We start from the raw sequence: 243,793 nt of genomic DNA on the forward strand, positions 1-243,793 counted from the left end.
TTATAGATGGACCTATTTTCCAGAAACATGTATGTTACTTCTAAGAAATTATAAATTGTATTACAGTCCTCTACTGTTTGAGAAACACCTGAAAAAATGTTACTTCCTCAAATACATTTTAATTTGTGTTAAAGGAGAGTCCAGAGGCCTCACTTACAATTAGGGTTTCATTATGTCAGATGTTGCTGAGCAGTGCCTGTGCTGAAGAATTTGTTTACTTTAAAAACAGATGAAGGTTTGTCAATGAAGCTCAAAGCATGATACTGAAATAATGAGATTATGTACATAAACACTTACTTAAAATTAAATGAAGTCATATTGGTAAAACATGTAAGATTTAAAATGAAATAACAAAAATAAACCCTCACGTAAAAATGTTGACATTACTAAATCTCTGATTTGTTTGTTGTGGCCTAGTCTAACATAAAAGGCATCCAAGCATTAATCCCTACTAAGTGAATGAGCACATAGGCAGTTTTAAACTCTTACTTTCAAACAAAAATCCCCGTGTGATAGACTTAAGGTTGATACTTTCCGTAGTTTATCAGTTTGTTTAAATGTAGGGTTTTAAAAAATGTGCTTAATGACTTTATGGTGCCAATTATAAAGCCTTTAGTTTCATCAAGAGGATCTTTTGTAAATCCAGAATTCTTGGTTCTTCCCCCAACCCTTAAATGTTGCAGATACTGAGGTGAAAATCTGACCAAATCAAAAGTTAAATTTCCTTTAACTTCATGGCGGATTTTCCTCAACAGAGGAACAAAAGTCACACTGAGATTTTTGTTCTTCTGTGAGAAAATAAGTCTTCCCTTTTTTGCAATTAACATATCCATGAAGTACCAAGGGAGTCATGAAGCCCACAGTGAGGCAGGTTATCATTTGCCTGTTGTGCATTAGATTTGATTACAAATTGTGTTAAGAACATGAGAAAATTATTCTGATGTCTTGGTCACCCATTGATAGTGCACTATTGTGGTTTCCCCAGTTCCATGGGTGGATTGAAAGTAACATATCCTTTTCTGTGTGTTTAATATAGTAGAAGGGTATAGTTGGTTTTGTTTTGCTCTAATCTACAAGTGACGTTCCCACTGATTTAAAATCATTGATACTGCAAGGCACCTTGTTACCATGGATTTGTAAATGAGCAGTAGGTATATTCTCATAAGACTAAACAGCAAGGTTGTATGAAAAATGTAAAGCAATGTAGTACATGAAGTAGCATCCTGGGAAAAGAGCATAAAAATAACTGCAAATAAGTCTTGTAAACAAGGCTGATTCTTATACTGAGAAAACAGCTTGGACAGAAATGATACCTTAATTCTTTCAAAGCAGGCCAAATAGAACACCATCTCAATAGTGAAAACCTTGTAAAATTACACAAAGTCAATTGAAATAATCAACATATGAGGAACTTGGAATCGTTTGATGGCATAATATTTGTCAGTGATCAGTAAACCCACTTAGTACTCTTCCTTTTGAAGAGGTTCCAGAAGCTGCACGATTTCCATAGTCTCTGACTACTTAGGGACAAATAATTTCATTGGATCTGTTTTCTACTCTTCAGTAAGACTTAAATGAGTAACAGTTCAGACTTAAACACATTTGTTTGCTCGCCTTTCTTCTTAAAGGCAGAAAAACTAATCTTTGTCTGAAGTAAAGCACTGTAACCTTGCAACAACATTCATCCTATGCCAGTTAATGCCAGCAAAGGATTTCAAAATTTATGGCTATTAACTTGTCTTACAAATATAAAAACAGTTTTAAAATCTGGTCAGACAATAATGGCAAAACAGGGTCCACAAAAAGGATTAAAACTGGTTTGGAGATAGTTTGCTTTTATAAAACAGGAGATAATACACAGATCCTACCTAAATACATGAACCAAAACAGAATGAGGGCCAAAACAACTCAACAAAGAAACACTAGAAAAGGCAAAGAAGATGGGTAGATAAATCCACAGAATAAATCGTTAGTAAAAGAACTTGCCTTTTAAGAGCTGGACTAATTGAGTACATTCCTTGAGCAAAATGGAACCTGACTGTTAAAATGTGAAGGTTGACAAAAATCAGGACCAAATGAATCCAAAATATCAATAAACCTATTAAGAGCCATGTGAGAACCTAATCGATAGGGCAGGCAGTAGGGCACAGCTGCTGAACAGTCCACTTTAATACCATCAATAGCCCATGGGGACAACTCAGCCTATTGGTTTGGGAGCATGAAAAAAAAGATTAAGAGGAAAGAAAAAAAAAAGGAAACAAAGTAAATTCAGTGTTTTGGGCAGAAAGCATACTGCTTGTAAGAATTTAATTTATTTATGATTTAAGAGAAGTATCTGGTGCTGATTAGAGAGATGTTTATCATCTTCACTGAAATTGAGAAGGGAACGATGGTAATCTTAAAGTAGATTATTCAGAAGTCAAATGGCTGAGTTCTGGTCCTCTTCAGTTTCAGTGGCAAAAATCCAAAAACTGCAGTTAAGGAAGAAATGGATCGACACTTGGCTCTGCAGCGCTCCTTACCTTTTTTTGTTTCCTTGTTAATTTAATTGTCATGCAGCAACATTGTGGATTTCTTTGCTAAAGCGCTGTAGGCAATTTCCATGTGTCAGAATACAGAGCTTGCATTTATTTTAGAATCTTTATGGAAATATTTTTGAGGCAAACACACTGATGGAGATGGGGGGGCTTGCCAAATAGCACTAAAGTTGGTCAGAAAACGGGCTTCACAAACGTGGTGTTTCTCAAATGTGTCTTTCTCTATGCAGGTAGTTTCTATCACTGGCAGATGCTTTGCTCCAGAAGTGTCTTCCTTGTAGCTCCACAGGAGCACAATCCAAACCTTCCCTCTGCCTGTGAGTTCTGGCAGTCCTGCAGCTATTCCATTACCGTTCCAAGATGCAAAGCTCTCCCTGTGCAAATTGTAGATTTAGAAGCAGCTGCCATACATCCTCACAACTTTCTTTAGTTCTGTGTTGAACATCTTCCAACATTAAAACCATGAAAAGACAGTTATTGACTCTGCAAAGTAAAGAGGAAGGTCAACAAAACATCTGTCTTGGACTTCCAGAGGATGGACTTTGGCCTGTTTTGGTCACCGGTTTGGAGAGTGCCTTGGGAAGCAGCTCTTAATAACAAAAGGCATACTCAAAGAAAGAAGTCTTAAAGGTTCAGGTGATGCCATGAAGATTTTTGCCTTTTTCTTTTATACCCCTGTGTATTGGGTTGACCCTGAGTTGATGGACAGTCTTTAAGACCAATTACGCTTCTCACAATTTACATATTTAAACCGCACAGAAAGGCGGGACTTCCCCTTTTGGTCGGAGCTCGCCTGCTGGAAGGTGGGGGCAGCTCGGGGCCTCCCGGCCCCGCTGGGCCGGGCCGGGGCCACTGCCCCTTTCCCCCTTTCCCAGTGCTGCGGCACGGACCCTGGGTGGCTGGGGGGGACTGCCTCAGAGCCACAGGCAGCTAAAACCAGCCATGGACTGCTCACAGCTGGACCCATCCAGTGCGGCTTCTGGGGACAGGCGGGTCCCTCTCCTCTCCATGTGGAGCCGGCGGAGTCAACGGGAGCCGGCAGAGCCTCCTGTCTGCAGCCAGCACACTTCGTGCTGAACTGAAGAGGACACCACGCAGCCAGCAGCACAAAGGGAGCGAGGCTTTCCCCACCGTAAAGCCCGAACAAAAACACCCTTCAGCATGGCGGCATCAGAGTCAGAGAGAAAGAGAAGTGAGTCCCGTGGGACGGAGCTGGAAATGGCGACGGGAGAAAAGAGGGCGGTGCCGCGATTCTGGCGGGCAGTTTAAAAGAAACCTTCTTGCATGCCGTGGTAAGAAAGTGTAATACCACAAACTGTTTGTCTCTTTAATCCATTTGAAGAACATGGGGGGATAGAGTATCTTCGTGTGCCTGTGAAGATTGTGAAGAATGCCTATGCCAGGCTATACAGTAGTAAGAGGCTGCTAGAGACTTGTGGCGAAGAAAAAGTTTTTGTGTGCAGGCCAAAAGAACTTATCCTTAAAAAGATGAATAACCCCATGTGATGGCCCATGTTTTGCAGTGTGAAGGAACTGTGAGATTTTTCATGGGAGAGATGTTCTACACACAGCAGATTGTTTGTTTCCGGGCGGATCTGCTGTTAGTGGCAGTTTGGGAACCACGTGCAACTGAAGGAAAAACCCTTTTTTCCCTTAAGCATAAGAGAGAGACTTTTCAAGAACTGGAACACTGACTAACATCCCATGTTCTGTTATCCCTTGTGTGAGCTAGGTAAAAGGAGAGAAGTGCTGGGGGGGGGGGGGGGGGATTTGCTTTAATTTTGTTTTGTTATTGTCTCTTTACTTTTAATTCTATTAGTAATAAAACTCTTTCATTGTACTGCAACTGTTTAAGGTTTGTGCCTGCTTTGCTTTTCTCCTAATTCTTATCTCACAGAAGGAAAATAAGTAAGTAATGAATATTTTGAACCAAAACCACTACATTTAATTGGTGTTTCTGCCCGGTTTCGAACTCAACCCGCTACACCCTGTTATAGCTTTTTACAGCTTCTGTATTCCTAGTGCTTTTTGCCTACATTCTTGGACTTGTTTGTTAAGCTAAGAGACTAAACATTTTAGAAGCTTCGTAGCTAGGGATCAGTGTGCCCCAGACCCCAAGGTCCTCTCCAGAACACATTCTGTAAACCAAGATAGAACCATCCAGGGGAAGGTTCCTTGGGGAGGGGGGGGCTCACTTGAGCCTCTCATTGGGGAATCTTTGATAGATATGCTAATTAGTAAAACCTATAATGTTATACCCAATGCTGGGGGGACACGGAGAAGAGGAGAGACACAGAGACACAGGGAAAGACTCGGTGGGGTGCATCTCAATGCATATGACCTGGACGTGTACACCTAAGGATCCTTAAAAATAAATACCAAGGTAAAATCCCTTTTCCCCTTCTAACCGCGAATGCCTCTTGATTTTAAGACCAGGAAAAGTCATCAGTTGCTGGCGACCACCAAGGGACCCTAAAGACCTTGAAAATCGCAGTCTTGCATTGGAATACATCTTGCTTTGCCCCTCTCTTTGCCGGCAAATTACAGAGGAGCCAGAGCAACAATCTAAGACTGTGACCAGGACTTTAGGACCCAGCATGGAAAGGCATCACAGGAGTAGGACACCCCTACGTGCTGAAGGAGGAGCCGGTGGGGAAGAAGACCAGCCTGGCTGAACAGTGTTGAAAAAGGTGCTTTACAGCCTTTGTACAGAAGGGGCAGGTAACTCAGGAAGAGTACAAGGATGTTAGGTCATGTAGAAAGAAAGTCAGAAAGCCTCAATCTGAGCATCACAGTGAAATCTAATAAAAAGTGTCTTTATAAATACATCAACAACAAAAGGAGAGCCAAGGAAAATCTCTGTCCTTTTTTGGAGATGGAGGGGGACATTGTCACCAAGGATGAGGAAAGGCTGAGGTACTTTGCCTCAGTCTTCAACAGAAAGACCAGTTATCCTGGGGGCAGCTGGCCGCCTGAGCTGGTAGACAGGGAAAGGGATCAGAACAGATCCCCTGCAATCCAGGAGGGATTAGTCAGAGACCTGCTGTGGGATTTGGACACTCACAGGTCTGTGGGGCTGGATGGGATTCATCCAAGGGTATGGAGGGAGCTGGTGGAGGAGCTCCCCAAGCCACTCTGCATCGTTTATCACCAGTCCTGGCTCACTGGGAAGGTCCCAGGTGGCTGCAGTGTGACACCCATCTGCAGGAAGGGCTGGAAGGAGGATCCAGGGAACTACAGGCCTGTCAGCCTGACCTCAGTGCTAGAGAAGGTTACAGAACAGATTATCAGGACAGTCAAGGGATCAGGCCCAGCCACCATGGGTTTAGGAAAGGCCGGTCCTGTTTAACCAACCTAATCTCCTTATATGACAGAGTCACCTGCCTAGTGCATGAGGGAAAGGCTGTGGATTTGTCTACCTTGCTGTTTTAGTTCTGTACCTCTCTTGCTGGCTCCCACAGCCTTCAACTGTAAATGGCCCTTGTATATCCCACATCTTTGGCTTTACTGGCTTGCCATGGCTCTGCTGTTTTCTTGGGCAAAATCCCACAGATGCTGATTTGAGTAATGTAACTTTGCTATCAAAATTTTAAATTTGCTCTTCTTGGTGACCTTTTCCCCCTCTTGCTGAAGAAATGCTTGGGACACACCTTCTTGCATCATCATTTTCTCCATAATATTTATCAATTGTCTTCTGACACCTGGATGGGAGCCCTTCTGCTAACTTTGTGCACATCTTTCTCTTAAAGTTAGTGTAGGATAAAGGATGTTCAAGATCATCTTAATCCTACATCTGCATCTTCTCTACCAGTCATGATTCAGTTTTAATTCTTTGATTCCTTCTGAGCAGCCTCAAATAATACTGTTGAATTTATTCTGAATTTTGCTTTTATTATTAAACTTTCTAATTAATATACCAGTGGCAATCAACATAATTGGCACTGTATTCAGTTTTTTCAACCACAGAAAGAATGAAAATATTGGAAAGCTAATGGTTTATGGTCCCTTTGCTTATTCTTGCTTATTTATTCCCTCCCTCAGGAGAAATTCCTGAGTTCTTAGGCTTAGAAGCTGATCATTGCAAAGAAAGTTTTTCAGATTTCTCTTTTTCCAAAGTTTTGGAAACAGAATCTGGAGAAAAAAGGTTTCAGATCACTTCATATTTGTTCATTTTCTACCTAAATTTATTTTACTTTAGTAGGGTTTCTTTCAAATGAAAAACATCTAATCTCTATGAGTATCAGAACAAAGCACTCTGAAATTAATCTAGGTCATAAAAAGTAGGATTTTATTTAAATTTATTAACCTTTTTTAAAAACTGCAGTTCTTTTATCCCAACAGAAGAAATAAACTAAAAAAATAACTGCAGTTCTATCTTAGGGAGATGTATGTGTGTACGTGTGTGTATTTATATATATATATATTTTAAAATCTAAATTATTGACCTTGATAACACGATGTCAACAGCTGACACATCTAGAAGTACGAACGTTTCTGAGTGTGAATCACCCTGGACTTTTAGATCATAACCCAATTATGCTTTTGTGTCAGAGCATACAGCTTCAAAGAAAATGTGTTTTGTTGGATATCTCAGGGGGCTTTTGTTTCAAAGGGCTTTGTTTCTGTGACTATTAGTGTAGAATTTACTTTTCTAGCACATCTTTGCCGAAGAGAAAATTAAGTATGTCTGTCTTGTTTTGTCTTTTAAGTTTGGTTTCCAGGGTTTTCTGTTCTGATAGTTTGTTTCCCATAACTGGAAGCTGTGAGTCCCACAGGACTTCCCAGCAACATCAGCAAAACTTAATTTCTCATTACCAAGGTACTGCAGTGAGATCTGTATGTCTCAACTCCCCCAAACAAATTCCTTGTTTAATTCACAGTAATTTGTGACCCACTTCACCACACAGATTTATGTGTGTCTCTAGCACGAGGACTATGTGCAAGCCCAGCTGAAGGTTAAAGCACTTTGCACTGACAGGACACCCGGTGTGTCAAACAGCAGCTCTGGCTTCTCCAATCTACAGCCTGCTGGCCACAACTGCTAAACATAGCTGGGTTTATCACAGTGAAGGGAGGTGTGGCATTCGCGGGGCAGGGAGCCAGCACCGGGCACTGCAGACGTGCCTTTCGTCACTCTCTTGCACAGGGATAGAAGTGGCATTCCTGTGTCTATCAACCAACATCCATTTTGGACCAGCGCCTGCCATGCAGAGCCCTCACAGTTGTTTGACCTGATAGCTGCTGAATTTATTGTATGCTAATCAGTTGTGTTATGACACTCTGTAGTGAAAGAGGCAAAACAGGGCTGGAATAACGCAGGAATAACTAGAATTAGTGTGTGTGCAGCTGGACAGCTCTAGTACTGCGTGTCACCATGACCTGTTTCCACTTGGTGAAGCCAAAATGACCTTGAAACAGAAGGTCCTGCAGTGTGTTAAAACCAACAACAAACCTGTGGAGAGCCTGGAGCTTCAAAAGATGGTCATTGTCTCCATTTCTGACTTAATTAAAAAGGGATTTCAAGGTGATTAGGATTGTAACAGAATTGGTGCCCTGTGGGTGATACAGACTCTAAATGCCAAACCAAAGGGCAACTAATATGATTATTTGATGTATTCATTTTTTTAGCATTAGGAAACTTGGACACACAAGGAATTTTACGTCTCCCTTTCCGTTCGTGCAGTGCTGAATTTGCACTTTCTAAAGCCACAGACAATGTAAATGGCAATGGCCATTGTTGTCTGGGGCATGTACTGAGGCCCTGCAAGAGCCAGTGAGCACCCAGCCCGAGTGCTTCGATGCAAATGCCGCTCACAGCGGGTGCTGTGCGACTTGTAGGGCAGTGGAGTAAGTGCAGGATTGTGACAGGGGTTTCACAAATACTTTGAACAAAAACTATGCAAGTCACACTTGACCTCTGTTGGGGTCTCCCCCCCCTGCCATGGAGCCCTGGGAGATGGGCCCTGGGGGGAGGCACGGGTTTTTTCCCTGCCCCTGGTCAGCCTCATTCCCCATTGGTTGGTTTGTGTTCCCCGGTGTGGCCAAGGACCCTCGGGTCCCGTGACTGCGGAGTTCCTGAGCAGAGCCTCGGCCATGCGGCTGGAGAAATAAACATCTCTGAAACATCTACCACGAATCTGTCCATATATACTTCCTTTCCACGGGATTCCTGGTTTGAAATATGCTTGTTGCAGTAGACCTCATTCAATTTTAATATTGAAACTTAATGACAAGAAAAAGTTATCCCATTACATATAATTTATATAATAATATATAATACATATATATTTAGGGTGCTTCCTGCTTTTCCTGGGTTTATAAATTGCATAAGGGCAAACTAGCTGAAAAGCAGGAACGTGCACGTTTGAACTCTTGTTCTCTGAAAGCAGCACATCATCCAGTAAATACTATTTTCAAGAAATTAATTTCCCATCTGTACTATTGTGGAACTTCTACTATATCTCTGCTGGAACCCAGACACTTAAAATCTAAAAACTTGCAATTTATTTTTTTTTTTAATCTGATAAGCAGAAATTTGTATGGCTTTCTTCTAGGTGTATTTTGTACTTAGGGATAAAAACGTGGAAAAAACTCCCTCTATTATAGCTACCGCATTCCCCTGAGAGAATTTAGGCCATAAAAGAAAATAGAAAAATGGAGGATTAATCAATATCTAAATTTGACTTGACTCTGTTCTGCTTCTCAGCAGAGAGGAACTGCTGTGGGGAGGTGACTGTCCTCTCCTGGGAAAGGGACTTGGCTGCCTCTCCTGCAGGGGCTGGCTCCTCTCTAGCCACAGGAGAGGTCCTGGTGCCAGCTACAGAGGTCACTGCGCATTTGCCCTCTGTAGCAATGGAAAAAATGAAACATTGCCAAAGAAGAAGAAAAAAATGCAATGGAGAGGAGGCAGTGTAAGGCCCAAGGCAGAAGTGTGGGTTGTTGTTGATATGCTGGAGAGGAAATGGCTACAAAAGAAATGTGGCAAATTGAGAAATGGACTGAACATCCTGGGGCAGGATTGATGGTCTTGGCAGCCAGGATGTTCATAAACCACCCTCTTAAAGGGAAAGATCAGAAGGGGCAGAGAGCAGGAAAAGGGAAGGAACCCAAGGGCAATGGAAATCTTTTATTCTTTAATGATTATCCCTGTATTGTATCACAATGTGGACAGCATTGCCAGAGAGATAATATGATGTTGTTTCTGGGTCTCTCAATACAATATGGTACCCTTAGGCTGTTACAGCCAGGGCAGGAGAAGCTAAATTGAAATTAAGCTGCAAAATGTCTCTTGTTTTTTGAAGGAAAAAAAAAAGAGGAACCTAAATGTATATTCAGTATTTAATGAATCTCAAGGAATTGGTTGTTGGGGCAGTAAGATTGTGTGCTCTAGGAAAGCCACTAGCAAAGCTTCTGGTATCTAGCTTTGACAAGGGAAGATGGGTTGCTCTGCAGGAGCAAAGAAGTGGATTAGAAAGAAATTGGAGATAATAATGAGTGGAGTGAGATGAACAGGTGACTATTTGGGTGCCTGGGAACCTTCCCAAATACTATCGTCAAGTTTTGTTCTGTAAGATTGGTCTTTGCCACCTTTACTCTGAATATGAAGAGCAAAATCCCAGCTTCTTGTTATTGCCTGCCCATGGCCAGCCCCTGAAGTCCTCTGGATGGATAAATTCTATGAGCATCAGTGCTGTGAACAAGCTAAGCTTGTTATTAGGGGCTGGGTGTTGTTTTGGGATGGGTTGGACGCCATGGTAGCACTGCCTGTTCTTTCTGTTGGCTCCAGAAGGAATCAAGGGGACCGGCTCAATTGTGAGCTTCTTGCATTACAGATACCTCAGGACCTGCTCATATGTCCCAAATCCTATCTGTATTCAGACTCAAATGTTCTGGCATGCAGCTGAAGCATTAGCAATATCCATAGATATGGAGAAAAATGGCATGGATGGAGGGACAACTTGCATGATTTTTATTCAGCCATTAGCGACTCTTGATAAAGTGTCTTCCCATGGCACAAAAATCAACAACTTTTAGGTAATATTTGTGAACTAGTTTTCATTGAAATGAAACCTCTAGAGAGACTTCAGGTCTGAGAGGGGTTATTCTGAGTTTATGAGAGTGAAGAAAGACTTATAGACAGAAGAACTAACTTTTTTTATCCCGGGCTATGTGGAAGAGCTGAGCATTGAGGAAAAAGACAAGAGTTTGGGTATGCCATTCTGAAATTAAAGCAATGAACTGGAGGGGGAGCAGCTATTGTCAGTCTGATTGCTTTTCCTATCTTTCTATAATCCTGCCAGTTCTGCCAGTGTGGCTGTGCTGTGAACCGAGTCAGGGAAGAGAACTTGTTTTAAAGTCAGATTTCTGGGGCCATGGAAAGGAGGAGATGTTCTGTATCTTTACTGAGCCAGATCAGCTCTCCAAACTGGCTGATAAAATGGCCACCCAAAAGATAGCCGGTTTTGGGAGACAGCTGGGAGGAGAAAGTGGGATGGACAGGGCAAGAGCCTCTCCAGCTGATAGTGCTGGCTAGGAAATGTCTCATTGGACTTGGCCTCAACTCAAATACATTTCTTTCAAGGCAAGAGTGGCTTATAAAGTACTTGGTTCCATCTGGTTCCCAGCTCTCCTTCCTGCTCCCAGACTGTCCCTGGCATCAGTGTTTGTATAGCCACATGTTAAACAGATGTGAACTGAGTGAAAAATACTCTTTCTGTAAGGATGAATAAATGTGAGTCCTAGACAATGGAAAGAAATAGGAACTTACCTTTCTCAGGGCTCACACAGACACATCTGTACTAGAGACAGCTAAAAACTGATAATATAAACTCTACCTACTGCTTCTGTCGCCCAGTTGGGAGGATCCTGCTTGCACTATGAAGGTACCCAGAGGGATAGAGAAGGAAGAACTGCAGAACAAGCCGTAGAAATGGAGGTTTCCTATCTCATAGAAAACTCTCAGAATAGGTTAGTCAGTCCTTGCTATGCAAGTATCAGAAAGATGATCTTTGAGAGAGCCCTGAAGATAAAATACAAGGTGTCTGAGACATGAGATGAACAGGGACACAGTTGGTTTTTTTCCTGGTCTAGATGGATTCTAGTGACAGTATTCACTATGGAAGTGTTGCATAGCTAGGATTACTCAAGAACTTCCTTTCTGTAGCAATTTGTCACTGCAGCAGGCCTCAGAAAATGACTGCATGAAATTAACCTTCAGGGTGAAAAATCAATGAGACTAGACTGTGTGTTTTGAATTCCAATGTTAGTAGGATGTGTTCCTTAAACCAGTAATCATAATTAAATAGGTGAGAAGGAATTTTCATCTCTGCTCCTGTGCGCTGGCTTGTGCTAATGATTATAAAGAATTTGAAGTAAAATCAAATCTATGTATAAAAGAACTGTTTTTTGGAGAGACCCAAAAATCTCTGAAGGATTGAAACTTGGATGGTTCTCCAAGCCTACAACTGCAGATTTATCAGCTGTGATGTTTACTTAGTGTGTTTTATTGTTAACCAAGCATTGTGCACTGGAAAATCAGACCATTATCAGCACAGCAAATGGCCAAATATCAGCCATATGAAGGGGTGGGAATGTGTCTTGTATTGCAAGTTGCCTGTTGGCCATGAAGCCTTGATGATACCTGTCTTCAAGGTGGAGGAAAGGAAGGCACTCTCCCTAGGAAGCAAATGCTTGGCATGGCTTATTAACTTGACTGTAAAAAGATGCCACTTGCTGTTTAGTGTTCCTGAGACTCACCATGGGATCTTAAGAAGCCAACAGGCTTTTTGTCCCACTTCCCATTTCTGTCTTGTAAAGGAGTTTATTGATTCCTCCTAATTACAAAAAAAAAAAAAAAAAAGAAAAAAGATAGCTTTTTTTTTTTCTTGCCCTTCCTAAAACTGTGGGAGACTGAAAATGAGTGTTTTTTTTTTTTTTTTTACCAGGGCTCCAAAACCATAACAAGGCTCTGAGCTTTTTCATGCATACATAGCTGAAACAGAGAACCCAAAACATATTTTGCCTTCCAGCCTGCTTTGAGCTGTTTTTCTCGGACATTCCCAATTTTCTATACCTTCATAGCTCCAGACAGAATCATTATATTTTTGATCAGGATGAGAACATGTGTTTCCATTTGCTGTTCTTTAAACGGACTTCTACTGACTCAAACTCTGATAGTACTACAGTGTTGAGGTGGGAGGTAGCAAGGCTGTTTCTGGGTCAGAGGAAGAAGCTGTCTGTATTTTGAGCAAACCAGAAATGTTGTGGATGAAGTTAGCACAGTACTGAGCCCTAGAAAGCATCTTCTAGGGTCAGGATGAGATGACTTGTAGCAAGCTCATGTCTGTCTGAAAAATACTGCACTTCCAGAGATGGGAGCAGGAACAAAATGCACAATGAAATGTAGCTGTGAACTGTAGAAAAACACACTGGTAATTTTTTAATGCACCCTTATGGCTATCTTCCATGACTAGAATGAGTTCTATTTGCTGGAGGCTAAATCTGGATTCTGCTTCCTGTTCAGATTTTAATGGAACTAATCATGCCAAACTAAGGGTTTCCATGCAATGTACTTTAAATGTCCAAAACTATAAATTGAGTACAGGTGTCCACAAAAAAAATTCTGTCAGGATTCTCTATCAATGTCTTTCCCTCAGGCATAGCCTAGTATTCATTCATTAGCTTCATGATAGCTAAGAAAAGGTTGGATTATATATTCTGTGGATTTTTTGTTTGTTTGCTTGCTTTTTGCCTGGCCCGCATTAGATTTCATGGTTGACAAATATGTGAGGTGGAACACTGAGCTTTTATCTGTGTTCTATATTTCCGCTTTATATCTCCTTAGGAAAAGTCAAGAGTTGACTAGACTATCAACTGCTAAGTTTTTGGGGAGTGTTTGCACCTATTACCATAACAAGTTAACTAATACCTGGTGAAATATTTAGCATTTTGAGGAGTAAAACTGTGTAAAGATGTTTTTAAAAGCTTGATATTCACACTCAGTTCCTACTAGTTCATAACTGACATCACATGGTTTAACTCGTTTTTGAGGAGGTTGTTTAAAAAACAGAAGAAAGCAAAGAACAAAACAAACTCTGTGCTTTTCTGTATTCCCAAAGACATGGCTCTCAGCCATGGCTCTGAAAAAAAAAGTGTAACTCAAGGTAAGGAATGAGATGGTCACAGAATGTTCAGAAGCAAGATTAATGGAAAGGTCGAACTTGATCTAGAAACCTGGAACAAAATCAGAGGATAATTTTGACAGAATCACATAGTGAAGATCAATATTTATAGGAAGGTTTGTGGGGAAGGAAGGTTTCTGTTTTATAGTAGTGAGAATGGAGTACACCCTGCTATGAACATCTTACAGACATCTCCAGAGATGAAAGCAATAAAGAAAACAGAATCTCTTCTGAAATAATGGCTTTGTTCATGGCAGAGACCTCATAATGACCTTTAGAGTTTTGGGGCAAAATTCTCTGTGTGGTTGACTCTTTGTGTGAAAAGGTTGGGCACCTTTTCCTGATTTTTGACATTCCTAATATTAGTTTACAATACTAAACTGAATTGAAAGCAGAGTTTGCTTTTAGTTATGGAGATCTCCAGTGTCTGATTCTAATCTAAGTATTCAAATATGATAAATAATTTCTCAATTTCTGAAGGACATGTTTTCCTGACTTTAAGAAGCAATAAAATTTGATACCCCCTGCACTTCCAGTATTTCTATTTCAGAAAGGCTATGAGTAGATGCAAGCTGAGATTGGTGTGCTTTCTTCTACCTTGCTTGGAAAGATGCAGCTTTTTTTTGGATGAGGATATTAAATATTTAAATGGATCTTATAACACACTAGATGGTAAATATTCTTCTGGAAAGGGGGTCAAAATTCCTAGAAATAACATCTCTGCTGCTGTTAGAAGATGTTTCCTGTATGTCCCTCCCACTGCTTACTCATCCCAGCACAGACGTTGCTGTCTTACAGTTAGCCACTTTATACTAACAAAGAACCCTTTCCATGGAAAAATCTCCCTTTAAAAACCTCCCCAAACATTCCTGTGAGTTCACTGAAACTTACTTTGAACTTGGAAGACAAGGTGCTGCAGTTCCTAAGGTCTTAATGAAACATTTGAAGTATTTGCCTGTCTCAGACATGAGAGTTAAGTCTTACAGTTTCACAAGGACACTCCCTGGCTGTGGGCTTTAAGTTAGGCTGTGGGCTTTAAGTATTCTTATTGGGTTGTGTGTCTATTAAACCATGTTCCAGCTGCTGTCTCTCACTTATGAGACTCAGTAACATTCTTCTGCCTTTAGGAGCATACTTAAGAGAGAAAAATGAACTGTCTAAAAAAGGTTTTAAATTAGCATGTGAGGTGGGTTGTTTTTTTGTTGGTTTTTGGGGGATTTCTTTTTCAGATAAGGTAGCATCATCTCTTATCTGATCTGGCTAGACATGAACTTCAAAGCCCTGTCAAGATAAGGAATGTGATACCCAGATACCAAAAGAATGTTTGCAATAAACCAAATTATTCAGTGCAGTTACTCGATCACATTGATACGATCTATCTCTGCCAACAAACCCTCTGCACAGCACCCTGCTGGTTCTCATCTCCTACGGAATATGCTCTTAGTGCTCATACATGATAACCTGCTTTTTTCCAGTTGATGAAAAAAATGGAGATTTTGTCTGGTTAAGTTAGTTCCATCAGCTTTAAAATTATGTTTCCACTTTGGAACACATTCAGGGTTTTTCTTTATACTTTCAGAAGAAACCCTTTCATGTGCTCTAGGGAATGGGGCCAGTGGTGACTCTTACTGCTGTCTTCAGCTACCTAATGAGGACTTACAGAGAAGGCGGAGCAGGCTCTTGTTGATGTTCACAGGGAAAGACCAAGCAGAATTCAAATGTCAAAAAACTCTCATTGTGCTGTCTTTCTTTACTGATACAGCGGTCCTTCCTGTCAAATGAGTCCCTCTGCTTCTAGAAGGGTTTGCCCTGCAACTGTAGTTTGTAGTCTAGGAATTATGAATATATGTTGGAATATATAAATTTAACTGCTGCATTATCAGGAAGAAAAATCTAAGTCTGCTTCTTAATCTAACCTGTGTGAATAACACTGAGGGGAGGGCAGCATGTCTAAAGGAAACCATGCAGTTAAATCCTGAATGTCCTGCATGTGACTGATTAATTTTAAATTGTTTTCATCACCCCGAAAACTGGTCTGGTCTGTTCTGGCACAAAGAGGGAAAACAGCTCAAATTCACAAGATAAGTCAGTTGTTAAATGGTCGGTGTGGGGACTGTGGCTTTGACTCTGAACATAAACAAGCTTTTTTCCTCATTGCTTAATGCTGTAAGGGCAGTGTAGCTGTTCTAAATGGGAACCATGTGGACGAGGTTAAGGAGGCGGCTTCTAATCTGACAGACTGATTTGTAGGTATGTGATGATGTCTGATGTCAGCCAGAGTTGCCCATAGGTATTATAGGGTAAGGGTGGTTGGGTTTCATTTTTTCTCCCCTTTCTCTGGGCATGAAAATGCTGCTTGTGTTGCTGCTTGTTGTACAAAATTATGAGGAACAAGAAAGTTCTTTTTATTGTTCTTTGTGACAATACCTGAAAAAATCTTGGTGTACTCTTTGCCTTATGCTAGCAAAAGACTTCTGTGAAGCTCTTTGGCATCAAGAAAATTAGGGCTGGCAGTTTTGGCTCAGTGCTTAGAAGAGAAATTCCTGAAGTTGCATACCTAGACTTCCCTTGTGTTTGCCTTGATTAACAGGCTATACATAGCACAAACCAGAGCTACTAACCAACGCAAAGAGATCTAAAACTTGCCTAAAACTTGATTCCTGCAAGCGTCTTTCTTATAACTTTAAAAATTCTCCTAAACAAGAACCAAAATGGGCGGATTAGTCGGTGACTTACAGAGTTAAGCAGTGCTGCACTTCAGGGGGCATCAGTAGAGCACTGCTGCGTGTAAGACACAAAATATGAGGAGTGTGGTTATTCCTCCTTGCATTTTAAGGACATTAAAGGGAATAAAATTGACTCCTAGGTGAAATATAATCTGGAAGTATTTATTTTCACTGGCTCTCAACTCGTTTTGACTGCCAACTATGGAAAGTCGATTGACTTCCCTTCAAAGCTTATAGCCAGCTGCTTGAAAGGAAAAGTTTTGATAATCATAACAATACCAAAGGGGATTCACTTCCCGGCTCCTCGAGAAGAAAATGTCAACAGAGGTAGAAGCATTATCATGCAACTGCAGTTTTCCCAGGCAGAATTCCTGTTAAGATGATGGCTTTAACTCATAGGGTAACCTATGAGAATTCCTAGCAGTGCTCCACTGCACAAATGCAGTGTTAAATTTCTATCATTCTGCTTGTTGCAGTAAGGCGAGTTAAGGGACACAGTTCTTGAAGTTTGAGTCCACACAACTGCATATGTAATATTGTCTCAAATGTGCATGTGTACCTAATGAACAGGTAGATTGTCCCATTACAATGGCCATTTAGGCATCTAACTGCACCACAGATAACTTGGAAAACCAGAAGGATAACCTTGGAATGCCCAAATTGCAGGGTTTAGTGGAATTTTTTTTTTTTAGCACGTGTTTTGAACTTGAAGGTTTCCAATATCCCTCTTTAAATGGCTACATTTGTGTAGTGCTGTGGGGGGAACCAATCAGAGGAAAACATAGTTGATTGATTATGAAAATTACAGCTGTCTGAAATCATGAATGGGTCAGCAGCATTCATGATATCTCTCACGCATTTCTAGTAAAAGAAATTATTTACCCCAGAAGTAAAACACAGAGGTTTCAAAGGCCAACTCTAGATCTTCACACTCTAAAGGCTCGTTTTCTTTTCTTAGTAAAAAGTATTGTGAGAGGCCCATGTAGGTGGAAGTGATACATTAACACTCACAGCTATGAGTTATGTAACACATCTTACTTTCAGCAGTTTGCTGCACTCACTGGTTGTTTATATTGTGATAAGGCCTAGAGACAACGTGTATTAGACACATGAAAGTGTCTCCCCACCCTTAGGATTAGGAAGGAATGAGAAATAGCAGATGTCCAAGGCAAATATGAGTGTCAAAATAAGAAAACTGGCGTGATATTCAGAATCTTACCTGTCAGGCTGGAACACCACAGCTCATCCCTTGTCATGTAATGGTCCTGGTCAATTGTGTCCCGAATGGAAGCTACGAGATGGAGTTTGAGAGAAAACACAAGCACCTTTGCAACATTGGCTCCAGTAGAAGAGCCAGGAGAGAAAGAAGTCATGATCCTGCTTCTTAGGTAAATGTAGAAATCTGTGAACCTCATTTGAGGTGATAAGCCTCTGTCAGGTGTCACAGCAGGACTTGTTACCTGGGGCTTAAAGGAGAACCACCTTGTGTTGTGTTGGTCTAGACTGCCTCTAGGAAAGGATAAGCCAAACTGGCTTTCAAAAAAAGGTTTCACTAATGACATTTTCTACCCACTTGAAGCAGATGTCCCCTGTGCACAGTTTATCTTCACAGCTTAGTTCAGTACAGATACACAGAGAAAATAGGCCAATAGGGTCATAGTCAATTGTTCTTCTCATGTAAGAGGAAGAGACAAAGGAATGCCTACATAGCAAGATGAAGGAAAAATGATCTCTTGATGAAGTTTTTCTGTGGTTAGGGAAGGTGAGTGCTTTGCTTCTTGCTGGAGTTAAAAGATCTTTTCCTCATGTAGCTCTGCTAACCATCTAGAGGTGGTATTTTTAAAGGCTATTTTTTCCTTTTAAAGTCAGTTTGTTCTGTTTAAATGAGCTACTGACACAATCCTCTTTTGTCCTGTTAATATATCAACTGATGATATTGAGCAAAGACAAAAGTGTTCTATATCTTTATTCCTAAAAATGAGTGCCAAAAGTGAAATTCAAGCTGAAAAGAGAAATAAATTAATCTCCCAACTTTTCCTCTTCAGTGAGACAAAGATATGTGAGCTGGGTTATCAAAGGGCATAGATAGGCTAGTGTCATGCATTATGTCCTGCAGGATACACTGCAAATTGAAGTTTAGAATAGGTTTGTTTGGGATTTTTTTGCTTTATTTGAACAGTTGATGCTTATTCCTTCTGTAAGTCTTCAGATAAACATCTCTCTACAAGTGTTGTATTTGGTTGTCCACTCTAGCTTGGAAGACTGGGCTTACGTTGCCGTTTTTTTCCATTATGTTGAAATTAGAATAGTATTATGGGGAAAATAGTAAACTGAAAATTACAGGAATAGAATTTTTATGTATTTAATGCAGTGGTCTTTCTCTGAGGGCTGATTAAAGTAGGTGGTCTAATAGATGTACTAATGTGACTGGGCAGCCTGCATTAAATGCATACTTAACTGTGTGATTGAAGAAGGACTTCAATTTAGTTTCATTCTCTAAAACAAAAAACAAAAGAGAGAGAGAGATGATGGTGATATCTTACTACTTTTGCTCATTTCTTTAGTTAGGTTTCTTTCCAAGAACACTCTCTTACTTGTCAAAGTAAATAAGCACTGCGGGAACTCTGTCTGGGGGGTGCTCGGTGCGGGTTCGGACGGTCGGGACGGAGACGAGAGATCTCTGTAGTCAGATCTTGGAACATGCGGTTTATTGCAAAGGGCGTGGGTACAGGGGCACTGCTTAGAGCTGCAGCTGGCAGCTCTGAGCAGGCCCAAGAGAGCAAGAGAGTAAGCGGGTAAGCAAAGAGAGAGAGGGGGAGAGAGAGGAATGAGGGTGAAGAAGTAGTGAGAGAGAATGTGTGTAGAGTATAGTAAGAGTGAATAGTAAGAGAGAATAGTAAGAGTGTGTATTAAGAGTGTGTATAGTAAGAGTGTCTGAAGTCCTGGTTACAATACAATAAATCATCTTCTGTACTGAATATTCTAATTGTCACTAACCAATCTAATACAAGATACAAATCCTATAGCATTTACATACAGCCTATAAGAGTTCTTACATTACCATAGAGTGTTACATCTTAACTTCTAAAAACTACTCTTTGGACCCCTTCTGCTGAGCTAGTAGGGTCTGCTCTGACCCTTGGACCTGCCTGCAAGCAGAGGGTATTGTTCAGTCAAGAGGGGATTACCTTCAGTCGGCCATACCATTGTTTTCCAGTTGTTCAGTAACTAAGACTTGGTATCTCAAAGGTGCCTTTCATTTCGATGTCGCTTATAGTTTTCATATTCCCAAAATCTATTGTCAGGCAATCATATTTATAAGGCTTTCCTGTTTCATCTTCCCCAACAAAGCACCTTGATAGCAGCTGTGATAAGAGGTAAGATCAGCTACAAACTGGACTAAATTTAGGATGGCCAGAGAGAGAATAGAACTGAGTGTTCTCCTTGCTCTCCAGGTTAAAGCCACTCTTACAGACACTGGTGTGATGTCTGCCTGACATCCATATCAGAATAAGCACAAGACTACAGGTGCCCCATGTGTCTTCTATACTCTGTGACTCATCTTCAGAGGCACTATCTAGAAAGTGAGTTGGAACTCCTTTGGGCTGAGGGCCAGACTGGCTATGCATCCCCAGCTTTTGGGAGGAGCTTTCTCACCACCCACCTGCTCTCGAAGTGAAGAACTGGCCCTTCACAAGATTAATGTGATTGTGTTGATATCTATTTTAGCTGTGGCCTATGCTCAGTGAGTGGTGCAAGCCTGTTGGGGATTAAAGTGCCATTCTGCCTGATCTTGGCATCTGACTGCTGCATGCACCAAACTTTTTGGTTGGATATTACTGGGATTGTACATACGTGTGTGGAAACAGAAATTGTCTGCTCCTGTCAAACTCTCATAGTGACAATAACCAATGTCCTCCTTGTTTATGCCTGTGCAATGATTGCCAACCAAGTGGGGATGTCCAGAGCAAGCAAAGGTGAGTTTGGTCCTAAACACACAGCACAAACCATTTGGGTAAATTGTTTGTGTATAATATGATTTATTCCCTTACCCAATGCTATTATACAATTAGATTTTCATGGCTAATAACTGTCAAGTGACTAAGTGGTTTTCATTAGCATAAATGCCCAGCTTTTTGCATTTCTGTCAGAGACCTGCTAACCACTTTGAGACAGCTTATATGGTATATCAGACTCTCTCACAAATTACTTATTCCCTTTTCCCACCTCTCCAATATGCCGTTAAAGGATAACATTTTAATGCAATTGCTTCATGTGCTTGCTTGCTCTGATTCTCTCCATCAGTAGTTTTAATTTTTGAAATTATGATAATTTTCTCTGTGAAAGGTTTCAGAAGTGAGCCTCAAGGAACTGAGAACATAGTTTTGGGGTTTTTTCTGTTAGCTCAAAGCTGCCTAGCATTTTCTTAAAGCAAAATGTACCTATTTATTTAAATAACATCAGGGACTGAGTGAGGGAACAGCTCACAATTTGTATTGTACACATTGTGTTCCATTTTATATAACTACCACAAGGCTTTCTGTTGGTATAAACAACACATTTCCTTCAAAATGTTGTTTTCCAAGTCTGAGCTGTAAATTATTTATGAATATTATTCCTGGTAATATACATAGGCAATCATATGGGATGCTGCAACAGGAGCAAGATACCAAAATGTGACCAGATTATGCAATAGGTAGGACAGTACAGTACAAAGAAGAGATGAATTCACAATGTGCTTCTGTTTTATTTATCAATATTAAACAAGTCAACTAAACTGGAAGACCTTTGTGGTAGATAGTCAAAGGAAACTGTTACAGTAATACAAAATACTCTTTAGGAAAGTACTGACAATGTTATTTATTCTGTCCAAGGTATAGACCATCATCAGAGTATTTGTTTCATGGAGTTTTGCATCCTCTCTGCAGAGTAGCCAGAGAGAGAAATAAGCTTTTTGTGACACATTTGAGTCAGTCAGACCCCTCAGTAACTTACCCAGTAGAAATGTGTTTGCCTCTGCTGTCTACCCCTTGGAGCTCATAGCTCACAGCAAACATTCCGTGGGCAGTCCCATAACCTCCTGCTGACATAAACAAAAATGCTCCCTTTGAGCAAAAATGCCAAAGCATGACCTCACTGACTGAATATTTATAGAAAGATGCTATCAAAAGATGAAATAAAGAAATTAAGAAAGAAATAAAAATATTTTTGGAGGAATTTTTAGTAATATGTCTTGATATTTGGCAACAATTTGGAAAACATACCATGCAGGACCTTAGAGGGTTTGCTCACAGAGGTAGAAATATTAATGTAGCTCCCCAAAATTGCCAGTGGGCCTGTTCATGTGGGCACCCACCCACTCACTGCTATTCCACTGAAATCCTGGCAAGAACATGGGCCTTTATTTTAGACAGTGGTTTTTTAGCAGCAGAAGTTAGTGGGGTACATTCTCATCTTGGTGTACACTGGCAATGATGACAGATGCAATCTGCATAATGTTATTCTATTTATTCTTATTTTCAAACCAAAAAAGTGAATGTCTGTCTGCTAGTGCTGCTGCTCACAGCTGAGCTGCAGGCAGAGCCTTTCTGAAGGTGAAGAGGAGACATAAAGTGGAAAAACTGTTACCGAATTTACATTTTTTTACTTTTTTTAAAGGGAGATGTGTAAGGTTCCCTTTCTTTGTATACATTTCTAAGCAACTATAGATATATTTTTTTCCCCCCACTACTGAAGATATAATTTGCTTATTGAAAATTTCAGCCTTAATCTATCTAGTAATTTAGCAGCTGAGCTTTATAGCCTATAAAAGGGACTTTATGAGGGCATTTGACAGTGGGATCAGGAATAAAACAGCACTTGTCAAAATGAACAGAAATACATTTTGTTGCATAATAGTCTGTTTGGTTAGTTTGTTGGGGTTTTTTCTTAATGTATCTGCTCACTTAAGTGTTGATTTACAAAATTTCTGTGGCTCACAATAGGACATAAAATCTGTGTCCAGTAGAGGGTTTTCTGAAGTAATATACAGTTCAGAACAGTTTAGAAAGGAGACATCTGTTTCTAATCTCAAAAAGCAATTGCAGAATGACCCAAGGCTTTCAAACATTAATTTTCAATAGCTTGCATATTTTTTCCTTTTATTGGTTCTTAAGTGACGGACCTTTTCTGCCACAAAACATGCATAAATTAAAATGCATGTGTGAAAACATGCTTGCAACTGTATGATGTGTGCATTAGTGCTTTTGGAAACAAGGCATTCTTTTCCTGGAGTCAGATTTCCAAGGCTTGCCCCCTGACATGAGCAGTTCACTTCCTGTTCTCCAATTCTCAGGGATTGGACTTTTTTTTTCCTATTATTTTAAATGAACTATAAGAAAATTGATACCATGTGATGGGAAAACTTCTCAGCATGGCAAATATACTTACTTCTTTTGAGCTGAAAAGGATTGAAGTTAACATTTGTTTCAGATTTCCAGCAATACCATCACTGCTGTGTAATAGCTGAAATGGTTCCATCCATCCCATTACAAAGATACTTTACTTCTTGACAAGAAGACATTAAGTACAAAGCAAATTGGGGGTAGGGAGAATCAAAACTGTGTGAATTGTTTAACCTTCCACCACAGTTCAACAAAGTTAAAAAAAAAAAAAAGAGCCTTTGGCAAACTGCCTAGATTTTGTAAGGCCACTCACGCTTTGTAAGCCCCCAAAGATCACAGTGTTTCTGGCTCAAGGCTGAAATCCCATTGAGCCAGGGCTGAAAAAAAGCCTTTCAACCGTGTTGAGTAAACACTTCAAGAAACAGCTATTTATCATGATGCTCTGAAGTGTTGGATGTGAGCTGACTGCTGCATCTTGGACAAAGATGAACAGTAATCATGACTATGTTGTTTGACATCAAACACTTTGAGAAGGCATGGTTGCACTCAGTGCTAGGTGGAACAGGGTGTCTGTTTTTTCTGTTGAAGCTGTGTGCTGGAAAAAGGAGCAAAATGATGAATTTGCTAACTGAACACTAATAACCCTTAAAACTGAACTGCATAAATCATCTTGAAAAAAAATTGAAGCAAAACCTTCTCCCTATAATAAGATTTCTGATTTCTAACACCCAATTTTCTACTTAGGAGCCTAGAAGAAATCATGTCTCCAAGAAAAATACTTCATTCTGAAAAATTGGGCCCACTGATGAATTCAGTGTGGGGGTCAGTTAAGAATGCAATTGGTGGTCTTGTAACCATTTGTGTGTGTGTGGTTTTGGTGATTTTGTTTTGGTTTGGGGCTTGTTCGTTTGGGTTCTCTTTTCATTGGAGAGTTTGGGAGTTGTGTTTCTGGTTTGTTGAAGAAATGCTGGCAAACTCAGAAGTAAGCACTTTCAGTGTACCCAGTTCTGTGGGCTCAGGCAGCATCCACAAGATCCTCTCAATCTATGCAGCAGTTTACAGAGCTAAGATAATATCCTTTTTCTCACTGTGATGTCTTCAGACCATTGCAGTTTTATTCTAGCTGATTAATTTATAAACTAGAAAAAAAGTTTATGTTATATTCAGTGCTTGAGGGCAACCAGGGACAATGAAGACTGCTCAAAATCTCATCATCAGATGACTGTTTTGATATTCATGCAATTAATTTACTTAGTATACTTCAAGATATCAAGAAATGGGTGGTCATCAAGTTACTCAAGCTGCAGTGATGCCTCAGTCTCATGTATGCAGTAGCATAAGTAACAGAAAGCTTAAAACTGCTGCTATTTTTTTCCTACTGAGGAAAAAATTTGAGTACTTACATGAACAGAAGTTGCCATCTCCTTTTTCATACTTAAATACCTAGCTTTGGATCACATTTAGTGGTGAGCCTTAGCTCACATTTAGTAGCCCCCCTATCCTGGCTTTGCCTTTTATATGGTAATTTTATAAATGGATTGAGTCTCTGTGCTCTGGAAATCTCTATCAACCTCTCTTTATTCAGAAATACACCACCTTTTCCAGATAAGAAGTTTGTGTTCTATTAAAATCAAGAAGCGTGGGGATTTGTGAACTTTTTGAAGTTTTTTATAGTTTGTTTAGGTTGCATTTCAGGTTACTATTCAAGATAGGGTTGAACATAAGCTAACTAAAATATTATGGACACATTCCTTTATATCTTTCCCAAGGAATACAAAATTGTAATGCTGGGGCACATAATAAAGAACAGAGAAGGAATGACAGTATTCTGCTTGGAACTGGAAGCACCTACTTTAATGTTTGATTAATATGATGACTTTTCAGTTTTATTGTAAGCTCAGATTTATTGACAGATTTATTGGAACCAGGAATAAAATTGTCAGATTTGTTCCTGCAGCATCAGTAAAAGGTATTTGTTACATTGCCAGGCAGTTTGAAAAATAGTTTGGCCAGTTTAGGTTCAAACAGCCAGTATAATAAGGCAAATGGTATGAACATCAGAAAAAAAAAATCAATGAAATGAACATTAGAAGCTTACAAAACTTCGAGTTTTATTCATCACATGGAAATTATGCTGTTTATATATTTAGAGAGAGAGAGAGAGTGTGTGTGTGTGTGAAGTGGGGTATTTGATGCTGTAACATCTACATGGTTTGGTACCACAAATATTTGGTCTTCAGACTCACTCAGCAAAACATTCCTGAATTCTGCTGCTGTAACACTGCAAGACACACCTTGTGATGTGTTTCTACTTAGAATTTGTGTCACTGGACAAAATATTTGTTATTAGAAAAAGTTTCTACAGATGAGTTTCACCATACATTTTCTGGTTCCTTTCAATTTAACAGCAGTTTTATGTTTTGCCCACAGGCTAGAAAGCTGAGTTTGTGTCAGACTTCTACTTTAGCTATCATAGTCCAAAATGAACACTTTCTTTTAAAAAGAGCTTGGAAGAATTATTGCAAAAAGGAGAATGTAATTTATTTTGACATTAAAAAAAACCTCTAATGAAGAAATAGTTTTTTAGACTGTACAATAAGTATTCAGTTTCACAGCAAATAGCTGAAGATGGGCTTGACAAAGTGCATTGTTTTTATAGTAAGTTGTTATGGTGGTCATAGCAACATCAAAGTTCTTTGCTAGATTTTAACGATGTTGTGTGGACTGCAGTCCAAGTTTGTTTTTCGGGATAAACTCTGTAGCTGTTGTGATTGCAGGGAATGATTCTGACACCCAATGGCATCATAGGAAAGTACTAAGTGTATGAAAACTGGTCATACCTTAGAAGTGTTGTCAAAGATCTGCTGAATCAGACACTTTTACATAGGGTTTGCAGTTAGATTAAATATTTTGTCTGTAAACAAATACTGGAGTGTCTCAACTTCATACTTAAGTAGTGACAAAACTGATTTAGAGTGTGCAACCTCTTCTGGTTTAAGTGGTATGGATTAAAACTTCTGATAGATGTGCACAGAGGACACGTCAAATTTACAACATATCACTAAGTTTTGATCACTAGGGATTAAACTTAGGTGCATAGTTAAAGTTCAGGGCAGGTAAGGTAATTAATTTGTGGATGTTAATGTAACTGATGCACTCTGGAAGGCCTTTGTCCTCATTCCCATAACAGTCTCTGACACTTTTTGAGATTTTCTGCATTTGGACTAAAGTTTCTCATGTTTCATTTGAACTCTGATTTTTGGACAGAGAAAATGGAGCAAAGGGAATGTAAATGGGTTAACATGTTGATGTTCCTCCCACACATCCCTTCTTTTTAATGCATGTGTAGGAGGGATGAAGAAAAACTATAATTTCCTTTACTTGCTGCAGCTTTCATTTCCTTTCCCAATGTGGAGGCCGAGACTGCAAGAAATAAAAAATGCTCTGCACCGTTTGCTGGGATTTCTTGTTAAAAGTTTTAGTGTCTGGGGTTTTCTTCCACAAAAAATGCTGCTAACTTTCCTTATAGAAAACACATGCCTAAATCAATTCCTCCTTAGTCACCCGTCTCATGTAAGGCTGTGTGTCTAGGAACATACTTAAACATTTTGCTGAGAGTTTGATACAAGCCTAAGTCTGTGCTTGGGCAGACAGGCAATTGTATTAAGACTTCATTTGCCTAAAGATAGAGCAAAAAAGAAAAGATTTACTGTAAAATAGACTAAAAGTAGATGTCATGACATCACAGACAAGGCAGGCTGTGCTGTAGCTGTGGCATTCCTGAAAACACTTCCCTCATCTTTTCTTGAAGACTTCTGATGCCAGAAATTTTATGACTTTTTAGGTAATCTTTTCCAGGCCTTCACTAATCATGCCATTAAAAAGGTGCTCTTTTTTCCCCCCCATATGCCTGTGTAAGTCCACTATTTCTTTTCTGTCTGCCACAGGCACAGTCAACAGATTAATCACTTTATTCATTGCAGCAACTTCTCTGCTGTTGAAGATTGTTATCTTGTCTTTGCTAAGATACAGGCTCATTATTCAAAGATTTTTCCAGGTGGTATTTTCAGCTGTTCCCAGAGTTTTACTGTCTCTTCTTAACTTCCATCTTTGGTTCTTCAGGAAAGGATGATGGCCCTCTTCCAAACAAGTAAATATAGGAAATAGACCAAAAAGTACTTTCAATAAGAGAGGGTAGAGCAATCCAAGAAGACACCTGCCATCCAAATAGGTATGGCAGGCAGCCATCTGGCAGCCAAGTATGCCAGGAAAGGAATTTAAGGTCCTAACCCTAGGATTAGATGCCAACTAACCACTGAAGAGGCCTCCGAGAGCAAAAATAAGCTCTATAACCAATGTCAGTTAAATCAGAATTTAGTTGTATGGAAAATCTTGTAAGACTTCAGTAATTACAGCTATTTATTTTATAAATAAGTAAGTTATATAATAGAAAAATTAGCGTGAACGTGTTTCTTCTTTGTAGTAGAAGGGACTCAAAGCACACAAACCAATGCAAGACCCTGAATTTTTTGGCAAAGGTCTGTTGGCAGGTAAAGGCATGTGCATGCAAGCATGTCATAGTTAAAATGACTCCCTTCAGTTGAATTTTTAGTACGTTGTTAAATTCTTCAGGATAATAACCCTTCTTTTACTCATCTGGCAAGATGCTGAAGCACATACACAATTCCAACCTCGTGGCTAGTCCAGTTAAGTCAGTAAATCTGTTCATGGTCTGTATTCTGTCAAACAAACAAAGAAAAACCGAAACCTAGCGGGTTTTTCTTAGGAAGGAAAAAATAATTTTAAAAGACGATAACCTCCTTTAAATACACCTCCCTCTCTTCTTTGTAGAGAAAAGGCAGTCATCATTCAGGAGTCTTTCTAGAGGGCCCTATAGGAGCTTATTCTTGTTCCTCAGCTATTTAATATTTAAAAGCAACTAAAAGATAACAAGTAAAAGAATGGGAACCTCTAAGTAAGGAAACAGGTGGAAATGGATCCAGAAACGGGATCAGGAAATGATTGGGATTGCCTTGGTCTGAGCAATCAAAAGATATTTCATGCAACAAAGAATTATTTAGGAACTAAGATTGTTAGCTGAATTTCTGTGTGAGATTTCTCCTCTGAAGCACTAATTTTATGTATCATGCACTCCAGGCCTTCTTTCAATCAGCTTTGCTGAGGTTCCAGGAGTACTTAGTACAAATGTGTATAATAAGCAAGAGAAATTCTTGCAAGAACAAAGTGATAAACATTACTGTGTTTGGTGCTAGTTCAGCCACTATTGGAACACTGCGTAACGCGCTGGAAGCCAAACTCCAAGAAGTATTTCCATAAACTGCAAATGGCTCAGGGAGAAAACACCAAGGTAACTTGACAGATTCTTGTAACTTGAAAAAGGTGTTGGGTGGTAAGTGGTCACATTTACTCCAGTCCTCCAGAACAGGACTAGACAGTCAGAGGCTCTGTTATTTATATGATTTATTTCTCCTGTCAATCTTTATCTCTCACTGGTTGTGCTAGATTTGATCCAACAAGGTGTTTTTGTTATTTTTTTAAGGGATCCAGACAAAGGCTGTTCTTCAAAGATAGTTCCTCCTTTTCGTAAACTATTTCCAGTTGTGAACATCCCTGAGCTTACCTTTTGACAGCAGTCCTTGAGCCATCACTTGATCCTGGCTGTTTTGTCCTGCCTTCATGCTCCTTTTGGAGAATTGAAAAATATCCACATAAAATTGTCTTAGCCTTCCCTGGCTTGCATGTATTCTTCATCTGCTTCCATTGCTTTGTTCCATTGTCCCACCCAGGTTTTTCCCTTAAAATGGATTTTTACTTCAGTTCATTATTGTTTTCATTATTACAAACCTTTTTTTACAATTTCCAGCTTTGCATCTTTTTTTGGCTAACTTGTCTCTGTCCTTGTGCCACCCTATTCCTTTAGAACATATAGTTCTCTGTTCCTAGAACTTACTAGAAGTTATGTTCCATCATCCAAGTTCCGGTTTACTAGGATAAACAAATTAATTTAATCTCCTTCATTGGGCTTATCTTGGTAGCATGGATGAGATGGGTTTATCAGATCACTTACCAAAGACTTACTTGTGCAGAAACATTCCACTGCCACATATAAAAACACTAGTCCTAAAAGAAAGCATAAAATGTATCTAGGGTTATTACACACTGGAAATCCAGGGTGTTCATTGACAATGTTACTGGCAAGCAGCTTGCTGCTAGGGGAAGAAAAATTGCTTGCTTATAGTTAATCTGTACAACACATGAAATCCGAGGTCCTATATTAATACATGATCTCTGAGGATTTATTGGAGAGTGATTAAGCAACAGTTTTTTAAAAATAATAAATTCTGCCTTCAAAAAGGGCATTTTTTTACTAAATGGTAAATGGTTGCAGCTGTTAAGTTCCTCCTAATTGTGGGAAGAATAGTGAAAGAAGTGGTATTTTTCATTAGACTGCCCTTTCTTTCTCCTTAAATTCTCAGGCTCATTGGGAGAAATTAATGTTTTCATTTCCAGGAATTCTTGCTTCAGACTTCTCTCCTGTATTTGGAGCTGACCTAAGACCAACAGAAATCAGAAACAACAGCCCAGTGCAAGTCTGTCATTGTTCAAGTAAAACTATTTTTTGAAAGTATAATATCTGGGGCCTTAATTGATTAGGCAGCTGGAAGAAGGAACAGTGGAGTAAAAAATTATGTCTTGCTGTAGACAGCATTAGACCTGTGTCACTTCAATAGCAGGCCAGCCCAGCTGGGGAAGGAATTCTTGCTGTGGATTCAATTTCCTATTCCACGTGGTAATCCATTGAGCTACTGCTGACCGTTCCCTCTCCATACTTGAGCCCTTCCTTGGCAGTGTCCATGTTCACTGGTGCTGGGTCTGTTCCCATGTGGATGTTTTAAAACTTTCACTCTCGTGTATCTGTGAAAGTGCGGGATCTTTTTACATGAGGGTGTAAATCCTAGGATAAACTGTGATGCAGAAGGCAGTATTATTGAAAACATAGCTAGAATTAAACTATTTCTGTAATTTAAAGAAAAATAAGTCTTATGCCCTTCCTCTTTACAGAGATGTGTATACAGCCTCATAAAACATGTGAGGCAAAGTTTCAGTTCAATCAGTAGTTTCCACTGCAATCTGTAGGAACTTTTGTTGATTTACTCAAAATAAAAATGCTTATTTAACCTTAAAAATATCAAGAACATCAACTCATGACTTGTCTGTTTTTACTGGAGATTCCTCTGGATGACTGGAAAAAGTTGTTCTGAGTTAAAAAAAGAATAACATGGAGAGAAAGCCAAGCTAATGCCAGAGGACAGTTTAAAACTGTTGAGGACAGATGTTTTGTGTGTTCTCTGGGTCACTTTGGGGAAAAATATGCTGCTGCGACTCCTCAGAAACTGAGTTGATACTGACAGTCTGGTTTGTTTCTTCATAAATAGAAAAGCATCATATCAGTTACTTGTAGTAGTGGTATTTAAAATTTATCTATTTAGTTATGATTAATTACATCATTAGTTTAGTCAAGATTTAGCTAAACTGTAAGCAATCAGAAATAAAAAAGAAAAAAACAGAAAGCAAAAATATTCCCTGGTAGCTGGGCCTTATTGAACTGGATGAAAGAAAATCAAGGAGTACTTAGAAGTTTTTTACCAGGATGGAAAGTGCCTGTGAAAACATTCAAAACATCACCTTTAAGGTTGCTTGGTTAGGCTCTGCTCTAGCATGGGTTGGACTGGGAGTAAGAAGTGTGGGCGAAGAATATGACTGGAACAGAGAGAACCTTGGGGATACCCCACAAAGAGCCCTGTATTTTAATCATGTACTGAAATGGGTAATTGTCAGCCTCCAGAGCAGTGTAGGCTTAGGAAAGTGCAAAGTGTGAAGCCTTCAAGGACAGCAAGCGTTTTAATGTCCCTATGTGCTGTTCAATATCATTCCCAATGCCTTCTTTTCAGTAAGCGCCTGGTCTTTCTGGGTTCCACTGAATCATATATGAATGACATGAAGGTGGTAAATCATCAACTAAGTGATGGCAGAGTAACTTATGCATCATAGCACTAAGAAGAAATCAGTAAGTTATTTGCGTTGAAAAGGAGATGAAACAGTTCTCCTTACAGCTGGCAGTACACACAGGACAGAGGGAGGCGTCTGTCACTGAAAGTTTCAGGGTTTTTAGCGGCTCAGAGGACAGTTGGCTTGAGTTCCTCAAGGGGCACCCTGTGAAGAGCCAAAAATATTTTTGGCTAAAGTTATGGTGCCTGCAGAGCACTGATGGTTTGTCGTGGGTCTTACAGAGACTAGGAAATGAGGCTTGGAGCTGGGAAAAGAGGAAAGCCTTCAGAAAGGATTTTCTGCTCCAAACAAATGTTCTGGGGAGCTGCACCAGTTGGGAATCAGGGGATCTGCTGGAGCTCAGTAGCTCAGTCCCTGAGCTGAGAGTGGTGCTGACAAAGGGATTCTGTCAGCCCCGTGGTGTCTGTGTAGGTTGTACACAAATGGGGACATTGCTGCCCTGTATGGGCTCTGCATGTGGAAGAAGCATGTGGTGCTGGGCAGGACAATCCTGAGGTACCTCTTTAGTGCTTACTCCTTATCACAATTCATATAAAAAATCAGACCTTATGGTGCAATTATACTTCTTTATTCATTCTGTATATGATACTCCTTTTCAATTACCACGTGGGGTATTTTTTATTTGTGGAGATAGTTTGGCCTGCTATTCCAGCACACATCACTCCAGTCCAGTATGTGGCCTGAAAAGTGTCTTTGGTACCTAGAAAGCAAGTACCTGGCCCAAAACCTGACTGTAAAGATTCATCACAGTAGGGTACTGATCCTCTAGGATAGCATCAGCTCTCTGAATCCTACCGCTATGTCCTGAAACATTCAATCTGTGTAAAACTCCTCCTGACGTTGGTCTTTCCATACCTGTTTGAAAACACTCCTGCTAACAGTTCTTGGAAGGCAGAATTAATGAAGAAATTATCTGAATTTTCTGACTGATCTTCTGGCAAGGTGGACATGCATCTGCTGCAATTGCACCTTCTAGGCCAAGAGCACATGTGAACAAAGCCCATCAGGGAACCAAAGGTGCAGTCCCTATTCCAAGGTAGTGGCTATCCCATTGACCTGGAGAAAGGAAACATAGAAGCAAGACTTTTCTTACTGTTAATGCAAGTTTGACAGCTTGCACAACAGGACGAGAAGATAGCAGAACCTGAACAAACCCAACACAACCCTGTCAGAACAGAAGATGCAGCTCATTCCCTATGATTAAGTCTATTGTTTAATGACTGACTGAAGCTTCAAGTTTTCCCATTTAGAAAGGTCCTGAATCTCCTATATAATGGTAGGGTATAACCTAAATACCATGGCTGCAAAAACCATCGGCACCATTTTGAGGTCTGCCTACATTGACTTAACCAGTTCTTTTAGTTTTCCTCAGAGAAATGACTCCTTTATGAACATGTCATCTTCAAACTGAGGCAAAGCACTTTCTGGACTGTTGTTGACTCCTGCAATATGAACTTCACCGTTAAATATCTTCTACTGTAGACAAGAGTATAGACAATACAGACTTTGCCTTAGAATAAAGGATCCAGGGAGAGTTGTTAACTTATTGATTTTACAGTATAGGGCACAGTTACCACATTTGTTCTTTGATTTGACATTCCAGATATCAACCACTACCAAGAGGAGAAATAACTGTAAGAAGCTGATATTTATAGTGACACTCTGCCCTGTCCAAGCAACAGACTCCTTTGTCATGGAACAATGACCCCTGCTAAAGCAAATCATTCACTGCTACTGCATGAAATTGTATCTTCTTCTGAAATAAATAATTCCAAGTGCTGTAGATGAACTGTACTGAGATGAGTTAGCAGGGAATGCCATACATGAGGAATACCCTTCTTTCTCCATGCAGTGACTGTGGTGTGGGGATGCCCTTTGGAAAGCCTAATAGGAGTTTCCTGCTGACACTGTGCAAAGCAACTTTCCCACTGGGTGACATTTGTACACCCAGAAACATTTAGAACTGTGGGAACGCTGTGGATTTCCCTTAAACTCTAGGAAAAACACCTTGAAAGTGGTTTATTTGCATAACTCGAGAATGTATTTTCAAAGGGGGAAGACAGCTCACAGCTGTGTTCTCTTACTGACCCTCACCTGTGCTTAGCACAGAGTGCCTGGTCTGTCCACCAGTGAATATAGAGTCCTGTTATTCCAGAGCATGGCAAGCACTCCAGTGATATCAGTACTGCTGTGGCTTTACCCCTTAGCAAGCAGCTCAGTTGCTTTTATAAATAACTAGACATTGTGCTTAACTATTTCACTTGCAGTGTAACACAGTTCTCCTTTAAGGGACCATCTCCATGTTTCCATAGCAGTTTTACAGCCTTAATTCAGAGCTGGTGATAAATAAAGCTGTTCCCAAACTTAGAAATGCCGAGAGCCAAGAATCACAGTTTCTCAAATCTCCAAAATAAATAAGTCATGTGTCAAACTTGCCTATCCATTTGCAAGGGAGTGCCATGAACACTAATGTCTGATGGTTGATAAGGGAATGTGGATGTTGTGAAGTGTTGAGTGATATAGCACTCAAGGGAATGGAAAAGAGAAAGTGGTGGAAGATGCAAAAATGTGTCAGCTGATATCTCAGTAGGGCTTTTTTTTCTGGTTCGGTGAAGATACTGTCCTGATGGGTTGCAGAGGAGAATAACTCTAACTTCCAGCAAAATCAGTTTTAGGAGTTTTATTCTAGTGGTTTTGTGGTGATGCACAGTCTGAGTAAGGTGGACAAGGTTTTTTTAAAGTGCATATCAGGTCTGGTTCCCTTGGCTTTCTTTTTTGTAGTTATGGATGCTTTTCACCTATGATGAATTAAGACCTTTATTATCTTGATTAGAACATCCAAGAGTTCATGTAACAGAAATTATACTTTGGCTGTTCTTTACTCCATTTACTTGTCTGTAAATTAGGGCAATTGAATTCAAAATGAGACTTTTCCATCTTTTTTGTTTTGTTTTGGGAACCTTTCTGTATATCTCAAGGCTTCTCTTTTCTTTTTGGTACTTCCTCTCTAGAACTTCTTGTTCTGATAGGATGTGTCAGTCACTCATTCTGTTGCCTGTAAATCCTCCAGGATCATTTCCAGTAACAGAGGCCAGTGTCATGATGCACTAGCACTGGTATCCCACAGCTATAAATAGATTCTTCCATGGACCTCAGAAGGGTGAATAGACATTCAGGGCTGCTGCAGTCATACAGAAGAAGAATAACAGCTCTAAAAACTAATGCCAGGACCCAATGTTTGGTTATTCAGAGAGCTGGTTTTTCTCTCAAAGGGCTTGGCTTGTGTAATTCTTAAGACATTTTTAGTATTTTTTTTAAAGTTTTATTTTATTTGCTTTCTTCTGGCACGTGGGCAAACTGCTGCTACCCAGCATGTGCTGTAGTGTTGTTATTAGTTTTCAGGAGGGAAAGGAAAGGTTTCACTGTTGTGGTCATTTCTGGTTTTCATGTGTCCTTTTCACAGCTTCTGTCTCTACATCTGCACAGATGTGTGATATGTGTGTAAGAAGCATCCCTGCATGCTGTGTGTAAGAACTTTGCATTTGAGTCAAGCAAGAATCATTTTAGTCAGAGGTGTAGGAACCCAGAGTGCTGAGAATATTTCTCTGCCTGTTTTGAAGGGTTTTTACCCCCCTGAACAACACTGTTTTAGCTTCAAACCTTGGAAAAAATTACCAACAGTCAGACAACAACTAGAAAATACAGTGGTGTGAATTAGGTGATAGACTCCTATGTAAGATTGTCACAGGGTGAAAAATTTAGAGGTTTTAGGCTTCTCTTTGTAGTAAATAGATGAGAGTAAAAAAACATCAAAATGGAGGATTGTTGTTGTTCTTTAAACCTTTTTCTCCTTCTTCTGCTACTCCATGTTCTGCAGTAAAAGTGGTTTGGAATGATTGGATAGAAAATTCCGCAGTTCCTAGTCTTGTTTCTGAATTATTGGCAAGAAAGTGAAAATAATATACATTTTTAGTAACTATTGGTTAAAATATCTTTAAAAGGCTGTGTAAATCTTGATAATTAGTCTCACTCCTACTTTTTTTCCTTCCATGCTGTACCTGGGTCACTCTAGTGGCTCTGTTCCTCTGATAAGACTTAATAAACAACTATCTGGAAGCATTGAAACTAGATGAGACGTCTTGGTTTATCTCTCAAACTCTTTGCAAGGACTTTCAGCAAATTCTCTCTCATCAGGAGAGACTCGATTTATGGCATGGTAAAGTGCCAAGGGGGACCCAGCAAGCATTTGAAAATGCTTCATCTGGGCTTCCTTGAGTGCAGGAGTTGTTGGTAGCACATTAAGGATACGTGTCCTCTTTTTAAGAAAAGCAGTTGTATACTGAAAACTGCTGTGATATACGTGCTAAGCCTAATTTCCCTCCTTGCCATCTTCTAGGACACAGCAAATCAGGTGTATGTCTGTAAAAATTTCATTAAGTTTTTTTGGTTTGGGGATTCAACAGACAACTTCTGGTGAATCTTGATATTGTACCTTAAACTGTTTCCTTAATCTGCAGCTTTCAGCTGCATCTCTGCTGGAAGTTTCTGCCTCTAAGCTGAGTCAGGGAAGTCTCAGCTGTTGTAATGTGAAGCATTTTAGCTTTAAACAGTAATGAAAAAGTGCGTATCCCCTTCTCGTAAATCAGATTTGGGAGTACTAGGTTTGGAAAAATGTAAGCCAGTACTGGTAGAGATGTGTGACTGGGGTTTAAACCATCACAGCTCTATTTGAAAGAAGCAGAAGCCTCACTGACTGTAGGGCTCACAAACGTTTGGTTTTGGATAAAGAAATTTCCTATGTCACACTTTCGGAGTACTCGATCCCATGGAGGCATTACATTGGATGAATCCTCAAAAGGTTTTTGTCATGTACTTGATGTTTCCTATTTTTCAAGGACAGTTCCAGCAACTGAAAATTCATTTCTTTTTAGAAATTTTGGGACGACTTGCATGGATGTAATAAAACACCTGGGCTGTAAAATAGTTCATATTTAGTTTGATCTCCTTTTGTAGCCTGTATACGTTCTGGCCTAGAACAGAAAGTGACCACATTTTGCCTGTGTTTGCCCAGCACTCCCATTTTTAAGGCTCTTGTTTCAACTGATTATGACATGCCAGCTTTAAGCCATTTGCCCTTGGCATTTCCATGGCATGTTTTCCCAGTAAGTGTCACTATTAGGCTGAATGAAGCTTTCCAGAAACAGCAAAAGTGGTTCAGCTTTCTGGGATAGAAAGGTGGAAAAATACATTTTGCCAATGTGTCCAGAAAATGCCTCATAGTCTCTTCAGTAAGTGGTTCTTGACATTTATTTATTTATTTATTATCTGATATGTGAGGTGTTGTGGTGTTAAGAATTTACTTTTTTTTTTTCCGAAAAAGCAACTAAACATGTATCCTGACTGGAGCCTTTTTAGAGTTTGTCATATTAAATTGGTATCTATGGACAAAAGAGAGGCTGCTTTGAAATGCCTGAGGGATGGGATGTTATGCAGAGGGACCTGGACAAGCTCAAGAAAAGAACCCATGGGAACCTTGTGAGGTTCAACACGGTCAAGTGCAAGCTGCTGCACCTGGGTTGGGACAACCTCTGGTATTAATACAGGCTGGGGGATGAAGGGATTGAGAGCAGCCTTGCCCAGAAAGTGCTGGTGGAAAAGAAGCTGGATATGACTTGGGAATATGCATTTGCCAATTGTAACATAATGCAAAAAAACCCCCAACACCAACCAAAAAACAGCATGACCAGCAGGTCAAGGGAGGTGATTCTGCCCCTCTGCTCTGGTGAGATCCCACCTGCAGTGCTGCATCCATTTCTGGTGTCCCCAGCACAGGAAAGACATGGACTTGTTAGAATGGGTGTGGGGGAGGCCATGAAGATGATAAGAGGACTGGAGCACCTCTCCTATGAAGACAGGCTGAGAGAGCTGGGGTTGTTAATCCTGGAGAAGACTCCAGGGAGACCTTATAGCACCCGCAATACCTAAAGGGGCTACAGGAGAGCTGGGGATGGACTGCTTAGCAGGGTCCTTTGGGGTAGGACAGGGGACAATAGTTCTAAACTGAAGGACGGTGGATTTAGACTAGGTATAAGGAGGAAGGGTGGTGAAACTCTGGAACATATTGCCCTGAGAGGTGGTAGATGCCTCATCCCTGGAAATATTCAAAGCCGGTTGGGATGGGGCAACTGATGTAGTTTAAGATGTCCTTGCTCATTGCACGGGATTGGACTGGATGGCCTTTAAAGATCTTTTCTGACCCTGAAGCCCATTCTGCGACTGCGACACCCGCGGTGTCCGAGCCTGTGCGTGAGGCACGGCGCTGTCCCCGGGGACACAGATTTCCCTGGATCGCCGCTTCCCGCGCCGGGCCATGAGGAGTGCGAGGCGCCCCGTCTCGCCGCTAGATGTCGCCGTTGCTCTTCGCCCGATTTTCGGCGCCCACACAGCGCATTTCCAGGGAACGCGGTGTTCCGTGGAATCACAGGGTCTTCAGGGCTGGGAAAGACCTGTAAGACCACCGAGTCCAACCGCTCGCCCAGCACAGCCAGGTCTGTCACTAAACCGTGTCCCCAAGTGCCGCATCCACACGTCTTTTAAATACCTTCATCAGTAGTGACCCAAACATTTCCCTGGGCACCCTGTCCCAATGCCTGACCACCCCTTCAGTGAAAAAATTTTTCCAAATATCCAAACTTAAACCTCCCCTGGTGCATCTTGACGCCATTTCCTCGTCTTGTTGCTTGTTATCTTGGAGAAGAGACCCACTGCCTCTTGGCTACAGCGTCCTTTCAGGGAGTCGTAGAGAGCAATAAGGTCTCCTGAGCCTCCTTTTCTCCAGGCTAAACACAGCTCCCTCAGCCACTCTTCACAGGATTTACTCTGCAGACCCTTCCCCATCTCCACTGCCATCCTCTGGACTCACTCCAGCACCTCAATGTCCTTCTTGCAGTGAGGGGCCCAGAACTGAACAGAGGACTTGAGGTGCAGCCTCACCTGTTCCAAGTACAAGGGATGATCGCAGCCCTGGTCCTGCTGGCCACAAAGCACACCCGGGGAACGAAGGTCCCATACAGGCTCCAGTCATGTCTGACACAAGCGCCCGTGCATGGGGTAGGTTTCCCAGATGTGCAATTTTTGTTGGTTTTATCTAGAATTGTAATGGTTTGGGGGCAGTGCTCCTTCCTATGGATAAAACATCTAAAATCCATGTGTTCCACAGAGTTCACTATGCCTGAAAAACAGAAGTGGAAATAGTGGAGTTGCTTGGTTCTGTTCTTACTGCAATGAATTATGATTGTCTCAATGCCAGAAAATTAGTCAAAATCACATAATTAAGTTTATATTTGACAGAACTTTATGCTGCCATTTTTTCTAAAGTAACATGTCAGGTTACAGTTCCCAAACTGGTACAGAATCATAGAATTGTTTGGGCTGGAAGGGATTTTTAAAGATGACCTAATCCAAACCCCCGGCCATAAGCAGGAAAAATGGGTTGCACTTTGGTTCAAATTTTGAGTCTTTGTCTCTCCTATAAATTCTGAATATAATGTATATGAGTTTATAGTGTATTGCATTCAAAAATCTGGATTAACAAAGCATTATTATAGCTGAAAAATCAAGCCCAGATGTTGAATTTAACACTGTCCATGCATCCTGTGTTTTCTCCTCTCCATAGAAATAGAAATTACAGTGTCTATGTATACAAACACGCACTGTTTATTTTTGCCATGTCAGTGCATTTTTATTTTCATCAGAGATGGTCTTTACTTCACCAGCATTCAATGCTTTATCTTCATAGAAAAAGATGAGATAGGATATTCATATTCTGTCATGATGACTGAGTTAGCAATTTCTTGCAGACACTTCTGTAATACTTCACAATATCCATACAAAATCAAGCAGTGTTACTGGGCAACATGGACAGTGTTGTGAGACAGAGTTTAAAATTGCCAAACAGCTATTAATTCTGCTGGTCATAGTGAGGCATCTTGAAAAAGCTTTTCAAAGCACTCTGCGCTTTTATACTGTATTAGGCATTCAGAAAACCACTATAATACTTTGGCTGAAACTATGAGTACTCAGCAAACCTGGCCAGATATTTCACATGGGATGTGTAAGAACTGAGAGAATTTGTGGTCATCAGGTTAGTTACGGTTTCTGCTTAGTCCTGCCTTGTTTTATGTACAGAAGCAGATATGGAATCTCATTTTTTAGGCAGCATTCAACTGTCTTAACTGTCTTGACCCTAAGAATATGCTTTTTTCTTTTTTGCTATAGTGATCTCCTGATTTGCCACCCATCTTCTGCATTATTAAAAACAAAACAAAACAACAAGAACTGCAAAAACAACAGAAAAATAAACAAGAAAAAAAATTAAGGATAGTAATAAGGACAGTAGTAGTTCTACAGTAATCACTGTAGAACAGTGTGCACCACAGGGAGAGAGTACATTAAAAAAGAACAGCAATTTTTAATCTTGATACCGCTTATCTTAATAGTTTCTTTACTTGCAAGCATAATATTGTTTTCAATACTTTGTGTAATTCCCTAGGTTTTTAGAAAAGCAAAGTGAAAACACTGAGCTAGGTTTTGTGGAATCATAACACCCCCCACAGGGGTCATCAGCAAGATGGTAATCTCTGGATGCCTCTGACAGCCATCTGCAACTTGAGCTAACAGTGTCACTGGCAGCAGTAGCAGGGAGTTATGTTTTATGTTTATGTCTGTCAGTAGGAAGGAAGAAAGGGTATGCATCCTGTGGATTCCTTAACCACTTGCCAGGAGTGGAGAAATTTTCTCATCCCATCTAAGTCACTGAGAAGGAATCTTGGCTGGTTGACTGGATCCTCAAAGGCTGAAGCTTTCTGCCCTTGTCTGACTACTCCTACTTTTCCTGTTTCAGCCTTCCATCTCATTCTCCTCCCTGCCACTGTATTTTGTCCTGGTATTTGTCCCTGAATCCTTCATCTCATTTCTCTTTATCATTTGTGGCTACCTCAGTGCTCTCTCCAGTTTCCTGGCTCACTTTTGGTTTAGCTCGCCCTGGTTTGCTGTCTTCCAAGCCCAGCTCTCTCCAGCATTATATTAGATCAGCTGATATCCCTCCCAAATCTACAAGTTTCCCATTACCTCCTGATTACTCCTGATGTCAGGCTCTTACCCCAGGAAGTGGCACACTTGCCCCTCTGCTTTCCATTTTCATTTAAATTCCTCCAGCTCCAGTATCAGTTTCTCTCACCCCATCCTGCATAACAGGGTCTATTCTAATTCTTGGACCGTAGGACATTTTCCTGGATAGGGCCTTCCCTGAAAACCAAGTTACTATCCTGCCTGTGTTTAAGTTAAGTAGGTTTTATCTTCAGATCTGATAAACCTGACCTTCATTCTTCAGTGTATTCTTTCCTAAAAGAAGTTCTCACAGAAGATGCCGTCACAGCTGTTTGACTGAGAAGGGAGCATAGTCAAGGACTGTCTTAGATTCTGTCTCAAATTTTGTAGTTAAATCAGCTTGGTCATATTGAAAGGAGACAGAAAGGGGACAGCACATCTTCCAGCTCCTTCCCTTCAGTGCTAGGTGTCACAATAAGTCCAGAGGGGGTGATCAGATCATCTTGTTTTATTCTTGCATGCTGCTAGCCTTTCTATTTCACTCCCTTCACATATATTGGAACTGATAAATTGAATTTTGACACGGAGATGATCATAGTTCCTTAAACAAGGATTGGAAAGCCTGAGGATAAACACACAGGCTTGTCTGAGAAACTGTGTGAATCACTGCCTTTGTCAATATGATGGCGTTTTTCTGGGAGCTGTCATGATGGCAGTGTGTAGTGCAGTCATGAATAGATTAAATGGGTGATGTCATAGCATGTGTATGATGCTTTCTGTCACATTTCTTGTTGCAGGGTTTTTTTTTTTCCACTGTTTTCTTCTATTTTACTCGAGTTCATCAAAATGTAAAACATGAAAATTCTGCTAATACTCTGAGTAGTAGTGTGGGTTTTTATACAAGCAGAAGTGAGGAGCAAACTTTATTCTCATTAAGCTGAATTTTGTTTGATCGTCTCCTAAGTAGAATTGAGTGCCATTTAAATACTCCATTATAAACCTACAGAAAGCAAATAATGCCACTGAGGACATTCCCTGAAAACACACAGAAGTTGAGAATTGTGATTTGCTTAAACTTAAGTTACTCATTTTTTGTCAACTTGTATCAACAATGAGAATATGGGTATTTGACTTGGAAAAGCCTTATAATATTTAGACATTGATGAGTGGGGTAAGTTAATTTAAAGAGGTCTGATTTATATGGTTTCATGTATCATGCCCAGACAGTCTGCCTGATTTCCAGAATTTATGTTCTTTTGAAGCTGTATCATGCTTAATTTAGAAAAATTTCGTGAGTGCTGAGTGCATTAGTCCACACCATTATCAATTCAGGATCTGGGGTGTTCAAGTATTTTTTTCTTTGAAATACCCTTACATTTATGAACTCTTTCAGAAGCTTTCATTTTGAAAAATCTTCTGAAACAACTTTCAAATGAAGAAGAACCACACAGAAGTTTGCTGTCCTTGTAAGAACAACAAAATTTGCATCCAAATTCTACATAGGCCTGGTGCTTTAGATGGATAGAGGAAGGTGATGACTGTTTTTGAGTTAATATTATTATGGCTCTTTTGAAAGAGCACTTGGAGACCCCATTTGTGATCAGCTGCCCAGCGAGTATTGCATATCCACATAACAGCCCCAGGTATGCAGAAAGTCAGATGAGAAGGTGTTCTAGTCCTGCCTGGCCTCAGCCTATGAATAATAGAAGACATTTTCTGCCCTGGTTTTGCAATGAAAATAGACCTGGCAGATGGTGAGGAAATACGGAGGCACCCTGAATTCCCACTTTAGAGCTGGATAACAGAGACTGGTAGGCGACTTGCCCAGTGTCACAGAGGAAGTTGAGTTAGTACCAAGATTTAGACTGAGCTTGGCCATAAGCCTGGCCTTTCTCTTGCAGTGTCTCCTAAAGAGATTGATCAGTGCAAAGACTGGATACGATTGCCAGGTCCCCTTTAGTTCCCTTTGAGGAAGTCACACTGCTATGAAGCAATCTTAGTTGTCTCCACCTGTAAAGGATGCACCAAGACCCAGCCTTTGGACTCATGTAAATGTGCTGGAGGAGGACTTTGTAATTAACTTCTTCTCTAAGGCCTTAATGAGGGCAAGAAACAGCCTCATGCTAAGCAACCATATTCATAAGTGCATTTAGCAAGCCAAATCAGCTAACTTCAGCAGTGATGGTTTCAAGTGTAAGTTCTCATCAGAGACTCACTGTTCACAGAGGTATCTGCCCTTTGTCTTCGTCCAAATTTTATATCTTTGCAGCATCCTGAAGGGTTTTCACTATACATGAAGTTGGGGTTTCTCTGCCCGTCCCAGCTCCTGTGCTCTGCCTTCTGCTGTTCTTAGAGTGGCCACAGCAAAATACATAAGAGAGGGTAGAAAATGCTGCTTCAGCTGCTCAGTGGTTGTGATATTTGCCCAGGAAAGCTGGGGTGTACTAAATGTGATTAACTGTGTCCTGTGCCCCAGAAGAATGCTCTAGTTTCCTAGCTCTAACTCTCTGGGTTGGGACTGTGCTCATTTCCCTTTACTTGCCACAAAATGCAACGGGGTTCCTGCTTATTATGCTAGGCTGTTTTTTTGAATCTCAATTCAGAGAATCTACATTTCTCCACACACTAGCTTAAGGAGCACAGCAGCACTTGACAGGGAAGGCCCTGTAACCCACGACTTGTGGCTTGTGCAGAAAATTTTCCATGCCTTGGGTTCCAAAATGTGAATTGGAAACAATGCACCTTATGCAGGGGAAGGCAGAAAAGAGGAATGTTTATTATTCTCCCACACTTATGCAAATCTAGAAAAATCATCTGGAGAAATGAGTGCTGTTAAAATAACTGTACTGACACAAAATTTTTAGGTATTTCACATTGTGTTGGTCTTGCAGAGGAAAAGATTTGCTGCTTTTTCCTCATTTCAAAGCCTAGTCTTACGTGATGCAAATCTAAATCAGGCTTTTTAGCAAAGATTTCTGATGCAGTGAGAAGTGAAAATGATGTTGAAATTTTCCAATATTTCCTCATTTGCTTTTTCTGGATCTAATTGCATTTGTTACTCCTGAGTTGTGTGCAGACTCTACAGCTGGTTTTCCTCCTGTGTAGTTGTGATCTCTTTAATGTTTATTTCTGAAGTCCCTGGGAATACTGCAAAAGGGACAAAAGTTGAGACACAGTTACAAGGGGCTGTTTAAAGCTAAAATTTCTTGTCAAAACTCTGCATGTCCCAGACCACAGAAGTAACCAGGGTAAAAACTTCTTTCACAGTTTTTCTCAGAATATGTTTTCTCTTGCATTTAAACCATGGAAAAATCTGTTTGTGTCACAGTAGCAATGGAGTCATAAGCAGGAACTCAAATGACCAAATGGCCTAATTTTCACATTTGAGTATTCTGGGTTTGGGGTTTTTTTGTAGAATTTTTGGGTTTGTTTATTTTTGTCTTTTTCTGGTTTGCTCTTAGCCAAAGTGCAGGACATGGACAAAGATGAAGTAAAATCAAACCTTTTTCTTTGAGAAAAATTTGAAGAGTTGTTTTGCACAAACAAAAATTAATTTATTTTCTCTGCCTGTGCTCTCAACAGATATTGGTCTTAATGGATAACAGAATTTGGGATTTCTTGCTTGTTAAGAAAAATTTGAATTTTTCATGTAATCAGAAGCAAATAAACATTGCACTGAGCTACTTGTCCTTTGTGTGCTTTCCTGTTTGCTTCAGTGGAAGCATTGAGGTTGCTTTATGTTGTTATCATGGAGGTTTGCACTTATAACTGATTGCAAGCTACATTAGGGATGTAGATAAAAACAAGAGTAGTTTGAAGAAGACAAAGATAGAGCTGCATTATGTAGAGGCACATATATTATAGCTGTTTTACAGGTTTGATATGTTAACTCCTGCTTAAGACATGTGAGTCAATCACTGCAAAGCTGGCACTAGTTTTGGAGCAGCAATTTAAGGTTCACAGACTGCTGTTCATTACTCCTTTGGAGTGCCTTTGGGAAAACACTGTGCATTCAAGTGACTTGAGTAGTTTCAGTTGGACTCAGTCTGTGCACAGTTTATCCATGTGCTTGGATGTCAAAGAAACGTGGGCAGGAGATAAACACTCAATTAACACATTTTAAAAAACCTCAACTTCTTAATTTAATTAATGCTTAACTTATTTTGACTGGATTGCTTTGGTTTTAAAAACTTGGATGAAATTCAGCACCAGACAGTTTGAGGGGTATTAATAGTTTTTAAAGTTGTGTGATCTTGAGTTTTTCAAGATTGCCTGGTTCTTTAAATGTTAAAAAAAAAAAAAAAAAGACAGAAACATTATTGAGGATGTATTCCATTTCCAGCAGAAGGGGGGAAAAAAAAGAAAAAAAAAAAGAGGAAATCTATTATTTAAGACAGAAATACAGCCAGTGTGATAAAAGTGCCTTCCCACGTCTTGTGGCCAGGTGCTACGTGCATATAAATGTTTCACGTGAAGCTTTAATATCAAGGAAGAGTCTGTGGGGAACCTTGTTTCCTGGAGATCTGCTTGGCGGAGTAGCTCCCAAGTACTGACTTCCCATTTTTTATTTGGTTATTAAGGATGAAAGGCTACATCATTTTCTGGAATAGCGTTCCTTGCATGCCATTATCTTTGTCCACAGCTATGAAACATGCATTTCTATAGGTTCATGTGGATGCTTAGCCTCACTCAGCTTAGCCACTGTGACTCCTGCTTTATGTAAGTTTAATTCAAAGGATTACCTTTATGTCGTCCCGTAGACTGAACAAAAGATAGATGGTTTCATTAGTTGGGAAACTGTCTTTTTTACATACAGCTGAGTGTCATGGATCTCCAGCCTGTGTAATGCAGGGCACTCTCTGTTACTGCTGAAAACGAAACTTTGAAAGTCTAATTTTCTGCCATGATTCACCCTGGGCAATGTGTGTGTATGTGCAAATTGCCGGTATGAAGTTTTGCACACTACCAAACATGTACAGAACCAGAAGGAAAAATGTGATTGCAATACATTTGTACTCAATTTGCATCAGCAAATCATCCCTGGGATTAGAAATTCCAGCATTTACCTATTTATCACAGCTGTCCTGAATATATATCCTTTTGACAAAGTAAAGACTTTTTTTTTAAAAAGACTGGCTGATTAACACATATTTAAAAGATAACAAGTGTAGCAATTTTGGGGTTTTTTCCTTGAAAAAAAAATCCTGATTTAACTACTATTTTTTTATTTAGCTAATTATTATATTTCTAGTAAATGCTATCAACATGAATGTTTCTGAAGTTAAAACCAGGCACTTGCACTGCCACTTTAAAAAAAATCATCTTTAAAAAGACTGTAATAAAAGTTTTAAACTAAGAAATTACTGCAAAATGTTAGTACCCATATAAATACAGGAGTTAAGCTCAATCAAATGTAATATGCTGCTGTAAAATGGTAAATTGTAATCATTATACAGAGGTAACAAGGAAAGCACAAGAGATGCAGAAATTTAGAATGAAACAAAACCCTTCAATGAGCAAAAACTGTTAATTTACCAAGAGTAAGGGGAGTAAGTATAGGTTCTTTGGGGTTTTATAGGGATGAAGGATCCAACCTGTAGATACTGCTTGTACTCTGACCCATGTGCTTCTGTCTCACTCTTTAATGTAATTGAAGGTACTGAAAACAGGTGTCAGGGAGTTGCTTGGGGAAAAGCTAATAATGGCAATCTACTGTCTGGAGAGTTTATGCTTGTGCATTTTCTCTAACATGACACTCATATCAAATATAAACTTAACAAGGACTGATCTATATTCTGTACTCTTCAGATGTTCTTACTGAATCCATTTCCTGATGACTCTGGGGAAGAGTAATTGTGTTGCTCAAAACCAGGCATGTGGTTGGTATTATATAGAAAGGGAAATATATTTTTGCCTAAACCCAAGTTTTTCTTTGTGGAACCAAGAAGCCCATATAAGTATTTATATATGTATGTATTTATGTATAGGTCTGAGTGTGTCTATATATATAAAACTTCTTAACCCTTCTGACACAGACATCCAAGTGCTGCCAACTTTGAGTTTAGAGGATAAACACAGATAAAAGCATAGTGAGCAGGGACCCGCTATCCTTGGCAGAGGAAGGAGACAGATACTTTGCCTGGTCCATTGCCAGCAGCTTTTCGTTGCAGTAAGTTCTTCAGTTTGAATGCTGTTTTTAGAACAGTTCAGTTAAGTTTCTGAAAACAGTGTAGGAGTAAGAGCTCAAGGATTTCTCACAGATTTCTCAGACCTGGAAAGGAATAGAGCCCATCTGACACAAACAGTAGTGAGCACTCGCACTTATGCTCCTAATTTGAAAATACATTTCCTGCCTCTAAGGATATGTTTGAATACTACACTGAGGAATGCGTATAGGCTTGTGAATACCTTCATTGAGAGAAATGATGCATCCTAACAGTTGTGTTATCAAAGGAGCTTGAATTGAAGTCTCCAGTATCCTCTGCTTCCATATATCTTTGGATGCAGGTCAGTATCAGTAAAGGTAGCAGGAATAAATGTTCCCCTAACTTCCCTGTAAAGCGTGGGGGTACAGTTTCTATGCATTTTAACCTAAAACACCTCTTTTGTGGGGGCCCTATGATACACGTTCTACTTTGCTTTCTGCCTCAGACACTTTATTTTGGCGCAGTAAGCATTTTGTTTATTTAAACACTTGTTACACTTCTTACATGTTTCATGACTTGACATAAACTGAATATTTGGTGGGCAATTCTGATCTAGGCTTCCATGATATGGCCCTCTGTGACTGCAGGGCAACTGAATTGGGGAACAATGTGAAGGCCTATGTCCTTGTTTTACACCTTTATATTTCTCCTTCCCTTCAAATGCATTCTCATTGATTTCCTAGGTTTCTTCTTGTTTGTTTGGGGTTTTTTTTTGTTTTTTTGATTGTTTGGTTGGGTTTTTTCCTTCAGGAAGCTTTTCCGTTCACCATGGGTGTTTAACATTTTCCTTTTTTCCCCAGACTTATGTTAAACTTAACAGATGCATTATTACTGTACTTTCCCTCTTTTTATTGTTTCTAATCCTTTGATTTTCATTCTATTTTCTTGTCTATCTCATATTCTGTCATCTAACCTTAATTTTCCTTCTCTATATCTTCTCTTTCTTAATTTAACTTTAGTCGTTCCCATAGTAGGGTGTGATTTTTTTATCCCTCCAAAATATGGAATAGTTCTATTTCTAGCTTTTTTTATTAATTCAAGCCTGAAATATATATATATGTATGTATATGTGTGTATATATATATATATATATATTTTTAGGCTCAGCTAATCCTTCTCAACTTTCAGATTATAGAAGGCAAGGTGGAGTCTTGTACTTCTGCGAAAGGATGTACAGTTTGCTGGCATTTGCCCACAACGAGGAATAAGGACCTGCACTCAAAAAATAAAAAAGTAAAGAAAAATCCAAAGTGAAGGATCCTGGAGGAGCCCCTTGAGAGCTTAAAACCACCCTCCCCTGATGTGAAGGACATCATTTATGCTGTTTCTAGCAGGTCACTAGTGCTGTAAGGTAAGCCTTGTTTATTGATAATATTTGTTAGTTTGTTGTTAATTGGGCAATGGTTTGGTCTGTTCATAACGATGAATTTCAAAGGTGTGTGCTGGAAGGGAAAGGGAAGTTTTAAAAGTAGTGTTCCTGCTTGGAAAGTGTACCTTGACAGCCAGAGCTTGGATTCAGCTGGAAGCACCCTCATGTTTTGCCCGCAAATGGAAGTGCCTGGTCATTAACACAGTGAGTCACAGTAATGTGTTATGATCTGATCTGGCATTTATAAGGAAATAGCCTTGGATACCTCTCCTCCAGGTCATTTGTCCTAGTGATAAAGAGAGTGCTTGCTCCCCAGAGGAAGCAAAGCTGCGCATTATGTCAGCTCACACCCTGGAAAAGGCTACTGATTTCAGTGCCTCTGGTTGAGATGTGCTCTCTAAACGGGGTCAGTGTTATAACTGGGAGGAGGGAGCAGCTTCAGCTGTGAGTGTGTGCTCAGAGAAATGGTATAACTGACTCTGTCAGAGATGAATAAAAGATGTAGACAAGCGGGCTTGTTTTATATTCACTTTTTAAAAAAAATACATATATAATGATTTGTTTTTTGGATCATTGATTTATATGTCAGACAGATGAAAAGCAAAATTTCTATGATGCCTTTATCATTATTCTGACAAGGACTGCTTTTAAGTTAAAGAGTGATAAAGAATGCCAACTTTTGACATTACTAGAACAGCCCTATCAGCTTTAATTTTCTTTTGTTTTCTTCTTGTCAAAGAAAGGCCATTAGAGATAAATTATGATCTCAAACTGGTTAATCTAATGACGAGCATTTTTTTTCCATAAATTACCCCAGCCACTTTATAATGCGTTATATAATCTCAAAGAGAAGCGAGCTACAGAAAGTAGAAATTGCAAATATCCAACGTCACCTGTCTTTAGGCCAGGGGTTCTGAAACTTGGGGTGAGCTGCCCACAGCTGAGGCTTTGTGTCACATTGCACAGATGGATGTGTGGAGCCATTTGTTCTGTCTGCCTGTGCTTCTGTGTGCACAGTGTTTGTGGCATGCCAGGGACCGCTAGAGTGTGCTCAGTTACAGCTCTGATCAGGAGCACACATAGTGGAGCACAGGGAGTGTTCAGGGTTGCTCAAAGTTTATTTTTTCCACTAAATTAGGGAGCTAGTGCTCTTGTCGTTATAGATCAAAGTTAATTGACCTCATGCCATTAGCATCAGTGTACCTAAAGCGCAGAGTTTATACATAAAGCTGGAGGGTTTCATTTTGACCCATCTGTGTGCCTATACTGGTTTCACATTTCAGGTGAGGAGTGGCTGTGCAGACTGTGAAGATTTCATGCAAAAGTTTATTTCTTTGCATCACACTTGGGCTTAGTCTTTTGCTCTTCCAAAGCTGTGGTTTCCCCCTTTTCCTTTATTTTTCTTTGTTTTTCTTCTTTCTACCAGTTTACCAGTTTGATGAGTGTTCAGCTGTGGTGTTTTCTATAAAACATTATTGACAGCTAATAATTGCACCTCTTTGGCCAGGCATAGTCTGTGTTTTCAAAGCCTTCGTGAACATGACCTGAATCAAGCATTACCCAATCAAGAAGGACAATATTATTCATGTATTTTGACAAGTAAACGAAGCTAGAAAACAAAATCAGATAGTTTCCTTGAGACCACAAGACTGTGCAAAAGTCAAGAAAACAGCATATATCTTTTGACATCTATTCCTATGCTCAACCATAAAATGCTTGAGTTTTTCCAAATATGTGTATGATTAGCATTATGATTAAAGGGTTATGATCAACATTCTTTTGGGAATAGATAATATGATTTCTTTATATCTATACTAGAAGCTTTCAAGTGTAGCATATCATCCTGAGTATGTTATAATAGGACTGACAAAAACAGAGAGTACACTAAAAAAAAAATCCTTCCTGCAGCTCAGCTGCATGCTAGCACAGATATATAAGGCAGTATGTGAAATGTACGAGACAAACAAAGAATTGGCTAGAGAAGATGCTGGTAAAATCAGCAGAAAATACAGAAAACGACAGGAAAAAAAGAAGAAAAAAAAATGTGAAGAAATATGAGTCAGGTTGGATTTATTTATACCCAGGACTAAATTATATGTTATAGATACTATACGTAGCATAGAATAATTAGATTTTATTTAGTAAAATAAGGATATAGAGCCTAGAATCCCCCAAGTTTAAAATACCCCAGAACTAAAAATCATGTTTCCTATCACAGTATGTAGACTCTGTTGTCAGTCTACCCTCTTTTTAATGCATAATGGTAATGGAATGGAAAATTCTGTATGTTTCACTATCATGATGTGATATATCAGTGTGTATCATATATATGTTATAAGAATTGAACTATTTAGAAAGAAAATTAATTGAGCAGTGAGTTGTAGCATATCTGTAGAAGGACAGAGCCCCAAAATAGCAATACCATGCAGAGTTATTATAATCACCCTATATTTTAGCTTGCAAGATTGTGTTTGCCGTATCCTCTTTCAAGACTTTGGTATCACAGAATAACTTTTAGTGTTTAGTCACTTTCTGCTCCAGTGATTCCATCTGATGGGGATTCAATTGATTTTTCACATCTCAGCATAAGAAGGCCCAGACTGTGCCCTCTTGCCTGCGAGTGTTTGGTGGCACCGGCAGTAAGGAATGTCAGGAAAAAAGCTTTTAGGACAAGAACAATGAAGATGGAAATACCAAAGAGAGATTTCAGGTTTCATGGAACTGCAGACATTTATCTGAGCAGTTCAAAATGTGGATTTTTTACACAGAAAGAAGCTTAGCCCTGTAAAATCTTGACATTTTACTTAGAACGTTAAGAGAAAGGGTGTTACTGTTGCTTAGTTTGAAGCTGCATTCATTTCCTTTTACAGTTGCATTTAATACTCAACTTCTTAAGCATGAAATTAAATCATATTATTTTCTTCATTCTGTTAAAAGGTACTCCTGAGCAGTATATCCTTTCTGGGAAGAGCAGAAGGTTAGGGACACATGTGGGACCAAAGCAGTTGGTGCTATGTTGGGTGAGATTTTACTTTCTGAATATATTGTACCACCAGGCAGCATATTTTTATTAAGTGCATTTAGTTGCTGTCAGGGCACATAAAACTTCTGAACAAACTGAGAAGAATAATATATTCTCCCTGTGTCCTTGGTGCTCTCCTTTGCACCCCTCTGATCTCAGTTTCCTAAAGTGAAATGCAAACAGATAAGGCCATTGGGACTGTAGTGGCATTGTGTATTAGTGAAATGAAAAATGGGACCACCAAGAGCAGGCATGTTGAGAAATATCCAAGGTTTGGAACTGGACAATAATATCCATTTTGTGAGGTGGGATGGGGATTAAGGGCGGGAAGTAGTAGTGGAATTTATGTGATCATGGAAGACTTGAACTTATCCAAAGACCAAAAAATGTCCATTGAAAAACCAAACATTTAAATACTGTAACTTCTTTTTCCGAATTTATTTTCCAATAAAGTCAGATCTTGGATATTCTCTGAAGTAAACTAAAGTAGATTATTTTTACCAATCAGTGAACTAGCAAGAAGTAATGATGTGTTATGCATAGTTTCACTGAATAGCAAGACTTAAAGGGTCTGGATATAAAAACTACACTTAGAGCAGGTTCAATTTTGTCCAAATCTGTCTCTGAGAAATGTAAAAGATAAATCCACATTTCTGGGGCCTTAGAAAGGCAAACTGAAAAACTGAGGCTATTTAGTGAGTGCTGGGAAGGATCTATGTTTGAATCGGGGGGAGGCATATAATAACTCTGAATCAAATAAAGTTTCAGCAGCAAGCAAGATGATATTATTAGGAAAGACTATAGATCTCCCTGGAATGAGAGTCATCCTAAACTGTGTGTTAAAAGTAAGAAGAGAACCCAGAAGGGATGCGAAAGGGGATTGATTAGGAGGAAGAATTATGCCCTGGAGGTTAAAAGATACAGAACTGAGACAAGAATGGCCACAAGCTGTGTTAAACCAGACTTTACTATTCATTTCGGTTCCCTGCAGGGCTCTTCAGCTTTGCAAACAAAAATTGAACAAGGAGGAAAAATTCTCATCTTATGTCTTTTCCAAGGAGCATGCTCACACTAAATAGAGAGATGTGTTGGTGGCTTTAAACAGCACCTCACACACCTGAGAGCAGATTCTTTGTTATTGAGAAGTGCTAAAAAAAGGACAATTGTCCCAATACTTCCTCATGCTTTGTCCCTTTGCCAAAATCTGCACCACAGTATATTGGAAGAACCTCTTCAGGGGGCTTGTTTTATTTGCTAGAATATCAATAAACAAATCTTAACACAAGCCCTCTGGCTTGCCATTCAGAGAGTTAGGCTGCATAGGACTTGCATGTGGCCTTGCTGTTTCAAGGAGAGATTTTGAGACTGAAATACTGGTTTGTGTGTGTGCCAGGTGACACACTTTGGCTTCATATCCATAGGGGCTTTTGGAGAATGAATCTATGGGTATGGGCAGAATTAATTGTTATTGCAATTAATCTAAGACACTAATAAAAGCTTTGCCACTGAAAGTATTAATTTAAAATTTTAATCTTTATTTTATATTAAGAGTTTTCAAATGACATTGTAAATCCTAGTTAAGGGAAAACAAATTATTAGATTGCAAGATTTGATAAACCATGAGCAAAAAGAGAAGCTACCACTGTTGATATTACATATTATTTCTAGAGCATTGTGCAACAATATCTTCATCTTGCTCTTATTCACTCTGCTGGGTGAGTCCTCAGGTTTCCAGCATGACTGTAAATATTTTTAAGGACAGACCAGCACTTCAGCAGCTCCCTGGCTTCTGTGATATAATTCTGTGATATAAGCACAGTTTCTTCTGCCGTGGATCTTGTCTGTAATGTGCTCTTGCTGCATGTCTGAACGAACAGTGGATTAAAGTGAGCTAGAACTATAAAGCATGCTTTGTAAACAGCATCATATCAACAATGCTGCTCATGTTAAAGAACAGAATTAGGGGTTTGCTTTTCTTTGTTTTGTTTGGGTGTTTTGGGGGGTTGTTTTTTACAAAAAGGATGAGCTTCTGAAATGATAGGAACACAGAATATTCATAGATATTCCAGCACATCTGCCCTTCGTGAGCTCCTGTTTCTCGGAGATTCATATAAAATTTGACTGGGTTTTTTCCCCCTTTATTTTCTACCCTTAAATATCGTAAATCAAACACTCAACATATTCAAAACATATCAGTCCTTTGAATCTTCCTGGAAGACTCCCTACTGTGCTCTCTGAATTTTTAAGCCTTTCAGCGTCTCATATGACAAGTGTGTTTTCTTCCAATGGACACGTGCACAGCACAGTCTGTCGGATTTTCCCCAGTGCTGTTGCTCACAACTTTAGCTTTGCTCATATGAACTTCTTTATGAATGCTGGAAGTTCAGGTCTTTCTCAACGAATCCTGGAACCGTAATTTTTGCACTGAAAGAATAGATGCAGATTCCTGTAGCCCCTTGGTTAATCTTTGCTCACATTCAGCTTTGCCTGCAGGCTGGAGTCACCAAGGCAGGCAGTGTTTTTTGTTTCAGGCTAGCTCTGTGTGCTTCCTCTAGTGATCCAGCCATGTCAAACACTTCCTTCTGAGGGGGGAGAGCTGGAATTTCCCAGGTGCCTCACAAAACATTTAATGAAGTGTGTAGCACAACCATTTCATTACAACATATTGTGTACTTTTGCCTTTAATAACTGCATTCCTCATCTAAGATGTCTCTATAGCTTTCAAAAATGAATTACAGTGGTATTATTTTTCTCAGAATGTTTTTTTCCATGACAAGAATAGCACTTTCCTAAACTATTGTATTTATTAGCAACCTGTTACCCTCTGACACTACTGTCATTTTCATCAGCTTGATAAAGTGTGTATCATTTAAAATCTCTTTAAAAATTATTAAACCAGTTTTAGTGGTTTCCTTTTTTTTTCATTTCTTTTTTTTTATTCTGATGGGATGGCAGTCAAAAAAACAGATTATATTGAGGGTGAAATAATTTCCTGAGGTGGTACAGAGGAATCACACTGTCCTGGTGAAGAACAGGCTGAGTTAGAAGGTGTTGTCCATCTCCAAGCCAAAGCACGAAGCTCTGTGCTGCTCTACTGCTTCAGCTTCAAGAAGAGTTGCTGGTTTTGCTTCTTTGCTCCTTCATTGTCTTTGCACATTCTTTTCATCTACTGCATTTTTCTGGCTACTGAAGATGTGAAGATAGGGATCAAGATTGTATATAGATGGGGAAGAAAAACTTGTTAATTAATTAACTTTGTTCATGGCAGATGAATTTTACCCTGTTAGAGGCATATCATCACAACACAGAATGGTTTGCGTTGGAAGAGACCTTAGAGATCATCCAGTTCCAATCCCCCTGCCATGGGCAGAGACATCTTTCACTAGACCAGGTTGCTCAGAGCCCCATCAGCCTGGTTTTGAACACTTCCAGGGATGGGGCATCCAGAGCTTCTCTGGGCAGCCTGTTCCAGTGCATCACCACCTTCACAGTTCAGAATTTCTTCCTAATATTTAATCTAAAATTACTCCTTTTCAGTAAAGTCAATCCCCCTTGTCCTGCCCCTACCTGCTCTTGTGAATAGTCCCTCTCTATCATTCTTGTAGGCTCCTAATGATGGCATCAGAGAATTTGTCCCTTAAAAGAGAAAACAAAACATAAGAAACATGATTAGTACATTGCCTCTCTGTACCTTACAATGTCTCTGCTTTAAGTAATCATTCCTAATTTAATAAGCAAGTTTTTAAAAACAGTTAAATCGTTACTGGTGGACAGAGCTGTGAATTAGTTATCGCTGGCACCTCTTAGCTAGGCTGTGGAATTAAAGGCAAAGAGATTGAACTGCCTTTTGATCCAAAAGTCATCCTTCTGAAATATGCTCTTACATCTTTGGAGAAATCATGTGTGACCTAGTTACAGTGGACAGGGATAGGATGCATACTACTTCCAAAGAGGTCCTTTCAGTTCAATGCCCTGTAATAAGTGTCATTATGAAAAGCCTCACCTACTGTATAATTCAAAGGAGTTAGAAGATTTGTGATCAAAATAATTTTATTTCTCATATAGCTGCATAAAATTCTTAGAACAAACTATTTATTATTTTTTTTAATTTTGGCTTTATTGCCCATATCTTAATTCTGTCCTCAGAGCACCAACCAGCAATTCTACATCGAAAACAATCTATAGTAAAAGCAATCTGCAATTAACCTGATAGCAAATTTTGTCCATTGCTATTGTACGTCAATATTTCCATACTTTCTGCTGATGTCTCTCTCTCAATTAATTCCTGCAGCTGAAGAAAAAAAAAAAACCCAACTTAGAATATTTCCTATCATTAAGAGTCAAGGAAGTATGTCAAGCAAAAAGAGACAGCAAGCAAGAAAGCTGTATTTCCTTGTGCAAGTCAGAGACAAGGGGGATGTGAAAGCACTGGAGCATTCCAGGTCTACCAAAAAATGTGAACTTGCTGAGTGGATGGTTCACATCAGCTAGAAATGAGCATCTCTAGAGACAAATAGGCAGAAACTGCAGGAAACAGCAGCTTTTTTACTTGCAGGGATGGAGGTAACAAAACTGAAGAGATTTCTATAAGCCATAAAGAAAGATGACAATGTATGTGAGATCTGTGCATATGAGGTTTTTCTAACCATTTCTTTGAATGCTTCACAAAAACTGAAACCAAACCAAAAAAAAACAGTTTCTGGATATCAAACAGAACCAGCCCAGCAAACAAGAAAACTATAGAAATCCACGTGAAGGCTGTGGGCTTCAGCAAGGGGGTGATGGAGGGGCTGATCCAGAAGGAAGGCTTGGTAGGAGTTTTAAAATGGATCTGAGTGCATCTTCTCTATAATCATGGCACAGCTATTCGAGGCTGCTTGTTTTTCTTCAGTTTTTTGCAAAATGAAATTGTATCGCTATTTTCCCTTTCCCTAATGAAATTTCCCTATATTAAATTCCTTTTCCTTAAATTAACTACTTTTTTCACACTGTTTTTGATCTGAGCATTAGTTTTACATATTTAATCTGCATTTAGCATTCTTGATGCATTGCCAAAAGTGCTTGACACTCCTCTGCAAATCATAAGGTAACTAATATAGAATCTTCCCCCCTCATTTGTGACCTGAGTCCAGAGAAGTTCTAGTGGAACCTAGAGAATGTGAAGCCAATGTTTCCATGTATTTCAAGTAAGATAAAGGTAAATTTCCATTTTACTGTAAATGTAACCTTGCACTCCAGCCCTCCCCCCAAACCCGGAAACCAGCAAAGAATAAAATAACAGAGGAGTTGATCTGAAGAGTTACATCAGTCAAATGGTTCTCCAAAGCAAGGGAGCAGCTCAAATACAATTTTAGCACCTCTGCCTTTCAGAACTCAGTTGGATGTAATGTCTACATCAAGGAACTGACAGAATGAAGCTAACTGGTGTGAAAAAAATCCACTCCTTCTAAAGAAGCTTCTAAATACCAGTTGTCTAAATCTATTGATAAGCAGGGATGCATTATTAATGAAGCCTGCAGCCTGCCTAGTGCTGCTCAGATGGTTCAAGCATTTAGTAGGAAATATTTCTGTGAAGTGCTGCATGGAATAATGACAATGTCTGTCTTAAATCGAACAAATGACTGTAGCAAGCTCTGGGGAGGCTCAGAGCAAGCAGATGCTTTCCAAGTGAAAGGCAGTGGGGTACCACCTGCTGTAGGCAGGCAGGCAGGCAGGAACAGTCCACTAAATATTGACTTGTTAATAATTCAAGACAACAGGAACCCCTAGCTCTTCATGCATGGCACTGCCCCTTCATCATGTGGCTTTTCATCACTCTAATGAGCTACTTGAAGAATCAGACACTGAAATGTTTTGCAGACATTCCCCAAAGACTGGGACTCAAGCTGCCATAATTCTGAATAAGAAGTTTTTGACAGTACACAAAATCAAGAGAATTTAAAAAACGGCAGGATCAGTGCTTTAGCTAAATATTGCTGCTTGCTGTGTAGTGACTCAGTCTGTGGCTTGTGCAGCTCCTGGGGCAGAATGTCTGCTTTTTGTGACATTTCTGTTGCTAAGAACAATTGACATTCCAGTTTATTAATGGTGTATTGATAGTTTTATTTGCAACAAGGAAAATTTACAAGAGATTACTTGCAACAGGGATTCTCAGTTAATACTCTGTAAAAATGTATTAGTACGTGTTTGGGACCCTCCACAATTCCTACCTTCATCATGGATGTAAAATCAGCATTTTCAAATGAAAACTCTTCAACAGAAATTTTTGAAATCGAATAACCTGTTAAAAATGAATAACCCCTCAAAAGTCAGCAAAGCTTCTATGCAGACTTTGTGGGCTTCTTGGTTTGCTGTTAACAGCAGTCTGTCCTGCTGGAGCACTGCAGTTTATGATGAAATGCAGGAGCTCCTCTCTTTGCAGTATACATCCTGGTGATTGTTGCCATTGCTTCTCTTTCAAGATGAAACCTTCTCAAAACCGGGGGAGGTTCTGTTTCAAGGTATTTTTCTCCCCCAAATATATGTTTTGTTTGATTTTTAATGATATTTCTTGTTTGCATGATTTTCCTAGCTGTTAAAGAGTTATCATTCAGCTAACTTGGTGAACATCACTGGATGTTTTGCTGCACTTAATCAAGCTGACTAGGCTTCACTCCATGAACAGTCTTAATAATTCCAAACGGGATATGGTAGGCTCTTTCATAAAGCAAGTGATTATCTATGAGGAACTTAACCCTGAGGAACTTAAAAATTACATCAAATTCACTAGTGTTTCTACAGAGTGCTTCCTCTGTGTCACAGTCAGTGAAAGTGTCTTGTGGCTTTCCAGCACTGAGCACAAAGCTTTAGTTAGAAGAGCCATGAGTGTGTGTGACTTTCTCTGCTGCACTGCTGAGCATCTGCTTATGGCTTCCCAATATTTCGGTCATCTATATGAATTCATAAAGTTCAGATTTGTCAGGACTTGCAAAATGACCTGGGCTCCCTTACCGACCTAATTGAAGTTGCCTCTGGGCCTCCACAAACATCATGGTTTTGTCTGCCATTTTTACTTTTAGAATATTTTAGCAATTTGTGCTGTTCATTCAGTGGTGGCTGGGGCTTACTGGACCAGCTGGAAGTGATGAGTGTGAAATCACTCTGTAAAGAAACCGCAGGAATTTAGAACTGCAAACTGTAGTTTTTTCCCTGGTATTGATTGTTTATTCATGAGAAGTTCAGTAGGATAGAAAAAATATCTTTTAATTTCTTTGTAAGATGGGAATATGTGGGGTTTATTTTGAGTAAAACTAGCAGCTTAGGAAAGCAGTGCGTAATGCATTTCTCTTTGCCTAGGACACTGCTTTATATTGTGGCTCTGCTAGTTTATTTCTGTTTGTATTGTTATTTCAGATTCTCTTTGCCACTTCTCAGCTGCAGCTGTTGCAGATAACTGTGACAAAGTCCATACATCATAAATGATATAGGGAGATGAGAGAATCTTCTCTGCAAAAGTAATTTTGCCAAAATAGCTGGAAGTTGTGGCAAGGCTCTGCTGTCCTCACCCCTCTTTTGAGATTGTGACGAGATAGATGTTTTCAGTGCCACTGATCCAGTTACTGCTGGCAAATCCTCACCTCCAGTTCTTTGACAGCTACAGGATTGGTTGGTCTGTGTTGTTTCCCTGACTTGCTCAGCATCTTTCCCTGAGTGAGGACATCAGTGTTAGCAGTGCTCCTGTAGTGCTGGATACGCAGCTGCCATTGCAATACTGAGGCAAATATTACCCTTCCTTCTGCCCCAAAAATGCAATTGCTTCTGCTACACGAAACTGCTGCTCTTTGTATGCAAAGAAGCAATATGAGCTTTTACTGAAGTTTGGGGACTTTTTGTTGCTTAGACAAAAACCTGTTTTACAGTAGATCAGTTGTCTGGTCAGACATTATTGCTAGAGAGTATCATTTCTTCTGTAGCTTAAAAATCTCTTTATCCTGCTTGCTAATTCTGGGATAAATCTGAAATGCCAGAGCATTGGCCTGTTGGAGTGTTCTAGATGTCTCTTTCTGAATTTTGCTAAGTGGAGATTACTGGTACTTCTAAAAATGGTGCATATTCCCCATGACCTCAGATAAGATAAAGATTAAAAAATGTCAAAAACTTCTCATGAACAGATAAATGTAAAATCAGAACCAGATGTGTGTTTGTATGATGTAGGTAGCTGTAAAAGTTGAAGATAATGGCAGATGCAAATGCTAATTCTTACATATTTGCTTGCGTGTTCATTTTGCATGAAGAATATGGGGAGTCTGATTCAAATCTTTTGGAGGTGGCCACAGGTGCTAATATTTTGTGATTTGATTTCTGGCTTTTTGTATTTGAGAAAACCAAGTATTTAGAAGCCAAGATAAAGGTTTAGACTACAAGAGAATACAACCAGGTAACAGTAGGTCACAGACCCACGTAAGAAAGGAAGCTGAGTTTAGCTGGTATCTTTCTTGGAGCTCGTTTTCTTGGTAGGAACAGCTGTTGCCTTCCTGTCCTTGCTCCTCAAATTGGAGCCAACAGATAGGAATTAAGGCCCATAGTAGGCTGCAATATATCTAATTTTTATCCCAACCTCCTTCTCCCCTCTTGTTAAGAAGGGAAGTTCTGTTTGTCATAATGGCAAGGACAAATAATCATGTAGGTTCCATGGACAAATTGCACATATATTCATATTCAGCTATTTGGTTCAAACATAGATAAAATAGTTTAGACCTGAATGTTTTTATTTTATGCTAATAAATGCAGTCTGGTTAAAACACAGGTGAGGAGCTGTATGGCCAACCATCATTTACGGTAAACTACCTGGCATCTGCACAGAACTGTCTGGATACATTCTGCCTTTGCAGACAGGAAAACAAAGCAAAAGTGCTAGAAATTTTCAAGTCAGAGATTGAAAATTTTGCCCCCAATTTTATTTTCAAATAGATGTTACTTTCAAGGTATATGACTACAAAGTGGCAACTACATGTTTTTCTTGCTTACAATGATATTACTAAACATTGATCACTTTTCAGCTTTCTAAATTAAGTGGTGGGATAAACAGCAATCTGGTTTTCTCAAAATATTGCTGCGTGTTGTCACATCCTGAGATGTCAACAGAATATGTGACACTGCGGAGGAGCTCTGTGCATACAGTTTGCATGTTTCAATATGCTTCACGAGTAGAAGTAATAAATTGCCGAATTCCTCACCAACACTGCCAAGCAGACAGGATTTAAGGAGGAGAACATAATAGTGTGATTCAGGAGTGCCTTTGATCATGGGAATCTTAAGCTTTTGAAATATCTGCAACTGGCTAGCTTAGAATGAAATTTTTAAAGGCTGCAAGGATCTTAAAGCCTTCAAAGGTGTGCTTTCTGTCAAAAATGGCTGTGATTGCTCTGCTGTGTGAGGCTTTGCTAACAGGAGAAATGCTTGCCTGGTACGTCAACATTAGCATCTCTGAATGCCAGAAGTGCTGTCAGTAAATGAGTTTAAATGCCCATTGAGCTCTGTAGCCCTGCCAGGGCCCCATCAGTGCACCTACCAGACACTATGTTGAGGTAGATGTTGCAAGGGTCTGGGAGAAATAACAGTTGGCGGACAAGACTCTGTCCAACACTGAATATCTGTTTGGAATCAGATATGGCCTAGGCAGGGACATAATTAAGGCTGAATGAGGTATTTCTTAAAATGTTTCCCTGTGTTTTTAACCAAGCAGAAAGTAAAGCCTTCGTTTTCCAATAGTTTTAGTATGATCAGAAACAACACTCCAAAAATCTCTACCAAAACATCAGAGGAATGCCAACACACTCTTCATAAAAGGCAAAGTTGCTGAAAAGGGAACAGAGTAAAATATGCCTTTTTATTAATTCAAACTTCTTCTATGATTAAAATTGTAACTAGTTTTCCTCTACAAAACCAATTTTGCTTCATCTGCTGTTACTCATGTGAGGCTCCTTTGACAGAGGAGAAAAAAATTGGTGGGAATTTTGCATTGTGGCAGTGCATGAGATTGCATCTCATTGGCGACACTTGCTGCCCTATTGTGGACTGCAGCTGCTGCTCCATTTTAAAAGTCTCTATCCTGCCCTTCCTCACATCCCTGCTGATTTTATTACTTTTGTTTCTCTCTGAAGAGAGAATAGTGCTACAGAATGCAGTAGGTTGGGAATGCATATATTCAGCACCACCTCTTAATTTGATCTCATTTTTCTTTAATTATCTGGACTCTCCAACTCCAAAAATATCCTCAGAATTTATGCCATTAGACATGCAAATGCTTGTGCTGATTTTGCAAATAGGTTGACTAATAGGTTGAGGGGCTTTTAAATGGAAAAGGAATGAGCTGTTCCACTAGGACAGCTGGAAGTACAGCTCACCCTGTTGCTGATCTGCCTGTGCCCTGGTCCTACTGGTGACTTGCTCTTGTCGTCTTGGGCATGTCCCTTCCTCTCTTCCTCTCTCAGCCTTCCAGGTTTAGGGCCTCGTTAAAATTATTTCTGTGGACTGAATTGTTTAAGCTGAAATGCACACTAAGATGAGAATCTGATTTGCAGACTGAAGAAATGATCACTAAGTGTGTTATGCAGGGCTGCTGTAAGAACTCATTGGGAGGCTGTTTTGAGAGGATGCTCTGGAAGAGCTACCTACTCTGGTATCATGATCAGGAGTCTCTATACCTTATAGAAAAAAGTGCAGTATTGGCACCAGAATCTACACCAGTCACTCCTGCTTAGTATCTATCTTTTTCTATATATTATATTAATTTAGTCTTCAAGCAGGAGTAATTTTCTAAATGTTCATTTTTTAACCAGGAAAGAATTAACATTGTACAGTTGTACAACAGTGAGACAGAATGGTACAGCATTCTTTGGAATGTGAGATAGCACAGGAATGGCAGTCCCTAGGAATATTGCTTTAACAAATGCCTGTTGCACACTATCTTCACTTAAGGCAAGAATGTCAGACCAAATTCTGTCACCACAAGATATTGTGGGGCAGGAAAATAACACCCAGGACTCCTGACCAATGCAGATATAACCACATAGATGGAGAGTTACAGTCTCAATTAAGTTGGAATATTTATGTTCAAATTCACTTTTTTTCCGTATTTGTTAAACAGTAAGAGTTCCTGGATCTCTTATTTATTCAGGTAAGCAAAATAGGCAGAAAGTTGTGTGGACTAAAATTCTTGGTACCAAGATGTTCTGTGTAACAACCTTCACAGGACTGAAGCTCTTATGTTGTGTAGCTTTGCAAGAGTGTAACGTGAGGAAAACATGCCAGATGCTACTGCACCCACAAGGAAACAGACCTTTGGAGCCTTTCAGCCTTGATTTGCTGACTAACAGAAGTATATGGATGTAAAGAGAGCAGGAAGCCATTTCCATACAGGTTTCTGTCAAGAGAGCAAGAGTGGGGAGCATGATGCAGTGTAAGCATCATACAGAATACATTAGCTCTGACTATAGATAAATGGGTTTTATTATTATTGGTGTTACAGCTGTAATTGTCTTAAGACAGAAATGAGGCAAGGCTTTAGGATAAAGAAATCTCTTTCATTCGGTTTCCATACAGAGCAGCTTTCAGGTGCATGGATCTCTTCCTCATACTTCTATAACAGCGTAGAACCCACTGCAGCAAGGGCTGGAGCCCTGGCAACTGCTGGCTAGTAGTCAGGCCACCTTTCCTCCACAAAGAGGAGGAAACAGCAAATGGACGGGGTCAGGAGTCTTCCATGCTAAAGGAAACTGAAGCTCTTTGCTTGGAAAGCTGATAAAAGCCAGGATGTATGCTTTATTAAAATAATTTGCATTTTAAAAAATTTAAAAATCTTAGGAGATGTTTGTTTAGAGTGGCTATGTAGTTTTGTGTAATTGGTTAAACAGTCTATCACCTCAAAATCATGTTGTTTGGTTTGGGAAATGCTATTTCCTGTTCTAGAAAATGACTGTTATCTTTTTCAATCACTAGCAAATCCCTGCTTTACTGACACCTTTCCCGTCTGGCTTTTCAACAGCTGATTAGTTGCAAACTACCATATAATGAAGCGGGAATCTTGCTGGCACACAAAAACATGTGGAGTACTGTTTTCATGATACAAGAGGGAAAATATTCTGAACTCATTATCAATTTTGTTATATTAGACCTGAGATCACACTATGTTAATTTTCTCTCTTTCATTTTCTTTTTTTTTTGTTTCAGCTTTTGCTCAGGAGTGTCACTCTATTGCAACTTTCAGAAGTGTCTGGATGCCTCTTTCAGTGAACTGATCTTTCTAAATGATCTATTTTAATACTATTCTTCCTTTCCTTAGCAATATTCACTATTTGATGCTACATTTAGTAATATGCTGAGAAAGAAAGTTTTAATAGCAAAGACAATTGGTCAGTGAGAACATGGCGATGGTATTTAACCTGGTTCCATGTTCTGTATAAAATATTCTAACCAGAAGAAGGAATCTTAGTCCTTTTTTTCTCATTTTCCTTTTAAAGAACTAGTGCATTTTTAAGTACATCTTAAATAAGTTTGTAATTTTTTGGCATCTTAAGGTGCCAGAGCAGAGAAATGAACCATAAATGAGAAACATCAAAAGTAGCTTAGAAATTTTTTTAATATTAAAGCGATGAATCACAGGCCAAATTAACAAGTAAAGGAATCCGCCTATAATGAAATCTTTTTTTCTAACATAACACTTCATTATAAAGGGAGTTTTTCTATAATAGTAGCAAGTGTAATTACATTTTTATATATAATTAGGACATTATTATCATTTCACCATATCAAAGTTCATTATAAGACATCTCCAATGCATTTTTCATAGAGCAAAAATAAAAGGAGAACAGGGGTCCTTCAATTAGTCTGGTATAAGGACATCCACAGAGACTGAGGGAAGCTGATCAAACAGCTTAGCCCAAAAGGGACCAGGTAGAAACTCAATGCTGCTCTGGCACCGGGAAGTTGTGTTTTTGCACATCCTACTTGTTATTAATTATACTCTTCACCCTTTTCATCTACCACTACATTGTTTGAGAGACAAAAATGCTTTTAAATTTGTAAACTAACTGAAATGAATATGGAAGATATGAAATACCTGAATTCTATGAATTTGAGTATTGAGATCTCCTCTACCATCTCGTGCATGTGGCTGTTATGCCCAGGAAGGTACACCTCTGCCACCAGAAGGATGTTGCAGATGGAATGCATGGGAGGTGATCCATTTTCTAGATTAGTTTCAAAGTGTTTCGGGTCTCTTTGTTTTCTAGTTTGAAAAACAATTGGGCCCTTTCCTCTTTCAAAAATTTCTTTCTTCCTGAGTAAGGTGAGGATTAAGGAGCTACTGAGAACTGGCACAAGGACAGTCAAATATCGTGTTAATTATTAGTTTGTCTATTCTTCAAACACTGATAAAACTATGCATAGTTTGATTATGCTTCACTTACTTTCCTACTCCTGTAGGATTTTGTTTGCTGATTCACCTATACACACAAATCCCTGTATGCTTTTCTAATCAACATAATAGGTGTTTTCTCTTCCTCCTTCAAAATGCATGTTAAATCTCTCTGGCAGAGCTATGGGCTGAACAGTGTTTAATTTTGAATTAGCATTAGGCTGAGGGTATTACATCCCATTTATCTATTGGTTTAGAAGCAGGAGACAGGTAGCTTAAATCAGAAATTTAGTAGGAAATTGAGTATTTCTAGTCTTGTTTCAAGCAATATATTTTAGGCCTGCATTTTGGAGAACACTCCATTTCTGTGTCTGGCAAAGGCTGGAGGTGAAACCCCATCCCACACTGCCAACAGCACTCACTGCCTACAGCCCTTCTGCTCACCTACCCCAAGCTGACAGGCAAATGCATCGGTCCTGCAGGGCTGAGAACAAGCTCAAGCCTTTAGAGCAACAGCATAAGACAGGTATTACATCCCTAAATTAAAACAGATGTTCTTATGTTTAATTTCTTCACTTTTTGACTTTTTCCTTTCTTCTCTCTCTTAGCAACTTTCATTAATTGTTTCCATTTATCTTGGGATTATCTCCTGTTTGCTTGTTTTCCTCTTCTCACTTCCTCTGGACTTAAAACCCTTCTACATAATCATCTGTAGCCAGCTATATTATTCCCCCTGACTTAGCCAGATATCACCAGGATTTTTGTCCTATCCGGACAAAAGTTAAACTAGTTCAATTGTTAAAAAATGGGGTAGCATTTTTAGGGATCTGCCAGTTCTCTCCCAAGAGGAGAAAAGACTGAGAAGGCAACAAAGGGATGTCAAAATCTGCATATTACCTATGTACACACGTAGACAACTTCAGTAAGTAACCACAGGTCTCCACTCACCTCACAGTTGTCTTTGAGGCTCTCTGTAACAGCATAAATGACTTTTGAAAGGCCTAGAAGGAAAAGAATGTGGGGGCCTCAGCTTCAAGTTGCATCTTTTAGTCTGACAAAAGGGCTGCTGAAGGCCATTGTAAAGCTTTTAAATTCCTGCTGCTTATTTCAAAAATACAGAGAAACTCCCTTCCTTATTTACTAAATCATCAAAGACAAAATCATGAAAATATTGCCTGCTATGTAGTGCCATAGAGTGAGGTTTGGATGATTTAGGGAATTAAAAACCAGTGAACTAAATATATTGTATTTACTGAGGGACTTCTTTTAACTGCTCAAAAGAAGGAAAGCATGTCACTTCATCTTAACAGTACCTGGTAAAAATCAGGTAATTACCATTTTTAATGTATCAGAGCATATAGAGAGCCAGAAGTTACACAAATTTCCTATTTTATTAATCATATGAAGCTCAATTATTTTGTTGCACTTACAGCCAGGAAAACAATGGTGATGTGGAAAACTCCCAGGCTTCCTAAACTCCTGCTGTGTCTTCTCTCCACAACACTCTTTCCCTTGCAGAGTGGCTTCATTCTTTGAAAAAATAAAATACTAATTTTTAGAGGAAAAAAAAGACATTAAAATGATTTGGTAAGGAGCAAAAATATGTGAAACCAACCGTGAGAGAAGATGAAATTTCTGCATCATTATATTCCTTTATTTCCGAGAGAGCAAGGCAACAGATGATGTTTATGATAAGTCTATGAACTTTTTGTAACTGCATGACGTGAGGCTCTGCTGCAGCCTGGGCAGCTGAAAGCCAAATAATCCCATTTATGTAATGCTGCTCCTCACTGCAGGGCCCATTGCCCCAGGTTCATCAAAGAACTGGCCGTGGCTGGAGGATTTCAGCTTGGAATGATCCTTGCCTGGAAAGCCCAGAGAATGAGCAAAGTAGGCTCTTGTCTGTTTGAAAGACTGTAGATGTACCCATAACCACTCACCACTGCAGAGCCTGACATTCAAAGCATTTATGCAGCAGCTGTTTGGCCTTTGGCCTTTTTTATGAAAGATTTTTTTTGCACTCACATAGATACCTGGGGCAGCACTGTGAATTTCTTGTGCAGGGGTGCTGAGCTAGAGGAAATCAAATCTCAAAGACCTCAGTAAGATGCTGAGAGTCCCGTTTCTTGCACTGAAACTTTTAACACTTAGACTTCTACCAGATATAATTTGAGTTTAGTTTTCTGTGACAATGAGCATTGACACAACTCTTAGCTGCAGTTGGGAGAGGCCAATATCTTTTAGACAAAGAAGGAGCATAGGAGGAGAACAGCAAGAGAAAATATAGATCTGGGCATCCAAAATGCAAGGGACCTAAAATGAAGACCAATAAAAATATTTAGGCAAAACTTCTGTCTTGGTTTTTCCTCTCTGTAAAGTAAGGATGTTAATAGCTACGTCCCTCAAAAACCGATTTTTGGAATTTTAGTATTTATTAAACTCCTGAAGAAATCTTGTCTCTTTAATTAAGTTCTTGGGAAGAAAATGAGTTTGGAGTTAACATGATTCTGTCTGTCTTTCCTTTTTCTAGAGATATTCCTGTCCCCAGTAAAAGGTCCATATTGCACTTTCAATGTGGCACGTAGGAAAACAACTTGAAATATTGCCTAGGGGAGCTTCTCATACACAAATATTAACACACATCTCTGCAAACTTAGGCAGGTATCCATGATTTTTTTTTGTACTTACATCATATTCTGGAATTTTTCTTTATGACCAAGAGTTTTAGAAAAAAATTTATTTCAAGAAGTGTGATTGTCTTGAGCTTGATGAACTTTTCGTGAATCTTGATTTGGAGGTACAAGCCTGTAGTTCTTCCTATAGCCACAATTCCTGATGTATCCACCCTCAAGAGCTACTCTGTGCAGGGAAGGTAGGATGGATATGGGAAAGGAGCAGTGTAGAGCACCATCATTGTTTTGTCCACTAGTTGAACCTTACTTTTGATATCAGTTTCTGTCAATTCAATTTCCATTGCATTCTTTCTTTTACTGGTCTTGGTCTTTAGGCAGTCTCAAGTTCAAGCGACTTCTATTTTTTGGAGGCGAGAAGGTAGCTTTTAAAATCATTAAGGCCAGAAATATCCCCTACTGTTGGAATTCTCCTTTCCTAGGAATACATTTCATCATGAACTGATTGTTTTAAAGTTGACAATAACGTGTTTCTTGTGATTGTTTCTCTTGGGGTGCCCTCTTCTTCCTCTTGCTGCCCAGTACAGCCAATCCACCAGTGCACAGACAATGAGGCATTTCTCAGAAGATTCCCAAACATGCTACAGATGCACTGGCAATTGTTGTATTCTATGAATCCTCACCCAGGTTTTGACCACCTCAATCACTCTACAAGTGCAGGGTATGCATTGCCTCAACTATTATAATAGGACAAACAATCCAAAACACAGAAGAAGAAATAAAATTAGTCAAAGCAAAATACTCACCTTGGAACAAAGCTATTAAAAGATTACTGAAGAGGTATGGCAGCTGGTGTGGGGTCAGTAGCTCTGACCGAGGAAGCTGTGACCGGTCCGGAGAGATGGTCTCGAAAGGAATCGCCTTCCTGAGGCCCGGTGTCTTCCCTCAACTGCTGGCCAGGAGGGCCCATGCAGAAGCTGTCAGCTCTTTAGTGATATCAGCTCGTGATTCCAGCTCAGCTCTGCAGGGCAGCCTCCAGGCCAGACCAGGGAGAGAGAGAGACGAGAGGCTCGTGTGGCTGGTTCTGTACGAGGCAGCTTTATTGGTCCGTACTCCGGCGAAGGGGAGCCAGGGACGAGCTCTCTCGGCCCTCGCAGGGGCAGGGGGGTAGCTTTATAGGGATACAGGGGGTGGGTGTCAGAGGGTAAAGGCCAATGGGTTAACAAAGGATCTGTGTAGGGTCTCCCAGAAGATTCTGGGTCTGTCTTCTCGCTGTAACTCAAGAGTAGCTGCCTTCCATGGGGGGGTCCTGCTGGGAGATTGCTCAATCTCTTTATCTCAGCAGACGTCCGTCCAGGGCAGTAGCTGGGCATACCCTACAAAGAGGTACTTCAAGGACTGTAATATACTAGAGCTAAATAAAATGATTCACCAGATGCATTAAATGTTATCAGTATAAGCAAGTGGAAGAACTCGGTGAGGAGACACAGTCCTTGATTTGGATAAACATCATGACATCTGGTGAAAAAATGACAAAATCCATTTGCATAGAGCAATTCATTTATATAGGATGATACTGAGATAAGATCAGTAACAGATGCCTGTAATTGAGGAAATCATATCTGAATTGACTGGGAAAGCACAGACTGTCTCACAAGCAGGCAATTTTGCATTAAGCAAGCAATTGTTTACCTTAATCTCCACACTGCAGAGTATAAATGGAAGGCTGAGAGACAATGTGGATTAAATTTTCTGTAGAAGAATATTAATGCTGCCAGCCAAATGTGCTAAGAAGGCTCCTTGAGACACGTATCCTGGTGATCAGCATGCTCAGGTCTAACAATTTGAAGTTAGGGGAAACTCAAGGTAGATCATGTCTGCAACATCCTTTTGCTTCTGTGAGCAAGCTAGGGAAACATAACAAAAATAAGGGAAAAACAAGAGAAGAAATGACTGCCAACAGTGTTATGCAGGGGTCACTTGCTCTCTGTTATAAGTATTCCCTAAACCTGAAAAGGCTAAAGGAACATGACAGCCACCCACACCTGAAGTTTGCCTCCTTCCTAGTGAGGAAAAGCAGACTGAGAGACTTTTAATATCCATAAGTTTTCTGAACTAAATTGCTCCCAGTCATTTAAGGTGTGGGTTGAACAAAGATGCAATGTGGACACAACTGCTTCAGGTTGGTGCATGCTGTATGTCACCCTGGAGCAGGTGACTGGCTGTTCCATGCACAAATGCTGGATTCAGAAGGTAGGGACAGACGAAAAATATGATGCCAATGAGAAAGTGTCTGGAACATTGCTACTCCAAAAACAACACCAGGCAGCTTTCATATCAAAACTGCTGTCATCAACGGAATGCAAATTATGAAAGTAATGAATTGGCTTTTTTAATACAAAATTTGGTCAGTTCAATTTTGTTGTTTGACGATTGCAAATCAATTTGAAAATGAGTGTGACTGTCAGAACTTTTCTTAAAACCAGTAGCAGGTGGCATCAAAATGCTTTCAATGCATCAGTTGAAATATCTATGTTACCTTCGTGCCCCAATTTCGGTTAATCCAACAAGGAAAAGATTATGAAAAAAGGAGAATTACAATATTGTAGTAAAATATGTCAAAAATTTTCCATCTGCAAGAAATACAAAAAATATGTAAAGTCTCCAAATATGTCAACAGACAGTTTTAAAAGCAGCTGGAAACTTCCAAAGATGTAAACAAAATAAACTAAATGTTTGTCAATCTGTCAGTCTGGCCAAACATCAGGAGCAAAGGACCCCATGTACACAGTGAGCTGAGAGAATAAAAATTATCCTGGAAGCTCCTTCTAATACCCAGGCCATTGAAAACCTGATCTCTGAAAAACAAAAACAGCTCTCAGATAGAAGTGTGAGTGCTCTGGAGTCAGCACATGCTGGCCAGACATCACCCAGGTTAGCAGTGTCCCGAGAAGGGAGCCTTCCCATTACCAAAGCAAAAGCTGCCAAGTCTGTGTTTCTTTCTGGCGTCCAACGCATAAGACAAATATGACAGCAGAAAAAAAGGGAATCAGACACAAAGTGTGTGAGGTGTTGTATCTCAAAAGGAGGACTGGACAGATTATTTCACTGTCTCTTTGCAGCCTTGCCTTCAGTAAGAAATGTTTGGTTCTCCACTGTAAAAGTGTTTGTGTATGTTTTATTGTAACTGTAGATTTGTAATTATTATCATCCATGGAGCCAAGCTGACATTTCCTAATTACATTTTTTTCCCCCAGTTATCTGAACAAGTGTGGCAGTGCTGTTTAGATTAGGTTTGCTCTGTTTCACGAGGATATTTTAGAACAATGTGATTATGCATAGTTGCACCTAGCTACTACTATCATGACAAGTACAGAAGTTAAATTATGAAGCAAACGTAAGCTTTGAAGAAATTTTTATTTAATCTGTATTCCCCTGTTTCATCTGCTCATCCATCCAGCACAATCTGCATCATTATTAACCACACCATATTTCTAAAAAAGGAGTATAAAAAGTAAGACATCTGTGTTATAGCATTAATATATTCAAAGGTTTTTACTTTCATCTTCCAGGCATTAACACTATGTAAGTGCAATGTAGGCGCAACTTACAGCATCAATGAGATACCAAGAGAAAAACATACTAAGTGTCAAAAAAGAAGGAAAAGAAGATACAAGTAGACTGAGTATTATGTAAAAAGAGGACTTTTATTCATAAATAGAGCACTTTTGCCTATTGCTCCTATATACATTTATTTCTAATTGCTACCACAATTTTTAAGGCGCTGAGGCAAGCCTCCAGCAGTGTGCTGAAGGTGTGTTTGTGCTGTTATGCCCTCTGGCTTTGCTGCCAGCCTATTCCCTTAGATCAGAGCCAGAAGGCAGACTGTTTTCGAATACCGATCACCTCACCCGGACCTAATCCTTTGAGTTCTCTTTGGCATCTATTCCTTCTGCCAGTTTCCTCTTCTGTTCCTCTCTTTTCTTCTGAAGTTGACAACAAAGACATCCTCAGGGCCCTCCTTGATGTAAGACCACTCTTGATGTTGTTACAGTGTGGTTTTTTTTTTTTGTACCCTAAAGTTGTGCTACTTTTATATTCAGCTAGCACAATATTTGCACACCAGAAGATAAAGAAAATGAGAATATGTTACACAGAATGATAGTTTCTTTTTTATTCGTACACCTAGGTCCTTTCAGTGGAAACCTTTCTTTTCTTTTTCTGTCATTCATCTACATACCTGATCAAGAACCTAAAGGTATCTTTTTCCAGGCTGTGCTGCTTGTATACCTTAAATTGGCCTGACCTGCCACTTTTAATTTTAAAAAGATGGCTGTATGGGATGTGGATGAATATGGAATTTCTATGAAGCACAAAACTTTTGAACGGTTCCTGTCCTCTGTGATAGTGAGTTTTAAAAGGGAAATCTCCAAAGAGCTAATTAGTAGACAAGTAGAGCTCAGGCTGAACAAAGCTGAAAAGATAGCAGATAACTAAAAGGACCTGGCCATAGCTGACAAAAATCAAAGCACTGACAGAGAGCTGGCAGTAACCTTGGGCTGCTAACTGACAGGGACAATAAAAAAAGCCTGTGCGTCTGGCACAGAGTGACAGCCACAACCAGAGGCTCTCTGAAGTGCCTGAAACCTCAACCAAAACGAAGATATAATCCTCTGCCTGGCAGCACCATACATTTTCCCTCCCATTCCAAACTGGGCAAATTAGAGCTTGTCTAAATAATTCTGCTGCATGAGTGCAAGCCAAGAATGGAAACATCCAAGACTCGTGAGCAAAGTTTAGTGGCAAACCTATGGTCTGAGGGGACAAGTCTGCAAAAAATGTAAGTTTGACTGGGGGGCAGTGAAGGTTTCTTTGCTTACTCTGACACTTTTGCTGGAGCAGCCACAGTTGCTTGTTTCTTACCCTCTGTAAACCTTCATGAGTTAAACATTTAGCAGAACCTATGAAAGACATTTAGTCACCATATGCTCCCTGAAACGTAATATAAAATGGAAAACAAAATCAACTTCTCTGCAGTTGGTGGGGCAGGGGGAATGCTCATTGCTGCATCATGTTCATAGAAGAAAATTTGCTTGATCTGATTCTAGAAGTCACTTAATAAATGGTGGCAAGGCTTTGCATTTGTATGCCCTCACTGATTATAAACATTTGCACACTGTGATCAACAACCTGTGAAACCCTGTTCAGCAAATGATCCCTCACAAACTAAAATATCAAGGAAGTGCACACATTGGACCAGCAACCGTGCAAATGAGTTGTACGAGAAAAGCCATGGAGATAATTTCAAGAGCGAGAAGAGATGGTAACTGCAAGGAAACTAAGGCTGCAGAGACCATTTGTTGCTTCTAGGTGTATTAATTTTAAGACAGAGATTTCTGAAACTTGATTTTCATATCTTGGTGTTCTACCTGCAACCAAGTGGTCTTCCATAGAGTGAAACCATGACAGACCATTTTCAAAAGTGGCCAGTTCCTTTTATCCTAAATGCTACAGTGGGCATACTGTACATCAACAACCCCCCTGAGTCTTTGATAATTGCAACACAATTGCTTGGGAAATCTCTCTTGTTTTCTGGAAGGAATGGAGATGATTTCAGTACTAAAGAAGAGCTGAAATTTTCTTTATGGACTCCAGAAAATCTTGACAGCTCTTAACAGTCCTTGATTTACCCAGTCCTAAACTTGTCACTGTGGCCCACTCTCTTGGATATGTATGTTTAACTTGATCTTTCAGCTAAAAGCTCAGTTATGAAATGTCATGCATGTGTTTGAAGCATTAAGTAAGGCTTAGAAGTAATATACGTCCCAGATATGCAAGAAAAACTCATATACCTAAGTATTATTATTTCAATTTGCTTAAAAGCTTAAAAACTTCTAAGTCCCTTTTTCAAAATTAAGACTGCTGTTCAATAGTTTCCTCTATCTGCAAACCAAAGCAAATCCCAACTCTTATAGAAATTGGCTTGCAGCTTCTCAACCTCATAAAAGAGAGAACCTTTTGTTTATACTTGTAATATACCTTATTATAACTGTGATTTTACAGCTTCAAGAATGGGAAATTCTTTTATTTAGAATTGTTGAATATTAATATTTTTGTAAATGTCACTCTTTCTCCTTGTCATCTATTTTCATTCTCAGTTTCATGAAACCAAAATACCCTTTGACTATGCTGCATTTCTCCTTCTTCTGAACCATGTTCTTCCCTCTTAGTCTTTGGCCTGAGCTGTCCCTGTAAGACTCCTTTTCCCCTTCTTTTATGCTATATGTCTTACAATCTCTTTTCAAGCCTTCGAATTCTACTTCATGGCTCCCACTTTCTTCTCTGCAAGTGTTCCTTATTCCTTGTGTACATATATTTCATTTGCACCCCCTGCACAGGATACATTTCCCTTGCCTTTCCCTCAGAAAGTAACTTTACTCTTCCAAGTATTTACTCTTTATTCATTTTTAGACACAACTCTGTAAACACATGTGAACCAGAACGGCATGAAAGGGCCAGCAACAATATGGCCATCCCCTTTCTTTCTCAAACTGCAGTGTTTTCCTCTGTTTTACTGCACTGTGTTAGCAACTGCCCTCCCCTTACAAAAAAGTTCACAGCTTCATCCTCTGTTCTTACAGTTGATACAGCCGAAGAGAAAAGTTTTTACAGTCTGTTTTTGCTAATCTTTGTGCTTTAGTTCCTCAGTGGCTAAAGGGCTGGTACAGGTTAACATGCTAACACGTTTATACACTAAAACTCTTGTAAATTGCTTTTGGAAGGTAACACTGTACTGCATTATACTCAATGCATTCAAAATGAATACAGTTTGTAAGGGTGACATTCATTTCTGGTAGCAACTGAAACAAAATTGGACCAGTTTAACTGAGATTGACATTAATATATCACTGAGCAGTTAGTTATATCACATGAATTAGATATTACAAATTCAAGAATAATTTGTTATGCTTTTAATACAAATTTTCCTGACATAAGTGAGATAGAGATAAATAGCCAGTCACAAAGATGTCATTTAGTCTCTTGGGGCTATATTGATGATTCCTGCTGAGAAACTGTAGCAGCAGTGTACCATGCAATAACATGTGGAACAGGCATCCACGGTTTTTGCAGGGGTCTTTTGTGATTGGTTTCTCTCTTTTTAGTATTGATTTTTATGAGGAGCATGTGAGAGGGTGTGTGTGTGTGCACGTGTATATTGGCAGAAGAAACTCCATCGAGAAACTCTGGAGTCTCTTCCATTTAACTAACATTAAAAGAAATGTCATAATGTAATGATGAGTTCTACTTTGTTACTTCTGTCAGTGGCAGGAGAACAACTCTAAGTAATGAGGTTTTATTTTGGGTGTTAACTCAGATAAATCTCTATTTCTCTTCTCTCTGAACTACCTTGCACAGCCCTTCTGGATGTCAGCATACTCACTGTTCCAATAATTACCTTCAAACTGTCAATACCTAAAAAAAAATTAATGTTTATTGTTCGCATGTCACATTCCATTTTTGTAGATAGCTTCATGTATTGCTGTGTATTATTACATTATATTGAACTGCTCAAAATATTTTCTCCCTGAGGTTTGTGAGAAATTAGAAAGAAATTCAGAAATGCTGCCTTGTTCTGTTTTCAGGCAAAAATTCAGAAATGACAGAATTTTCTCTTGGGTAAATATCTAAGCATAAGTCTCTTATGTGTTATCCTTCTCAAGTACAGCTTGGTGACTCTGGGTCTTGTGGGCAGCACTTGTGGCCAGGGAGCATTCCTGGTACTTGGATGCAGCAGGTAGGGGCTGTTTGTCTACACGTGTAGGTAACACCAGCAGGTGTTGTTCTTGCAGTACACAGGCTTCATATCCCTAAACAAAAGTATCCACGATTCAAAAGATGTTCGACGAACATCGTGCCCATATAGAAACATTCAAATGGAGATGTGCATTACAGATCAGCCCTTTTTATTTCTTGTATCCTTCTTGTGAGTCCTTCTGTCAGGCTGCTTTTTCCCTGGGTCTGCAGAGCGGCAGTGTGGCCTCTCTGAGGCTCTCTGTGCACACAGAACCCGTTGCATTGATGAATAACTCGATGCTGCTGTGAGCCTGCGAGGACTGGGGCCTCGTGGGCCTCATCTGACTCTTCTGAAACTACTTGTACATTCCAGTGATGTAAATGAAAGAGCCCCTCTTACAGCAGCAAGAAGCTTGAAGTGCCTTTTCTTTTCATTTGCACATTCCTTGAATGCTGTCTGAAATGACCAACAGCAGAATGTAAAAAAAAAATGAAAGCTGGAGCTTCTTCTGCCAATGCAATCCCAAATCATCTGTTACGGCAGGACTGAATATTTACTGAAGAAACATAGTCACAAAATTAAATTAATATGAGTGCCGCCAACACAGCCTCACAGAGGAAATGTGGAGAAATCTAAAAATCTCTTTTCTCCCAGTCATACTACACTGCACATCCTTCTGTAGTTTTTTCTTTATACATATAATAAAGCTATCAGACACTGCATGCATACTTTAGTCCACCATACAGAGATTTTCCAGGCCTATCTTTAAGTAGCACCTACAAGGGATTATTTTGTGTATATCTGGTTTGTGAGAACTGTGTCTAAAAAATGAACACAAAATTTTCTCTTGTTGTTATAATTTTGAAGTAGTTACTGTGGCATTAGGAAAATATGATCTTTTTCAGTCTTTTCACTAAAAGAATTTCCTTTCTTCTTCACCAAAAATTTTATTAAAAAAAAAATCTTTTATTTTAATGAAAATCAATAAAACCCATATCACAACTATTGCTGTTAAGTGCATTTTAGGGAGACTCTAATGGCTGCTAGCGTTCTGCTTTTTATTATGAGGAAATGGCTTCTGGTAAAATACACCTGATGGAAAAGACACATTTTTGCTGGAAATGTATACAAAATATTATTTTCCCTATTTTTTATGGACAAATAGTAATATTTGGAGCCAGGAGTGCTTTCTTCCTTCATTCATTTGGCAAAGAGAAACACAAATTTTCCTTTTGGAGATTCATCTCCCCGCTGTTATGCATTCAGGCTGAGCTAAATCTGATGTCTCTTCATGTCACACAGGATGTGTGTGCCTGCTTGCTGTGGTGGGATTGCAGTTGCTTCCAGATCGTTTCCAAACACAGGAGTTTTATGGTTTGAGTTACTGATTAAAGGTCACTTCTCTATTTGTATTCTACTTTGACACTTCAGGTGAGATGAAATTCTTGAATTATAAAGATATTTAGGCAGCTATGAATTGTGCTGAGCAGTGAGAGCTCAAGAGTTCAGCTCCCTGCTGACTGAAGAAGTCCCAGGTTGTTCCCCTAAGAAGCTTCAAGGGCTGATTTTTAGAAGAGACTTTGTTGAGACCAAAACCTGTAGTTTTGAAGCAGTCTTTTAATTGACAGTGGTTCCATTAGTCCAATGTATTTTAATACCATACATGATTTTAATCTCATAAGCATATTTTATAAATCAAAAGGTAGATGTTCTATTGTATTTAAAGCCGTTAAAGAGAATACTAACACTATTTAAAAGAACAAAATAGCATATGGGGATAAGTATGAAATAAAAATGGGATTACACAATAACCTCTTCACACTAAAAATCTTATTCATGTGAAAAAATGTTAATTGCAATTAAGTGTAAACTACAATTAAGTATCAACATTCCCTATTCTTGTCTGTTTACAGACTGCAGTGAAACGATTTCTGAAATGGATCTGGCCTAGTGACACTCACCTACCTGTGCCTGATAATTTGAAATTATGCTTCTGTTCTCAGGTCACACAGTCTCACGGGGTGCTGGGCTGAATTACTCTGGACTATCAGAGGTCTCACTCTGTGGGGATGATACCTCCTTCCTCCTTGCCTTCCCCCAGGATCCATCAGATGAAAATTGATGGGAGGGTGACACATAGCTTAGGCAAAATTATCTTCAAATCATATAATTTAAATCACTTTGTGCATTTTCATTTTTCATTTTTCATTTTCATTTCCATTCAAATTCTTAAATATTGTCTCATCACAAGTTTCTCCATTTCATTGGGGGGAGAAGTGGGGGGAAGCTGTGTGTGCACATCCAAATAGCTGTCAGAAAGATATTTGCCAGAATTTCAGAGAGCACACTAGTTGTTAACTGCAAAGCTGCAGTTTAGCTTAACTAAAGTTGTCTTCCCTTTCTTACCCCAAATTACCCTACATGTATAAAGCAAACACAGGGAAGTCTCACACAATAATTCAGGGAAGTGTTTGCTTTACTCCAGTGCAAGAGAGACAAAAATATGCTCTGAAGAGTCTAACTCTACACTTGGTTGGTATTATGGCTTTTGGATGCACAAACCAGGTGCGTTAACTTGACTCTGTTGCTGTGTAATGCTAAAACATTGTGTTGCTTCTGCATAGAAGTTCTCAGTGTGCTCAGTATTGTGGCACTGAGCACCAGTAAAATCTATGAAATATCTCATAAATCAGATAGAAAAAGCAAACAGTTAAGTAGCAAAGCTGCATAGCAGTACATGTGGCTTTTAAAAGTTATTTATTGTCTGTCTTTCCAACTGTAAAGTGCATGCTAAGGGCATTTGATTGTAGTTACCTGTTGCTAGCTGCTCCATTTTAGTGGGAAAGAAAAGAAACCTGCTGCAGCTTTTTAATAATTTTGCAGGTCTACAAAGACAAGAAAACAACATTTTTAGATTGAGCAGAAGCAATAGGGAACACAGGAGTTGCAGTTCACTTTTTCGCTATGTTTTTATTAATATTTATTATAAGGGTAATATATTTTTATATTCTGATTCTTGTGATCTTCAAAGTCAAGCTTTCAGTAGTTATAGGCCTACAAAGATTTTTTTAAAAAGACACATATTTGGGTGGGCAGTTTGTTTTTTTTCATTTGCAAAGTGGCTGTTCCATTTCAATTAGGCTAACTCAAAGAGTAACGCGAATTAAATCTGGAAAGGCACCCCAACTAGGTAGAACACTTCTCAATCTTTAAGAGTGTATGAATTATGATAGCCTTTGGCTAATCATTTTGCAAGATTTATAGCCATTGCATATTCAGTTGCTGACTGTCAACTTTGTCAGGGAATAGAAAGACCAACATGATGAAAGAATCTGCTGCTGCCAGTGGCTTTCCTCCACTACCCTCAAAAACATACCTCATGATGAGAAGTCAGAAAAACACAGAAGAGCACAGGCACCAAAAATGCTTTGAGTGAAAGTTCTTTGCATCTTTCTAAGAACCAGCCCAAAGGTCTACTCCAAATGACCCTGTCTAACAATTTGAACATCTTGTATGTTATAAAAATCACACAATAAAAAATCCAGACCACCAAGAGTTGATGGGTTGGTTTTCATCAAAGGTGTGTTACAGTGCTCCTCTACCTCTTGTAGAGACACAAGAGAATTCAGCCCAAAAGTCTTGGCAAAATGTTGACTCAAACATTCTGCCCTCCACTGAGACAATAATAGGGATATCCCCTTCATCTGACAGATACCTTTAACAAAAAAAAGGTGTTTATTTTCCACCGAGTTTGTGTTTATTTACCACAGGCAATGCATCAGCAGTCTAATGGTCAATAAGAAAACCTGGATTATAAATTGAAGACTTGAGTCAAAAATATGCTTCTTACCATGTTGTAAAATTTGCCTGGGAGGACAACCATGCCAGCAAACTCATAAAAGAATGTACAAACATGTAAATATTATTGTATGCTGTAATGATTATGGCAAAACTTTAATTCCCTAAAATAATGACTTTGCAGTCAGGCTATGCTTTACTTATAGACTTAGCTTGCTTATTTTGTTTTGTTTTGAATGACTACCTGTTTCTTATTTTAATTAGTCACATTCTCCACTAGTGATTCCCTAACAGCACTAGACAAGCGAAGCTTCTTTATATCCACAAATAATCCAACAAAAATTGCTTCACAGCCATAAACACTATTTATTCATCTCCATCCTTCCAACAGATCTACAAACCCTTAGTGATAGTTGCAAACAAGCTGTATAAAGTGGAGACACAATGGCACCTGCCACTCTCAAAGCTGTTGAGTTGAAAATCACTCTTCCATCAGTCACTACGTATTCCACAAATAGTCTCCCCAAAAATCAACCCCAATAGAAACACCCCAAAACATGCAACTTGAGGGAGATTTTTAAGACATAAAGCAAGAAGTGTAATATTAAAATAAGACAGATTGTTCTTTTCATCTTCATATAATGAACATTATGAACAATACAATGTACAAGCATTATTAATTCCATAGCCAAGTTTATCTCTGTTTGGTTAATAATTTTGTGTGATATGTTGTTAAAACCTTTTATCAAGATCAGGGAATTCAACCTTGCTCATAGTCCTATCATAACTCCTCAGTATGAGATGGAGTAAATTGTCTTGTACTTCAGTTCTTTATCAATAAATGGGAGTAATGGTGCATTTCACAGCAAACAGATGTTGGTGAAAATGTATTGGTAAGCCTGATACTCACAGGCTCAACGCATGTGCTTTAAAAAACTCACTTCTTTGCTGGTGCTGGTCATTCTGGGAAAGGGTGAGTAACAAATGGTGTCCTTTGTTTTTAAATTGATTGAGAGAGTTTTAAAAAAATGTGAACTGGAGGGCAGGGAAATTTCTAAGTTGCAAGACTTATGAAAACAATAATTATTAAAGAGTGAATGGTAAATATAATTGCTTAAAGGAAACTGAGGTCAGCTGCTTTCCTAAAATTAATCTGTGCTTTTTAATATCAACTACACATTGGTCTAACCTATCTGAATTCAGATTAGGTTAGCTATAAGGGAAGGTTTCAATTACTAGAAGATTGTTGTAATTAAACCTGCAATGGATAAGCAATTTTTAAAGATAGTAAACGACCCCTTCCCTGATATCGCTGCAAGCAATTCCTGCTGGTGAAAAGGGATGTATGCTCCTTGTCATTCTTTTCTGAGAAATCATTTATTCTTAAGCAGTAGTGAAAATAAATGCAGTCTCCTACAGCCAGGTATACTGAGCATCAGGCAATTGTATCCCAAAGATTGCAGATAGAAACTGACAAATTTTTGAAGATAAAACAACTGCCTTTTAAAGGCTCACTTAAGTGTTGATAAAAAAAAAAAGGCACATCTAAATAACCTAGTTGATGCAACTAAAGATTAGGGACACAGCTAAAGTCACTCTTGGGACTGATTATTAGCAATACTGAAACGAAAAGAAAATATTACAGGCTTTTGGAAGAAGATCAGTTCAGTAAAATGGACATGAACCTAACAGAGATGTCAGAGTTTCAGAGCTATTTTCAGAGAGGACTATTAAAGCTGTTTTCACCAATAACATCAGATAATGTACCCTCTTGTAAACCAGACAGATTACTTGCACATGTGCCAAGAATGCACTGAGATTAGGAAGTGACCAAAATAGAATGAGGGGAGTTGGATATTTCTTGTCTTGGTTACTGCAGAGATGCCTCTGTGTGTGTTATTTATAAACAAATACGTTCAACATAGTTACTTCAAATGGCCAAGCCTAGATTTCTCAAGCACAACAGGACCAAGTGTACCAACACAGGAGAAGGAAGATTAAAATAAATAGATTAAATTAATTGCTCCATTCACACATATTTATGCATTCTGTCTAGCATGGGTGCCTTTCTCATCCACTGAAAGGTGTTGCCTAGACTTGGGATACCTTGGGATTCAGGCATAACTGATTCAAGTTGGAATAGTAACATCTATTTCTCTGAAGTGTTCTTATGTATTTACAAATAAAATGAAAGTTCTTATCCAAGTCCTACAGATGAGGAAACTAAGACACTGAATGTTATGTGATCAGAGTAAGCTTGTCCTGAAAGCTAAGGGACAGGGTCCCCCAAACTAGGTGCTACTGCCCCCCGGTCATGTTGATGCCCCTTAGGCCAGGACTGCATATATGAGGTGACAAATGTCATATTTTTTCTGTCATATGGGATTACCTGCTTAACAGAAATACAGATTAATATTTTGGACACAGAGAACAAAAGTGAGCACAAGGGCTGACTGACTCAAGTGAGTCAAGGTCAAGTTATATAATAATAAATAACTTATGTATCACATATCAAAAACTATCTGGACTCAGATCACAGAAATTTGCTATGGGAAAAGATATTTGAGGTTATCAGTTGTCTCTTGCTTGGTTATGTGCCTTCACTTCTCATCCTCCATCTCAGCTCTACTTCCATCTAAAACCTTCTGCCTGTGTCTTTATACACTTCTCCCTGCACCAGATTCACATTTCTGACACTCCACAGGACTCTTCTACAGAAAGACAGCTCAATGGTACAAAGGAAGCATTACTGGGAAACAAGGATGGGAGGAATAGAGCTTAATCCAGCTTCCAACCCTGTTTCTCCATTCTCCCATGCTGCAAGGCCAACCCACAGCTCTGCCCATGCATTGAGTTTGGAAAGGCAGTCACAATGCCACAAGGGGTGCCACGGCTGCTGATTGTCTGTTCCTCAACCTTAAATGTTTATATATGACAGAATTAAGAAAGACTTAGATAGGACCTTTTCTACTCTTGTTCCCTTTCCATGTACCTTGGTATGACAAGAAAATGTTGGGAACTGTTGGACAGAAAGAGGTATACTGGTGTAGGACTGAAGGTCCCACTGAAGTCAGCAGCTGTCACATGTGCAGTGCTGAGCTGAGCCCAGAAGCCAACCTGACAACAACAAATGCATTTCGAGCACTTGGACGCACGTAGAGTTTGAATGTACTGAGCTGCTGATTTATAACTGTCCTTTCAGCTGGAAGACTTGTACGTACACCTTTCCAGAAAACGCTTTTGCAAGTTTAGCTAGTGTACTGCATGCAGCTTGTATTAACTTGGTTTGCTGACTTCAGTGACCTTCACAGAAACAGACAGTTCCTCACAGTGAAGCAAAAACATCTTGTATTTCCTTTTCAATTACATGCTGCTATTACTCTAAGTAATTAAATTCTACTCACTTATTCCTAACAATTAACCCATGGAAAACAGTGAAATAGGATCTATAAAATAACACTGAAACACAATATATTTAAGCAATGAAGCCTGTGGCTGGAGCTGGAATTTTGGTCAAGTTGGGGTCTGATGTTTTAGTCTACAGTGTTACAGAAATGGTAAACTGCAAGTTTAGACCCAGCATTAAAACCTGACATAGCGTGGTTCACATGATAGCAAAGATGTAACAATCCACTCCCATGTACAGAGATGTATTTTATGGAATTTATCCAAATGCCAAGAACTGACAAGAACAGGAATATTGTTTTTTCCTCTTTTTTGTTTATATACTTGCTTTGTAAATTCAGATAGGGAGATTACATTCAGGACTTTGAAAGAAACAGTTTTCCCAATCCCGTGTCCAAATTTATCAATTAAGTATTGACTGTTGAGACACTGAATTCTTTTAAGGAAGAAAGCAAGCAACTCTTCCTCACCCCTTTTTTCATTCTGGAGGGAAGATGTACTCTCTTCCAGGCTGTTCCTCCAGAAGAATTTATTTCTACAGATTGCAGTAAATATTTTGCTTATACACTTTTATTTAGTAATTTTATTTAAATTGGCACCAGCCCAGAGATGAATATCATGAAAGTGTCATTAAGTTTGTAGGATAAAGCCACCCCACTGCACTTGGAACTTAGAAAATGCACACTTATGTCTCTTGTCCTACAAGCCTAATTTTCAGCCTCTTGATATAGGAATTATTTCCTTTCTTACCAAAAGCATTTATATACCAAATAGTTTTTACAATCATTCTCAGTTTGCAGGCAGTTGGTTAAAATATTTTACTGGGTTTTGTTGACACTGAGTGAGAGCATATTCTTGCTATTTCTTCACTGGCTGACAATAATTTGTAGCCAGGTTTCTGGTGTAAATATCAATATTTAGGAGTCTGCTACCTCTGTGAAGGTTCCTAGCAGAACACCTGTGGAACTGAATTTCTTACCTGAAGAGGATGGGAGAAACAGTTGAAACAGTCAGATTTTATTTTTTGCAAGCGTAGATATCATTTCATAGTTAGTTACTTCTTTAACCAACTGGATAATGCCTTCTTATTTCTTTAACCAACGGGATAAGTGTAACTGGAAGAAAATTTATGTGTCCTCTGCTGTGTTCCTCTGAAAGATTAGGTTCCTAATGGAATGCAGCATTTCAAGGAGCCTGCACATGCTGGAACATTCTGAGTTTATTTCACTACATCTGAAGGCTTACTTGAATATAACCCAACATAGTCTTCAGTGATTTCAGACCAGTCAAAACATTGCGAAGTAATTGTTGATCATAAGTGACCAGATAAAGAACACTTATGTTTGACAAGTTTGTGTGGTTATCACCTGAAAAAATGTGCTGAGGAAAAAGAGCTTAGGGAATTCAGCAGCACAGTGGTTGAAATTGGAAAGCCCTCTAAGATTTTCATTGTTTTCAAAAGTAACTAGGCAACTCTTTGAGCAGACATGAAATTATTCATTTGCAGTCCCCAAATTCCCAGAAAATTATCCCCTTTCCACTCTCCATTTGGATGACAGTACGGTGCAGAAGAAACAAGACTGTTTGCCTGATGGGCTATATGTTTTTATTCACACATATCCAGAAATAATGGAACGAGTCCCTCAAACTTTCAAAAAATAATTTTCATCCAACAGAGACCTAAACTATGAAAAATTTCACCCAGCAGCCAGAAGTTTTTAGAAAGTTACGAGCTGCTGAAAACGGGGATAGCATGGCAAACGTCACACAGCCTGAGCAGTAGCAGTCATTTTCTCTCCTACTGTAATATGTAGCCGTATAATTTATTCATGTTCCAAAATACATTAGGTAAAAGGAATGAATTCCTATTGCTGGTAGACTTAACTCAAGTCCTCTAAAAGTCAATGCAGTTTCTCATGTGTAAGATTAAAGTGGGGGGGGGGGGTGCCTCAATTAATTGTTTTCCAGTTGCACTAAATGAGCAAGACTCCATTTTGGTTGGAAATACAAAGTGCTTGTCAAAATGCCACTTCCTACTGAATTCCAGCTTCCTGCCCTGGGAAAACAATCCTTAATAGCTTCCCCCTCCCTCCATTGACTAGCTCTCTTCATACTCTCTCTGCCTTTTGAAAAAATTATGGAAATTCCTAAGAATAAAAATGCTTGCCTGCAAAGTATATTGTTTAAATTTAATTCTTCAGAGAGGGGAGCTCTTCAGAAATTAAAACATACTCCTTTCTAGCTATTGAGCTGCAATGCCTCCTTCTGCTTTTTTTTGTGATCATCTTCCCTTTTCATACTGAAGTGAGTTTCTTTTGTTGTTCATTTCTCAGAATTCCATGGCTTGAATTTTTGTTGGTTTGTTTTTTACATAGAAATTAGATTTTTTCCCCCCTATATACAAATCTGTATACATAGGATCAGAATCAGAGCAGGGTATGTATTTAATTACCCAGTGATATCTTATCCTTGGAACATTAATGGGTAAAGACAACACTTACTTTCACCAAAAAAAAGTTAAGCCCCTAACGTATTTAAATCGTTTTGAGTTAATAGGCAGCATTCACTGCAAAGTTTGTTTTATACTACCTTTTTTTTCTTGAAACCATCAGAAATTTCTGTTTTACAGTAAGGATTGCAGTCTGTTCTAAGCAGGCCAGGACTTCCAAAGCATTATTTAAATGCCTCAGCTCAATACCAGCATTCTTTCATCCCATTTCACACACTGAAGTACCAAAAGGGTAAATAACTTGCAATATCATTTTTGACTGACTTGACTTTGAAAAAGGCACAATCTACACAAACAACTGAGCAGTTGTTAGGTGCTTAACTGGATCTCTAAATGATCCCATCTGCTAGTCTGCTAATGCTGATAATGATTATAAACACCTCAGTTCATCATATTAATGAGTTATAGCCAATAGAAAAGGACAAAATATATAACTTTTCCACAAACTTAGTTAAATGTCAAGGTTTTTAAAGGCCTAGTTAGCAAGTATATTAGATGAGATATGTCAGTTTCCCAATTTACGACTCTGACTTGTCTCTTGTGATTCCTTATAGCCTCTAGCCATTCTCCTCTTACCTGAGGCATTCTCTGGCAAAAACCTGATGCTTCCAGTCATTCTGCATTCTTGTGTTCCTTCAAAAATAATTGGACAGGCACCTCTCCATAAACAATCATCATTAGTCACATAAGGTACACAGATAAGAATACCATACAAATAAGTTTCAATAGAATGTCTTGAGCCAAATAATAATAATAATTTGGCCAGCATGCTAAAAATGTGATTGACAGGGAGTTAATGCACTTAACACTTTTCCAGCAGGCTGTTAAAATTAGTTCCTTGATGCTCAAAAAGTCCTGCTCCCAGAAAAGTGACACCGACATTGACCAGTGAGTTTGTTGCTGTTCAGTAACCTGCTCCATTTCCAGACTATATGATTAAAGTCATTATGGGAACTGTCAGGAGGAGGGAAAAAAATGAAAACTGTCATAAGAAGCAACTGTTGGAAATCTTGGGATTTTTTTTTTATAATGCTAAACTATTTTAAAATATTGTCTGTAATTTTAATATCAGAATATCCAGCCATATAATAAGGATCCATATAATAAAATAAATCCTTTGAGGTTACACATAAAATGGTATATATGGACATTTTTATTATATATATAGCAGGAAGAAAATTAATCATAAATTTCATTCTACATGAAAGGAGTGAATTAGCTTACAAATAAAAGGATTCTTATTTTAAAATTTACTATCAGATTTAAATCCTCTAAATTAAATAAATAAAATAGAGGGTGGGGGGATGAAAAAAAAGGAATCATAACCGGAAGAATTTTGGTTTTTAATAAAAGCCTGTCAACAATGTAATGCTTTCTCACATCAATCCTACAGAGCCAATAAGGTGCCTCATGTGAATGTGCTAAATTAGAAAGTTAAAAATATCCTAATTTCAACTTGCAACTTTTGTAAATTAATTTTAATACTTGATGCAATTATATAGGATAATTTTACAGAATATTTTATGCTCTTATATACCCACTAAATTTTGGTTTTGCCGACCCACCAATTGCACCGTAAATTGTTGTTAGTTATATACAGACTGCAATACCTGTCCTGTGTTGCTCAGACATAAATTATAGTATATGTCTTGGATTGAAAATTGATTTGACAAATTTGCAAATACTTAAAAAGTTTAAAGATCAGGAGGTTTTACATTTCAACATAAAGATCTGACCCTTTCCTTACTTACGTTTAAAAATATTTTTACACATCCGAGAAGGTGCTTAAGACGATAGTGTCTTTTATACAATAATACCAACACTATAATTATCTTATATTTATTTTTCTTTTCTCACCTGCTATGCCTAGGTTTTGACATTAAGGATATTGCTTTTGATATTTTCAGCATTAGAAACCACTTTATGCTTTGGTTCCATTTTACTCCCAGTCAAAAAGATCAGAAAAAGCTCAAGTCACACAGTGAGAAACTTTATCCACTGAATGAGACATTATCCATTCCACCAGACTACAAATCAAAGAGTATCTCTTAGGCTGCTTAAAAATTCATTTTAAAATCTGATCCTGATTGTACTTTTATGGTAATTTCATACCATCAATCATCCTTTTACCTTTAGTCTCTAGGTCCACTGCTTTCCCCATAGATCTCATTCTCTCTACCTCATTATAATTCTTTAGGTGAGAAAACAGGGTAAGAAACCTTAACAGAAAATGAGAGAAAGATGTAAATTTCTTGAGGAAAGTCAGGTTCACTAAGAAGCACAGCTAATGATATGTTCTGATCTAGGATTTTTTTTTAAATTGAAAGATGGAGGGGGATAGAATAGAGTGAAAACCACATTTTCCATGCAAATAATGTGTTTGTAATCTGCATTCTAACTCAACAATATCATTTGTACAACCAAGCTGTCAAAATATCTTCTTAGATGGCGTTCCTTAAAAAAAAAAAGAAAAAGATTTTCGTATTTCCACAGAACTTTTCCTAATTAAGTGCTGAACTTCCTACAGTTCTGCACTTTCCATTACAACAAAGGCTGACCCATCTTTGCTAATACTATAGATTATGTGAATTGCAGTAATTAGGAGATGGAACTAACTGAGGAGTGCTAGAAACATACTGATCAAAACTCCTTTCTTACACCTAAAACTTAAGCTACAACATTATGTCAAATGAACATAAAACCTTGTTGGTGTGTTCAGCAGTACTGGTGCCTTCATCAAGCTGATCACAGGAAGGGAAAGCTGCTCTGTGTTGTTCTACCAGTTCTTTGTGGCAGCTACAATTCTTGGAAATCATCAAAATCTGGTCTACTTGTAGTGGCTTCTACAAGAGCCACACTTTCCCAGAAGTCAGTATTATAGTTTCACTCTTTTCCTTTGAATCCTGACCATAATGAAAAGCCTTTTTTACAGCATTGGGAAATATGAGAAATAATGAAACCACTATTTGAGACATCTGGGCTGGAAGAAAAACTATCATTAACCACAAGGCAAAAGAAGGAATTTTTCCAGTACTGTGGGCTCATCCATGTTACAGTTCCTAATGTCTTTAACAAAATGTAGCCATAAACCACTGAATTCTGGTAATAGCAATAATCCCTCCAAAATGGTTTGTTACCAGCAGTTAGTGACCAGTTTCTTAGTTAATGGCCTGAGGGGAAAGGCTTTAAAAAATCTGTATGCACTGTTTCCTCTCAGGCAATTTAACTGGCTGCATTAAACTGTATTTTCATTGAGCTTCTTAACATTTGTACTCTGATAAAATTCTAGTCAGGGAAGGGAATGAGGTGGTGGTGGAGTATGTCATCACTCTACTTTGTAAGAGAAACATTAAAAAATTCCTAATCTGAATAATGTTAGGACTTGGTTCTGATGGTAATAATAAACGTTAAAGTCTTTAAATATCATGTAAAATTAAGATTAATTAGCAACTTTATCTGAAGAAAGATGAAAGAGTCTTCAGCTTTATGGTATGATACAATGCCCTTGAAACAATCAGGGAATACAAGAAAAAACATTATGTGCTTTCATGCAAAATCAAAATGCTAATCTGAAATGCTCATTTATTTTCATAAACCGAGTAAAAATAGTACCTTATTTGGAGGAGTATCACACTCTAGCGTGATACTTGATAATATTAAAAAGTTAATAAAACATGAGTATAGGAGGGCACATAAAGCAATTAATATACAGTTTACATTTGTATTTTACTGAGTTAATACATTGTTTCACAAAGTGTTTGCAACTATGTCACTGATGTACTGACTTACACAAGTGGGAATTTTTTTTGAATATACATGCTTTATCCATACTTTATAAAAAACATTTTCAGTAGATGAAAATATTGTACAGCACAGTGCTCTATTAAAAGGTAAAACAAGAATATTCCTTCACTATTTTAGTTGTGTAACAAGCTGGAAGTCAGTCAAATCCATAAACAACCCTATGCTGATTCCTCTGCCTGCTCCACAACTCACTGGGCTTAAATGGCATCTCTTCATTTTCTGCTCACATGGGTAAAAAAACTCATTAATCACAAAGATTTTCCCAAGTATGGCTATAAAGTCAAAGGAATGATTGGCATTACACAGAACACTCTGTAAAATACACACAGGAATATAGCCTCTCATTAGGCACAGCATATTAAAAAAATCCAAACCAAAATACTGTACATCTTTGCTTGCACTATATAGGATGCAGGAATGAGAAGGAAAAGAACCACATCTAGGGAAGTGGGGGTGAATGGAGAGAATGTGAGGGTTCTGGAATCCCTGCAGGAATAGAAGGAATCAACTCTGGGGAACTCTGACAACCTGCCTTACGCTTTGGGGAAGGGCTGTAGATGGCCCAGTCCCAAGAGAAGCTGCTTTGGTGCAGAACACTGATGTGAGGGCTTGTTGGGACAGAATCATCCTGTTTGTGCATGGCCTGTGTGAGGACCTTGAGCAGTTGGTACCACTACCCAGCCACATCATAAGGGGTAAGACTTAGTGAAAATGGCTTTTTCATGAATCTTGCTTTTCATTATCGTGATATTGGAGCATTTTTTGCTGTCAGATCCCAGTTCAAGTCTCTCTACCACCCACTGCAAGGAGGATCCTATTCCCAGTAATTTGGGATCTACCACAGCTATTATATGGAGTAGACCAATTTCACAAAACTATCAGTGGTTTAAAAGAGCATCCTTGTGCTGAGGTGGGCTCATTCTAACTGTGTCATCTAACTCTAAAGTCAACTGAATTATGAAGAGTAGAATGAACTATAGCACAGCCAAATATTTAGACATAAACAGACATGGTGCTCATTGAAAACGCACCACTCATGCAGTTAGCTCACAGACACTCACAGAGACCACTTATTTACTTAAGACACTCACAGAGCATCTAAAGTAAATAAGTAGTGGTAATAAACAGCATTAAAAATTACTGAAGTGGAACTATTAGGTAACAACCCTGGAATTTTAACATGGTTATGTGCAAATGGGAAAGAGACAAAGAAAACTAGCAAGAAATGGAGAGAAGGGCTTATAATTTGAGAGCAGAGATAAAGGTTGTCTTGGGAAGGAAAGGCTGAATACACTTGGGAAAGGCCCTCATCCAGAAAGATACGTATTTTAAAGAGTAGACTTCATGTCACATTTACAATTTAGAATTACAAGCTGAAACTTAATTCTTTAATAACAAAATAGTAACTGCACTTTTTTTTTTTTCTGTGTGTGTTATATATAAGAGGAGCTTGAAAACCTTTTGTTTTTTTTGTGGTTTTCATGGCCTTCTTAATCCTCAAAATATCAGATGTTAATTCCAGTTTTGCTGGAGGACATTTTTGCGGATGTACCTCCTATACGTACCTTAATTGAACTGATAAGAGAGAAGGGACTGAACATTTAATAATACATTCTTCCTTCAAAAAATTAATGAAACAAGAGTATGAAACATTAATGGAATTACTTCATATTAAACTATCCAGAGAAAGTGCTAAACATAAAGGGCCTCGTCACTGAGGTGACGATATAGGTTAAGTGCTCTGTTTGGATGGAAGGGGATTGGAGCAATCTGGGCTCCCCTGGACATTGTTTCATCTCTCACACCTACAAGGGGCTGAGCTGTTAGTCACTTGTCTGAGGCCAGGCAAGGTTTCAAAACATCAAACTGAAGACTAGTTCCTTTGAGCTGAGGGACACCTCAGTTCAAAAGCTGAGCAGAGGAAGGAAAAGAAGAGTGGACTAAAAGCAAGAGAAAGAGGTGAGAGAGAAGAAAGGGACTTTCTTGGCATCAGAGCTGGCTTGGTGCTGTCTGATTTGAATATTTTGAAAGCAGATTTACTTCAATTTGGATCACCTCTCTTAAAAATAAAACAGTTGTTGTTCATGTTGGGTACAAAGACATCCAGAAGCTGGGACATTTCTCTTTTGGCTGTAGAAATCTAAGAGCCATTGTAAAATCCTGATTCTGCTATGACTTTTAATGCAGCAACATTCATTTCACACTGAGCTGACAACAGAAGACATCTGATATAGGAAAAGTTCCTACCTCTGAGAGCCTCCCAGAAAGAGTTGGACTGGCAATAGCAATTTGATTTCTAGATAATTTTCTTACACTGATGATGAAGCAAGAGCTGATGACTGAAGTTGGAATTTGAAGAAATTGCAGCTGGTGGCTTTTGTGTTTAATGGTATTGTGGCAATTTACAAGTTGCCAGGTACACAACTGAACAAGTTTACTTCTTCAGAGCATTTTGTCATTAGGATGACTGTATTCCTTACCAGTTGTTGTGCAGGAAGTTGTTAGCTCAGGAAGACTGGCAGACAAGTGCCCTGCTGGTGCCAAACCAGTGATTCTTTGCTTACTTGGTTTGTTCCTGTCACTCTCCAAAGAACTCTCAACTTGTTTCACTTCCCAATGTTTTATTTAAATCTCAGTGAGATAGTGGAGCATGGAAAAAGACCTCCTGTTTCATGGCTGAGCCTCCTTTCAAACCTGCAGGCTCAAACAGAATTGCATAGTGTTATGTGACCCTTTGCACTGCCTGTTCTGTCAAAGCTTTGGCCACATCCTGCCCAAGTGGTCAGTGATGAAGAGATCTCTGCCATGATTTCTGCAGGATTAGCAATGGTATGAAAATACAGGTATTCCATAAAAAAAAAAAAAAAGAAAGAAACAGAGAAACACACAACAAGTTGGTTTTCTTTAAAATCTTTTTCTACTTTACTCCTCATGCTAATACATTTGTGACAAATATTATTTTCCCAGATGACATTTGTACAGTCGGTCTATAGGAAATGTCAGCCAGAAAAAAAAAAAATCCTGCATTAATCTGCATTCTGAAAGACTTCTCATTATTTCTCATCCAAACTAGGAGCTTACTAAATAAAAAAAATAGAATACAAATGATTAAATAATGCAATTAAGCTCATATGGAGTTAGAGCTGTCCAGAAATAGCAGGGAAAACTACACACCATATTTATGGGTATATATATGATTTATAAAAGAAAAAAATGATGGGGTATTGATTTTATGCACACTTTGTATTCTTATCACTCAAATCATGTAGTAAAAAACAAGATCAATTAAGGTGATACTGTGCTATGGAACAATGTACAGTGATGAGTCCAATGGAATCTGTCACAGGTCATCTTTATGGATCCTTTCAAAACAAATTTCTATATGGGAACTGCAGTGGGGACAAAAAGGAAAGTTCAAAAATATCTCCAATGTATGAGATTTTAAAAATGAATGAGGGTGACTTAATCTTTTAAGCAGATAAGATTACACCTAATGTCTACAAGCAATTTCCCAAATTTTTGTTCTGAAAAGTGGGACAATGAGCAATCATTCCTTGACGACTTTCTTCATACTAGTAATGATTATCACAGCCTCCAGGTACTCATCTTTTATCAACTCTTTCTAGTTTATGTCAGCCTTTCTCTTACAAAAACTATTCCCTACCCTCAGTTTTCTCGATGATTCTGCAGAGATCCAAGGATGGCCCCTCAGGGGGAATGTCATGGAGAACAGGGAACTCTGTCCTAGTCCCCTAAAAAATGATGAATGCCCACTATGCCTGTCCAGTCCAGCCTTGTCTTAGGAATATAAAACTAGGTGGTTTCATAAATGTTCTGGTCCAGAAACTGAAGCACAGTATGACACATTAAACAGTCTCTGTGCAATTTTCTTTAGCAAGACAAATTACTATAATTAAAGGGATTTTCTTCATCTATTATTTTAACAAGGAAGGTTCAGAAAGTTCCTGATGCCAAAATCAAAAAAGGTCCTAGGGCAAGAAAAACATTCTTTTGACTATCATAAACAATGCCATTTAAGCTTAGAGCAGAGGACAGAAGATACCCAGTTCAAGGGGTTAAACTCATCCCCTTGGGGACAAGGAGATGTGTGACCTGGATGGCCACGTAGAGGAAAGAGTCCTTATAGTTTGGAAACTAGAAAGAAAGTAATTGCACAGCAGCTATTGACAGAACAGAATAAGTAACTTTGTGTAAATCATTTCAAATAAATTAGAAAACATCTGCACGTGGACAAGTGGCATTTATCTAAATGTTAGAGGCCCTTTCTTAAGTCAAGCTGTGAAGTTCATGCAGTCATAAAACACCAAGAAATGAGTCTGGGATAAAAGCCTTTCATATAGATGAGATTTTTTAATTAATTATTTTTAAGTTAACAAAATCAGTCAAATTTGAAATTCAGATAATTTTATATTTAATCCTGAGTCCATTAAACAAGTAAACATCCATGAAGCTCAATACAATTGCAGGAACTAATAACAGAGAGAATATCTAAGGAAGGAGAAATCAGCTCTTTCGCTAACAGGCTACAGATTATGAGAAATAGTCTTAATTTTAAATAATTCGAAGGGTTTTTGATGCTACAGTAGGGAGCAATCAAGTTGTAAGACACAATTTTCTCTGCCTTCCAAAGGGTCCCTCTTTATCTTCTGTATCCTGCTCAGATTTGCAAGTCAGATCTGACTACAGCACCCTATTTTCAACCAGTCCCTTTTATCCTGTTGGTCTTCAGCCTCCTGAGAGTATTTTTATTCTATCCTAGTGTTAAGGACTTTAGAGAGAGCATTTGGGAAGTTGTATTAAATTATAATTTGTTTCTTCATAATTTGTTATATTGTTGACATGCCAAAAGAAAGTTGGAAATTACTCACAGGTATTTATAAAGTGAATTACCTTTTTAACATACAAATAGGCATCACTAGCAATGAAAGTCTCTCCTTTTGATGATTTTTGCCTTTTCTTTTATACCCCTGTCATACCTTTTTACAACTTCTGTATTCCTAGTGCTTTTTGCCTACATTCTTGGACTTGTTTGTTCAGCTAGGAGACTAAACATTTTAGAAGCTTTGTAAGTAAGGGTTAGTGTGCCCCAGACCCCAAGGTCCTCTCCAGAACACATTCTGTAAACTGAGATAGAACCATCCAGGGGAAGGTTCCTTGGAGAGGGGGGCTCATTCTAGCCTCTCATTGAGGAATTTTTGATAGATATGCTAATTAGTAAGACCTATAACGTTAGACCCGATCTTTTGGGGGTGTGCATTGTGGGGTTCATGATGGTGTGCATTTCGGTGCATTCAACCTAGATGTAGTGCACCTAAAGATCCTTAAAATAAATACCAAAGTAAAATCCCTTTTTCCCCTTCTAACCGTGTTTGACTCTTAAGACCAGGAAAAGACATCACCTTATGTACCAAATCATGAGCAACACACCCAGAACATTTTAGACATCTCAGGAAAGTGGTTCAAAAGTCTCTGCTCTACAAAGACTATAAGAGTCTGACACAGAGAGTGAACTCTGCTGAGAAGAGCAGCAAAAGTGCTGCTTGTAATTGTGAGGGCAACTTTGCTCCTAAAAACAAGTAAAGCAGAAGGCACTGAAGTTACTCACGTGGAGTTGCAAAGGTCCAGGTGTGCGTGTGATGCACAGCCCCAGTAGCTCCTCTGCTCCACAGCCATGGCAGCAATGTCAATAATGGACAGCCAGTCCTACGTGTCTGAGAATCCACAGAAGAGAATGCTCTGAAGAGTCTTGACAAGCAGTGCCCTGGGAGTTACTTTGCTTTCAAGAGGCTGACTGCATTCTTTGTGCTTTTGGCAGCATCACTAAAAAAAAGAAAAAGAAAAAAAAAAGCATTCTTGGATCTCAATTTTGTTTTCTATTGTTGAAAATTATTTCTGAAACCAAAAGAATACAGTCTTGCATCTGCTAGACGGGAACTACAATGTTAAAAAGATCAAAAACTTTTTTGGGCTGGTAAACTGAGCAAACACAGTATGCAAGTTAAAGAGAAAACATCTATAGAAACTATGCTTTTAGACATCAGATTTTTGAGAGAGGCCATGTCTTAGTGTAAAAGAAATTCAACATATTTTTCCGTCAAGTTTTTTTAATAAATTTTAAATTCTCTGTGCATATTTTGCAGTAAATTCAAAATTTAACTCAAATTTGAAAAGCATAGGTAGCTTGTTTCTGTGATACATCTCCCCCCTACCTTTTTTTTTCTTTTTATCTGTTTCTCCTGTTGACAAAAAGTCAACAACTCTCAGTGTAGTATTTTTCTAGTGTCACAAATGTGACCTTGATCACCCCTTCTTCTGTTAAGTCTTCAGAACATTCTTGTCACAGCCAGCCATACTTTTCCAGAATAATACCAAACAGCTTGAGAATTTATTCAGTCTTCAGTTCTAACTATATCTTTTTCTGCTCCCTCTGATCAATCTGTCTTGGGTGCTGTTTTACCCTGGTGTATTGTTTTCTTTCCTGCCCACATTTCTGAACAAGTCTATTTAGATAGTCTGTTTCATCAATTTTAACATCAAACTCTATCATTACCTGTTTTGCCTTAAGAAAAAATAAACTTTGTGGAATCCCATAACATTGTAACTTCAGAGCAGCTGTCTACCTAGTAAAATAAAGACGTAACTTCATTATCATGTGTCAGCATCCCTGGTTAGCTAAACTCAGCTAGCACTGGAAACAATAGCCCAACAAAGAAGGGTGCAGCATGAGCTTTGCGAGGCAGGACTGCACAGGATCCTTGGGAACACTGCACTTGGTTGTGCAAAGCCAGCACAGCCCTTGATCTGACCACAGGAAATAAGGAGCTGCTCTTTCATGAGGGCCTAGTGTTCTAGACTGGAAACTTCTTTCTTCCTGATTGTATTTAATTCATACACTGTCTCTGCCACTGCTGATCCCACCTACTGTCCTGAAACAAAAGCACGAGCTGTGAGTGTGGTCAAATACTTTCTAATAATTATTTTTAGCTCAAAATAACACAGTGCAGTATCATAATTTTTTTACTAAAATATTTTCTTCACCGTTTAAGTAACATCACTTATTTATCCTCATAAGAGGATAAATACACCTGCCAAATCAGGCAGAAACAGCCTTCCTCTCTTTATAACATTTCTCTCACCTATACAAAGGCATATGACATCTCAGTGCAGAACTATGACACAGTCTTCCCTGTCTGGATGTTTCCTTCTCACTCTTCTGTCTACTGGTTTACACTCTGAAATAGTTCTTTGTAGTCTTTACCCCTTTTCAAAGCCAGACACAGTTCTATGGTGGAGCACTAAGCTTTTCCTTTTTTTTTTTTTTTTTTCAATTGACTATTTGTTACTGCATTTTAAAGTGCTATTCAAATCTGGATCACGATACACTGATGAGCTGCTATTAATATGTGCATATAAAAATACATATATATTTATATATGCTAATCCATTTAGAACACCCCTTATTTAGGAAATGCATTATTAATTATGATCTCAATAACTGCAGAACAACTAAAAACCAATGCACTATGAATAATTCTGAAAGTAAAAATATTCTACTTCCTAAAAATATTTGTTAACAGCTATGAACTCGGAAACATCTGTTTTCCTGACTTTCCTTATTTAGAGAATAATTCTGAAAATCTCATTGATTTCATTTTTTTTCTATTTCCATTACATGATACAAGAAGTGAAAGGAGGTCATAGGCCATGTTCTCAGCTTGTGAAAAATGGCATAGCTAAGTGAGAGATCCTTTATGCTAGCTGAGAATCTAGCCTCACATTTCTAAACATTACTCATTTACTATTTAAAATGTATTTTTGATTTAAAGGGTATAAACCAATGAAATTTGGAACATATAGATGGGAAGCTGTGATACATACTGCCTGTAATTACAAAAATGAAGGTCTGATTAATACCTAATATTAGATTTTGCTAAGATGATTTATGTTCCTAATAGACAAAAGAAACACAAACAATTTCTTATCTGCACTTTAGAATGGGGCCTAATACAATGCTACATGGGAGTTATTTTTTGCAGTGGAATTTTTACAAGAAAGCATGGAGGGAATTCACTGGAGAGGAGATGCTGACATACTACATTGAAGGCTGAAATAGTCAAGATAAGAAGAAGCTTTGTGTAGGGTTCATAAAGTAGTGGTGAGGGGACAAATTAGATGTAACACATTCAAAAAATTCTTGGAAATTGGGAATAGATGAGTCAAAGTGGAGAGGAAGTTTTAAACACAGAGAAGCATCCAAATATGCAGAGAAGAAAATCACACTGAAGGTTGGACTGATTTCAGTGACATGAAATTTAAAACTACAGAGCACAAAATAACCTATTTAGGGACTAAACGTGGGGAATGTTTCTGCAAGATCAAGTTGAACTTCTGAGTAAGTTCAATTTTCGGAATTACTGTTAAGTAAATATCTAAAGCCTGGAAAAAGAGGAAATCCATGACAAGTTTTAGTGACAGCTTCAGAGCCATGAAGTCTAGGGCATGTTATGCAGGCGCACAAGTTCCTTCCACATGGAACAGGATTCTAACTGGGATCTCATTCAAGATCTTGGACTAAAAGCGTTTTATCAGTGTCACATTATTTATACTTTTCTAAGTCACCTTCAGTTTAGCTAATCTCTTCCATGGCAGGAAGAGACTGGTTATGTCTGCATTTGCTATCTTGTCCCATTTCCTATGGTGCCCTGGCAGTTAATACCATGCCAAGGCGTAGGATTTGTAGGGCTTGCTTTGACTTTATCCCTGGCAAAACAGGTCTGAGGAACTGGGCTGAGTAGTCACTGCTTTTAATCTTCAAATCTGGCTACTGGGATTGTTCTTTATCAGTGTCATAATTTAAAATTTTTAGATCTAATTCCCCTACCAGCCATAACTGATCATATTCTACAGCTAATAACATATAGTGGCATGAAGTTTTTTGCCACACAAAAATCTTATGGGGATTCTTAAACAAATCCTCTGTTCTCCTATAAGTCCACCTGCTCTGCTGGAATTTCCATCTCAGAAAAAAAGTTCCTTCTTCCAGCATCAGTTACTCCTTTATCTCAGCTCTTTCAATGCTGTATAGAAAAGGTCAGCTCCAAGCAACACTACTGTGTGTCATTCTCTCAACCTAGTACTGGATCTCTCTTCTCATCTCTGCTGGATGCAGCAGTGCTGGTTTCTCTTCTTTCTGAAATGGCTTAGGAAGAGCACTCTTCTCCATTTCAGAGTTTGCTGCTTTCCTCCCTTTTTATTTAGGAAAGAATAAAGCATAAACTTGAGCTCCTTCTTCTAACACAGCACCAATTCCCTGGCACACAAAGATATAAATCAAAGCCACCACTATTAATGTTTCTTTGCAACTGAGAGGATATGCTAAAAGGATATTTTGTGTTCCCCTCCCTTAAGAGAAATGCAAGATGAAACTGTTACTGTGCCAGACTGAAGATCTTGTTAACACAGGTTTGTTTGGTTTTGGGTTTTTTTTCAGCAAAAGCAATAAGAAGACAGTTCCTTTATCAGGATATTCCCATCTGGCAGTTCAAACCTATCCTACCAAAACTAGCTGAGAATGGAAAGTCTGTTTACATGTCACATCTGCCCTGGACATCTCAAACTTCAAAAACCCTTCAAAACTGCCAGGCACTGTACTTGGCAACTCTGAGATCGGTCCACTGGAAATCCAGTTGTATTTACCCGCATTTTCACTCTTCTCACACAATACCCAGTCTGACAGTGTTTTTCCTCTATTTTCTCTCCAGAAGTTTATTCAACAGGTTTTTAATAACTTACCCTTTTCCACTAACATTAGTTATGCTTCTTCTTCACATTCTAACTAACATCTGTAAACATTTCATCCTCCTCCACATTTCCTGATCTTTCTTCACTTACTATTTGTATTTCTTTGAACTACTACTTCTTCCCTGTCAGAAGTTTATTCTCCTTCTCCTTCTCTTTCAGTCTTTTTCTCAATGTCAGTCTTTATTTCAATCCTTATCTCATTCTGCAAATTCATCCTAAGTTTCACATACATCCTTTTCCAAAGGATTTTTAGTTCTTAAAGTGATATCCTTGGTCTTCCTAATGGTAAGTCTCAGGTCAGCTCAAAACACTGATGAATGAATGTCCGAAAATTTGCACTGAAAGTACAATTTGTTACAGTGGATCTTTTCAGGGCTTTAAGTCCCTTCTCGCTTAAAAAGTTCCTTTATTGTATTTAACTGTATCACCATGGAGAGACTTAGGATGAGCTGACAAGAGTAAAGGCAAATTATGAAGTGCACCAGCAATGGTTTCATATCTTACACAACCCTATCCAAGATTATTTTACAGAAAGCAACCTGGGCATTTTCTCCCCACTAATACCTAGCAGCATCTGACCTGTATAATTAGAGACCAATACAACCACTTTCAATTTAACCACTTAATATTTCATTTACTAGCCATGAGTATCTTTTTTTTTTTTAAGGTTAGATGAGTCAGTTTATAGTTGGTGTTTTTGTGATAAAATAAAATTCTAGTCAAAGTAAGCACAGAACAAGGTGAAGACACTGTATCACAGAAGAAGGAGCCCTCTAACTCAATGAATAATTCATTCGTGAACCATGGAGACCATAAAAATCTGAGAACAATACATAAATATAATCTGCACCACAAAGCTTGGGAGTGCTGAGTGGGGGTTACTCACTTGAGCCCAAAGACAGTGGTAACAGTTTGGTTCTGGCTGCCCTGCCAAAAGCTCCAGGACTATGTTAATATAATAAAAGCTATGATCAGATCCCTTCAACCTCAGGTGCAAAGAAAATGCTGCAGCAGAAAAGCAGATGTCAATTGTTTCTAAAACAACTGAAGAAAATACATAGAACATGTTGCTAATCCAAGATGATGAGAAGAATGTAGAAAATTAAGAGACTTTTACTCCAAAAAGATCTTCAGTGGCTGGAGGCAACGAGTGTAGGAAATTTACTGTGGGCTATAATAATTGCTGCCTGCTTTGGGAAATGGCATCAAGGCCAGAGCAGTCATGGCTCCATGCAAGCACATCCTCTAATTATTGAAAAACCTGTGTAGAGTCTCAATGTTAATCAGTCTCTCAGAGACTTCAGCTTTATGTGGTTAGTGCAGATTTATGGCATTTTTCTTTTCTTGTTATTAAAACTGATATTTCACAAGGAAGAAACTATCTCCAGACCACTGTTAAAATGCAAAGTTTCAGTCATAAAAGAGAACGGCAGAATTATTCTGTGACTATTCCACAGAGAACCCAAACAAGAAGGGTAAGAAACAAAACATCAAAGACATATGGAAAAATGGAAAAAGATGAGACTTTAAAATATTAACTAAAGATGCAACAGTTGGCCTATAGATTCAAGAGGTTATAGTGTAATTAATTAAGTGCTTGTTACAATTAGGGAAATAAACAGCACATATGCTAATGCAACATGAATAATACACAACTATAAAAAAGTAAAACAAATTGAGAACTTTGCACAGTCACATTACCGGAGTAATTTGCATTATTGTATCAATGATGTGCTTACAAAACAAACACAGAATTTCAAAAATCTATTGCAAGGCCACTGTTTGCTTCCTTTTACAAGTGCTGCAATAATAGTATAACGTACAAATTCTGATTATTCCACTGAGATGATTTTATATTATATTTTGTTCCCTAATGCTGAAGCAACTTTGAAACATTATACACAGTGGTCTTGGACAAATAATATGTTTAATCAATATTTCAGATTTTCTACCAGCTGGTTCTGCAGATTTCTGGAAAATAAAGTGGGAAAAGTTGTGTGTCTCAAGATCTTTTCTCTTACATATTACATCAATCCCTACTTTCCAGAAGTACCTGCCACTTCATAAATAGACAAACCCTGGGAGAGTTCACAGAAATGAAACCATAAAAATTGCGAACTTCTATGTCACTGACAGGATTTGAGAAGGGCTTGGGGGTGGGGAGGGCAATAGATGTGTTATTCACACCTCATTTGGTTGTCATCATTCTGAAAAATATGAAATAATAGATCTGATTTGTCTACAGGTTTTAATTTGATGGTGATGACTCACTGTGCTCTTCAGTGGCCTAAATTAGCATCAAAATAATCTTTCTGGAAAGAGGTGCATAAATACTGCATAAAAACTGACCGTAGATTGTACTTATAACCCAAAAGTGGCACATTTATTCTGTCTAGAAAAAGACTGTGCAAGATACCCAATTATCTATATGGGAACAGGAAGTTCAAAAGATGTAACTGGAATAAGCTGTGGGAATGCCTGAATCAGAGCACAAGACTGGAATCAAAAAAGGAGATGCAAACTGACACCTGACATCAACTCTTTATTCCACTTAGGATGCTAATACTTGAAAAGAAAATAAGGACTAAAATACCACGGCCATATGTGCAGGAATGATGCAGAAATATTTGAAGTACAAAAAATTGTACGCGAAAGCAAGCAATGTGTTCAAGAATTCTCTCATCAGCATAGAAAGCTCTTAGATATAAAATACATCTGGGACATTATTTTAGACTAACTTGCAGCTGTAACCTTAACTATGGTAGTATGATAACTTAAATCATGTCGTGCACTCAGAAGCGAATCACAGCTGCCAATTTTACTACCTGGTTTACTCTGAAGGTGCCATTAGTTACAACAATGAAAATACATTAAAGCTTTCAAGTGTTTTATCTTCTTTATGACCTAGTCCTACTCAGCACCAGAATAAATCTCATTTTGAAATTGAACTTGAACAAACACCAGCTAGTCCTGGGAGGGAAAACATGCAGTGGGATCGGTATTTTATTCCCAGAACAACATTTGAAAAATGTATGCTCATGTGAAGTAACTTGGCTGTTACCAATGCAACAAACACTGCAATAATTGTGGCTACAGCAAATAGAAGTAACAGGGGCAGCGTGGAAAGCTGTGCGTGCTGCTGTGCTTGTGAGCCAGGCTGTGCTAGGTTTGGCTGGAGCAGAGTTAATATTCTTCCCAGTGGCTGGTATAGATCTGTACTTTGGATTTGTGCTGAACACAGGGTTGATAATGTGGAGATGTTTTCTACTGCCACATTGGCAAGGGGGTGTGGGAAAGTGGCAGGAGACACAGCCAGGACAGGTGACTCCAGCTGACCAAAGGGATATTCCAGACCGTGTGACATCATGCTCAGTGTATAACCTGGGGGCGAAAATGAGGAAGTGGGGGATGTTTGGAGTGATGACGCTGGTCTTCCCAAGTCGCCGGTGATGCATGAGGGGGCCCTGCTCTCCTGGAGATGGCTGAACACCTGCCTGCCCATGGGAAGCAGGGAATTAATTCCTTGTTTTGCTCTTTGTGGCTTTTGCTTTCCCTGTTAAACTGTCTTTATCTCAACCCATTAGTTTTCCAGCTTTTACTCTTCCAATTTTCTCTGCAATCCTGCTGGCAGGGGAGTGGAGGAGTGAGCAAGGGGCTGCCTGGGGCTCGGTTGCTGGCTGGGGTTAAATCATGACACAAGCAAAAGTTAGACCAATGATTACTAATTACAAATTATAACTCAGATGTCTATCAAAGTATAAAACCACTCGGTAATACTCGATGTTTTCCATTTAGCCTTTAGATTCACACATTCTTACTGGTGTGCATTTCTGTTTCTCAGCATTAGCTACCACTTTCTGCCTTAGTAATAAGATCCACATCCAAAAAATATGAAGGCTTCCTCACCCTTTTATAATAACATCATATGAAATGCAAATGTATGCAGATATATAAACATAGGGAAGTCTAGATTTTCACACTTGCTTCTCTGTCTGCATAACTGTATCTTTGCACTTTAATATTTACATGTTTACACCACATTAATTTTAAAACATGAATAACTGAGTTTTACTGGGTGAAATATGAAGTGCCATCTTTATAAAACAGAGTATTTGACAGTAATTACTGCAAACTGCAGTATTACTCTTATTACTTAGAGTGTCTTAAATCTTAAAGGCTACAGACATCCTGTGGTATTATTTTTTAAAGGAGGAGAAATGCTTGATTTGTATAGGTACACATAATTTTCAATCCCAAAACTTTTTTAACCCACAGGGAAATTAACAACAGTTAATCAATTTTACTTTCAAATGATACATACAATTATCAGGTATATTTATCCTCTGCTTCAACTTTTATGCAAACATAAAAAAGTATAACACGTCTATTTATTCTACGATACATTATTATCAATTACTGAAAATATAGTTGGCAGCTTCAAAGATATAAACAGCAAGTAAATTTTTCTAAAGATTTGCTTCACTTTTTGTCCTGGGGTGACCTTATGATGTGTATCCCATATCGCTGCCTATGCCCAGAAATTAATTTCTGTGTCTTTCTATGCCTCTAAACTGAGACTGAGAGGGGGAAGGAAAAAAACTGAGCAAAACTTTTTCAAAGCAGTTTGCAGCTTGTTCAAGGTCACACAGAGATAGCAGGGGTTTTTTTCCCCAGCTGTGGCAAGGGAGAGAGGAAGCACCCGGCTTGCTGCTTTCCAGTCAGTTTTTGGCCAGTTGTTTCAGTTTCTTGTTCTCCGGAGAGAGACTGAGAGTTGGACTTTGCTTTTCCTTCCAATTAGGGGTGGAGAATGTCATAGGTTAGCAAGCATAGTCCCGGAAGGGATGTCCTTGCTAAGGGGTGCTTACAGTTTCCTCTGGGAACTGATAGAACCTATCAGCTGGCCAGTTTGAATATGGACAATTCTCTAAGCCACTTAAAGTTGTGACCACCTCTGTGATCCACATTTAAGAATAGGCAAACTCCCCCCCAAGCTCTCTCTCGTTTCCGGCGCTGGCACAGGTGGCTGCAGGCCCCGTGTGGGGGCCAGCGGGCCCAGCCAGGCCCTGCTTGGGCCGGGCCGGGCCGGGCCACGGCCATCCTGGAGCCATGGGCCTGTTCCAGCCATGGAACCCCCCCCACTGCCTTGCCGTGGGCAGCCGGAGCGGCTCGGCTCTCCCCCCTCTCCACTTCGATAAGAAAAATTCAACATTCCAGCTGCAAAGCTGCAAGGCCGAGGTGAGATTAACCCTTTTACTACTGTGAAGAGCTGAAACCTGAGGGAAGAGAGAGAGGAGATGCTTAAAGCTGAAATTCTGTTATGAAGCTATGATATATCAGAGTATCCTGTTGTAATTTCATGAAGATATGGGGGGTGGAGTGTTCAGCTCGTAAGCAAAAGCACCTGCGCTGAGATAGGCAGATGCTGACGCAGCTGTAATTTCATGAGAAGTTTGGACAGGGAGAGATGGACCAGATGAGGACTTTTGCTTCAAACAGGAAAGGAGAAAACCTCAGTTCCTAGAGATGGACCAGATGAGGACTTTTGCTCCAAATGGGAAAGGAGAAAACCTCAGTCCCTAGAGATGCTCCCAGAGATAGTCCTAACGATGAAGATGAGGAAGACCCTTTGCTCCCAGGGAAGGAGAAGGGCCTCTGTTTTTGTTTCTGAATGGCTCAACCTTAAAATTGTACCCCAAAAAACTTCAAGAGTGGACCCTCAAAAGCAGTTGCGGGAAAAGCTGGGAGTCGGGGGAAGGGACTCACACGCAGGCAGAGAGACTCCTCTTCCTAAATGGACTGAACAATATTTGGAAGTGGGCGGCTGTCTCGTTGTGATAATGTTTTCATAGCATGAGCAAGAAGAGACTTCTCTTTCTAAATGGACTGAACAAGGTTATTATGGAAGTGGTAAACAGACTGAACATCTTAAGGGTTGTCTTTTTACATTGTCAGTAGGAGAAGGGAGGAAGGTGGGGGGAGGAGAAGAGTTCTGAAGGTGGTATAATTTTCTTTTTCTTCTTTTAGGTCTGCTAATAAACTTCTTTATATTCTTTCAAGTTTGGTGCCTCCTTTGCATTTCTCCTAATTCTTATCTCATAGAAGATAAACAGTAATGAGTATTTTGGACCAAACCACTACACTTTTCTAACCTGCCAGTTATGGGTCTTATAATAATGAGAGATTATTTCACCTTTTAAAATAAATACAAGATTTTTGGAGGAGAAATTATTTAACCAAACAGAATCCTTTAAGACTGAGTGGCAGATTTGATTAGAGCTTCTTCACTTACAAATGAAATAGATATTCTGCAAAGACTCAAAAATTTTAAATCAAATTGTTCCATAAGCAATCAGTAACTGTATAAGAACAAATGAGTGATATTCATTTTATTTCACTATTTAATGAATTTTCCTTCATTTTATTTTTTAAACCATCTACAGTTTTATGTTGATATCCTACCTTTGCCACTACTTTTACTAGACATTGTAAGTGATGTCATGATGTGTCTTCATGTACATAAATAAGTGATCTGAATGTTTCTTGACTAAATCTTTCCTGGGAAGAATGAAATATGCAATTCTTACTTTTTTCATGGATATAACTGTGCCATAAGCTGTATGACCTGTTTTTCTGGGCATGCCTGCAAGGGTTTCTTTGTGTTGTGCTGCCCTCTTTGCCTACTCCCTATCTGTATGGATACAGAATTAGGTCCCTCTTCAAAAGATACCATAAAAATACTGAGAAAAATGTAGTAAGAGAAAGACAGAAAAAACAAAGGACTGCTCTTTTAGGAAGAAGGTCCATTTTGCTATGAGTTCTAGAAAAAAAAGTATTTAGCTGTAAATGAGGGAAACACCAATATTTCAAGAAAAACATGAGGCACAAGGAAGAAGAATCCCCAGCTCTTCAGAAACAAGCCAGACAACTGCCTCTCATACCTTTTTCTTCAGTTCTTTATGTTGTTAAAATCAAGGTAGGATCTCTACAATGCCTCTATTTCATACACTTCAATCACCACATTTATCTGCTATGATACTTTAAAAACCTTTGCCAGAAAAAAGAAAGAAATTCCTGATGGCTCCTGGGGAGCTTGTCTTTGTAAAGAGTCTTTCCTGGTTCAACAGCAGGGACCCAGCTCTCAGGGGAGTGTGCAGGACAGGGAAACTGCTTGCTAAGGCTGAGTACAGAGGCAAAAGGCAGTGCCTGAACTCTGCTCAGGTTGAAGAGGGCAAGGATTCACTATGAGGCCTCGGGGAGAGTTCAGAGGCAAAGTTCACAGGGTGGACAAGAAGGCAGCGTTAAAATTACAAAATTAGATGTTTATAAGATAACAATGTAGGTCATTATAGACCTATACTATGCAAGATTCTTAACCCTGACTTTGTTTAAATTGTTATGGCAGAGAAGGCTGGTTCTGCAAAGCAGAAGCATCTTGGCTGAATCCTCCATACTGGGTTCTGGAGACCAGAAATTGCTCTCAACAAATCCAACACCAAGGACAGATGGGTGCTGATATTACAGTGTATCATCCAGGAGGAGTTAATGTTGAATTTCATTATGGATATTAGCTTCTGATATTTCTTGAAGTAAACTCAAATTATTGTCTTTAATATTGCCATAATCCATCTCTCAGCCATGGCCATATTACTAAACTACAGCTTGTTCCCATGTACTTAGTTCAAACTGTTTAAATAACATTGTTCAAAGAAATGATCATTAATCACCCCATAAGAATTTCTATCTTGCAACACTTTAAGACAAAGCTGAAGACTGATGTTGTAATGGCATAAAGGTAATAGATTGTTATAGAATCATTGAATCATAGAATGTTAAGGGTTGGAATGGACCTTAAAGATCACTTAGTTCCACCTCTTTACCATGGGCTGGTAAAATCCACTAAACCAGGTTGCTCAAGCTTTATCCAACCTGATCTTCAACACTTCCAGGGTTGGGGCATCCACAGCTTCTCTGGGCAACCTGTGCCAGTGCCTCACCACCCTCACAGTAAATAATTTCTTCCTAAGGTCTAACCTAAATTTCCTTAAATTTCCTAAATTTCTTGTCACTGGAGTTCCTGCCAAAGAATCCTTTCTGGCTTCCCTGTAGCCCCCCAGTAGCCTGGAAAGTTGTTACAAAGTCTCCACAAAACCTTCTCTTCTGCAGACTGAACAGCCCAAATTTCTCAGCCTGTTTTCGTAGGAGAGGGTGCTCCAGTCCTCTTACCAATTTCATGTCCCTCCTCTGGACCTGCTCCAACAGTTCTGTGTCCTTCTTATGTTAGTGGTACCAGAACTGTGCGCAGTGCTCCAGGTTATGAAAGTTTTGAATTCATGGTCAAGTCCCAAGAAAAGCTGCCCTTAGCATCATCCTCTCTGGAGCTGAGTGAGAGATTTAAAATTCAGAGCACCTGTAAATTTGTGGAAAATGATGGCCAGGATAGAGCAAGATAGACAACATGGCTGAATTCTCTGCATCTGAGGAAACTGTGCTGTGAAAATGCGACACAGATGGGTACTAAAATTACAATAGGGTGAAGTTTGTCCATGGAAGAATTCCAAGAACATCTATTTTCAATAAACATGCTCTCCCAAAGCCTAATTCACGAGAGACTGTCTGACACAAACTTCTGTTTCACATTTAGGGGAGAATGTGACTCAACAGTTTGGACCTTGTGGTCACCACAAGACAAAGGCATTTACGTCAAAGCCTACTGCAACTGCATGCAGATCCAAGTTCAGCTCTTAGCATAGTGATAATGCCTTCTTCAGGATTTATGGCCCTAAACTGTCATTTCCGTTGCTGTCTTCTGCTTCACTCTCCGAAAGATTTTACTTTGACCAGATAAGCAAGCAAAATAAGGGTAAGGCTGGACTGGATCAGTCTTGAGTTACATTTAGACATCCTTGCAGACTGAGGGACAATAAATGTCACCTTCATCTGTGAACACTTCGTTTTGAGGCAGATCCATAAAGAATGAGTAAAGCCATTGGCTTTTGCTGGGAAACTCCTGCTTCCCTGTTCTGGACATCTTGCAGGCAGCTAAAAATTTTCCTCTTCTTTGCATGGTAGTGAAGAAAATCAGGCAAATGCTTCTGATTCCAGTAAAGTATCATTCCAACAGCAGCACTTCACTGAATTCTCTGGCTTTATCAGTTCAGTTATTATTTTTGTATTATCTGGTAATTTAGATACAATTATTGTAGGTTCTTCAGCCTTTGTTAGATATTCTCTGTACTCCCCAGAGTTTTGTATCCTGTTTTATACTTCTTCTCTTGTTTTTATCAGTTGTCACCTATTGTGCCTCAGTATTTTACTCTCGGGTACTTCAATTATATATGAATGTGATGTGCTTCACAGCAGCTACTTTCCATTTGCCATCTAAATATCTTTCTAGATGAATGTAGTAACCTACATTTAACTTCACAGGCAGTTGTGCAAATCTACTGTGTTTCAGCTTTTGGGTTTTGGTGTGGCTATTTTGTCTGCTTGCTTTTATTTGATAATTGATTTCTAGATTTTTTTTTTTTTTTTTTTTTTTTTTTTATAATTCTCTGCTTTCCAAATCAAAAATAAAAGGGGAAAAGAGAAAAAACCCAACTGGTTAGGAAAGTCACTGAGCCTATTCCTATACCTGAAGGGAAAGAGGCTAGTTTGGGATATTAGAGGGCTCATCTCTTAATCATATTGGCTCCCTTCGCTTGCTCATTTACTTAACTTTTGCAATTTTTAAAGAAAAGTGCTATTACAAGACAAAGTAGCTTGTCTGGTTTCAGTGTCTTAGCAGAAGAAGTAAATATTTGCAAAGCATTGGTAATACCTCACCAGACTGATTTTCAGAAGTGCTTTCATCCCACAATTAAGCAGAAACTGTTTTCCCTGCACTCCTATAAATAAGGCATTTTGAAAAGAGAGAGGCAAGATTCATGCTCTAGTATTGCCTACAGAGATAAAAGCCAGGTAAAGAAGGTGGCAGGCATATGAGCTGGCATTAACATTTATAGGAATATCCTTTGACTTATTTTCAGAAAATATCTGCAATATCTGAGACACAAATATTTGTTTGATATTTTTGTAATTTTTTTATGTAAATATAAACACACTGAAGGAAAATCAAGTATACCTCACATCGTGCTTCCCTATGCTCCTTATACACTATCACAGGATAGTGAAATAGAATTTAGTATCAAGTTCTTATAAGTTTGAGTTTGGGCTCTTATAATTATACAAAATAAGAATCAGTGCACTACATTATCAAAATCATTTTTATTTTTATCAGGGTTTTTTTTTTCCCTCAAGCTACTTGTCAGATATTTTTGCCTCAGTCTACAATATTCAGAAAATGTTCTGGGTAGAAAACATATGCTGAAGGAAAATGACCTGCCCACAAAGCTTATGGCTGACCACAAATGTTTTAACGGTGTTCTCAGTTCTTAAAATTACTTAACAGAGCAGATAATGATCTTCTCAAACTCATGGAAAGTAAGGGGCTTTTATGGAAAATTGAATTTTAGACTAATATAACAGTTTCTTAAGTAGTCATCTTGCTGCTTGAATTTTAACCTACAATTAATATAATATGGCAGTATTCAGAAAAACATACAATAAGCATATATTCTTACAGGAAAAAAAAATCCCAGTGCTAGAAGAACAGAAAACAGCTGCATTGGACACAAATAATTCAAAAGAGAAGCCTTCAATATATAGCAATAATACACCATATTTGTTTGTATTTTTGCTTTTCTGAATCCCATGAGCACCTAACATACCTTTTAGACTATTTTGAAATAATTTTAAATGTAAATAATTTGGTAGGACTTTTAAAATCAATTGTTAACCCATGATTTGAGTGGCAGTCTCACTAATCAGGAAAACAGCATGAACAAGCGGTAAGTAAATACAAATCAAAATACATCAAGAAATAAATGTCTGAAAAAAACCTCCAGCAATGCACTAGGGAGTTCTCTGACTTCAAATCTGTGCAAATACAGATTGAACTTAAGATGTGTTATTATTGGTTAAACAATTTTTAATGAAATATAAAGACCTATGTGCTCTTAAATGGATAATTTATGTGCAATGTTATTGTCTCCCAAGGTTTAATTAAATGTTTGCCTTGTGGCTAATCAGCTACAATTAATAAATGAAGCCTATATTCATGTCACTGATAGGGAATGTTAAAATGGCCTCCATTGTAATTTCAGTATCACGTTTGTGTCTAGTTGATAACAACAATCTATCTAATGTATGAGACACTTTCACAAAATAATTTGGTAGGGACACTATGACAAAATTCCAGTAGTTTAACGCACAGGTTTATCACAATGCATAATTTCACATTCAGTTTGGAGGTAAGTACCCAGCACTACTGGATGTGGAAGTTTATGCCTACAAAGTGCTTTTCACCCTGAAAGTTTCCAAAGTTCAATTTAAATACCTACTCTACCAAAAAAGGAGCAAATTTCTTAGCCTTATGTGGTTAGATAAGAATTTACACAGTGGAGCATAAACATCCATTAATCACCAGACCTACTGAACCCAAAGAATTTGAACTATCTCTGGCATGACACACCTAAATATTGTCTTAGACTATATAAGAACAACACATTATTTTCCTAGACGTGACCTTTCCATGCCTTTTCACTCTCCCTACTTTAAGTTATAAACCTCTATAGGTAAGCCTTTAAACTGTAGGTGAGCCTCTGCTGGGTATTCTCCCACCTGAACACATCTTATAAACGCTGGGCTAACAGAGAACAGGCCAAAGGCAACGCTGGCTGTCACTGACAGTTTTCCAGAAGTCATCTAGAAAGAGAATTTTAGATCTACCGACCTCAAAAGACATCTGTTCTCCGTAGTTAGCATATTATTATTTGTTATTTATCATTTACACTGCACTAGTGCACAGAGGTCTCAGGGCTGGGCTCCATCACAAAATGGGATCTGTAAATAATTGCTGTTGCCTGTCTGTATCAGTGTTTTAGACGAGATGCAATCAATGGGTGTGACCAGAACTAGAAAACAATAGCAAAATAAGAGTTTAATATCAATCAAGAACAAATAATCTTCACGGACCAAGTGCAAAACTTTGGAGTTTCAACTTACTGGGGAAAAAAATAATTTTTTTCTGCCAGCTGAATATGAGCATCTCTTGCTGGCAGACTTTCTTATTATCTCAAATCATTTTTTTCACCAATTTAAGCATAATTTTTCATACAAGGAACAGAACTGTACAGGATAATTCTACTGTCATCTCTTAAGTCATTCATTTTGATTGCACCTCCTTTGATTGAGTTAGATTCTCATTCAGCCACAAGTCACACCACATACAGAATCATGAAATTCACTCAGAGGAGTCTGAAAGGCTGTAAATACTGCTGCCTTCCATTAGGATAAAGAAAGGCATAATTAATTGCAGTACAGTAAGAATATTGGCTGCATATTTTGTCTCAGGAAATGAAAACTTATTTAAGAATAACTTATTTCTCTTGGGGTTGTAAAGACATCTTTATCTGTACATCACTGTTCTTTTACCCAGGCTTCCATTTATTACCCAGGCTTCCATTTATTACAGAATGAAGACTATACAAATTAATGGATTAGAACTATTTAGCTCAGCTCTCCATGAAAGAGCTTGTCCCAACACACACCAGAATAAACAGATAACCACACACTGAATACTGAAAATACAGTCAAGTTTTCTAAATGTGATTACAGTGTTTTTTTCTATTAGTTACTAATACCAGTTCTACACATAAAACATTTTTTAAAATGCTCTATAAGGATAAACAGTCATAAGCTAATTCTGATTACAATTTCCCATTCAGTTATGAAGGAGACCTTCAAACTCACTTGCCTGAGGCACTGAGAAGCTCCAGGTCTTTGACGCTCATGAAAGAAAGATAACAATCACTCTTCAGGGGAGAGAGATTTTATTATACATACCCCGTGGGTTTTTTTATCCTTTATCAAACTGCACCTTTGTGGGCCTTTAATTTCTTAATGGGTTGTTTATCCTTTCCCCCATAATTCATGATGATAAGCTAGATGTCACAGAGATATTGTTATGGTGATGAAAAAGTTGTACTGATGAGTTGAGTCAGTGATGTAGTTTGATTAACTTTTTATATAAATCTTTCTAGACAGCTTTCAAAAGAAGGCCAAATAAGTAAGTTGGCAATGTTACAAATGTTTCAGTAGGTGAAAATCCATCTGATGCAGACCTATAAAAGTACTTGAAATAAGTAAACAGAACCAGGAGGAGATATTGATGGGATAAATTTTGGTTTATCATGACATATAAAGTGCCTGCTGGGGCACTTTTGTCTGTAATGCATATAGAATACAGGGCCTACAATGGCATGATATAAAGACTTAAGAGCATGAGTTTTGGAAAGCAGTTATTACTTGCAATTCCAACATTCTTGACTTCGTTTATTAGGTGCTCTCAGGCAAATGCCAAGAAAACCTTTGTACACTGGTTGTTACTTGGTAGCATGCTCAGTGTTGCCCCCCTCCAGTTCCCTGGTTTTGTATTTTTAACAATTTGGCCTTTCCTCCTTTTTTTCCTTCATACTCTTCTCCATGATACTTTAATTTGCACCAAGTCTCTTCCTCTTTTCCCCCTTCTAAAGTGAAGGACTGGGGACACTTCAGATTTGGGGTCTTTTTGTGTAGTGGACAGGTTGATAAGTAATAGGAAAATCAAAACTACCAGGGACCAAAGATGGACAGTTAGGCAGGAATCAAAACACTTATTTTTTTAATGAGCAGTACTCAAGTATTCAATATTCAGGAGTATCCTGATATGTTCTGGTAAGTTTCAGGCATTGCCACATTTAAGCACAGCAATTCCTTTTCCGTGTAACCATTAAAGGTGCACAAACATATTTCCTAAGGGTACCAGCTACTCATAATGATCAATACATTGCACTTTTTGCATCTCTAGGTTACATTTTTGAATATGCCAATGTCTGAAATCAATTTTTTTTCAAGAAAATTAGTTCTTCACACAGTTTTTGCAAAGAGTATCTGCTATAAAATATTATCCTTCCTTGGACATTATCATTGCTTACAGAATTGGGAGAAAACCTCCTCTAATGATAGGAACAAAAAAGTGCTAGCAAATGAATTTTTTTTCCATGGACAGATGTCCTTTCCCTTCAGGACTTGCAGGCCAAACATTTCTAGGCAAATTAAATTGGTGCTAAAACACAGCATTGTAATAGGAGCTGGTTTCATCCTTAACCACAGAAAGGCTACTGCCTCTTCATATTACTATGGAGATGTAGACTGCCTTTGATTCTCTGCTAAAGAGTGCTCTCTCTAACTTACATATTGTTTGGCATGCAAGATCCTTTGAACACATCTCCATAAAAAAAAAAAAAATTCTTACTTTGCTTCCAAGTCAAATGAATTATATATGTTTAACACAGGAGATGTAGCCATGGTGTAAATGTCTGCTTGTGAAGTACTTCAGATATCATTCCAGAATATTAAGAGTAATTTTAAATCTGCTGGTTTATCTTTTTTGTTTTTACAAGTTTTCTTTGTAAGTTTATGTACAGGATACAAATAATTGTGTCATTGAAGTGTTTAATTCAAAAAGCCAAATGTTAATAAGTCAAATGCTTTACTGAAGTCTAATTAAATTACATCAATAAGTGAAACCTGCAGCATCATTAAGAAAGCAAAGTCTGCTTGCCAGGCTTTATTTTTCTGCCAGGATATATAGATTTTTTAGCAGAAGCCCACAGTAATTGGAAATATCTTCTTCTTTTAAATTATTTGCTAACTGAGTTAAAAATATTGTCTATCCTGTATTTTGGCTGATCAATGTCACATGGGTAAACTATTATTATCCCATTTATTCTTTTAAGGTATTAGAACAATACTAGCTTCATCCTCCTTAAAAAAGTCTTAGTGTTCCAAGAACTTTTGAATAAACATTGATTGATATGTTCATTCCAAAAGCTTTAATGGCAGTTTTCTTTCAGTAACTGAACCATTCTCCCTCATCATTTGAATAGAAAACAACTCTTCAATACTAACAACATAATTACATCAGCTGCCATCTTCCCAAATGCACAGAATAAATATGTATATCTTTAATATTTGGAGTTTGTCACTGATTAAGGTTAAAGCTCTCATCCTCATGTCTTAATAGGGTCTTCTTACTATTCAGATCATTTTCTGTATTCTATACTTGCAAAAGCCTTCCAATTTCCTCATTTTAACTCTGTTGACCACATGTATATTTCCCTCATAACCTTTTACTTGCCACAGTAATTTTCTAAAACCCCTGCCTTTCAGTGTACGTGAATGACACCACATTCTTTCTTCAGTTTCGCAGATGTTTGCCTTATAAACCACCCTGGATTTTCAGCAAACATATTCCTCAGTTGTGGCATTATGGCTGAGTGGGTAACTGCACTACCATCCTTAAACCACTTCCAATTACTATTCTCCCACTTCAGATTAAATTTCTTCTCCCAACAGACTTACCATGTAATAGTGCTCACCTTTATAAAATTAGCCCTTTCAAAGGATTAAGTATATGTATTATTGGCTTGGACTTAATTCTGTTCGCACATAACAAATGTGATCAAATAATTATCAGTTATACCTAAGCTATGGCTAATTTTTAGTTCTGTGATCAATTCCTTTTCATCTGACAAGATGACGTCTAATATAGAATTCCTCTGTGTTGGATGCAACATTTTTTGAGTTAGGAAATTGACATTTTAAATATTTTGAAATTCCAAGTACATTTTAACACTGGCAGCATGAGACCTTCAGCGTATGTCACTCAGATTGAAATTCACTCAGTACAGCAGTGCTTTCCCTATGTGTTGTAGGTGGGTAAGGCATAGGTCAGGCTGTTCTCTAGTGTGATTTGATATCAGCTAAGTACCCTGTCAGCTTCTGACTTATCCACTAGAACATTGACCCATAAACATTCACGATCCTTTGTTTCCGATTGCCATCAACTCAGAAACGGGTAATGCCATTTTTGAAGTGCTTTCTGTCCACTTGATCCTTCCAAAACAGATTATAGCAATTGATTCTGACATTCCAGTTTTCCAAACAGTTGTAGCAATAAAAACTAGGTCAAATCTGTGCTAAAAAAATGATCTCCTGCTGGTGTCAAGTTTCCAACACAAAAACAGAAGTCACTGAAAAATCTCTGTTCTTTATATTCTCTATCATCCCAGTTGGGTTTCTCTTATAGTTTTCATTTGCGCTTAGCAAAAGCTTGTTGATTCCTTCTCAATATTTCTATTTCTGGCCAGCCCCTTACAACAGCTCCTTTGTGACAGTAAATTAAGCAGCAGGTTCTCATCAACAGAAAGTGAGGACATTTTCAACAAACCAAATGCCTTCATGTTATGTCACTTACTCAGAGATTCAGTCTAATATTTTTTCTACTTGCTCTTTCCCCTTACTCAGAAGTCCTGAAGGATGTCAGAGAGGAGAAGAAATCCTGGAAGGATGGAGGGTAACAAAGATGATTAAGGGACTGGCGCATCTGTCTTACAAGTAAAGGCTGAGGGAGCTGGGCCTGTTCAGTTTTGAGAGGAGATGAATGAGAAGGGACCTCATGAAGGTCTGTCAGTATCTGCAGGAGGGATGCCAAGAGGATGGATCCAGGCTCTTCTCAGTGGTGCTGAGCAATAAGACAAGAGGAATGGGCAGAAAGTGATGCACAGGAAGTTTCACCTGAACACAAGGAATAACTTCTTTACTATGCAGTGACCACACACTGTAACAGATTGGCCAGAGAGATTGTGGCCTCCCTCACTGAGATATTCATGGGCCATCTGGGCACAGTCCAGTGCCAGGTGCTCTGGAACGACCCTGCTTAAGCAGGGAGGTTGGACCAGATGACCCACTGTGGTCCCCTCCAACCCTAATCATCCTATTATTCTGTGAAAGAAGAAAACCTGCTCAGTGCAGATGTCTATTTATCATCAGAGAGATTGCCCACACTTCCTTAGGTATCCATACGATCCTGGCTCTTTGGTTGCCAGCTTCAGAAACTCGCTCAGCTTTGAGGGATGCTCCCGTTTGAGGCAGCTCGTTCCGAGCTCACCTGAGCTCCTGGAAAGCACACCAACACCTTGTGCCCATTTCTCCCAGCCCCCGTGTTTCCCAGGGTCTAACCCGGCGTCAGCGGCTCCCCAAGCCCGCCGGGAAGGGCTGGGATGCTGCCTGACGGCTCCCGGCAGCCCGGCCCTCAGCGCCGCCCGGCCGCAGCGCCGCCCGCCCCCGTCGCCATGGCGAGGCCGAGGCGTCCCGTGAGGGGCCGGGCCGGCGGAGAGCTTGTGCAGCGGCCGCGCCATGAGCCCAGGTCTGTTCCCCGGGGAACTCCGGCTGATGGGGGTTACATTTTATTGGCACCGGAGCCAAGGGTCAGGGTATGTAGCAGGACAGGTGAAGACAAAAGCTGAAGTGTCCCTGGGCGGTGGCTGGTGACCGCCAGGCAGCAGCGGAGGGCGGCTGTATTCCCAGAGCCGCAGGGACGGAGGGCATTCACGATACGGGTCAGGCTGGGCTCGTGGCCTCGTCCCGGTTAGGTTACTTGGAGCAAATAGCATCTCTCATGCTGGCTGTTGATTTCAAAAATTTATTGCTCATTTTTATTTTTTTAATCAATTTACTCTCTTACTTTCAGTGTAATAAAGCAGCGTGCCAGTAAGTCTGTCCTGTCACATTCTGGTGTCCTTTTAGCTGACGAGGTGCCTGGTAGCAGCAGATATGCCCACAAAGACATCCATGTGTCGAGGCCATTCCTGCTTCCTCACCTCCTTCCCTCCTTGGGAAATCCTCAGCCTCCAGTTAATACCTCGGAAAAATGTGTGGGAAGAGCTAAGAGGCAGCCAACAGGTTTCCCAAAAGGTGCCGGGAAAGGCACCATTGCGATCAAGCTGGTGTTTTACCTTCGGCTTCAGTGCACGTTGGAGCGATTCCAGTCCATGGGAAGATTCCCTCCATCATGGGATTAAGTCGAGCACTTCTTGAGAAACAAACTGCACCCCCTCATCTTTCACTGAATTTTGTGGATGTTTGATTAAGTAAATGAGACGTGGCTTGGGCTTTATAATAAAGGAGCAAAATGTAAAGTGGTCTTTAAATGACCAGCAACGAAATTTACATGACTGAAATAGCATGGGTTTCAGAAGGATGTGTTGCTGGTGCCTTCTGTCATGTGTCTGTGGTTGTAATTTACCTGTAAGAATGACAGTTACCTTGGAAATGAGGGAAATACACCCTCCATTTCACTCTGAGAGCAACCTCCCAAGTCTAAAGTAAAAGTTCAGTTGGCATTATTAAGGAGCAGTTTAGGAGGTTTTTTCTCTCCCAAGCTTTGAGTTTGAAATAGGAGCCAGGACAGTATTTTAGTACCTGTGAGGCAGGAACGTACTAAGAAAAATGTCTGTGTATATGCCTCATGTGAGACCTGTGTGCATGACAGCCTCTTTTCCCATAGACTTTTGTGTATTGGCAACGTGGAGCGTGTGAGCCAGCAAGGAGCTATTGTGTGCTCCAGCCAGGTGCCATGAGACAGTCCCCAAATTACAGCTCCCCATCAATAGCTTTCCATGGCTGCAGAGGCTCTGTGGGGGTCTCTTTTCAGGTGCTTCCCCTCCTTTTTCTGCTCCATAGCTGCAGTCAGCCCTGCTGCCTTGCCAAATTCATCAGTTGCCAATGAGGCATGGCTGTTTTCATTTTCCCACTTAATACCTAAAAACAAAAGCTTTGCATCTTCTCTGGGCTTCAATATTGTTGTTCCAAAGTTCAATTACTATTTCCCACTGAATAGCATCTTCCTGAAAAGGAGTTTTCCTTTTGATAAAGTTTTTATATACAAACCTGTCATTCTCTGTGAGAAGTGCAATCTTTTGTAGTGATGAATTACCCATATTTTTTTATTTTCCAGGACACACTTCTGTTAAATGTTGGTGCCTCTAATTGCAGATCAGTTTATTTATAAATAATATCTGTAAAAAATGTTATCAATAGTACGAGTCCCCAAAAGAATGACTTAGGAGAAATATCCTATCCTGTCATCTTTTCAAACTATAATTCTCCTTATTATTCAGTTCTAAGTAACACAATTTTAAAAATTACTTCACTATAACCACAGCAAAATACTGCATTAATGAAGTGGCTTTTGATCCCAGAAAGGCTAAAATATAAAATATCTGTTAGTCTGATGCTAATCATTCAGTAACAAATTGCTTAATATCAAATACTTATTTCCCAAAAACGAAATTTCCTTTCACTAAATGTAGCAAATAGTTAAATTCTTTCCCCCCTCTTATTATATTCTGTTTTTCCATCCCTATTAAAAGTTTATGCCTTCAGGCCTACCAGCAGGGCATGCAATACCTACATTAAACCAAATTTAAAAGTAAGGGTGCTCCTGCTGCTAACGTCCTCAGATCACAGACATGCAAAATGAAGGAACTGGCAGCTGAAACTTTAATGGTAGGAAGTGTAGACTGAATACTTGGGGAAAAAACACAGTAGCTCTATATGACAAAAAAGTCCTATTAGCATTTATGTATTTCAAAATGACAAGCTAGACGATTTTACATAACTGTGGGGCTTTTGGCTTTTGTTTTAAGTAAAATCCTGTGTTGTAAGTATAGCATTACTTACATTTTTTCCTTCAAACGATTGTTTCTATTTTAATTATGTAGGATTTTTAACATTAACACAGTGCTTTTCATACTGTATATCACATCATTTGTCCACGTTGTGTATTAATTTGTTATCAATACTTGAACCTAGATAGCTCAAGGAAGCACAGGGAATCCCATGCAGGTATGGTTCCTGAATCAGCTGTCCCTATGGAAATCAAAAGCACCTCAGTGAAAGAGAGAAAACCATGGAAAGTTAGATAATGACCATTCCTTTGTGTTATGTCCTAGTGAAGTAGTGCTGTGATTTTTGTGGAACTGGAGTTGGGTCTTAATGCACTGGAAATAACAGAGAGTGGGCTGGGAAGCAGCACAAGAAGGAAAAAAAACTGCATTGCTGTGAAGGGGTTGTTTCAAGTAATGTTGGTTTTGTTTGTTTGTTTTAGTTAAATTGAATGTGTTGCCTCAAGCGGTCCTCCAAAGCCCAGGGGAACATCCCAAGTTCATAGAGCAGGCTCTTTGCCCCCCGTTAGACTTTGCAAGGTAGGTACCTCTTCTCTTTCAAAGCATCATTTTTGCTGTGAACAACTTCAATCAGCTGTGCCGAGGTGACAAATAATATTTGCTCTTTTGCAATATTTAAAACTACAAAAATCAGAGGCAAGGAAATTCTCTCTTAGGAAAGTTCTACAATTAAAAGGGAGAAAAAAAGAAGGTGTTCATTGGATTAAAATGGATTTCTCTTTAATAACTGAGTGATTTAAAATTAAATAGGAGCCAACTTACAGAAGTGGACTCTTTTTATACACTTTATGAAGAACAGTGAGTCATTATGGAAACACTGGAGAAATAAGGATAAAACAGCTTAGAAAAAGCAAGTGACAACTTCTGGAGGAAAAGAAACAGGGTCTTTTAGCAAGTGCCATCCTCACCTCAATTCTGTATAAAAACACAATGTCTATTCCAAGTCACAGTCTCTTTTCGCCACATTGATTAATTAATGAATTAATTTTTATGTTTTTAATTCTCATGGCATATAGGAAGCCATAACGATTTTGTTGAGCTGATGGCATTTCCTAGTGTATTTTTTTCCTAAGTATCACCTGCCTGTCTTTTCTGTATTATGGCTACATTAACAACATTGATAATAACAGCCAGGATGAGAGGAGTATTTGTTATTCTTAGTAAGCTAAATGCTTTATGATGGATGACAATGTTTGTAGTTGCATCAGTCCAAAACTGGTTATTACAGAACTTTTGTAAAGAGTAATTAGTTTGCAAGTTTTTGCTTATGATTTTTCCCCTTGACTGTAGTTTTCTTTATGTTTGAGGGGGTTACCAATCAGAAGTCAGAAATGTATACTTTGCCTATAAGGCAGGTGGCATTTTAAATTGTATATGATTCTAAGGGCTTTCCCCCTGATTTTTCAATTTTTTTTTTTATTTATAAAAATACCTTTGTAAGGATAATGGAAATGCATCAGTCTTTCCTTTGTTTCGTTTTGAGGTGGTTTCTAACTGCAGTGAGGATTAAATTGCAGCAAGCTGATAGGAATTTGCTGTTGTAGTTCACTGTTTCAGTCTGGGATTTTTGACTTTCTCTCCATTCTTCCAAATATCTTCCTAAATTGTAATTATTTTGATGTGAAAATTTTGATACTGAATACATTTTGGTGTTGATTATAAGGGAATTTTTATGGCAATATCCATAAGGTGTACATTTAGCCAGATCAGCAGCAACTCCTATGGCTTAAGTGCAGCCTGGAAGCACAAGCCTGGTGCCACTCAGCAGCAGCAAATTCTGGAACAAATTTAAAGGCACTATTTGTGAGGGAAGTTTTCACTGTTACATTATTTTAAATACAGATATGTCAAAACATCTCTGCTTTGCTTAGCTATTTTGTTTTCATTTAAATGAACTTCATGAAGTGTCTTTGGTATTCTCAGAGCAATAAGGAGCATGACGCTTATATTAGCTAACATTATGAAAAGAGTTTACTCTCATCACTGTAATGAAAGACAGCAGTGTAATACAGACAGAGGAAGAGCAAAGTAATAGATTTATGTGGAACACTAATGCTGAATTTTTTTTTATCTTTGAGTGATTAACCAGACAATTTTTATGCTCTTTCTCCAAAGAGTAAAAATAAATTCACATTACTTTTATAAAGATAACATCCTCTACATCCAGGATATCAGATTCTATTTACATACACTTTATGGTCAGTGAGTGTATATTACCCTTTCCAGGCATCTCGTGTGTATCAGAGTGGAGATGCAAAGATATGATGGCTGAAGTGAAAGGTGAAATGATGCACAGTTCAAATTTTAAACTTAGATCCATGCATCCTGAAATTTGTGGACCACCTTTTGCACTGTGCTGCATTTGAGCTGGATTTGGGAATTCTTTTGTTGATTTGACTTTGGTTTTAATTTTGAAGAAGCTAAATATGAAATAAATTGGACCACTCTGGTCCATACTGATAATACAAAAATGTAATGGTCTGGTTTAGGAAACAGTTTAGATATGGTTAGCTTAATCAATTATTATTGATTTAGCTGATACACAGTTTCTTCTAGTTCAGACAGAAATAGCAGATAACCAGATCCCTGAAAGCTAATACCACCTCTGTTTTCTTTTATAAATAAAGATTTGAAATAGCTACTGAAAAAATTTGAAAAAAAAATTTGAAATAGCTAGACCAAAAAATTAAAAAGATATTTGTATGTGCTTATAGAATGTCTGATACATTACTTTGTCAATATTTCAGTATTTAGCTCTACTTGGCAATGATAATATATTATACATGCTGCAGAAGTCTATGTTAGCACCTTACAGTATTTCTTTTAATTTTTTTCATTTAAATTTAGGATTCATTTGATCAAAGACAAAGATGCCACAGATGATTATTTGGCAAAGAATATCAAAGGGGTGTCAAAACAAGAAGCTGCTGCGTAAGTTGGCTTTTTCGAGGCATCTTAACATCCATAAGTTTATTGTTTCCTTTGTTTCTAGTCATCATAGTCATTTAAATTTAAAGTTCCCTAGGCCCTACCCTTTTTAGTGGAACTTGGCATTTAAAAATTGAAGTTGATATTAAATAATGATGGTTCATTTCTCCTGATGTTAAATGTATCAAAGCATTTATCTCCTTGCTTTTACTAATTTGTATATTTACCAATTAGATCAGATTTGTAACATTATTGTTAAGATTGTGTCAGTAATTATTATATTGTGCTGCCTTTTTTTTTCCCTTTCTCTTTTTTTTTCTGAGCCTTTGTGAAATATCTCCTTTGGGGTGGGAGCTTAGTGTACCGACATACACATTCTTGTAATTTTGAATTACTATTTAGCCAAGCCCAAGTGCTGACTTCTGTGGTGAAGCATTTAACACCCCATTAGTTATTTAAAAACCCAGTGAATGAAAGAAATCTAGATAACTTTTGATTTCTTACAGCTGAGGTATTTACATTTAGAAGTTACAAGAGACTATGACTGACTTATTCTTCTGGAGTCTTTCAACAGATCTGGGGTTCAGCACCATCAAAATTAATGAAAGAATTCGAACAAACTGAATTGCTGGTTGCTTAAGTGAGCTGATTTATTTATTTCAATATTTAAATAATAAAAGGATGCATATACAAGGGCTCTAGGCACCTTAACAATGAATATTGCAACATCATCCTTGCAGCATAAAAACATTCTATCAGTCAGACAGCAATTCCACCAGCTAGTTTCTTGCAAAACAGGCTTCTTTTCTCCTTCCTAGCCTAAGAATGTGCCTACAAACCTTCCCTAAAAACTTCCTCGTTAAAATCTAGACAATTACTAGAAGTATCAGACCTCGGGGAGCAAGCACAGAACTAAGTACCTTCCCTTACTGTCACCCTGGTTGGGTGCCAGCTGTGGCTGCTCTACTCATTACACTCCAACAATTGTCACAAGCTGGGTTGCCTTCCCGGGGAGCTGTTTCAGTCATCAGCCCCAGTGGACTTCCACACACCATGCCAGGGACACAAGTGTTCTCTCTGAGGTGATTACACAGGAAATCACCACTATTTTAGGAAAGCCTTGCGGCTTCAAAGTGCATTTTCCAGCTCTGATTTGATCAGGTCAACTTTACACTGCTATTTAAAAAACCAAACAAAACCACAAACAAACAAAAAAAATGCAAAAAACCCTCCTAAATGATGTTTTTATATCCAAACCCTGAGTCTGGACACTGTGGAAAAGGAAACCAGCAAGGACATCACAATGAAGCAGGAATTTTATCATCTGTTCTGCAATACCTAGACAAAGTGGAGTTCCCTTACCGTTTTGTAAGAGGCTGTTTTTCCAAAGTTACCAAAGCCTCTTAGAAGATTAAACTGAAATATCATATGTATCCTGGCTTATTTCTATGGAGATTTTTAAAGTACCTATTTTAAAAGGTTACATTCATGTTCTGTGCATTTAATTCTTCTTGGAATTTTAGCTTTTGATAATAGATCAGCAGTTATGAAGTTTCTCTCTCTAGATATAATTTACTAATGCTCTTCCATAACCTTGGCAAAATCATTTGAGAGCAAACAAAAGGTAACAAACTAACTACACAGTTATATTAGTACTATGCTAATCTAGTTAGGAAAAACTAAATGCATCAAATGTAATTTAAAACCAATTTATAAAGTAAGGCAATGCCATGTCTGTAAATGATCTTAGTGAAATCAGTGTAATTCTTGGTCTGTGTCAGCAGACAACGGGTGTTATTATTTTAAAAATAGGAGAGATGTCTTATAATATGCTGTGCAGTTTTTCAATATTATTTCCATTTCAGAAGTAAATTATTACACTTCTTTGTAAAGGGACTGAATTTCCTTCCTCTGACACATAAATATCTGTACTTTTGTTTAATATGGAGGTTAACTTAATATGCCAGTGATTATTTCATCAATACAAATTCCTCTAGCCACACTCCTGCTTAATATTAAACATGCTTTTCTAAAAGTGTGTGTTAGGCAAACAACAAGTTTATTATCTTCTAAATAAAGGAATGTATAGGTAGTATTACATTTATGGAAAAAAGCAACATTCTTTCAAACTTTTCCCTAAAATTCTATCCTTCACAATATTCCTTAAAATTGAGATGTGCTATTGAAGGAAAAAGATTGCAGTTATTCTTGTATTGTATAATGTTGTATTGTGTTCCAAACTACAGGAAAAGAGAAGAATTCCATTAAGTGTGTTCATGATATCATCTCTTTTTTTTCTGTGGAAAAATGAGGAGATGTTTTTCATTCTTTTTTCTTTGTAATAATTTTTTGTCCCAGGTTGATATGACAGAAGAGGGAGAAAAAATAGTGCTTAAGAGAGATAGTACTTTAATGATATTAAAACAGGATATTGCTTTGTTTTTTCATAGATTTTCTTTTGCTTCCTTCTCAAAGACTTTAACTTGAAATAAGAAGTGAATGTGGTGCAAGGATGTGGAAATGGAAAAAAAGTAAAACTTTCATTAATGCAGAACGTGAGTGCTTTCTTGCCACAGAAATAGGCTTTTGTATGACGAGGTTGGCTGACTCCAGTGGCCTTCAGTGTGCTTTCCCTGCAACTTTCTGTTCTTAGTCCTGACTCACCAAGTCAGTAACAACTCAAAATCAGATTGCAGTAAAAATTAAAAATAGTTCTTTTGACTGAACTAAGAGTCAAGAAGTTCATGATGAACTGTGAAGTAAAGCATTTTTTAAGAGATTGATTCCAGGCTTGAGTCTTCAAATGAGTTTAGAGCCTAAAATGGGCCAGAATTTGAAATGGTCATTCTTGTTTCCTGATCTTTTTGTCAGGGCCAGAAAGATCAAGTAACAGTTCTCTCTTCTTCATACAAATGAAAATTGTCCAAAGAGGACCATGTCATCAAAAAAGAGTTGAAGACTAGAAAGAGAGCCTTTGAAATGTATTTGATGAGAGGAACAGCTTTGCTTAGCTGTGACCAAAAAAAAAAAATTACATTAGTGATGTTACTTACATGTATTTTAAATACATTTGAGTTGAGTGGTGGAGTTCTACTGTCCTCAAGACTGTGGTGGGCAAATGAAATCCAAATTATTATACAGAGATGGTAAAGGCTTACCTAGGTATGCAGAAAATTTTTATTTGTTTCCTGTCTCGTGAGCAGTGGATCAGTGTGCTGTGGAAAGCTTGCTTGATAAATCTGTGTCAGTAAAGACAGGCTCTGAGATGACTATTTTCAGGAAGGAGACAAGATTCTCTGACACGCATTCTGTCGGATGTTTTGGAGATACAGTGGGCTGTTCTGCTTAGAATTCTCCAATGGCTGGCCCACTTTAAGATTAGCTGGAACAGAAAAAGGCAAAGGCTTTAATTCTCAGGTGGGCTGTGTCCTCCAGAGCAGTTGTTGGCCATCTCTGCCAATACTGGGAAGATGAATCATTAAACTACTTTGCAGATTGCAGACCGCAAAATGGAACATAAAATTTCTGCTCTAGCAGTGATGACTGATGAATATAGTGAAGTATAGCTTTTGTAAACTCCCTGCAAAAAGAGCAAAGGGGCTTTCACCCAGGTTTAACTGATCCAGGTTAATAAGCCCAGCTGTGTGATTAGTTGAGCCCCATCTTTTAGGATGGGACAGACAAGTGCTTTAGAATAAAGTGGATTATACTTTGGAAACACCTATTTCTCTCCATTGCTTAAAGAGAGATTGTACGGTGAAGAGCTCAGATGTAGGTACATACATTTACCACTCAATCCCACACTGCAGAACTGTAGGTTTTTGAAAGCTGTAAAAAGGATGAAGTAGAAGTCTTAGAAACTAATTCCTGAGGCAGCATTTTTACAGGAAGCTGTCAAGTTCAGAACAGAAGGGGCCCAGGATCCATTTTAAATCTCCTGCCATCTGATAAAAGATTATTTTTCCATTCTTCAGTCAAAGACAAATTATTTACTGCCCTCCCCAAGTTTCTGCTCTTTTCAGTGTCAGCATCAGACAGGTAGAGTTAAGGAAAAAAAGATGGGGGAAAATTTATGAGGGACTAAGTGCTAGATGAGTTTGTGGAAATAAATTGTTTCTTTCCTACATCAGTACGTCTTCTACCAGTCGATCTCTGAATACTCAGCCCTATCTGTCCTCCAGGACTAAAGAGGGTGAAACTTCCTTACCTGACTAGAGGCTGGGATGATCTGGAGAGCTCCCTGAAGGAAAAAAATGGGGTTTGTGGGCTGATGGAGAGGAGAAGACCTAGTATGAAGAGTGTTTTGCTCTTTATTTTCATCCTAGCCACGATGGACTAGTAAACCCTATTATTAGACTGAGATTTTTCTGACCTTGTCCTTTGTTTGTAAGTTATTTAAATCATGAGAGTTTCAGTACTTAGTTTTTGATTTATTTGCTTCTTTATCAGTCTGTATTCTGGTCTTTTGCATTGATGGACCAGTGCTTTGAGGAAGCTGAACACAAATAGCTGGTTGGGGATTTGATTAACCCATGCCTTTAGTAGCTGTCACCTCTACCACATAAATTAGTAAGGTGACTTCTTAATGTTACTCAAAAAATAGATGGGGACCTTTTTTTCACTGACATCATATTGCCATGTTTTCTTTTTCCCAATCTGGAATCTCTACTGGGGCTTCCCAATTTGAAGGGGCTTAATTTAGGTGTGGGGATTTTGTATTGTAAGGTGGATTTGACCATTTCTGTGTTATTAAGTGAGGCTCTTAAGGGACAGAAGAGGGGCACTGCCAAGAATAAGGGTAAGGAGAAATATCTTGTTGATATGGGATAAAGGCAAGGAAGGAGGAGGTAGAGCTGCTATTACTAGCAAGCTTGCAGAAGGAAATTTGGGATGCAGACAGATAAAATGTAGGTGCAGATTCTGCTTTTCCCTTGTATTTCAGCCCTTGATTGCACAGTATTTGTTTCCAGTGATGCACTGCTGCGAGCTGCTTCCATTTCTTCTGCGTACAATGCTATGAAGACAGAGGGAGGGAGGCGAGCTCAAGGCAGCTGAAGAAGGACGTAGCAGCAAACAGAGAAAGAAGTAAAGTTCCTTCCCTTTCATGTTCAGTCCTAGCAAGATTTTGCTGTTCTTCCTGATGTCAGTCTTTGGATAGGACCTGTAAGCACCTTATAGCCTGCTTTGTTCACCTTATAGCCTGCTTCTGGTTGAAAACTGGTGCAATGTTGTGTAAACTCATTTACATTTTATGAGCGTATTTCTTCACTTTTAGATACTAAGAACTATGGAAGAGGGTAAATCAGAACCAAAGAAATTTATCCTTTCATGGTAAAAGAAATTTTAAATTAAGGCTTTCTGTCCCAAACTCCCTGCTGGTTGTGGAAAGGGAGATGGCACAAGTCACTTAGTGAGCTAGATGATAAATTTTAAATTTCTTTCACAATATTATTTAAATATGGGGTTTTTTTTCAGTCTGAATATTCCTAACAATCTTTCTTGCCATGACCAGGATTCAATGTTTATTAAACAACTTTCAAAAAGAGATTTTAGCACTTAGAGGCACACATTCTTTTTGGTCAAAGGAATGATCTCTGTGAATTTTGGGCTTGATAAGCATATTATTTAGTGTAATTAGGCAGTGATCTGAAGAACAGAACTGTGTAGGAAGCGAATGGTTTGCCTTTCCTAGAGAAACTTCTCTGTGCATTTGTGTAATGTGAAAGATTTTTCTTGAAAAGGTTAAAAAAAGTTCTAATCAACTTCTGTACATTATGTAGAACTTCATTTTCTAAACTCTGCAAAAGAAAGTTTCATATTTAATGGGAAATCATGAATTATTCCATTTATTATCTACTTCCTCCTTTCAAAGACATGATCTGGATAAAAGGCGGGGTGAATAATTTCAAAAAATACAATACATTTTTAATGGGAAGGTGCAAACTACAGATTCTCATGACTATTAGCAAGTATAGAGGAAACAGAATTTTACTTGCAAAAACTCATCAAACTCTTGCAAAGATAAAATACATGACATACTTTAATAAAGAAGAACACAGTGAGCTGAAGTGGTTTTTTTTTATGTAACTTGTTGTTTTTACTAAGTTTGGTCTTATGGTTTTTTAGTGTTTTTATTTCTCAATAGTTCAACAATATTTACTACTGAAGATAATGTACAAGCAATACACATTCTGATTTCTATTTCTAAAACACTCCATAAAGGTGAAGCATCTCTAACACACAAAAAGTCTGATATAAAGAAATATTGTCTAATCCACCCTGGTACAGTCATGACTTCCTAATAATTTTCACAGTGAATACTGCATTGTGTAAAATCCTTGCTTTTCCTTTCTTCTCAGTCTCCATGTGGTCTATTTGTCCTTATCCTACTGAGTCAATTCAGCTGGGGACTTGAATAAGAGATATCCTAAACAAAAGCAAAAGCGAAAGTGGGAATTGTTCATATCAATACTGCAATAAATGCAGAGCCTTGTATAGGGTTTTATGATATTTCATAACATCAGCTTGAGAAGATATAGGAAGTAAATAATTATGTTTATCTGTCTTGTACACTGTGAAAGAAACTTGCAGAGAAATTTAACGACTACTTTGATATCATGCAAGTCAAATGGAAAGGATTCCAAACTCCTGTGTTTCTAGCTCTGAGTCCATTGGGTCAGCTCTGAAATAAAAGAGGGAAGTTGAGAAATACTTCGTTTTGATAAATAGTAGTTCATAAAATATGGTTGGGATTACTTTTTGTTAAGGAAGATTATTAATTTAGAAAGAAAAGCAGAAAGATTAATGAAGATAGTTTTCTTCTGATTATGCTTGAAGTAATCACAGGTGTCTGTACTTTTGTATGATGAAAATTTTTATAAGGGTAGCACTTTTATCTTTAAATAAAGGTATTTTTTTCTTTGCATTTATGTTTAGGGACAGAATGTTTCAAAAGTTCATTGCAAAATTTATGTTTCCATTTTCTGGGTTAATTAGGATTGTTAATTATTACAGTACTTACATTCATTTTAAAATACTTTTTCTGTGTCATCCTTTGATGTTTATAATTGATTAATTTTTCATTTTATGTAGCTTTGAACAAAAGGAAGTGAATTCAATATATGTGTTCTTTGTGGGGTCCTACTGACAGGGTATGCATCCCCCTTTGATTGCATGATTTAGGTTAAAGTTTGGTTTGACAACAAGCCAGTGACTGAGGCAGGAGATGAAAAACACTGCCTTGCTAAAGATGAAAGTTCTTGTACCTATATATATCTATATATATATCATATAAGGTACCTACATTTCTTTTTTTATATATGCTTTATTTTCATCTTTCTTTTAATAGTTCTGGATACATAGCTCCAAAAAGCTTTTCTTCTTTAAAAAATCTGTATTGTTACAAGTCAATTGCAAGTGATGTTTTCCCTCCCACGATGTGCACAAATTGCTGTGCAATATTTTTTTATTTATAATTAGAATAGGGAATCCTTTTTATAACATTTGGGGGGTTGTGGATTTTATTCTTTTTTGTAATAGGATATTAGCTATTTCAAGTTTGTGATTTGGAATTAAAAAGCAGGCACCCCACCCCAATGTAATTTAACTCTCAGCCTTAGTAGTAAAATATTCTGAAGTGTAAGCTATTACTGCTTAATGGCATTTACTGTACTGTCATATCTTTTTTTAATGAGATTACTATAGTCTAAAATTTAACATATTACCATCCAGTAAATATTTCATTAAAAGAAAAGTATTTAAATGGACAGTCTTTAAACCAGGATTAAAGAGGCTGTGCCCTGATGCAGTTAAATAGCTTTGTATCAGTAGCAGTACATGGTGAAATGTGCTGAGTGCCTGGACCATCTAAGGGCTTGACTTACCAGAATACTTACGTGGATAAACTTTCACACAGAATTGGGGTATCACAGGACTTGGATGTGTTTTTAAGTGAGCTGTGTGCCCACCTTTGGTGGGTTGCAGCCCAGGAACGTGGCAGTGTAGTCGTCAGCAGTGTGAGTACGGGGTTTGACACCACTGGAACCTGGGCACTGAAGGCAAATCCTCACCTTCCATATTTGCCAAGTATTTGCATGAGCACTTTGTGTTCAACAATTCCCTGCACAAACTTTAACTAATTTTAGGCATGGGTCACCAGTGGTGTTAAAAAACTGTTCTTGTTTTTTGGCTGCCCAGCTACAATTAAGTAATTCCTCTTTCAGTTCCTAGAGCAGCCTGAACTTACAAATTCTTACAGCATATTTGGCTTTTTTGTGGTTTATGTACTATATTTTTTTTTACTTAATGCATATATTTTTCAAATCTTAGGGAGGAAATTCTCATATCCCTATGTTTATACTGTGGTTTTTTGCATATAGGTTAAACAAAAAGTGGCTTAGCGTTCACATACTTTATGTAATTTTAATTTTCTTGTAGAGTTATAGACAGGAAATGGGGGGAGAGTAAAATAAATTTGTTTAAATAAACTTAAGCAAATATATCTTGATTATTTTTTCATAATTTTGTGATGCTTATCTAAGGCAGTTATATCAGTCATTGATTTACCAACTGCAGAAGGAAATCCCAAGTGGATGAAACCTATTTGAATACAGTTTTTAAACATTATAATAATTGGTAGAGTAATTATTTTACACTAGAAGTACACTTTAATATTTCATATACTATTGTTGTTTAAGCCATGCCATTTTGTTCTTTACAAAATGGGATTTCTACAGTACAATACAGCTACTTGTATTGTAATCAGCAGCTGGAATTAACTGGAAGTACTAATTAAGACATACAAAATCTAAGTATATGAAACGATATTAAAAATATGTATTTTTATATATATATTCATTTGCCATCTGAAAATAGTAGTCTTTTGGACTTACTTTGCATGTCTGTAATTGACCACATCAGACAGCAGGCATGGAGAATTAAGCTCCTGATGAATTATTCTGTTACGCTATACTGACTATTTTGATTATTTCTAACACCAGTACCTGGCTTTTGGCCTCTTAATTTCCTTTCTCTGTCCTGTCTTTCAGTGTGAAGGGTAGAATGCAAATAGCCTTATCGTGGAGGAATTTAAGTTAAAGGGAACATTGTGTGGTGCTGTGCTGATCTCCCAGCATTGCTTAAGGGTCTTGTAAAAGTGCAATACCATAACACAGAAAAGTCCTTGAGACTGGAACAACAGTGTAATTTCATTAATCTCACTGAAGGTTTACTATTTATTATTTTTGCACTGGTAAAGGCAGTGAATGAGATTCCTGTGATTTCTCAGCATGACTCTATATCATTTTGTAATAGCAATGATAATACAAAAAGAAATCCATATAAGAAAATTAGTGAAATAGATGTATAATTTAGTAAAAAATTGAAATGCCTGTAGCAATATCTGGGTGCGCTTAAATTAAGCCCAGTGTTAGCAACAGCAATGTCTTTTCAAGCTCACAGATCCACATTCAATAAGTAGCTCCTTCCACCCGTGTGATATTACACAGCACAAAATCATCCCATGTACCATGGTGCCACTAAAATGGCAACTTTAACATTTGGTTGTTACTTATTTGGTGCTGAAAACTCCTGTGACACACAACACCTGTCATGACACAGACACTCTCAGAAGCTCACAGAGTTTTTCAGCACTTTCTAATACAACACTGCATCACAGTAACTGCTGGTGTGGAATCAGATCCACCTGGAACTCACTGCACAGCCTGTGTAAATAAACATTTAGCAACATCACAGGGTTTCAGCAATGACAGAAATGCGTGCATGGGCAGAGGAACAGGGGATTCTCAGCATCACCTGGCTTTGTGTTAAGTGCTGTAGTTCTCATCTGTTGAGTTTCATGGATTAAAAAACCCAAACCAATTCTGCTTTATACTAAAACCAGATTCGTTGGTATCTTTGTTTTAACCATAAATACATAGAGATGCTCCAGATGTCATTAAAAAATAGTTTGCTTTGAAAAAATCCATCTGAAACCTTTTTCTCTGGCGTGATCTCATGATCACCCTAGGAGAGGGAGGACTTTGGGTTTGCAGTCACGCCACAGTCAGTTTTAAAATGAAACCCGGCTGACATTACAGAGCTTTCTGCTCGCTCTGGTCCGATACATTCCATGGCTTGCAGGCGACCGTGCGGGCCAGACGAGCGCCTTGGTGGCCCCTCGCCCTGTGCCGGGGTACGGCCGGAGGCCTTTGTTCTGCGCCGGGATCCGCGCATCCTGCCTGCAGTTTCCCACATTTCCAGCAGATGCCCCCAGAGACCATTAAAACCCGTGAACGGCTCCGCTCCGAGCAAAGGACAGTCTTTTCTCATTTCGCTCCTGGAAATAACATAATTGTTCAAAGGAAACCTCAAGTCGGCGCGGGCGAATGCAGAAAAACTAACTCGCTTGTTTAGCAATAAATCATAATTTATTAGGTAGTAAGGTTCAAAGTGTTTAGTGTAAGGTTGCTTATTAATATAGAAACACACTACACTAATGTTAACAGTGGGATTTTATAAAATAAATCATAGAGTGAGAGCATATCCTGAGTTGGAAGGAGCCTTAGGTAACACATTTTGATACTGACATTAGAAATCAACTAATCTTGGGTTATCTAAAATATAACCTTGGATTTTGCATGCTGCACAACATCATAAAAAGCAGGATGGAATGGATTTTAAGGATTGAGGATTTATAGTTTATGTCAAGGTATCACGAAAACTTTACTGCTATCACCTATGCCACACCTCTGTTCAAAAGAACTGTTTGATGGTGGGAAAAAAGGACACTGGAATTTTCACCTGGAAGCACTTCGATAACTGTAACAATTTTAGAATTCATTGCAGTGTCAAACTCTTTTAGGTGATACAAATAGCATTTATCTCCATAATACCATTAATCTCTTGCCCTATTTTATTGTTTGTGTGTGATCAGTCACTTGTGGCTCGTATATTACAGCAACTTAAGGAAACAATAGTATTATTATTGTGTGTTTTATGTATTATAACCGAGATTACTTTTATTTTTATGCCACTAAGTTTGAAGGGCTTTACAGTAGATAGCTTCATTGCTTGTGTGCTAAAATCAGTCCTCTTTGCCTCAGAAAAAAATGTGCTCAGCACAGTAGGATTACTTCAGCATTATTTCAATTTCTTGATTAATTGGGATGGGATTTATTAAAACACTCTTGACACTGATTTTTAAAACTGACATGTTGTACTATGTGCTTTGTTTTCCGGTATTGGTTTGCTTGCTAATAATGCTTTCTTGTGGGGAAAATGTGCTTTGACTTCAACTAAAATACATCAGTCTACAGAAAATAACGTGTTACATGGACACAGTTTTTCTGTTTCTAGGAATATTTGTTTTATGCTCAGTGAGCGTGCAGTGAGTGTTAAAAATTACTTGAATGACATTTTGGGTAGTGACTGCTGATACCTTTTAGCACTACTTCCTTGCTTACTTCCAGTACATCTAATGATCTAATGCATGCACACATACAAACATATATAGATCACATTGTATAAATAAATAGATATGTGTGTGTGCCTGCTATGCAGATTGTTATTCCACTTCTCTGAGTTACATTACTATAGGATTCACTCCTAGGCCTTTGGAAGTTGGTAGGAATTTTTTACCTATACTCTTCAGGGTTTTTTTTAATTACATAGAATTTTTAAACAGGAAAGAAAAAGGTATGCCATATAAAAAAAAGAGAATACATTGCATGGTATTAGCATAGTATCTTTACAGTATTTTGAAGCTATATACTGTACATTTGGTATATGTCAAATATAGCATGTTCTAGCAAATTAAAACTAAAATGTTTAAACATATTTGTCATTTATTTTTCTAAGATAAATATTGCAAATATTTTCTGGTGCAGAATAGTTATATCTTTTCCCTTATCTGTGTGAGCAATGTGTGATTTTCAATCTCAAAAAAACTATCTTTATATTAAACAGAAATTCAGTACTGTCTGGTCTAAATCATATCAGGATTATTTAATATTTTTATGCTCAGTTCTGCAACTGAAATGTGAAAAATACAGGTGAAGGATTAATGTGCATATATGTAGTAAGAGATTTTAATTATGTCAAATATGAAATAATGCAGATTATTTGCTTCCTACATCTTACATTGCTATTTCATTGTCCATATCACTGATATCTAGCTAAGAAGTTTTTCACATCACTTCCATCTTATCAACATTGTTAAAGCATTGCAATAGCTCTTTTTAGGCTCCAGGTATTAGTCTCATTCAGCTATTATTTTTTACACCTGAATTTATTACATACACTATAAATCTCAGTTTTCAGAATTCCATATTTATTTCAAAGCTGAGATAATTTGAATTTAAATGGATTTTAATCTAAAAGGACAGTCTTGAAAACAGTTTGGAAACTTAATGGAATATACCAGATGAAGGTAACACATCTTGGTCCTTGCCGTTACTGGGATAAAGGTTTGTTTTCCCACACTGGACACCCATCCCTGCAGGCCTTTACCTTTATCTGTACCTTTGTGTTGCAGTCCCATTGGACTCATAGTTTTCTCCAGAATAGGACACAATGATTGTTTCCTGCCATATAAAAGAAATATTTTTATTATTTCCATAAATAATACTTCAAAAGGTTTATTACCACTTGAGAGTATTTGCTTACACAACTTTTTGATATGTACATCTTATCAGAGTTTATTAAGGCAATAACTTCAATAAAAATTCTTCATAGCATCATTTGATTGTAAAATTAGGGAGAAATTAACAAACTTTTGTGTCAGCAAACCAGCTGAAGTTGTATGCTAAACAGAAGCAAAATAGTATCTAATGATTGTGTTTCTGGCATAGCATTTGTTTGACATTTTTAAATCAAGCCATCCTGTCCTACAACAAAACTATTTAATGTGTATATATATAAAACAACATATACATATAACTGACATATAACAACATATGTGTAACACATAGTAACAACGTTATATATAACAATATATTTATAACAACATGTGCATTGTTTTGACATGTGGAATGTGCCTCAATTTTCCCCGTGCACTGTCTTAAAGCAAACTAAGAGTTCATTGTGTTTTCATGAACTAATGTAAACACGGGGTGGGAGGGGGGGGTGGTTCCCATCAGTCAACCTTTTTAACCAAATACCAGCTAAAGAATGCCAGTGTATTTTTTAACGTGTTTTCAATGTATATATTGGTATTTATTCATTATTGCCATGTTTGCTTCCCTAGGGTATGGCATTTGCAATCATATTTTAGCAGATCTCTTTTTGAGCAGGAGAAATAATACCCACTCCCTGCTGCTGAACTGCAGAGGTCTCTTCTTGAAAGCTGTTGTAGTTATCTGCACTTATTTGGTAAGGTGGAGAACAGAATACAGGTTTAAAGGCTTAAAATCTCCCTTTCTTATTCCCAGTTACAGGAATTCATACAAGAAGAACATCTGCATAGACATGCTGCGCCGGGGTTATCACAAGTCCTTCTCTGAGCTCCTCACTCTGATCCAGAAGTGGAATGCCTTGAGGGAGGCTGCAGGGCCTGGGTCAGCCATATGGCATGAGAAGTCCCTGGAGGAGCAGCCTGATAAGCTGGATCAGCTTTACCACTTCCTGACCAGGGCTGAGGCAGCCCGGCGAGCAGGTAAATGGGGGGATTGTGGGTAGCAGAGCAGCAGGAGCCGCAGCCGCCAGTGCCTGGGGGAAGCTTCCAAATTGTTTCATGTATGAATTTGAAACGTTACTGCATCTCAGCACATTGCAGCCTTAGTCAACTGAGCTGTATTTATAGAATAAATGATTAGGAGCTGAAGATATCAGGAGAGGTTTTGTGAAGAAAAAAAAAGGGAAAAACATGCAGAGTGCATTTTGATATCATCAGAAATGTTTGATGTATTTATAGCTTTGATAACATCTCAATTATTTTCTCATAGTTTCATTATTTATTGTTTTTCTTCCTCTATTGATTTGACTAGCTGGTTATGTATTAGAAAAATTTAATAGGTGAAATGCTGTTTCACACAGTAACAGTTTTATAAATCTGTTTTTATTAAATACCCTGTCTGCTAACTGTGTTTGGATTTGTGACTGACTTAAAAAAGATTGTGAACATGTCAAATAAAATACAGCACACAGATGTAACATGCCACCTGTGAATTACTAGATATTAGTGAAGACATAACTCCAAATTACTGTAGTTTGTCTATTGCCTGCTATTCACTAAGCGCTCATATTTATCATTTCCTTTTACTATAAATAGTAACATCACTTACTCCATCTTTCTCCATTGGAATAATTATAGGGATGGAGGCAGATAAAGCTTTAACTGTAATCCTGTTTCATAGCTGAGTTGATGTCACTGTAGTTGTATCAAGTTGCATTTTGATCATTACAAATATGAAAATCTACAGTAAAGCTTGTGAGTTTGGAATCTAAGCTTTTTGGCTGAAATTTAGAAACAGGCAACTTCATTTCAGAGAAGGAACAGCAAAAGAAACCCTTTTGGCACTTCAAAAAATGTTAATTTTAAATGTTTATTTTATATTTGCCATGAAAGCCAAAAGTTGTGTTTCTTTATTTAATTCACTATAATTCTTGACAGGAAGTCCAGCCAACCATGATTGGAAGGAATCTTCAGCTTTGCCTGGAGTATGACTAAAACCTGAATAGGCACCCCTGTAGCTTGCAGAGTTTAAGAGAGAAGTTTGAGGCTTGGACTGCCCTGACAGAAGCATTGTGCCAATATCTGATGGTCAAAAAGTACTGGACATGGCTTATCTCGATAGGCCTGCTCCCTGCGGCCACTTGAGGAGAACAGTTTGCCTGCCTTCCGTGCATGATCTTTTTCAGTGTTACAGACTGATGTGTGACAGCCTAGGTGGCAAACAGGCTCACAGAGAGGCAAGGCATTGCCAAATGTGCAGTTCCTGCCTTTCTCTCACTGAACCTGGCATTCCTTGTGTGCTGGGCTCAGTAAGTCTTTCACCTCTCCCAGAGACAAGGTACTACCACCAGCTGCCTGATTGCACCTTGCCTCTGGGAGAGAATATCTCCCAACTTTGCCTGTTAATTAAAATGAAAGAAGGAAAAATAATGAGAAATAAGAGTTGGCACGCATCTTTATTGAATTGCTAGATCAGGGCATAGTTTTGATTTTTTTCACCAGTTTCAATGCAAACCTTTGCACAAATGTTTGTATAAAATGAGGTTTGAGTTGCCTGGTGCATGAAGGGATGGATGGTAATTCATGTTGCAGGTCTGAGAGCCAGCCGTGCAGTGAAGATTCACATGAATTGTGCAGCTCATCAAACACTAATTCAGTAGTTCTGCTAATCCAGTTACTCTCTGATTCTGATCAAATTGCTTGGGGCTCTGGCTTATGATCTCCTGACAACTCCGGTTGACACCATTTAAGAATCGTTCAGCAGTTCACCTCAGCTGGAACTTACCATGATGTAGCAGCCACAACAGCAGCTGACCTGCATTTGCTCTTCAGCTGCCACAGTTCAAGCTTAAAAGGGTGAAAGTAATATTTGGGTCAGCAAACTGTGAGAGTTTATAGCATGGTTGATGTTGCTAATATAAGGTTGGCTGAAATTCTACCTATCTCAGGTAATGATTGTGCTGAGAAAGAGATAGCAGGTATAAATAATTACAGTAAAAAATTCATGACTTGTACGTTTTTTGATGAATTTAAGTATCATGAAGTGTTGGGGTTTGAAGTGGTATGTGGAAAACAAAACTTCACTTACTAATTCAGCAAATCATTTTCTTATTTGTTATTTAATTTTTTTCACCTGCTTTTTGGATCATAGACTATTGCTGTCTTAGTTATGAGTGTAACTTAGAACTTCTAATTTTAGACTTTTATGATACTTACTGTAGTATACAGAGCAAGCTATGTACACATTCAGTTTTCATATTTATTGGTGGAAAATATTAATAGTTTATAGTTCTAGGACACTACCATGCTGGATGTAAGCTATTTCCTAGAACTGAGCCATCTGACACAATGTGCAGGCTGATATCAAAAAGCAATTACTTTCTTTACTGCTGGGTTTGAAAATAGTAACATTTTGTTTACCAGCATTACACTGTACAGACTCATTACCTTTACACACAGCAGTAAAGGTTCCCTCTGTGTTCATTTTTAATGGAAAATTTTGGTTGAACTTCAAATCATATAGGTATTGTCTTTTTTCTCTTATTGCCTATTACCAACATTTTACATTTACAACATTGTGCAAAGAAAATAACTTTTTTCTGTCCATCTTAAACTCATTTTTGTTGCATTTGAATATCTCCCAAGTATTTAAAAAATAGAGAGGGAATGTTAATCCTTGCAGCTTCTCAGAAAAATGACTGATGGAGTTATTTTGCCCCTAGTTCTGCATTATTCTAGAAGCACTGGCGGAAGTACTGGAAATGCTTGACTGTATTTTTATCTTGTCTTCTTTAGACAAGTAAAGTAAATGTTTCTGATTTCAAAATTGGAGGGGGGGGGTATTAATTTTTCTTTGATGTTCCTTCATCCTGGATGAATTTTTTTTTTTTTTTTTTTTTACTAGTTCTGGTTTCAGGAGCTTAGGGGAAAAAAAGGAGGTAGTTTAGCTGTTTAATGTATAGTTGAAGGGCTTTTTACAGAAGAATGGAGGATAAATGCCAGAGTAATGGATCTGCACAGCTCAGCATTTGGTGTATACAGTGATTTCTTGGCATGTATATGGAAATGCTGGGGGTTCCTTCAAAAGGCAAGTTATATTTTGTATATATCAGTACTTGCTAGAGTGAGATGGTTTGCTTGTAGTAGTTGAAAGGAATGCAAAGCAAGTTTCAGCTCAAGAACAATTAAAGGAAGAGATGTCCCAGCTGTTAACTCTGCTTTGCCAGAGCAGGAATGCAAAACCAGGGAAAATGCCACAGCTCAGTGGCTGCAACACGTGTTGGGCAGTCAGCACTGTAGTAGAGATCTCTGTGCCAAAGCCAGAGGATGGAATCCGTGGGTATGAACATGCCTTCAAAAGGGCAAGACACTGCTTATCAGCTGATCACTGGAGCAGCTGCTGGAAACTAGGAGTTAAAACGTGGGAACTGTTGCCTTTCTGAGATTCCACCTGCTCCTGGTTCCTGACCCCACTCAACCTTTGTGCTATGCTGTGTGCTAAATGCTGAATTTGTGCATGTGCTGCAGGCTGCTGACCTTTGTTCTAGACATTACCAGACACATACAATTAGAAAGAAGTGACAACTTGGCTTCATTTCCCTCACTTCAATGTAGAGAAAAATTCTGACAGTATGAGTTATCATTAGCTTTTTTTGTAAAAGATGTCTTTTCATAAATTATATGAAGAAAGCGTGAGTATTTGATGTGCTGGCCCTGGAAAGTCTTTGTCTAATATACTTAAGGTTGAAAACAGAGTTTAGCATTTTACAATAGAAAGTTTTTCTGTAAGATTTCACACTTATGCCTTAGACTTGGGCTAGAAACATTGCAATAAACATATTGCCCATGCTATTTTGAAAAAAAAATATGGAAAGAGGTTATGCATTAAAAGAAAAAAGTATAACATACCAAACCTTCTTTTAATATTTGCTTGGATGAGACATAGTTTTGTTTGCTTTTTAGGGGCTGGGCAAAGGAACACTGTTTTATTTTCTAAGCAGGTTTGTTATTCCCTACTTAGTATTTTATCATAGGAAAAAATGCAGCAGTTGCTGGACACCAGTGGAAGATTTTATTATTTTGTAATTGTCTTATAAAAAGTTGAAGTGATTCTGTCCAGGAAAGAAGCAGAGCCATCTCGAAATACATCCACTTGTAGAACTACCATTGACTTCAACAGAAGCAGCACTTTTTAGAAAGTTTCTGTAGTATGTTTTCATTGCAGTAGCTTGGAGTCCCCCTTTAGCATTCCAGATTACCAATTAATTGCTTTATATTATTATCATTAGCTGGATTTTTCCTTTACCCAGTAAAATTATACCCTGACCATTTCCTTAGCATTTTTGCATTGATGGTACATTCATTAAGCGTTTTCCCTTTGTGTACCTGGCAGTGTTGGGAGTGGTGTGCTCTGTGTAGACTCTAGGAAACAGACCCTGCCTGAAACTTAGTGTCATCATGCTTGCAACTCACATTTTCACTTGCTTCATTTGTGGACTTATGGCTAAACATTCAGGAAAAAAGTTTATCCATTTATGAATAAACTCTCTGGAAAAAAGGATGGCTGGGTGGTCCTCTACCTGTGGGTGTAGAGGCATCTTTTTTCTGAACAATTGAAAGGGACTGATTCCTTGCCATGTATAGATTCAGGTGGAAATAACTGATTGCAGCACCATATTCTACTGCAGTTTCTGCTTTTTCTTGATCCATCAACCTCCACCCTGGATCTTTCTCTGTGTGTTCTTCACGCCAGCAGCTGTCTTGCTATTAAGTCATGGATTTTGATCTTTCTGGTGAAAGAAAAATGAAACTTTCAGCATTAATAATGTCTCATTCTGACGTAAAAAATTACTCCGAGTGACTTAATTGACCTTAGGCCACTCCTTTGTGTCTTCAAGAGTCAGTTATAATCCAGTCATACACACTTTAAACAGCTAACTGAAGTGGAGGATGAGTGTTAACAGCTCTTGAAAAGTTTCCACATGGCCTTTGTCTGGCAGGAACAAAGGACTGACTGGTGGCTTTTTGAGTAGAAAATACTGAGTCATAACTGGATGTTGAAAATTTTCTTTCCGATACCTGTAGTTTAAAAATCGGCGCGAGTTCTTGTTAATGGAAAATGGAACAGCTGCCCTTTTTATTCTTCAAGGGAAACACCAAGCCAGGATCTCTTCATGATGTTTTCATCTGTTCTCTAAAGACCATTACTGTACTTTTCCTTTCTTCCACTGCATCCTGTCACAAAGGAGATCATAGAGGTGTGGCACCAAGTTGTACTTGAGTCACACTGGGATGGCTTGCTGACCTGTGTGTTTCTTTTCTCTTCTTTTAGCTCTGTTGGGGTTCTCATACTCAAACTGCACCTCACTATCCCTTGCACTGCACTACTTAGTAGTTGTCTAGCTGAGCACAGCAAACATGCAGACGTGGATTTGAGTGATCCTCTGTTCCATGCACATGCCTGCTAAGGGAATAGGTCCTGGGAAGAGCCCAGGAGCAAAGGTATTGTTCAGTGGGCTGATCAGGGTCTATGGCTTGAGCACGATGAGGGGAGATGTTGCTTGACAGCTAAGGTGCGCCTAAAGAGATCCTGATACAGATACCCTGTGTGCTTAATATATGGGGTTTAATGCTTAAGCTCAAGCTGAAGGGACTTTTTTTTAATCTCTGTTAAACAGAATGATCTCAGCAAGGTTTGATAGGAATACTTTGTTTTTGTACATAGACACTCAATTCGGAAGTTGTTTTTCATTTTTTTGATCAATAGATACATAAAGATGACTTGTGTACTTGTATTCTATTATCAGTTGTAGAGAACTTACTCTGCAAAATCAGAGTTCAAACCTTGAATATCTGAACTACTTCTTGGGGATTTTATAGAAGAGAGTATTTACTATTCCAGTATTCTTCTCTTGGGGAGGTAAAAGTTCACTTTCACTAGGTCTAAAACACTAGCTTTGCCACTCTCAGAATAACATCAATTAACTTCTTGATTGGTAGCTCAGACTTTGAATCCAGAAGACAATATGACTTTTAAAAGCCTGGGGTTTAGGGGTTTATTTTATGGCCAGCATATCTGGTCAGCTACTGTCCAAGACAATGACAGAGAAATGGTTGTCTTTGTGCACTTCTCATTGTTATGCACTGGCAGGATCGTCATCAGAGGGTCACATTAAAGTTCATTCAATCAAAGCTGTGGCAGGAGCTGGAGTCCGCCTCAGGTCACTTCCATCCTTTGGGATTCGTAGGGCACTACCTGAAGTTATTTGCGTAATTTTATGTCTTATAAGTGCCATGATACTTCGTAGCAATGATTTCAAAGGAGCAAATCTATATCCAGTGTGTGGGTATTCAATGATTATCCAATTACCTTTCTCTTTCTGTGTTATTGCAACCTTTTGTATGTATCCTCTGGTATCCTCCTAGTTCATTTTCCCTTAGCTGTGATCTATATATAATGTGTATTGTTATCTTCATGTTAGTGGTTATAATTAGGTCTTGTATTTCTCTGCTCATGTGGTTGTGTGCTTGTAATTGTGGGAAGCTCTGCCTCTACATCTGAGATGATCTCTAAAAGCCCTCCCTTGTGCTGAGTTGTTTAAGTCAGGGTGAGATAAATCTCAGCCAAGAAGTATCTGCTTTTCTTCACTGAAAGGAAAGGGATCCTAGGTAACTCCTATTCATATCTAAATTGGTTAGTTTGGATGAATCCCAGCTGAGTCTCAACTTTGTCTGTGTGTGTTGGCCTGGTTTTGGCTAGGATAGAATTAATTTTCTTCTTAGTAGCTGGTACAGTGCTGTGTCTCAGATTTAGTATAAAAATAATGTTGATATGTGTGATAGGTAATGATGTTATACAGATGTATAAATATATCTGTTAGAAACATATATATATTCCACATGCATTCAGATGAATATAGGTATATTAAGCCCAACCCAGTTTTGTTACTTACATGCCAGAATCATTTGCAGATTTTTTTTTGAGGCTGTTTTACCAAAAAAGGTCTTAATTTCTAATGTATGAATAGGTTTTATATGATTTACACTCTGAGATATTCTGAAAAAGAGGCACCTAAGATGTACTTTTTTCTGTCTTGAGGGGAAACAAAAGGCATGAAAACTCTCAGCCATGAAGAATGTTCAGATTAGGAATATATAAAGTCTGTATATTGATAATTATTCCTCTCAAAGCTGAATTTTGAAACTTAAGCTGGTGTTTTGGTATAAAACCTTAGATGCAAATGATGAGATGATAACCTAAATGTAATTTCTGAGCTATTTCTGTTTTGTGATTTTAAAGAGATTGTAAATCACTCGTGTTGGAAGGCATGTTATCTCTTTTAAAATACTAGAAATAGAAAGGTATGTATATATATACAGACTGCTTCAAAATCATAATGTTGTATATTTTTAATGGGAATTATTAAAAAGGTAGAAATCTGAGGTTACTACTTCATAGAAGAGAAAACTGAGAAAATAAACAGGAAATGAAAATAATAAATAAAATAACACCAGCAACAACAACAAAAAAGTGTTATTTACGATTAGAGGAATGAGTTTTTGAATCAAAAGACAAAACCAGAGAGTGTTCAAGAATGGGGGAAATGTTTCAGCTTGATTTCAAAAAACTTTAGGCAGGGAGAATTCAGACAGTGTTCTCTGAAATGACCAAGATGGAGGAAAAAAGGAGGAGAAACAAGTCATAGATAAACATCTTGAAGTCTGCAGACAGCATTAGGTGGTAGCATGGCTTTTTCAAAAGACAGAATAAAGTTCTTGCTGTGTTGTGCAACACACTGAAGAGCTTTATCAAGATATCCTGAAGTCAAATAACAGTCATGACAACAGAGAGAATGAGAGATTTACATTTCTTCAATTAGATCATTTGTAATTTATAATTTTGAGACACAACATACTAGAGATGAAACTGACAAAACCCTCTTGTGTGGTTTAGTGATGAATATAAAGTATTTGTTTAATTGTTGCTGTGTGTTCCAAATAGTGCAAGTGACTTGCATAGATGGTAACAATTTACAGTCACTAAGCTCATCCTTTTGGAAGCTGGATTTCCCCCAATTCTTCTTGTAGATAGCAGAAGAGGAGAATTTAACTGCATCTTTTGATCGAAGTGTTTTCATATGGTTATCGTAGTTTTAAAACACTTGGGAAGGTCTGGACTTCGAGATCTTGCCTACACTAAAAAGATTTATTTTTTTCCACTTGATTTCTGTGTGGTGCTCCAGACCCAGAATTAAGAGGGTATTTTTCTTTGCTTCCTTTTCTCTCTATTTTGAGCAAAGCTTATAAATTGCAGAATTCCCAAAAGCAAAGCAGTTCTGTTCACACATCCAGCTTAACCAAACAGTCTCTCACCTGCTGCAAGACCTGTGCTTCTTAACTCCTTCTTTACCCAACTACATGGAAATTCCTTTTAGAGCTGGCTATTTGGCTCACATTCATTTAACAGCCACAAACACACTTAGTAGCTCACCAAATATGCAATGGAAGTTTAGCTAATTATTCAGTTTCACATCTGGCATGAGCAGAGTTTGCAGAGAAAATTAATTTATTTTAGCCATGAAACATAGAGGCTCATGCTGTGCGTTATTATCTCATAGATTTTTCAGCATCTTATGAGGAATAGATCTTTCTAATTCTCTTTAGGGAGAAACAGTACGACAGGATTTGTCAGGAAAGTTTTAGATTTCTACTCCAAATTAGTAAAGTTTTGGAATATTTCAAGGAAGGGACCCTGTGGATTTTTTTAAAGGTGCTTTTCTAAGGGAAATAACTATTTCTGTAGAAACTGTTATTCTGTAACTTGAAATTGTGAATAATATATTTGTGGATAATTTTGTAGTGGTACTTCGATTTAGCACTTGCAGGTTTTTTGTAAATTTTAGGGATGATGTGTGTTCATCAGCTGTCTGAGATGATAAACAGTGTAATCCAAACTTCAGGCCACAGAGAAAATCTGTGACTTTGAGTCTCCCCTGCTCTCCACATTTGTTCTGAGAACCATACTTTGGTGAACTGTGGTGGGTTTTTTAGGGGAAGGTGTACAATTTCAATTTGTCCATGATTTCTAAGAGTGCTAAGGTACTAAACATGGGAATATACATGAAAACTCAAAGCCTTTCTTGTTAGCCATACTTTGAACGCTTAAAACTATATGAATTAATGGAGTGTGTTTGCAGAGTGTTCTTTTTGGTCCTTTATCTCCATCAACACAGTTGCTACATTAGAGGCCTAAGGTTGGAAAGCTCTTGGGCCTTTTCAGGGCCACATGGCTCAGACGAATGCTTCTCCAGTCTCACTCTGACTTCTCTTTTGACTAGCCAGTGTTTTATCCAGGTTCTGTGTGTTTTATTGAACCAACTTTTGGTTTTGCACACAGAAATGAGAACAAAAATATGTTTTCAATTGTGCCTAATTCGTAAGGCTATAATTTTCCTCTTATATTTCTCTGAGTGGACACATAGCAGAACTTGATGGCATTTGAATGGTGGAAATATAAATAGCTTGTAATTTTCATTATATGGTTATTGCTATAGCATGCAAAATTTCTGAACACTGATGATAATCTGATATTTTTATTGTGATTTTTGTTTTTAAAGGGCACTATGAGGAGGTGTATGATAACCAGCTTAGCTTGGCCTGCTTTTTCAATGAGCCTGAGGACAAATGGTTAAGTAACTACTTTTATGAGCAAAGCTTTAACACTGCTCAGTTAGTAGAAATTGATGGTGGGAAGAGAAAAGCACAAGCATATGTAAACATGGGCCTCATCAATGAAGAACGAGGTAAGTCACTGACATCATAAAGCTGCATTGGATGGCATCTGGGCTGAATTAAAAGGTCTGTAGACATGTAATTCTGTTAAGTTTAATCCTGCTTCCAATTTACACTTAGATAAACAGCCTGTATTTTTGTGTTCTTTTTAAAATTACATTCTTGGTTCTCTTGACTGCAAGTGACACCCTCTTTGTCCGTATGTGACTGCCACATTGGTGTTGGCTTCAGACTTAGACCTCACCACAAGCTCCATGTCTCCATACACATCCTTAAACTGTGAGTCTCTGAAATTAGGGGATATTAATAGAAATAACTAGAATCATAGAACAACCCTGGCTCTGAGGGACCTTGACAGATCATCTGATCCAACCTTTCATGGAAAGAGAGCCTAAATGAGGTTATTTTAGCACCCTGTCAATTGCATCTTAAAAACCTCCAGTGATGGGGACTCTACCACATCCCTGGGGAGCCTGTTGCAGTGAACAGTTGTTCTCACTGTAAACAATATTGCTTTCTTATATCAAAATGAACCCTGTTTCTGTCTTTAAAAGCATATATTCCCTTTCATGGCAGAGGGGTTTGTGTGTGGATAGCAGTCTGAGTATAAAAGAACTGTTTTCCTCTGTTTGCATAAAATCCTTTCATGTTGTGAGAAGACAAGCAGTAAGTGAGCCTCAAGTAATTGAATAAAGCCTGTCTTCCAGGTCTAATTTGTAAGTGTACTGCATGCCTAACTATTGCTTAAAATATGTGATTTGTGTAGCCACTATGGTTTTGTTTATAAACTTGACTGTGGGTTCAAACAATTCCAACTCTGAATTCAACTTGTGGCTGGTTTCTCATATAAAGTGGCTTCACTTAAAAAAAAAAAAAAAAAAAAAAAGTCACAGAAATTGAAATATTTTGTGGAAATAGTTTAATTCTATTAAATTTCTGACAGAATGGGTGTGGAAAGATGGCCCAATTTCCCAGCAAAAGCCTGCAGCCTTTCTTTTTTTTTTTTTTTTTTTTTAATTGAAAGGGTGCTGTCCTATTTTTTCCTCTTGTTCTCTTACAGCTGACACATCACACCTTTTTTATATTTCCTCACATCTTTCTGGACTACTGGTCATTCACACTGTTTCCTGTGAACTGTTGCCTTATTTTTATTGCCTGCAACACCCAGACCTGGATTCAGTTTTAAAACTTGAGCACATACCAATAATCAGTAAAATGGAAGGATTACTTTTCTTACACATGGTATTTTTATTTGTGATTGTAGGTATGACATCTACTTTCTATATTTCAGCATTGGTTGCATACTGATAGTTCATGACCTTCAGTAATCTCCAAGTTATTTTCTGAAGATCTGTTAACTACCTGTCCTGTTCTAAGGTCTCCAGTTAATTGTACCTAAATGCAGTTTGTTGCATCCTGTGTTTTGGTGGTGGTTTCTAGAAATTGTCAGGATTGTTTTGATTTCTGAAGTTACCCTTCAGCATGCTTTCTCTTCTTCCTGGTTTGATATAATTAGAACATTTAAAAGTATTTTTCTATCCTGTAAATCAAATCCTTAATGAAAACACTAAGTAATAAACTGGACATAGGGGAGGCACCTGTGGAACCACACTAAATACCTTTTTGTTGGAGTGAAAGCTCCTCTGGACTCAGGCCCAGAGGGAAGCCAAAGCCCAGGGATTGAATTAAAACCTTTGGACAAGATGAGATACATGAAGCCACACCAAAATGAAATAGAAATATAGATTTTTAACTTTTAGTAGAAATATATGCTAAGTGCCTTAAACGTTAAAAAGCTGTAGCAGAGACCTTAAATGCAGTTCTTGCTGCAGCAGTGTTACCTTTTCGCAGAATTTTTTACTTTAAACAAAATATAAATAGAATTATACTGTTCACATTTTTTAGACAAAATGTTCACATAAGCCATAAGAACTGATAGAAACTGTATATGCAAATCTGTGTAATACCTATGTAACACTTGTGTAAGACTTACAACTGTTAGAATTAGACCAGAATAGGTTAAGAAAAGTAAAACTAGAATCGTGTGTTAATCTTATTGGTCAATTAACAAATATAATCCACATTTCTGTGAGAAAAAATATATGGAGCATATAGAAGAAACTGTTTTTGCCTGCTGTTGCTGCTGCTGCTTGGCTTTATCATGTAACCCCCTTTGGACTCTGCCTTCAAGAAAGCTATGAGACTATGAAATAAAGAACTCAGCAGAACAGCAGCCTCCTCTGCTCTTTTACCCTGGTCCAAGAAGGAAGGATATCCCATCAAAAGCTCAACATCTTTTTCCACACTCACAGTGAACTACTGATAATGAAGGTCTAGGTAGGATTTCCTAACTAATTTGCACTCACCTGACAGCAGCTGCAGGTGAACTGTGTTTCCCTAATGCTTTACACAGAAGTTATACAACAGTGAGAAAGGAATTTATTAACTTAAATGGAAGATTGGCTTGATGATATCCACTCTTGAGATATTGACATTAGCTATAATATTTTCATGTTTTCTTTAAATGCTTGGTAATAACCTGATTGATTACTGTACTAGTTTGAAAACAAACTAGTGGGAGACACCAAGTCAGAATAACAATTTAATAGGGAAATAAAAGGAGGGGGAAAGAAAAAAACAATAAAAGCGGATAACACTGGGTTAAACTGACAGAGTTAGGATACAACCTGGCACCCTGTTAGTCAGGTTGGTGTTGGTAGAAGGGTCTGCTCCTCCTCAGAAGGCCCAGTGGTGGCTGTGTAGCTCCTGTCCTCTGGAAATCCAGTGGAAAAGCTTTGTCTCTGGTGTTCAGCCTCAGCTTATATCCACGCTGGGATGCTTGGTTCCTCCCTCTGGGTGGAGCATCTCACAATGGGGTAATGAGTCATGAGGCCAAGTGTTGATTGGGCTCATTAACAGAAGATAGTCCGGAGGGAGTTATCTCTGAGTCATGTGGCAGGACAATGATGGGCCATTAACAGAAAGATAGTCTGGGGGAGGAGGCAAGGAAACACTGCCCCACCTGATTTCAACAGTTCATGAGGATGGTAACAGAATACACTGCAACCCAGGACAATTACTTACTTACTCCAGTGTTGTTTTGTTCTAGGAAATGAAGTTGATCAAAATCAGGTTTCCCAGTTGATAAGATAGCAGTTGCTTAAAGCCCAGCCGGTCACAACCAAATCATTTTTACTTGGGATGAAAAATGCTTAGTTAGGTTATCTACTTCTTATTCAGTAGAATAAAATTGCTGAAAAATTGCTGGATTTTAATTTTTTTTGCAATCTTTTCACTTGATCCTTGAGTTACTAAAAAATAAAATTTTAAGAAGGTGCAGACAAGCAACCATTTGTATCTACTTGTAATTTTGAAGGCTCTGAGTGTGACTCACTACTGTTATCTAAGCACTGCCTAGAAGAAAACATTTTCTACTTTTATGATGTCTTAAGCAAAAGTTGTTAAATACTTAGATATCTTGAGGCCCACCACAAAAGCACGTAAGTAAAGTTATGAAATAGCCTGAGATGATCAGAGGAGCAGAAATTTTATTTTCCTGCTGAAGAATATTAGAAACTTTTAGAAGAGAAGCTTCTTATTAACCTTAGTAAAGGGAGATAAAGCAAAGTGGATTTTTACTGCCCAGGGTAAAGCTCCACTGAATCTATGGGGTCTGTCTGTTGCAAGTATTTTCTTTCCATAGAGAGAGAGAGGTAAAAAAATAAGGAAGCTGAGAGAGTAAGCATAGGATTTGCTTTGAGGGACTGCTGAGGAAAAAAAATAGCAGATGTATTCCATGCTCTTTTTATTTCCAAGGGTGAAAAATTGATCCAAGGGTGAGTTTTGACTGGAGAAAAAGTGTAAGAGCAGATGTTGGCTTGGCATTGTATAATATTGCATCAATATTCATGGTGTTATAAATAAAATTTTAATTCTGCCATTTTTATGGGTTTGTTTTAGTTATTTACAATTTTGTAATTAATTTTTGAACCAAATTAGCCAGATACCCACTTCTATGGGAGTGTATCTAAGGGACTAAATGTAAACATCTGGTCCCAGTTCTTTTCAGTTCTCTCATCCAGTAGTGTATTTTTCATTACTTGGGAAAGGAAGCTGTCTATATATGCTTAGGACTGATTGCTTGGGAGTATAAAGTTAAACATGGACTTGTAAAGATTGTTGTTTGCCTTGGAAGAAAATCAATAAATTTGCTGGGTAATTTTTGTGTAATCAAATTTAAAGTTCTTTGACTTTCAGCCTGGTCCCTGTCCTAAAGGCTGGATATAACCTTATGTTCATTAATCTTCAAAGCTAAATATTTGAGGTGTCAGTGGTGTAGACTTCAGTCATGATATTTGGATGCAGGCCATTAGTAGCTGCCAGTAAGGGAAAGAAAACAATAATAAGTGAGTAGGCTGCTACAGATACAAATGGAACATTCTGCTTGGAGCAAGCATGATTATAATGGCCTTTCTTCACAGAATGAGATTTTTAACCTCTTCTCTAAAATAGTCTGCCTGTAAAATAAGGTCTGAAGCATTCATTGATTATTGTAGGAGTGTTCGTATTATGATACTGTTCAATTAGCTGTGCTCCCTAGTTTGTCTTTCCTCAGAGGGCTGATAATAAGTCATTTTATTACTTTAGTTACTCATTATTTTACTATAGTTGCTCATTTGTTACTTTTTTTTAATAGCTCTTTAATGTGCTGATGTCACTTTACGGACACTGAAAATGCAATGACCTAACACATTTTTCTCACATAAACTGCAGAATTACTTGTTGTCCAAGTAAGCACAGGCTTTTGCGATTTCTTTTTGGAAATACGAGTTTTAAAATAAATGCTTTTCTTCCTGTGCTTTGAATACATTTTCAGAAGTAATATCAGTCATTATAAATGCGTACAACTTTCTGCATTTCAGAGAGTAAGCTTATAATCATAGTTTATGACAGACTATATTATTATTAACTTTCTGCTGAATTGTCAACTTGAGGTTTACACTGTTATATCCTGCAGAAGAAACAGTGTGAGTGCACTGACAAACACAATGTCTAGTATTGTTTTGTATAGGTTCTTAACATCATTGCAATATTTGAGTGCTTTCAGTTTTGTACTAAATGCTTACCAGCTATCATGCATGAAGTGATATACACCTTAAATATATGCATTCCAAAGTTTAAGATAACTTATATCAATAAAAAGAGCAGTCTGGGGAAAACAAGGACTTTTTACTTGTTGGAGCTATTTGCTTCAAATAAGTTACAACAAAACCAGATCAATTTCTGTATTATTCAAAAGCATAGCAAAAGCAGACATCTGAAATTAGGGTACCCGTCAGCTACAGTACTTGGAAATGTTTCTGGATACATTTAAATAACTAGTTTGAGAAAGCATATAAGTATCACAGTAGAGTCCAGTGAATAAAACTTTCACAATGAGTTACAAAACTCTATCAGTGCTGCGCCAGAAACTGGATCTCCCCTGGTATGAGAGCTGAGGGGCGTGTGGAAGTGATGCCATTAGTCTCAAGGCAGTGGTGACTTTGAATTAGTCATCAGGTTTATATTCTGCTAGCATGTAAGGATCAACAAAATTGGAGGTAATACTTTATCTGTAGTCTTTACAGGCTGGAAAGATTAAAGACAGGTGGAACTAGTGAGAGAAAGGGACTGAGTACAAAGCAAATAGCAATGCTGGTAATTTCAGAGCTGATTCCCACAACATACAGCTAATCCAGAAACCCAGTTTTGTCCAACTTTGTGTGTTTTTTTAGATTGCAAATCTTAGGAGACCTTGATAATGAGTTCCTTTAGTCCTTTCTAAACTAAGCTTAGGGGTTTCAAAGATATGCCATATTCTGCAATTTAATGAAGGGTTTATAAGTGTTCAGTCCTAATCCAACTCTGCCTTGATTATAAACAATGTTAAGGTCTGATTGCTTTTCAAACAGAGCAATGTTATGCCAGAGTTGATTACTTCTGATCCCTTTGCACCTACCTCAAAAATATTAATAAATTGCACCTGATTTGTTTGAAAAGGTGTAGTTGTTTTATATGTGATCATGGATAAAATACAGTCTATTTTGTATGTTGGAATTTAATAGAAACTTTTCTGGGTGAAAGACCTACTGAACACAAGGGACTTGTAAGTTTAATTAATTTGTTGGGGAAAAAATCACCACAGGATTCTTGCAGACTAACAATCTCAATTGAGGATTTTGCCTATCAGTTTGCCATCCTATTGAAATTCAAATTTTTATCAAGGCATTGCAGAAGTTGATGGAAAGATTCTGATTGTGTATTAGGGGCATTTCACGGAATGGCTGGATTGGAAGGAACCTCTGCAGATCATCTAGTCCAATTGCCCTGCCAAAGCACGTAGACCTGAAACAGGTTGCACAGGATAGCTTTGAGTTATGAAGCTTAAGTATTAATTACTAGATACATTTGCTTTAAAACAACTCCAAGATGGTTCATGACATCTCTTGATTTTAGAACATAAAGTCTAAACTGTTTGTTTACTTGTTCTTAGTCAAGAAATTCTTGCTGAGAATCCATTCTTACTAAGAAATTGTTGATTTTGTATTTAGAATTGTTTATGGCAAGTGTTTTTTAATTGAAAACTGTAATGTATGAATAATTGAGAGAAGCTCAGCATAAATTCATGAGTATCTATGCAGAGGAAATATGCACGTTTAAGCAGAATTTCCCCAATTGGTTTGCCTTCAGGCAGAAATCATTTATATTCACATATAAAAAAGAGAATGTTAATATTGCAAAATGAAGTACTAAAAAGGTTTAAAAAGGCAAAAGTTAAAATGGCTTATGAAATTTCATATGCTTTTGTGTGTGCACATTTTGCAACTTTATTTTAATTACATAAAAATATAGTTTCTTTTTAGGAGATTCCTAAGTATAACCAGAATAAAATTCACCTGTGGGATGGGTGGCCCATGTGCACCTTCTACATTAATAGAGCTTTATGTTGTTATCTGTGCAGCAAGTCTGCCAAGCCCACTTAAACAGCAAATCCTCCATAGTATAATGGAGAAATGCCCTGCTTTACAATCTGATTGCATAGTTGCAAACAGCTGGTAAATAAAACAAACCAGGGTGACAGCATTTGTGAGGAGAGATTAATTTGTTCCTCACTACCTGTGGAGTGCAAAGCTGTCACTGATAGCAGAATTGCTGCATTTGTCCAGCCTGTCTATTTAACAATGTTATGTTTCCACCATAAGGCCCAGTATCTCAGATCTCCATACTGTTGTGTCCACAAGCCCAGGTCAGACACTGGAAGAAGCCAACCTAAAATGAATCCCTCCTCTTTGTTCAGGAACAAAAGCAGCTCATATTATCAGTTAAAAGATAGGTTTTGTCTATTCTTGTGTCTGTATTGGAGATTCCTTTATGTAAGCAACTTGTCTTGGTTTAAAATGATACCCAGTGAAGTTTGTGATTTTTGTTAAAACATCAACCTCATCATTATATTTCTCTTTCTTTTTATAGTGAGAATTGTCACTGTGTGGGCCAAAAAGGGGAAAAGGATTTAAATATATAAATTCCTATGTATTTTTTTTTATAGGAAGCTTGTGTGCTAGTTAAAACATGACAGTGACTTAAAGGAGAGTCATAGTTCTAGAGATTTAGAGATTCTCTATCCTTTTGGGCAGGAACCTGTTTGTTCTGCATTTGTACAGTACCATTTCCTGTGTGCTTCTACAGCACTTGTACTTGGTGAGTACTGTGGATACATTTATCAGTGTGTGCTGTGATAAACTAAAGCTGGATGAGAACATGCTGCTCCCTGGCCAAGCAGAGTGCTGCTGTCTCAACATGTACAGCAAGTTCTTCGTGTCTTTCTGTCTGTCTGGAATTTGGATCAATGTCTATCCTCAAGATATTAATCTTTTTTAAAGTGGTGGGAACCTGCTGTCCTACTGACTTCTTACCAAATTAGCTTGCAATTCACTCCGAAAGTAGCTGAAGAACAGGATGATCATATGGGCTTGTTCCCTGTGGAACGTAAAAGTGTCTTTTTGTACTCTTCATTGTCTGGAGGGAACATACATATTTATATGACAGACCAAATCCAGTAGTAACCAAATCCCATTGGTTTATCATGATATTCCCCCCTCCTTGCCCCACGTTGCATATCCCAAACTACTAACTAACTTCTCAGATTTATTCCTAGTTGTGATTATAGTTTTCCAAACTGCTTTTTCAGAAAAAGGCATGCAGGAATAGTTCAGACCTGTAAACATACTCACTTGATTCCAAATCCCATGTCTTTGACTACATAAACCTGTTGCTAAATTTTACACTCATGTAGAGACATATATTTTAAAAGAGTTTCCACGTTAGGGAACTTTAAAGACATAAAGAAGCCTTCCCTTAATGGGACATGGAATTCTGCATGCTCAGTTTGACCATTTAAGGCACTTCCAGACCTTGATTTTCACCACATCAACTGAAGCTAATTCTCCTCTGTTTTTCTGCACTATCTCACAAAGTGATTATATTGTTTTTCTGATTGCATAAGAATTGAATATATAAGTTGGCTGGGAAAAACTTGATTGTAGAGCATAATTTTAAAAATTTAAGCAGCAAATTGCTAGGAGTTAGTCTTTGGATATGCTGCTTTTCTCTGCCAGCCAGTAGCAGACAGAAGCAGCCATAAATCCTGCTGGATTCTTGGGAGGACAGATTTAAAAGGTTTATTAAATAACTGAGGTTATCCTCCTGCAAGTGCAGAAAGTAGTTCCCTAGTAAATGGCATCTTATTATTACAGGGTTGTTACTGGTATTGAGCTACAACTACTGTCTTGAATTGTTGTTACAGGAATTAGGAATGTTTTCAGTTCAAATTAGCATAGTCTTAAGAAAATCTGGAAAAAGTTTCTGAATATGCAACATGAAAGCAGAAGGGGTCTGTTAAGTTCATAAAAATATTTTTCATAAAATTTTTTTTATTCTTCTTTTTAAAAGGTATTGGTAGGTAATGAAGATATTTTGAATGAGAGAACTCAGGTAGAATTCTGTAGTGTTCCTATTTTCAATTCTGAAAAGAAATCCGGTGAAAATGTAATGCTTTCTACATGCTTTTGCTTCCGTTGATTTAAATCAAGGTTTATTATTAAGCACAGGAAAGTAATAATATTCTTTACACTAAGAAAAACTAAGTTTCCTTAATCTTTTCATGGTCACTCCCACTTTCCTACCCTATTCTTCAAATGGAGAAACTTTTAGTCCTGATATAATAACTGGGGAGAGGTCTGTATTCTTGCTTTCTAATAAGCTCATTAAAATATTCACAGCAGTGCACAGGTGCTAATTCTAAAATGTCATTTTCATTAAAAGTTTTGACATATGAAAAAAGATCCTAAATTAGTTTCCATTCTTAGGAGTTCAGTGATTGTAAAGTTCATTTTCAAGTCATGAAACTACTGGAAAAAAATGATTGCTGTCTACATTGAACTATGAAATCAAAATATTTTAGAAAAAACATTTGCTGTGTGCTTGAATATAACGTGTAGCACTCAGGTGAACTGTTTATATAGACACTTCTGTACCAATCATATTCTAAATGTTTTTGGTATCAAATATTGGTCTGTTTGCTTTATGTGCATGTTCATAAGACTGTGACATTTAATGAAGAGATCTTTTTAAAGTATGGATAGCCATGAGTAAATTATACTGTGTTTGATCTGTGTTAAAGATTCAAAGTCCAAGATATTTGAATAGAACTTAGAATAAAAATGTAATTAGGTTACATCCCCAAAGTCTGATATATCTTTAAACAAGACTGCAAATGAAACTTTATTAAAACTTCAAATGAATTATTTCTTTGCTTTTTTAAATTCTTTTTCCCTCTCTTCTCTTTCATGTCTATTACTGACATTGCTACTTGTATTTTACCTGTCTTTTCCAGGGTGTTTTAATTATTTACTGCTTAATGACTAATACTGAGATGAAGCTGCCCTCTCACTCATGGGTTTTTTTTTTCTTTGCTTCAAAGCTTTGAGAGGTCTTGGAATACTGTAGCTGGACCAGCAGTTGTCATCACAAACTTTCCTGGAGGCAGTGTTTCCTTTCAGTAATTGATAAAGGAGCCTGTTTCCAGAGGTGCCTATCCAGTGTCACTGGGAGCTGATGGAATTGCGTGTCCTCAGCCATTACCAATGATCTGTAGAAGCCATAGGTAAAGCAAACATGAAGCTGTTAATAAAAATATATCTTACTCTTCAGAGGATCATTCAGGTTGGTTGGGATCTTAGCAGGTCATTAGTCCAGCTGCTACTCAAAGTACACTTCTGAAGTAAATCATCTGCACCACAGAACAGCTCCAGTGCTGGAGCACTGCATCTGATAATAAATTTATTATTGGAACCTATGAAGAGTAAGGGGAACTGGGTAGAATCTGAACAAAATGTAAACACTGCCAAAAGAAGTATTTAAACCAAGGCAAGTATTTGACTTGACATAGCAAAAAAAGTAATTTAGCGAAACTAATCTGCTTCAGTGTCACTTTCTCCATTTAAAAGATAATGATTGTATTAATCTTTGAGGTTAAATATAATATAACTTGTTTTCATTTAGTTCTATTGAATTTAAACTCTCAAGCCCTAAAAAACGGAGGTGCAAAAGTATGTGCCATTCATCACTGAGTTTTCTGATGCCTTTTCTTTCTGCACCTATAGACATGGAAATATTTGTGAAACCTGAAATGGGAGCATCCCACTGAATGTGGGCCCACTCTCATCCAGAGCCTGGAGCCTTACAGTGTGAGCTTCCTGGATGTGTTTTGCATCCTTGGTAGTCTTTGCATATTGAAAACACTTTGATGCTCTGCAAACGTGAAAGAAGGCTTGAATATTATTGTGAAGCAAGAATTCTATTCTCTCTAAAATGGCTGTGTGATCATTTAGCTAATGTTCAACATTGTTTGCAATGTTGTCCTCTAGATTAAAATTGATGTATATCAAAAAGTGTTAATTTATATATAATCAAACAAATCAGAAGAAGGCATCTGACAAGTGCTGCTTTAATAAAATGTGTTAACCTAAAAAGATAAAGGAATTTTAATTGTAAACCAGAATTTTGTGTGTTGGTTCATTTGAATATGAACGTAAGACAGACAAGTTAGTGGAATTTTCACTTGGGGCCTGTGTGGTTGTCATTTTTTTTTTCCCCTTGCTGGTCCCCAGTACCCCATTCCCAAAGCAGCTGTCATTTCAGCTGCCTGTGGGAAAACCCTCTTGTCTGCGGCTCAGTAGTGCTGGCAGCAGAAGGGGAAGGGATTAGAGAGCAGCCAGGCAACCAGAAAAGCCAGCATTATCCCTACCTTTTGAGGTGTCTCTGGGAGAACCCTTTAAGCAACACGTTTTTAGAACACGTTTGACATCAGTGTGCTGGTGGTGTGATACAGCACGTGTGAACTGTCCTTCTGTGGGTTCTGCAGTCTGCACTGCCCTCTAGGTTTGTATAGGTGTATTTTGAGTGCTTGAGCTTTAAGGCAAGTAATATAGGTCCTCAGAGGACAAGACTATATATGCTCTAATGCTCACTGGATTACTACAGTTATGATTTTCTTTCCAGACAACACACATTTATTTAAGTAATGTAAACAGAAATAATGTACCATCCTCTAAACTGCAGTACCAAGGACTAGCCTGGCAGTTCTTCACCCAGAGAAGGGAAGATAAAATATTGTCTGTTTGCGCTGCAGTCAGTCCACCAATGCTACATCTCAGGTTGTGTGAAGCTCAACTTTCCTTTTCTCTCTTCCTTTCTCCTTTGTGTCCTCAAGTGCTCTACTTCTCAGGCATGATTTCAGCTCACCTTAGGCAACTTGGACTCCAGGTAAGGTCTGCTGGTGCATTGTCAAACTGGAGAAATGGTCAGAATACCCCATGGTGAGCCAGCATGGTCATTGCAACATTCTTATGAGCTGCCTATGTCATTTGGTCAAGCTCATGGTGGAATCTTTCTGAAAAAAAAAAGCTTCTGTAAAGTAAATTAATATAAGGTTTTATCCATTATCTTTAAAATATTCGCTTTGATTGTTGTCTGATGGTTGGTTTTGTTTGAGATGGATCTTGCAGAGTTACAAAACTGCAAAATTTTATCTTAAATCTCTTCCACAATTTTTTTCTTGTTTTTTCAGCAGGCACGTGAATTCAGGTTATTGCATGTGAGAGCTGTCCCAGTGGCTTCTTTACAGTTAATTTTACCTCAGGAGTCTGAGGTGGCTCAACTGTTTGCTGAATGAGAGCCCTGTTTTATGTTTCTTGTGAACACACCTCTGTTAAACACTTTTGTAACAATCTCTGTAGATAGAAAACTGTAGCAGATTTAAGTATTTCAGCATGAATAGTGCTGTCAAAATTGAATGTAGAAACTGAGCATAATACAAGTGGTTCAAGCAGTTAGACCAAACTGTAAGCATATATCTTTTGAAAGATAATAACATTTTTGGTTTTCGTTACCATTAACTGATGCTTCAACCAGATTTTGTGTTCTCATTGTATAGTGAAATAACTGATGGCAAGAGATGCTCTTGATTAAAACATACCACAATAAAGTTTATTGTTCCTTTAGGTTGTTGTTTTTATCTACAGTGGAATATTTTCTGAAGCCCTGTACAACTGTTTGCAATTTAGAATTAAATGTGCTTTCTGCTTCTATTGGTGCTGCTGAGGCAGGGTACCTAACAGACCTGTCACTTTTCTTGTGCAGTTGTTTCTGTGGCATTATTTTCATTGGCAAATATTCAAGCTGATAGAAAAGGAAATCATTAGGTGCTCTCAGTATTGCTGAGGCATGGAGCTAGAGCAGGTCAGTCACTGCATTTTGCAGATTGTGACATTTTAAATTACCTGTACACTACTGAAAGCAATCTGTGGACCTAATTAACACCTCACCTAATTAAAGTCAGGACTGTATGTAGAGAATTCTAGATAGTTTAGCACTGCCTTTATTTATTAAATACCACACTATTCAAATTTGAGTTGCTAATTTCAATATTGAAAACTTCAGGTTTGTGTGCTGTTTTCTTAAGTGGGAGTAACTTTTTTTTTTTCTCCTTCAAGTAATCAATGCACTGCTGAATGAGTTCATTTTAATGCACTCAATCATGCCTCTAATGTTTGTAGCTTACGGGCGCAAGCATCAGTAATGCAGGAATGTTATATGGCTTTAGTTTGGGCCATTTCATAAAATATTCATGGAATCAAAAATGTGCATCAAAATAGCGGCTGGGAGAATTACATTTATGTGCCTGCTTTTATGGCAGCTTCACATTTAAACCCATTTGTGTTAATATCTAGTCAATCTTTCTACTTTAAAAAAAAAAAGGCAAAATAGTAGTCTCCATATATACCCTTTTTCGTTTGATATCTATTTTGATATAAAAGAATCTGTATTTTTGGATTGGGTTTTAAGAAGGAGAATTATAACGGAACTTTTAGATAATCTAAAAACATTTCTCTTCAGTATTTAAAAAATTACATTGAATTATTTTCCTTGAATGAAAAGATTTATTTTTTTTTACTTTGAAGCAACTGAGTGAAAACTATAGCAAAAATATTTGTGTCAGAATAATGTCTTATATTCAAATGTAATTGTTTAAAACTGATTTTCTACTCCCAAAATTACATTGTGACAATGTTTGCCTCCCATATTTAAGACTAAACTCTTGATGATAGGATTTCTTTTGTTATGCCCTGAGTTATATTAAACTATAAAAAATTATAAAAGTGTAAAATTTTAGTAGTGGTAGTACATATGTTTTAAGAGTTACCATTCTGGTTTTTGATTCCTTTTATAAGAAGGAAAAAGAGACATCGGAGATTCTCCAACTCAATTTGGTATCCACTGAGAGAAATTCTGCATGGCAGCGTGAGAATAATATGCAATTGCTATTAATGTTGCCAACTGAAAATAGCTTTACTGCTTTGTGTAACATTCTGCAATTTTTCAAACATGGATTTCCTAGAAACACCTTCTGGATTTTCTCTTTGAATTCCTAGACCTATAAAAATACATTTCTGCAAACTATTTCAAGTGATTTTGTTACTCCATTGTTTTTCCTCTCATTTTGCTTTTTTTGGTCTTTTGGTTTTTTTCAGTTCATAATAAAAGTAATTTAAAACTCTGCCTTGTCACATCCTAAGTGAGATAAAAATGCTCTTATTCTCAGAAATGTTCTGCAATTGGCTAATTACTTTCTTTTAATGTTTTTCAAGATTTTTAGATGGCATTCTATGTATGTCTGCAGCCAACACTTGCAGTAGTTGCATGTTTAAAAATTAGAGTGCACTGGCCAGATCAGTTCCAGCTGAACTGACTCATGACATGGCATAAACTCGCCAGTGCCCTGAAAAGATTATTTTCCCACAACATTTGAGTTTCACATAAGCATTATGGATTAAATAAATATGTCATTTGCCAGTGGCAACATGAGATTTCAGGTTATTTTAATGGAAGAATAAATTCCAAAGTCTAAAACGTTTTACCTTCTGTGAATTTGAGAAGTGTCCACATAGCCAGTTTTATTTGGGAGAGTCTTCAGTGAGCACATTCCCAACCATGTAAGGGCTTTCATGTCAGGAATTCTCTCTCTTCCTTATTTAGGAAACTAGCAGGTATTTTGCCTTTTTGTTCAGCACTTTCTATTTAGTGTTTCTGTGAGCAGATTGTTTCACTTTTCACTTCATAATCTTTCTTGGTAATTCAGTGAAGCCAAATGTAGTATAGATTCATTTGAATATTACAAAAAAAAATCATATTTCCTTCATATTTTGAAGCTTGGTGTAGATGGATTGTTTCCAAAGAGGTATCATTGAGATCTGGCAAAAGGAGTGTCAGGTCACAGCTCTTATGGTTTGGCCAGCTCTTGAGGACTATGGGGTACATGGAATGCATGAGTTCGATTTCTAGTCTGACAGAAACTTTCTCAAGGGGCTACTGCAAGAGGGGAAGCTTGGGTAAGAATCACCACACCTGATAGTTCTAACAACCTGAACAATAATTCTTAAGATTGCAAGTATTATTTACCTGAATGATGGGTCCTCTTAAGAGATCACGTTACAGTGTCTTAGGAGAAACTCAGATACGGTGTTCAGCTTCAAGGTGATACCACTCATTTGTTTGCTGCTTCCCATTCCTACTAAAAGTTTTTGAGAAACACATGAATCAAATTCTGTTAAAGAATCCATTACTCGTGGAGTGTATCCCAATGTCTCAAATGTATGACTGTACCCTTTCAAAAGAACAGTATATTTATTAATGAACTTTGGGGAGAATTCCAAGGAGGAGTCTGTATGTGTTTATGAGAATCCGAGTGAACAAAATGCTGGATCTACCTATTAGCATTAAATTTTAACTCAACTTTCAATCCAACCTGATCTTCTCCAATATCTTAAATCTGCATTTAGCAACTTGGATAACTGGAATTCTGTTGACTTCTGAGTTGACTGTGCCTTAAGAAGTTATCTGGCCTGGACAGACAAAAACTTGAATTGGAAGCCTCTTGAGAATGGAAAAGGGTTTTCATCTGGCTTTAGCTAGTCTACATCTCTATTTTCTGTACTATCAGGGAGCCTGTAAACAGCTTGTACTGGTTGTGATAATTTCCCTGTGCCTTTCTATTTGTGCAGTCTGATGTCAAGTATGGGACATTTTGGAAAGATTGTGTAGAACTTTTCCTGTTTTGCCAGTGTTTTGGACTGTCTCTCCAATACCTGTCCCTAGCTAGAATGGAACTGAGTAAAGCCTGGTATCTCTCCTTCCACCTGGCACTGCACTCTTCAGCACCTGTTGTCTCCTTGGGGACTCTTACACAAATTGTAGGCTGTAGAGCCATAAAATTATTTGTCTGTGACACTCATTTAATTCATTGTGTCTTTGAAAGAGGAGTTTCTTGTACTTGTCAGTTTTAGTTGAACTCGTTTTAATCATCAGAGAAGCTTAATATGAAAATAAATTTAATTCTAATAAAGATGAGTTATGTTTTATAATGCAAAGTTGAAAGCATGGTTATAAAGGAGTAACATATGCAAAAGACAAATCTAAATTGAGTTAATAAGAGAAATCTGTCATAGCTGTTCTGCTGCCTCTAGGTTGGCTGGAGGCCTGGGGAAAATAATCTCATTTTCTCCAGGAATGCTTAAAGAGGATCCTTCTCCAAGCTTTTCTCCCTTCCTTTCCTACAACTGGGAAACAACTTTTCTCCTTCCGGCTTCTTTTTGAAGTTTGAATGCAGCACTGAAAAAAAAGACTGCAAAACAGCAATAGTTCCTTTTAAATCACCTCTCAGAAGAGGTGTAAACTACAAACACTTCTAAGTGAATTTGTTGTATGGTTTATTTCAGCTTTTAATAGAAATAGCAGTTGGTATATTGATGATCTATGGGACAAGATTCCTCCATCACACACACACACAAACTTATAGGCAAGGTCACGTTCACAGTTCTCCCTGCTGCAGAATAGTCTTTGCTAAACAAGACTCTGTGACCAGATTGCTTTTTTTAAACTTTTTTTTTAATGTAAATAGTCTTATCTTACCTGCTTCCCAGCAGTTTTTCTGTACCCATTAAGTATAAGAAAAAGCTTTTCTGTTCTTTCCAAGAGTTTTGAATTTCCACTGTCAGCAGGTATGGAAATCTCCTAGATTGAATTGTATGCACAGAGATAAATCCAGCTGAAGGTAGAGGGAAAACTACTTGCTTGTGAAAATGAATTGAATTCTATCTTCAAACTTTCCTTTGCCTTAAAGATGTTTGAGTAACTTACATTTGAAGGCCTTGGAGTATATTACTTCAGGCTCAATAATTAACCTATCAATGGTTAATGCCCTTGCAGTAAATGTACTAGATAAACTCACCAGAGCTGGCCTTGCAATAACTGTTGAATCAATTACTTTGCATGATAATTCTTTTTTTCGGCAATTAAATGGTTTGAATGAAGATTTTTATTTTTTCTCCACAGTTTTGATACCTATATTCTCCACATTTCAAATCTTTCAGCGCAGGTTTTCATTATGGAAAAAGAAACTTGAGGAACAGTTTCAGTTGTGATTATTTATGCATAGGTGTGATTTTGATGTATGAGAATCACAAAGGCTTTATGAATCTAGAATAAATTTATTTTCTAGAAGATCCTGACTTTGCATCCATGAAATCACACCCATTCAACATTGTGAATTTACAAAGGAAAGCTAATTTTAAATGTGATAAATTTAAATTAGAGCATTGCTGGGTGCTGTGAGATTTGGCAGTATTTTCCAGCGATCTGTGAGTTATGAATTGAAGAGTCTTGAAACATCTGTGGAATGTTTGACTGCAACTTACTTTTAACAATACAATTATTATAGACTACGAACTTTTACAATTTTTTTTTGACTGCACATTTGATTGTTCATTTTAATTACAAATGATGTTTTTCAGGTCACATCATGAAAGCTGCTGAGCATTTTGAAACATTTTATCAGCTAACAGAGGGCACACCATGGAAGGATGAGACAGGCTGTGCTTACACTTCACTGGCATGTCAGCATCTCTGGAGAATTTCTACATTGCTAGCAGACAAAATGCTCGAAAATAAAGAACACCAAGAGGCCATCAAAACGCTAATAAAAGCTTTAAAGATGGCAAAAGAAGGTAGGTGGAAAATAAAGCTTTCTCATTCCTTCGTTTGATGTGTGGGCCATGATTTTCCCACGAGTAAAGTAGACAGTGTCAAGGGTTTGACTGGGTGATTGTTTCCTATGAAACTCAAACACAAATACTGTCAATACACTTGTAGATCTCACTAAAGCAGAAATGCCTTCTTGCTGACAGCAAAGAAACTTTTAGGTTCCTCAAAGCTTTATCTCCCAAAAAAACCTTCACAACCTTGTGGGAATAATAATATAAAACTGTGAACCCCTAATCAGAAAGTGAGGTCACTGATGGAAGCTTAGGTCACTGATTTTAATTGGCTGGTCACTGTTGATTTGGCAGTTTTTGACTGATTTTATCTCCTGGAAAAAAGTTACCTTTTCACTCTACATAGTTATTTAATACTTGAAAAATACAGGTTTTTGTCATAAGCAGCAAAATTTTCTATCTTAATACACATAAATACTTTGAAACCTAAAGTAAAAAACTACAGAATCGCAGAACAGCAGAGGTAGGAAGAAAGACCTCTGGAAATCATAAGGTTGTCCTGAGCAGGCTGCCCTGGACTAAATCCAGTCAAGTTTTTAGTATTTCCACAGATGGAGCCTTCATAACTGCCCTGGAAAAGATTTACCACTGTTCAAGCACCCTCACAATGAAGAAGGGTTTTATTTAAATACATAATAATTCAATATTTATCAGCAAATACATTAGGGGTTTTTAATTTAATAATGTATGCGGAATATTAATCTGTGACCTGGTCTTTGAGTAGTAGTTGCAATAGATAAACCATCAAAAATGGGAAAAAAATTGAAATATTTTCCAAATTTTAAAATAAGTTTTTGTGACAAATAATGTTATGACTCTACAGGTCATAATACAAGCTTGTAGTGTTTTCTACAGCTATTGTCTATAATATATGCTTAAATCACAGCTACACTTAAACTTCTCCTCTTAATATTTAGTGTAGTAACTAGAAGGACTGCTGATGAAGTTTCCTATCAATGTCTTCTTATTGCTAGTGAAAATTGCTGGATATTAAAGGATTGTCAGACTGGATCTGATGTCTTTCCAAAACTTTTTTGACCAGGCAGATGTTCTGGTTCCCTTATTTCAAATCAATCACTTTCACATCTTCCTGAGGCATGTATCACATATCACTATGCACAATACATGTGCTGTTGTTCTCTTTAAATTTAAGCTTTAGGAACTTCTGAGGAGTTCTCCAGTCCTCGTTCCAGAGCCATACTGGCTACTGGATGTTATCTGTTATGTCCATTCTGTCCTTCTGGACCATCATCTATGTTTATGTATTTTATGGATTAGGATTAGATATTACCCACTTCAGACTGTCAAAATCTTCTTGAGGAAGAAAGTTCTCTATGTCCCGAGCAACTTTTAACTTATTATTCTTCTGTGAAACTGTATTTCTGTATCCTTTTGTCTTATTAACCCTTTTAAGGGATATTGAATGTTGGAAAAGACCATCAGGCTTTTTGAGTTTTTGAGGCTTTTAATAATTTTAAGGAGCATATTAAGTGCTATAGATAGAGCACTGCTATGGTATCAGCAATTATTATAATTCAAAGACTTTCAGAACTAGGTGTAGGCTTCTGTGTATTTGGACAGAAAGAATTAGTCTGACAACTGCAAGCAGATAATCTCCCTTTTCATTTCAACTACATTTATTTACGCATTTTACAAAATATCTTGATATGCAGTTATGCTTCAGGTTGATTGTGTTGGAGCAGATTGATATTGAGCAACAGAAAGATTGGGTTTTTGGCTATTTTTAATGTAATTTCATCTACAGGGGTTGGGGGTTTTTTGGCTATTCATGTTCTGGAGGGAAATTTTTGAATATAGTCTGATACTTTAAGAAGTTACACAATTATTTTATATTTATTTTGGTATCAAATAGTTGATTTTCTGTTGAGGGAGCCATGCAAAAGGACCAGCAAGCAGTGTTTGTTAGACCAGTATCTATCAGTGAAATAAAACCTGGCATGGGAAAATGTGATGCACCTTAGTTAGCAACAGCCTATACAGAATTTTCTGTAAGTACTGTTTGCAAGTGTAAATTACCCATTTTTTTAGCTATTTTAGCCTACAGTAGCTTGTAAAACAGACAGGAGAATAAGAAAGATGAAACTGGTCAACTGGTTCTCTCGGTATTTCACTAAGATTCACATTAGCAAAATGTGTGAGTCAAGATGTATCTTGTGTTTATATATTAAGGTTTATTACCTATTTGTAGCCACTTTTATTTTATATTGAGTATATAGAGAGACTACTATAATTTTCTAATGTGAAGATACTAGGACCATTATTAAACAATTAATAACTGAGAACCTTACACATGTTAGTTTGATTGTACTTCATTACTGAAAGGTATTTTCTCTGATTTTGCTGAAACTTCCTTGGTAAACTTTGCTAGAATCTATAGCCTCTATTTTTAATTACCACTACATGTTTTTTGAAAGAGATATACAGAAGGGGTAAGGAGAAGAAAAAAAATTACTACAGTATTTTAACATCTGTATGTTATTTAAGCACCTGCAAGAGCTGTCTGTACCGATGTCATTTTTTTCAGATCATGCTGGTAACTCAACCTTTAACCCTTTCTTTAGGAGGTGATATGAAGATGCAAGGAGAAGCAGCCTATTGCTTAAGTCTAGCATACCATTTTTCTGGAGAACATGAGACAGCATTAGCAGTAAGTTTATTCTTTGCTTTAGCTTTCTCAGTGCCTTTCTCTGCCTCCTCGGCATCTTAGGCATTTGCAGAGTGGAAAAACTTGGAGAGATTTGGCTCATGGACCTTTTATAACTGTATCTAGTTCTGTAGGCAGGGATCCACGTGGCTCAAGCAGTTGTGGTTCCAATAAATTCCAGAACTGATGTAGTCCAGGTTTCCATGCTTGGATCTGTAGAAACAATATAAATTGACAGTTCAGGTTATATGTGACTGGCTTTCCTTTTCCTGTACATGTGCATATACAAAACAGTCTCTATTTAGTTAGGGTTTTGTATAAAACACCAATTTTACAAATTAGTTTGGAAAAGTGTATTTTTAAGCAGCAATGAAAAATATATCAGTTCACACATTGAGATTGTTAGAAAATCAGTAAGTTGGAAGAAATATTCATTACTTCTGAAAAGCTCTAATGCTGATGCTGTGGACACTTGAGTTCAAACTCCTCCTCTGATGTTTCCCTTGAGCCTTAATAATTCTAAGACAGGGAGAGTTGTACATGTGAAATTGTAGTGTAGAAGGAGGGTTTCCCTACTTCCTCATAGGTCAGCGTGAGAGAAAAGATAAGCAGCAACTTGATTCTTTTGTGCCAGTCATCAGTCACAATCCTCCATGATTCTCCTAAAAATGTTCTGTGGAAAACAAATTTGTATATATTTTTCATGATTATTGCAATTAATCAGGTGGATAATTACTCTTTCTTTTTGTTCTTTTAACTGCAGAATGATTCAGTATTCATTAATGAACTTGTTTTATGGAGGTCATTTGTTATGGTGCTTTTTGTTTTGGTGGCTTTTGTTTTGTTTTTTTCAGAAACAGACTAATAGAAAGCCCAGAATAAATTAATATATTTCAGTATTACCTGTTTGGCTTCTGCTATGTAGGAGAGGTTCTAGATTTCTGTCTTGTAATGTCCTTTTACAGGCTTTTTTTTTCATTTATGTTATGATTTTTTTAGACGTTATTGACCACCTTTATACATAATTTTCAATGCTGAAAGTCCTATCTTCTGCATAAATCAACTGAATCCTGGAAAGGTGGAGCCTGTTCTCAATGAATTGCAGTTAAAGCCTGTAGCTGAATGTGAAAATATTTCAAAACTAAAAAGCTCCATATAACTTTATAAAATTGTACCTAATAGTTGCAGCAGCAACAAGAATATGATATTTGATCTCTTCCAGGAAAACAGTATGATAGATTAGATGAGAATTTTTCCTACTTCAAGTTTACCTGCCATTGGTTTTTTTGCCTGACAAGTGTGCTGGCATTCTTACCTGAGCAACTTTTCTCATGCTCTCAGAATCTTAAGTTTATACTGTGTAAATTCTGAAGAGCAACAAGATAAACAAATGTGCTAAATAAAGAAACCTGCATGCGTGCATAATCTCTCCAGAATATACAAAGGATCAAACTGCCCTTGAAAGTGTCAAAAATATTAGTTGTCCTGGCATTGTTTCCTCAGGATCAATTTTACCTACATTTTATAGCTATTCCTTTCCCTTCATGGCTCTCCCATGTCTCCTGTCAAAAAGTTACAGCAGTCATTTGGAAGTTGCATTTCTTTTTGTTGCATGCAGATTTTTTTTTTTTTAAGGAAACTTCTGAAACCCTGAATTTTGTAATGGACTACTATTAATTTTAAATATATAATAGGTTGTGTCTAATGTTTTTAGTCCTAAAAAAACACCTGACAGTTAAGGGAAGCAATGTGCAAGGGCAAAAACAAAGGATACCTTGTGTTAAGATTATAAAATGTTATTTTAACAGTAATGGAAATACCACTACTTTTCAGTGTTAATAATACAGTGGCATATTCTAGTATAATGGCATTACCAATAATATTACATGAGAAACTTTTTAAGTACTTTTATTCAAAAAATATAGTGTGTTCCATGGGACAAAGAAAAGGGCATACAGTTCTAGCTCCTTTTGTCCTTTACAGTGATCAATATAAACAGCAGTAAAATATCAGTGGTTGACAGTACTGTTGAGCAGAAGTTGTCTTCACTCTCCAGTTGGAAATCATTGCCTAAAATTTACCCTTCTGTTCTCAGTTTAATGGTCTCTGTATCCAAGGGGAGCTCAGATGCTTACGGAGATGAAATCATTGCCTCCTGTTCCCAAGGGCCCACTGGTTATCATTACACATAACATGCAGACAATACTGCTAGGAGCCAGTTTGCCTCATGGTAATATGTAGTTCATCACCAGCTTCTGTAGCATGCTAAAGAGGTCTTGCCACACAGCTTGGGACTATTCGGATGTAGACTCAGGGGTCTCAGCAGTTATTTCCCTGCTTTGCATCAGTTTTCATCTTCTTTATCCCTTTGTGCTGTGGTCCACCTCAGGCAGTCTCCTTCTAGGGGAATCTGAAAGGAGCAGCTGTTATAGGCACCATTTCCTCCAATTGTTGCCACTTGGTTCCTTTTGCTCTTTAGCCTCCCCCAACATGCACACACAGTATCATGCATATGAACTTGTTTCTCTTTCATCCATGTCTTCTAGCAGGGCAGAGAAGCATATGTTCAAAATAGTCATTATCTGATGCAGTAATTAAAGATTGAAATGATTAAGCTGCAGCCTATTCTATAAAAAAATGCAGTCGCTTTGTATCGAATGGGCTGGTTTTGTTAGAGAAGGGTTTTTATTTGCTAGGGACTTGGTGTTTAACATGATTTGATTTGGTGTATAATCTGTATAAATTAGTTTAATTTGATCTGATATATATGATTGATTTCAGTGGAGCTACTCAGATGTAAAAATATAAGTATGTGCAAGTTTAAAAGCCTGAGAACTAATTACATTCAATAGCAGTGGGATATGTTCATAGTATTTTTCATATCATCTGGTTTGTAATCGAGCCTAATGGTTTTTCCACGAAATATTAATAGTTCACGTTATATAGATTTCATGTTAAACATTATTGATTTTGTCATGGAGAGTTCTCTATCTAGGCTAATTTTAAAGTAAAAGTTACTGTTTACTTTTTTTTCCCTCAGACTCATTATGCAAGCAGAGTATTAAGTGAAACATTTCTGTGTCATTAGAAATCTTGCATAAGCTTGATGTGGGGATTTATTGGGGTTTTTTCTTAGACCAGGCTTTCAAGAATGCTTCAAAGTGTAGGGTATCATGGATTTTTTTCTCTTTCAACTAGATTTGCATCCCAAGTCATTAGGAAAATTCCAGTCCTCATTCCTCATCTAAGTGCTACGGTTTTTTCTAAGTTCCTTTATTTTGGATATTGAATCCTGTGTTTCAGATATGTTACATATTTAAATAAAAGAGGCAGTATTCATGAGTACTGAGACTCATGCAAAGCTAAATGTGGTAATTTATGACATAATGCTATCTGCATGAATTGTCAAAATTATGATACATAAGCCACAGGCATAAAATTAACAAGAAAATTTATGAACTTGCAAAGACAGCTTCACATTCAAAATGACCCTATTGAAGCAATCAGAAGTATTAATGACCATAAACTTAATTTTTGAAAAAGTCTATGTCAAAACAACTGGAAATTTTGTCTCCTCCCATGCAGCTGGGGAGAATATGAGTGTATCTGGGGTGCAGATATTCTGTATTTGGTATGTACAGCATATTTTATCTGATTACATCTATTATATATAATTATAAGGATTATGCCCATATGGATGGATGGATGGATTTGGTGAATCAAGGAGGATCTTAGCAAGTAAAAGAACTCCAAAAGGTAGAATAAATGGTATCCTCTTTTCTCCCAAACATTGGGTAAGGTGGTTGAGAAGAATGAGCGTGTGGAGTTAGAAGGCCGAACTTCAAGTCAGTGGAGTCTGAGTAGACCACTGAGTTTAGGTTTAAGCTTTCATTATTGTTACCACAAAAAACCCCTCTCAAATGGAGATTCACAATACATATTCAAAGATAGTATTCAATGGAAATTATTTCAAACTTCCTTCTTTTAAATCATCCATATTGTCCTTTATTCAACTCTAAGTGATATTTAGCCATTAGTAATGAAGTGTAACATTTTCAGCTTAGCAAATGGCATCACATGCTTGGAAAAACATCATAGCATACCAGTTTAAGAAGAGGTCTCATCATTCCTAGAGGCTCCACTTTCATTAAAGTGATTTTTAAACTGTTTTTAAAACTGTATTCATATAGGAATGTAGTGGGTTTTATATCTGAAGAATAAAAACCCAAAACTTTGAGCCTTCTTAGAAGGTAGGCACTTCTGATTGATCTTGACACTGACAATAGATTATGTACAGAGAAAGGAGTGGCTCAATTCTGAAACTGATTAAATTTCTTGTTCCTGAAGGATCCAACTGCTGCTAGAAGAAGCAGTGAAGTGCTGGTGAAGGTAATACAAACAAAATTATCTGAGAGAATTATTATTGGGAGTGAACTTTGTCCTGACAAAATATACTGACTCAAATGCTGAGGGAATTAAGAAATTAACTTTATTTGTGTTGAGAGTACTAAAAAAGACCTGGAACTTCAGGAAAGAGATGAATGTCTGATCATTCAACTAATTTTTTTGTTGTTAATTTAGCACTTATTTCTTAACGTGGAAGACAGTTCTAACATTTTATTTGGAGATGAAAATTAACAGTCTCTTAGTGAAGGAAGGATTTCTTCTGTTGGTTTAATGTAGATAAGGTTTTTCCTATCTTAACCAGTTTCTTGAAAACCTGGAAAAAAAAAAGTTCTGATTATCCCTGAGACGCAGCAATGCTACTTTCCTTCAATACTTTTCCATGCACCACACGGATTTGCACCTTGGTGTTATGGTGTCCACTACACTTGCCTTGAAACATGGTGCCATTTTCCTTTTCAATCTGTGGTTCAAATTGCATTTTGCTTGGTTAGTGGCAGCACAAAAACTCCCTTCAGCAATGTGGATTTTTTGTCAAAATAAATGTGCCACAAGAACGTCCTCTGTAAGAAAACTCTCTCAAATGCAGTACTGCTGCAGAATTACAGTAGTCTAGCTTTACAAAAATTATAGAGCATGAGAAACAAAAAATATTAAATACATAAAAAATCTGTTACCTGGTGATAAGAAAATCATATCACATTTCCATGTTTTCCCACAGCAACAATGAAAATAAATGGCAAGTTTCTGATATTGACCTTACTCTTCAGGAGTCTCATCCCACAAGAACGGCTACCAAAACACCGTGAATGGCTGGATTTCTATTTCATCCATTACAATTTTCAGTTTACTCATTCATACACCCCAAAAGAGTAGGACAACTGCAGTGAGTTGAAGGTTTGAGTGCACAATCCATTAGATAAAACTATAGCACCTTTCCAGAATTCTAGTTATCTGACCACTGGTGTTTTCAGGAACCTGAGTACAAGTTGGTGACAAAAAGTTTAAAACCTCAATTTTGAGGGCTATGCCTGGAGGACATTGATTCTTTGTTTCTAGTTCTGAAACAGCATGAAAGTTGCTAGGTTTAGATATAAGATTATGTAGCCTTACTTAAAATATATATATTAAGCTTCCTGTATTTAGAAGTTGTGCTATTTAACATATCAAATGTGGTTTCCCAAACTTCAAAATCTATTTCTGGTAATATTTTGACCCTATTTAAAAATGATAAATTTTATTATTTTATTGTTATTAATTTTTTTTTTATTGCCTTACACACACATGCAGACACACACACAGACCCACTTTCTGTATGAGTATGGAGAAGTACTGGAGGGGAGTGCAGGGCAGCACTAGTAAAAGTATATTTACATCATAAGAGATATTCGAAGATCAAGAGAATTCTTTGTATAACTCTGAATTATTTCTGTGAAATTGTTGCTAACTGTTAAGTTTGAAGTTAAAAGAAGGAAACTGCCCTTACTGGGGGTTTGCTCAGCTCTAATATCTTGAAAAAATGAGGACAAAGCCATAAAAATTCCTTAAACTGCTCTGCTAGGGAATAAAAATATCTTTACATCTGGTTTTCACAAGGCATGGAGGGCAGAGCACTTGGCAGTCATGGAGCCTCAGCTCAGGTCCCACCTTTTTGGTGTTGCTGCTGGGATGAAGCAGCCTTGTGTGTTCTTTGCTGGTGTAGCCAGTGCAGGTGGCTCGTCCTTGTGCTTTCCCAGGTGGGAGAGAGATTATAGACACAGACAGGGTCTGCTTAGGGGAAAGAAGGTTACAATTAGTCCCCTTGCCCCAACTGAGAGTTCTAATCTCCAATAACTGTCTTCTGTCAGTAACTAGATGTGATTTAGGCATTTTCTCTGTACTCTATTGAAACTTTTTTTAGAGTAGCTAATAAAAAAATTCTCCTTTTCTTCCCCCCCCTTTTTATTTTCCTTTTTTTTTTTTTTAAACCCCTGCCAATGCGAAGTTTCCCCTCATTTCATTCCCACACTGGATTTCTAGCTTAGGTGTGCTATACCTCAGGATCTAAAAGCTGTACATAATTGAGGGAAAGGGATAGCTACAGCATGTCTAAGTCCATAGCTTATCTTATCTGATAACAGTAACATACAAGATCCTAGGAACTGCCAGCCCATTAGTGTACATTCATTTGTGAAACTGCACATTCTATACCCAGGACTGTAGCAAATGGCTGAAAAACTGCAAGAAATTTTTCTAATTCTGTTAGATAATCTCCTTACAGAAGTCAGACTCTTAATGTGTTGTGAGAAAGGAAATATTTGTACCCACACTGTACAAATTCAGGAATTTCCGTACTTAAATGCAAATGTATTCATAATCTGGGAGGTTTTGTTTTCCATTGTATAGTTAATTCTAATGAACAGATGATAAAAAGAAATTCTGTAAAGTAAGGCTTTTAAAATTAGATTGGTTTTTCAAATTGGTATAGTTCAAGCTACAGCAATTCACTTATTAAATATGTTTTTGAATTTCAATTCAGTTATTCTCAATGACTTCAGGGGGAGAAGTCATATACTCAGGTGTAAGCAGATGCTTAACAACTTTGCTTGATCAGAACCATTGATGGCTAAATTGGAAAATAAGTCTTGATTCAGGCATTAGATCTTGAGGAATTTAAAATTTATCCTTTGATAGATAAATAACCTGAGAAGTTAAAACACTGACGCATGCCAGTGTAAAACCTAGAGCTTGGTGCCTCCTTGCTAAAAGCAATTTGTTTTGCTGTTTTGCTTTCAGCTTATGTATTATTTCAGAGCTGATCAAAAGAATTGGTAGCAAAGTGTGAAATAAATTGGACTTCTAAATAAATCGATTTCACATTCCTTGCTGATTTAAATGATTTTAGTAATATTAATATTTAAAATATTTCTGTCTGAAATCTTTTTATGACTACATATACCAGTAAAGGTCCCCATTTCATTCAGCTGTTCTTCATAGTAGTATATTACACAATAAACATTGTGTAATATACTACTATCTTTTAGCACTGAAATGGATGCAGAAGATCTCAAGTGTCTATTTGCATCTAAATGACTCAAGTTTTATTCAGCCAATAAGAGTCTATTAATCCTTTTACTGCATTACATGGGTTAAAACTTGAAGAATATAAGGTTTTCAGCTGAAGGAGATCTCTTCCTTAACTTTTATCTTGGTTTGCAGAAAAGTAATGTTTTTTAACTAACATTAATTGGTTTTATACTTTCCTACTTTATCTCTGCAGTTTTTACCATTGTTATGCAAATTTTAACTGTTTGCTTGCTTGCTTGCTTGCTTTTAGCTAGGAAAACTTTGTGTAGTTAAAAATATCTGTTCAAGATATTAGTAAGCATGAAGCAGAATATTTATAGGTGATTTGTCTAAGAAGTAATGGGAATTTAAGCATGCACATATTTATATTATGGTATTATTGTCTTAGCAGCCAACAGTGATCTGACAGCCAGGTACATTCATGCAGACACAACAATCTGATAAAAGCAGTCCAAACATCTGGATCACAGTGCTGCTATACAAGAACATTTCTTAACAATTCACATTATTGCACTTACCCCAATTTCCAGTCCTGTCCACCTGTCCTTTTCTCCTGTTTCTTCCCCCGGCTCTGCATTTGTCTTTTATGTACTTGCAGAATCTCATTTTTCCTTTACAAGTCACCTCCATCTGCTTATATGTCAGAGTAGCCCTTGTGCCACACATCACATAGAGGAATTCTCAAGATGAAGGGCTGTATTCACATCACTACTTCTGTCTCAGCACTGTTTCATGCTTGTCACTGCTCAGCACTCAGCGCCACACTGCCTTGTTTTGTCAATAACCATTTATTTGTTGCTGGAATAGTAGCAACCATTACATCTGACCTCCCTGTTTCATCAATTATGAATAGATTATTGGATGTGAACATCTGCAAAAGCTTGCTGTTGAACTTACCTCCTGGCTGGGATTAGATAAAGTATTAAACTGTTGTTTATTGTCAGGCCAAAACTCTACTGGGAAGCCAGGGAATTCCAGGACTAGCAGATTCCCATCAGCAAGCACCAAAAATTGTTTAGTATTGCCACTGTTTCCCATAAGATCATAGCCATTTATTATTTACACTTATTACTAGTTGTTATAACATACTTGATAAAAGCTCTTGGCAGGCACAGTGTTTCCAGCTATTGTCACATCTGTCAGGATGGAAAGGATACATAAACTGTTTTTTCCTCTTATATTGCTGTTAAAGGGTAACAGATGAAGCTTCTTCACTCCAGACTGTTAAGCCATGCTTTATTTTGAAGAAATATGTCAACAATGACTGGCTTGGAAAACATTACATTCCTGTCCTAAATATAGATTGCAATAACCTTTACTTCTGCAGTGGAAATTTCAAATTGTACTATAATAGCAAATGAAAATACTTGGATTTGATGTTTGCATCGTTTTTTGCTCTGAAGGACCTGGATGACTTTTAAAAAATTTTTCAAATATGAATAAATAATAAAACCATTTATGAGGTATAGGAAATAAGGAAATTGTTACTTCATTCCTGCAAAGTTGTTGTGTAAAGAATCAGAATTAATATAATTATTAGTGGCACAGAAGGCCAGAATTAACGACAGTAATGAAGAAATAAAAGTTAACATTTATTCAATCATCTGTATATTTCATCTCTTTTAAACTTTCTGTGCAGCAAAACAAAGCATACAGGGTGAACTCCTGACCTTCTGGAAGCCAACAGAAGTTTGAAATTACTCTGGGGAAAGGAACTTTTTCAATTAGCTACTTGTATTTACATATCACCCATTCAGAATCAAAGCAAAATGTACATGCCCTGAGTATTATACAAAGCAGACAAGTAAGACTTGATGCAGGCAAAAAGCCTTAGGCCTGATCTTGATAGACTGTTAAGGAATGAGTGAAATGTTTGTCTTCCCTCCTTTAATCCTTCAAGCAGATGCAGACACGAGTAACCTGAAGCGTCTATTGCTGAGTGTTTGTAGAGCATAAGGGTAAATGCTGCACTTGATAGCCCAGTAGATCAGGGGAGGAGGAGTGTGGATTGGATTTGTTGCCCACAAGGGAGAGTGGGAGCCAAGCAGCACCTTAGTGATAGCCATGTCCTAGCTCTGGAAAGTCTTCAACAAGGGTGTTCCACTTTGACATTTGACTTGGACAGACTTCTGGGTGGACTCTTCTACTTCCCTTGCCTGTCCCTGATCCCCTTGCTCTAAGATGTGTATTTATGCTATGCATTATCCAAATAAAGTCCCTGGAATAGGAGTTCTGGAACAGACCAGTTTGGCCAATTCCAGACAAATTCTGTCTCTGTAGGAAGATTGACAGCATTTGTGGATTTCTGGTTATTTATCCAAAACTAGCCCAGTGTAAGTGGATGTGGCTAAGGGCAAGGAGTAACATTCACAGGATTGAGTTGGTGAATTCGAATTGTGAGTAAAAAGGGAGAAGTAACAGTTCAGGCAAATCAGGGAGTGCTGCCTCTTTCCTGGGCATGGCACCCAGTTTCTGTATCCCTGAACTGTGAGCCTGCAGGTGGAATGCTGTGCAGCTTCTACCCTGGATGCTCACTGTGCCTGAGCACATTCAGCATTTAACAAGGTGTGGCCTGCCATTCAGTTGATACTAGTGTATAATATTCCTGGGATCAATGAGCTCTGCTCATTGTGATCAATACACTACATGGACAATACAATCTTCTTTTTGCTGTCCAACCTCTCTCATGCTAGGTTTTGGCAAAAATAAGAATACATCTGGGTTTGTATTATGAAACTTTTCCTTGATCTTACTCAGGATGGCCACAGGTATGTAACCACTCAAATTATGGTAATAAAGGCTGCACTTTTTTGTAATTTTTAAATATGCATTTCTGGGGCAGCTATTGGGCTGAGTTCATTGAACTGCAAAGTGCCGATGCATACCATACTGATGTCTGTTATTTTCACTGGCCTATATCAAAGTGATCCTTTAGCAACCATCAGAACTATGTGGTTTTTTCTGAAAGTATTTAAGGGCTACTAAGTGGTATGAAGCCAGTAGTCTCACTTGATTGCATTCTGTCTACCAACACCTATTGTTGGCTTCAGAAAAATACTGTCAGATGCTGCGAGCCAGGCTGGGCCTTAGCCTGCCACTGCAGTGCCTGTCAGGAATCATTAGCTACTGATCTCTTTGACTAATGGTCCAGTTGATTGTTTGATTCATGTTCAAGATCTGTAAATGAGGCAGAAGCATCTTTCCTGCTCACCAGCTGTGAAATGGCTAAACACAGCTAGATTTGCAGAAATCAAAATAAATGTATTTCCTATAAAGTTTGGCAACAATATCAAATCTAAAGCTGAGAACAGAACTATGTTTTTGTGGGTTTTAAAGTTACAGTATTATAAATCAACATTATCTCATCATGTGCTTGTCAGAGAAATGTATTTTACCAAAACAGTGAAATGCTGGTAGTAACATTAATCTTGTGTTGAGTTGGATAGATGTTCTTTATTCAACATAAATTCGTACTTTCAATATTTGCTCTTTTGTCCATTATCCCCAGATGTATCAGTGTTCAGCAGAGCCTCTGTGCTTTTGTCTGAGTCCTGTGTATGCTAAAGGGGTGTGTGTGCATGTTTTTATGCACATATAAAAAAATTACAGGTGTGACAACAATAAAAAATAAAGAGTGGGGTTTTGGATAGAGGGGGTTCTTGGGGGAGGAGCTCCTGTATCTGTTTTATATTAATGGAACAACCCCTGGAGGTTCAGCCTGGCGTAATGCTGAGATAACTGAGAAGTAAATCTGGGCCTGAGATCTCACTAATATTTTTCTTGGAAAATGAGGTAAATATGAAATTCACCTCCAGCTAGAGAATTAGTGTGAGAGCCATACCACAAATAGGCTTTAGTTTGTGGATTTAAGCAGAGCTTAATACTTTATTTTTACACTGTAATTGTAGACACCACAGACTTACAAAGACACAGAGAGAGAGCTGATTTTGTGAATGGATGCTCCCACAGGATCTATCCTGTGGTCTGTTACATGGAAGATAAAGTTTAAGTCCACCTTAAACTTCTACCTTCCCACATTCTGCACGAAGGAGGAAAATTTATTTAAACCCATTGTTCATTTCTGTATTAGACTTTGACTTTCATGTTATTTGGTTTTTTTAAACCAGTGTTTCCACAGACCCAGAGAAGTAGAAAGTTTGAGACAGGCGGTGTGCTCAGTCACATTGATCCAAAAACTAATCTGTGACCAGAATCAGTGTGGTTTTTATAATTGCTGTGTTGTTAAACTTAGGTTACATTTTTTATATAGATTATTAATATAAAAATATATTTTTATATAGTACATTAATCTACTCTGTTCAACCTCATATACAACGATCTTTTCCCACTAGTTGCTAGTAGTATCAAACTGTCTTTGGAACAATACAGAAATTTTATAATGGAGTCTAGTATGATCAAGACAAATCTATTGCAACAGCTTCCTTCCTCAGAATTCTTTGTACAAAGTTAATTCTAAAATAAAAAACAAACAAAACAAAATGTAAAGGAAAAGAAAAAGACATTTTGCCCCTTCAGTAAGTCTAAATCTCTGGAAATTTTGTCTAACCTTTGAGAAGGAAATTTAGCTAAATTTCTATAATACCCGAACTCTCTGGTTTTAATGTACATTACCAGTATAGATTCTTACATATTCCCATTCAATATGTCTTTACACACTGTTGTATGTTTTTATTAACATTTCCTGAACATGAAGAAAATTACTAAGATGACATTTTCAACCACAATATTTGCTATAAAATACTGCAGCAGAAGAATCTTACCTTAATAAGATGGTTTTTCTTTTGTTGTCTGAATTTTTGCCGTCCACTAAAACTGCACATTTGTGTAGGAGTTTCCAGCACTAATTATTAATTAATCCACCTCTTCCTTGGATGTCATTTTCCCCTGCACAGAATGGCCAAAATAGATATATATATATATATAAAATACCCATTTCTGGCTATGCTTCTGTCTAAAGGTGAACTTTCATTGGGAGCCTATAAATTTCATAGATCCAAATGATATGTGTTGCCAATATTTATCCACTTCTCAGAGAGCTGGTAGATGACTGGCACAGCCCTGCCCACTCAATACTCTCTGCCACATATATGTCTTTTCCTATGTGGTATCCACAGGAAGCCAGTTAGATGGACTGGTTGTTCCTATCCCATAAAAATAAACAGGAATATTTGCACACCTATTTGTTGGTTTTAGGCTTTTTACAGATTCTGGCAGGTATCACTGTGTTGATTTGACTTGATTTTCCAGCATGCAAACTTTGTAATATTTTTGTTTTAAATAAATATGAAAAATGTGCTGTAATTGCAAGAGACTGGGTGAAATCCTATAATTCTTTCGTGTTTAACCATCATTTTAGCCTGCCCTATCTGTTTCTCTTCTTCTATCCTGAAATGGTCCTGGAATGTTTCTATCTTGAATGTTGAAGGTCAGGCATACACCATGGGAGAAGAGACCTTTCTTCACTTCTTTCACATAAATGGGTACTGGGCAGTTGTGGCATCCAGGGGCACTACACAGCTCCTTTCCATCAAGCTCGTGTCCCTTTCTGTGTCCCTACGTATTACCTGAAGCTGGAGGAGTCATTTGAAATGCAGACATAAAGAGTACATTTTCTATGCTAATTTATCATGATTTCCTCCCTTTCATGTAGATGATTTAATTAATGTTATTTCCTCATTATTTAGAATGAAATATCTGATTTGTGTAGAGTAGTAGTAACCTGGGACCAAAATGAGCACTTTTCATCAATATGAATGAGTGGCTTTATTCATTTACTTCCTTCTTTCTTGCAGCTGTTGCAGTGACGCAGTGAACCAACTTTTTACTTCAGTTATGCTGTGTATGATTGTTCCTTGGATTTATCTCTATTTTTTAGGCTTTGTGATATCTTTAATAGAAAAATAAAATATATAGTAGCCAAAGCCTTAGGTTCCTAAGTAACCTTTCTGTGCTAGATAGTAATGACTCCAGGCCCTATGTCCAAGTTTAATATTGTAGAGGCCAGTGTAAAGTAGGAGTGATTTCAGTCCAGCACATAATATTTTTGACACCTCCTGACACTCTAAAAGCAGGTTTTCTAATATGGACACAATGATTACAACAAATGCTGTAGGTCTCCTGAGTTAAATGCAATACTAAGAATTACTTCTTGGACACCTGTCTGTGTTCCTGCTACCATCCTGGATTATTAGAAGGATGTACTGCAGGCATTGACAACATCGAGTATGTATTCACTTTAGGGAGAGTTCTGAACTGATGTGACAACTTCCTAACTGAGGTGCCTTTGTATTCTTTCTGTCACACTTAATGCATTGATAAATCAATTGGCAATGACCTGCAAGGATAGGATGCAACATTAGAACAGAGCTGATAAGAAAGTACTTGAAGAATGATGAATAGGGCAGTGAACATTAATAAATGCCATTTTTTGTGCATACAGAGTTTATGTAGCTAAAAATTACCATCCATGTCCGGGGTTACTGCTGCATGTAGTAAAACTCTTTCAAGAACCAGGACATCTGAGTGGTGGAAACAGCAATACAAATGGTGACACCCACAGCATTAGCACACACAGGTTGTCTTCTTCTGAACCATGCACTTTGCCAGGGACAGGGGATGCACTCTTAATAGAAAATGTCCAATCTTTTACCTCAGTATAAATAGGCATCCTGGGGCATGCAGGATACTGTCATATGTCCCTGGGCATCTCCCATCCCCCTTCAGAGCTGGTAAATGACATTCACTACTGCTTTCTTGGAAATGTGCAAAAAGGATTTCCATAGAGGGTCTTTGGAGATTTCCTGTTTTCTCATGTGTGTAATAGATTGGGTCAAGCAACAAAGAGGAGGGATGAAAGAGTAAGATTTAATTTTATATGCACTCTCCTGTCATCGCCATTGAAAAAAAAATGGATGAAAAGAGAAATTCTGCAATACAGGTGATGTCAGTGTTAAATTAAATTAAGATCATATGTTTTTATGCAGCAGCTGTAAGCCTTTAGTTATGGGAGGGTTCGTAATAGTAGAGTAGATTCCAAGCTAATGTTAACAAACTGCTTGTGTATGAATAATCAGAAAAATACCAGCATTATCTACAGTACTTTAAGACAACATAGATTAAATGTATAACCTGTAATTTATTCAATTTTGGGGCATCTGGATTGTACTAAGATAAATTGTGACAGGTTAAAGAAAGAAAAATAATATTGAGTTGTACTTCAGCATATCATTCTAAAACACTATGAATGCAAAGGATACCATCTAAAGTTATTGATTATCAGAAACTCATAAAAGCACAGGCTCTTAAAATCTTTTAAATTATGGATAAGGAAATTTATACTGCAAATCAGGGAGTACCTCTTTGGTTTTTGCAAATTGCCAAAATACAGAGATATAATTGCAAGTTACATCTTTTTGATTTGTAATTATTGTGTAGTTTCAAACAACTCTAAATAATTACCAAAGCCCTAGTCCCATTATGGCTCATTAGAGAACAGTCGTAGAAGTGGGACAGCTTTAATTTTGTCTTCTGTGTGGACAGAGAGATTGGGAGAGGAATAAAAAGTGGAAATTCCTTTTGGGATATTTACCGGTTTTATCTTCCTGCTTCACAGATTTTGAAGACCTCTGTAGAAATCTTCACAAGCCTTTGTGATTCTGGTGGCCTGGGCAGAGCATATGCAGCTGTAGCCAAGATCCTGGCAAGGTAGGTTAGCACATCCTTGTCTGTCAGTGGAGATTCACTCAGCTGTGAAAGACTTAAATTGTTAGAGGTCTGTCGCTTCCCATTACTGACTGCTTAAATTTTAAGCAGTGCCCTTCTTGCAGTAAGTGACCCTTTCATTGGAAGTTATTTTAAACTGTTACACGTTTTTTAAAGTGTATGGTCCCAGGTTTTCTTTACCTGTAAACTATAATATGTCCTTTTTCTTCCACATTTTGAGGGCTTTTTAAGCTGTTGGGGTTTTTTTTGTTTGTTTGTTTGAGAGGGGGACCTTACCTTACCAGAAAATAGAAATGCAGGCCTATTTTCCAGGTTTAAAAAAGAGAGAAAACCTGGAAGAATGTAGCAGGCTTCACTAGGTGTCTTAGTGTAATATTTTCTGAACGTTAAGCTTCCATTTATTACACTCACTTCTGTGGAGACATTTCTGGTTTGTGGATGTGTAACTAGGTACAAATTTGTTGCAAATATGATGTTTGTGTTTGATATTTTTGTTTCAGCATCTTCCTCCAGGTGAATTCGTTCAGATACAAATAATTTTGACATAAATTAGTCTAATGAAATTATCATATGAGGTAGGGAAAAAAGAGATTAAAGTGAAGATTGCAGCTTATTCTTGATTTATCCTATGTTTGAAGACCTCAGTGCATATGATGCATGATAGAGCTTGGCAATTGTTTATGGAGAGGGACTTGTCACCAGGCTTATTTCAGTGTGCAGAGCAAATTCTCCTCTTTGAGTCAGATCCCTTGTCTCTTGGCCTTATCAGAGCACATAGGGACCAGCCACAACCACAGTCCTCTTCAGCTCTCTGATGCATAATTCATGTCTACGTGTACTCTGAGCATCCTAAGTAAGGACGTGGGATAAGATACTTAAAAAGACACAGAACAGATGAAGAATACCAGGTCCCAGTTTTAAAACTCTCTTAAGCCTAACCAAGAAAGATTTGGTAGCTAAAACACCAGCCGTTACAATGAGTGGTTCCGCAATGAGTAAAAAGTTTTCTGAGCTCTCAGTAGCATTCATGAGCTCCTTGTATTCACAAAAAGCAGAAGTCTGGGTAGAGGCTGGGTTAAGATAGTCAAGAGAACATCCCTGGTAAACCATGTATATTAATTTCCTTTCTGTGATTTAGGCATTCTGGAATGAGGGCACATATATTTATTTACTCAAAAGTTGCAGATTTTGAGATCTTTCTGAAGTCAATTTGCTAAACCCTTCATCTGAAAGACCATGCCAATGCAATTCTTTTCTTAAAAGCAGACCTAAGGAAGGAGTGGCTAGTGATTTTCTTCTGCATCAAATCTGTACTCCACACCTTCTGGGAGCAGTCTTCACCTATCCCAGAATTCACAGTCCCACTGCTTTCCAGTTGTTGCAGTTTGAAAAAGAAGGAAAACAGTAGGTGAGGAGCAGTGGGAGCAGATACTAAGAGTAGTAAAACTCCCCAGTTTAGTATTTAAGGCATTCTCATAGAAGGGGAACATTCTGATTGATTCAGGTGAAGGAGGAATTCAGTCTCATATACAGGATCAGGGATTTAATCTATTCAATGGTGAAGACCCCACCATAAACCCTTTCTTTGGAAAATGGCTGTTGCAGTACTTTTTATAAGAACCATCTGCTAGTTATGCCATGAGAGCATTTACCAAATTAAACACCTTACATATGTATCTGCTTTGAAGAGCTTTGGGTATGTGATAGGCATTTACTGGTCAACCCTGTAAAATATCATGATGGTTCTCAGCAACTTTCAGTTGTTTGAGAAACTTGTATGTAGAAAAGTCTGGACACCTATGAATCATAGAATGATAGTATCATAAAATTGCTTGGGTTGGAAGGGATATTTACATGTCAGCTAATCCACCCCCCTGCAGTGAGTAGGGACATCATCAACTGGGTCAGTTTACTTAAAGCTTCATCTTGGCTGGCCTTGAGTGTTTCCAGGGATGGGGCATCCACCACCTCTGTGGGTACCTTGTTCCAGTGTTTTACCACTCTCATTGTAAAACATTTCTTCTGTACATCTCGTCTAAATCAACCCTCCTTCAGTTTAGAACCCTTGCCCCTTGTCCTGTTGCAGCAGGTCCTGCTCAACAATTTGTCCTTTATTATAAGCTCACTTCAGATACTGTAAGGTCTCCCTGGAGACTTTTGCAGGCTGAACAACCCCAGCTCTCTCAGCCTGTGTTCATAGGAGAGGTGCTCCAGTCCTCTGAGCATCTTAGTGGCCTCCTCTGCGCCCACTCCAACAGGTCTATATCTATCCTGTGCTGAGGATGCCAGAACTGGACTCAGAACATATTGGATAAATGCACCAATAATTACTGCTGGTGACAGAATCCCTGTATTCAGTTTGTTCTATTTTCCTTTACTTGTATTTTTACATGATTTAGGCTAGATTTGTGTAAATAATTTTAAATTTGAGGGGTAACATCTTCACATGAAGAAAACTTCTTCCCAAAAAAAAAAGCATTACAACCATAATGTCTGTGAGAATTTGCACTGAATTCCTTGTGACAGGTTGGAGAAAGTGCCTGAGCCCTCCCGAATCGCTCAGAAGGGCTTTGGAATATTTTGTGAAATCTTTGCTGCAGATGTTTCCAGAGACCATGGGAAACTGAAAATCTTTATCATGTGCATTTAGGCATGTCATTTTCCAGGGGAAAGAATCTGACATAATAGCATCATGTTCTTGACTTATTCTGCCAGTGTCCACCATGGTAATGACTTCTTGTGGACACATGATTTATACATCCAATTCCATCACATGAGCAATCCTATAAAAGGTGCATATTTTCATAAAAGTCTAATAGGGGTAAAAATCTCATAGGGCATTTTAGCATGAAACTGGAAAATGAGTTGCTGTAGATGTGTAATCTCTTCTGCTGAAGTCATCATAACTGTTCTGTGGGATCATGAATGACTATATCTTTTGGAAATTGCATTTTATGCATTTAGGAAGGTGATGTCTAAGGAGATAGAAAGTATATGGCTGTATAAAATAACATGTAGATTTTTGAAGGAACTATAAAATATTAGCCCTTTGAGTAGGAAAGACCTGTTTATCATGTTACCAGGTCTTGTGCAGGATAAGGTGTTTCAGTAATCCTTCTAGCATACTTAAAATATCTCAAGCTGTAGTGCTTTTAAAAGTACTTCCTTTGAAAAATTGTTAAACTGTACCAACCAATCGCTATCTGGCATAAGTGAAGTTCTAACAGTGAGAAATACCTTTCTGATATGTATCAAATTGATTCCTGTTTTCCTCAAACAGGTTATATGTCGTAGCAATTTGCGTACTTTTCTATATGTGGAGCATAGGTTTTGATATGAAAAATAAAAAATGGCCAAAAATACATCAAAACATTTCTATTAATTCATGAAATTAAGAAAACCTTTTTACATTTTCTCCTGTCACTGATTCCATTTGCTTTATTACTTTCAGCCTCTAGCCCACAAACTTGGTGGCACAATCAACAAACCCCTTAGTGGCTGTTTCATCTCTGCTCTATTTGATTTCTCCACTCTGAGTAAATGATTAAGTTTTCATGCATTGGTTCAACCAAAATCTATGTTCACTCAACCACATCCTTTATTGATTACTTCTACTGCAAACAGTAGGCCAAGTGTGATATACATAATTGGACAGTTGTCAGGGGATGTGGGTGTTAACAGTCCTGTTTTCCCAATTGGAAACTGGAATCACCTTGATACACAAATATTCTGCACTGTTTCATTCTCATTCCTTGGACCAAGGAGTCCTTTTCCTCAGAATATATGTTTTTAACTCTCAAAGGTCTGGTTGAATGGATTTAATGATTATACCATATTATATGCTCTTCAAGTTGCACCTGTGCACTGCATATAGAAAACTAGAAAAACTGGAATTAATATTTGTCTAACACTTTAACCTTGTCCTTTAACTTATATAAATCATATGCTGTATTTCTGTAGGGAAACATTTGATTTTCTTTTCTTAGGAAAAAAAATAGGTTAAAAAAATATGTATTTCTAATTCTAAAATTTAGAAGCCTTTTGACATTTGGCAAATATTTACAGTCCGGTATGTTTCATATTCTCATGGTAAAAAAATATTTACATTAGGAAAGTTTAGCAAATCCAAGTCTGCTAATTGACCACTAAGCTTTACAGTAGCATATACTTGAACATTTCAAGAATGTTAGTTTGCAGTGATTTAGCATCCTTTTGCAGCAATCTTGCCCTCTCATCACATACAGATAATCACTGCAATATTGTCAATTTGCAGCTAAGCTTTGCTGTGTTTCCTGTTTCATGGCAGGCTGTTATAATTACTCCAATAGCATAAAGCAGGGAAGTGCAGAGTTCTGCCAGACTTTGAAAGCACATATCCCTAATATATTTTGTAATAAAAACTGTAATGTAAGTAAATGCCAGGCCGTCATTTGTTGCAGGAATATAACTTGAAGGTGGCTTAAGATGGTGAGAAAATAAATCACAATACTTTATCACTTACAGAAACTCCTATTTCTGTGAAATCCTTAATTAAGACTGGATTTTCTGTCTTGCTTCGTGCCTTGACATTTAGCACGCTATGCTCCTACATTAGTGACTCAAGTTCATGGCTAATATTGAGGTCAGCTGGAGTAACACTCCGGCCTTAAAGGAAAAAAGCACATGGTACCTTATTCACAAGCAAGCTCAGATGTCTGTCTTATATCTTACAGTCACACTGCTGAGATCTTATATTGTTAATATGACTGGCTTTATTAAAAAAAAAAAAAGGCAAATCTGCAAATTTTATTGTCAAAGTACATTAGCCAATTTTCAAGTTAGATGCAGCTGTGACCTCAGGTTGCTCTGAGTACTGGGATTTGGGGGTGGCACCTGCAATCCACAGTTTATAGGTTTGCCTGTGTGACCCTGGCCACCTTTGATCCACCCAGCCAAAGGGCAGTATTGTGTTCTAGGGAAAGGCTGTCCCCCCAAGAACTGAGATACAGCACTTTTATGGAGCTGCTGCTGCACCACCAGACTCTAGAGCATGAAATGGCAGCTCTGAATGACAGAAAGCTTTACTGAAAAAACAGCCTTCATACCTCCTTCCCCTATTTTGTCAGGATGTGAGGTCCAGCTGAATTGAAAATATTATCAGCAGCTCAGTAGAAAAAAAATTTAAAAACGGAAGGTCTAAAACCCCTGTTAAATCATCCACCTGTATTTTCATTCTTGGCCTCTAAATATGGCACAATATTCTGAAAAAAATTTTGTTCTATTTTGCCGAAAGGATCCAGTTTTGCCCTCAGACATTCTGTGTGGAGTAGTCTCATTGGGCTCAGCACAGGGAGTGCTAGAGGCCATTTGGAAATAAAATCCAGTCATGGATGAGTCACCACAAAGTAAAGTTACTTCAGAACAAGGGGGCAGATCCTCAGCATTTGAAGAAGCTGAATATTTGAGTAAATGTTTAATTTTGTCCCTGTCCTTTGCTTCAGTCAGGGAAAATCAGATGAAGCTGTGACATACTTGGGAGAGTTTATGAAGGATGCTGAGAGCACTCATCTTAGCCAAAGCCTGGTGGATGCAAACGTCTTACTTGGAAAAGTTCACAATGAAAGAGTAAGTACTGTTTGTTGTAATGATCTCAAACAACTTGCTTTACTTCTTGGTAAAGCCTGGTCTTGTGTATGAGATGACGCAGGAGGATTTGATCCCAGTGTTGCATCTTGTAGGAGTTACCAAAGGAGAAGTCACTGTGACTAAATGAAATGTTCCTTAATTTTCTGGGAAAGGGGGGAGATTCACATTATATTTAACACACAGAGCTTTGTTCTAAAATAGATGAATAACAGCCTCCAAATTCATATCAGGACCAACTTTCCACGTTCTGAAAAATCTGCATCCAAATTACCATTAGGGCCATATATGCCCATAAAGAGTCATTGGTTAATGCAAATGAAATTTTATTGCACTATCTGTGAACATATACTGCATTGCATGCTAATGAGCTGTTTATAATCTTAGCTCCATTTCTTCTCTACACTCTCTCAGCCAAATTTATGAAACGGGTTCTAGCAGCAAGTAGTTTGTCAAAGGTCTGTTAGTAGTGGAAGGACTTTCTTTTCTGTCACCACTCTCACTGCAGTAGCACCTGGGTTTTGAAATCAAAAGGGTTAGAGACATTGCTGCAAAAGTGAAAGATTCTTGCTGAGTCCTTTAACACCTATTTTAGAGCTGAAATGCTACATGAAATTATTTAGATACAGTAAGTAATAAAAAGAATCTGTTCTGTATGCTGGATAATGTGGAACTTAGGAAAAACTTTCACTGTGAATAAAATAAAAATGGAAATACCCTATCTATCTTGTGCTGCCTATTTTTTTGTCATAAGTTCTGTGTGTAATGTATTGAACAGAGTACTTTCCCCTTTTCACTTACACTACCCCTAAGTGCCCCTTTATTTTTCTGGGCTCCTCTTACAGAGAACTCCCACTACCAAAATTGCTGTCCTGTTTGTCCTGGTTTTATTTCATAAGCAGTAGAAAATATTTTTATTCTCTAATCTCTAAATTAGCCTGAGAGTTTTCTGTTTACATGTGTTGTTAGCATAAATGCTGAATTTCCCATTGAAAACTAAGTTTTTGAGTCTTTGACAACTTGATGAAGTAACTGTAGAGTGGATCTGAAACTTAGCAGAAAGCAGGGTGATATGACACTGTGCCAAATTATTCTTCTCCAAATCTGAAAAATAATAAATTCTATTTAACTACTTCTGTATTTCATTCCTTCTGCCACCATTGCTAATAATCAATTCAATAGAACTGGTATTTTAAGAATTAATCTCTATTTCATTATTCTTTAAATTCTCTTTCTCAGTTCAGAATTTTCTGCCTTGAGCTGGGGCAGTGGTATAGAAGGGAACAAGTGCAGTAACTTAATCTTATTAATTATATTAAATACTTAGTTTAAACATAAATAAAAAATTCTTAATGTCTGCAATTCCCTATTTTCTATACCATTTTTTTCTGCAAGGTCAGCAGTGTTTACCAAAACTGAGTGTAAATTAACATTTCCTCTTTTGCATCACTGCTTGCTGGTGTCAGCTGTCATCACCAGTATTCTCTAAGTTAAGTCATTATTAGGGTCCTTTTATTCAACTCTGTACATCCCCCAGTGATAAAATTTGCAGTAGTACTGTCCATCAAATTAAAGATATCTTTATTTATATCCAGATCTATCCTTGGGGACCTTTAGTAAACCAGGGAGATAACTCTTCCTGTTCTTCCAAATGCAAGTCACTTTGACCAAATTCACTTTTCTCTGTCCATACTGCTGCTGTATCTTTACAGTTCTCTCATCTCACTATTCCTCACCAGCACTGTCTTTCTTTAATTCTGTACACTCAGTTTGCTTTCTAGTCATGGTTGTTTTACCCAGATGTTTCTTGTTTCCTAAAATGCCTGGGTTTGTGTTATGTAGGAGTATTAGGTCTCATTTTCCCCAGTTTGTTAAGCAGGTTGCTTACTTAATATGTACTCTGAAGTTAGCATGACACGCTCTGTCATTTCTCATTTCACTTTTTTCAAGTTTCTTAGTCTGATTTGCTGCATTCCTCTCACTAATTGCATCACTTAACCTGCTATAGTTCTCATGAGTATGGTAGGTAGGTGTTCCTGCTTTTTATTATATTACAGCTTATCATTCTTTATTCACTGCTGTGTCCTCATAGGCCTAATTCTGCTCTTCTGCTGTATTAAACAAAGCTGAAAGACTACTGGAATTTCTATTACTCTTTTTTTCCTTTTTTAATTATAAGAACATTTTAGCAGTTATAGGAATTTTCATCCTAAAAAGTGGTTTCAAGTGAAACAGGTACCAGTTGGAGTGTCTCCTCCCAGTCTCTATGCAGAAGGGAATTTCAATCTTATTAAATCAAGATGAGAGTGAAAGGATAAGACAGCTCTAAAAATGTTTTCAGTCAGGAAGTTTCTGCCATCAAGGCAGCAGAATTCCACACCAGTGGTAGGATAAAGAGATCAATGATTTGAGTTTTCTATTCAGCAACAGTTGGGTTACATTTCTCCTACTGTTTCTCTTTTTGTGATTAGGAGTACCCCTGGGTTTTGGTTATCCCCTTCTTCCCCCATAAATGAGTAAGTTTTAATTTCTGGGTTTTTCTGTGCTTTAAGTCTATCACTTCATTATCCTCTTTCTTTCCAGTTTTAGGATTTATTCTTTAGAATTTAGTACCACCATAAATTAGGACCTTTCCTCCCACAGATATATTGAATGCCATGGAAGAATAGGAGTAATTTCTAATGGCCTGGCTGCAATCTTTATTAATAGTTAGCATTGATATACTTGGATTTGTGTGTTCAAAATTCTACAGAGATAACCAAAAAACCATTCAATTCCTGAGAAAAACATGAGCAGTGTTATCTGGATTTTAGAGGTTAGAAAACAGCAAGGAAAAGTGATTTGCTTAATGTCCTGCCATGAGTCATTCTGTGGGCTGCCACATCTCTGAGGCATCAGAGGAGCAGGCTCTAATGTCAAGGTAAAATACAGGTGACTACAAATAGTTTTTAATTATTTTTTTCTCTCCTTTACTAGGGGAACTATAATGAAGCTCTCGAATATTTCAGTCAGGCCTCTGAGGCAGCGAAAGCTTTAAGCAATTTGCCCTTGGTGGCTGAAGCAGAGAGTTACTGTGGCATCGCGAGGGCTCACCAGCTGATGGTGGCGTTTAACAGCCACGTAGCCGCGGCAGCAGCGCATCCCCGCAGCCTGCAGTGCCTGCTGGCATGGAAGCAGAGCAGAAGTGACGTGTGCGCTGACCCTCTCACAGGCGGTAAGGCAGTGCTTATGAAACACACCAGTGCTGGATTGTCCTCAACGCTTCAGTCATTTTTCTTGTAGAGTTTTATTAAATTATTTCCTGGGTTTAATCCTGGTACAGAATGGAGGCTAGGCTTACTCCTCAGTGCGCTTGTTTTAGAGGCTGAATTAAACAAGTTAAAATACAATATAACAGGTAGAAATGGATGGTAGTAGTTGCTCTGGATGGTAACTTACATATTTTCAGTGCTGCTTGCCAAAACATCACATTTACATGTTTTAGTCAAACTATAATTGTTTTAATCTTTAAAGAAAATAATAATAATCTTCATTTGCAGTACATTTTTCAAGTGCATCCAAAAATACAATCTCTTATACTAAAAGTGAGAAGCAATTTCTGCCTAACATAGTTCTGAATCCAGAAGAACACACTGCTTTATTTTTTGTATCCTTGTGCTTGGCGTTAGAGAGAAAGGGAAAAAATAAAGCCAAGTCTGGTTTCTTTACTATGTTTCCGTATCTCAGAAAGAGCAGAGGAGGACTTTGTGTGGAGTAGACCTCTTCTTCATGGGTTAAATCTTCTTTGCTCTTTTTTCCCTTGTACAATACATTGATACAAGACAAACTGAATTATGCATTCTCTCCAAGTACTGATAGTAGTAAACTGCATTGTACTGAGGAAGGGGGAGGTATAAGTCTACTCTACCTTAAAACTTCCTCCTCTGCATTCCTGTGAAGAGTGTGAATCTGGAGTACAGTGGAAACAAACGAGAGCTGGGGTGGTCACAATATGGAGCTTCTGTTACCATGTTATTCCCTCAGTAATCCTACTCATAAAGACAAAGAACTGCCTGGCTGCTGTTTTCTTGTGTATCTCACCCTTTCATAGAAGTGGAAAATTAAGTAAAACTTCAGTGGTGAATTTTGTATATAAAATAAGTGGTAATTGAAGATATTAGTAATTTAACAGGAGTCAGGATACAAGAGGCAACACTGGAGCTACTGAGAGTTATGGAACACGGGCATTCATTTGCAGGCTGAAGAGATAAATTAGATAGCATTCTGTTGAAAGTTCTAGTGATGGTAGCACTTTTTCAATGGCTGTATTTGTGATTTGTGTCTCAATAAGTGAACATTTAGCACACTAAGAGATTTTGTTGACTGTCCGAGTTATTTGGATGCATGTCTCCTGTCTAGACCTGTAGTGCAAATGCCGAGAATTCCAACAGAGATGGTCAAAAAAAGAATCCATAAAGAATTTTATATCTGTTTATGTCTGTAGCTGATACAAATAGGAGGCAAACAAAAATCAACAATGGCAACAGCAAAAAAACCACAGGAACCTCAAAGACATGGAATGAACTTTGTATCTCCAATATGAATTTGAGCTCTTGCACCTTAAGGGGTTTTCTGTTATATATCGCTTTTTCCAGTCAGTTGTGAAACTCATTTATATCCTGAAATTATATGTGCCCCTTTAAGCTCGAGATTCCTGCTCCTCTTTAACTGTACTTCAGGGATAAACAGACTATGATTAGAAAAGCCCTTTATGTCCTGGCAAGCGTGGTACCACAAACAAGTTTTGCCTGCTGAGATTCTCTTCCTTCTGTATTTCTGCCTAGTTTACCCTCTGTTGCTTCCAGTATTGCAGTTTTCATTTCAGTTCCAGTTCACTCCAGGAACCCTGTGGCTACTGCATATTTAGCAGCTCTTCCAGTTCAATATCATTCTTCTCATTAGTGCTCCAAGCTTACTCTCATGATACCCAGATTACATCCAGGAAAACATAGTGTCACACTGTCAGCACAATCTGTAACATTCCTCATGTTTCGTGTGCCAAATCTCTCGTTAGTACTGGCATTACATTTTTAATATCTTTGTCTGGCAAAACATGACCTGGCACCAGTTCAAGATTAGGATTTGCTGGCTTTGAGTTTCAGGTACAGCCTTTTTTCTACCTTCCAGTAGAATGTCTGTGCATCCTATGATGAACTCATCACTTAGGAAATTCCTGCTGTGATAATAGAGCAGTATTTCTAGCTCTTTCAAACAGCTCAGTGTTGATAATCTACTAGATTTTTCTCAGTCTTTTTGAGGATAGAACAGAGAAAGACAAGATACAATGGTAATTCTTAATCCACAGGGAAATTTAATGGAAGGGAGAAGAAAGGTAGTAAGTTTTTATTTATAACTGTTCTGACTGAAAAATTTTTCTGTGTCAAAAAAATAAGAGTAGTTTCTGTAGTCTTAGGCAAAAGAAATACTTAAGCTAGTGGGGAAACAATTACATTTAAATTCAAGTACTGCCATATTACCTTATGTCTTTCAACCAAGACTTATTTTCTGAATCAATCATTTCAATAACCGGGCAGGAAGAACCATTAATTACTCAATTTACCTCAACATTTATTAATAAAATAGACGTTTTGACCAGAGTTGTCATGGACAAAAGGGATGGGATTGTCAGAAAACAATGTTTAAAAATGCAAAGGAGAATGTGTTTCTATCTGCTGCCTTTGACTCAGTCACCTGACTTCACTTACAAGAGAGTTATTTATATCATAGTGAGATGCCACTGCAACAACAAATATGGTTTTATTGTTCTTTTTATGTTTAGTAAAATGTATAAAAAATATTATCAGCAGAATCAGTAGGCAAAGGATTATGACTCCACATAAAGTCCTAAAAAGGAGCCCACAGCCTAACACTGTCTGATGAGAAAACATTTCACAGGTCTTTCAATAAATAATCACCTGACTTGCTGCCTTCTAGAGGAGAGAAGAATAATTAAAGGCGCTGAAGGCAGGAAATTTTTGAATCAGATTTTGCATGTTGATGACATGAAATGCTGACCAGAAATTGTTTTCTGTGAGTCTGGCAACTCTCAGTCCAGGTTTTTGTGTCTGGCAGGGCTGTGCCTCAGCAAGAGCCCTTGAATGCTTGAAATCATCTGAACAGTTTTAAGAGTAGACTTAAAAGATAATGTTTTCCTCATCCTACAAAGTCTTCAGTTGTTTTCTTGAGCAATAGTTTGTGCTACATACTAGTGTGACCACAATTTAGGTTTACTTTTCTTGAATTTGGAGAACTTGACAAAATTGACACATTTTACCATAGGTTTCCTGTGTTTATTTTGTTTGAGTTTTTTATGATACTTTTAAATACTGCATATTGTCATCAATTGTGAAGTCTTATGATCAATGAAATTATCTGGTCCCATCAACTTCAGCATGATCAGGACTATTTCTAGCATTCCACACCTGAGAAGCCTTCAATATAATTTAAAATCCATGCATTTTCCAGTTTTTCCAGCTAAACCTATAGCTTGGAAAATACAATCCAATGAGCTTTTGTTCTTACTCCCAAGTATGTAGTCCCTCAATATTCTTTCTCCAGCCTCCTCTCATGGATGTAAGGAATGGTACTTTCCACAGTGTGACTCTGTCCTTTTTGTGTTGTTCAAAAAATTACATTTTCATCCTACTGAGTCACATTTTTGAAAGCTCTTTAAGATGTTTTATAGTCCTTTTTCTATAAAAGCTGTGGCCAGCACAAAATTGCTAATGTTTTAGAAAACAGCAATCTTACCAGGTGTGTTTTAGCTTGAACTTGTGTGTAACTTTGTCATTCATTAATAAAAGGATTATCCCTAAAGGATGGGAGAGTCAGAAGTGAGATATGAGATCAAAGATTATGCTAAACAAATTCAGTTAACATTTCTCTGCTGTAACTTAGCAGAGAGGTGTAATTTATGGGCCGTTTTGGTAATGGTGTCCAACAGCAGAACAGGCTGCTTCATAATGTGATAAACTGCTTTTTTTTTTACTCTCTCTTTTGTCTAAAGTACACTAATTCCAGGAAAACTCCTAGTGTCACCTCCTCCCTCTCAGTACTCTGTGCACTAGTCTGGAAATAGGGAGAAATTGAAAGGATTTTAGAGACAGATTTTGGGGTTTCTCAGAAAATGCAGCTAAACATGAAGTAAGGGAATTATAGACACTGTTGTTCGTTATATACAGTGGGTATATAATTATACACATTATTGTTCACTCTGGTAAATAAGAACTATGACTTTAAATTATGTAAAGGAGGTGTGTGACCAAGTACAGACTCCAAGGCTCACTTTTTAATAAGCCTGTTTTGAAAGTAGTTCAAATGCTTCAGTCCCCTACTGAAATTCACAGGATGGCTTCTGTACCTTTTTATGGGGTTTCTCAAACAGAATTCTTTGCTCTCTACTGGAAAAAGACCAGGGTTTAAAATGCTGAAATATATCTATTTAGGAAAATTATTAGGAAAAAAAAATTGAGAGGTGATTCTGTCTTTTTTTTTTTCTTAAAATTTGGTAAACTTGTGCTGCCTCTTCTTTGTTCACATCACCTAGCACTCATCACTTGCTAAATTTTATCTTGTCTCACCTTTAGCTTTTAAAAATATCAGTCTTTTTTTTATGTTAATGCTAGATACAGTCTTAAAATATTCTTAACTAAGTCTTGATGCGGTCTTAACTAAGGGTTGAAATAGACCATGCTTGTGTATAGATGTGGATGGCATGGAACAGGTATGTTTCTGAAAATCAGCTTATGTGGTTCATATATGTTATGTTATTTATTATTAGTTGGGATTTGTTTTTTTAAGTATGTATTAAGTCTGCTTAGAGATAGACTGATATTTTTAGTAAGTGAGAGTGATTATTTCTAGGACTACAGAAAGAATCAAGTGTGGAGAGAAGAACTGAGGGTGACAGGGAGGTTTTTCAGCACACTGTGATCAGTGGCCAGATGCACCAGATTCTCAGTGAAGGGCCTGAGAACACGTTATAAACATCTGTGTCAGTTTTGCCAGGAGTGCAGTAGCTTGTTCTGTTTTCTGTTGGTGGCTGAAGTTGTCTGAGAAGATGGGAGTGCTGATATTCAGTGTTCTCATGCTTGGTACTAATGCAACATCCAGGGGGCTTTAAATGTGGTTTATTTTTAAATACTGACTTAAATAATTGGGAATCATTAGACAGGATCAGATCTAGGTCAGGTGTGTGGATTTGCTGTACCATATTCGAGAGGAGGGTTCATGGAACACTTTCATGTTTAACCATGGATTACTGTGTTTGAAGTTTCTTCATAGTCTGCTGAGTGTTGGCAGTTCTTTTATGACTAAGTGGTGTTATAGGTTCAAAAAAATATCACCCTGACTGTGATTGTGAGTGTTCTTGTCATCAGTAGTTACATAAAAACATTTTACCCACAGGAGAATTTGGATCTCATCTAGGTTTCTTGCCATCTGATATTTTGTATGGAACCATCTAAATCTTACCACGCATTTCCTTTAGACACGTCCTGTGCTAAATATTGTTGGCATCCAGCTGTGTTTTCTCGGACAAGCTCCCTAGATCAGCAGAAAATGGTTTCCTAAATAAGGAAAATTGTTCTTTCCTGTGGAAAAAAAAAAAACTGAAAGTGATGTTCAAATTGCAGTATATTGTCAGACCCTTTAGTGTAGCTTTATGCACTGAACTAGCATAGTTTTGTGCACTGCATTGTCAGTACTTCTACATAAATGGAGTTCCTTTCCAGTTTAAAAAGCGGCTATTCTCAGGGCAGAAGTTCAGTCCTGCCTGATTTTATAGAATGGTGCAAAAGAAATTGAAGCTCTTGCCTACCATGTTAGGTCACTTCTGGAGAAATCCTTGATTTGAGGTGTCTATAAGTTTTAGGTTTAACTGCAGCATTGATGAAAAGAGTCACAAAACAAAACAGCCCGCAGGAGTTGTGCTCTGGCAGTCCCCTGTGGCATGTGGCAGGGCCAAAGTAGGAACAGCCAGCTGGAAAACTTTTGGAGTGGCCCTGGGGCCTCTCCACATGTGCCCATCTTTTCCTTTTCTTTGCTGCATACACGAGCAGAGGTGTATCTAGTGGGTTTATGCTCAGAAGGGAGAATGGATCCTCATAAAGAGCCAGAGATCAGGCTTTTGTGGGTTTGTTTAATACTGAGATGGTTGTTGTCATTTAGACTTTGTAAAGAATCTTTTATTGGTGCTGTCTGCCATGTATGCCAACCAGTATAGACCTCAGGCCAACATGAAACCAGCTCTCTGCTGCAAACCCTTCCTTACCCAAAGCTCCCCAACAATCTCTGGACACAGGAAATCAAAGCCAAGACATAGAAACTGTGTTCAGTGTGTATGTTCTGTAACAGAACCCTTAGGTCATCTCAGGAGTCACAGGCAGTGTATCAAACACCTTCTTTCTCCTGGGTTTCCCAAGCCAGCTTTCTTTTCTGCATCTTTGAGAGATATTTTTCTGAGATCCTTTTCCCTGCCTAGATACATCCTTTTATGTTCCTCTTATGTTTAAGTTACAAATTGCTGGTTTTATTAACACTCTGTGGTATGAAGATAGTCAAGATTTAAATGATTTTCATTTAGAATGAGCCAATCTGTTTTGAAAAGTGCAGTGTTACTTCCACAGTTTTATGTATTTATGAAACCGTATTTCTTTTGCCCAAAAATCCACCTCTCTTTATTCTTTTCTGTAATCACCAGAGATATTTTGTGATTTTTTGAACTGTTTCTGAAACATTTATTATTTTTTTGTTTCTCTTCATTCCCTGTCTGTTCGCTTGTGTTTTCTTGCCTGTTCTTCACTTTTACATTGCAAATTATTCTTTCTCCTTTTTTGGCCCTGCACCTTCACTCTGAGTTCCAATTTTATGCGTGTTTATGCCAATGTTTAAGGAGTGTAAGTCAGTTACCTCTATACCCCCCAGTAGCTCGCATCTCAACTTACATCTTCTTAGGTATATCTTTTGTGCTTGTAGTAGAATCAATAGCAGATTTTTGAGAGTTTTTTCTCTATTTTCCTACTGTTTTCACACTGTTCTTCATGCTCTGTGGTTTTATTATACTGTGATCAGAGAAAGAAGTGGAAAGAATCACACTTCCTGTTGAGTATCCTGACAAGTTAGTTAATAGAAAATTGTGAAGTATCAAAATGGCCTTTGGATAGATCTTAGTCACCTGTGGGAATGGATTGACTAAGTTTAAGTACACAGCTGGGTGATTAATTAGCTTGAAGATCCAAATGCATGCTTAAGTAGATGACCATGCCTCCAGGCTCATCTGCTTGTTTCTACTCACTCAGTTAAGCATTCAATATTATCTATAATACAGAATATTCCCATGGAAGGCCTCATACAAGTCTTGCCACAGAGCCAAGTAATTATACAGTATTTTTCATCGTGTGTAATACAAGTACATCATTTTGAACATGAAACTACTATCCTACAATATTGGCATCAGTAAGTATCCAATAGAGTAATCGATATGGAGAGGGTGATTTGAAATTGTTCTTATTCAAGTTTTTTTTCATATTTTTTCCATGTTTGCTACAGTGGTTTAATACAATTTCTTTTCCTTAAAATTCTGGCTTATTTTTTAATTTTTGGCATGTGGAGCTGCTACGGATATTAGTCAAACAAAGTGTAGCTGGTGTCAGCTCCTGTGGGGAATTAATCTTCCACAGCAGTTTTTGAAATGGGAACTGCAAGTGCCCAACACCCCTTGTAAGTAGACCTTATGTTTATTCATCTGCTAATGACAATGTCTGTGAAAGCCGACACTCAACTCCTGTCTTTCTTGTGAAGGTGGATTTCACACTGTCTGGTATTTATAGGTCACATGAACGGAGGCACGGAGCTGTCTGACTGTGTCTGTGCATCCCAACTGGGCATCTGTTAGCACTGTGCATTTAACTCATTGCTGATAGAAAACTGAAGCTGAAAAATGGAGGATACCTGTGCTCTAGAGTAATCTTGCCCAGTTTATGTTGTGTACCCAAAGAATTTGAGGAATGGGAACTTCAGACCATACCAGAGGTGTCAAGGAAAACCAGTTGGTACGAACCAGGAGGAGAGAGGGACGTGTGCTGCACAGTGTCCACTGCTTCTTATCCTGGGTGCAGCACTTGTAGCCCTCTGTTTACCTCACACGTCAGGGTCTTGGTGGAAAATGTCACTTCAGGGTGCTATGGAGCCCAGTTCTTTGACTCCAGAATCTTTAAATCTGCCAAACAGTGTCTTGAAATGTGTAATTCTCCAAGAGTGAGCTCGTCCTCGCTAGTACCTTTAGCTCAGTTCTGAGAATAGTATGAAATCAAATTATATTTCATTTTGTTGATATTCATACAAGTATGCACACTTATGCTGCAGTAAGAAGAGAATTGAGATGAAACATTAACGATTTCAAACATTAAGAAATCAGCGGATATATTGAAGGATAACTGGATTTCTATTCTTGTCATCTCTTATAGATCTTGAAAAGGCTCACTGTTTGTACAGGGGAAAGCAATACTTCAGTTGCTGTATTAAAACTGTTAGTAATGACTGCAACAAGTTAGCTGTGGTTACCAGAAAAAGATAGCTTGGGCTAATGACATGGAATTTGATTTAGATACGTTTCATTTTATTTTAGTTCAAAATCAAATATTTCTTTCTCTCACATACTTTGATAAGTTTTTAGTGATTGTACTGCAACTCCATTAGCCATTTGGAAGGTGGGTGTGCATGTGGAGTACATGAACATATATGTGTGTGTACCAACAGAGAGAGAAACTGCATGGCAAAGAGAGGAGAATGTTGCATATATGTTAAAAATTGTGGACCAGAAACTGCTTTTTTTTATGCCCACAAAATCTTATTGATTTGAGGAGGGTGCCACAACTGTATCTATAAGTAGATTTTGTCCCTTTGAACTGCATTATCAAAAACTTCAAGGCAAGCAGAGGTTCAAATAATTGGGGGAGTTGCTAGGTATGGTATTTGTGCTGGAGAACATAACCTAGATAAGGGGGAGGTTCAGACTGAGGCTATTCTATTAACTAGATTTTACTGTGTTATATTTTGTATTTCTAAAGAATATATTTGCTGGGAAAATATATTTCTCACTAATCATAGTTGTAGTATATTTAAGGAATGATCATGCAACTAAAATGTGGAAGATGCAGGAGGAGTCCTAATACGTCCGTAGGAAAATATGGGGTTAAAGTGGACTATATTTTAAGCAGTGTTCAGTTGACTTGCTGTGTGGGGAGAGACTGAGCAGTCCTGGCTAATGACTTGTAGGTACTGAATCCTCAGGTCTCTCAGGTGGTTTCACTCGACCAGTTTCAGCAGAATGATGAAAAGGTTGAGATAAAATAAACTGACAGTTGCTACTCATCGCAGGCAGCAAGCTGTACCCTGGCAGATGAGACCCTGGGAGCCCTCTTTTTTAAACAAAGGCTTTCACTGCAGTGAGCAATGAACTCCACACAAAAAAGGAAAAGGAGAGAGAGATTGGCAGCTGGTGACCGACAGGAGGAGGGAAGGGAGGGAAACTGAGAAACACAGCAATTGTTGGCTAATTAGAAGCCATTCCCACCTACTTAATACCAACCCATTAAGCAGAAAACACTTTTCATCTTACTCTCGCTGCTACACATGACATTATACTCCAATCAATACCCTCCCACTGGCTGCCCCACTGCCCACAAATGAATACATTGCAGTTCAAGAATGCAGTAATTGAGTTGGGGCAGTGAAACTGCAGCTCACAGTCAAGATCTTTCTCTGAAGATACGAATGTAATGTTTGTTGCTTGGATAAAGAAATCAAATCTCTGTATTGACAGCTGTCAACAACTGGCAAATGGATGAAGTCAGCAATGGATCCATTTTAACCTTGTATTGAAGTGACAATAAGAGTTTATTTTCGGAGTGGGTTTTATTTCCTCATTTGAATAAGAGATCTAGAGGATTTGCACCGGTGTGTAGAGATTTTCAAGGGCATTTTGAACTCTGTTCTTCAGTTATACCCATAAAATATATAAATACACACATCATTATGTGCATACAATACATCTCGTATTTACAGCTTCTTGATTTTTATTTATTTTTCGTTTTGTAGGCTACATTTACTCAGGCTATGTTTAAATTTCATTTAGGTCTTCCTATGATTTTTAGACATCACTTTAAAATTTACTATGTGGTCTATAATAGTACCTTGTGCAGTAGATCTAGGCCTTACATTTCAGTCATTAGAACCTTGTATTCAAGTTCTGTGTTTAGATTCTTGCAACATTTCTCTTTCAAATTAAATCCCTTGTTCCCTGAGCCATCTGGAATTGGTAATACCATGCACGCGCTGCAGCATAAAGTAATACTGTGCAAATTGCAGTGTAATTCTTTCTTCATATCAATTTTGTCACCACAGGACCAAAACAGCAGGACACTGTTACTCCCCTCCTTGACTGGACTGAAGACATCAGTGTCAGTCTTTTGGAAGTGCTAGAAGAAGGTTCCAATACAAGACATCCCTCCATCCCTTTCAGTTCCAGGGAGAATTGAGTATCAATTCAGGAACTAAGATTCCTTACAGTGCAAGTTTGAAAACATTTTTTGGATGCAGATAAATTGAATGCTGTGACATCTGATATTTGCAGAAAGAGGCAACTATCACAATTGATGCTGTTCAGTGTCATAGTGATGTTGTGGTATTTTCAGCATGGCATTTCTTCAAATGCTGTTTGCTCAAGTGCTTCTTATCTGCATAATTGTAGAACATGCTGTTAGCTTGCCAGGCTGAGCCTTGAACCCTCGAGTCAGACTTTATGTATGTGGAATAACTTAACCTGCTACTTGTGGCTCTCACCATTTAACAGCCTGTCTATATCTGAATAAGAACACTGAAAGCTGAATGGCATCAGTAAGGCTGACGCAACAGCAAATGTTTTGCGTCTTCTGAAATTTTAAGCCAAATAACAACAAACTGCTACTCTGTTGCTTCTTTCCAGTTGTATTGTAATATTTTTAGCTTATTAGTTAAATTATCGTCAATGTTAACTCATCTAATTTGCTTCCCAGTATTGTAAAGCACCTCTCAGTTGCCTTCTTTGGGTATACTCCCTGGGCTTCTTTTGATATGTGTTAATGGCACTGTTAGAAAGAGATTTGTCTTCAATACAATCTGTAAAGGGGAAATAATTGTTATCTGATGGAGAGATTTGGGATATTCACCACTTGTGAAGATGCAAGTGCCTCAGACATCGGAGTTGAATACGATAAGACATGGAAGCAGAGGTTTTCTTTACGTAGAGATACTTGGATAGAACAATCAAACCTACTTTTAGTTCCCATGTAATCTGCTATTTAAAATAATCTGGTTCTAATATTTGTCTCTGGGACACTCTGGTAATCTCTGGGACTTTGATTCCTTTCAACACAGAAGTGTACAAGTTCAGTCTTACTTTGAATAGATGCCAGTTAGAAGGATCAGAGGCAGGCTAGGGAAAAAGTCGAGAGCAGTTGGCAGTCTTTGTGTTTCTCAGTGCCAAAGCCTGTGGGGTTAATTTGAAGACGCCCAAATCACCTTGGCAGCATCATCTCCAGTCTTTTCCAGAACTGTGGAATTTAATGAGCCAGGACAATAAGCATAGGATCATCGAAAAATAGTAATGGGAAGGACTCTAGGAAGTCATCTTCTCCAGCCCCTATATAGGAGCAACAATACAAAGTATTTGTGTAATTTCCGAGAGAAGTTTGTCTTGTCTGTTCTTAGAAAAAGCTGGCAATTGATTTTCCACATCATCCACCAGCAGTCTGTTCTAAAGGGTAAAATTATGCAGAGAAAAGAAAAAAAATGGGAAGTTGTATGTAATTGAAACTCTGTATTCTTCAAATTCATCCCTTCCCTCTTTGCAGTAAATGGAAGAGACAGGAATTATCTGGCACATACTGGTATTTAGAAGAAAATTTTCTAGTGATTTCTGAAGAGGATGGTTATAAAGATTACTTAGTCTAAGTATAAATTATATATGATGGAATGTAGCTCTTCCTTATGAGCACGACTGATGGAAGGAGGTAGAGAGCAGATGCAAGGCTGCTGTTTCCTTGTTTATTTTCCAGTTACACTGCCCAGTAGGACTAGTCCATATCACTCAGCTGAGCACGGTAGGTTGATATCCACTCCAAAAGGGCAGGAAGAACAAGGGCTTCACCCCCAAGAAAAACCAGTGCAGGGGGAAGGGTTGCTACATATTCTTAAATGGTCTCCCTAAGTGCTGTGAAGCTTTGTTATTCAAAGTCTCTTACATAATTCAGGACTCTTTCCCTTACATAAGTTTCTGAAGCAGGAAAGCAGCTAGATTTCTCAATTCATTTTACCAGATTAATCCACTCATACTTCATCTCTTCCTAGGGATGCAACTGAACTTAAATAAAATACTTTAGATCCTTATTTGTGATTGAGGATGTTCTTTCTACAAACACAAATAGGAGAATTGAACAGACTCTTTATCCATTCTACATTGGATATTTTGATACTTCAAAAACCAGACTGATTTTTCTCTAGGTTCAGAGTTCACTACTTGAATCTATATCCTCAAAAAATGAAATTACAGTACTAGTGTGGGCCTTCACAACTGCACTCTCATAAAGCTGTACTGAGTCCTGTTTTGCCAGTCTTCTGCAATGAGAAATCAAAATATTTATAAGTCAGATAGCTCACCTTTTGAGGCCTTGTCAAATGCATTTATTCCCTTTTCATTAATTCTTTTTTTTTCCCATTCCATAACAACTTAATTAAGGGCTTAGGTTTTTTTCTCATCTTAGAATCTCTTTTAAAACGATCTGCTATAGTTCCCTTGCTCCAGTTTCCCAACTCAAATTCTTTTCTAAATGTCCCTCTTTTTTCTATCACAACTAAGATCTAACAATAGCTGCCTTCATTAGTAAAAGTTTCCTACAGAGATGCTTCTACCTAAGTTAGAAGCTGGCAAGGCTCTTGTTTGCTTAGGACTCATTCATGGAAAAGATAATCTGAGGCTGTGTTTGTCTTCTGCAGAAGTTATAACTAAGGGAAGAGAGTACCAAAAGCATCAATCTTCAACTAGATCAAATGATCAATAAAACCCACTCAAATTGCATCCAGCAAACATTCTGCTGAAGGAGACTCTGCTTCAGAAAAATGACTTCATCATAGTTGAACAGAAAGTGTATCCTGTGGAAATACTTATGGCCAGGCAGCGAGCTGATCTTCCATACATTCTTTCACTCCTTGTGAAATAGAGGTGTGTTTGATTTTCTTCTACCAATTTCAGGTGTCTCACTGTGCTGTGAAATCTCCAGACTGATTAATGGAGCTTCTCTGGAGAAAAAGGATGTTTCTCTCCCTTACTTACACATACACTGTGCACTGCAGAGGCACACACTGGTTTGGTTTTTATATTGTGTTTGGGGACGTGTGTTCTTAATGGAAAAAAGGAAGAAAATTGTCAGACTTAAAATGAAATATGTTCTCCATTATTGATTTCCATAAACTTGAGCTTCTTGTTCAAGTTTTCATAACCATTGAGTCTCCAGTGCCTCTCTATCTGTAAACATTTTCAAGTATTTGTCTCTGAGGATGAGTGTGTGGGACTTGCTCATGTCTGACATAAACAGTCTCAGTTACAGGGAAAACTTCTTTTCCCCTGACCTTGTGATTTCTGTGTACACAGAACTTTGTGGTCTAGATATTAAGGAGGCTGTTGCATTTCATTTTACTAGACTGAGGTTTCCTATGTGCCTGAGAATCTCAGTTTCCGTGGATAAAGCAAGGGCTTAAGAGCTTTTGAAGTAATCATTACTTAGAAGACTGAAGGATTGTGCTCTTACAGCAACTCTTACCTCGTTTTCCTGGAAACAGATGAAAAAATTTTCCTCCATCAGTGTTGTTTTAATTGTGATTCTGTCATGTCTTGAGGGTGAAAATTTGGTTGCTGCAGGAGTTAGCTGAAACTTTGTTTTTTATTTAATACTTTAAATAATAGTTTTGATTTAAAAAGGGATTATTCACAGACACACTGCCCAGTAAATTCAATTTTTTTTTAATTAATCCTAGCTCTTCATAGATCTTTCCTTATTCCGAAGTTGTCTCCACTGGCTGATTGTGGTGGAGTGCTCTACCCTGTACCTCCTGACTGCATGAAGTACATATACACACTGCATCTCCACATGATGTAGCTCCAGTATGTGCTTCTCTGTGTTGGCACAGTGTGAGACAGAAGTGAGCAACACTCCCCTGTTGCAAAGTCACTCTTTATCCTCGTTTTCCTGTCATATGAGCAGCGCTGTAAGCAGAAATACTTGAAACAACAAAGCACATTCCTTAAATCAGTTTTAACTGAAACTACAGCCACTAATGGTAATTTTTTGTGTATTGCATGTCACTGCAAGGAAACTGAGAAGGTTTCTGAACCTCCAACAGCAATCCCTCTGTAAATGGGAGATTCTTTTCAATTTAACCTTAAGGTATTCAGGATTTCACGGCTTTATTATGCTCACTAGGGGTATAATTGCTGTTATCATTTAACGGCATTTACACACAAATTCCTGACACAAGCTCAGTCTTGTTTACATCAATGCAAGTATATGCATGAGCAATTGCAAATGTTTACCTAAAAATTTGATCTGTCTTGATGAACAGAAAAAATAATGAAACAGTTTAACATGTACTAACAATCAATCCATGGTATGCTTTTGAAAAATCATGATTTTTATTATTCGTTATGAAAAGTAAGATCTTTAATAGAAAATTGTTTCTTAATGAACAGAGTTCTGTGTTGGAGAGCAAAGTGTAGGAGATTTAACATGACAGTATTGTTCCGAGGGGAATTTTGGTGCTTTTAGGTCAACTCTTGAAGTAATTTATATAGGAAAAATAGCTTAATACTGTTCTTGCCCCTAATTAAATGAAATTGGTATTCTTTCACACAGGTGCTTTATTTAATTAGGATGTGAAATATGAGAAAAGAAGCAATAATTTCAATGTAAGCTGAGGAAAAAGGTCCACGAGCATGAGCCTTTGCAAGTAGAATTGTCTTACTTAAATGACACAGAACTGTTAATTTCCATTCAGCAGTGGCTCTCCATCATTTAATTGGAAATATTCTATACTAAGAAATTGACTTTCAGTAAGAAATACAGATTACTGCTTTCTGCTCTGGGATCCTCAACACAGGGAAGATATGGGCATGTTGGAGTGAGTCAAGAGGAGGGTCACAAACATGGTCAGAGGGCTGGAGCACTTCTCATGAGGAAGAACTGAGAGAACTGGGGTTGTTCAGCCTTGAAAAGACAAGCCTCTGAGGAAACCTCGTTGCAGTCTTTCAGCACATGAAGGGAACCTCTAAGAAAGGTGGGGACAAACTGTTTAGCAGGGCCTGTTGTGATAGGATGAGTGGCAATGGTTTTAAATGGAAATAGCATAGATTTAGACTGGATATAAATAAGAAGGTTTTTATAATAAAACTGATGAAACTCTGGGACAGGTTGCCCAGAGAGGTGGTGGATGCCCCATCCCTGGAAACATCCACAGTCAGGTTGCATGGGCCTCTGAGCAACTTGATCTGGTTGAGGAAGTCCCTGCTTGTTGGACTGGATGACCTTTAAAGGTCTCTTCCAACCCAAACCATTGTGTGATTCTCTGATTATTGAATTTAGTACATACACCCTCTTCCATGAAACTGTGGGAGCGTGTCTTTTGCCTGCACTTTGCTTCCTTTATGTTCCTTCGAAGTCATGATGAGCTTCATGATGGAGGTCCAGCCTGAGCAAGGCATGACTCTTACTGTAGGCCGGGCTAAAAAATATATCTCATTCTTCATTTAATTTCCACGCCCCTACAGCCCTGGACAGCAATGCTATGCAGGGTGCACTTGCAAAGGAGCACTCCTTCCCTTCTAGCATTTTACATCGAGAAACCAAGGCAAAGCTGCTATTTTTAATACCCTCTCATGACTGACTGGTCATTTTGTTTGCAAGAGGTGACTTGGGGCCAGAGAGAGCCCCCGGGTGTGGGCAGGGGAGCGGGCGCCGTGCGCGGGGCCGGGGGTTTTGTTTAGCCTCTAGAGGGTGCGCTTTGATCCCTCTTGATCAACACAACAATTTGCAGTGACAAAAGCGACGAGCGGGTGAGTGCAGCCACTTATGCATGAGCAGCAGCATCACACAGCAGCACACACTGCCGAGGCGAGGCTCCAGCTTATGTAATAAACCATTCCAGCTCGCGTGTACCCGGCAGAGACGGAACCTGCCTCTTTTTTGTCACTGAATGGGGTGTTAGGTATTCAATCAGCATTCAGATTTACGCTTCACATGCTCATGAAAGAGGATGCTCTCCTTCTCGTGCCTGTCAGCAGTGATGCTTGTGTGCAGGTTTTTGTATTTTTGGAGGTTTTTTTCTGAAAATATTAACACAAGAAACCTGCCACGTAAACAGATCTGGGGAGATCTGAAGAGTTAAGAGATTTGCAATATAAGGTGTTTTTTTTGTTTTTTTGGTTTTTTTTGCTTTAATGTGAAAGGTGTCTTCAGGAACATAGCTTATCATCTTCCTGTGATAAATGTGAGCTTTAAAATGTAGTCTAAATTTGCTGGGAGAAAATCGTATTCAAGATCCAGTAATATAGTTGCATTCAAGACAGAATAAAAGGCTTATATTGCTACATTTGATTCAAAACAATGACTTAATTGGCCAGGAAAATGTAGTTATCAGATGATAAAGATATGAAGTCAAGGGCAAGATATGCCTGAAAACAAGCTTTTTCCTGCCTAAAATTAGGCAAAGTTAATAGGTTAAATTTTGTTTATTGAATAAGAGAACCCAAAGTTGATTGATATAGTAATTTCAGTGTTTGCTATGGCAAATATTTAGCTCATTATCAGTTTTAATAGCATTTTGCAGAACAAGCCTTTTCTTGACATGCAGAAAATACTATTAAATTTCCCTGCATAGATACATTGTTATGACATGCAATAACTACTTGAATATAAAGGGGATTAATAATTTAAAAGGTGTTAACAAATTAGGGCCATCATTAAAAATAGACTTTGAACCATTTTGTAGAAAAATCAGATTGAGGTAATGCTCTGCTCTTATGATAAAGAATTACAGCATTAATTCTGCAAAGTGAACTTATTGCTCCTATTCGTCTCCAAAACCCTGGAGCATTAAAAGACAGGAAGAATGAAATGATCACTGCGTTTTTTTCAGGCACAACAGCTCTAATATTTCCATCACAGTTTCACAGCTCAGCTTGCATGGTTGTGCTAGAGGAAAAACCCATAAATGTCATGCTTCCCTTTGTTTTGTTTTTGCTGGTCTTATGAAATCGGGTCGAATTTTTTCAGACAGTTTATATTAATATACTGAGAATTTTGCTTGTACAGCATCTGTGCCGAGTATAAAGCAAACATTTCTTCTGTACAGAAGCTGTTCTTTCCTTGGGTTTTAAATGCAATCCCCATGTTCCTTCTGCATTTTGTTTTTCCTTTATTTCAACAATTGATGTCCAGAGGCATTTCAAGGTTGAATTTTGTTGCTTTGCAAATTATTAATTTGTTTTCTTTCCAACTTGAGATAAACAGAAATAAGATCGCTCTTGAAGCCTTTCTTCATTGTTTCAAATTGCATCCATGAAACATGCAGAAAAATGGATCAAATGGGGGGTTTTTGGTGCAAATGTATTAGGAAATACATTTGTGATTCTTACTCATGTGAGTAATCCCTGCCCATATAAATAGTTTCACTGCAGTGAGGGTCTGGTATGGACCCTTATTCTAGAAATAGCTCAGTCAAAAGGTTTAAATAAGATTTAAAAGGTTGACCTTTAATTATTGCTCATTTGCTTGTTGTTTACTTTCAGATGCAAGTTGGAGAAGAAAAAAAATAATTTATGGGATTTAAGTGGTAAATTTCACATTTGAAGGATAGAGACAGCAGGAGCTCTAAGGCCCCCATAGGAAGCAAAACATTTGTTCTCCCCCTCCCTCTTATTCTCACTTGCCATGGCAGTCATCTCCCTTCATAATATTTCCCTCTCATCCCCCTTCCTGAGTTTTCCCTCCCCTTCCCCTTGCACTTTCTGAGACCACAGAACCCAGATGGTGCCCTCACTGCTGCCAGACCCTGGGGGAACTGCTTCTGTTATACCCACCTCTCAGTAGCTGTACTAAGGAACATGCCAAAAGTCCAGTGCTGAGATATGTTTAATTTTGATATTATTTCCTTTCTAGTGAATTTTTTTGTCAGCACCAATTTTTATCCCTAAACTCATGTCTCTGATATTGGCTGTGGTGCAACATCGAGTTTAAATAAAACAATGGGTTTCTCATCATCTGGTTGTGATTTTAGCAGAGTCAGATGTCATTAAAGCACCAATCAATAAATGGTTAAAGCATTGTTTATATAGCATCTCTATTCCTGCTAATACTGAAAAATTCTTAACACCAGGACATTCTGCAGGCAGAGGTGTATGTTTTGGTGCATTCAAGAAGTACATCTCCTTTTATATACCAATATAACAGTGTTTGGGGTTTCTAATTACACAGAATGAAGAAATGGATGGAGAAAGTAGAACATGTGGCAGAGGAGAAAAGATTCGTGTTGTGATAAAGTACAAAATAAGAGTTGCTGTGGTAGAGATGCAGTTAACAAGGGCCATCAAGGATAACAAACTATTAGCACGTTATTAGCCAGCAGAAGATCAAGGGCAGTATTAGTCTGCTCTATGACAGAGGGGAGAAACTCTTAATAGATGACCTAGGGGAGGCCAGTGTGCTTTAATGCTTTTTTGCTTTAATCTTCACTGAAAAGGTCAGCTGGGATCATGTGGCAAACTGAGTTTATATGTGCCACAAGAAAAAAAAGCAGCAAGATCCCAGGCTAGAACAGGGGAAAGTAGGCTAGAAAGTACTTAGAGGAGATAGAGCTTCAAATCAGATGGGCCACAGAAACTTGATCGTACAACCCTTAAAAAACTGGCTGGAACGATCTCAAGGTCATTAGCCATTTTTGGAAACTGATGGAGGTCAAGTCAGGTTCCAGAGTAGCGGAAAAAGACAAACCTGATGCCTGTTTTTGGAAATGGAAAAAGGAGGAGCCACCATGGAATTTCAGACAGATCAACTTAAGATCCTATATTGGAAAAATACCAGAACATACAACCAGATGTTTAATAGGTATCTAGAAGAAAACAAGGAAATCTGCAACAGCCAAGATGGATTTGCTAATATTAATTGGGTCAAGCCTAAATAATTAACAAGCAACAGGACTTCCAGGTAAAGAAGTTAAAATAAGGAGAATATATTGGATATAATCTGTCTGGAGCTTTTGATATAGTATTATATGCAACATTTATAAGCAAGAAAGGAAACTTGAACTACCTGAATCTACTATCAAGTGGGTGAATAATGATTATTAATAAAACCTCTGACAAATAAAAGCTATCTGTGGCTGTTGTTAGAAATGGAAAGCTGTTAACTTGCTATTCTACAAGGATCTGAGTCTGTACTAGGTTATGTTTTCATTCCTTATCTGGAGACTGGAATAGTAAGTATGCTTTACATTGGAAGACAACACAAACTAGGGAAGGAATGTAAGCATTTTGTTCATGGTGGTGCAATTCTAAAGGAACTTGGCAAATTGAGAAACATATGTAACATTTTCAGTCTTTGTGTGTGTGTATGTGTGAGTATATAATCAGAAGTAATCAAGGGCATAATTACCTAAAGGGAGCAAGTACCAGTTCTGTAGAGGGTGGGGAAAAAATCAGGACTTGCAGCAAATCACAAGATGAACCTGAATGAACAGTGTTAAGCTGTTGTGAAACCTGCAGACATCTTACTGGGGTATTAAAAAATGATGTCTTGTGAAGTAATCCTTCCGCTCTACTCAACACCAATAAGGTCTCAGCTTAGTATCATAGCAGTGCTGGGTTTCATGCTTTATGGAGTATGCAGAACAGCTGGAGAAGGTGCAGGAAGGATGAAAAGGAGCTAAAAATCATGACCAAAAGAAAATATTGATTTAGTGGTAGATTTGGAGCTTCTGTGTCTATAGAAAAGACTGAGGGAAGAACAAAATAGCAGGTCTGAGCTTTGCAGAATTTGAAGAGGGCGATAAAATAAATAATGATCTTTTCTTTTTGTCCATGATATGTTGAACTAAAAGTAGTGGACTGAAAAATTGCAGTTCATGGAGGGATGCTACTGATTAGTCACTGGGAAAAACTTTACTTTTCTGTGTGTCTCAATTTGCCCACCTGTGAAGTCAGCTTTAAGATGTTAATGTTTTTTGTAAAACAGCTTTCAAAAATATTTCTTGGCTTAAGGATATTGAAAGATATTCCTTGCCTACCCCAGTTCATCCCCTTATCCCTTCCTTTCTGGAAGTTCTCCATCTCTTTCTTCTCTTTTTATCTATGCTCTTCTTCTCTGCAGAAACCATTTCAAGGCTACCAAAGTATCAAATTTTTCCATCCCATGGATTCTGATGGCAACAATATTCATTTTTGCTGTTTGTTGGAAAGCCTGGAATCAGCTTCCTATTCAGGTTTAATGTGAGGGAGGGCTATGAAGACTGAGAATGAAATCCACTTATTGGAGCAAAGCTCACAACTGCAGTTTGGACTCTTCCCTCCTTCCATGGCCTGTTTCTTTTCTCTCTGGCTAGAATAACAAACCAGTCTTTTTCATGTCCACTTTCCAACCCAGGACCATTCCATCTCTTCCCATTACTGGAATCTTGGAACCTCTGGTAATTAGCATTCAAAGATGACCACATGTTGCAAGTGAAATGCCTGTTTCCCCACTAGCTGGGATCAACCAAGAGATCCATTTTCTCATTCAACATTCTATGTGCATTCACAAGATTGTTTCTCTTGCTGCCAAGACTTCTGATATACTATGACGTTCATGAAAATTTATTTTTTCAATTTAAAAATGTTTCCATGTAAACTCAAGGTTAGCCATAGGTAACTAACATGTAAGATGAATTTGAGAGAAATCCTATTGGGTCTGTAGTGTTTTCTTCCTCTACTCAATATTAAGGAATCTATAACCCAAGAAATTAGGGCTTTTCAAGGGAAATTAAGCAAATAGAAAATTGGGGCATGGGGGTGTATATTGTAACATATTAAGTATTTGAGTATTTTTCCATGTCTTTTGGCCTCTAGAAATTACAAATATTTATAGATTTGAAATTCAGACAACTATTTGAAAAATTAATTTGGTGCAGTACCTTATGGTTAAACTGTATCTGTAATTTCAGCAGTTTCCTACAAGCATTTAAATTATTTGCTTACATGTTGGAGGAGGAAGAGAAAGAGAAAAGGGCTACAGATTGATGGAAGTTTTTTTCAGAGCCTGACTTAATAAATGTGACAATCAAATATGAGGATTTTTGGAAACAGAGATAAGCGACGCTAGCCTGAAGGCTGAACTTAATGTCAAAGAGGGTGTTCATGCAAAGCAAAACAGTGTATCTAGTAAACTAGAGAAATACCATCTTTGGAGGAAAAAATCTCTAAAGATTTTATGCCACTTTTAACAGGCAACAACAAAAAAGCCCTAGCTGTACCTCAGGATATGATCAGTCTTTTTGAACTGAATTTGTTCAGTGCTTTTTTGTTCTTCAGTGCTGTCTGCAAGCATTCCCTGTCTCAGTCATAAGGCTCAGAGTTTGGCAGTTTTATTTCTTTGTTATATTTTCATCATATGAGATAAAAAGTCATGGATGAGTGATATAATGGAAACAAATGTTACCTGTGTCTGAGCAGGAGAAAAAAGCCCTCAGTTGCACTGAATCCATGCTCTTATTCTTTCATAAAATTGTTTGAAATTTTTTGAAAATGATAGGTGATTTTTTTTCCTTCTCTGCTCAGCCAAACTGCCTCTCTACCAGAAGTGGACTTCAGTAACCACCTTAGGAAAAGCATTTCTCAGGGTAGCTGAGGTTGAGACTGTTGTAGGCATGATCTTTTCAGACTCTGTAGGAGGGGATGAAGGCTGCCTCACTCTCGAGTAGCCCCTGGAGGTTAGCTCAGAGCAGCAGTACAGCTTTGGAGGGAGCTGTCAGCCCTCTGGGCTACAGGGATGTGCTCTTTTTAATAAGTACATTGCACAAGACAGTACCTATGAGGTAAAGGGCATTAAAGGGCATTTTTTTCACAAGAAAGTCTTTTTTAAAATAATGATTAATAAGTCCAAAGCTGCACAGTTAATTTGTGAAAAATACAGTGTGTTCAAAATACCAAGAAGTCCTAAATGTTTTACATGTGAATAGAGCCTAAACAAAGTACATTCTACAGTTTGGTTTATCCCTTGCTCAGAGATTTGAATTTAAATTTTATTTGTTTTCACCAGCTGTGAAGAAGGGAGTTAGCAATATGAAGATCATTTAATTCTATAGTAGCTCTTCAGGTAAACAATATTTAATTTGATTAGTCAGCATATTCTTTTTTGTGGTGGAGGAATTGGGAGAACTCCTTGTTTAAAAAATAGGGAATACTAATAGGTATGCATTTGCTAGATATCACAATGCCATATATCTTCAAATAAATTGCTTTTCAGAATGTGGGATGCAGCAGATTTTGAGGGTATTCTAAGTAATTTATACTTTCATTTGGTTTTTTAGTACATGCTTATGGCAAACACTTCATATATATCATGTTTTTCCCAAGTTTAGCTACTTCATTTAGTTACTGAAAGGTTAGTCTTTTTTCTTGGACACATATTAAGTAAACATATCAAAAAGTTACTCAAAAATTAAAACGGAGTATTATGTTATCAACACATTAAGCAAAACTCACGTGTTCACAACCAGCAATTGAGTGAGCTAAATCAGACAATGCATTAAATATGAAATAACATGACAAAGAGTCCCTTGGATTTCTTTTGCATATTTTTAATTATTATAAAATCTTGGAAGTCTGGTGTTCATAGACATGATTCACTGACTTGCTCACTGAATATGGGCAGTCATAATGAAAACATCACTGATGAACTGGTCTAAAATGACACTGCAAGATTGCCTAGTTTTTTGTTTCCTGAGAAATGCATGTCTGCCAGAAATGAAGGATGGGGTTCTGGTTGTCCTAAAGTTATTACAGGTGGGAGATTATGCGGACATATATGGTAGTAATGAACAGAGATCAGAGAGACCAGAACATCAAGGGGAAGGAGAAATGGGAATTAAGAGATCAAAGATTGTAGAGGAACTGGAGGGAGAGTTGGCTTTGTCTTCACTGCCAAAAGAGGTGTGTTTTATGTGTGAAAAAAAGAACAGTGGCTGTAGTTATTTTGCTGTGGAAGACAACAAAAGCCTTGTAGCTTTTACTGTGATCTGGCTGAACAAGTTCAACTGCAGAAGTGAACTGTAACACCTCTGTCCTTTGTCTCCAATTTGCTTAACAGTAAGGTAATTTTTAATGAATGAACAGTGAAAAAATTACTCTGTCTCTGCTTTATTTCATTGAACACTATTCAGAGAGGAAAAGTATAACAGTAAAGAGCAGCCTAAACTGGACAAAAGCCTGATGGTCATAGTAAGTAATATTTGACACCACAAGAAGGATTCAGACTACAAGAAAAGCACATGGAGAGTAATATCTGAAGAGGATAAAGCACTGAGGGCGTGCACTGTGAGATAGGAATTTATTCCACTCCTTGGCATTGATTTGCCTTGCAAATGTTGACTCACCTTTTCTCTCTGATGCATCTTTTTCTCTTGTTTTTTCAGTAATCACAGAAAAGAACAGCAATTCATTAATTCTTCTCTTAATCTTTCGTTATTCAAGGAAAGAGCTCACTGAAACCCAAGGTCATATCTCTTTAATACTGGCTATTTATAATTAGGCAGTGAAAACCATACCTAAATATTTAAAGCAGTTTGAGATGTTGATTGCCCAGAACTCCCAATGGAAATGCACACTTCATTTATAAGAAGCCTAGGGAGAGATAGAGATGTGTGTGATTTTGGAAGTTTTGAAAGAATGTGTTAGAAAAGTGTCTGTCCAAAATTATCCAGGTACAGTTGATTCTGATTCTGAACAGCAGTATTATTCCAGGACCATTCTTTATTATCTTGCACTTCTTGGATTTCAGTCAAAGATGTGGAATAAAATGCTTAAATGGAGCAATCCAGTTTTAAAGACACTTTCTATAAATTATAGCTTTTCATATACTTTCTCATATAAAATTAATTGAGGCTTTTAGGAAACTTGTCTACAATTTCCTCCACCTCCTCAGTAGTAGACAAGACTTTGACAGAAAGCTTTGTATAAAGAAGAACCTGTGAGAGCACAGTTCTTCTGGGTCATATCCTAAGTTTCCTTTATCATAGAAGTTTCTGTGGAAGGAATTTGCACAATAAAAGTATTTTTATGACAGTAAATCCAGCAGAAGTAGAATTTATCGTGCTTGAGTTACATTGGAAACAGCTGTTTCAGTTTGGGGAAGTATTTTACCTCTGGTAAATTTTCATCTACAAATGTGTACTGGAAGGCAACGTATCTACCACCAGAGAATGTAGTGTATAATTCTCATTTTTAGAACCTGAAAATGATTAAGATAAAAAAATCCTTATCCCTAATGTTAAAAAGCAATAGTAATACAGCTAAGCTGTAATAACTTTGTCTTCTGTTCTTCAGGATAGACCTCCTAGTAGCATCCTCTTAAATTCACAGCAAAAGAGTAAGTTTTTTAATAGAATAAATTTTCCTCTAGGGTTATGTTCTTATGTCTACTGTCTACCTTATCAAGGGACTTGATTCTTTGTTTAGCATAAGTAGCATTGGGATCACAATAAAAGAGAAGGCTGGTCTCCTTTGCTGTCTGCAGACTAGATTGCCTTAAGAGACATTGAGACCAGTAGCGAAAAAAGAAATTACACTGATCCAATAGATATACTGCTGAGAGGTTTCTATTATATTCTTACCTCAGACATTGTACCACCATTAAATTCACACTTTCAGGCCCTGGGAATCAGGTCAGCATGACAGAGAAGTTTGGCTAAAATGAATCTGCTATATTAGTTTTTGTGAAAATGATTAAGCTCCGCAGGTTCAAGATGAGGACTATTTTTCAAGCAGTCATTGTTTCAAAGCTAGGCAAATAAACCCTGATAGAAAAGAGAAAATGATAGGGAGTCAGACCAAGATGAAATTGAGTATCAGAGTAAACAAACTACCTGAATACATGATCTCAAGTGGGAAAACAACACAGAGTCATTCATTTGGCACAGTTAAAAATCAGCTGGTAGGTAATTTTTTTTAAAGTATTTTAAGTAGGCTGCCCATCAAATAAGCATAATTATAATCAAAATTCTTACAACGTTCTCAAAATTCCTAAAGGCAATCAGCTCCACTCAAATTAGTAACTTGGATAAATCACCATTAATTAGCTAATATAAGCCAGCAGGTGGTTTTGAGCCCAGAGAGATTCCCTGGTTATTTAAATTATGTATACTATACTACACCAAAGATAGAATAAGTGAAAGGGGAACAACAGGCACCAGTCTGCTAAAAAAAAAAATAAACAACAGCAACAAAAAACACTCTTTAGGGATGATGCTTTGCTAAGGTCTTCTCCAACTCCTACACGCTACCCAAAGCAATACAATACGCCTTTGACCCTCAGCTCAGATAGTATCATCCAGGAATGTTCTGTATGGTTCCTATTTCACAACTGAAATATATGCAGGGAACAAAATCTGCAGTGGAAGCTTGCTTGGAAAGATTAGTTCTGAAGATTCTGTGATTACTAGAAGGACAGAGAGAGCAGTGACTCTGTTTTACAAAAAGGGACCACTGAAACCACAGGGATAGCCTTGTCACACACACATACATCCCCGAAACAGTGGGAGATTCTTTTCTGTGGGCTTTTTAGGCATTTCCTACGAATAAATAAAATTACATAATTTTTAAAGATTAATGTCCAAGTCTTCTGTGACCAATCCTGTCATGGTCAGTTGTGGACAATAATTGTTAGGAACCAAGCTGAACACTTCCACATTAGTATATCAGAAGAAAATCAGATTTTTTTTAAATATTGGTACCAATGGCTTTATGAAATCCAGAGATTCCTTGAGAAAACTGACACAAACCCACCTACAAAACTATTGTCTTTCAATAACTCCTACTTGCATGGTGCGTTACCCTAAAAATCTTGGAGATTGCCATAAAATTCTGTCATAAATTACTGCCACCCATAACGCTTATGCTTGGTGGTCATGCAAAATGGAGACTCAACTCTATTTTAGTCTCTGATTGAAGCAAATGACATTGTGTAGGAAGAAACAGCAAGATCAATACAGATATTTGTATTTGTCCCACTGATAACATCTCTGAAAGTCTGGACAGTGATGCAGTAACAATGCTTTAAAGGATTAAAAACTCCTGCCAGGTTTTACTGAATGATCTACAGGTATGGCAGTAATGTTTAATCCCACAGCGTGCTCTGGGATCACCTGTGCCTTTCGCATCAATCAACTGAGTGTAATGTTCTGTTTACTGAGAACTGAGATTGTGTATCACATTGTGTTCCTGCCTCTGTGCCTGGCAGATACTCTGTGTTGCTGGCATATTCTTCAGGCTGGGTGATGTGTTTTGATGACCCTCTTTTCATACATTTATGCAGGTTTCTAGTCTATCCCACTTTTTTTTTTTCAATGTAAATGATAGATGTATTATAAACGTGTTATCCAATAACTGTTTAGCATTTTCATTCAAACACAAGTTTCAGTAAATTGAGTCTGTTCAATATGACAAAGAATAGCAGAGGAAGAAGGGTTTTTGGGGGTTTTTTTGCCATATTACAACCCAAATCCTAAAGCTATAATTTTTCTAAGCAGAGAAAACGTGAAGTCTGTACCTACCTAAGTCCTTCCCACCTCGGCAACAAACACATAGGAATTGGGCTGATCCCCTATCAGTGGGGAGTCAAGGCAGTTCCTGAGTTACTTGAAAAAACCTCAAAACATGTTAGCAAAGTATGTAAAAATGGTAACAACCATAGCTAATAGTGTAGATAAAAATAATTCCATGTGTATACAAAAGTAGTATCACCAGTTTTTAAAAAATGTGTCTTGCATTGCATTTTAAACTACCTTAAAAATTCTGTTTTTCTGGGCACAGTATAGAAGTATACAGCTGGTCATGGAAAAAAATGCAGACTTGTTGTTCAACATGTACAACACTGCCCTTTGATATCTTTTTTTGGACTTTGTAATAATGCTGTAACTACCGCTGTTCACAAATATTTTATTTATAAAAACTGTCCTCCCACAGGGTGGCTGCAGATGATCTGCAAGCTGAAGACCAGCCTGCAAACTCCTCTTGCTCTAGGAAATGGTGCTCCTGTTTGTAAATATCAGTGCTTGCCTTGGGATTTTTAATAACCACTAGTGTGCTCCCAATTTCAGTATATGGAGCACAAGATCCAGCTCTTGGCTGAAGTGTGGAGGTGACAGTTTAGCATCCACTCCTTCCATGGCACTGCTGATGTATTCTATTGTTGTTAAAAACCATAGAAAAACAGTCTGAATGCCTTTACATTAGTACCACAGGCAGAATTGGTGTTATTCTTGCGAGAAAAAATAGTCGTTTGGTATCTTGGAGGGATCAGCACTCACAAACCATCATTTGTTAGTAGCTTTTGGATGAAAGTCAAGCAGGTGTTAATGTTCAGAAAATGTCAAGTTTAATAGAATGAGTTTTAGTCACCAAAAAGATGAAATTGAGAGAGTGATGAAAACCCCTGGTAGTATTTAGCAGAGGTCATTTAAGTCTTGTTTCCTACATGGAAAACATTGGAAGAGTTTCTCTGTAGGTTTTTTATGCTAACTCTTCTCTAATCTCCATGATTAGAGATCCTACTTTTCTAATACTAGCATGATATATGGAAAAAAGACTGTAAAAGACAAAGGCCTGTTTAGCCTGGTGTCTGTCCAGCAGTGGCTAATAGATTAGGGGAAAATAAGAACAGGATGTTTGGAAGTAAGACTTCTGCTGGTATTCTCTCCATATCTTCAGCAACCTGCAAGCCAGTGACTTCCTGAACAAGTCGGATCTAGATCCCATTATATTTAATAGGTTTTCCTATATTTGTCCATGAACTTCTCCAGGGCATTTCTGTTACATAACTGGCAGCCAACACACCTCATTGAATTTGGCAGCTAAAATGCAGCTTCCTGATCTGACGTTAGCCCGTTGTTTTGCAGCTTCAGTTGTTGCCTCTCAGCTTTTGCTCTGTAAGAAACTAAGTTATCATTTCTCACTCTTTTTTCTTCATGACACTCATGAAAATAGATACATCTCTTTATATCCTGCTATCAGTCATCTTTCTATCAAGCTGAAGCTTCCAATCTCCCTGTGCATGAAAGATATTTTCCATTAGTGCATTAATTTGCATTTATCAACATTGAATTTTATCTGATGCTTTATTGCCCAGTCACAAACTCTTTTTGAAGTTCTTTAAAGTTTTGATTTTGATTACCCTGTGTCATTTTTTTGTCAGCAGTAGGTTCTGTCATGTTGCTGTTCACTAACATTTTGAGTTGTTTGGGATTTTTTAAATGTTTACTGTACAAATTCTGCCTTAGATCCCTGTTGCGTTCACTACTGATGTTTCTTCATAATGAAAATCAATCTATCCATTCTTATCTTTATTTTCTACCTTTAACTAGTTGTTGATCCAGAGAAGGTATCTGAAGCATTCTGGGAATCTAATCAACCAGGTAATAGTCATCCAGATCTCTTATATTCCTCAAAAGAAAATAACCTCATGAGACCTCTACAAAAGCTATCTTGATTTCTTCTCCTCATTATAACATTTTAATTTACTTATCTATCATTATATCCTTTATTAGAGTTGTAGCTAATTTGCCTGGTGTGCAAGTCAGGTTTTTACTGGTCTCTCCTCCCATGACACATTCTTGGTTTTAATTGTTGTCTTGTTTAGCACTCCATGTTACTCTTGTACTGAGGCTGATTCAAGCAATAGCTTTGTACCTGTCCTTTAAACCTCTTGAGCAAGTACAACTTTCTTGCCTGATTGATTTCTCAGTTTGTTCTAATCCTATTCTAACAGTGTTTCCATTTGGGACTCTTCCTCTCTTATCTAGGAAATAAAAATGCTGATGTAGAGCTCTGCTGGAGGTCTTCCTTCGTGACCACCATCCCAAGAATACATTTCGCCTTTCTGCTGTTATGTTTTAGTCACTGAGCTCTCATTCAACTTTTGTGTCTGTGTGTTTGTTTTTCTGGGGAAGAAAAAAGAAAAATAAATATGTAATTATGCTTCTTCCCACTATTTCATTCTTAGGGACACAAATAGAAATAGGAAAATGATGCAATCTGTGGAGATGTGATACCTGAGATCGGTGCTCTGTTATTTTTGTGTGGTCATCATAAAATAAAGCACTGGGTTAACTTGTACTTTTATGCCCATACCCTGAAAACTTCCAGCTTTCGTACTTTAGAAAATTCTGCCAGATATCTTGGCACCATGAAAGTTCACATTAGGGTTCACTTTAAAGCCAGGGAGTGATCAGCTGTTCATAGCTGCAGTGAGGGTGTCGAGCTGATGTTCCTGGGGTGTAGCAGAGAGCAGCTTCCTGTGTCAGTGGCAAATGAGCAGGATACAGAGTGATTGCAAAACAGCTACATCCTCCTGGGCTATCCAGGGGAAATTCTTACAGGCATGTCAACCTACAGAGGCCCTGGTTCTACTTTTAATTGAGAGCTATATAATAGAGACATCTGTACCTTCCTTGTTGCATGTTGAAAAGTTCAGGAGAAGCTTCCACAGTAATCAGTGTCAGAATACAACATGTTGTGGTTACTAAACTTTTACTGGTTTTCTCTTGTATTGCCTTATTTTCTCTTACTGGTTTTCCTTGTATTGCCTTATTCGTTTGAAAAAATAAAAATTACATTGCTGTATTGTTCATGACCATTTCCACTTCTTTTCACTTCATCCTTCTTTTCACATTTTTGCTGCCTTCAGGGTTTTCTTTCATCTTTTCCTTGCAATGCTTTCCTGATAGGGACTTCACTCCTTTTTCTCTCCTCACAGCACTGGTTAAATGATCAGAGATGAAGTTTGATTTGATAGCGAAGTACCATTATTTGAATTTAGAGGTAGCATCCTAATTGAAATGGGAATGGAAAAAGAGGCTTATTCAAGGAGTATTGCTTTATCTTATCTGCAAATACCACTGCATTAGATTGATGCCTTTTCCTGGTCTTAAAATCAAGAGTCAAACACGGTTAGAAGGAAAAAATGGATTTTACCTTTGTGTTTATTTGAAGGATCCTTAGGTGCACATGTCCAGGTCGAATGCACCCCAATGCACCCTGCAATGCACACCCCCCAAAAGATCGGGTATAACATTATAGGTTTTACTAATTAGCAGATCTATCAAAGATTCCCCAATGAGAGGCTCAAGTGAGCCCCCCTCCCCAAGGAACCTTCCCCTGGATGGTTCTATCTTGGTTTACAGAATGTGTTCTGGAGAGGACCTTGGGGTCTGGGGCACACTGATCCCTAACTACGAAACTTCTAAAATGTTCAGTCTCTTAGCTTGACAAACAAGTCCAAGAATGTAGGCAAAAAGCACTAGGAATACAGAAGTTGTAAAAGGGTATAAAAGGGGTATAAGAGAAAAGGCAAAAAACCATCAAGATATTGGAAGAACATTCAAACCTCTTTGGGGAAACAAATGGAGGGAATAGTTCAGTGAAAGTGTCCTGGAAGGCTTCGGGTACTTGAGAGAGAGACAGAAATAGTTTGGAATGCATAAATGTGGTGAAACAGTAGAAAGTATCAGCACTCAAAGAAGAAAAGAGTTGTATCTTCTGAAAGTTCTACCTGGTAGCCCAAAAAGTAGGGGCAGGGACTTGAAAGAAACAAAAAAAAAATCAGTTTGTGATCCTTCGTGGCCCATTTTTGCCTGGTCTTCAGTTTGTAAAGGAGTCCTGAAAGGTTCTAGTCTTGCTGGCTTTTCTTGGAAATTTCAGAAGATGCAATGTGTGCTTTGTGGTAGGTTGTGTGAGCTTTTCAAATTTATCTTCAAAGCTGGCATATTACATTTTTTGCCAGGTCATATTTTCTTACCAAGTGTATGATGTATGCTTGAATTAAGATGTCGTGATTTATTTAATGTCTGCAAAAAAAAATTATGAAAATTTCACGTCCTTTTTTCAACAGCTTAACTTTTAATCCTTTATTTCACAGTGTCTTAAGACTGCTGTTTTTTCTATTTACTTTCTGTATATAGTGAAGAACTACATTTATAAAAAAGCAGTACATAAAAGTACATAGGTAAAATTGTAACCTTTGATCGACATTATACTCCCTGTGGTTTATAAAGTGACTTGGGAAGTTTTACAAAGTCAGGATTCAGTCCAGACCTGAACCAGTAGTTTGGCTTATATTGGGTTGTTTGTTTATGCTTACTTTTGGGGAATAGGTATCTCCTGAGCAAACATAATATATACAAAATCATTATTTAGCATTGTCTTACTAAATTTAGTTGTCCATTAACAGATCCAGAACTCTTCAAAATAAATCTCTCATTTTTTAATTTAAACTTCTCCACTAAAACTACTTTTAAGATTCCAGGAGCTGTTGCCTTTATTTAATTGTACGTCATTTGTGTGTGAGATTAAACATCAGATGAAGTTATAACAAAAATACTTTGTTTTGTTAAAGCATGACCTGAAAGCTCATGGGGAACTGAGTTGTAACTGTTTCTATCTGTGACATGCTTTTTCCATAAAATCAGAAAACAAATTTCATACTAAACTTGCCTTTTCACATAACTGTTAATTGTGAAGTTACTTTGCCATTACAAATAATAATTTGTATAATATGTAATAATAATATGTATGTAAATACATAAAGGAAATGTGTATTTGAGATGTCTATACTTTTGATATAGGTGAATTTAGCAATCTCTAAATCAACAGTGTCCTAGAAGACAGAGTGATTCCTCTTTCTGAATGCCATCTTATACCAACTCTTGAAAGAAAAGTACAAATGATGGATACAAAATGGAGATCTTTAGTGTCAGCAGAAAAGTAGAAGAGAATATTCCTTTTTTTGAAGTGGTATTGTAGATCTCCTCTGTACTCAGGAAGGAGTAAAACCATACAGAAGTAAAAACTCTTCATAATGGTCTGATTAGTTTGCATATGAATAAAGTGCAAAAATTAGTATTAGAAAATTAATCTGAAAGTTATTTTATTTGCATATTAATCAATTATATTAACAAATAACACTACTGTTAAACAAATACATAGTTTGAAGTTGTTACCCACATGTAGAAAGCACAGAAACACTGATTTGTTGTCTCTTCTTTAAAGGAAACAAACTTGCAGCTAGGTTTAAAATGTTGAATTTAATTACTATTAAAATTGAAGTCAGTGACTAGAAAGGGCATCTACTGCAAATGGGCACTGCAGCTTACCCTAAAGGAAGAAATATTGGGCCAATGAAAGCAACCTATAGAGAATGTGAAATAACAGCCATGTGCTGGCATATTAGGAATGTCTCTTCATAGATGTGCAAGTTTTATTTCACATTGTCCTCACCCTTCTCAATAAGAATGACTGATAGCTTCACTTTGTGATTTCCCAGCTTTTAAGAGTCTATTTTTATTTATTTTTTATGACCAACCTCGCACTTGTTAAATGTAATTTTTGCTTTATGTAACATAGAAAAAAGCACATCTGCAGTATACTGTCCCATGAATTAACAAGAATGACTGGACATAAGACAAGAAATCCTTTAAAAACATATGTTCACATTAAATATCTGGGCTAGTTCAGTAAAGGAGGTCTTATGGGGTCATTTTTGATGCAGTGCAAGTAAACCATTTCTGCTCTTCTGAAATAGTTTCTTTCAGGTTTATATTGAGCTTGTATAACGGCACATTACATAAATAAAGGCTTAGTTTGTACATTAGTCTTTTACATCTTGGATTCTTACTAAATCCTTGTTTTTACTAACTTGATGCTTAAGAGATATTGATTTCAGCAACGCATGCCTGTGGTGTTTATTTTGATATGTCTGGGATTAAAAACAGAATTAACACGCATAATCAGTTTTCTTAGAATTAAAAAGGGTGCTTTGGTACCATTGGTTACATTCCTCTGAACAAAAAGGAGAGCAGAAGAGATGTGATAAAAAAGGGATCGATTTATTCAATCACTGGGTATAAAAACATTAGCCCTGGGAAAGACCCTTCCTCTAAGAGCTTTAGCTGCCCAGTCTCGCTTGTGTGGCACAAAATAATTTGCATTTTTAGAGAAAATTCATGTCTTCTGTGAGCTCTAGTGAAACATGAATAAATTGCTTTCTTTTCCTCTTTTTCTGATTTTATAAAGCTGAATCCATTAGGGGCTGAGTCAAACTGTAATGAAAGAAAGGCAACAACTGAGATGATGGAAACCCTGGATTAGATTTCTTAGTAGTCCAAGCCCAGCTGTCATGGCCTACGTGTCAAGTTAGTGCTCTTTGGGGAGGCCTGGCAGTACATGTGAATATTTTTTTTAACTGCTGTGTTACAACAGGTCTCTAAAGCGGCTAGGAATTAAACAGAGATGCAGAGATTAAGAATTAAATAGAGCCACAGCAAGCAGTTCACCAGGGAGACTTGCAGTGGGACAAGTAAACCTTCCCAGGGCTTTTACCCACTGCCATGCCTGGCAGGCTCGCCTGTGACCTGGGGGCTCTGAAACCTCCAAGCAGGGGTGTCTTATTCTAATATATAGCAAGGACTTTTGTCTATTAGACCTTGTGAGCTTTGCTATGAGGTAGGGCTGTGATTTGATCAGAACATGCAGATGCCAGCTTGGATTTTAAGCCACTGTTTCTGTTTTTATTGGGAAGACCTGCTTTCCTGTCAAAGCACCAAACATTTGTCTGAGTACAGACTGGTGTTAAATTATCAAATTACTGTTGTCCAGAGTCTTCTACCTAGTGCTTGGAATTTATCCAGTTTCCAAAGAGACTCTCACATCCTCCCATGAAAGGGCATGGCACAGTCAAGGGGTCTCGCAGTCTGTAGTAGATTCAGACACTTGAAATCATCTCAAGTTCACCACTCACTTTGTGAATTTGGGGAAATGTGATATTTTCAAACCTAAGATAATGTGATAACAGATTTCCTCGACTGTGGGAACAGTTTATAACAAAAAAAATCTGCCAGAATCCCTATCGGACTTGTGCCCTGGGGAAAAATTCCTTCCTTATTTCTCAGCTGGCAGCTTTGCATGATTTATCTCATCTTAAGAAAGCATTTCAAACCAGCAGCCGCTGGTGTCTGCCTGCACTTCCACTGGTACCTTTGTGAGGGACAGAACTGAGAAGCAACACCTAAATAACCCTGTTTCCTTTTCTCCCCTTGCATTGTGGTCATGGAAAAGGTCCAAAAGTAACCAGGCCATCCATTCCTTGGATGCTCTCCTTCCCTTGCATCTATAAGTCCATGCCTCCCCTCAGCCCCATTAAGTGTCTGGACACTGGGAGTACCTGCTGGTGCCTCTCATCACTGTGATTGAGGAGTGGGTGACATCTTTTACTTCATGAAGACATTTGCTTGCCTGGTGTATGCTTCTAATCTCTGCTTTTCCTAGAGCAAAACAATGGTATAATTCAAAGTGAATTTAAAATTTCTGAAGTCAATTTTTTTCCAAAAAGATCTGTTTTGAAGCAATTTGGCAAAGCTGACATAACCATGCTAACTTCAGTGAAGCTGCATTGGCTGCATCACTTGAGAATTGGGCCCAGACTAGCCAGAGCATTTATTTTTAAATTCTAGCTTCTGCTGGCTTTTTCTTAAGTCTCTGTAGTTCTATAACTTTCTAAAGTAGCTCACAAGTCTTGTGCTACTGCTAATAAAACAGAAAATCCATTTCCATTTTCAGTGTAATCTTTTTTTCATGCGAATCTATTTCTCATCAAAAGAAGTGAGTGACTGGTGTGAAAGCTGGAGCTCTCTACTTATCTGTAAAGACAAGTAGTGGCCTTTCAAGTTGTCACACGTTGTCTGGAAGAACATGGCCATAAATTCAAAAACTGGGAGGGAGAAACTAAATGCCCTGTGTTGCTGTGACCAGCAAAAGTATTGTTCCCAATGCCTGGTGAGGAGAATTAGGTCTGATCTCTGATTCTATGATCTCAATCTGTTGGTAAAATCAGCAAGGAAAGCTGAGACAAAGAAGATTCTCCAACATGCCCATGGGAGCACACCCATGTCGCCACATGTGAATGCAAGGAGCCTGCATAAACCAGGACCTTTATTTCCAGCAGCTGTTTTTTGTTGGTTATTTTTAAAATATAAGTTGGAGCACTTTGCATCAATCTTAGAGGGGAACAATATTCTCCCCAGACAAGCTCAGTCACAAAAAAATTGATACTTCCATAAGGGATTCCATAACTTCTTTTTGAAGAACATAATCTTCCAGACACTTCCTACATCTCGTTAGCCACAGAGGATGCAGTCATGCCTAAGGTGCCTTAGAAGATGTAAAGGTCAAGTCAGATAAGGAGAAAAAAAAAATCTCCCTGGCATTCCTTTTTTGTTTTTTTTTTTGAAGCAGATGCATTGCTGGATTTTCTCTGCTTCTCTGGCTTCCACTTCTGTGCCCAGATGATACCTTTGGCTAAGCTCTCGGAAGACAGTTTCCCAGGCAAAAAAGACTGCATAATAGAGACCTCAGATGACAAACAGTTTGCAAGCCACGAGGCAGAGTACTCACTGGAAATGCTGAAAGTCTCAGCCATGAAGAAGTGCTCTTATATATGCAATTATAGAAGAGTAGGTAAACCTTTAGAGGCCAGAAAACAGCAGAGCCAAACCAGAACATAAAGAATGAGATCTGCAGAACAAGAAACTCTCAACAAAATTACACAGGACACTCATGTCAAAATACAGATATAAAGCAAAAAGAACTAAAATCAGAGATACTTTTAGTCAGATCAGGCTGATACTGTATTTGAACCTCAGCATGATGATGGCATACAGTTAAGCAAGAGGACGTGTTTAAGTAACCTGTGCTTCCCAGCTTTCCCTCCCCTGGGACACCTTTGAGGAAGCTGAATTTCAGAGAAAGGGGTGCTAAGCACTCTGTGACAGTCAGGTCCTTTGAAGACACATCAAGCTGCATATTCAGAAATAAATATTACACACTGCCAGTGATTTAATACTGAGCTCCTCTGCTCAGTGGCATGTTTTGCTCAATGGGTAGAAGATGGTATTCACAAAAGGGAGGTATGAACTGTCCTGCTATGCTGTCTTGCATGTTTTAATTGTGCCTTTATACCAAGCACTTAACAGAAAAAATGCACTACATCTGTATGAGTAAAGGATAAGGGACGAGGGTTTATGTGTATAGAAGAAGGTTGCACAGTAAACACATGGCGTAGATTCCCCAGCAGAGTATTTAAATTTACAGCACAAGGACTGTAGTGAATTGGGGGAAGACAGCAATAATTTTTCAGTGTAGTGGCTTTGGTATGAATTGCTGTCAGAATCATCACTATGCCTGAAATCTGTGTTTTCACAGCTACTGTACTGTCATTAAGTACTGAGCACCCAGTATACCTAGCTTTGCTTTGTTTTAAAGTGAAGTAGCCATAATAATTCTGCACACAAATTAGGAACAGATATGCTGCTTCTGTTATGATTAGTATGTTGTCGGAAACATCAGCCCACTTACTGCTTCTTTGCCCTTTGCAATGAGAGTAGACTTCTTTCATAACTCCAAAGATGTGTGTTAAAACTTCGATGCATACATCGAGACAGACATTTCTGTAAAAGTCTGTAGGAATATCTCTACTGTGAGCAAGGTAAGGGTTTCCTTTCATATGGATTTCTGAGTAGATCTTGGGCTCAATCTTTAGTGATGGCTCTTGGCAGATATAGAGGTAATAGAAGTGTTTTTATACTCCTTGCATGTTCTCTGCTCACCAGCTTCTCAGGGTAACCAAGGGCACGTTTGGCTTCTACCACAGAACAAGCAGCCACCCTTTGCTCAGAAGTTTGCTTTCTCAGCAGGTCCCTCCAGCAATTAGGTTCCAGGTGTGATCTTCATTCTGCACCTGGATGGGAGCAGAAAGAAAAGAAACCCCTCTCTAGGCCATTTGGGAAGTCTACTTTGCATTGTGGAAACTTTGATTAACCAGCTGGGCAGATGCTCACCTGCTTTGCGTTGCTGGAAATCTTTGCCTTTGAGAATGTTTCAAGGCACTGAATGGCAAATACTCTGAGTAGAGCTAGAGACAAGATGCTGTATTGAAATTTTAAGCTAATAGTTTGGATTTAATGTAGAATTTGTTGACAGTAAAGGTAAAACTATGAGCTAAAAACTGGCAGCTCTTTTGTTTAGGTTTCTTCATGCTTGAAGTGATCTTCTTGATGATTATTTTCCAAAGCTGATTTTTCTGTGTCACCAATATTTGCGTAGAATTTTTGGGATCTCTAACTTCCAGACACACAAAAGACACAGTGTCATATTTTGGCCTTGAGAAAAATCCCTGCTTTTCTCTCTACAGTCAACAATTTGACCTGATAGAGCTGTTATTTGATATAATTGATATTCAACAAATGGTTTGTGCAAAAGATGTCACAGATGAGTGTATAGCAATGCACAGAACTGAAAAATGTAAGATCAAGAGAGATCTCCATTGTTGTACAAATGTCTGGAACATGCCCAAACTATGTAAGAGAGGAAGATTAATTTGTCTGAGAACTGTTGAATATGAATAAGTAAACAATGCAAGTTATTAGTCAGGGAAAAATTCGGATTCCCATTAGGGTTTCTCACCCAAACCAGAAAAACCTTTCCTTATAGTGCAATAGCCTGAGTAGGCTCTTGAAAAGCTTATGAAATAAATTCTGCTTCTCATTCATAAACTTACCCATCTGTGAAGCCTTTATTCAGAGAAACCTACGTGCTCAAGTGCTTGCTGTAGTTCATTAAAGGCTCCCATTTGTACTCATAAAGACTCATTCATTGCCCTGAATAATATATGGTGTACGGAAAGAGAACCAACTCTTGCTTTTACAATCTAAATTAAACAACTTTGTCTGATAAAAGAAGCACTGTCTCACTTCCAACTAGGCCATAAGCCCTAAGGGTCTTGTAAGTGTGTGTTTATTATTTATTTATTTTTGCCAAATAGTCCTTCAAGGATCTGAAAGCTAAGAGAGCCAAGCTGCTTAAATTGTTCCTCTTTCTCTGCCTGCTTAGAAAGACAGAGGCAAGCATGGGCACAACTGTACTGAAGCAAATACTCATCCATAAACTTATTCTAAAATGCAATTGGATAGTCTTCTGTCTTTTTCTCGGTCCCACCTTCTAACCTTCCTAATCTTGGGAGTCCATCTCTATTATGTGTGATGATTAATAACTGCTGTGCTTCATTAGCCTGTGTTGTTGGTATTGTTTCCCCAATGGGAGCATTTGCTGTCTAGGGATAGTCCATGATTACTCTGCCTCTTGGAACAGTCAGATGCTTTCAATCTAATGCGCTGTCCATGTTTTAGCATAAAATAATATTATGACATCCACATAATGGAACCGTCTGAAGATCCATTTTATTAAGCACTGGAAGAAAATGTGTGTGTTTGCATGTGCAATGGAAGCATAATCAGAAAACCTATTTCACCAGAAATGTCATTTCCATGAGGGTTTCATGTAAAGACACAGCTATTTTGAGGTGTAGTTCTTTGGCGGTGAGCATGAAAAAATACTCCATAGCCAATATCTTACCTGGTGCAATTAACTTACTCAAATTACATACAGCCTATTCGAAGAAGGAAAAATAGGAAACAGGGATAGGTTTATTGTACTTATTCCATTTTGTGGGTATTTATTTTAAATGCAATCTACCTTGAAGTACAGAGCTGTACTGCTCTTAAAAGATTACTGCTTCAAGTTACTCCACATACCTTAACATAGCATAGACCCTTTTTACATTATACGATCAACTTTTTGACAGTGCAGGGCCAGCACAGCTAATGGAATAATAGCCTGCAGGGTCCAGCTAAATGATATACGAATATAATCAACCTTTGTGATGACTATTCAAAAGTAATCCCTTTAGCTTTCAACTGCAACATATATTTCAACCAGGCAAAGCCATATGAAGAAAATCTCTGCAGACTCCACTGATACAATATGGCCTTCATATCCCCACAGTGTGTTTGCTGCTTACAGTGAGTTTTAAATTTAAGGTAATGGCTACTGTATATTCATGTGAGCATAGAACAATACCTTTGATTTGTTGGAGAAATGTTACATTAGCTACCAAGGGCCCTATTCAGTAAACTTTGACACAACCCTTATATATGGTTTACTGCTTATTCTAAATGGAATATGCCTGATGAAAATGCTTTGCATGCCCAAATTGTACAAATTCGTTAATCTTTCTATTCATAAAACCTCCATGTACAACTACCTCCATTCCAAGTGAACCAAGTCAGAATACATGGTTAAACAGGTAGGCCCAACTTGCTTTTAGAAAGGCATTACATCCATTTTCATTTATCAAGACAGAAAAATACATGGGAAGATTATCTACAAGTGTGGGATGAGCATGTTGTTGGAAGTCGTATTATTTTCTTCTCTGTCTCTATTCCTACACCATTGCATCATTCTTCAGGTTATATAACTCAAAACAGCTGCATGACCTTTAAAAATGCAAGTAATTTTTAAATTACAATAATGGATTATATCTCATCAGCTGCGTTACACCAACATGATAATATGTCGAGATAGTGTCACTTTCTCTCCCTTTTGTGACAAAAAATGCAGTATTGGCTAATGGTGAATCTGAATATGTGAAGTTAATTCTGTTAAAGTAAAATAGATGTAATGAAAATGCTACTACTTTTGTAGTTCAGAGAGTTCAGTCTCATTAGCAGGAGTTGCAAATGGGGTCTTGTTTGTGTGCGTGCACCTGAATCCATGTGAGAACATAACAGCATGTTTCCATCTCTTGTTTGAGGTAATGTGTTGTAGGATGCTGCTTAAGGAGGTGAGCTATAGTGGAGGAGTAGGAGAGGCTATGGACTTTCCCCCTATTTGTTTGCCATGGCACTTCTTGAGCCCACAGAAAACTATTGCATCCTCAGCATCCTGAAGCAGGGAGTTCCAGTGATGAGGCGGCAGGGCACAAGCAAGACCTTTCTTTGTATCCAAGCCCACCACCTCCTACTTCCAGTAGACTCTACCTCATTCTTTTATTGGAAAACACATTGAAAAATGGTTTCTGGGTTCCTGCGGGCTACTCTCGTTCTTACTTTTGTCATCTCCTCAAAATATTTTCTTTTTTTTTTTTTTTGAAGCAGTTTCAGCTGCCTGAAACAATAATCCTCTTATGACTTCATCGCTTCATGGAGCTTTCAGTGGAATTCTTGTTTAATAAAGTCCAGCAGTCTTTGAATAATGCAGACCTTGGATTTGAATGCTTTCCCATCACATGGGCATGCAGTCTCAGGAATACAGTTGTGAACTGTTTCATTTTCTTTATAATCTTTTGAGAGAAGGATGCCTAAAATTCCTGTCCTCTCTAGAGTTAGTTGTAGCTTCAGTCTTTGTTGGTGTGGCCTTCTTTTTTTTGTATGACTTTTCACTAATTATATCATGTAAAGGACTTGCAGCTCTGCATTGTTTTCTCCCAGAAACATCATGAAATAATGAGATTTTTAGAAGCGTAACGTTGTGTAGATAGACACACAGAAACAAAAGGAAGAGAGATGCCAATTCTAGCTGCACTGAAAATCCAATCAGACAATTTTAATTATATTTTATCAACAGTAATGATAATCTGTCAGGAACATCCTCTTATGATTAATTATATTTACATTCTATTAATACATATTAATGTTATATCCACATTTTGCACAATAAGATGGAAGGAGAATGCTTGATGGTGTGATCTGTGTTGGTATATATGTATTATCATTATGAATATGAGATGCTTTTATTGTTTCTAAATAGCATAGGCCAAACAAATGCCAAGAAAACATTTATGGCTCAGTATTCCATCAGTTATCCTTGATATGCTTAATATGTGCTGGGAGGGCAGAACTGTTAATCAGCCAATAATAGCTTGGTGTTCAAGTGTGAAGGCAAAAGGCCAAAAGGTGCACGAGAAAAGCAATTTCTGCTGTAACTCCCCATCTGTCATGTGCACATCGCCACCATCTCTTGCACGTATCAGTGTCTGTAGCTGTCAGAGACACGCTTTTCTTCGTGTTTCCCAGGAAATACAGATGTTGCTGTACTCAGACACATTTTGGGCTTGAATCACCTGCTTTGCACCACTTTTCCACCAAAGTGCAGCCTCTGGAAAGAGCAACAACACTGCACTGGTGTAAAACTGGGGTGGGACAGCATAGTTCCGACCCCTATAAACACTTCTGGACTGCTTGGGGCTCTGGGCTGCTTCCTACTGGTTGAGTTCCTAAACCAGACCAAATGTGCAGGTTTTATTAGATTTTTTTCATTTAGACATGGTCTGCTAGGGAAGGAATTCCCATTTATTTACTTTAGGCCTGGTTTCAGGACATGTCACCTGGAATAACTACATTGTTAAATACAGAGTAAACGACTAACATGTACAGTGCCCTCATACAAAATGGGACTTCATATGAGAATGCTAATTCTCTGATATTCTTCATAGATTTACTTATCCTGTTCTTGCTTGCATACAACTGTGGATAAAATCCTAGTTAGCAGCTATACTTAATAAAAGTCTATGAAATGACAAAACATAAATTTTGTTGAGTCTTAAGTAGTCCAGTAGTTTTAATCTGTTCCAAACATTGCACCAGCAGATACACTGCCTTAAACATTATTTTTCATCCCCACCAGAACTGGATTATTTATTTTGGCCATGAATTAAACTATGATGCCATACAAGCACTGTTGGTATTGCTGTGACTGAAAGACAAAGTCCAGGTTTAGGCATCACAGTACAAAGAGGTAGTGACAAACTGAGGAGGAGGATCAAGTCAAGAAAATGTGAATTCCTTTTGAATATTGAAGAGACTGTGTTTGCTTCGCCTCCAAAAGAGAAGATTAGAGAAAGGAAAATAGTCTCTCAAGCTATAAGGAGTTATTCAATCTTCCATTGCTCTTGTGTGTCTGCAAAAGGTAGGACAAGAGAAAAATCAGTTTAATTTGCAATAAATATTTATCTTAAGTATTAGGGAAGAAACTGAGCAATAGGGCTGTGAAGCACTGAAACAGAGAGATTAGGGATGTTGTGAAACAGCCTTCATCAGAAGCCTTGGAGAATAGATGTCAGGGATGGACTAGATATATGTGCACTTTCTTCATTTGAGGAGGTGAAGCAGATCAGTAGTTCCCAAAATAAGCAACAATGCCCCAGGGATGGTGTGGTTGGAATGAGGTAGAGGGAGGTATGTTTCTGGAGAGTCCCTGGGAGCAGAGCAGAAAGTGCAGCCAGGAGGTGGGAATTTGGTGTGGAAATGGAGTGAGAAAGGAATGAGGCTGAGCCTCACAGATCACCGGAGCAAAGGAAACGTGTGACTGTCAAGAACTGCAGAGTCAAGCCATGCCCTCCCAGCCACCTGTTCTTTGGATCACATCCCATGAGGAAGACCCCACTGAGAGGTGGCAGCCTTCTCTTGCCTCCTGCACTGCTCACTTCCTCCCCTGCACAGTGTTCCTCTTGCCCGCCATCTTTCAGTGCTGTCTTGGCCATCGTCTTCTCCCAAATGCATCTCCCTTGTCGGCTCCCCAGCTGGTCCCACCCAGCTGTCCTGTTGGAGAACTGCTGCACAGGAGTGCTGCAAATGAGAGCAGAAATGCCTTTCAGTTCTGTATTTCTAGGATTATGTTTTCTGTGGCTCATCTCTGTGTTTTTTAGATTTCCTTCTCTTGTGACTTTTTACTGTATGATGTGTTTTTCAATTAAACTTTTTAGGCCTTTTAACCATTAAAAGTGTTTTAAGTCTAAAACAATAATGTACTTTTTTTTTTAATAACAGAACCTGATGAAGAAACAAGTGCCTCAAAGCCTCTGTGAGCCTCTGTCCAAGACACCAGCTCTAGATCTTCCTGGTACAGTATTTGCTCATAATCTGCAGACTTTATACCAATATGCTTATTTTTACAAATTGTCATTGCTATCAATACTTAACCTGATTCTGACAGGCAATTGCACATCATCTCTGTCTTACTATGTCTAAATAATAGTATTTTTCCTGCTCATAAATGAATGAATTCACACTTCCCTCAGTTTTTTTACACATATTCCCAGTTTTAGAATTTAATTGCCTTTGATCGTGTAATTACTTTTAATTTACAGAAATAAGCCTTTGAGACAGAAACAAATCTGCTTAATCAGATGCCAACCCCAAACATAAAACATGTAGATATCAATGTATATACATAAACTTCTGACATTTTAATATTTTTCTATTTGCTGGTTTTTATTCCAGAGGTTGCCTGCTTACTGACCAAGAAGCTGATGTATAATGAGTACAGGAAGATCCTTGAAGAGACATGCAACAAAGTAGGAATTTCAGCAAGGATTTTGTCATAAAAATTCTATTATCAAAAAAAGCCTCTGTCATTGAAATAATTTTTTTTAAAAAAGAGTAGCGGAATAGAAAGTTTATACTTTGTGCCCCTGTTGCTTAATGTCTTCCAAAGTGTCAAGATCCTCCTGTTAAGATATTAAACATGAATGGGAATCCAAGATGCTCAGTGCCTTGAAAGATCAGGTTCCAAATGTGTCTGGAGAGTTTTTTTTAAATCCCAGATTATGATCCCTTTCAGAGAAACTTACTCATAGAGCTACCAGTGATTTTATCATGTGTGTAAAGGTTGGGGTTCACCAGTAGCTGAAATAGAATAGATCCAGCCTGGGTGACACACTATGGTGCAATTTTGATCCAATCTGTAACACAGGTTGGACTCAAAACATGACTAGGTTTGTTTAAAATCCATCTGGATGCAATCCAGTGCCATGTGCTGTGGGATAACCCTGCCTGAAGATGGGACCAGATGACCCCCTGTGGTCCATCCCAACCTGACTCATTCGGTGACTCTGCACTTACATCAGCAGGTAAACTAAAATTCTGCTTAGGTTCTTTCTGATTAATAATCTGAAGCACTGTTTTTAGACTCTGTGTAGAGAATTGTGTCCCATTTTGAGCTGATGAAACTCCTGACAGTGGGTTCCCCACATGACCCACTGACACCTGTGGTCTTCACAGTCCTCAGACACCTCAGAGTCCTCAGAACCTGCTGCCACCACTGTTGGCTCAAGGCAGAGTTAGAGGACAGAAGATGGAAGTTAACACTTTGCAAAATACACATAAAAATAGGATTTGGAACCTTCAAATTGTATTTAGGAAAATTGATGATGCATAATTTCACATATTAGAAAACCCCTTCTTTTAAACTAAACAAACAAAGCTTTATCACTCCCAATAGCCAACCATTCCTTTCTTTAAATGGAGGTTTCCAGACTCAGAGTTTGTAGCGAGGTCCATTAGACCTATAATCAGGTTTTATGATGGTGTTTGAGCAAGCATTAGCTTTTGCCATAGTAATAACTCAATTCATGGTTTTCTTCAGGATTGTAGTCTGAGTATTTGGTTGACATCTGACAATAGGGTTTCTCCCTGTTAAAGAATAGTAAGAATGTATCATTAACCAGCTCTTATTAGACTATTTTTGATCCAAAATGCTGTGTACATGCAATTTAAATACAAATAGCTCAATAATTTTATTCTTTTGTTTATAGGTCTTTATTGTCTGAACACCATGCTTATTATAACAATGTTAATTTAGAAGGCTTTTGCAAGGCTGAGAAGTTGTATAGAAATATTCCCACATGCAATTATGCACACACAAAGGCAACAAATCTCTTTGCTGAGTGCTAAAAAGAGGCAAACATTTTATGGAAACCAGAAAGAGAAACAGGACTATGAATTAAATATAAACAACATCTGTATTGTTTACCCTTTAGGTTTACCCCTTATGTTCTAATAGTGTTAATATGAAATAAGAAAAACATTCTAAAACTGGGACAATTTTGCAAATAATGTCTTAAATCCTGTTTATCTACAAGCTCTTCTAATCTTTGTAAGTATAGCATGACTACTAATTTTAGATATTTGAAATTTCTTTTATCAAAATATTGTTGAAAGAAATTATGTATTTGGATTTGGCCTTTGTAGTAAAAAAAAGTACATAAAATAACATAAATGACACCAATAGTCTAGAAAAGACAATTATCAATTTGTCAAGGGCAGGTTTCTAAATTCTTAAGGGCCTTTAATCCTGTGTACATTTCTGCAGGAAGTGAACATTCTGTTCATGTGTCTGAAAAGTTATTGTCTAGTTATGTTAAATAGCATCCATGGTTTTCACTATTTTTTGCCAATCTGCACTTGTTACTACATGATAATTCTTGTTTGCTTGTGAAAAACGGTCATGAATTAATCCCCTAGAGCATTAACTCTCCCATACTTTTGAACACTTTTTCATCATACAGCTTTTAATAAAAATAAGGGGAAATTTGTCATCTTGTAGCAATGTAAATGTGAGTTCTGTTCTTGAAAGTCAGGAAGCTTTGGGAGCAAATTATGTTTATTGAGCTAAATATACCCGTCTCCCATCCTAGTAACAATTTGTCTGATGAGTAACTCTCAGTCTGGCAGAATGCAGGCGTTGTTCTGCCCCTTGCAGACTTTTTCAGTGGGAAAATGAAGGCTCTGCTTCCCTCTTCAAATTAATGGGGCCAGGAGGTTAGGCAGGATGTTGTTCCATACATTACTGTTTGGACAGGATCCTGGAATAAACCTCTCCGCTGTTAGAAGCAGTCAGAGCTCCACAGGTCACGGCAGCCTTGCTGTAACACCTCACAGGCTCCAGCTGAAAGCACAGTGCTCACTGTACTTGGCTGAGGTATCGACCCAGTGCTACTGCAGAAGACAAATCACCACTCTCTGAATCACCAATGCCCTCCCAACATCACTTCCCTTTGCTGATCTCATCAGACACAGTCCTGCTTGTAAGATCTGCAGGGATCAGAGCTCACATTGGTGTAATGGAACTTCTGTCCTTTATCTCTTCACATGAGAGGTGCTTTAATTTAAGGAGCTCCTCTTATGGAACACAATTATTCTCCACCCTGCCTCATTCTTTATCCTTGCAATCCTTCCTCCAAGTTTTACCAGAAAGCACCTGGTCTCCTGACTCTTCATTTGCAGTCAGAAAGGAGGACTCATGAGAGATTATGAATTGCAGTTTACAAATTTTTCTGTGCGCTGAGAAATCACAGGCAGAGTTGACTTTAACAAAGTTAGAAAAGCAGGCAGATCAATTTAGCCTATAATGCCAGTTGTCCATTTCAAACAAGAGACTTGTCAAACATATTATAGCAGATGAATCTCTGGATAGTTCTGAAGTGTAATGTCTCTAAAATCTACATTTTGTGTATGCCTAGGACATGTTAGGCTGACAACTAAGGTGGTTTTTGAGTGGGGTTTTAGTAAGTTTCACTGTGGATGTATCCAATGGTATTGACTAACAACTCATAGCAGAGAGGAAGGTTGTATCTCAGAAAGGATTCTGTTTATAATTATGAAAAGCATGTTTTTATTCTGAGTTAATAGGGTATCTCTTGTTAATTATGATGATGTATAAGGTATTTCACCTGTGATGCCATTTAGAAAATTAATGTTTGAGTCACAGAAAGGTCATTGCTATTTTGGAAGGAATCCATTCATCTCTAAATAGGCCGTCCTAATATAGACTAAGAAATACTCTATATATAATTACTTAGAGATATGGAATAAATAAGATTGATGATAGGTATTACTAAAGATACACTTTCATTTCCTGCTAGGAAAAAGTAGATTGTAACTGGAAGAAGCAATAATACACATGTAAAAATGCAATAAATAGGTTAAAGCCTTGAGTAGTTCTGTGAGGTTCAGCTGTTACACATGAGGTGAGAACTCCTCAGCCTGCAGCAGTGGTGTACATCAGGGACTTTGTCCTGAGATTCAGGCAGGTATTTATGAACATGGCTCCTACAAAGAAGAGAATGAGGACTTCGTTCTTTTTCTTTTTTTAACAAACCTGTGTCTTGTTTGACAACATAACTTCATAATACCTTCATATTTGCCACACAAATGCTTGCAAGTAGATAGAATGTGTGTGTTGTCTTTGAAGATAACTCGTGTTAGTGGGTATTTCCATGTGTGAGTCTTCATTTGACACAGGCCTGGAGTCTCCAGGAGCTGAGGAGAATCCCAGGGGGATTTGTTTTCAAGTGGTCCCAGCAGCTGCTCATTTTCCTGCTCAGTTCTGCAGCTTGGTCTCCTGCAGCATGGGACATGTGGCACAGAAAACCAGTGGACAACAGATTTTCAGTAGCACGTGGACAAGCCAGGGTCTGGGAACTTGAGCATCCTAAGAGGAGTGTCTCAGAGTAGCAGTAGCTCCGGCTCCCACTCAGCTCCAAACCCAGCTAGGATGGAGATCTCTGACACCAGACAGATGGATGAGAGGTAACCCTTGTCTCTGTGAGGCAGCTTTTGTGACTGGCACATCCAGCCCCTGATTTGGGACATACTTATCCATACACAGAAGTAAATCAGCTTTGACAGGCTGCTGCCTCCTGCACTGAGCTGTTCTAATCCTGACAACATTGCTCCTGGTCTTCCTGGACTGTCAGAAAACATTGTCCCATCTGGCCACAAGTTCACAGTTTACAATCGTAGTGACTTAAATCTGGACTTAACCACAGCAGTGCAAAACATCTTCAGAGAGCCCTCCTTGAAGCCTGGTGGTCACTGTTATTCTCTGCTGTTTGCTTTCATAAGTGTTGTCTGCCTCCCGGCTCCTCAGCATCACTCGGCTGAGGAAATTTCCACACAAGTACCCAGAAAAAGGTTTCCTTGGCATTGCTGGCTGCTTTTTAGGCAGACTGGGCTCATGCCAAGCTTGCAGTACAGATTAACCCAAAAGTTATTTATGATAAGGGAAGCTCAGGATTACCTGCTTTCCATCTCCTGGTTGCTTCTCTCTCACAGCAACCCCTTTAACTTTTACATTCTAAATTGCAATGAGCTTTCATATCTGCTGAGCCCTGATACTCTCAGAGGAGCTCTGTGATATTAGAAAATTTAGATTAATTAGGGCTTTTGCTTTTACTTTGCCTCTACAAACCTTTGTTCTTGGAGGACAACATCACCAACACATTCAGGTTCTGTTGTGCTTTTGGCAGAAACAAATAAACACCTGCTGAAGACTGCACTTCCACACACACACCAAACCACCTCGGAGCAGGTGATGTTTAATCAGTGTTCCTGGGTGGAGTCACTATGTAAGTCATGTTTACGGTTTTTTCCTCCTTCTTCCTGACTAGAAAATTCAGGATAGTGGAACCTGCCTAGAAAATTACTTTCTGAAACTATCTGTGCCACAAAACTTGGTAGTTTATACAAAGTAAGTAAAAAAACAAGCTGTAAAGATGAGGAAAGTAAAAGACTAAAAAAACTAAACTAATATATTTGCAAGAAGTATGCTTGCCTTAGTCACCCTCTCTGTTTCTCCCACATCCCACATCCCACTGTAGGGAGTTGGGGTATTTCCATCAGTGAGATAATGCACTTTCCCCTGAAAGCTGCTGGGTTTAATCTCACCATCAGATGCTGTGATTCATTTCTGCAGTCCCTGTTGTGCGCTTCTTAATATCAGACAAGAGCAAAATATCTTCAGGACTGTGAGACTGAAGTTAACTATTTTTTCAAAGGAAAAAGGTGCTGGAAACATATAGTGGTCTTCATCAGCTGAAAGAGTCTGTGAAACCAAACCCAGACTCATGAGCCTGTCATGGTGTTGACTAAGAGAGCCAGGAAGAGGCTTTTCTACCTCTAAAACAGAGTAAGTTTGGTTCAGTCTCGTCTCAGGTGTAGGTCAGAGCTGTGCTCAAGGAAGACAAGAGGAAGCTCTTTTACTTTTTCCTCTGGTTTCTGAACCTTTGAAGACCATTCCAGGTGTGTGCTAAAGCTCCTTCCTGTGACAGCTCTCCTGTAATGGAAGAACAGGTCAGCTCTTGACTTCTGAAGCAAAGGCTTCAATGTCTTCACAGGTATTGCAAGCTGAAGTAAAAATCTGCATGTGGCAGCCCCAAATTATGGGTCATCATACCTTTTCTTCCTGATCTCTGTACTGGGGCCTTTTGAATTTCTACCTGGAAATCATCTTCAACATCTTTGAAATGCAAGTGTTCGTAACAGTGCTATGAGCTGAAAAGGTTTATTTCCTGATTTAAAGTGGTCCTGCCATCTTCAGCTGGTTTTTTGCCTCCCTGCATGATGATCACTCATCTGGGGTAAGTACTTTCTATGATCTTGTCTGGTTTGTCATGGCCAGTCCTTGGTTAGGAGCTTGATCCTCTTTTCTCACCATTTTCCACATACAGCATTGCATCATTAAAAAAAAAACCAACTCTTTTTTCAGGTAGGTGGATATTCATAGCAGAACTAAGAATCTCACTCCCCAGCAGAAAGGCTTTGAGTTGACACACAAATACTAATTACAGTAAATCTGAGATTTTTGAGCCTACTGTATCCTCTTCCCCACTTTTCCTTAGACTCATTTTTTATCTTCTTCACCTTTATTCAAAGTCTCCCCTCTGTCTCCACAATTCCAATGCTTCATAGCCTTCCTTCGTTTTATCCTTGCTGCTGAATGAAGACTTGATACAGATGAGAAGTAAAGATGAGCTCTTTCAAATTAAGCTTCACTGCAAACATCTTACCTGTCAAAATTCCATTAGAGCCGCAAGAGAAACGAAGGTACTTAAGCCTGGAATGTCACTGATCTCTGGACACCAGCCTGCTGCTAAATGCCTTCCAAACTCTGCCATTCTGCAACTTGATTGGACATCCCACAAATTCCCCTGCAGGCCTGGCTGTGGGCTGTGCAGGTCTGTGTTTTGGAACAACCCAAACTGGCAGTGCTTTCTACCCAGGATCATCCACAACTGCCTCCCCATTAATTCCCTCTGTCTGGAAGCACCCTGATGTCTCCTTAATAGGGGGTAGCATTATTTATAGCGATTTACAGGTGTGCTGCTAAAAGATGGAACTGTAAATCACCTCAAATGTTGTTCCATGCTGAAGTGCCTCTACATTATTTAACAAATTGTCCCAACATGACTGAACGACACACAATGGAAAAACTTGCCACGGAAATGTAATATTGAAAGGGCCACATAAATACTGTGTATTTAGTTAAGATTTGTAATTACAATTATTATTCTTCTGGCACTTTTGTACTCCAAGAGGATTTTCAGGGGTACTTCTAACCAGGGGGTGTCAGCAGGGCAATACAATGACTTATATATGTGACACTGTCATGCAGCTGGCTTTGCAGAGGTGTTTGGCACAAGAAATATCAGGTTGCATGCGTGCATCTTAGTTACAGCTCACTGCCTAGGGTGTAAGGTAGCAAGCAATGTTGTTTTACAGTGTATCAGGGTGATTCTGCCTCTGTAGAAAAAAGATTGAGGTGTGATGAAATGCCAGCCAAAAGTGCCTACAGGTACCTCAAAATAAAGAACTACACATGTTCTGAGATGTTGGTTTATCGTATTTGCCCGTAATCTGAGCACAGTGCTTTCCCAGATCAAGGCAAGGCTTGCAATTTTGAAGTGAGAGAAAAGGTGGAGCAACATCTTCTTCCTAGAAAGCCTGGACTGAAAATGCACTACATTCAGTGTTATATTTCTCCTGTAATTGTGGGTGGTTTTCCTCCTTCGGATGTACAGGTACCTTTATGCGATAAAAGCTTCTGATTTTTCTCTCTTCAGTCAGGGACAGTTCAAAGACTGTCATGCCTAAAACATGTACCTGGTTGAGATCTCACTGTGATCTGGCACAAAAGCCAGTGAAGCAGCCCAGCCACCTGCTGATTTCCTCTGGGCAAGCAGACTCGGCTCACAAACACCCATAGGGGCAAAGAAGGGAAAAGTGATCTGGAGGGGTGAAGGGAGAGTTGGTGTCAGCACTTCCCAGGGATTCAGCTTGGAGGTACATGAGTCAGAGAGTCTTTTCTAAAGATGAGAAGTGAAGGAATTGCCCCAGCAATTTCTCCATTGCTTTTCAAGCAGTAACTTTTTTTTTTAATTTAGCCTTTTGGGTTTTCCCAGTTAAATTTTAACATCAGTCAGGGCTCTCTTAAGGTGAAGCCCAAGACCTTCTATAACAGTTGCTGAGGATGTTTAAAATGTTTCTGCCGAAAGGAGGTTTCCCGTTTCCATGTGGTAACAGGGCTGTTGGTGTTCACATGTGTCCATAGACAGGAGGATCCACGTAATAAATGCCAGCCTCAGCCATCAGAGCTGGGGCTGCTGCTGCATTGGCAGGATGAGGATTGTTGGAACAGAAGCTATCTGGGAGGCAGGAAAGGGTGAAGGAGGTGCCCCAGGTGCTGAAATGTCCACACAAGGAGCATCTCTTCCTCATGTAGCTCAGTCATGGATGGTACCTGGCTTCCTGGTTCCCCCTTCTTTTCCCAGGGGACCACACTCCACATGGCTGTCCCTGTCTGTTCGTGCCTCTGTACCTCCCCAGCCTCAAACCAGTTTAAAAAGTGTTTTAAGCCCACTTCAAGCCAATGGAACGGATGGGGAAGGGGTTTAGCTGTGGCTATATCCCCACAGGTTTTGTGCAGCCGACAGAGGTGACAGACCCCATGTGTGTTCCACGCAAGGCAAAAGGCAGAAAATCACACATGTACTGAAAGCCCCAGGCAAGAGGATTTATTAATGCTCCATCTTCTAATGTCAGCCGGAGTTTGTGCCTTATTTGACACCAGAGAACCCAACCCAAAGGCCCAAATTCAGGGAAGTCAGCTTTCACCTCCCCCTTGCAGTACACCTGAGGCTGAGCTTTAAGAAAACTGCAGTGCCACTGCTGGGGAATTAAAACCACTGCTTCAAGGGGAATGGTATTTCATGGAGCATCTCATACTGCCAGTGTCCTGGGAGTGAGAAATTCAAGGGTGGTACTGGTTCCGTTTTTTTGGAGGTTGTCAGGTGAGGCAGAGTTTGTCCCAGTTCTAAGAGCCCTCTTAGGACTTGGGAAACTTCTTTCCAGTTCCTCGTCCCAAACTTCTCTGTTTTCCTCTGCTGTAAAGTTGGATAGCGGCACATCCCTGCTTCCTGGGAATGATTTGGGGATCAGTATGCTACTATCAGGGAGGGGTAAAAGCACTGAATTGCCATAATGGCCCCGAAAGAATTGTAAAACTCTGGGAAAAAAGCATCCTCATAGAACCAAAGAACAGTTGGTCCATTGGAATGCAGCACTGTCACTCACCCCCAGCCTGGTTTTTCCTTTTCCTGCATGAGCTCTTCCACACTTTGCCACTGCTCCTGCTGTTGGAGCCTTGACATGTATAAAACAGGACTCTTGCAGCACACGCTGGAGTTTGGACCGTGTGTTTTCCTTCAGAAAGCGCCTCCGCCTCGGCACTAGGAAACCTTGTCAGTGCTGTGTTTCGCAGAAATAAATAAATAAAGGAGCGAAGGAAAATGTCATATACATAAATATGCCACAATAAGTTTAGTCTCTGGATCAAAGTGCTCAAAACGACACAGCTTTGAAACAGAAAGGTAGGAATCAGAATTACACATCCCCACGCATCAGCCCAGGTGCCAGCTGTTTAACTGAGCCGTGCGCTCTGTGGCTGATTAAATGAAAGCATTTTAACAGCTGCCTCAAAGAAGGAAAACCCTCTCCACACCTTCCCAGGGCTGCCTCGTGCTCCATCCCCATGGGCTGCCTGGGAGAGCAGCCCCTTGGCTCCATCCCGCACCTGCCCTGTCCCTGCTCATCAGCACCCATGTGGGGCCACCAGGATGCAGGGCTGCTCTGGGATCATCCAAAGGACAGGCAATAGGGTCTTTGGCGAGGTCAGAATTTCAGCGAGTCCTGGTGCCAATGCCTGGCAAACCTGGGTGTGGGCAAGAGCCCATCAGCTGTCTGGCTCTAATCCAGACTATTCCACGAGTTGAAAGTGCTGCTGCCTGGGTTGGGGGGACACAGCAGCTCAGCAGGTTGGGGGGAGAGGGTCTGGTCTTCATATCCGGGCCAAACACAGACCAACCTCCCCATCAGGGAAGAGGCTCTACAGAAGAGAGAGAGCTTTAGGTAAGTGGTGGGTGGTCTCTGGTGGCTGCATCCCTGCCAGTCTGTAGAACCAGCTGGGAGCCCTTCTCCAGCCTGGGGCCAAGCAGTGCTGCATGATGGCTGATTCCCTTCCTCTATTCCCCTGCCCCCTCAAAACAGCGTGGGCACCACTGAACAGCCTGTTTGGAGCAGACACTGCCCCCAGCCCATGGCCAAGCATTGCTTGGGAGGGTGTCCATCAGCTCCAGCCAGCACAGGGGAGGCAGACCTGCCTGTGGCCAGGCTTGTGCCCTGCCCTGCCCTGCTTCGTTCCCTGGTGCAGGCACAGCCAGGAGATGCTGACTTCAGCATCTCAGGCTCCAGAGAGGCTGAACTAGGTGACCTCCAAGGATCCCATGCCCTCGGCTGACCTGGGAGGGTGGTGAGACACTTGTAGTGCAGGTGCTGCAAGCCCTGCCCCTGGCTGTTAAGAGTGTCCCCAGCAGGGCCAGCAGCAAAGGTACCGTCTGGGCTGCCACCCCTCTCCGAATGCCCTGGCTGTGGGAGGTGTTTCCCCAGCCTTCCCGAGCAGACAGGGGAATAACCCAGGCACAGAGACAGGGATCAGACCCATCACTGCTCCACCACCCCCAGCCCACTGCTGACATCCCCGTCGTGTCTGCCTGGCAGTGGAGGCTGAAAGGAAGAGTGGTTTAAGGTGCAGCCAGGTAGGAGGGAAGCAGGGAGCAGGGAGACACTCCCCCCCTCACAGGTGAGCTGCAGCCATCAGCAAGGGGATCTAACTGGGCCTCCCCCAGGGACTGGCGCCCCTTCTCCATGAGGAAGGGCCACTAGGAAAGTTTTGTGGGCACCTTTGTGTAATGTATTTAGGTGCAAGAAATTCGGGAGGGTTAATATCAAGCACCAGATGTGTCCATTCACAGTAATTTTTAAAGACACTGCATTTTAAGACTGTATTCTTAAAGAATCTATTTCTGAAGTGAAGAGCAATCAGGAAAGAAATTTAACAACTCAGGATGTAAAAACTATTTCAAAAGGTGACACCTTTTGCCTTTTTTTACACGACATCCACTGTGTCTGTGTGTGTGTTTGTACCTGTGGGGTGGAGGCTTTTATTATGCCGAGGTTTGCACAAGCCCTCCTCATCAAACCCTTCTTTGGCCCAGGGGGCTCCTGCTGCTGCCCAGTGGGCATTGCCATACCTGTCACTGCCAGAAGCCCCCCCACAAGAGTGTCTGGGAGTGGGAATAGGACATGGTTCATTCACTGCTGCACATCCACAAATTCTGCCCACAAAATGTGGCAAGAAACTGAACTGCTTTTCACTTTTGTGAAAGCCGCAACCACTGCTGCCATAAAATGTTGGCATGGTCATAACATGAGACTCTTCCATGGGTTTCCCTCCCCAACTGGCATGGGCAAGTCTATGTTTGACACCCTGGTTTTTAATAGCTTTGTTCAATACAGACAAAGCTATCTCCCTGTAATTGTCCTCCCTAAAAAAAAAATATGTGTTCTCAAAGTTTATCCTGCCTACTTCCGTGGTCTTCCCTTCAAAATAATGTGGTGCCACAGGCAAGAGAAAAGCTGTGAGTGAGTGAAAAGATGGGTAAGAAAGGGCTTCCCACACGCAATGAGCCTTCCTCAAATCCGGCAGGCCACCCACATGTACCCACACACACCCTGAGAGAACTTTGTCCCCAAATGCCACACACAGATGGACAAAGCGAACACAGGCCAGCCAGCTCAGGGCAATGTGCTGCTGTGCTGCAGCTCCTGTGTGCTCCTGGTGACAATCACATCTGCAAGGACAGCTCATCACGTCACCCTCGGGCCGCCTGGTGGTTCTTTGTGCCTCATGCTTTTGCCCACCCAGGGTGGTGTTTTTGCTTGCTGCCTTGAGGGTACTTTTCTCCTCCTCTGCCCAGAGAGCTTTGGGGACCAGTATGGAGGTGGTGGCTCTAGGACAGGTCATCTCCAGGATCTAGGACTAGGACACCGTGCTAGAGCATGCAAAGAGCAGAAGATGCGTCCAGCTCGTCAGGATCAGCCATCTGTCACGTGAGGGCCAGGGCTGGATCACCCCACCCTGCACCGATGGGGAGCACCCCCGGGCTCACTGCCCGAGAGCTGAGCAGGGCTGGATCACACGTGTGGCTGCTTATACATCACGCTTCTGGGAAAAATTCCGTGTCCGTGAGTCCCTGGGACCGTGGGGTCACAGAAACACTTCTTTGACAGAAGCCTGCGTGAAAGGCCACTTAAAGCCCCTGCAGGGGGTTTGCCGGGCTGCAGCGGGGTTTGAAAGGCTGCTGATACTTGCAGCAGTTCCCCCACCGCATCCCCTCTGCCCTGGCCCTCGCCCTGCACGCTGTGGGGGTTCCGGGGGCCACGGGGCCCCTCTGATGGGTGGTGAGTTCCCTCCTGAATTGCCGGGGCCCTCCGGCCGCTGGGGCATCAGACACCCCTCACAGAGCCTGGGGGGGAGCACTGCG

The 243,793-nt window shown here is 38.3% G+C and overlaps 1 protein-coding gene across 1 annotated transcript; it reads left to right on the plus strand.

Annotated features, from left to right (window-relative positions):
- Positions 1-115,154: 115,154 nt before the first annotated feature.
- Positions 115,155-231,679, plus strand: TTC29 (tetratricopeptide repeat domain 29; the record flags this gene model as incomplete). The annotated part of the gene is given in 14 exon segments (XM_082281276.1): positions 115,155-115,195; positions 115,453-115,472; positions 117,871-117,967; positions 120,296-120,379; positions 133,804-134,027; positions 143,663-143,848; positions 161,285-161,497; positions 164,128-164,213; positions 179,314-179,405; positions 184,904-185,027; positions 188,022-188,259; positions 231,123-231,154; positions 231,156-231,195; positions 231,576-231,679. Coding segments are annotated over 14 exon segments (1,581 nt in total).
- Positions 231,680-243,793: the final 12,114 nt, after the last annotated feature.

Source organism: Coloeus monedula (genome assembly GCF_965178545.1).
Source record: "Coloeus monedula genome assembly, chromosome: 5".
NCBI classification, from domain to species: domain Eukaryota; kingdom Metazoa; phylum Chordata; class Aves; order Passeriformes; family Corvidae; genus Coloeus; species Coloeus monedula.